This window comes from Myripristis murdjan, chromosome 8, assembly GCF_902150065.1.
Source record: "Myripristis murdjan chromosome 8, fMyrMur1.1, whole genome shotgun sequence".
Taxonomy (NCBI): Eukaryota; Metazoa; Chordata; class Actinopteri; order Holocentriformes; family Holocentridae; genus Myripristis; species Myripristis murdjan.
The window spans coordinates 19,312,402-19,568,431 of record NC_043987.1 but is presented as its reverse complement, the minus strand read 5'-3'; the positions used below and the strand labels follow the sequence as shown (position 1 = coordinate 19,568,431).

General features: G+C 42.4%; 14 protein-coding genes and 1 long non-coding RNA gene across 19 annotated transcripts; 8 read left to right on the top strand and 7 right to left on the bottom strand.

Annotated features, from left to right (window-relative positions):
• Window positions 1-21,767: 21,767 nt before the first annotated feature.
• LOC115364330 (inward rectifier potassium channel 2-like) lies at window positions 21,768-28,354 on the bottom strand. The gene is made up of 2 exons (XM_030058844.1): window positions 28,209-28,354; window positions 21,768-25,452 (listed from the first exon to the last, which is right to left on the bottom strand). The coding sequence occupies exon 2, from the start codon at window positions 25,205-25,207 to the stop codon at window positions 23,876-23,878; it is 1,332 nt and encodes a 443-aa protein (XP_029914704.1). The 5' UTR covers window positions 25,208-25,452; window positions 28,209-28,354; the 3' UTR covers window positions 21,768-23,875.
• A 947-nt stretch (window positions 28,355-29,301) lies between these two features.
• LOC115363140 (inward rectifier potassium channel 16-like) lies at window positions 29,302-30,456 on the bottom strand. Its single transcript, XM_030057233.1, has one exon. It carries the CDS (start codon window positions 30,454-30,456, stop codon window positions 29,302-29,304), a length of 1,155 nt encoding a protein of 384 aa, XP_029913093.1.
• Window positions 30,457-37,719: 7,263 nt separating this feature from the next.
• LOC115364096 (5-hydroxytryptamine receptor 3A-like) lies at window positions 37,720-42,293 on the top strand. Its single transcript, XM_030058520.1, has 9 exons — window positions 37,720-37,868; window positions 38,051-38,199; window positions 38,470-38,514; window positions 38,601-38,707; window positions 38,865-39,034; window positions 40,032-40,153; window positions 41,086-41,296; window positions 41,436-41,594; window positions 41,811-42,293. Exons 1-9 carry the CDS (start codon window positions 37,808-37,810, stop codon window positions 42,062-42,064), a joined length of 1,278 nt encoding a protein of 425 aa, XP_029914380.1. The 5' UTR covers window positions 37,720-37,807; the 3' UTR covers window positions 42,065-42,293.
• A 4,864-nt stretch (window positions 42,294-47,157) lies between these two features.
• Window positions 47,158-50,037, bottom strand: LOC115362914 (Golgi apparatus membrane protein TVP23 homolog B-like). Of its 2 annotated transcripts, none has more exons than XM_030056899.1 (7): window positions 49,952-50,037; window positions 49,603-49,676; window positions 49,348-49,495; window positions 49,176-49,265; window positions 48,454-48,579; window positions 48,199-48,327; window positions 47,158-48,100 (listed from the first exon to the last, which is right to left on the bottom strand). In XM_030056899.1, exons 1-7 carry the CDS (start codon window positions 49,961-49,963, stop codon window positions 48,074-48,076), a joined length of 606 nt encoding a protein of 201 aa, XP_029912759.1. In that variant the 5' UTR covers window positions 49,964-50,037; the 3' UTR covers window positions 47,158-48,073. The 2 variants fall into 2 exon arrangements, with proteins under 2 accessions (XP_029912759.1, XP_029912760.1); XM_030056900.1 differs by having other exon boundaries at window positions 49,348-49,492.
• Window positions 50,038-50,635: 598 nt separating this feature from the next.
• On the bottom strand, window positions 50,636-57,573 carry otop2 (otopetrin 2). 2 transcript variants are annotated; one of them, XM_030057558.1, is made up of 8 exons: window positions 57,541-57,573; window positions 53,936-54,010; window positions 52,924-53,297; window positions 52,697-52,833; window positions 52,520-52,578; window positions 51,958-52,097; window positions 51,019-51,851; window positions 50,636-50,925 (listed from the first exon to the last, which is right to left on the bottom strand). In XM_030057558.1, exons 3-8 carry the CDS (start codon window positions 53,294-53,296, stop codon window positions 50,755-50,757), a joined length of 1,713 nt encoding a protein of 570 aa, XP_029913418.1. In that variant the 5' UTR covers window position 53,297; window positions 53,936-54,010; window positions 57,541-57,573; the 3' UTR covers window positions 50,636-50,754. The 2 variants fall into 2 exon arrangements, with proteins under 2 accessions (XP_029913418.1, XP_029913417.1); XM_030057557.1 differs by lacking the exons at window positions 53,936-54,010; window positions 57,541-57,573 and having other exon boundaries at window positions 52,924-53,362.
• Window positions 56,176-66,800, top strand: ush1ga (Usher syndrome 1Ga (autosomal recessive)). 2 transcript variants are annotated; one of them, XM_030057563.1, is made up of 4 exons: window positions 56,176-56,415; window positions 63,072-63,525; window positions 63,618-64,423; window positions 65,849-66,800. In XM_030057563.1, exons 1-4 carry the CDS (start codon window positions 56,252-56,254, stop codon window positions 65,850-65,852), a joined length of 1,428 nt encoding a protein of 475 aa, XP_029913423.1. In that variant the 5' UTR covers window positions 56,176-56,251; the 3' UTR covers window positions 65,853-66,800. The 2 variants fall into 2 exon arrangements, with proteins under 2 accessions (XP_029913423.1, XP_029913422.1); XM_030057562.1 differs by lacking the exon at window positions 65,849-66,800 and having other exon boundaries at window positions 63,618-64,427.
• A 962-nt stretch (window positions 66,801-67,762) lies between these two features.
• LOC115363384 (tripartite motif-containing protein 16-like) lies at window positions 67,763-71,224 on the top strand. Its single transcript, XM_030057560.1, has 6 exons — window positions 67,763-68,478; window positions 68,801-68,896; window positions 69,058-69,291; window positions 69,656-69,827; window positions 70,042-70,116; window positions 70,226-71,224. The coding sequence occupies exons 1-6, from the start codon at window positions 68,020-68,022 to the stop codon at window positions 70,759-70,761; spliced, it is 1,572 nt and encodes a 523-aa protein (XP_029913420.1). The 5' UTR covers window positions 67,763-68,019; the 3' UTR covers window positions 70,762-71,224.
• Window positions 71,225-71,252: 28 nt separating this feature from the next.
• Window positions 71,253-72,692, bottom strand: amn (amnion associated transmembrane protein). The gene has a single exon (XM_030057561.1). The coding sequence runs from the start codon at window positions 72,690-72,692 to the stop codon at window positions 71,253-71,255; it is 1,440 nt and encodes a 479-aa protein (XP_029913421.1).
• A 755-nt stretch (window positions 72,693-73,447) lies between these two features.
• LOC115363383 (proton channel OTOP2-like) lies at window positions 73,448-76,750 on the top strand. The gene is made up of 7 exons (XM_030057559.1): window positions 73,448-73,771; window positions 74,177-74,556; window positions 74,649-74,785; window positions 74,889-74,947; window positions 75,025-75,146; window positions 75,275-76,074; window positions 76,180-76,750. The coding sequence occupies exons 1-7, from the start codon at window positions 73,713-73,715 to the stop codon at window positions 76,348-76,350; spliced, it is 1,728 nt and encodes a 575-aa protein (XP_029913419.1). The 5' UTR covers window positions 73,448-73,712; the 3' UTR covers window positions 76,351-76,750.
• Window positions 76,751-77,634: 884 nt separating this feature from the next.
• Window positions 77,635-87,196, bottom strand: hid1a (HID1 domain containing a). The gene is made up of 19 exons (XM_030057556.1): window positions 86,550-87,196; window positions 85,799-85,948; window positions 84,241-84,411; window positions 83,346-83,462; window positions 82,135-82,241; window positions 81,895-82,011; window positions 81,299-81,506; window positions 81,129-81,185; window positions 80,899-81,039; window positions 80,689-80,779; window positions 80,423-80,574; window positions 80,240-80,318; window positions 79,868-80,032; window positions 79,398-79,625; window positions 79,150-79,301; window positions 78,980-79,066; window positions 78,788-78,879; window positions 78,478-78,636; window positions 77,635-78,389 (listed from the first exon to the last, which is right to left on the bottom strand). Exons 1-19 carry the CDS (start codon window positions 86,613-86,615, stop codon window positions 78,326-78,328), a joined length of 2,403 nt encoding a protein of 800 aa, XP_029913416.1. The 5' UTR covers window positions 86,616-87,196; the 3' UTR covers window positions 77,635-78,325.
• A 449-nt stretch (window positions 87,197-87,645) lies between these two features.
• On the top strand, window positions 87,646-90,859 carry LOC115364224 (protein FAM104A). 2 transcript variants are annotated; one of them, XM_030058697.1, is made up of 4 exons: window positions 87,646-87,776; window positions 88,129-88,306; window positions 88,818-88,935; window positions 90,408-90,859. In XM_030058697.1, exons 2-4 carry the CDS (start codon window positions 88,290-88,292, stop codon window positions 90,651-90,653), a joined length of 381 nt encoding a protein of 126 aa, XP_029914557.1. In that variant the 5' UTR covers window positions 87,646-87,776; window positions 88,129-88,289; the 3' UTR covers window positions 90,654-90,859. The 2 variants fall into 2 exon arrangements, with proteins under 2 accessions (XP_029914557.1, XP_029914556.1); XM_030058696.1 differs by having other exon boundaries at window positions 87,675-87,824.
• Window positions 90,860-113,032: 22,173 nt separating this feature from the next.
• On the top strand, window positions 113,033-184,281 carry bahcc1a (BAH domain and coiled-coil containing 1a). Its single transcript, XM_030057319.1, has 29 exons — window positions 113,033-113,245; window positions 116,281-116,604; window positions 147,165-147,347; window positions 154,983-155,108; window positions 155,324-157,684; window positions 158,727-158,841; window positions 158,973-159,172; window positions 159,638-159,796; window positions 161,373-161,638; window positions 162,278-162,623; window positions 164,331-165,272; window positions 166,796-166,965; window positions 167,249-167,385; window positions 167,604-167,717; window positions 170,714-170,828; window positions 171,142-171,373; window positions 171,524-171,718; window positions 173,089-173,262; window positions 173,397-173,680; window positions 175,120-175,200; window positions 175,745-175,874; window positions 175,965-176,079; window positions 176,487-176,562; window positions 178,691-178,799; window positions 178,935-179,051; window positions 179,192-179,353; window positions 179,520-180,787; window positions 181,042-181,278; window positions 181,410-184,281. The coding sequence occupies exons 2-29, from the start codon at window positions 116,433-116,435 to the stop codon at window positions 181,617-181,619; spliced, it is 8,796 nt and encodes a 2,931-aa protein (XP_029913179.1). The 5' UTR covers window positions 113,033-113,245; window positions 116,281-116,432; the 3' UTR covers window positions 181,620-184,281.
• A 2,120-nt stretch (window positions 184,282-186,401) lies between these two features.
• On the bottom strand, window positions 186,402-200,808 carry LOC115362928 (uncharacterized). Its single transcript, XR_003928571.1, has 5 exons — window positions 200,531-200,808; window positions 191,105-191,137; window positions 189,309-189,429; window positions 187,605-187,735; window positions 186,402-187,256 (listed from the first exon to the last, which is right to left on the bottom strand). It is a non-coding gene; the product is annotated as an uncharacterized LOC115362928 (long non-coding RNA).
• Window positions 200,809-203,063: 2,255 nt separating this feature from the next.
• fscn2a (fascin actin-bundling protein 2a, retinal) lies at window positions 203,064-212,602 on the top strand. Its single transcript, XM_030058473.1, has 5 exons — window positions 203,064-204,129; window positions 209,711-209,867; window positions 209,985-210,106; window positions 210,223-210,390; window positions 211,249-212,602. The coding sequence occupies exons 1-5, from the start codon at window positions 203,307-203,309 to the stop codon at window positions 211,452-211,454; spliced, it is 1,476 nt and encodes a 491-aa protein (XP_029914333.1). The 5' UTR covers window positions 203,064-203,306; the 3' UTR covers window positions 211,455-212,602.
• A 9,834-nt stretch (window positions 212,603-222,436) lies between these two features.
• LOC115364184 (transmembrane protein 235) lies at window positions 222,437-238,436 on the top strand. The gene is made up of 4 exons (XM_030058641.1): window positions 222,437-222,608; window positions 224,025-224,102; window positions 227,104-227,241; window positions 238,192-238,436. The coding sequence occupies exons 1-4, from the start codon at window positions 222,437-222,439 to the stop codon at window positions 238,434-238,436; spliced, it is 633 nt and encodes a 210-aa protein (XP_029914501.1).
• The last annotated feature ends 17,594 nt before the right edge of the window (window positions 238,437-256,030 follow it).

The following is a 256,030-nucleotide window of genomic DNA, read 5'->3' as shown; positions in this document are numbered from 1 at the left end:
ACATGTCACAAAAATCGTCAGTCTCATATTTGTGGCACTTCTCTTGGAATGCACTGTCCAGGAACTGGGTTAATCGAAAGGGCAATTGACAGATCGTTCATTCATTATGTATGGCATGGCTGAGTGCTTACAGATCCCTATGGGATACAGAGACTATGTGCTTATAAATCACTGTAAGCGACATCATTTTCCCAACTTCGAGTGCAAGTTCACCAGTACCAAAGCAATGTATCTCAAAAGTGCAAGGAAGACAAGCAGGACAGCTTTTTGCAGTCTGTTTACAGCCTGAAACAGGTGCATGAGGTTCAGAGAGAAGATACTGCAGCTGGTTACCATTGCAGGCATCTGACCATATACAGCAGCTCCCATGATTTATTAATTACTAAAGAAGCTAGTCAAGCAAATTCCTGTCTCTGTCCTGATATTTGGAGCCAGCAAGTCTTTTCCTTTCTGTTGAGGAACTTCTCATGTCTGCGCGGGCAGAACTACTTTAACAAATAGTGATCACTTGCCAAAGCAGTGATTAAATTGTGCCCATTTTGCATGATGAAATAAAGACACCAGGGTTGAGTTTGAGAGCTCTATTTGCCATCATCCCCTGGGACCTAAAGATGGACCGAGGAGTTCCCGATAAGGCATGAGCTGACTAAGTTCAAACCATTTTGGAATTATTTCCTTAATCTTATGCCAGCTCCCACGATCTCCTGACCTGGCCATGGCATGGAGACAGACATCTGTTGGCAATGTGTTGCGCACTATGCAGCAATCATTAGAGAGCCACACACAGACAAAATTTTCAGTGCAAACATTGCACTGATGACTGTGATGTACCAATTAAAATAATTATTCACTGTAAGTTTTTTCATGGACAAAACAGGACTTGTAAATAAGGGGAACCCTTATCCCCTCTCTCTGTCTATGTCTCTGTCTCTCTGTCTCTCTCTCTGTCTCTTTGCCAAGGAATGTTTAGCCATCTCAGCCACGGTGCCCTTAGATGGCAGACCTACAAGCGGTCTGTCTTAGATGACTTTGTATAGCAGCGTCTCTTCTACCCACCACCTCGCTGGGTGAAACAGCCAAGCATAACACAGGATGTTGCAGGGTGAGGGTTAGAGTAGGCTTACTTGTCTGAGGAGGATGAAAGAACTCTTCAAGAGGCGGAAATCTTACGAAACTAGATCTAAGGCCATGCGGCATCACCCCAAGATGCTGTATGGCCTTATGCAACCTGTAGATGGCTCCAATTGCACCTTGAGTCAAGGACTTGGAGGGGTGGTGGGAGAGGTAAAGGGTGTTGGCACTGACACACACATGTGGCTTTGGTGTAAATACTCCACTGCTGGATACACAACCTGGCTGACACTGACCTTGACAACAAAGGTTGTCTTAAACATCAACAGAGCTACACCACTTGTCTTCGCTGTGCATGGGTGTCATTTTCTAAGCCAGGAAGGTAACTGATTTTTTTTTTTTACTCAAGGTGGAATAAAATTAGTCTTACTTCGCCAAGAGTAGCCTAGTAAAAACACTCACTCAGCTACTTTATTGCATTCCTTCTCTCAAGAAAGGGGATGTCATATCAACAAAGCTAATTTCATGAATAGAAATCAAAATTATCTAATGTCTATAAGTGAGAGTGTTTCCCACACACATAAATACCTTTAAATTAGTGGCAACTTTTAGATACTTTTAAAAATGCAGCCTAATTTTTAAAAAGAAGAATTAAGGTGAAACTTGAAATAATGAATGGGTTTGAATATGAGCATGTTTCACAATAATGCTATCAACCATTCATGAATTTAATTAACTGTTAATTGTTACTGGAACTTAAAGTGTACTTGCGCTGCATGTACAACGTTGCATGTCATCATCCTCCCTTCTAACAAAAGCCTTCGGGGGAGTGCTGTGCTCTGTGGAATCAAAGCATTGGGCCACAAAGCACATCCCTTTACATGAATGAAACCCCCGTCTAAAAAAAAGAAAATGTCTCAGAGGGACTAGCACAGGATGAGGCAATTACATAATTACACTGTGGTAAAATCTTTCGGGATAAAAAGTGCCAATGGCTTCAGAATATCTGGTGTAGTTTGTTTAGCAACAAGGTTACTGTACAGAGCATCAAATACAAGGGCACAGCACAGGATGTTGGATATAAAGGCAAAGCTGTATCAGGCATTGAGTAGAAGCAATAAAAGGCATCACAGGTCGTACCTACTTTAGACACAATCCTTATTAGTCCGAGGATGTGAGTCCTTCACACTGATACCTGCCCTCGGTAAACAGAGTTGGAAGTAGCCTGCTTAAATTATTGGAGGTATTCTAGTATTACATCCTTATAATCCAATACAGCAGGTCAGCTTCATTTGTTTGTGTTGAAACAATCCCTCTCAGGATGTTCCATCTTCCACTGGGGGTGTTGAAGGTGATAGCCTGGATAGATTAGTGGATTTGATAGCTGAGCCTATGTCGTAATTACATCCTGAAACACTGGTGGCAGTCATCCATCACAAATCACAATGCCGAGGCAAAGCCCGAGAGCAGATCTGCCCCTATGCTGTTTCATTACTGCCCACGATGAAATGTGTGTGTGTGTGTGTGTGTGTGTGTGTGTGTGTGTGTGTGTGTGTGTGTGAGAGAGAGAGAGAGAGAGAGAGAGAGAGAGAGAGAGAGAGAGAGAGAGAACCCAAGGCAGGCCCCCATGTGTGCAAAGGAGCAGGTGTATAGCCATATAAAAGCAAATATTTGTGATCAAAACAACAGACTCTCATAAAAACCAGATGACAGTGTATTTCATCAGGCTGGAAAAGGTGAGAGATGATGTATCAACTCTGTCCTGACACAGTTGTCTTTTATTGAGGAAACAGTTTACCCAAATATAAATAAATGCATTTTTAAAAAAAATGAAAAAAACAAATGAAAGAACGGAACTTCGTATTTACCCAATTGCAATCTATTTAGACAGTTTCTGTGTCATCTGGTGAGATTTCCAGTCTGTTGGGACCTTCCCCGTCTCCCAACACCCTAATACAGTGGGACTGGATGGGCATTGTTTTGTGGAGCTCAAATTGTCAAAAATGTCACAACAGCTCATAAGAAAAAAAGTGTCATAAGCCCTTAGGGGCAAATAGTTTAGTTGGGAAATATTTCCTGTCAAAGAACACTGACAAACTATATCTATCTACCTCGAATTCATAAACTCACTGGAATGGACAGATACATTTTGTCAGTGTTTTTCGGCAAGAAATAGCTCCAAATAAAACTATTCACCTCTAAGGGCTGTGGATTATGTCAAATATTTGTGGCATTGTTTTTGTAAAGATCTGTCGCTGCTGATTTTTTTCACATGTACATTTTTGACAATTGGAGCTATGCAAAGCCATGCCAACCCAGCTCCATTGTATTGGGGTGTTGTGAGACAGAGAAGGTCACATCAAATTTCACTGCAACAGTCTGGATTGATAGACTGCTCTATAGGCTAAGTGGGAAACTTTGTCCTTTTTTTTTTTTTTTGTATTTTGGGTGAACTGTTCCTTTAAGGCAACCACGTTTTACCTCATGTTGCAGCAGGGTTTCATCACAGTCCATCGACTCTCCAAAGTTGATAACTAGAAAGTAAAGGGATGGAGGGCCACACTCAAAAAAACACTGTAACCATTTAACAAAAGATTCTTGATTCGTTACATGACAGACAAGTTTTGGCTTCTGCCATTCTCAACATTCTTAACTGTTCCTTTAAGACATTTCAAACTGGTCAGATGAACCCAATCCTAAAATGAGATTCACACACAGGTGAATGAGTGGCAGCGTTCTGCACTGGTTAACATCTGTAACTCAGCACGCACATGGAAGAACATGAAACCCCGCTCAGACATGTGATGACTCTGCATGGTACCACACAGGAAATACAAAGGCTTAATGGGATACTTCACCCATGATGCATAATTTTTGGATCAAGTACTCACCGTCTGCTGCCTTCAATCTGTGACAAAGAGCGTTGTACTCACATGCCTTTATGGTAAACTTACATTCCAAAAATGATAGCTGCCTCTGATCCAGTGGGGAAAAAAAATGGGGCCACAATTTAACAATTTTACAACAGCAAAATGCTATCAAAGTGTCCGTTTAAAGAGCTCACACTAATCATGCTGTATAATCCAAGTCTCCAGTATCCAGTCATATGCGTAGTACTTTCCAAACACATGTATTTTTGCTCAACCTTTACTGCAAAGACCACTTCCGCAAAATCCTCATTTGTGCACAAGCGCCTCTATCCAAACGGTTTGTCTAATGAAACACACGTACTTGTGTATGCTGTGGTAATGTGGGGATTGAATTTGACATCATCCAAATATGTATGTACACATTAATTATCCACCCGCCACTCACCCAAATGAATCACTTTCTCCAATTTTGAGGTCTGCACTATCATGGACATTTCCCCCCACCTCTATCTGTCCCTGTAGGCCATGTGGCTTTTTAAATTAAGTCAATCAGCATGAACTTTCCAGATAATTTCTTTATTGTGTGTTCTATTGATGTATCAGTGTTTTGTCAGCAAATAATGTGAGGCAGTTAAGCAGCAAAACTAAAAACTGTACTTATGAACTTGACAGGACAGTGGAAACTCTCTTCTGAAATATTTTTTTAAACAGCTGATGGAGCTCAGGATTTATCAGGAGGACAGATGCTTTACTCCAAACAATCTATCTGTATGAATCGGTTGTGTGTCAGTGACCTTTTTGGATGTGTAGAAGAAAGCAGAACATTAACAAACATAATTTTATCATTTTAGAGAATGTAACTAGTATTTTCCTCATTAATTATGCATTTTTTTTTCACACACCCGTAACCTATCAGCAATTTATCAGAATGTATCTTTTGATAGTGTTTTGATGTTGTAAAATAATAAAATTACAGAGCAAATTTTTTCCCATCAGATCAAAGGTGACTAGCATTTTTGGAAAATGAGTTTACCATGAAGGCCTCTGAGTAAAACTTTCTATGGCAGGGACTGAAGGCAGTGCATGGTACTTCATACGAAAATTATGCATAGTGAAGGATCCCTTTAAGCCATTGTATGAAAGAGTAAACTAAGGTTTAACATGTAAATGAAACATTCACGTGACTCTTCAAGGTTAAGATGAGTGGCATGTGCTTTATACTGTGTCATTCAGAAAATTTGGACTATTTTAAAACTTGGAACATCCAAGGAAGTTGAAATATAATATCTCTGCATTTGTTGCTGGAGGAGAGGAGCTGCGGGCTGATGTCAATGAGAGGAACAGCTGCACCAAGGCAGCCTCCCTTTTCTGGCCATAGCTGGGGGCAGTGCCGTCACCATCCAAATCTGGCCGAATATCCTCATCAATAAAAATTTAGTCAGGCCAAATCAGTTATCCTGTATCAGTTTGTTGGCCACACAGTGGAATTCAATTCACACCTATTTCAGGCCCCTATGTGTAGTTTTTAGCCAGACATATTTGGCCTAAAGAGGTAGAAAAGGATTTTTTTTTCGACCTCACATCTTCCATTCGCCTGATTACATAAATGTGTTTCCGTGTTTCCATTGATGACCTCCAGCATTACTGACCAGCCTCTATTGATCTACCAGTTTTGTTGTGATGGGCAGCTGGGGATATGTGCAGATAGACTCGCCACACCACTCAAACCACTGTTCTAGGAAATAAATGAATGAACAATGTACAAGACTTGGAGGTACTGTCCTCTAAGTACATTGTCTGTCCTCCTATAGGATTTTTCCACCATGCATACACACAAACACATACAGTACTCACAAATACCTGGATGGGATAATGCAATTGAACCTTAGTTTTAAACCCCAGTAGTGAAGACAAAGTGTCCACAGAACCATGAGACTGGGCTAGCTTCCCTGTAAACCGACTTCACGCAAGTCGCAATTCACTGAGGTGAGAGGTTTTCCAGTGAAGACCAAAGTTCTTTTTTGTTGGTGTTTGGTAGCTGGTTAAAGTTAAAAAAAAAAACACTTTCTTCTCCGCTATTGTGAATGAATGAATGAATGAAGGAAGGCTTTATTTCAAACGTGAATGATATAAATCACACTTGAAGCACTTTAGTTGATACTTTGTATGTTTGAAAAGGAGTAGGAAGAAGCATCGGCTTATTAATTCCTACCCCTTCTCCACTTAGTACCTTAGTACTAGTACTAGGATATCTTACTTCCTGCATGTTCAGCCAAAGTACAACAGTCTGTAGCATTTAAGGAGTTATATCAAATAAAAGTTTGGTATTATGATGCTTATCAGTTGGTTTGCTTAGATGCTGAGAGGAGAAGCTCATAGGGGAAGAACAGTCTTGCTTATTTTACATGCTAAGCTCTTGCAACAGTAATTTGGCTTCTAGGCTACAGCCACAATACAACATACTGTGTCCGCTCAGTTCTCAAGCATCTGATTCACGCTTTACAGCCCTACTGACTTGTCACCATAACAAACAACATCACTTAATAATCATCCCTTTATATTGCGCCAGCCAAAGGGCCATAATGTACAGAGCAATGTCTGTTCTGCTCCATTCAAGTTCTGCGGCTACATCTTATGGCCTCAGAGCTTTGAGATGTTGCTAAAACACTTGCACCTGCATATAGACAAATGAACCAAACCACTGATTATACTGTAATGCTCCAACTTTAGATCTGCTCTCATTCATTGCCTGCAGTTAGGCTGCCTCACATTCAAATGAAAGCATCTTTGTCCATGACAGATTGCATCAACTCCAAACAGTATTTCTCCAGTCTTTGCACACCTGTTACTGTTGACACTAGAGTGAGGTCAGTAAACTCAGTGTTTTCCTTGTTGCCATCACATGCCTCCCGGTTTCTCACGGTGAAGAGTGGAGTTGGCAGCAGAGGACAGGAGAAGGAAAAAGCAGTGCCCCCTAACCCTGGCTGTTTTCCTGAAGGAGGAGCGATGCATTTAGAGCCCAGCTGTTATAATGGAAACATCCTCTGGTCCCCAGTGGTGGAGAGTGTAGAGAGATGCTACTCATCAAGGCTGTCTCAGTGCAAGTCTGTGCCTGTTGGTGCCAAATGACCAGGATTAAAAAAAGAACCAGACCCTCGGAGACTAAATATTATATATAAACCTCCTCCAGTCTTCTGAGTTTAATGAAGCCCTGTCCCTCTCAAGATGAATTCATTTCATGCATATATATATATATATATATATATATATATATATATGGCCATTTTTATCTTACATTTTCACCATAACAGATGGTGAAAAAATAGATATTCAGTTCAGACAGATGGGTGATCATGTCATCATGATGCAGTGAGAGCACCAAGTTCCAGTTTTGTTGCTTACTGAGATGCTGCATGAGACCAACAGCACAGGAGACAGACAGACAAACACAGAAAATAGACAGAAGGACCAGGAGAAAATAAAAAGGACACATAAGTGTTTCTCGGGAGGGCTATAGAGTGTCACGGTGATGGAGGCAAGTGTACCGTGTGTTGAGGGATTAAGTTCCACACTGGAAAGCCAGGTCTTTCTTTCCAATCATATGATTCACTTGTAGGACCAGAGCCAGCCAGCCAGCCATGCTTGGGGAGCTTCACAAGGTCCACTGGGGAGTGATTAGTGTCCATAACTGCCAACATGTACCTTTCACTTTTTTTTTTTTTTTTTTTTTTTTTTTTTTATCGGGGATGGAAAGTAATCGTTCCTCTTGAGTGGGATGACGTGTTGCTCCTGAAATAGACGCAGCAAAGCATTTGACTTTTGACCAGATTATTTCCAAGTCTGCCAATATTTAAACGACACAAATAATCCTCACTTCTGGGAAAGGGATGATGCCGTACACACTGCCTGTCTTTTTCAAAGTAATCTTTTAAGTTGGCACACCAGCATCGCATACATTCAGGCATACACACACACACATGCACATGCCTGCACATGTGCACACATGCATGGACACACTGAAATATACAGTCACACACACACACACTCACATGCACACACAAAAGTACAAAGGCACTCATGTAGTTGCCAAAAGCCAGACCACAAATTTAATTAAAAATTTGTGGCCTTGTTACTATCTTTATCACAGGGATATCTGTGTACTTCTTTCTTACTTGATATCAACAGCTTGACTTTTAATGGCCGGGTCCTCGTGCTGCTCACCTTGTGTTGTAAAGGAACAGGAAAGTCAAAAGATCGGAAGACAACACTGATTACCTGAGCCCTGGTGTAACACTACGCCGTCTCTCTGCTGCAAGCGCTTCCTTAAGTGGTGGGCCGCACCTCTCCTGTTACCAGTTCCTCTCACTGGACATGGAAAACTTGCCCTGTTTTTTGTTCTTTACTTGAGTGGAGGTGTGTTCCATTACACTTGTGGTGCTTGTGCAATAGAGAGAAAAGAGGTTTCGTGCAAAAATGTGAATTTACTCAATTTTGTGAAGAAAATACCACCACTGTTTTTCCTACTGGGCAGAAATTTACTTACTATATTATGTTTTATATTCATTTGTAATTATGAGTAACTATTTGGGAATTGTGTCTTAGTAAACATGAACAACATTTGTATTATGTGCGGATTTAATTTATTTGCTCAGTACTAATCAGTGATTAGTACTGCCTAATCAGGGAGATGTGTGACTGATTGCATTGGTCTTGCATTGTTTCAGAAGTGAGTGCACGATGCCTTATTCTGCCCACACGCTGTGGTCTTGAGAGAGAAACATCATCTGCTCTGGAGTTACTGAATATTTGCTCCATTCCTCAGGACTGCAGCATTTTGGAGGCCCCGTTTGGGATGGATGCTGTGTGGGTGGCCTTCCAGAGACAAAAGTCTGCTACAACTGCTATCCAGCCCTTCAACTATCCTTGACAAGCAACCATGAGAGATAGTCCTGCCACAGTGAGGCCTGGAGGGCCTGAACAGAAATGCAGGCAATCTGAGGTTACTCTGACAACTAGGAGAGCTCCAACTATCACTCAGATAGATACAGCCATCATTGTGCATCATTATTGTCCATGTTGCTGCAGGTAAAAAGGATTTTCTGAGTTTTGGATCAGTTGCAACTTGAAGCGATAGGATTCTTGTGCACACTTTCCACAGACAATCTCATTGAACTGCGTGGCTTTCTAACCTTAGCAAGGCCGAAGAACATGCTACTAATAAGAATAAAGCGTCCCTCATTTCATTCATTGCTAACCACTTACAGGGGGAACTTGAGGAGGTTGAGGACAATGACGCAGAGATGCTCAGCCCTAGGGACAAGATATCTGACTTTGCTTTGTGTGAGATAGTTGGCAAATTTAGAGCTCAAGGTATAAAGTACTTGCAAGAATGTGTCACACCAGACTGTAACAGACACAATCATGAGCAGAAAAGTATAAGGAAGGAAACTGAAGCACCTCAGCTTAAGTTATAACTGATGACAATGAAAAGGAAAAGAAAAGGGACAGAACACAGGACTCTGTCATTCAAGGAAATACTGTTCTGTCATTAAAGATTAAAGTTGACTTTATGCAGCATCACCTTGGTATAGAGACTTTAAAATTTAAGGTCAGATTGGTGAGCCTGGGCAGAAAGATAAGCTAACATTTTCAAGTTACCTTTCCAAACTGAACACAGATTAAGCAAAGGGTTCCCAGAGTCTGAAATAATAGATGTAGTGGTTAGAGTCATTACACTCAGCCAGCAGTTGTGTAGCTCTTGAAGGGAGAACTAATCTTCCCAAACGGAGAAGGATTCATAGATCACACCAACAGGAGAAGAGTGCAACTGAACTGTATGAGCAACTCTCTTCTGAGGCTCAAGCTAATAAAGAAACACCACAGAAGTTTCTTATTAGAGCTCTAGATTTGAAACAAAAAATCACATTTGCTTCCCAGCAGAATCAGGTCTCAAATGCGGCTCAGGGCTAGTTTAAAGTCTGTTTCTTAACATTCCTGGCAGGCTGTAGAGCAAGAGGACAGAGACAAGTGAGAGGCAGTTCATTAAATGACAGCAGGTTAGGGACAGGGAGTTGCCCACTGTACCACAGTATCCCAAAACTGCACAGGCTGAGCAAGAGACTGTGGTTATATTTGGCTTTTCAATGCAAGTTTTGTCATCCAATTATGGCAGGACGCATTAACTGAGGCAAACAGTGCAGTCGAATGATTCAATAGGACATTACTACAGATGATAAAATCCCCCACAGAGCAGAAACGGTCACTGAATAAGTCCAAATACGCCTCTAACAGTACCCACTGTGAAGCTGCAGGATTCTCTCCATTTTACCTTTTGCATCGGGGATCACCGAGAATGCCTGCTGACCTACTTTTCAATCTACTTTAGACCTACCTTTGACTACAGAAACAGGGACTGCCAATCACCAAGTATATATGAGGAAGTGGAAAAACGAGATGCAGGAGGCTTACGACATCACAAGGAAGTCTGCTGACAGGGTTAAGAAGAATCGTGATGTGAAAGTAAGAAGCTCTGTGTTGCAGGGTGAGTCCCTGTCTGAAATTTGACACCAGGACGGGGCAAAGAAATACAGCAGAATCACTGGCAGGATTCTATACACTGACTGGTTTGCCAGGTGGGGAAGCATGTCTCTCACTCTGAAGTAAAGCGAGTAGCATTCGACATCAGATTCTCCTTTTACCATGTGACCACCTGCCATTAGAAGTTGAACTGATAATTACCAGAGAGGAAAACTCAGATCAGTACACATAAAGAGGAGACATTGCAACAAGAAAAGGACAATGATGAGGATGATGATGATGATGATGATGATGATGATGATTACAGATATCTTATAGAACCACTGCTCAGCCTCTAGACACAATACCGTATCACCCATGTAGAGATGACAAACAGGCAAGCAATGACAAATCGATGCACGGCAATCAAGAGATGGCCACCGAAACAATTCACTCGCGATCGACGTGTGTGCTACAGTGCTGGACAGCCATGTATTGCTGAGTATTAGTGCCAGCCTCTGTGACATGGGCTAACACCAGGAGAGACTGTGTGGGTTGCTTCAATGCCATCATCAGCTTATCACCCTCTCCTTCAGCGAGCACACTGACTGTGACACACACACACACATGGACTTTTTAACACTAAGACTTGAGCCTGTGAAAAGGTGGTGATGGGTTACTGAATAAATAGGCTACAGCATGTAGACAGTACAGGCAAAACATGCTTATGGACTGTTTCAAATAGAGACTCTTAAACCTGTGAACAGCTCAGTTCACTGAATGTCATATAGCCCATATTATACTTAGACTGTAAGAAGGAAGTTATCACTGTTCATGTATGAATACAGCTGTTAAGGGAATTTATTTTGATATTAAGATCAAAATATATTGTAGCTGTTGAAGTACTAATGACTATAAATGAATATATACAGTTTACTATGCATTAAAAATACATGCTATGATCTTGAGAGAGAACAGGCCTTTATTTTTATACTATTTTTTTTTTACTATTTATTTTTATACCATGCCAGGAGAGATATATGTGTATGCTGAAGTTGCATAAACATATTTAAGAAATTATGACATGTGACATAAGCCACTCTATTAAGTAATTTTTCATGTTGAGCAGTATCCCAAGAGGAAAATTGCCCATCTCGTCCATGCTGGTCCTCTGTCTAATCAGAGTTTCTAATCAGTAATCCCGTGTCACAGCAGGGTTGCATTGTTTTTCTCATGGTGGCTCTGCTTAAACCCAGCATAAGCCACCTCTGTAATCTCAAGCAGGACAGGAGAGAAAATTGTGCTGTGACGTAAGGATTAATCCTCTTGTTGAGACAAACAGCATTCTGAGCAGAACGAAGGAACCACTTTTCTCACGCTTTGGATTTGAATAATTATCTGCTTGTTACCAGTTACAGAATGTCGAGTGACGTAAAAATGTGACCATACACTGTGCACAGCAATTGACTCCCATGACAGATGAAAATAGTAGTTTGTGGGTATCTCTCACTATTTTACTGGCATATCTAATTTTGAGATTAAAATCTTCAAATGTAAATATTCCCATTCAGCAACTTCCACTTCTCTGGTTTGGTATGGTACAATTATCTTATGTGCAGCACAGCATTGTTAGCAATTCGGCCTCATCACACCTGGGAAAATCCCAACCCTGTCCATTCTCCTTGGAAAAATTGCCCCTGTTGACCCCACCCTACAGTTCCCCATGGGTCCCCTCTGCTCTAACCACAGGTAGTTTGACACTATGGGAAAGCCAGCATCAGCACCCCGCAGCAGGATGGCAGAAATGCCACTTCCACAGTAAACATCCGCCAGTGAGATCTGAAGTCAGGGAGATAATCTCACCTAGAAAATGGAGAAGGTGATATCAACCATCTGCTTCGTCTGAAGGGGATTCGATTGGCCTGCTGCAGCAAAGCAGAGCAGAGGGGACGATTAGGCCTCCCTGGTGTCCCGTTCCACTGGGTGCCAGGCTCAATGTCACTGCTGATTGGATCTTCTAATCTCGTTCGGAGTGAATTAAATCTGAAGTGGGTTAGATGATTGCATACACTTTCCCTTTCACTCTCTCTCTGTGTGTGTGTGTGTGTGTGTGTGTGTGTGTGTGCATGCGCTGCTGTAAATCAACATTGCTCTCATCCATGATCAGGCGGTACTCTCCAAGCGGTGATCTATAGTCTTTTAGTCTCATATCATAAAATCTTATTTTCCTTAAAACAAGTGAAAGTTGTACTTGACTCAGCTTTTCTATAAGTATCAATATGTTGAAACAAGGCAGAACAAGGCAGATCGGTCCTCTAGTATCAAGATAAAAAAAAAAAAATACTTGATTCAAGAGAAGTCTAGAAACAAGTTAATAAGAACTGGAAACAAGTGGGACTATCTTCACTTGCTTCAAGAAAAACAAGATTTTAACACTGAATATGAGACTAAATGACTTGTTAAGGTGGAAATTTTTTGCAGTGCAATAACCTAAACCAGGTAGTCAGAGAAGTGTAAATTCATTGTGTCTCCAGCCAACATACAGTATAAAAACGATGTAAACAGACATAAATTTAAACACACATGTCTAAAAGGGAAGCAAAGACAATACTTTCAAAAATAGATTGCGACAGAACCTGGCTGACTGAAGAAGGCAATTCTGTTTTTTTCTTTTTTTTTGTACAAGTTTTCTGTAGCTTGCACAGTTTTCTTTGGCACAAATTTGAGCGAGTCAGGTGCAGGGCGAACTGGCCCATGAAACCAATCACCTACATGTTCAGTGTGCTATTCAAAAGGGAGCAAGGGAGACTCTGAGAGCTGCAAAAATGTGGTCGGGGCAGCGACACGCTCAACTCTGTGTGCTTCCTGATTGCTGGCCAAAACGAGCCCTAAAAATAGTGTAAAATGGCATTTTCATCTGTACTCTAGCATGGTTAATAGTGCTATTTTTGGATGCAGAACAAACAACGGGAGTCTGATGTCAAACTTCTCTCTATCTCTCTCTCTCTCTCTTTTTCCCCCTTTCCCTCTAGAGAATTACGAACTGGAGCTGACGTTGCCGGTTGCCCAGATATCTCTATAGTAACCTTGGCTGGCCCAGTTGGCCTTTCTTGGCACTCTTTCCAGGTGCAGAAACTACTTTACCCTGGGGGGACTGACACGCACTCGTTCAGTGGAAACATATCAGCTTCATTCACAATGAACATGAGCGCAATATGGAGTGACCATGACAGTTCCTCGAACCTGCATCTGGCAGCAGTGGTAGAGGTTACAGAGTCGGGCTCATGGCCAGAAGGTTTTGAATCCTCAGGCTGGCTGTGAAAACGTGTGTGGGAAAAGTGAAAGAGTTCCCCGCTCCCCTCCCTCAAAAACTGTCACCAGGGTGCAAGGCGCTAAATCCCCAGCTGCTCTGTTAGAGCTCCCAGGTGTGAATGTGTGTAACTGTGTGAAGACGAAGCAGCGTGTTGTTGGAGAGCGGCTGTGCTAAGCTGACTTTTCCTGAATTAATAAAAGTTTTTAAAAATTGAACATGAATGAACGTGTCACAATCAACATATTTCAGCCAAAGCAACCTTCATTGGGGTTCACAGAGATAGCTTGGTGACGTTTAGGAGCACTGGTGGTCCGTGGTGGTGCTGAGTGAATGAACTGGTTTATTGGCTGGCTAGGAAGACTAGTTTGACAGTAACCTTTATCACTGAAGGGCTGGACACACTTCAAATGTTATCCGTCCCCTCTCAGCTGTCCCCATAAACAGCCCCCCTCTCGATTACATGCACCCCCTGTCCTTTTACTCCCGCATCCTTGAAATCAACCATGTTTCCAACACATGTCCTTTAAAGCATCCCTTTAGTTATTAGACTTTTTTTCTTTCTTTTTTAAAGTATTGTGTCATTGAGATCAGTAATCGCTCAATAGGCCACGACATTGAATTTCACACAATGTAACTCTGCGACAGAAATAACAAAGACAGTCAGAAAAAGTTAAAGAGATCATTTTTATGTGCTCATGTGATGTGTGTATATGTGTTTGTGTGTGTGTGTGTGTGTGTGTGTGTGTGTGTGTGGAAGAGAGAGAGACAAAGACAAAGAGAGAGAGAGAGAGAGAGAGAGAGAGAGAGACAGAAAGAAAGACGGACAGACGGAGAGGAGAAAAAAAATGTTACAATCCTCAATAATTAGCACTGGCACGCTGCAATAGTTCCATAGCCTCTGTGAATTAGAACGGCTGCTTTCAACTCAGCGTAACTTTCTCCTCATGTTTTTAATATTTCTGGCCGCGGGAGCCTGTCATGATGGAGTCAGGATCACGCAAGACAGATTTCACACGGGGTTCAGGGAGGTGTTGCTGCTCACTAGCTCATACACCTCCATTATAGGCAACAAAGAGCAATACCACACAAAGCCAAGTGCTGTCATTGCTAGGTGCCACTGGTAAAGAGCCAAGAATGAGCATAAAATAGATATCTCTCTTGTTTCCTGGCTCTGGCTCTGGGTCGCTCAAGGTCAGAGGATCCGGAGCCCAGAGGATAGAGGAGAAGGGGCTTGAAAAGGTGACATGTTACAAATAGAGATACAGCGATGTCATTGTGAGACTGTAATGTGTAAAACACGCAATGCGTAACAGCCCTATAAACTATAGTGGATGACTGTAAATGTATTTGCACGGAAGGGCAAAACCAAGAGATTGTTTTTCTCTTTAAAATAACTGATGGATAAATGGACAGATGGGCAAGTGGAGTGGATATGAATAATAGGGGGAAAAAAGTAAATAATTGTGTGTAAACTGCTGTATGCACTGAAAGGCTTTTTTTTGTTGTTGTTGTTGCTGCTGCTTCCATAGACAGACACACCCACTGAGAATAACTCTACAGATTGTCTTTCAGCCGGCTCGGGGAATGGAAAAGCTTGAATTGTGTCCAACATATTGTACCTGCTGGATTCTGCTATTCCTCCCCTGAGTGTCATGAGACGCTCAGCTGTCGAAGATTGAGCCAAAATGAGTGTTAGCAGGTGTGTGTGTGTGTGTGTGCGTGTGTGTGTGTGTGTGTGTGTGTGAGGTTATTATTGTTTACTAAAACTTAAACTGAGGCAAACACTACGCATGAAAGCATAATATAGTTAACTGAAATGCTATAAAATGTGGAAAGCACAATTTAGTGAAGTGAAATAGCATAAAACCTGGATTGTTAGAGGGAAAAAAAACTATACTATTTCCTCCAAAATCATGAGAACAACAAGGATAATCAAATAAATAAATGAATAAAAGAAAAAATATCCCACAATACTTACAGTTTAAGTTCTGCTGTCAAAATATGTGCAAAACTACAGAAAATAATAAAGGCTCTATCTGTTAATATATCACTGATACATATTATGAAACTCTGAATTCTCCAAACACATTCAAAGTCAGAATTCACACAGTCAAAACACTAAAACCTAATCTGAAACTGCATGAAATAACTAAAACTGAATATTAAAAAAGAAAAAATCATTATAACTATAAATTAAATATATTAACTACAACTATTCTATAATTAACAATAAATCAAAACTATTAGCCAACCCTGTCTAACACAAAAACGATCTCCGATTACAAAATCAAATCCAAGTTTAAGTTCACCAAAAATTGCTCCGCGGTGTGACACGAGGACAGGAGGCAGGGAGAGCTGACTCTTTACAGGGGCTTTCACTGTCACCACCCAGGAATCCCCCGACACAACACAAATACACACCAGCGGAAGATTCTGGCAAGTGCGTCAGCTGTTGGCTGTTTGATGAAGCACATTTATCAGTGATCTGACACTTTAGTCCTGTTAGGGCTTAAGGTTCGCCTAAACGTTTATGGATCCTGCCAAGATGTCTGCCTTTGAGCATGACCTTCACCGAGGTGTACGCATACCTCTCTGAAATCCAATCTAGGCTTCATCGGCTCAATTTTATTTATTGATCATATTCATACTGTAGATTGATATGAGTTTACATCAAGACTTTAAAGTTAAAGGCAGAATGAGTAGGCTGTGTCGGGTGTTTTTTGTAAACACAGCAGTCCATCCTGGGCTTAGCTAACCGCCATCAGTGAGTTTTCTTTTCCTAGGATGACAACAGAATGAAATGACCGCCCAAAGTGTAAAACACTCCATTGCCGTCCTAGGAAAAATTGGCCCGCTGGCACTTACCCATCCAACAGAAAACGAGCCAGCACCACATCGCTCTTCATCCTCATCCCCTCCCTCAGTGCTCACCAGAGGATGAGAGCCAACCCAGGATTCACTTTCATTGTGAAATGAGCTTTGTCCTCTTGGCGTTTCGCCTTGCTCTATTTCCTTTTTTTTGCAGTCCACGTCCATGATTTTCATAGATTCCTATTTGATGTCATGCTGTTGATCTGACACTGCTTGCTGTTATTGGCTGGGAGCTACACCCCCGCTGCCTAAAGACACCAACACACACTTCTAGTGGGTCATAAGTGATGATTGAGAGGGATGATTTTTGTGTGAGTCTGTGTGTGAGAAATTCCTTCTCATTCTTCATTTAAAGTACAGGACAGTCTCTAATTATGACTTTTACAGACCAGAATAAATTTCCAAATCATCTCCAGAAGCACTGCATAAATGTTAGGTGTTGACTGTTCACCTGGGTGCAGTTTGCACCATATTGCCCCAGTGTGTGCTCCACTTCGCTTCACTTCACCACATGGAGCATGACGGCAAACAGCTGCTGAGTCAAGAGTGTCTTTTTTTACTGAGCCTAAGTGGTTTAGCATTTGCGCCCGAAGCAGTGTCATGAAAGCGGATGGCAACTTGATCAGTCTTGGAGTCGCAGTTTGCAGATGATAGGTGAGTAGCTCATCAACACTTGGCCCCTGCTGGACGAGTCCTCATCAGTCAAAATGTCATCTTGGGACATTCCACTCATGGCTGGCTGCACCATGAGAGAGACTGTCTCCTGTTCAGAATTACATAATTACCCAATTTGAACCAGTTGTGGGTTGGTTCATTTTTTAAAATTTTTTTATTGCACAGTAGCCTCATGTCTGTGATGCAGCCTGCAGATGACAGTGGAAAAAATGACAAATTATAAGATGCGTAGAGTGCATTCGCTTTTACTAGTTGTGCCTTATCTGGGTCTAATTCCTAGAATACTGTGGCATTCCCAGCCAAAGTGACCTAAATGCATCAGGCTCACGATGAACAGACTACACATGAGTTATATTCTTGTCAGAAGCAAGGTCAAAACTGCATCCAGCACATCCATCAGAGCTGTATTGGATTTCATCTTCAGAGAAAAGTTTGCTGTCTGCAGATTCTGTCCCACTTACAGACTTGTTGAGACAATAACTCACTAGGAGCAGATGGTAACAGCCTTTTTTATCATCTGTGCTACTACAGTTGTACTCATTGGTTAAGATTATCATACCTCTAGCTGTTGACATTGAGTGTGGGCTGCCCTATGTGCTGCACAAAATTCAGGAAAAGACCCAGCAGCCTCTCTCTCTCTCTCTTGCTCTCTCTCTCACACACACACTGCTCAGTGACAGCTGTTCTACATGTCATTTTTTACAGTCCTGATGCATTAGTCTATTTAACCTACGTTAACACACGGTGGTTGACAGATTACATCACCCTCTGACACTTTTTGCAGAGTTTTTATCCCATGGGTCAGCTCTGCGGTCTGTTGACTTTCTTGTCAGCTGTGTGTTTTATAAACTTGCACCAAAAACGTAACACATGACCTGGATTTTTTCATCAGCAATCAGAGCAAACACAGTCACAATAGGATAAAAAAAGTATTAGGCTGATAGGCCAAGCAGTTTAAGAGAATTGCTGCAGACAGTGTGTGTGTGTGTGTGTGTGTGTGTGTGTGTGTGTGTATATGTGTGTGTGTGTGTGCGAGACGCAGACACACGCATGCACACACGACCAAACGCATGATCTCCTACAGGCTGCTACTTGGTGAAGACAGATAAATAAATTAAGATCGTATCTGTGAAACAGGGACCTCACATTTGTCAGATTGCTGGAATAATAGACTCTGTAGTCTGTATAAAGGCCGGTTCTTCTGTACCACATTTTTATTGCTTTTCTCAGTGTCTGGCTAAGTAGATAAGGTGTTATCATCACTGAACAATTTTCTGATCTTTTCGCAAAATTTCTAGGTGCAGATAAGGCCCTTCAGTCACACAATGTTACATATATTTTTCTAAGCAAAAAAATTAAGGCCTGAAATTACAGCTTGTTCCGAGAAAGTGGAATTCAAATCTGTCTCAGTGGATACATAAAGGATATTCTAATGTGTACTTGACCGGTCTTTGGTATACCTACTGCAGAAGGGATTTTGAGTAAGTTATCTGTAATCCACGGAGCTTTGCCTACAGTGACACGTGACGCAGCATCTTAGTGAAAGGGCCAAATAGAGGTCATGACATCCGTCTACCATGTTTATGTAAAACACAGCCATCTTGTTTGGATTTCCACATTAATTCAGAGTGAATTAATGTGGAGCTTGTGGTATAGAGCAAAGTATTGATGATATTAATTATTCACAGAAAATTGTAGTGCTGTAACAGTGAGAATGTCTATTAGTCAGTGCATTAATGTATAAGCATTAGAATAGGAATATGTCTGAGTAAGTCTAATACGTATAGCTAATATATGAATAGTTTCAGGCTGTGGACATAGCCTACATCAGTAAATTGTGTACTTTAGATGAGGGGTAAGAGAATTTTCCCACTATAAAATTGTCTCTAAATATATTCCAAAAAGACTTTGTCCAGACTCCGTATACTTCTTCCTGAGCAATAAATGTGCCTGTAATTTTAACACTTTTGTGGAATTATGTGTATAAACTTTCCCCAAGTGACATTCACTGAGATAAACCAGGCATGTTTCAGCGCTTTTACTCGGGGTAACTAGAGGACAAAAGCTACATTTGCATAAACAGGAGATATCCTTATGTTTAGTCGGGTCAACATGAAGTCTTGGACATGGAATTTGTCTTTATATGCCTTTATAGCAAGTTGCTCTGGCCACAGTGCTGTGACAGTGTGGACACTCCACGTGGCGTGTGGGTCACCAGCAGCTGCATTGATCTCTCGCCCTCTTCCACTGTGCTGAGAGGCGAAAGGAAACAGTGGTGGCATTGGAAAACCGGAATGTCTATCAGTGACTGACATTCATTTGACAGGATGGAGTTGCAGCTCTTTGCATCTGCACACTTATCCCTAAGAAACCTCCCTCGATGAGCAATACGTCCAAATCAACAATCTGAGTAAACCGAGTAAAATTGCTACCGAACAGCAGGAATCGTGGCATATTTACGTCTGATATGTTTTCACAGGTCAATATCCAGAGCTCCATCTGTCGTTCCTCATCTGCAGCAATGTTAGCCCTGTACAACTTGTTCTTTTTAGTTGATAGATAAAAAAAAAAAGTGAAAGCAGTAAACACATATACCTGCCAGACATTTGTGGGAAACCGTCCTCTTTAAAGGAACAGCTGAGCAATGTGGACTTTTAATCTCACAAGTAGACAAGCTGAAGTCTCACAGAACATCCTTCAAAAACGGCCTTATCCGAAAGCATTACAATATTTAACAAGAAACAGACGTAGCTAATTCCACATGTCCTGCATTACTTTATCCTGCTGACAAATTGTTTATGTTTATATTCGTCCATCTGACCCAAAGGTTGAAACTGAATGATCGTTTTGGTGATAAGCCTGGTAAGGGGAAGTCATCAGAGAGACGTCAACACCATCGACCCAGGACCTTTCTGGCCTGCGTCATCAAACTCTGACACAGGGCTGTGGCCAACACTTGCTGTCAAACTCTTTGAAACGATGTCCGCTGCAGGCACAGCAGCCACCATCCATTCTGTTAAGAGTTCACTGCACAGTTTCCAGGTTTTTTAACTGTGACATTACTGAACTCAAGAGGAAATCTTTGAAAGCAAGTCGGCATGGAGTGACCCAGAAGCTGCTTGAAACACACTTCGGGATGAGGATGGTAGAGCTGTCCAGAAATCAGAGAACCTCCCTCAGCTGAATGTGGACTCCTTCAGAATTAATGCAATGAGACAACCTCTGTAAAAAAATAATAATAATATCATTTTTTTGAATCATGTACAAAGGGAAGAGGTTCTGTCACCTTTTTCATTCCAAGCCTGAGCTTTGTGGCTGTTTCATTGGCTAATGTGGAAAAAGGCCTGAGGCTTCTCCCACTCCATATGTGGGACCAAAATCAAATCAGTTCACTGCCTCCCTCCTGACTCTTGTCTGATCGATAGACCCCGCAACCGACTCTGATGCTGGCAGAATCTCGCTGGAGATGGAAACTAACCAAATTTGCTGACAAACGTGTCATACTGCAAACAAACTTTGATTTCTGAGAACAGGCCCATCGATCACAGTGATTGATTACTGAATCTACGCACGTTTATGCTGGATTTAGGATGTGTTGGTGGATGATCACACACATCATTGGCTGCACATTTCCTCTGGAGCATCAGTGTGTTATGCAATCTGCGTATCCCTGTGGTCAAAGGGACAGATCACCACCAACAGATGTATTTTTTTCTCATGATAATCTGCCAAAGAAACAAATATGCCATGAGTTTGATTAAAAAAAAAAAAAAAAAAGAATCAAAGCAGTCTAAGCATGAAAGCAGGAAAACTTCTGTGGACACATACAGCTCTTTTCCGCGTTTTACTCTGCTTTACACATTTCTACTGTATGGCTTTAGTAATATGACTTATACTGACTACTGCAGCCACTTCTACTTTTTTAACACCCTTTTTCGAGACAGTCTCTAGTGTGGAATACGAGTCCCCTTTTTTTCCACAGTTTACTGAAAGAGATTGGGGAAAGAGAATGAGGCATTCTTTCCATTGCTGCCACTGAAAATGACTTCCAGCGGAGGGGACTGATATAGCATGGGGTCTCTGTAGGCGTTCACAGATTTGGAGTGAGTCAGTTTGGAGAATTATAGTAAATGATGGCTTGAGCTCTGACAGCCAGCAGCCTGGAATTTGGGCCATAGCTCCAAATTAGAGGAGTGGCATTTGTGTCCATAGCTAAAACAGTCAAGCAGGCCTATGCTCCACAGCTCCAGATGTCATAAATTTAGGTCAAAATGCAAATCACAAACCCTTGAAAATTTCAAACCCTGTCCCTTGGTGTAGGTAAACACAGATGAATCGGCTGAGTAATTAAGATGGACGCGTCAGGGCGTCCATCTTAATTAAATAAGCATATTATGAACTAGTTGAAATTAATGTGGCATTTATATTCAGTAAATCAACTTCATTACAGCTTTGACTTTTTTATTGAAAAAAGAACATAAACAGTTTTCAACAACTGCAATAATACAGTATCCTCATTATAATTTACAAAAGATAAAAAAAAAAATCTGTACAGTCTCTGGTTTGTGCAGGAAGGTAGGAAGACCCTGGTAGAAAAATAAAGACCTAAGACAGGAGAGGTGTCAATATGAGAACAGATAAAATGCTGAAATGGATTTCCTTACTCAGAGAAGCAATGCAGTGTTTTGGTTTCCACTGAAAGAAACATTCTCCAAGTATTAACGTGTTAAGATAAAACCAGTTCATGTGGGATAAAAACAAAAACTTAAAGCTCAATCTTTTGTAAGACTGAATACCAACAAGTGTGTTCTCTCTGTTCACGTTTTGTGTTTGTGACTGAAAAGCAAATTAGCTGACCTAATTTCATGTTTAAAACGACAAAGCATGGGCCCATTCAGAAACGACAAACCGCTTTCTTCACAAGACCCTCAGTGGTAGAGCAACAGGGTTAACTGAGATGTGCCCAAATCCTACACAAATGCCATGCCACGAACACTGATGTTTATATAAAGTAGACTACAATCAAAATCAACTCAAATAATTTACTTCAGTGTTTCAACAGTCAGCTACTGTTAGATGAGGAAAAGTTTGGACTTCAAATCAGATCACAACTAACAGATGACTCATGGTTGTTATATATATATATATATATATATATATTATATACACATTTGGCTTTGGGTAATCAAACAGTTCCTACTATTATGGGGAAAATTGTCATGTGAGGAAGAAAGTGCACCATAGCTTTGGATAACACACTGAAAGAATCATGCTCGTCTACCTCTGGAACTAAAAAATATTATAGGCTCGTTTAACCATTTTATTCAAAATGGATACTTCAAAAGACAAATAATACAATTTGGCTCCTAGATGTCGTTCTGAACGTACAATATGTAACTTAGCAGCACTTTTCAGCAGCATTCATGAGCTCAGTCATTCCCAGCTCAGGGCTTAGCTTCCTGAGACATCGTAATCACTTTCTACCACTGAAGTATATTGCACATTAAAATGAGGAGGTTCGCTGGTAGTGGCAGTATTCTGTGCATCTACAAACTCCGTAATGCTTCTTCCTATCATATCTAATGCAACATGTGCTCTGTCAGTGTTAAACCTCAAAACTGCCTCCAATGGGACTGAGGCTTGTGTTAAGGCTCACATTGCAAAAGATGCTATACTTAGACAAGAGGGAAATGGACAGAACAGCAAAAATGTTCATGTGCTCATAATCTGTGCAAGACAGCTTTCTCCTGCCTCACTCTCTCTTTTACACACATGCTTACACATGCCAAGAGAGCAAACTAAGACCACCACAAAGAAGACCACACAGAAGAAGACTACAAATAATCTTTGCTAAGAGACCAGCTCATTAACAAACATCAACTTGTATTTCTGAAGGTGGCCATCAAACTGTTGTTAATAGCCTTTAATAAGTTACAAAGACACTGTGAAACTACTGTCATGGTAGAAAGGGGAAATAAAAAATAAATTGGCATTTAAAAACTAACCAATAATAAATCTCCATGCTTCAGGTTCATTGAGATCCTCCTTTTTGAATGAAATAAAATTTTGATTCCCTTTATTCAATTCAATTATCAATTCATTTATCCTGCCGTAAGCAGGAATGGAAAATTTGTAAAATTTATTTAGACTGTCCCAGGAGAATTTATAAATTGTTTTGTTTTTTGCAAACTCTGAGCTGAATTTGTCATTTTTGTGAAAACACTTGACTACTGAAGCAGTTTAAATCAAAGGGGCAGTATACACAGACTGCACACACAGTGGGCACTGCTATTTCATCTTAGTCTTGTGGCCCCACAAAGCCCAGGAGGTAAGGTAATTTATCACCATTATTTGTCATCAAATTGGATATAATATGTTTGGGTTTTCATGTTTTCAGGTGCCTGAGCTTCTGCATAAAGACATTTAGATTCAAATAACACAGTCCTTTACAAACTGTCATGCGGTATATCAACAGCAATCAGGACAGCAATCAGGAGCAAAGACCAAGCTAACATTAACATAGCCTGTGGTAGTATTTAACCCTTCAACATCCGTGGGGTCATATTTCTGACTCTATTCTCAAAGGCCTCGATTCTGAAGGTGTGGAGTCCGAATTCTGTTCAGAGTCTGACAGCACATCTGTGTTTATGTCTTCAAGTGCAGCATTCTCAATGCCACCGCCTTTGACATCCCTTATCTCCCCGTTTTCATCTTCCTCAAAATCTTCCTCCATCTCTACTTTTTCGAGAGCCACCTCATTCTCATAACAGAAGGAGTTCCTTGAGCTAGAGGCATTGGACTTCTTCTCAGCTAGTTCCCTGGCACTACAGTGCGGTGTGCTGGGCACCTCATAGGTATTGTCAAAGCGAGAATAGTCCACCTTGTAGAAGTTCTTTTCCTCAAAGAGCACCGGTTCAAAACGGTGGCCCCAAAGGATCTCGCTGGCCACGTAGGAGCTCCGACACTGAGTTGTCATGGCCGTAGCCTCAACCATGCCCTCCAGAATCACCACAATCTCAAACTCTGATGTCTCCAACTCCTGCTTGTTCATCTCATAGAATGGGCTGTCCTCATCAATTTCATGCACAATGGTGATAGGAGACACCAAAAAGATTCGGTCGATGCCACTATCAAAGCCCACATCAATATCTACTTGATCCAGAGGGATGAACTCCCCCTCAGCTGTGGTGCGAGACTTCAGGAGCTGGGCCCGAACATGGGCCTCAACCAGGTGACTCTTCCTCAGGTTCCCAACACGCCACATCAGGCATAGTTTGTTGTCCCGCATGGCCACTGTGGCATAGTGGCTGAATACGAGGGTCTCATTCCTCTTTTTGGGCTTGGCCATCTTTGCCATGACAGCACCAATGATGAATGCATCAATTATGCAGCCCACAATGCTTTGGAATACAACCATGAAGACAGCAATGGGGCATTCCTCTGTGACATAGCGATACCCATAGCCAATGGTTGTCTGGGTCTCCACCGAGAACAGGAAGGCAGCCGTGAAGCTGTCCACATTAGAAACACACATCTGAGTCTCATTCTCTAAGTCCCCATAAGTGAGGGCCACTAGCCAAAAGACAAAACCAAAAAACAGCCATGAGAGGAGGAAAGAAAGGCAGAAGATGAGCAGCATCCAGCGCCAGCGGACATCTACGCAGGTAGTAAAGATATCTGCCAGATAGCGCTGGCCCTTCTCACTCATGTTGATGAACTGCACATTGCAGTGACCATCCTTCTTGACAAAGCGGCTCTGGTGTTGGTGCTGAGTGTGCACCTTGTTGACATTGCCATTTCCATAGCCATTTGGAACGGCAATGGTAGCCAGCTTCATCCCATCTTCCTCTGAGGACACAATGCTGTATCGGTGGCTTCGCACACTCCCCATTACTTCCACCTGGGAGGGCTGGACAGCCTCTGCTTTAGAAAACAGTCTAAGTTTTTGGTAGAAGCGTTGGAGAAACAGTTTTGAAAGATCCCAGGGACAGATTTAAGCAGAAAATGTGGAGAGCCGGACTGGACCCTGAGGGGAACCACAGGCACTGGGCCTGTGCTACGCCAGGAGTGTGCACTTGTGGTGAGGGCTGCTCAGTCCTCAGTCATGGGTGCTTTGGACCTCATCAGTGAAGTGGGCTGTGGAAATTACAGACAGAAAGAAAAAAACTGTGTTAAACTAATTGGCAGAAACCAGAGCAAAGATCAGTGCCTGTGGGTGTGTTGTTACCTGCTGTCTAAATAATGCATTGAACACTCAACAGTTGCCTGCACTATTTTTGACTATACAAACAGTATAAAACACTGGATGTTGTGCAGTCAGAAAATGCATGCATTCAGTATTCCATTAAAAATATCCAAGCACTCAAAGATGTCTGACAAAGTGGGAGGCTATGCTCACCCTGCTTAATGTAAGCATTAATTAGGGACTGCAGGTCAGTCGATGGAAAGCTGAGTCAAATTACAGATCAAGTTCATGTTAATCCAATGAGCAACTACAGTGAAGGGAAAAAAGATAGGTCTCTATGCAGATATGTTTCTGAAATCTTTCACCCACACACACACTTGGAGGACAACAGTCTATGAAATGTTGCATAAATTTGAATTTCAGCTTTGCGCACATTCACTCAATATTATCAAACATAATATTCACTTGTTCCACTGTAGCTATTAAGTGGTACCACAATAAACAGCACCACCTGAGCACATGCATGTCTGAAACTAATTCAGCATCTTATACAACTGAATTGAAGCTATTCAGACAGGATGGATCAGTCTCTGGAACCACTGTGCATCATATGTAACAGAGCGACAAGGACAGCTAATTTAGAAGAGGTATTGACTTGGTCTGCATGGCCTGAAAGGTCCATTAAAATGCAACACCACAGGCTACAAAAGGCCATGGTCAGCCAGACATTCCGTGTTGGTGCCAAAACAACGGCCCATCTAGTAAAACTATTTTGTCTCACTGTCTGTCACTATGCTGTCAAAAAAGAGAAGGGCAAAATGGGAATTTGACACATTCACAGTCTGACAGCCATATCATGTTCCCTTGATATAGAGTTGAAACCACACTGCAGATTTACATGGTCGGAAAATCAAATTATTGTAAACCCACCATTTAAATATCATTTATTTATATTCATTTATTTATTTATTTTTTTATCTGTAACCTGAAACTGATAAAAACTCATTGTCAACAAGATGTGCAGGACATGCACAGGACACTTTGTTTTTCTCAACTAATGATGTCACTGTAAGGTCAACTAGGAATTGCAGCTAGTTACACACACACACACACACAACGCTGGGGAGTATGCGGTCTCATTCATTTACAGTTCAAAGCAGCATGCAAGCGCAATGCTTATGTTGGTGGTGCTTCTTTTTCAATAAATGTCACCAGGCTGACATTGACATAACGCATATTTCAATGATTTTAAATTGTATTTGCAAAAAAAATGTATTTGCAAAAAATTTGTCTGCGTTCAGTGCAAGTTTTCCTTTAATTAACCAACCTGTAGGATCACCTTGCATGAAAATTGCACATTCTTAGGGGTGAGGAAGACTTGTTGACTTTGAATGTGCTCCCTAGGGGAACTCATCTTACATCATGCTTTTCCTAACGTCATTAAATATATCCCGTTAACAACTTGGCCATTTAGTTCCCTGCCTGTTTTACAAGGATTTGGCAGTAATGGTTATCTAGTATTACCTGAGGCAGCAAAACAAGACAGAGGGCAAACTGCATAAAAGGCTAGAATGTGCACGATTCAGACTACAGGATTTGACACAGACCAAGGGGACAGGTATATGCCTGACAAAGAAGACACAAGTCAAAAACAAATGAGAGGAAGACATGCCAGACCACGTAAATGCAGTGTGTTTGATGCTTTCATCCAAAGCAAGATAGAGTTCACGCAACAAGAATTTTAAACATGAGCCCCTAACTGTGGTGTTGTTGCAATGCTACAGGCTACACACTGACACATGGCTCTGAAACCTGACTTCTCCCTCATTGCCAGTGTCATTATATGGTTGTTTATTGAGTTGATTCCCTCTGAGCTACTATTTCTCATCACTTACTACTGTCGGCTTGTCTACACTGTCACAGAGCAAGGCTACACAAACTGTGATTGTTTGTTTTGCATGTGTTCTCAATTAGAGCCAGCAGCTGAGGCAGATGGAAACTGGTTACATAAAGCTGCTCTATTTTTTTTTTTTAATTACACAAATCAATAATCCCTAGCTAATATTCAGAAAGCTGTTTCTTTTGTCATAATCTGCTATATGATAGTGTCAGTTGCCGTCTTTGTAGGTGTTGCACATGATCGTATTAGTCTATAGGCCTTAATAATTGTTTAAAAAAAAAAAAAAAAAATCAAAGATGGACCTTAATCGACCAAAGGATGACATCACGAGTTGAAGAGTTAGTTCCTATCTGATATAAATCACAACCTAATATGGATGAGCAATGTTATGTGCTATGCAGGAGACCACCCAGCACGCAACCTGTACTCTCTATTAACAGGTGCAGAATACACAGACCTAATGCTGTTGTTTGCGTTTCAGTAAAGTTTAAAACCCGACCAACGTTTCAGACTACTACTACTACTACTACCACTACTACTACTATTACTACTAATAATAATACTAATTGTAGCAACAAGCTGCCTGGCGTTATATAAGGAAAACTGAAACGTATGGAATAATTCTTTCAGAATTGAAATAGTTCATTTTGTATTAGTTGTATTTAAATTAGAACATCAATTTTCTCATCAGTGACATACATTTTCAATGACGCCACTATTAATTCAAACCCACTAATACAGGCAGATTGTAAATCCATGATGTATGGTTTCCCGGCAACATTATTCTCCTAAATGTTTTCAGTTTACCTGTTGGTGCCTTCAGCACAAATCTGCCAGTTGTCGTAATACGTCCCATGCGCCAGAAAATATCCACTTTGGGTCCCTTTTAGTTGTGCTCTTTCTTTCTGCGCGCCCAAGTTAACGTCAGACATTACAAATTCTGCCATAACCCTCTTCAGCTATACTGAAGAACATATTTGCCTTTGCCAGGACGCACTTTAAAAACACATGCGTTCATCCCCGCCCTGTCGCAGTAACCAGCCAATAGAAAGCTGCAGCGCCTGTTTATGAGGTCGAAGCAGATGACAGAAATGTCAAGCCCCCTTTTTCAGCTGAGGAGGGAAAGGAGACTTACGTTCAAACTGTAAAAATAAACATGAGGAGGAAAAAATAAAAAGTCACACCAAGATTCAAGATCACCTTCAAATACTTATTGGTAAGTTATGGAGGCTGAAGTTGGTCAAATGGAACAACGCTGAAGATGTGGGCTGTAGGCGTAATGAAACAACACAAAAACAGATGGAAGTAGGCATGCTTTATAATGTAAAAACTGTGCAAGTACCCTTTATGTTCAAGAGTCAAGCAGATATACTGTCATGGATACTGTGGTGTAGAGTAGATGTAAAGTATGAGACAAAGTATGAGGTAAAAAAAAATTTGCTGGAGTGATATGAGTGCAATAAGTGAACACAAGGTGGTGGTGTAGAGCTACCAAGAGGATAATGACAGAGCTCAAACACAGTCACAACATCATATAGGTATCATATAATTTGACTGCTTTTGATCAGTATGCAAAATGCCTCACCAAAACAGAACAAAAATGCTTTTTAGGGTTCTCATGTACACTTATACAATGTGTGTTCGATATGAGACTCAGCTCTACAAGCACACACTGACTCATGACTTATAGGGATTAATTTTATTCATATACAACAATAGTAAAAACATAGAAAATCTAATTAAGTTATTACCTTTTTATATGAATTGGAACATAAATATATTTACAGAGTTCGGAGTTCAGTCACACCAAATTTGATCACACCCCAAGTCTTTGAAAATACAGCTTTTGTAGGCACAGCTCATTTTGCAGTGGCATAACTTTATTGATCAGTGTTTGAGACTACAGCCGGGCTTCCAGAACAATCTCCTCGGTGACATCAGGTTTCACTCGGCAGCCGTTTCTGCATATGCTGACTGAATTTAAGAGGGTGCTCTGGGACTGGCTGTCCTCTACTGGAGCTCTCCCCCTGTCGTACTCCTCTGCACTGAGCATGGGCACCTGCACCCACATGGTCTCATTGAACAGAGCATAGTCCACCTTGTAGTGCTTCTTGCCCACTTTCAGCATGTCCTGGAAACGCTGGCCCCAGCGGATGTCTGCTGGGGTGTAGGAAGTGCGTGTCTGGTGTAGCATCCCTGTAGAGTCACCAGGGTAGGTAAAAGACACCACGAGTTCAAAGTCCTCCTCCAGCAGGTCATCAGGGCCCAGGCTGTAGAGGGGGCTGCCAGGCTTCAGTTTGTGAATAATTGTGGCCGGTGTGGCCAAAATGATGTCCCTACTCTCAATGTCCAGGTCCTCATACAGCATCTTAATGGAGCCCAGCGGGTGCCTCACATAGCGGACTAACTGGGCCCTGGCAGTGCCCTCCAGGATATGATTACCTCTGAAGTCCCCGAGGCGCCATAAGAGGCAAAGAACACCATTTCTCAGGTTAACCACTGCACAGCTGCTAAAACCGACTGTCTGTGCTCTTTTACGTGCTGATGCCATTTTAGCGACAGCAATGCCAATGACAATGGTGTCAATGAAGCAGCTCAGCACATCATGAATCGTCACCACAATAATGGCCACCATGCAGTTCTCAGTCATTCCTCGGAAACCATAGCCAATGGTTGCCTGAGTCTCCAGTGAGAATAGGAAGGCTGCAGTGAAGCTGCGCACATTTTCCACGCAGGGTTTACTATCTGGATTGTCAGTGTCCTTGTTTACAAAGGCAATAAGCCAATAACAGAAACCAAAAAAGAGCCAGGAGACAATGTAGGAGAGGGAAAACACGAGGAGCATGACCCTCCAACGGATCTCCACAAGAGTGGTGAAGATGTCCATCAGATATGGGCTCCACTCTCCGGGGGCCTTTTGAAACACCACAGGAAACCTGCCATCCTTCTCCATGTACCGTAGTCGCTTGTCCTTAGTACCATTTTGTCTGCCCAGTGTGTGTATTGTGGTGTGGCAAGTGTCGATGATGATCTGCGCCTCTGTCTCTGAGCTCATTTTGACCAGGGCTGCCCTTCTCTCACCTGTGAAAACACATCCCACAGCACAGCATCAATAGGCTGCCACAAATATAAAAAACAGTATGACAAATGCACATTACTACTTTCAAAAAGAGAGGATGTTAGTGAAAGTTAAATAGCTTGACAAAATGTGAACACGGGCAGGAGGGGCGGCAGGGAACTTTCATTACAACATTGAGTGAAATGTAAAAGTCTCTGAGAGTGTTTGTTGAAGTGAACCCTTCATGTTTGAGCAAGCAGTCTAGGTCAGTCTGGGCCCGGGGCGATCTGTGACATGACTTGAGCAATGTCCAGCTCTGGGTGTCAAAATTGTACTTCAAGAGCACGAGTTTCTTAGTGGTTGATTATTTACCAGAAGCCCTATCAGAATGTGGAAATCGTCCAAAACAGATGTGATAAAAACTCTCTACCAACACTTTGATATCCATATTACACACATATTAAATAATTTGCGGGGAGTTTTCCATTCAAGGCATGGCAATAAGCACGCATTTCATGCACGTCTTCATTCTAATTCATGAATTACAGCTGTGGTCATGAGGTTCATTTTGGGAAGAAACTTGAACACAGTTACTGGAAATCAACAAAAACAAATTCAAAGGAATTTCACAAATTATTTACTGTAATTCACCATAAAATAAGAACAATCACATGCAATTTCAATCCCAGACGACACTGTTTAATCTTTAGGTCCTTTGACCTAAGGACACTGTTTGATCCGTAGGTATACAGGGATTTGTTGAATTTGACGTATCTAATTCAAGCTTCTGAGGCATACCTCAACATATTCTTTACCCTCTGTGTGTTCTTCCCTGAAAAAAAACAAAACAAAACTGTAGAACAAACAACTTACACTCACCTTGTCCAACTATTGATTCACATCTGACAAGATTAACCAAGGATTTGGACCAAGGAAATCTGTTTCCTCTGAAGGAAGAAACTTAATTTTAATCAGTCTGGCTTATCTCTTAAGTTTTGAGTACAGGCCAAGTCTGTCTCTTTCCCAGATGTGACACAGAACTAGCAAACAGGGAGCAATGAGTTGGTTTTCTGTTGAAGACGCAAAATCTGTCAACAGATCCAAGATATGAAAACATGGTATTTTGTGTTACCATACAAAAGATGCAAGGCCAAAAAGTTGGAGTTGGAGACAACTGGAAGAATTGTCAGAATTGTTTGTTTTTATTAGCTGCCACAGGCGCACGGTGTCTTGAGAATGTATCGGTTAATTAAGCACAACCCTGACCTCAGTTCAGTGGTTATTAATCTCTTTTTCTTCATGAAGGTAAATTATTATCCTGCAATCACCTCTAACAGCAGTCTCCTCTAAATGTTGCCTCAAATGTCAATCTTTAACTATGCCGCTTCTCTCCAATAAAGTACAGTGGAACAACACAAAACACTGAAGCCAAGATATCTGTATCACTTGACCATTCACTTACCTCAACAATCTTAAAAGCGCTTGATTTCTAGCCGTTAAAAGCCACACTATCAAATCTGTGTGAGTGTGAATGACAGGTGCAGTTGCTCACTGATCTGTAAAGCCATGTACTAACCTGCCGAAAGGGACTCAGGCTTTCATGGTCGAGTTTTTATTGCTTAATTGAGTCAGCTGAGAACATGCTGCTGATGTTTATCTCTGGTTTATGAGAAATGACATCTCAAAAGCACTAATTTTACACCTGTATGTTGTAACTGTGTACCTTTACATTTAGGCTAACTGCACATTGTTTGTGCAGTACCTATTGTCATGTCTTAAGTATCTGAAAACACAGCCCTTGGCCCCATTTAACAAATAGCTGATTAGCTGAAGATTTTTTTTTTTTAATTCGTTTACAGTCATTCCAAGCAGGTAATGTCCAGGCATAGTTTGGGTATTTTGGAAAATAACAGGTTCGCAAGTAATTACAGTTGTAACTCAGTTACTTACAAAACTCCCTGGTATTACTCATATCATTTATCACAGGATGGTAATAGTCAGAGTGTAATGGCATAACTTGATAATAATAAGACACTAAGAAACATTGTTTTCAGACACCATCTTCATTACCTGTCAACCCAGTTTATATCTTGTTGGTACAGGTGGTTGATAGAGGTGCTATAGCTTACGTTGTGTACTTCCTAGGAATTAGGGAGTTGCTTCCCTGTACTTCCTCCTTTTTTCTTTTCCATTGAGTTAAGATGAACCTGCATTATATATTATTTATACCAGGATGAGGTAACGCAATTTCCTCAGTCAGCAGACTGAAAGTAGACTTCAAAAAGAAGCACTGACAGCTCCCATGTTATAACCAAGTCCTTACCACGGATTTCATAATTGATTATGTGGGTTCTATACCAGTATGACTTATATGCACTATGCATATCCTGCAGAAGTACAAAATGAAAAACGTGTGTGCAAAAAGTTGGAGAAAAAACAAATTCACCACAAAGTAAGCACACGGTTAACTGTTAAGGAAGAATCATTTGTCCCTACGAGATTCTAGTCCTACCCTTTATGACATATCCTTTGTTTTCACTTTGAATTACTTTAAATGTGGTATCACTACATTTCTCAGTAAAGGGTTTATTTTATTTGGAAAATTAGGACTGAAATCTTATTTATGTTTTCTGGTTGGTTTGAAATGGGTAAGACTGCAGTGAGCAGCAGAAATATACCAGAGGATTTAATCTACTTTGTTACAGTTGTAATTACTCAGTAACTTTACATTGCAGTAGTTGAAGAGCAGTGGATTAGTAGTCTAAGTAACTCACTTGGCTCCTATTTCTTGTTTTTTACCATGTATTTACTTGCTAAATACTCAGTGTTTAGGTAACTGTACAAGCAAATATTACAGTTAAAATTTTTGATTTTCATTTTTTCTAAGTTGATCACAGAAAATGTGTTGATTTGATAACTTTGAAGTAGGCCTTCAGCATACCTTGAAATAAAGCACACACATAGTATTGCAATAATCAACTTACTGTCAGCATAGAAGTTAGTGTAAGTCAGACGCCATGCACGCCAAGTCTGCCAAGCATTACAGGCGATGTGTTTCCTCAGTCTTATTTATGTCACTTTTAAGTCGCCTCCAGAGGGTGACCCTGTCAGGGGCAGGCCTGGTCCCAAGGCAAAGTCCCATTTCACTCTGATATCACAGCAGTCGGCCCCCTCTGACACCTAATGGGACAATCAAGGCAACTTTATGACCCGTGCAATATTCTGAACGTTCCTCCAGCTAAACCTATCCAACCTCCCTTTCCTGTTTGTTTTAGGATTATGAAAAATAAAGCATGTAATTGTAATTGTATCTTCCAGGATGTCAGACATAGACAAATATCGATATTTTTATAGGCTAACCAGCAAATATTATTTCTTTGGCGGCTATGTACATTTGAGACGTTTTTCTTTGGATTTCCGTGATTCATTAGACAGAAAGTTAACCTTTGCCTCATCCGGTGGAGAGGCTGTCATCGGCACAAGAATTCCCTTTGTTTCGATGGTCCTCAATTTGGATCTGATAAGACAAAGGAGATCAAAACTACACCGCCGAGCTGCACTAATTCTATACCGACATTTATTGCAGCCATAACAGTGTCCAAAGTAATTACCAGGAAGGTGACAACACCAAAACAACCTCGCTCTGCTCATCAAGAACATTTCCAAAAATAGAATAACCCCTTTGACATGGATGCCATTCAAAATGTATTGGTTTTCTGAGATGCTGCAAGAAAACAGAGATAAGGAACATTCTTTTGGGAGATAAGCTGAATGGAGCGGTTCTTCAGTCTTTCATTTACCAGCAATGACTGAGTGACGAAGTGAAAACAATGTCAGACAGACATCTTTACTACCTTTACGACAGTGCATAATTATAGTACGTCTATAAACTGGGCCACGGGACAGCAGGTGCAAGTCAAATACTACAGGCCCACTGTATGAAATGAGTCTTGAATTGATGGGTTGTTTTTTACTCAACATTTATGTCAGGTGATTACTTATTTCTTTCCGGGTTGAGAAAGTGCTACAACTGTTGAGCTCATTAAAAACATTTGAAACTTATTAGTTTTTAATATTAATTTTTATATTAATAACAGGATGGTTGTCAAGTCATTTTATATTCTAAAAAGAGGGCATTTTGGCCATTGACAGCCTTTAGCCATCAAAAGCATAAAGAAAGACTGAGCAAACTGGAACTTGAAAGGATAAATCTGACAAAGTACATTAGTCAGAAAGGCAGTGCTTTATGTTTTTTTTCTGTTCCCATCTGAGAAATGCAACTTAAATATTAGCACATATAATATATGCAGTACTTGTTCCAAGAGATGCACTGCCTTTACTGCAAGCACAAAATACATTAAATTAGAGCCCAACATTTCAGTTTTATTTTTATTTTTTTTCTCGCTTGCAAACATTACATGGAGCAGCCTCAAGGCTAAGAAAGCAGCCAGACACATAATGGCATAAGGGCTATTGACAGAACCATGCTGACATAAAGCATCTCCTCTATCATTCCCAACCTAAAGTAATACTGTATGTATTTATTTTGTAAGAGTTGCTGCAAATGGATGCAAAACCCGAGCTGCAGCAGTGCCCTCAGGCATTCAGCTCCTTGTAAGACCTTGGCCGTTTTATGAACATGCTGCTCTGCTACTCAACAAAACGCAACACATGTGAAACACACACACACACACACACGACACATTTTCCATTGAAATAAGAGCAAATATTACAATATCACTGGAATAACTTCTGTGATAATGTATTAATATTGCTATTAACATAATAATAGTAGCAGTGGCAATAGTCATAGTTATGTGACGTGTTAGTATATTTAATATTATGTTGGCTGACCAGCGATGCAGGGAATCGAAAGGTTAATTGGGGACAAATTCAACCACCAACTGTATCTTATTTGTGCCATTTTGTATTAAATGATGGCACATTTAAAGACTACAACTAATCATATAGTATGCTCAAATGTATCTTTTTTATGCTGTCATGATTTCATTTTTTTTCATATTTTTTCATTTTTAGCTGGAGGTCAGTAAAGACCCCATAATACAAGCTAAGATTCTGTTCTTTTGATCAAGTACCCACCGCTTGGGGTTGTTTAGTTAACTGAGGACTTGAACTATAAACTACATAATAATAGCTGCAAAGCATTAGGCGTGGATTTTTCTCTAGACCCCCACTCTAATATCAAAAGCCAAGAGTAAAAAGCGGCAGGGTGATATGGTCAGCAGCAGATGGAGGGCTCCAAACAGTCACTTGTGTTAAATAGTTGCTATATAAATGGTACATGTAGTAGTTGTTAGATAGGAAAATTACAGTGGCCCACAAGGTCAAATGAAAGCGAATACATTAAGAGGAAGGTGATCCAAAGTCAGAAACAATGCAAATGTCACAACACATGCACACAAATCTAAAAAGCAAATTCAGGCTTGATGCAAATGTCACAAGTGACTGCAACAACACAAAGGCACTGCAAGATGAGGAGACACAAGCAATCAACAAAACACAGGAACCAGTTTGACACCACACACAAACAAAGTACACACACACATTTCTGTTGGCTTGTAGTGGACTTGGACCATTGCATGCGGTTTGCAGCTTTCCTGTATTGTTCTATCAATTTGAAGCATGTTTCTGTGTTGTGTGTGTGTTGTCAAATTGGTGCATGTGTTTTGCTAACTGCTTGTGTTTCCTTGGCTTACAGATGTGACATTTGCATCATTTCTGCATTTGTAGCACATTTCCTGTAATGTATTTGCTTTCCCTTATCAATCAGCCTTGTTGGACACAGTAGAAAATAAATGGTGCAAATGTCAGATATGGCGCACTTAAAAGAAAATCTCTCTAAAACCTACAATCCAATTACAAGTGATAATTATTGTTTGTCTGCTGAAGCTCCAGAAGCACAGATACAGGATTCCTTCTAACACCTGGCAAAGAAAAAGACAAAGTTTAGCTAAGTTTAGCTTAAGAGGAACTTTTCATGCCAGTATACAACTACTGTGCTGCATCTATATCTCTGTTTAATAAAATACACATGCTGCTTGTTATACACACATATACATAATAACCATGGATGCACGGATGTAGTTATGGAAGGCTGTGACTGATTAAGGTCGGGTCATATGCTAATCAGTCAAGCAATAGAAGGGGAATGTATGTCAAGTTCACAGTAAAGGATAACCTGTTTTGCAACAGGTCAAGACTCCAGGAACAGTGGACGACTGCTTGTACCTCTGAAAACTCTTGAAGCATGTGGTGACTCAACTCCAACTGAATGTAGATTTGCACATACTTTCAAAGTTTTCAGCACTTGTTATGTGCTTGACTGAATTTGGAGACACTTCAGTAACATCAAATATCTCTCATTCAAGCACTTCTCATGTTTCAGTTTTTTTTTTTTTTTTTTTTTTTTTTTTTTAAATATCAAGTATTCAGATACCTTTATACTCAAGCCTCCTCCCCATACACATGCAAACACACAGACACACCATTCAACATATGCACACACAGATCACCACCCTCAATCTGATTACAGGTAAATAGCATTATTTAACAGATATAAAAAGTAAATAAAAAAAAAAAGAAAGAAAGAAAATTAGAAGTTAAGTGACATGCATAATGGCATAGTATAATCTAGGCAGATTTTAATTAAGTAGCATTGCGTAGTCAAAGCTTTTAATCAAATTGTGGCTAGGACATCAATAACAAAACCTTCATTCAACAACCAGCTGTCAAAACAGAGGGCTTTATGAGCTTTTATTTGTGAGAAGATACCTCTCTCCTCAGCCACACTCAAAGCTCAAGGCTTTGTCATGCAGCCGTGAATGAGAAATCTATAGCTCGTTTGGGTAAACTCATAGGTCTATTGTTGTGTGCCTGAGCTTTCTCTCTTGTAGGACAGCTACAGTCCTATTGTGATGCACACCCAAATGTAAAAATAAATAGCTGCTGGAACTGTCTGCATCTGCTGGCTAGTAAACCGACACTGGAAGTAGTTGCACCTTTGTTTTGAGTGTTTACACAGGATTATTGATGGTTAACTAAGAACCACATCACAATTGATCACGTGAGGGTATTCTTACATGCTATGGTGGATCATGTTGTCTCGCAGTGTGTCCATATTGTCCTGTGAGTGTTGCCAAGATGTGGTTAAATGTACTGTGAACATACGTCACAGACAAGCCTTTTTAAGGGTCATCTCATGTTCCAATGGTGCACAGTAGATAGCAAAGCTTAAAAATTTGGCAAACTTCATACTTCACGTCTGCAGTTGTATGCCATCCATTCAGTTTATCTAACTTTTAACGTGAAAACAGAAACATTTGCAGGAATGTTAAGACGTCTTAGTCACAGTCTAATGAAGATTGTCTTCTTACTGGGTTCACTAAAAGGTAAGTGTTAGACAAATATAGTTTTATTCTATTAAATGTCTCACAATGAATTTCTTTAAGTGGCAGCATGGAAGAAAAAAATATGTGTCAAAAATGAAACAAATATTAGGGGATTTTCTGTCTCAGTCTACTGTAGGAACTATCACTGCAAAGCTGTGATTCACATTTACCTGTGATTTTAGGGTGTGCACATGCAACTTCCTCCAACTGCACAACTCGCCGATGTCTGGCTGAAAAGCTGATTAGCAACAACTTAACGTCACAGCCTCAGAATGAAAACTGCACTCAGAGGGTCTTTGTGCCATTCATTGAGTACCAAACTCTGTCTGTTGTAAGTGCTGTCTTGTATGTTTTAGTGGAGCTAAAGGTGTCTTTTTTTAAGTGTCTTATAACTTGGTAAGAAATTAAGAATTTTAATTCTAAACTAAAATATTCCTTTTGTGTAATAATTCATAATTACATATTATTTTGATTAGTGATTAGTTATGCCCATACACTTACTAAACATTTACTGACAGTATATTTTTATCATGTGTAAATGCATACAATTAGAATATCATGCCTAACCTGAGCTCATGCTGTTGTTGTTTTTTTTCAACAGGACACAAAGAAGCTCCGCTTTTACAGTCGTCTGCAAGCCAAGATTGTAAGCTTCAGGATAATGTTAAATTACCAAAGAGACATTGCCTCTTACTATGTTTTAATGACAGTAATTTTGATTGTAAACCACAGGTATGGACAGATCCCCAGCTGGCTTGGAACACATCAGTCTATCCACATGAGAAGGTGGTCCTGCCCGTTAAAAAAATCTGGACCCCAGAACTCCGTATTACTAATGCGTAAGTCCTACCTATCGGATAAGAGTTAAAAACTGTGTGAATTTGTTCAAAGCCACAGTTATTTCCTTGTTTTGATCATACCGTGCCACTAAATTCATATTCAAGTCATGGAGTTTTTAAATTCAGCTGAAACATCTGGTTGCTCTCACGTCTGTAGAGTCACTACCACGATGACACACAGCTCCCGTGATCTGCTGGTACACAGCAATGGCACCGTTCATCACAATGTGATCATAAATGCAGAGATGGATTGTGAAATCAGGATGTTCAACTATCCCTTTGCTACTGATGAATGCCCTGTTGCAATCCAAGCCTGGGCCCTTGATGGTGAGTTCTGTTACTGCTATCTAAGAGGTTAAAATATTATATTGAGGGTTTAAAGTGAAAAAGGTGTCTGTGACATTTTTCAAATTTTACAGGCAGGCAAATACAAAACTTCAACATTAGCTACTTATAGTAATAATTAGCAACATACGTAAGGCTATCTCCGCTAAAAAAATATATATATACATGCATACATGCATACATACATAGATCGATAGATCGATAGATATAGATATAAATATATAGATATACAGTGGTGGAAAAAAGTTTTCGGACACCCCATGCATTTGTGAAATATTAACAATTCACTCTTAGGTCTTCAAGTGCAATTTCTTTTAGTACAGTCACAGCCAAAATACTAAACAAATCCTTAAAAAGCCATTAAAAACTTAAAATTGATTGGTTCCATAAAAATACATAAGAAATTTTGAGTATTGGGTCATTTTGGTACCAGTGATGAAGGTTGTTCTTTTTATTAAAAGACACAATTTTTGTTGCCAAGCTTCGTGTCTATATAACGCCAGCACATTTGAAAGTTCTTCAGACACAAAAATGGCTAAAACACGGAACCTAATGCAGGAGACACGCTTGAAGATAAAGATTAAACTGTCAAGAATTTAGTTTTGTTAGTTTTTCTTGTAAACAATAAACAAAAAAATATATATAATTTGTATTTGTTTGTATCTGTCTAATGCAGCCACACCTTTTGAAACACAAAAAAGATTTTTCCACAAATATTTCATGATAATATTTGAGATTGTGAGATTGTGTAAAATTTTAAGGGTGTCCGAAAACTTTTTTCCACCACTGTATATGTAAAAAAATGTTTTTTTGTTTGTTTGTTTGTTTGTTTGTTTTGTTTTGTTTTGTTTTGCCACAATGCCAATTACACTCTTTTCATGCCAAATTCTCAAAAAGATCATGGCATTTGGTTCAGAACATACTCTGTCTACATAACTTATGGACATTCAAGGCGAAACGTATCTAACTTTTTCTTCAGGATGTGGTATGAAGCTGGAAATGGGCAATCTGTGGATGATTGACAGTAACCATGGAGACTGGCGTACTGAGGAGGCATCCCTCTTAAAAGAAGATGGTAGAGATGATCGCAATTATATTCTGGTAAGTCAATAAACAGCAGGATGACTTATCATTTATGCTTGTAGGTGATGATGTTCTTTGTCCTTGCAATAATGGTATTAAACTTAAGTAACTTGAAGGAAAAAACACTAACACTGTTTGAAAAAACATATCTACCATATATGTATGTTGATATATGGACAATAAATGTAGATTGCATTTTGGGCTCATTATGTTGTTTGGTGATACACTTTTGTATTTCTGTGGAAATTTAGTCAGATGCCAACAACATGACATCGCTCAAAGATATTTCCAGCACAGCTACAATTGAAAGTTGCTACTGTAGCAGCATTTTTTTTTTTTTTACTGTCTGACCCACCAAACATAAATGTAAGATTTTGGTGTCAGTCCCTCTGTATTAACAAGCAAAGGCCTCTTACTGGATGCACCATTTTGTACTGACAAAAAAAAAAAAAAAAAAAAAAAAAAAAAAAGAGGAGCATTGCAACCAAAATACATGTTCCATTTGAGTAAGATGGGACTCTCATTTTTTTCTGGACTACAAACTTTTACTCTTGCTATGCTGTTGCTGTCACTATTGTTTTAACCCAATGCAGAGTACAAGTTCATGCACTTTCTCTGAGGGATGTTGAAAGTCATTCCAGGAACTTGCTCACTAAAATGCAAGTAGATGTGGACTGAGAAGGGAAAGTGGGTCCACCAAAGAAGTACACTGCAACACCTTATAGCAAATCAACTCCTGGACTGCGTTGAATACCACAGATTGATGATATATAGTAGTTTAAGAGATGAAAGGGTGTATTCTTCGTCTGAATATTTGTATTGTATTGAAACAGGTCATGCTTCCTGTGATTTCATCTGCAATAGTGTAACAATGACCACTGTTCATTTAAATACTATGAAAAAAAATCTGCTACAGCTGTTATAACCTGACTGTCTAACTTAATCCTCAGGTGACCTTGAGCCTCAGATGGCTCAACCCCTTTACAACATTAATCCTGCCGAGCATTTTAATCATCGTGGCTGATGTGGTCAGTTTTGCCCTGCCGCTCGGAGGTGGTGAGCGCAACTCTTTCAAGGTCACTCTGCTGCTCAGCTTCACCATGTTCCTCATCATCCTCAATGATCAGCTCCCCGGAGACAGCCAGTGCAGCCCCATCATCCGTCAGTCACTTTCCACGCATGTCACAAATACACGAATGCATGCACAGTATATAATTGCATGAGCATAATGTTTGCACCAAAGTTGGAGTCTAAATTGAGTCTTAATTTGTAGCACTAACCATTTGGCTGCAAACTGCAGGAACCCACTTCTGTGTTTGTCTGGTCCTCTTGCTGGTGACCCTGCTGCTGTCCATGCTGTTTACACGGTTGGCTCATGATGCTGGGTTCCTCTGCTGCTCCAGATCCAAAACGTCATCTCCATCAAACACGGCTGACAAAGAGGAGAAAGGAGATGAAGGTGAGAATGACTTGATTGTTGAATACTCATGTGTTAAAGAATCTATGCTGCAAGACTTTCTGTATAGAATTAAGTCAAGTAATTTCATGCACAATGACGTATTACATGAATGATTGATTGATCTGATATTTATGTCAGTTGCTGACAGACATATGTTGAATAGATGACTTGCAAACATAGTGTGAAATCAACTAATTGCTTCCTCAATCCATGCAGAATCCAAAACAGACATTAGTGTCATCCACCTGCAAGCGGAGGAGCAGACCAAAATGCTCCTAAAGGTGGTCAACTTCCTGGAGGATCTTAATGCCAAGGAACTGGAAAATCAGAAATGCCAGGACCTTGCTAACAAACTGGACAAGATCTGTTTCTGGCTCTATGTCTGTGTCTGCATGATCTACTTTTCCACCATGACTTATATGATCATCAACTATCAATGTGAAGTTAACCATTTTGATTTCTGGTACTAATAAAACTAGATAACTTTGCCATATATATAGTAGTGAACCGCTTTACTGTAACGTACTCTAAGCTGCTTAAAGTTGTAAAGTTGTAAAAAGTTTTCGGTCACTGGTAGCAGCAGTAGTGCACAACGTTGTTTGGTAAGGGAGGGATAGGACCTCATCATAGGCGCGGGAAGTGGGGGTGCTGGGGGTGGCAGCTTGTGTAATTTGCTTTCTTTCAGACCGCGAGAAATTCCAGAGCGCGTCCTGCGCACGAACGGCAGCGGGATGATATCGCTTAGAATCTGCATGAAATGTAATACCACTTCATTTAAATGTAGTCAAATTGATGATGTAACATTTATTTATTCTTCATAAGAGGAGAAAAAGATAGAAGGCATACATGTGTCATATATGCATGGAATCAGAGCTCACACTCTTTCATCTGTCTCAAGATTTAGAAAAGGTAATGTAATGCCAAAGTCATGGTTTGCAGTTGAATTAATTTTTCCTCATATTCAGCCTGATGTGTGAAATATTGTCAACAACAAACAAAGATGTTTTTAGAGGCTGAAGGATAATACCAGTTGTTTAAGTCTGTGCTAACTGTCTCGGTTTCCCATCACCTTTACATTCTTCTCCCATAAGAAGCAGCTATCTGTGTTTTTGTAGCAATGCTATGTTGCATCATAATCTGCTCAGTTTCAAACAGTAGGAAATAATCCCTTAAAAACACTTACCAACTTTGGTATCACATCCATGTCTAGCAATGTTGAACCTTCTGTCAGCCAGAGCAGCAGTTAATTTCAGGCTTGAGTTGACACGTTCAAGTCTGAATGTAAAAATATTAAGAAATCTCACCACATACAATATGCATTAGAAAATGATTGGGGAAAATGGAAACTTGACATAGGCAGCACATATAATTCTAAATAAACACTGCTGGATATTTCATGCTGTGATGGGAAATGCATCCCAGAGCTTTTGTCATGTGTTTTAATTTTTTTGGTGTATGTAGTTTCCGTCAACCTGTCTTGCCTACTTCTATTTCAGTTAGGGATTTTCTGCATTTGCCAGATGATGTGCACAACAATCTCAGAGGGTTTTCTGTGCTGTGAGGCTTCACATAGCTGGTTTTGCAGGGTTTCCAAAGTAGAAGGACACCTAACCAAACATAAGGAGCTCAAAATCTTGTGATTGTTGACCACTGTCGCAAAATGATGAGTCTAGACACATGCCTCTTGCTTGATTCCCTGGGTGTAGACACCAGAACCCCATTTACATAGCTGAATTTCAATTTCCATTTATATTTCTGCCATCAAACTCTATTGTCCCTTCTCTGGATTGATTGATGTGACATCATGCTGTTTACATCTGGCCAGTTATCCGCAGTAATAAGAAAAATACACCAAATAACAAAATGGACCAGGAATGCAAGGCACATCACCAACAGCTGTTTTGTAACAATGTTAAAGTGCTTTAGGATGTATTTTTACTTTAATGATCAAAGACATAAGACATTCAACATTAATTCATTACTCCATTCTTACCATGCCACTACATACACATGCAAACGCAGGGGGTGGACATTGAAACAGAAACACTGCACTTTGATGTAACTAGTCTACCTAAATCACACTCACTAAGATGAGTCATTGAGTGCCAATGAGTGGTATGTACCAGCTTTAAAACAGATCATATGTGAGTTTTTAAAGCAACATGAGGCAGCTATCATATTCCAAAGCCACAAATAACCAAGGCCCAAATTTAAGGAGGATTTGGTCCCAACAGGTGGATAATTATTTAATATGGCAAGGGGAGCATTCTTGTTAATCACGGCAACATGTGGCAAACACAGGCAATCTGCATTGGTAAAAGAAGAACAGTGGCTTCCAGCTGAAGTTCTTTGACAGGGACAAACTCTAAATATGACATTAAACACACTACCAAATATCACTACAGAGATGAATCAATCCGTCTGTGACAGTCTCAGTAAAACCTGTACACCATGACCTTCACATACTGCAGCTGGTTTGGCAGGGTTGCCATTTGGAAACTCCTTGTATTCAAAGTAGAAGGACACATAACCAGGTGTAAGGAGCTCAAAACCTTGAGCCCTGAGCAATGGGAAAAATAATATATTCTAATATAATGTAATGTAGGCATTCATTTGATGAATTTTCCTACATCCAGACAGGTCTGCGTTCGGAGAAAGCCAAGTATGTCTTCAACACGCAATGTCTGCTGCCAACTTCCAAAGCTGATCTGTAATGGTATAGGCAGCCATCTCATGGGAGTCATTAGGCACAATGATTGCTCTGCATGATGTGTAACAGCCAAGGAATGTCAGACCATTTTACAGGGCCAGGTGCACCCTAGGGTGCAAGCACTGCTCCTTCAAGATGTTGCCAAGTTCAAAGATGATAATGCCTCCATATACACTGTTAAACAGGTTCAATAATGGTCTCATTAACACCAGAATAAAGTCAAATACCCCACAGCCTTCTCCATCACTAGACAACATCATTGGATTATGTGCTACAGAACTTCATTGAAACTTCGGGAGGACGGAGTGTGAAGTTAACTTCCTCCTCCATTCTTTAAAGACCTGGTTTTCTTTCTATTGGAACTGCCAAATATCCCAGGACACACAGTGCAAGACTAATATGACAGTATTACAAGTAGGATGAGGCTGTTCTGGCAGCAAATTCTTGCCCTTCTTGCTACGAGGTACATCATATCCATAGATTGCTGAGGCTTTTCTCTTTCACTAAACAGAGCACACACAGATACATGAACTGAAAGGAATAACCTAAAGAATCTGGGCTATTTCCTGACAAAATAAAGATGAAGAAAATCAAAATTCTGTTTGAACTCACCAAAGTATTTGATGCTGATGTTGTTTTGGTCCAGATAACTAAAGACATCTTCAGTCTGCTGCATGGTCCCTCAAGTGCCACAAGGAGTCCCTTGTCCTTAGTCCTACTGTGTCAGTAGTATATGAGGATGTCCTTGCTTAGTGATGGACTTGTGAAAGTGCAGTATTTAAAGATCAGGGGATTGGCTTCCCCTAACTGGTCTGAAAACAGGATTGGTCTGGATTCTTCTTAGGTGTTATCTGTCCATCTAGAGACATTGCTAGGATCTTCATTTAAGATGGGGTCTTGCTGAGAACCCCACTTGACCCTGGTCACAAAAAAGGAGCTTATAGTGGCTCTTAAATATTGTACACTGCTGTATGATGACCTCCCATCTACAGGCAGTGTTTTACATTCACTGACATTGTTCTTGGCAGCCAGTGGCACTTTTGGATGTTGCTGTTGCCTCTCCATTAGCACCTACAGAGACAGAGTTGGCTGCCTTGAAGTCAACAGCAGACTCCACCAACAGTAAGTGAGCTCCCCCTGTGGGTCACAAACTGAAACAACACAAGATAAAGCACGTTCTACTCTGTGCTGTGCCACCCTCAAACCTATGGTTAGAAATGAGCTCCACAATTCTATTTTAAACACTCCCAGAATGTGAATGGGTGTCAGAGCCTTAACCTTAAAACAGTGCAAAGAACTTCTACTACTTTCTCCACACAATTTTAAATGAAAAGCTAATAGTACTATTACATTTATTACAGAAAGGCAACAATGTCATCATCCCCCTGATTGGGCATCTTTTCAACCACAAATGAGTTGTACTGGCTGATGATACTGGCCAGTAGTGGACATTCTTTCTGAGCTGCAGCAGGCTTGCTGTCAATTTTGTGCACTGAAATGTCCGTATGGGCCTTGGGGCTAAAGGCTATGCTCAAATTATCTAAAGGTGGAGACGTTTCTTCAACTTTTGCAATCTTGCACTTTAGGCATTGTTCAAGATGTATTTATTCATTATATTGTGTCTATACTATCATGTTATGCTGCACTAAATTAGTAGCTGAAATGTTGTGTGGTGTACTGTAGTTTTCTTGACTGTTTTTATATAAAACTGTGGTCCTGAGTGAACGTCATTTCTCTCCATATGTTGTGTACTGTATATAGTTTCATCACGTACGTTGCAAGCTAAAAAGGTCATATTTAGGCCCTTAGGGCATGGTTGCATTCTTAATAAACAGAGTTCAGGCACATGACTATATGACCATCATCGCCAACAGTATTTATAATCAAACAAAAGCTTAACAGCTATAGGTAATAAAACCACTATAGGCTAATTCCTATGCAGACTGCATGTATCTGTGGTAATCAGTTTATAGTATATAGGTATATATTATTTCTGTCTTCAAGGGAACCATCATATTTCTTATACACTGTGATAGACCTATTCCTAAAAGAGTTTCTGTGATATTCTAATGAAAGTTTATCATAGAATTAGCATGACTGTTTTTCATGAGTGTTTCTACTATGTTTAATAAGATTATAATTTCTTTAAACATTCAGTGATGATGGTCAGAACTTTCTTACTCAATGCAATGCCAAAACAGAATTTGGCAGGTGTTCCTTTCCCACCTGTAAATGTAATGTTTTTTCATTTATTTTCCCTAAATATCTTACATTTGTTTTAACTTACGTTCTTCCTGGATGTACCTTGATGAACCTCTCTGTATTTGATATGTTTTAATAATGTATTTTTATGTGGCATGGCACATTTTATCTTTAGATTGTTACGTTTTCCTGTGATGTGTACAGTGTATTGTGTTTACCATATGCATGTGTACATAGTCACCCATAGATATGTGTGATGTTTGAGGGGCTTTATGAAACCATTTGTAACAGTACACAAGCAAAATTTGCCTTAACTTGATGCACATTTTTTATTATTATTTATTTACATGCTATGCAAAAGGGCACTAATCTCAAAAAGTTTCAAGTTAAAAAGAAAAAACTTCATACTGCTCCTTACCATCCCCTGAAGTGTATTTTATTTGAAATAGTAGTGCAAAATTAAGTTTTATTTGAGTCAAGTTTGTAGCTAGAAACTGTGTTGCAAGATTTTTTGGGTAAAGTTTTGATGTATTTAGTTTCAGGGCAAGCTGCCAAAGCTTCAGTCATGCTTAGGCTATCTGAGCTTGAAAGTTTATAGTGATAATGCTCTGATAGTTTATACTCATCATTCTTTTGTGTGGAGAACACCAGTTAGGAAAAGATAGGACTGAACTTTATTAATCCCCACAGGGGAAACCTGTTTGACACCACTGACCAAAAACAAAAGACACAATATGACAAAAAAGACACAGACATTAAAACTTATTAAAAACCATCACAGTTTTCAGGTAAATTTGGCTTTTTGAGGGAAAACCACACTGATCACTTTTCTCAGTAATTTGGTGGAAAAAGATTATGTGTTGGTAGTTACAGTAAAATGCAAGACTTTTACTGAAAAGCTGCTTTTTGAATCTATGCCAAACTGACACAACTGTAAAAAGCCTGAAATCATGCTCCTCCCCAGGCAGATATCAACACTGTAGGCTACTGGGCATTGAGCCAAGCTTCCCGAGCTGACAGACAAGACTAAAACTGGTCATTTGCTCACCTTCTCTCACCCGTTGCAATGTGACCTCAGATCCATTCCTTTGCAACTTTAGTTCTATGTTTTTCTTCATCAGGGGTTTGGATGTTGCTTCTAGTTACATAATTATTCAACAAGCTTAAAGACCATTAACAAACCAGTAAGACTGCCAGTGTTGAATTAATAAAAATATCCCTTGACCTGCACCATGCACCAACACTAATGGCATCCACCAGACAAAGCAGCTGTGTGCAATGAAATCTCAAAAATTATATAATAAAATTTTCCTAGAATATTTTTTTAAAAAGACGTGGCAATTAATTTAGCAATTATTGATCTGACAGGAAAAATAACAGGAAATACACAAACAATATTAACCAAAATAAAAGAATATTTACTAATGCCCATAATACCCTCAGAAAAGACATATCAGCCACCTGTTCAACTGAACAAAGTTACTTAGTAAGCAACTAAGTAAGCATGTGTGCCTGTCATTCCACTCCATCTCACATTGCAGATGGTCCTCATTCTTCATCTTTAACTCTAAGGTCCTTCTGCTTTTCCTATTGCCTGAGGAGAAAAAAAAAAAGAAAGAAAATGGTTGTGCTGAGGTGACATGTCAGTGAGGCACACGTGTATGCAATGGTTGGTGAAGATTTTTCACATACCTGTTTAAAAATCTGGACACCAAGATAGGTCCTTGCCACGTCTCTTAGGTTGTTCTTTCCACCCATCTTGCATTTGACATAGCCATACAGGTTGGCCCATTGTAAAACCAATCCCATAATTACCACACCCTAGAAGGCAAAAGACAGCAGAATTTGCATTTGAAATGCCTGGAATGAGAAATTAACCGACAACCAACAATTATTCTGACAGAGAGAAATTAAGCTGACATTCAGGTTAAAAAGCTTTGAACTGACCAGCCACTTAATCCTCAAAGAGAAGATAGTGCTGAACACGAAAATGACCCAGAACATTGGGCAGACAATGAGGCCAAGCCAGAAGACTCGGGATTCAGCAGCAGAGGCAGCTTTTCGACTTTGCACCTATCCACAAAGCAAAGATTTAAGGTCATCATCTTTATTTGTAATCTTGTGTTTTATGAGACAGCAGTGGTGCTTCAGAAATCATGTCTATGTCCTCCAACAGGTGTCATTGTTACACCGCGCTACATTTCTACGAGAAAACGATGTCATCAAGCTATGCGATACAATCTTTGATTGTCCAAAGTTATCCAGCGGCATTATAGCTATGTGAAAAAATAATACCACAACATGTAAAGTTGTAGATGCATCATATTGCCAGTAAACTGCAAGTAGGAATATAATCATAGCACACATTTGACTATACTTTTTAATTCTTATATTTAGTGGATGGTGTCTATTGTGTTAAAGGAAGCATTATGTGCCTGTTCAAATGGTGGAGAGGAGACAGAGAGGAGATGTGATGGAGACTTTTCACTTTTATGAACATCAGCACACAACACGAAACCCCCTCTACTAATCACTACCATAGTGAATATAGTGCTGGGCCACTGGGATGCACCTGTTGAACTACTAATCATTACCATAGTGAATATAGTGCTGGGCCTTTGGGATGCACCTGTTGAACTTTGGGAAACACCTGTTGAACTCATGTTTACCTTTCTTGATTCAAACACCCAGCGACTCTTGCCATCTTCATCCACTTGATTCCACCATCTGAGGCCCACCAGCAATCTGCCAGACACATTCTGAGGGGAAAAAGTCTAAATAGAAGCTGGGTGCAAACAATCTAACCCCAAAGTTACAGTGAGAGCTCATAAGCCGACCTACCTTGACTGTCCAGAAGTCACAAGACAGCAGCAAAATGATGGTGACCATACACGCAATGAAACTGCTGCTGAAGATGTCACACAGCAAGTAGACCAGGATGGCACATGTGCGGAAGAACAGGTGGAAGAATGTGGCCATAGGATGCCTGCTGCAACAAAATGATTTCAGTCGAAACTATCCCAGTCGCCGGATACGATCTTTGCACCACCACAGCTAATCAGAAATCATAGTGACCGCAGGAGCTGACAATCTCACCTGATTTTGTTTTTTCTGTGGCCTGTTGGGTCAGGATCCTCACCAAACAGAGGGGCTTCGGTGTCCTGGGAGTCCTGTGAACGTAAACGTTTTAGCTAACTTTGTGCTAAAGAATGGGCTCAGGTAGAGTCCGTCGCCCTGACCGCAGGTACAGCTGCTGAGCTACAGCCTACTGCTCGCCAACTTTCTCTCAGCTCATTTTACGAAGTTAATTCCACCATTAACAATTAAGAATAACTTTACCAGCTGCAAGCGTATACAAATGAGTGGATGTAAAACTTTTAGAAACTAAACAAACTCATACAGTTCAACTTTGGATAGTCATAATAAATACAGAGATACAGCTCACCTGTCTCAACATTTTGACACTTCTGAATGCATTTCCTGGTGACGTGGTTGTAAACAAAAACGTGTGCTAAGGACCCCATGGAGTTGTGCCTCCAAAGGTGCCTGACTTAAATTCCAAGCAGTATTACCTAATTTGGGTATTGTGTCATACACCTTTACACCGCCTTACAATTTCAGAAAAAAAAAAAAAAAAAAAAAGCGTGTCTATCATTGTGGTAGCAGGCGCTTTTGTTTCAAACTTCATAAGTTTTTCCAGACACTTCGGAGAAGCATTTCCCAGCTATGTTAATTTGGATTATTGTGTGAGGTAGTTACAGGACAAGCTTCATTCACTGGAGTTCACTCTAAGTACATAATGCTCAGTGTATGTGAAAACGCCTTTACACTTACATATTAGCAATATCCCCAGTACTACTACTAATAATTATCATCATCATCATCATCATCATCATAGGTAATGCAATTAATCAGTCTTGATTCACTTCTTTTATTGCTTGCCTTTATTTTGATGACACAGTCTAAAACAAACAAACAAAAAAACAATGTAAAAAAAAAAACAGCCTCAAAATGTCTGACTAATTTTTTGCCTTTTGAAAATATAACTTAGATTCTTCACATCCTCAAAATGAAAATGTATATAACACAATAACAAGAGACAACAGAGTGATTATATTTGTAAGTCAATACATGCTGCTACACAACTTTGTGAGGAAATATCAGAATATCATCAAAACAACCTATAAGTTATGCAAAACCTCTTTATTGTCAGAACAGTTGGGTGTGCACCTTCATTGTCCTCCAGCGTTATGAGGTAACAAACACCTCAAAGAGGCTGGCGACTGAGTGCATTCGGTAGAATATTCCGAAAGGAAGTCCAATATTCACAACAGCTGCCCACACGCTGAACTTGTAGAATTTAATTTCAACATCATGGTCAAACTGAGGACGAGCACCAAATGCAGGCATGATCCAGAGCTGTGAAAAGAAAGAAAGAACATGTTTGTTATTATTTAGTGAATTTTAAACAGTGAATTTGAAGAGTCAGCAGTGAGGGGGAATGGTACTCACAATGATGTTGGCAAGTAGCAGAAAGGCGCAGACCTCCTTCAGCACCCTTCTCTTCCAGGTCAGTTTGGGTCTGTGTGATAGAGTGTGCGTTGTCAGTACTGGGCTGGGCTTGGTGTCCATGTCTGATCCTTCAAGGCTGCTCAGCTCTCTGCTCGCTTCAAGTACGTATGGATTTGTGAACACAGTGATTGGGTGTTCCTCGTGAAATGGCTCACGATGCAGACCTTCGATGATGAAGAAGTTCTGCAGGCCAAGCTGGATCACAGTCAGAACACCCCAGGCCAGGTTGAGGCCATTCAGGTAGCCCTTGCCTCCAGCTGCTGCTGTGGCCACAATGGAGAAGTAACTGATAATGAATTGCCCCATTGAGGCTCCTATCAGCAGACCCACGTCCAGGTTGCGTGTGGGGTTTTTCTCAGAGACGTATTCCCTCTGGTCCAGCCTGTGGATGACACAGCCGACCATGGTGGAGACAGACATCAGGGTCACGATCACCACGTTCATGACAAAATGCATCATCAGTGCTCTGTCTAGCCTGTCGTCATCATCGTCGTCCTTCAGCACTTCCACCTCGTACACTATGAAGGTTGCCAGACCTGCTATCACCAAGAGAATTCCAGCAATAGGACCCAAAAATACATCCTTGACACGAAACTTGACACTGTGGTGGTGGTGTTCATCTGCTTTACGGCCAACATTTTTCCACATGACGTAGGCCATGGCTGAAGCAAACAGACTGTACTCAATATTGAAGGGGTACAGGTAGTAGTAAGCATCTTTGAACATGCTACATGAGGAGTGGCTGCACTTGCACTTATCGTCTCCGTAACTTGCTGAAAGATATGACAACATACCATAAGAACAAAAAGGTTAGCTTGCAGTATTTAATTCATTATCAGGTACTTTATCTATTATCATTGTTTCATTTCCTTTGATTACCTCTAAGATTAAAGGCAGCTCGACCATAGATTTTGGTTTTGTTTGGATATTCTGGGATGGTTGTTTGGTGAAGGGACTCCTCAGTGACCAGTGTCATCCAGATAACTAGATTTGTGCCAAGGGTTAACATCAGCCCACAGCTGAAATAAAAGGGGAGAAAATGGGGAGGGAGTTGGGACAACAATCAGACACAATGACACAATGACAAGTTTTACCAGATGATGTCTCTTCAACTGATTTAACACACATTTAAGTTCAGTTACCATCACTGACTTCCACCAGATAAACACTGTTTTGCTTTTCTTTTGAAAACCAAAGCTGACACATAAATCACAGAAATGTGACAACAATAATCACAAATTTTATTCAGTGGTGACTTTCAACTAATTTTGAGGTATGTTTGCTAATAAAAATGTTTTGGTCAAGTAAAATACTTCTTTAAAAACCATGCATTTACTCTTGCATCCCATGATTAATCATAATGACACAGCATTATGCAGTGACAGTGAGTTATGCAGAAGGAATTGGGAAAAAAAACAAAAACAAAACATCATTCCCCTACCGTGTTATGTTCCTTTGTAGCTGTGCACAGTCCTTGGCATGAATCCATAGGAAGTATGTCTGGAAATTTATTTCACAATTATCATAACACACTGATTATAAAGACCAAACTAGGAAAGTCATCTCTTTGTCACTCAGCCTTTACAATATGATCATTGTAGGATGTTGGCATGTTTACCTGCACAAGTATGAAAACAGCTTGTATCACGGGAAAGGCAACTTTGACAGCAGAATCACAGTGGAGGTAGCCCACATAGCTGGCAATCTTAAAAATGTCCATGATGAGACTTAGGAGTCCAAAGAGCACAAGTCCTCCTGTGGAAAAGAAAAGAAAAAAACACGGGGATGAGGAAATGTAGAATAAATTAAGGAATGCTTATGAAGCCATGAGGAAGGAGTCCTTACCCCTGAGCCATATGGGTCCAGCATGACCATCCTTGTAAGTTACAGCTTGATCTTTCACAGACATGTAGATGGCATAGTAAAGCATCCATATGGTAGTGAGGAGGATGAGGATGATGAGGAAAATCTGCAGCTCAGCAGAGCCGATGATTGAATTGTTGAAGGCACTTGCACTGACCAGGGCACAGCCAAGGATCAGAATGTTTAGAGAAATGATCCCAGACAGCAACCCGCCCCAGCTTCGACCCCGCTCCCTCACAACTGCGCTGGAGGCAAGGGTAAGGTTGGGTTCACTCTGTGTGGCCCCCACTTGACCTGTTGAATTGATGTTGTTGGACAGGTGGTCCTCCTCCGTTTCCCTGTCTTTGGCTGTCATCCTACATGGTTCACATGGATTTCCAGTGGTCAAACAATTGCATGGATAGCCAGTGTTCAAACACATGATTTCTCTCTCTAAGACCTATTTCCAAATGAGTTGTTTGCTGCGTGTAGTTCTACTTGTGAGGTTACAGGTTTAACAGCTACACCCACTCTGGCTTCCTCTAAAGAAAGTTCCCGCCCAAGCGAAACCTTGCCAGGGACCCAAAATCAGCTTAATTGTCACCTCATCAGTGCTATACAAAAGAGCAGCTTCTAATCAACAAATGAGATTTAATTTCCTCCTTTGGTTTTGGTTTTCGCAAAGAATGGCAAAGGGAGCATGTAAACATTGCTGCATTCAGTGGGAATCCACAAAGCTGTTTAGATATTCAAAGAGCATTGTTCTCATGGATTATATGCTGCTTTACTTGGGGACAGTCATAAACACAGTCCCTTTCCATATCAGATAAAACAAGGAAAGTATCAGGATAGATGATACAACTTTGGCATCAATAGCTCTAAATGAAAATAGCTCACACAGACTCCCTACCACAAGCCAAACCCAGTGGTGATCCAAGGTTCAGGTCAGTTCAACAGTATCCCGATCCAATGATAGTACAACTTAGAATGAGTATCAGGATGCCTACAAACCTACCTGGTATGGTGTGATCCTAAGAGGCAGCCTGAGTGTACATGACTTTTATATCCATCCACAACCTCTCTGGTTTACCTAAGAGTTTGTGTACAAAGAGTCATAAATGTCAATAAATCTGTTATGAACAACACCATATTATTACCACACACACAGTGTTTTGCACAAAATATTCATGTAAAGTTCAAAAGAGTTCCAGGAAAACTTTTTTTCCACGATGTCCAAAATACAAGAAACCGGTTCCTTTTCAGATTAACAGCAACTTTTCTGAATGCCAGTCACTTGTTTAAAACGTTTTCATAGCATGCTCATAATAAATAGAACGAAAGCAGAGAACAGCAGAATGGTGTCACATGAACTTATCAAAACTGGTTATTTTTTCTTATTATCCCTTCACTGTAAAACTTTAGAGCCTTTATGTTTTGTTTGCTGGTATTGCACAAATTTATCCACTTTCCCCTGCAGCAGAGTGCAGGTGCATGTGACAATCTAAAGGTGTTCATTCAAAATTCTCTAAATGGGTGTAGCAAACCCCACTTTTCTTATCTTTTTGATTCAGTGCTTGAAGGGAATACTTTCAGTGCTTTACTGCTATTCATGTGCCACGGAAAAAAATGTGCCTCTGCTTCTTTTCTAATGCAAAATGCCTAAGGTATAGCACATTAAAAGACTGGGCTCCATCTATGCCTATTGTTAGGATAAGTTTCAGTAGGGCAGCACGTCTGACCACTTCCAGTCTCTGAGCAAGCATAGGTTAAAACCTTTGCAATTATCTTTATTTCAGATCAGTTCTTAGGCTAATTTATATCCTTAGCAATCGGGTGGGGCTGAGAGAAAAGGCACTTTATTATTGCAACAGGGACAGCAACACATGACAGCACTTCAGCATGAAATTATTTCCTTCCTTTTGTGCATTCGTGTTCTTTGTTAAATCCTGACAACAAATCAGGAAGCATGAGAACAATAACTCATTCAGAAGTACAGGGAAATATGGAATAAGAATCGTGTTACAGGATTGAGAAAAGAGGAAAACTGGAACACACGATCACCTTACAGCCTTCATGTGCAGAGCTGTCAATATCAAATTGTCTTCATTATGTCAAAATGATGCAAACAAGTCAAATTTAGATGTATAAAACAAATCAAAATGAACACTTTTCCAGGCAAACCTAATGGAAATGGATAAAAATAAAATTTACATGTCTACTTACTTGACTTGACCCATGCTGTAATATAACCAACCAGAGATTATTATTTATAGACCCAAACTGACAGAATATTATCAGCAAAGGCACTCAACACACAAAGCTGTCTCTTTTTATTACCTGTGCTTGATCGCTCAAACTGACCCTTCCTCAGCATTTCAGGGTAGTTTTGTCAACTGCAAAGTTTAATTTGCCTTATAAAGAAAGTGATACTGTTCCAAAATTACAATAAACCTATAAGCCCCCCATTGTAGGAACTTTATTGTGAAAAAGAAATGCCCATAATCACTTTAAACTCATTACTGACTACCACGGACACACTATAGAGCAGTGGTTTGCAAAGTTTGGTCCAGGGATCCCCAGGATCCTTGGCAGGTTTCCCAGCAGCACCCAGAAATAAAAGGAACAGTTTAATTTCACTATAATTTAATTCACAAGAAGTTTTTACAATGAAAAAAAACAAAAACAAAAACAAAAACAAAAAACGACATTCAACCAATATGATATTTAACACAAAACAAAAAAATATTCTTGCATAAGGATCTCCAGGAAAAATCACTTTGAATGAGGGTCCACAACTTTATGAAAGTCAACGTGGGGGGCATGAAACGCCCCTGCACCAGGAGTCCCTATGGTGACCATAGGAGACTAAAAATACCATCAAGTAAGACGAAGTAAAATCACGGACACTGTAAATCCCCATTTAAGTATTATTAGAATAGTATAAGAATTAGGCTGCTTCGCTCACGCTTCAATTCCCTTTAGTATAAAAATAGCCTGTAAATGAGAGAGGAACTGCTCAAGTCTGCCATAGGCAATGTTCACAGGGGTCAACAGTGTACTCAGGAGCCGCCACAGCAGGACTCCGGGCTGACTTGGACCACATTGGCCACCGGGAGCACTGTTAGCCGTGCGGCGCACAGCCCCGGTGTCCCTGGATACCGACGCGCTCTGCCCCTCTCCGGCTACTGCTGTTTAGGGGACAGACTCTGGCTGTGAAACGGGGACAGTGGGGCGCATTGGCACCCATCAGCCGGTCAGCGGCCACTACATGACCAGTCGATGATGATGTTAGTCAAACGGAATGGGGTTGAGGGTGGATTAATTCTGCACCATGAATGACAGGTACCACAAGGCGGCCCGGGATGGCTACCTGGACCTGCTGAGGGAGGCAACTCGGAAGGATCTCAACGCACCGGACGAAGATGGGATGACACCGACGTTATGGGCCGCTTACCACGGCAACCTGGAGGCTCTGCGGCTGATCGTCGGAAGGGGGTGGGTACTGTAATGTATGAGGTCTACTCGCTCCTAAAACAGCGTGCGCTAATTTAATAAACACATATAGGTAAAGGCTTGGCTAATAAATATTCATCTGAAAATTTTCATCTGAAGTCATGTAATGAATAAATAAATAAGATATTCTTGTGAAGCAGGTGAAAAGTTATGTTAGGGAAAGTGCTGCAGTCTCTCTTTTCCCTAATAATTTAGGTTGTCTACCGTGATAAAGTCAACGTAACGTTTAATATTAGCAGCGTTTCTCCCAGAATTTATTTCAGGTCTGGTGATATGCAGAGGAGAAAAAAACTTCGGTTGAATGGCCTGCTACTCATATTTGTATTCATTTGATATATTTAAGACTTAAGACAAAGCCGTCGTATAGATAATGAGATACATTTATCGCATCAGAAATTATCTTTGCAACCTAACCTCACATTAGCATGAATAAGATTAGCCTTCACACATCACGTATACATCAGATGGTCCTGTATTACCCTCAGTGACTTGTTAGAACATTTGAATCACATCAGAATATTCAAACAAGACTTTTTAGAAATTCAAATCAAATTAACGTTATTGAAATCACAGAGAGTCTGCAGTTTTTAATAACAACCCCCTGACCTTTGCTAAAAGTAAAAGTAATTGAAAAAGAAAATCATGTTTTTGTTTGGCTGCAGAGTTCGGGAGAAAAGAGGCTGATGTATTTGGTTATCCCAAATACATTAGCCCCGCCCAGCTGCTCTCATCCTTATCCTCCACCATCAGTTTTAGTACAAACTTAATGAATCCTCTGTGCTCAAAGATAGCTACAACATTTAGCTACAACAGTAAGCTGGAAAGCTGAATTTACAGAGAAGTCATTTCACATGCGCTAACTTATTTAAATCACAACAACGATAACCGTTAGCAAACGTTAGCTACTGGTTGAGGCTGTATGCTAGCTGTGAAGGGAAACTTTACGGATAAACGATAACGTTAATTTTAATTTATCTGTTATTAACAGCGTAAACAAGCAACAAAATACCGTGCCATACTAATTCCACGATTTTTTTTTTTAATTTAGATATATATTTTTAAGAAATGTACTTTAATTAGGAGAGGGACCAAACTCAGCCAACTTACCTCAGGCAGGCTTTGTCAGAAGTCATCCGTTTCCCTGGCAACAATGAAGGCTTTGGAATTGTTAATTTAAAAATAAACGCACATTTTGTTTATTTTTAATATTTGATATTTGAAATGATTTTGTTGGTTTGACGTTTTTTTCCGTTTTTTTTTTTTTTTTTTTTTTTTTTTTTGATATCCTTGCCTGTAAAATTATGGGGGAAAGACTAATTGATATCTATGCTAACTATAGCACAGTCACTCAGGAAATTTAATGTCAACATTTGGCAGAATAATACAGATCATTAGATTAAGTCAACAAAATGTCTGTTGATTCAAATAATTTGTGAATAAATTTCATTTGCAGTCAGCACTTGTTTTAGGAATAAATTGATTTGGATTAGGTAAACTGAGTGAATCCTGCACAATGTCCTCACTTACGAGCAAATACAGTAATGATACCACTGGGTCATCCCATTTCTCTAATTTAATTCCTCTATTTCTTCTTTTTAAGTCACTGCCAAGCCATGCTGACATTATATTTATCATAATAGGCTGCAGACTTAATAATGCCTCTGTGCATGTGGTAAAAGCTTGCCTTCACGGCTTTCTGCCAGAAGGGCTTCCTAACCTGACCCTAATCCTAACACCTAACCCTTCTGCCCTTCTGGCAGAAATAGAAAGGAAACAGAAAGGCTTTCAGGTAAAAAGGCTTTTTCTGACAGAAAATCCTCATGTCAAACTTCTCCCACAACCAGCCTCTGTGCACACAAATAACCTGCTATAAGATGACTTACGGAAAATCGTCTTCATGCAAGTGGCCAAACTTGTTCACACATCAACAATGATAGTAACCTTCACTCGCCTACTGGTCGAGGTAGTATGCTATCTATGATGGGTTGTAATTTAGTATTGACAGTGAAAAGAAGCAACAAGTACTGCAACATAGTGGAGAAGGATCACATACAGTCAACATGCCTCTGGTCAGTGTTGATGGCAGTGATATCTGGTCATGCATTTCCCAGGTTTACACTTTAGAAACTCCCCAGCGGAAATTATTGTTGATTTCAAGATAAATGCTATTTGCTACTGCTATTTTTATCATTAAATAGGATTTTGTTGGCCAACAGGGGTTCTTGGGGGAGACCCTGATTTGAACATTATGCTTACAAGGGCTAGAGCAAGTTCACTTATGGTACTATGCTCACAAAATTCAAATTGTCAATATCAAAATAAGGGAGTTCCTCTGTTTTTGGCATTCACAATATACGACATGTGGACCAGATGAACACCAGTGACAAATAAAAGCTGGCCTGCAACATGATATTACTAATTCATTTACATCGTCCATGTGCTCTTTTATTACTGCACCGGCAAAACAGCACCCTGTAGCCCTGAAAGAGCAAAACTTCAGCTGTTAACAGTGATGCTCGTCAGTATTAGCTGGATTCTGATTGGTCAGCGATGTTAACATGATCTTGCTGCTGATTCGAACGCACCACATGAATGTGCTGATGTGCCACTTACTACATATTTTCTTCAGTGAACAAGTACAAAATGTGTGTAGACTGGGGCATCAGTACAGTCTTTGACCTCACGTTACACTAAGAAATGTTTTGTTAATTTTGATTAACAAGAGAATAAATCAGCCAAATGAAGGCAATACAATCAGCGGCAGCAGTGTTATGATTTCTGTTGTTTGATGTGTGAATCAAGAGGTGGAGCCCTGTTAAGGTGGCACTGTTTAAGAGGAAGTTCAAGGAACAAACCACAACAGGTCCCCATGGCAAATTAGTTGTGCACCTCTGCTCTGTGTTAACACAATATTAACTGATTAATTAGTGAATAAACTTTATGTGCACTAGAAACAAATGAAATCAGCTCAACCAGTCAACACTTCTGTTGCAAATAGATGATTTAAAGACTACATAAACCAAGTTAATCCCACACACTGTCCTCTCTTACCAACAAAATATACAACTCTTCATCATCTCTGTAGACTATAATTACTTGATGATAATTTTTTTCAGTGCTGCTTTCAGTGCAGTCCAAAAGAGCAGCTTGAAAGGGGCTGATGAGGTAACAATACACCAATAGCTGCAACCAGGTATGTGCATGCATTCACACACACACAAACTCACAAACATTTCGCCTCCAAGGCAAATTGCAGCCTTGTAGGTAGGAAGTTAGACTCGCTAGGCTATAGGATGTGCACAGTTTGGTGGACCAAAAGAGTAGGAAGTGCCAACTGGTTGAGCTGATTTCACATGTTTCTAGTGCATGGAAAGTTTATTCGCTAATTCATCAGAATGAGCCAATCACCAGGCTGGTTTGTCAAAATATTTTTCAGTGTCAAGAAATGCCCACACACCAAAACCACATGATGCTGCCATATTGGCCTTACTATTATAAATGTAGATTAGGTCAATGTAGACTACTCAGTGAATTTAGAGAACTCTGGTGTTGAGACATGGAAAAATAAAAAGACAGAAATAATAGGAATCTACCCTAAATATTTCAAGGCAATAACTCTGCACACAGTTACTGTCCACTTGTGTCTTGTGCATCACATTTCTTCTATAGCTACACTGTTCTACCTAATATAAATAAGACAAAGAGGACAATAATAAATAAGACAATGAAGGCTAAAGAGTAGCTTTAAGGCATACCTAGCTCTATATTTATCATATTCCAAGTGTGAAAAAAGTAATTAAGTAAAAGTTAACTATTCACTATTCATGGTCACTATTTTGATCTGGTAGCTTATGCAGAGGAAAAGATTACTAAAAATGAAAGTAGAACAAATAATTTCCATCAGCCAGAAGCCTCAGCTTTAAGTTCTGCCTTTAGTATGAATATCAAAATTGTTGACTATTGTGTGGAAGTTTATGTTCTAATATTTAGGCTAGTTCAAGAATTTATCTAAAATGTTTTGCACCAGAAAGCATGCAACCTTTATCTGTTTAATTCACATTCAAAATTGATAGGTACCATTTCAAGGGGAGAAATATAAGCTGCAAATATTTAAATATATTTCAGCTGTGTGCACAAATGTCATGTGAATGAAGGGACAGTTGGGACAGGGAAAAGCACAAAAGCCTATTTTTCTTCTTATGGCTGACCTGGTTTGCCTGCCAGCTGGAAAAATGGGCCCATTATGAATCTGCTGACTGAGGAAAGTTTGAGTGACTCACTGTAACAGTGAGAAAATGCTGCTGCTCAGTGCCACGCTGCTATGATATTGGTAAAGCCTTCGTACCATACATGGAATACACTGATGCAAGCTGCTTGAATGCAACACTAATTTAGAAGCAAATTGAAGGAAATGCTCAGGGCTTTTATGTTCACTGGTCCCTTGTGGATGCTTAAAATATCCAGGCAGCAAACCAAGAGGGATTTTATAGCTGGTGCGATGTGATAATATAGCAGTTAGTTCGACCTTAAATTCAGTATTTCCCACAGATTAAGTGCAAACAAGGCACTGAAGGCATTTCCCTCCCAAGGGCACAGTATTGCCATCTTGACAACAGAAAACATAAACTATCCCTCAGTAATAATGACTGACTGACACTTAATGCTAAAATTAAACTTTAATAGCTGCCATAATGCTTCACAGTGGTGCCAAATTCGTGAGACCCAGGAAAACAATGAAGAGATTTTCAGCACTGCTTGACAGCTTTATGGGAAAGATGCAATACAGTGTTATGTTTGGCAGATATATTGAGTTGGGTATACAGTAACATCAAGCTGTCACAGAGAGTGAAGGTGAAACACCCCACAGTGTGATAAAGAACAGCAGAGAGATAAGTGGAAAGCATTACTATGGTGATAAGTGTTTCATAAGGAGTGAAATAAATCATGATATATATAGTACATCTAGGCAATTATGTAAGGAAGGCTGTGCCTGAGACAAACATCATATAATCTGAGTTTAGCAAAGTAATATTTCATTTCAAAATAAACACTGTTTATTTTATGAGTTCAGTTAATAACATGAAATGTTGCTTCATGTTCTTTCAGTCTTCATGTGCCAAGTTAAAAATGTTCTGTCATTCTTTGATCATTGTTTTATTGATGCTTCCTGGGCTGTTGGACAGTTGTGTCATATCTTTCACAACAATGACAGCCATTCCATTACCTTCAAACTGTAGCAAAACCTTGACCATGTCAAAGAGCTTTTTGTCTGTCCACAGTGCTCTCAGAGCAGCAGATGTGAGCCCAGTTGTGTGCAGGCAGTAGGCTTGGTGGTTGAAATCAGGGTCTGCAGGTGAGAGGGTGCTAATCGCTGCCCTGGTTGGGTCTAGAAGAACTGACACACATTCACTCTGAAAACCGTACAACGCTATCCATCAATAATATATCCGAGCTTCTACAATGGCCTCACCTCCATCTCATCAAATATTGAACAGTCTGTACATGGCTCCTCTGGAGCACTGATGCTATGCAGGGATAAAACAGTCGGCCCAGTAAAAAGAGTAAATTCAGAGGAAATACAACACACTACTGTATTGTTAAGCGGAAGATGGATTAAAAGATTAAGCTGAAATTTGACTCTTAATGCAAAGTTGCACTGGCCACATATGCATAGTATATTGCATAGTGCACATATTGTATATCTGGTTTTCTTTTTGACAATTTTTATTGCCAGAAGAAAATACAATTGTTATGCATGATGGAATAACAATTAGAACAAATTTACAGAAATGGAAAATGCACAAGCCACATAACATTTAAGCCTTTCATGAGAAGAAAAAGTGTTAACACTCTACACATTTCTGTCCTCCATATCATCCAACCAGCTGCAAAGTGTTATGGCCTGAGGAATCCAGCATGACATCACCAGATATATATAGTTGTTCTTGTGAGTCAGGCATAACCTACCTGGCCTCCCCTGAAACTGGATACAGGTTGTGTAGTGGCAGTGCTGGCAGCCCCTGTGGTCATATTACAGAAGAACAGCAACAGTGCAGCTCGAGTAGAGGTGACCCTAAGGTCGTGGGTGTTAGCCAAGGGTAAACATGATGATATTATTAGGGCCCCCAAAATAATAATAATTTGTTTGTTCTAGATATGAATAATCAATGCATCCTGGCATTTGCTAGTTGGCTGGGTGGAATGTTTTTGTTTCCTAAATGGGTTATGGCTGAAAAGAGACCTATTGTCTTATTACTGGTGTTTAAAGGCAATGCAATGTTTAGTCCTTACATTATTAATTAAGGCCTCATTAACAACCAATGGATGGCTGTTCAGGACTGAAAACATTATCAAAAAATCATAGGCTTACTCGTGAGTAAGTCTCTATATATAGGGTCACCTAAACAGAAGACTGGAAGAAGGTAAGCTGTGTCCTGGTTCATGTTGCACCAAGGTAACACTTAGCCTTTGGAACTGGGTTAGGGTTGTGACACCTGTCTTAGTAATCATGGGTCACTCGTTATTCATTTTTAAAACAGTCAGAAGAGAAATTGACATATTCCTTATTTAGAAAGTCTGTTGGGCATGTTGTTCTAGAGTTCTAAAGGTATAACTAACTTCTTTCTTATGGCACACAGAGGAAACCCTGACAAGTGTGACATATGGGGGAACACACCACTTCATCTGGCAGCTGCCAATGGCCACCACAACTGCCTCTCCTTCCTGGTCTCTTTTGGTGCCAACATATGGTGCCTGGACAACGACTACCACACGCCATTGGACATGGCCGCCACAAAGACCCACATGGATTGTGTCCGGTACCTGGACTCCATTGCTGCCAAGCAGACAGCCCTGAACCCCAAACTGGTCAGCAAGCTGAAGGACCGGGCATTTCGTGAAGCTGAGCGGCGGATCAAACAGTGTGTGAAGATGCAGAAGAAGCACCACAAGCGCATGGAGCGAAAGTTTCACAGAGAGGCATCAGAGGCTTCTGTATCAGATGTCATGAGCTTTTCCAGTTACACCAGCAGCTCTGTGAGCCGCAAGCTCCACAACTTCAATCCAGCCACTGTCAGTGTGCCATATTCTCAGGTCGGGATTAATAACACTCTACTTTTACAGCCTAATACATGTTTTAGTTTGATATTCTTTTGACTAACTTATGTATAATTTTGTCTTGCAAGGCTACTCTTCATGCCACAAACCGGGGGAAGACAAAGATCCAGAAGAAGTTAGAGAGGAGGAAACAAGGGGATGGGACCTTCAAAATCTATGAGGATGGAAGGAAGAGTGTGCGTTCCCTCTCTGGGCTTCAGCTGGGCAATGATGTCATGTTTGTCAAACAGGGAACCTATGTCAACCCAAGGGACCGTGGCCGTCGCAACATTCGTGACATGTTCCCTGGAAACAATGACGATGCCATCTCACGTGCCATGAGTGAGCCGGACTTACATGGGCCCGATGTGGACTATTCTGAGATCAGCACTGACTCAGGACACGACTCTCTGTTCAACCGGCCTGGTCTGGGCACCATGGTTTTTAGGAGAAACTATGTGAGTGGAGGGATGTTTGGCCTTGGTGGACGGGATGATGCCAGCGTGGGGGACATGAACCGGTCAGGCAACGCTGTACGTTTACGCAGCAGGCTGGAGCATGCTCCCAGTCTGTATGAAGACAGCATTGGCAGTGCACATAGCTTGCAGGAGAGGAATGTGGAGGAGTTGCCTTGGGATGAGGTGGAGCTTGGGCTGGATGATGATGATGAGCCTGAGACAAGCCCCCTGGAGGTCTTCTTGGCCACCCAGAGCATGACTGAGTTCATCTCCATCTTCAAAAGAGAGAAGATCGACCTTGATGCACTATTGCTATGCTCTGACCATGACCTCAAGAGCATCCACATCCCCTTAGGACCAAGGAAGAAGATCTTAGATGCCTGCAAGAGACGCCTGGAGACCATTGAGGATCCAGACTGCATTGAAGACACAGAATTGTAAGATCTGACTTTTTTTTTTTTTTTTTTTTTTTTTTTTTAATTAGATTTTAATGGATAGATGGATTTTAAGGAGATTTTTAACAATTCATCTCTCTTCCAGTCATAGAGATTAGCCATTGAGGAAATGCCTTTTCAAATGAAAACTTCGGTAACACTTAAAATAGTGGATTAATAATGCACTAATGTGCATTATTAATGTTTAACTAATGCAGAGATCATCATGGGTTAATGTGTGATTCATAAAGAAGTAAGCCATGTGTTAATGTTTCCTGCATCAGCAACTAATAAAGAGTCTATCTGATTAACAGAATGAGTCATAATTGCTATTAGTTAAGTCTGTCATCATGGATTAATTCCCTATAAACATCTAGCATTAATACTGTAAATTCCTGTGTTTATTACTGCAATGGGTCTAAGCCATGGATTTCAACTTGCTGACTGTAACTGGGATGCCAGTGCACCTAATGCTGTTTACTGCTATTTGAGCATAAGTGAAGCTATAAATCGATGAATGGCCTCTTAGCCAGTATCTAAAGCAATTACCATAACCACATATATACTATAATGACTTAATTGTCATGTGCCTTACCAAGTAAAGTCATTAAAAAAAAAAAACAGTTAAGTCAAGGCAAAACAAAAGCATAATGAAGTCTTCGCAAATCATTAGCTAACGATTCATTAAAACGGATGCTGATCATGATTTCGCTGTTCGACAGTAGCCAGTAGCAAAAAAATAAAGATAATGAATTATTAGCTAATGATTTTCGAAGATATCATTATGCCATGACTTGGTGAAGCACATATGTGCTTATGGTTATTGGTTTTACTGCCTGACAGGCCACACATTTACACTAACGTTTGAAGTTGACACATCCACACTAATGTTTGAATGATTTACAGCTGTTACTAAATAGCAACACCTGGCTGGATGTTCTCCGTGTCTTGCCTTTGAATCGTGGACTGCGAGCCTCAACCAGGAATATCCCTGTCCCATGAACAACAAAACATTAACAGTCGTGCCGGTTCATTTGGTACACTGGTATCCCAGCTGCAGACACCTGCAAGCTGAAATCCATGGCCTCAAACCACTGATGGAATTAACACAGGAATTTACAGGATTAATTAATGCTAGAGGTTGAAAGGAAATTAATCTACAATGGAAGACTTAATTAATAGCAATTATGACATGATATGTTAATCAGATAGACTCTATATAAGTTGCTGATGCAGTAAACACTGATGCATGGCTTAGTTTTGCATGAGTCATTGATTAACTGATGGTGATCTGTGCATTAGTTAAGCATTAATGAATGTGTATTAGTGCACCAGTATTGTAAAGTGTTAATAAAATGTCTTTTATGGTTTACCAAATGTGATTTATTTGACAGTTGTTTCCCCTCTTGTCTCTCATTTAATCCACAGATAATACCACTTGTTGAAGGTGATCCTCCCTCCATGTTCTCATAGTCTAAAAGGTCAGTGGACTACTGTGAAGAGCATGACATGTATAGACTGGGAGAAGTTAATGATTTACCTTCTCTGGTAACCCTGTGGTAATAAAGCAAAAACGACATTGTCAAGATAAATATGTCAAACAAAAAGAGATTAGCCTGAGCTAAAGCTTAACAAGATTTTTTTTTTTACCTTGTCTTGTTGGACTCAGGAAAATCACTGAAAATATCTCGGGAGGCTCACAGAGTTACTGGAGTCCATTGCACTGCATGACTGAACAAAGTGAATGATGATTATCAGAGAACAGTGTCCTGCAGTGGCATTGTATGCCATGTGGCATAATTAATGAAGAGTTGATGATGGGGTCCGTGCCCCAGGAACATGTTTACCCCTGTGGGGTTAGACCTACCATCTCATGTGCCTGCATTGCTTGTGCCTGTGCATTTGTTAAAATGTATTTTCTAATTAAATCTTTTGACATTGACTAAAGTCAGTTCACTAATGTCTTCTGTCAAAGCTTTGTGCACAATATCTTTCCCTAATTCATTCAGCTGATGTACTTTTATTAAATTCATGTTTACATACAGTAAGCCATCTCAATTCATGTTTGGCTCACTGACAATGAAGGCCAATTGTCTGCAGAGTCACTGAGCAAATGTGTTGAATTTTAGTTTGTTTTAGGTGAAATTGTAGTGTTTTGTGCTGTATGAAAACACACAATCTTTAGGTAAATAATTTTCTAATGCACAAAGTAGGATGTTGTAGTTCTGTATTTTGTATTTTACATGTGAATTCACAGTGAAGTTTATATGAACCATTATATATCACTCATATCAGTCTTGTCAATGTGGCAGTCTTCCAACAGTGTGTGTCTTGAGTATTTCACCAGAAACGTTGGAAAAGGAGATATCTGTCAACATCTGTCAACTCCCTCTCTCTCTATTTTTAAAGAAATATTTTTCAAATGGATTTTTGGCTTAATAAAAGTACTATTTTAAATGATGATGTGTATTACTTCATCGAGGTATCCATATACACAATCTAGCAGTTTCCCATGGTTTTAGCCAGAAAGAGGGAGATAAACAATACCAGATATGGATCTTTGATGTACCAAAAACAGAAATGCATCTCATGGAAATTGGTTGGTTCTTGCTTTTAATACGCCTAATATGTCTATTGCATGAATTCCACCCTAACCTTCACCAAATACTGGTATGTAGTCGCACTATTTTTAGAACACAGTTTTATAACTATAGGTCAATGATAATACTGTCTTACTCATTACATGTTTACAAAGACAGTCTACAATGACAGGAAATACATCTACCTACTTGGATTTCTTGCTTTTCCCAAGTATGTAAGTGTGTATGTAAGACAGAGGAAGTGTGTATGTAAGACAGAGGAAAATGTTTATTTTGGTATCTTAGAATCAGTCATAATAATCCTGCACACACACATGGCAAGCGTCACTGCTGTCTCACTGTGTACTGCATGACATGAAGTCAGGAAGTGGTAGTTAAGCGCTGCTGTCTCAAAAATGCCATGCTTCTGAGAACTCCTGCGTAACTTTGTTATCAAAAGGAAGCACTATCACTTTCCGCCCTACAGGCTGCTTAGCGGTACTCAGCCAAAGGCTTGGTGAATGAGTGCAAAACAGTTCTTTTGTTATTTCCATTATTCTTTAAATAAATCATTAACCTTGTACAAGATCCAAAAGTGATTAAAAGACAACAAGAAATAAGACCATAGCTGAGCAACAAGTACTTAGCTGATGGATAATGAAAAATGCTGCATATTCCCGACCCCCCCACACTCCCTCCCACCCCACCCCGTTTGGGTCATGATAAACTCGTCATTTCCTTCCCTCATCTCCCTGTGATCTGGTCAAGCTGCGTTTCAAGCTTAGTGAAGCTAGATGCAAGGGGGAGAGAAGGGGGGAAACATGGGAGGGGTGAAAAATGAGAACGTTTTGGCTGGCTGATTCAACAAAAGTTCCTAGGCGTGGTTCTCAATTCTTTCCTTATGCTCTCATGAGGGTCTGGATCACAGTAAAGACAGGAAGGAGCAATGTCAGTGTGAGGAGAAGAGTGGGCCTTGTGACAGTGTAATGCTGCAGAGATTACAGCAGGCCACGGTCAAACATGGAGACCTCTGGCACCAACAACGCAGCGAACATGAAAGAGGATCTGCCACCTTGCGAAAAACAGGACAGCACCCGCATGGACAAAGAAATGGATAATCCTACTGATCGAGTTGCATCTGAGAATGGTAACAGCCAGTCCCCTGACATACTCTCCCCGGAGGATGTGCTATGTGACTCCTGTATTGAGAAACCCAGCAAGGCCCTAAAATCCTGCTTGACCTGCCTGGTGTCTTACTGTGAGGCCCACCTCAGACCACATCTGGAGAACAGCAAATTTCAGAATCATCGGCTCGTGGATCCCCTTCATGACATCGATTGCCGGACATGTGAGGTCCATCATCTCCCCCTGGAACGCTTCTGTCTGACAGATGGATGCTGTGTGTGTCGGGACTGCGAGAGCCAGGAGCATGAGGGGCACACCACTGCATCTGTAGGGGAGGCGCGCAGACAGATTGAGGTTTTAAAGACACACAGATGCAAACATACACACACACACACAAAGTACAATAAATTTCACAAAGTATTTTAAATGGACCTTATGAGACGGTAACTCTAGCACTTACCTTTTTTTAACAATGTACATTGTAACTGAAATAGAATTCCTCAGTCTGATCATCGAGCTTGAACTGTCTCAAAAGATTTTCCTCTTACAAACAAGAAAAAGAGGGGGGAAATGTTCAGTTACGGTATAATAATCCTCTGGTATTTGTCTGTACAAGATGTTCTATTTGAAAACCTGATGCAGTACCTGTTGCAATTGTGTTTCTCTACCGTTGTAGACTGAACTGCAGATGAAACAAGTAGATATTACTCAGAGCATCTCAGCAGCTGAGAAAGCAATTGGAAAGCTACAGACCAATAATGCCTCAATTAAGGTACAGTATGCAGGCAACAAGTTACACTATGATCTATGGTATTATAATTAGTCAAATTACTAATAACATGCAATAGCCTGGCACAGCTTCTCAGTGTATTACACCGCTTTTATTGTCATAGTCTGGTTTTTTAATCTCTTAACTTCTCTGCATCTCTGCAGTCCTGTGTGGCAGAGGTTTGTGGCGTTATTGTGGAGCAGTTTGCAAGGCTGCAGGCAAGCGTGGAGGAGGCCAGGAGAGGGGCAGTGGAGGTAATGGAGGGAGAGCAGAGACAGGCCCTCAGACAGGCAGATGGTATACAGGCACATCTGGAGCAGAGGAGAGCAGCGCTGAAGAAAACCTTGGCTCAGATGGACAAACTGTACCGGACCAAGCCCGATGTTGACTTTCTGCAGGTAAAAATGAAAATTTAAGAAAGGAAGAAGATGAAGAAGAAAACAAAAAAAAAAAGAATGGAACAGCTTTGTTCTGTCAGTGTCAACCTAGTTTAGCCAAATGTCTCCTGCGATCTGATTCCTGGGTACAGGATGTTCTCTGAGACACCGTTTATTTTGGATTTTAGAGTGTTTACAGTGTATACAGAGCAGGCAAATCTGAGAAAATTCCTTCTAATCATTTCATGGAACAAACATTGTCTTAGTGCTGGATCAGTGAAAAGGAGTTGCATGTTACTTAACAGTTTTATTTCGATTCATCTGTCAATCCTGAAGGGTTATTGTGAGTTGCAGTATATGGTTATTTTTATTTCGCTTCTTGTAGGAGTACTCAGAATGGAAGAAAGGAGTGGCACACGTACATCTGCCTGGTGTGTACAGCAACCTCACGGACCATCTAGCCTGTTTCAGTCAGGTGGTGACTGATGTTACGCAGGAGCTGTGTGACCAAATCCTCTCCACCTACAGAGAAAAAATGAGAACCATCTGTAAAACTAGTGGGTGTACATTGTATTATATACCTTACTTCTCTGGTGTACCTTACTTTGTGTTATTTTTATTACAATTTTTTCCCAATTAATTTAAGTCTATCATGCACATGCATGATAGACTCACGCATCATCTATCTATATATCTTGGTTATAGCTTATGAACCACTATATCTGACCAAAATATGGAATAACCTTTCTAATAAATGATTAATCACTGTAGGTCTTACAGCCATGGCCCAAGCCCAGATGACAGAATCTCAGCCTGACCCTGAAACCCGAGATGACTTTTTGAAATGTAAATATTTCATTTATTGTGCAGGCAACAAATTATTTTTTACTGTCTGTTCTTTGAATACAGATCATATATCAGTTGACTACACCTACAAATGTGTTTCCCCTGACAGATACAGTGAGTTTGACCTTTGACCCAGAGACCACCCATCATTTTCTACGACTGACAGAGGACAACAGAAAGCTGACCAATACCAGCCCCTGGCAGCACAGCTACCCTGACAACCCAGAGCGCTTTGAGTACTGGCGCCAAGCAGTGAGCTCACAGAGCCTCTACTTGGGGAGGCACTACATGGAAATAGAGCTTAGTGGGGAGGGTGCACACGTGGGAGTCACATACAAGAGCATTGACCGTAAGGGAGAGGAAAGCGTTGACTGCATCACTGGGAATGACTTTTCTTGGTGTCTGGGACGGAACAGGCGAGGTCTCTCCGCTTGGCATGCTGGTGTAGAGACTCCCTTGGAAGACACTGGCATTGCAAAGATCGGGTTATACATTGACTTTTTTCAGGGTTCTATTGCCTTCTATAATGTGACCGACACTATGACCCTGCTTCACAAGTATAAGGCAGATTTTATAGAGCCCTTGTATGCTATTGCCTGGCTCTCTAAGAAGGACAATATAGTTTCTCTGGTTAATGTAAAATGAAAAACCTTTCTAGAATTGCACACCATAATGCAGCATGTCACCTGCTGCCTCTGTAGACAACTAGCAATATGACCTTGTACAAGATGAACACATTTTGATGTTTATTGGAGTTGTATACTGAGGTATATTTATGGAGGATATTTTTCCACTGATGTAAAATAGTGTTGCAAAATATTAGACTTACTACCATCTAGTGGTGGCTGTGCAACTTGTGCAGTAATAAGTGTGCTTGAAATTTACTGTAGTGTCACTACTGGGATCAGGTATGAAAAAAAAATCAGTTGCTTGCCAAGATTTCCTTTATTTGTCTTAAAAGTTTACTCAGCTATTAAATTTCTTCAGTAACATTCAGGTATGATATGGGTTTTATACACACAGTTATGAGAGTTATTATTATTTGTTGAGTGATTACACATCATGAGTTTAATATTTTACACAATAAAGCACTTTAGAAATCATCAGCTCATCATCATCTTATTCATTCAGTAACTTCAGGCATTAAAATCAGTTTCATTCTCATCATAAACTGGATTTACAAAGTGCACTCCTGACTGAGTCATGTAGATTGTATCATTAATTTCAGTCCCATACAGGCCAAGTGCAGCAGGCAGCTTTGTTTGGTGGTCAAACATAGGATTATCAAAGCCATGATCAAGAGGCCCACCAAGGTCTCCGACATCAGCGTTCTTCTTAAAGCTGATCACAAATGGCATCGAAGGCATTGATGGCAGGGAGATTTGGGGCATTTGGACAACACGTTTTTGGACAAGAACAACCGCAATGCCAATGAGAGCCACTAGAAGTAGCACTCCAAATACACCTCCAACCACCATCCCAGTGATATTCTCTGGCACTTCATCGCTGCTGCTCCCAGAGGAGGCCTGGAATTCAGCCCCAGCAATTCCATAGTCAGAGCCTTGAGAGTGGATATCCTTCAGTATGTCATGGGCCAGAGCCTCTGCAACCAAGCCTGACTGTGGGCCTCTCTCCCCATCCAGAACCACTACCTGGATCTCAGCTGAGGCACCAAAAGGGACTACACCCATTATCCGCTGTGACTTGAAGACTTTGGACATGCCCAGCTGAACAGATTTGTATGGTGGCTGGAGAAGAAACAGCTGGAGTCGTTCTCTGTACACTTGTAGGTTGAAGCCATTGGCATAATGGATGGTGACAATGGCACCACACACATCACAACAGTGTCCTACAGGGCGGAGAGGCTTCTCACAAGTCAGAGAGGGACACGTTACACTGTCACAGATCTGGTCATGGTTCGCAGAATTCCCACAGTCACAGCCAGACGGATCTCCACAGCCTGAGTTACCAACACTGACAGGTGGTGATCCATGAAACTGCAGTCGGCCTGAGGGTGAGCTGAGGTACTGGGAGAACTCAGATCCACTGCTAAATGTCTTCCCCAGTATAGACACAGTCTGCACAGGAATGCTAGGGCTACTGGATGTGGTGTCCACTCTGAAAGAGGAGTTGGCTTTGAACACCACATCGTCATACTGGCAGGGGACACTCTCCTCATGGACTGAGAATACAAACTGTCCCTTCTGCAGGTCATCCTGAGTCACACCCGCCTGCCACAGTGCTGGGTTGAACCACCGAGATTCTGAATCTTTGAACTGATTGGTGATACCTCCTCCGCAGCCCACTTCTTGCTCACCGCCGACATAAAATCCAGCTCCTGAATTCAGGATGAACTCCCCATCAATTGGCAACTTCAACTCCTGCACCGAGTGGGTTTTCTCCACAAACACTGACACTTGGGCTGAAAACCAAACCCTGTCGTTACCACACGGAACGACTCCTTTGTCCCAGTTGGTCTTATTCTCATAGTTGGTGTCAGGAATCCACTGCTTGTACATGGCATTTGTCACCCCAACAAGACAGAAGAGAAGGAACACGTCTGGCGATTTCAGCATCTTGAATGTTTGTGACAGACGGAGGGAATATTAAGATGACCTTTGTTTCCAACCTTGTGATCAACACGAGTGCACCGTTTGGCAGTAAAACTGATGAGCCCTGCAAAACATTCAGCTTTGTAAGCAGGTGACTGGTAAAAGATTTACTTTTTTCTGTAATTACTGCACTATCATAGAACAATTATAGCACAATCTGTTGTTATGTCCTTTTTAAAGTTCTTTTTTTTATTTTCCATTCACCCTTGATGTTTTCACCCCTTTATTTAGTTTATCTATTTGTCTTCAGGATATCTCAGAAATTTTTTGAGGGATTTTGAAGGAAATGGTGACCTGGTAGATCTTACCACTAAACACATTATGCGAGGGTTTTTTTTTTTTTGTTTGTTTGTTTGTTTGTTTGTTTGTTTTTTTACCCAACTGCCACGACAAATCTTAATGCTTGCAGGGTAAAAATACAAATTCAGCTGAAAATCTGAGTGAAAGGAATAAAGTCAGTTACTTTTATTATTTATTTATGTTGATTTATTTTTATTACTTTAGGTATTCTCTTATAAATTGTTTCAAAAACAATAATTATGCAGGAGAAAGACCAATAAGTAAGTGATTAAATAATCTATAGGCCTAATACTTCTAGTTGTAGCAGGTAGTATTTGGCCATGGAAAACGAAGTCTGAACCAAGCGACCTGATTGGATGTAGGGCGAGAACTCAATTAGTTTAAACTGATTACACCTGTTTTTCCTCCTCTTATCAATTCTTGTGCTGTGTGCCGAAAACTCGCTCCCACTGCATCAGGCTGACCAGCAGAAAAAAATAAGACAGAGAGCGTTTCAGGCGTGTGGCTTTCGCTGCTGTGCTCCTACCTTTTCCTTGCACCGATGCTTCAATGCATCGCCGTGAATGTAGGCTGATAAATCTTTTAATCTTCCAGATAGGGGCCGTAGCCTAATGTCTGGGCGTTAGTTCCACTGTTGTCCATCTTGTTGGACGTTGTTGTGGCCCACAGTTTTCGAGTGTACGAATGGACATGAAAACTATAACTCGACAGATGTTCCGGACCTGCAACAAACTCTTCTTTAGGTAAAGTTTACTAACACGATGCATGGTGAGAAATGCCTTGACGACGGCCTCATCTTCTAAAATACACATTTCACTACCACCAATCTAGCACAAGACATGTAGACTGATATCCAGTTCAAATGGCTAAGCATAAACAGCTCAGTTTAGAGAGAGAGAAAAAAAAAGCGCTTCAAATTGATCTCCACAGGCCTTTTTGTCTCATTTTTGGCTGCTACATGGATTAGGTGTAACTGCTTGACATGCCTGTTGTACTCTAGTGCTTATTCATGTACCACTTCATTCCCAGTAAGTGCATTAGAATTTTGTGGCGATTTTGATGAATATCATTTTAAAAACATAAGATGATGATGATGGTGATTATGATTAATAATAATAATAATAATAATAATAATGTTGTTGTTGTAGGAAAACCCCTAATGAGGAGAGAGATGTTGTTGAGGCCCATCCATCAAACCTTGAAACAGCAGCTCAGATGGAAAACATCCAGCGTTTGCCCAGTATTGTGCGCCCTCCCAGCATGGACGGAGTGAGGGAGAGGAACCACCATGGTGGCGGCTGGCTCCTTTCTGGCATCATCTGTGTCAACATCCTGATCCTGGGTTGTGCTCTAGTCAGTGGCAGCGCCTTTAACAGCGTGGCCATTACTGCTGTACACAGACAAATCTTCCTCATCATTCTCCTTCTCCTGACCATCATCTGGATGCTGTTTTACAACATCTTCACCTTCCAAGAGGATCAAGACTGTCTGTACAAAGATGCCCATGCTGGACCCGTGTGGCTCAGAGGTGACAATCTCCTGAAATTTGGTGGCTTGAGTTTTTAGATAACTTGTATTGAAGCTTAATTGCTGAAATGGTTTCTCTTGTTTTTTCACCAGTTGGACTTGTGCTGTTTGGCCTCCTTAGTCTGCTCATGGATATTTTCAAGATTGCCAACTATGTGGGCTACCTCCACTGTGATTCTGCCGTGAAAGTTGCCTTCCCTGTTGTGCAAGCTGTATTTTTGTTTGTCCAGGTTGATGCATTTGAAAAAACACACTGCACTTATGCATCATAAGAGCATACACTGGCTTTGTCTGACAGTTTGCATCAAACTTCTGTAACTTCTCTGTTTTTAGACCTACTTCCTATGGACTCATGCAAAAGACTGTGTGCAGCTACACAAGAATTTTACTCGGTAACTTAAGAAAAAGCACTCTCAAACAATTTGCACCTTTCTTTCTTCTTGATGCACACATTATTTTGCTTTTTCAGGTGTGGGCTCACTCTTACTCTTTCCACTAATTTGGTGGTGTGGATGGCAGCAGTCGCTGAGGAATCAGTTCACCAAACTGAAATCCCTGAGAATGTAAATTTCACACGCAGCTTGTATAGAGGTAAAGTATATCAACATTTGTATTTTCACTTCTGATCAAATGCATTCATTCATGCTGTCACTTTCTGGAGGAACAACCAGACTAAGGAAAATGAACCCCAAACATAAGTGACTTTCTTTCCGTTTCAGCTAGCTTTGGAGATGACAAGTGCAAATGCAGTCACTCAGCATGTGACACCTTCAAAGAGGCTTTCTTCTACCTGTACCCCTTCAACATTGAATACAGTCTCTTTGCCTCTGCTATGGCTTATGTCATGTGGAAAAATGTTGGTCGAGTAGTGGAGGACCACGGCCACCACAATATCAAGTTCCGTCCCAAGGATGTGTGTTTGGGACCTGTGGCAGGAATACTCTTGGTGGTGGCAGGTCTGGCAACCTTCATAGTGTATGAGATTGATGTACTCCAAGAGGACCAGAAGAAGATAAACAAGGCCCTGCTCATTCACTTTGTCATGAATGTAGTGATAGTGAGCATGATGTCTGTCTCCACTGTGGTCGGCTGTGTCGTCTACAGGCTTGACCAGAGGGAACATGTTTCTGAGAAGAACCCCACACGCAGCCTGGACGTGGGTCTGCTGGTGGGAGCCTCAGTGGGACAGTTCATCATCAGTTACTTCTCCATTGTGGCCACAGTGGCAACTGGAGCCAGGGGATATCTAAATGGCCTCAACCTGGCCTGGGGTGTCCTGACTGTGATCCAGCTTGGCCTGCAGAATTACTTCATCATTGAAGGCCTGCATCGGGAGCCGTTTCATGTGATGCAGGAAGCAGCACTGCACACTAATGCTCACACTTTCCAAAGTCATATAGAGTTGATATCAATGGGGAGCAATAAACCTGGGAACTTCATGGCCTCAACTCATGGACTCAGTTGGAAGAGAAGGCTGCTGAAGGAAGTTTGTGCATTTTTGCTGCTGGCTAACATCATTGTAAGTCCAGTTTCCGATACTGTGTTTCAGGAGCATATTGTCAAGTCACTTTTCAGACAGTCGTCCTAGTTTTCCTGTCTTAAATTTGTCCTTTTGTGTTGACAGCTCTGGATAATGCCAGCATTTGGTGCTCGTCCCCAGTTTGACCACTCCATCGAGACACAGTTCTACAATTTCACCATGTGGGCTGCTATTGTGAATATTGGCCTGCCCTTTGGAATATTTTACCGCATGCATTCAGTTGCCAGTCTGTTTGAGGTTTACTTGATCTCTTAAATTTGTGTCACTTTAAAGACCCCATGAAATGACACTTTACTTCCTTGATTTTGCCGCATTTCCTGTTGAAACAGGATGTTGGGGCAGGACATAACACATGGAGGGATCAATCCACAGTGTAAACCAGTGAGGAAATTGCTTTTTTTGGGAGATGTGCAGTTTTATTTGATAGGGCAGGTGGAGGGCTGGGACTCCACAGAAATTATGTGAAGGTTTTTATTGGCTGTAATCTAGGTTCATGTCTTGTGGTGCAGCGTGAGTTCAGTTGTTTTCCAGGCAGTAAAAATCATTGGAGTTCGTTCCATGGGGACTTTAAGCACCGAGAATAATTGTATTGTTTGTTTTTTAATAAGTTTTTATGTCAATAGATTTAACTGGAATAAATTTGTTTAACATCACACTTTTGCTTGTCAGTACAGTTCTTGGTGTATTTGCCCAAAACTTTTATTCCCACGTACTGTAATACACTGGTCATAGGTTTATGGTTTGCTATATACCTTGTAAGCTATGTATGTTACAGGTGATGTATTTATGGGAGAACATTTTAAGTTTATATCATGACATTGTCACTGTATTATCTGTATTGCAGTAGGCAGGTCTCTGAGCGTCTTAATGGAGAGTTCATGACCAGGTCATGATGTGCTGAGCAAGTTGCCCTCTGTGGGATTTAGAAGGAAATTAAAACTTAAACCTGACATACATAACTTGCATGCTAGTTGTAAGCTATGCATTTCTGGATGGGATTTTCTGAAGAGCTGTTCCCTGTTTCTAAGGTTACTTCAGTATAGGATCATTTTTCAATTACAACAAACTATAATATTGGCAGTGTTAATGAGCAAATACAAGGTCTAACCCTGAGTGGAATAGGATACCTTAGTAGGGAAGTTGTGCCATCTACTGATCAAGAAAGAAATGTTCTCAAAGCACAGCATAAAGCAGGGGTGTCAAACTGGTGCCATGGAAGGTCGAGACCTGGTGGAGTTTTTGGTTGGAATGAAAACCTGCAGCCTCTCCGCCCTCCATGGCACCAGTTTGACACCCCTGGCATAAAGGAAAAAATATCCGGCCTGGTCAGACTACATATAGTATTTCATGTGGGAATTCCAACTAAAGTAGTTATTTTGGAAAAAGTCCAACTTTTTTTTTTTTTTTAATTTAGTTCTGTGAGCGTTAAAAGGGAACTGCAATATTTTTTGTGTTGCTGAAGGTGTTAAATATATAATGTACTTAGCAGGTGACTGGGACTCCCCTTGAAAGCATACTCTAAAAGCAGCCAGTCGGGTATCGTGAACAACACAATGCTTTTTAGTATATATTTTCAGGATAATTTAAGGAAAATACCACTTTTCTACATCAACCATAGTATATACAACATACTCAGCTGGAGCAGAACCTCAGATAGTCATTCATATACATAAAAACATACAGTTTGTATAGTTTGCAATTAAATATGTCTCCAAAGTTCTGTAGAGTTACAATGTCACATAAACAAACTACAACCATACATAACAGGAGATAAGAAGGGTGCAAGTTCACTTTAAAACATGGCAAATACTCATGACAACAAATAACGTGGCTCATCAGTGTTGTTCCATCCATGTTACAAGCTTCTATTAGAGAGCACCATATCTCTAATACCAAATCTGATGAAAATATTTTGTTTCTGTTACAGTCATCTCAGCACTTTTCAACAACATTCTGTGGTCTGAGGAAATGTACAAACAGCTATTTACAAACTATATTGATAATTGAGTAATTGATAATTCAATAATCCTCTTCCTCCTCCTAGAGGTACCTCTACCCTCACTCATCTAGATGACTCTCCTACCCAAGTTGGTGGTGAAGGGGAGCAAGCATGATGACTATGATGAGGCAAGTTAAACACAGTGAGGTTTACTGGGGGAACCAGCAGATACCAAAACAAACAGGACCTCTGGAGCTGACCAGTCCCATTTCCAGCCAGGGAACGTCCTATCTACATCCTTTGGATCTCAAATAGGCGGACATCAGTATCATACCAGATAGGAGGGTCCACGTTGCTGGAAAAACAAAACAAGATGTTACTGTGAATTAATCGGGCAAAGATTACAATATACACAATGCTCAGCTTTCTCATGCCTGACTCACCGTAAGTAGACCACACCCCACATGTAGGTGCGGAACCACATGGCAGTGCCTGCATTGGCCTGATACTTTCTGATGAGGATGGGGTGAGGAACTGGCAGCAGGCCCACTAGCGTGCCATGCTGGAGAAACTTCAGGATCTCCGACTCATCTGTCAAGCCCCTGGAGTGAAATTAGATATGTGAGAGGGACAGCTTCAATATTTAAAGAGAAGTTATACATCCTTCAGTCTGTGTGTTCAGTAACCCATCAAAGACGCCTCAGCCAATAAATCCTCATAACTGTGGACCAAGAAGAAGAAGTGTTTACATACTTATCAATGCAGATCTTCTCCACTTGGGGCACTAGCACTTGCAGCAGACGCATGATAGTCTGAAGGGGGAGTTTACATTTCCAGGAGAGAACCTAGGGTAAAAAAGCAGATGTGGTCATTTCCCTATTTGGTAAAACTTCCCAATTTGATCGAAAATTGATGGAGATATTGAAGGCAACAGTAGTTACTGACCCAATCTGGAGTTGGGGACCAGTAGGATGTTGAAGATGCACTTGACAAACGCCTTCTCTCCATTTCAGCCTCAGTGTAGAAAACATCCTGATACCGTGCAAAAATGGATTTATCTACATGCATATCCACAAACACAAACAAATCATGTGTAAGGACATGCACACACTTACTTCATTGTCTCTGCCTGAATTTGACTCTGTGTCACTAGTTCCAGCAATGGCACTTTGGTCTGAGTGGGGTGTGTGAGGGGCGTCTGTCTTTGGAACTGACACCATAGTCCCATCCTCTGATACCTGGGACTTCTCTGTCAGTTTATCAATACCTGTGGAAAACCACAATCCACACATTCATAAGTAGAACCATGATGCGGGCAAAATCCAACATATCCTTAAAAATCTACTTAAAAACACATGTGTACCTGGCATTGCAACCAGACTGGCCTTCAGTGTACCAGGCTCTGCAGGCACAGCGGGGTGGGAGCCCTCCATGGAGACAGTCTCCTGAGAGCTGGTACGGGAAATGACGTCTGGTGACTTCCTCTTCCTCTGTAAAGCCTTTTGGATGGAGGCCGGATCAGAAGGCAGGTTGGCCAGCTGGTGGAACACATTACGTTTACGAATGATGGCGTATACCAGGTTGCAATTTCCTGCAGAAGAGCAAATAATAAAATTAAAATTAATTTAGATCTCTTAAGAAAAAGTTGCAAGTATGCAAAAAAGTCCATCAAAATGCTTTTATGTGTAAATAAATAAAATTAACTGTATCAATCATACTCCAAGACAAGTAAAATATAGACACAGAAACGTAATGTATTCTACAAGATGACAGTACTTTGGAGCACGAGAAGGTAATCAGTCTTGTGAAAAAAATGTGTTGTCTTCCTCTCACCATCAAACTGGTACTGGATAATATTGTTAAAAGCCTCAAGCAGAAAGAATACAAGGTGGTGGTTCTGGGCTGCAGAGAAGAGGAACCAGTTGGTGGAGAAAGCCTCCAGTAGGTGGAGCAGTTTATTAGCTGCAACCATGGACAGGCTCTTCAGGTAGGGAGACACTGAAGCAGAAATAGAGGCAATGTTGAAAAAATAATTGTATATTCAGGGGACAGAAAATGTAAAAGGCCATTTTTGAAAAACAAAAATGTAAAAGGTATTTTATTCTCTTGAAAAACAAAAACAGAGTATGTATTGTTTTGAGGACGCTAATAATGATTTAAACACTTGGTGTGCATTGCTCAACAAATGGAGTCAAAATCATTCACCATTCACAACAATGGTGAGTAGACAGTCAAACAGAGGCTGCAGACGCTGGTGCCCACTGGTGATAATTTTGTGGAACACCTACAAAACAAACAGGCAGCCTTATGTAAGCATTAATTTTTATTACTGTGCAAACACCAGTAACACTTGCATTCAACATGATGCAAATGTAGAAGGCGTCTTACCACTATTAGAAGGTCAGCATGGGTCCCTGTGAACACTGGGATGTCCATAGGTACATGGATGGAGTAGGGCTTGTTCAAACGTACGCCAAAGTTTCTCTCTCCACTCAGCAGGAGTAAGATGAACACGCCGATGTGCATGAGTCCAACACGGGCTGCAACCAGAAAATAAATAAATGAATAAATAAATAAAAGAATAAAAATGTGCAATGGAGGCTTGTACGGTGGAGTCTTCCTCAGGAAAAGGCACCTGACAACAGAGTACTCACACTGGTCAGCCCTGGCATCATTCAGGTAGAAGAGTATAGGCACCAGAATGTCCAGCACATCACTACTCTTCAGGACAAAAAACAGGAACTTCTGCCATGAGAGGACAAAGGAATTTGTAATAAATTCAGAAAGCACTGCGGCCTTTCAGCGCCATGTAAGTCAAAGGAAACTGTTTCTCTAAATATTCCCCTTGACGAGTGTTGCCAAACCTTATTGAAGTCGCAGAGCTTCCAGAAGAGCACTAGCAGCTCTTGGTGGAACTGGATCTTCTTGGTGGAGTTGGGTAGGTAGGTCTGAGTCAGGGGGTTGGTCAGCAGACGAGCTAGGCCCTTCAATACAAAGTCGTAGTCCTGCAGGTGGGGTGAAACAAAAACATCAGTGGACAGGATCTCGGCAGGGTAGATCTGTATTTATTTTATGGACAAGATGAGAGGCGTACCTCTTCTCTGTGAATTCTCGACAAATAATTCACAAACAGGTTCTCAGGGCCTGTTGGCTGTGTGGAGAGATAAAGGAGATTTGGTTGAGTGAAATTAAAACACATCATATCCCATACCCCATTTTACAGACAACCCAGATGTAAAGCACTGCAGCCGTCTACCGTCTTACCTCCTGCTCCTCCATGCTGGATGGAGAGGCAGAGCGATGGGCGAGCCCTCCCTCGTGCTCCAGTGCGACAATAAGGATCTGTACTGCCTGCTCCACCAGCTGCTCCCGGTAGTCAGCAAACAGCAGGTGGTTATATGGGATGCCATAGCCCACTGGATCATAGGCGCACACCACATTGAGCAGAGAGGTGAACAGAGGCAGGGCATGCCTGGGGACAAAGACGTGTAGGCCATGTTAGAGACACACATGCATCTGGTGTAGCATTTATCCGCTGAGTCTGTCATCAGATTTCTATCCATGTATTTTCATATGAATTAGAATATACTCGATTAAAGACGCCAAAGGGAAATGTCAAGTTTGGATACAATTTCCAAAGAAGTTTATGTATATTTTATAAACAGTTATTTTCACAATAGCAATGAAATGCTATTTATTATTTCAACTCAGCAAACTGATACACACCTAATATCACACAAAATTGTCTGTCTCTCCAAAATTTTGCTTAAAATTATCTTGACAGTTGGATCAACATGCAGCATCAGTATGTGTTTGTTCATGCACGTGTCTCTGTCCTTGTTTGTGAATTTGCCTCTTACCTATTTTCTGTGGAGCAGAAGAAAGTCACCCAAGGGTTAAGTACATTGTTGTCTGATGAAGGGGGCAGGTACATAGCCTCAGAGAAGCAGGTTAGTAACAATCTCAGCAACTCTGTCCTGATATGGATCAAGAAAGTAAACCGTAAAAAAGCATGTCAGTCAAAAGTCAAGATGAGAGAGGAAAGAATCTTTGGAACACAGACAATGCCAAGCACAAAGGCACATAGCATCCTGACTCACCTGTTCAGGTCATGGATGTAGTTTAGAGGGGGGGACTGTGCGAAGCCCACTCCTGCCTCCCAGATGTACTCACAGCTGTCTATAGACTGCATATCCTCCACTGAGTCCTGGATGGGGCATCAAAGACATCCATTCAAGTTTCTCAAAAATAAATAAAAAATTTTCATATGGTAGCTAGTGGTTTTCGCCCTCTCTGAAGGTCTAAATGATGCTGCAAATCTTTGACTATACTTTCTCTCAAACACACTCAGGATCTGTACATGATGTGATATGAGATATCTAATGACAGTCAATTATATATATATATATTGTGTGTGTGTGTGTGTGTGTGTGTGTGTGTGTGTGTGTGTGTGTGTGTGTGTGTGTGTGTAAGAATATAGATAAACTCAAAAGTAGAAATACTGATCACATACTCTTAAAATAGATGTGAGGATTTTTAATTAGCAGTAGTAGTAGTAGTAGATTTTACTAAATCCTTCATCAGGCTATTTGTTTTCTGCAGGCACTGAAACTGGACTAACCTGGTTAAGTGTTAAACAAAACACATTACTCATTAAAGATCCACATATGTCTTATAATATATTAATGTTTAAAAGTGATAAAGCAACGTGAATGTGAAAGCCAGGGAATCTTGTGTGGATAGATGTCACAAAAAGAAGTTGTAGTTCAGGAAAATGAGTGTGCAAGATGACATGCATGAGTACAATGTGACACTTTCAAAGGATATTGGTCTTTTGTCCAGCTGTATATATGTAAAATGCACTGCTACAACACACAAAAGGTAGCCTGTTTAGTGATGCAAGATGAAATAGTAAAAATAATTTCACAATGATGCCTAGTTTTTCCAGAATAGTCAACATGAGGATAGAGTCATTGTAAGCTGCAACATTTGACTGTCACACAACATTCCATTCCTGCTAATGAGTGACAAGGAACATTTCCTGGTATATCACCTCTGAGGATCTCTCTACAATCTGTCTTTAGACAAACTTGGGTGACAGGTTTGTTTGGGCAATTTTTACACCAGGAAGAAGGAAACTCCTTAACCTTTACTCACTGAATCGCGGTGAAAGTGGAGAACTGTGAAGGCCTGTTAAACTTTGTTCCAACCATTATCATATCATGTCAAAGCTTATTACTTCTGCTGCGTGACGATGAAATGACAAACTTGATGACATTGTGTGTGGACTGAGAGGTCAGCGGGCACTCACAGGGCCTCTCTTGTGGCTGTGCACGGTGAAGTCTGGGCAGAAGAGCAGGTCAGCAATAGCCAGCAGCAGCGATTCAGCCAGCGGACGAGCTCCGTCATCATCATCCATCTCATCTGTCTGGGAAGGAGACAGGAAGAACGCACACATGAATAGCCCTGGGTCAAAATATACAACGTTACTCTTGCCCAATCAGAGGGAAAAAGGTGTCTGAATTGCGCAAGAGTGTTCATGGCTCTGACAGTTTGTCTGAGCAACAGCTGAAATCACCTTGTCATGTTACATTTGCATCTCATCTTCCACTACAAGTACAAAAAAAAAAACATACATGTGAACTCTACCCTGCTGCTGGAATGAGGAAAACCATTACCAATATGACTAAGGGGCTTGTCTTCATCAGAAAAAGAGGCTTACAGCGCCAAAGGATTCATTGTAGCACTGGATTTAAGAGGCACCACAAACACATGCTGACACATGAGTAATGCATTTTGTGACTGTTGTATCATTGAGTTTAATAATGAACAAATGCACCTTGTGTTTCCTGTAACATCACACAAATGGTGGTGACATTGCCTGGTCAGGAATGGTAAGAGTGATTAACAGGCTTGCCATGATACTTACAATATTGTTGTTTCTAAAGAACTACACAACTAACCTACATGGTGTCACTGTTTTCATGTTTTAACTTCATTTAAGGATTTAGTTGCTCCTCTGTGGGTTAAGAAATTTGTATAAATGTTTAGGTTTAGGAAACCTGTTGAAAACGACTTAGATAAAGTGAAAAGAATAAGTAATCAATCTAAAAACTAGACTAGTTTTTACTTGTTAAGAAGCTGACTTTCTGGAAATGGTTTTCACCCACTGCCAGCGATAGGCTTCCTTTACTCTGCCCACTCACCCCGGCCCGTCCAGCACCAGGCACAGTGGACCAGAAGAATCCCCTCCAGTCCTGGTCCTCAAAGATGTAGGGCAGGATGCGGGTCAGAATGTGGGTGCAGTTGAGCACCACCTGCTTCTCCCTCTCCGTGGGACAGCCGGACTCTGCCCCCTGCACCAGCTTCTCCACCGCCTGAGGGACAGAGAAATGTGGCCAGGAGGTACAGGAGAGTGAGTGTGTGTGGCACTGAAGCATGCACTCTACCATCTGTGACTCTACCAGACTGTAGGGGCAGAAACGCACACACACACACACACAAACACACACACACACACACACACACACACAAACACACACACAAACACACACACACACGCACTACATTAATGATCAAGATTATCGCTTTTCATTTTGTCAGGAGAAGGATTTCTAATAGGAGGGGCGCCATTTTATCACAATTTAATGATTAAGTCAGGTTCTTATAGTTGATTTGGTGCCTAAAAGTAGACACCAAATCAGTTTAGCCAAATCTCTGTAGGTTTAACCAAATCTCTGCAGATTAATGAAGCACCGCTCTGTAAACATGGTTAACACCAAAACAGATCTCTGAGTTTGTCCCTAGTCGGTCCATTAAAAAAGACTGTACTGCTCGTTGCTACATCAAATTTCTAAGTATTGGTGTTTATTGTAGCAGTTGCATAAAGCCCTCCTCCAGGGCAGTGAAGTGAAGACAAAGCCTGTAGGACAGAGCGAGAGCTTCCTTCTTACTTCCCTGTTTCCTCCAGCAGTGCCATCTATTGGATGTGAATGTTTTTGTCACACAGGTCTCGAGCTAGTACACCCAGTAACAATACACATGTGAGGCATTGTGTAACTCAGCCACTGCCAAGCTTCAAGCGAGCAGTCTAACAAACTACAGAGCGACGCATTAACTATGTCAATCAACTGTCATTAAAATCTGAGCACAACCGATATAATTTACACCAGAAACAGATTGAGTTTCTAAAACAATTCAACTCTGTTCATAGCCAAAAATATTCTGTGAAACTTTATATTAATCTGCATTCTTTCAACAATAACATGCCATGGGGAAAAGCGATCCTCATTTCACCAGACCTTTAACAATGATTTTACTTTTGGACACATTTCATGCCTGAAGATACATACATAACAAAACACACTGATTCAGCTCAGCCTCAGTGGCTCTTGTTAGCTCCTCATTTTCACTTCATTAGGGAGCTTTAAGTTCCCATTATGTCTGTTTTGTTTCTGATAGGCAGCTTCAAAAGGAAACTTGGAGCCAGAGCCAGGAAGGGAAGGGAGGGGAGGGGAAGGGGACTCACTTCTTTCCTACATATAAGAGCAGCAGGCACCGACTCGGTGACAGAAGCCTCTGCAGTTTCTCACAGAAACAAAACATCCTGCATCGTCTCAACATTATTCCTCAACTGTGCTTCCTACCCACATTTTTTTTTTTTTTTTTTTTTTTTACCATTTATTACAGGAGGAATCTTACTTCCCTGCAACCTTAACTAAACAAGACAATATCTCACAGACACAAATGCCAACATGTGTGTACCTTATAGCAGAGGGTGGCTAAATTTGAGGGGGACTCTTCTCGAACGGCTCTAATCTCTGCAGCTGGCACCAGTGCAAAAACATCCTGGATGGTGGTGCTGGTGTCTGCCCAGAACTGATCCCAGAAAGCATCGTCTGTGGCCTCCACTGGCTGTAGGAAATAATGATTACATGATACAATTCCCATATTCCACAATGCTTACCAGGGCCAAATGGTGTGTTTTGTGTGACAATATAGAGTGATTTTGCAAGGCAAGTTTAAACAGGCAATCACTGTCCTTTTTCCATCCTCATAAGGATATATGTTTGTCTTGCATCATGGAACATTCATGTAAAGAGAGCAATGTAAACACAAGCTCTATGGCTGAAACATGATCTGGCGCACTGATCTCGGCACAGTCCACCTGCCGCATCTGGAAACGTGGTCATTTTCTGTACCGACGTCATCAGCATTGATTTAGCTACGCCATCCTTAGTGTTTATATTTCCATTAAAACCAAAGGTAAACAGCCGGGAAAGGCTTATGATAAACATGATCATGGTGCACTGACTGATATTGCACTTACTTTATACGCAAAAATAACATTATTAGCATTTACTTGATAACAAACAGCTTTCTTTTGGCCACCAGATCTTGTGCGTTATCTCATCTCCTCGGTGATGCTTTCGCAGCTGATATATCTGAGGCGCTGATCGCCACTGTCTCTCTATGCAATTCTTTATTCTGCTATACAGAAATAAAAACAGCCTACCTGTGTTTTGGTTGTCAGCTGTATCACCGCTTTCCTGAAATTCAGCTTAGAGTCGGTGCTGCCCATTTCTCTTATTTCCCTTTATTATAATGGGACCGCTGCTGCTATGTGGATCCCGGTTAATCTCACCTCCTTCCTTTGCTTGAGTCATTGGCGGAGGCGTTTTTTTTATACTATTGGTTGGTTGGACAGCGCACTTCCGGGTTCTGAAGATGCCAGCCATAGAGAGACGGTCTTTTTTTAGATAAAAATGCCTTAATATAATAATTTATTCAACATAGTGCATTTTCGGAACATGTCTGGCTGTATATTTTTTTAATTGTCCATTCTTAACTACTGTTATCTATCCAAAGAAGGTGGCAAACCACCCGGGCGATGAGCTGCAGCTTATTGTCCTCAAATAAACTGTTTTATATGCGGCACGGTATTTTCCCTCACAGCAGCAACCACTGCCTTTGGTCGTGCTGTATGAAATACTGTAAGGGAACTCAACTCAGATGAACTATTGTGAACAGCGACATCGTTTGGGGTGACGAATACATGTCAGCCAATGTTATTGTTCAGTGTAGGTGCGCGCATTTGCCAAATAATATTTTTGTGACAGCAGCCGATAGGCATAAGAATATATGGTATGTAGCGACTGGAGAAACCACGCAAATCCAGCAGTTAACAAACAGGCAGCAACAACAGGCCACCACTCCGCTGTCCTGTAGCCCCGTGGCCTCCTGTGCCGCATTAGCGCATGCGCACCCGTGTGTTTTTTGCTTTCTCTTAAATTGGACTGATGCTGGTGGACCTCCCTCCACCTGAAGTGCCTGTTTGGTGGCTGTTGTACTGGGTCAGACACAAGTGGCAAAGAGCTGGTTTAGTTAATAAACATGAGGTGCAAGCATCCACTCACACGCCCCTCTGCACTCCGAGAAGCATGCTTAAAAATGTCCATTGCTCTCGCCTATTTCTAAAGATCAGGAATTATTATATAGCAAGTTTCACGTCGTGCATGTTCTGTCGTTGTTTTGCACATCCTCATGTTGCTGTAGTTCATTATCTCATACGTCAGTAGTGGATGAACTCTCTCGGCCTGGCTGATCGCGGATTACAGCGTCACATGGTAACGTTATTGAAGCGCATGCGCAGTACCATGTAAACACAGCCGCCTCGGTCGGTTGTCACAGAAGACGAGGGGCTGCGCTAAGTTTCACTCTCATTCCGGTGGCACTGCCGACGGTTAGCCGACTGCTATAAAAGCTTTTATATTTTTGTCAGCTAATTTTGGTGAGCTAATATACCGATACTGCTTGTCCGTGTTTGAACGGGACCGGCAACGCTGACTAATAAACCGGAACCCCAGCAAACATTTCGCTAGCAAAGTCAGGCTAGTTAGCTAACTGTGTTGCTTGTTAACGTAAGCTAGCAAGTCAGTTGTGGGACTGATTTTTAGACCACTACCTAAGTCCTAGTCTTCCCGTTTTAATGTCCAACTGTTAACTGTGTGCTGTATTTATGTAGTTAACTTTTATTCAGCGACTTGTTTTAGAAAATGGCTAACAGAACATCATTGACTATTCCGAATATGTAGCTAGGCAACTAGCTAGCTTGCTAACTCAGGAGAACAGGCCGACGACTGGTACAGAAGAAGCCTGTCAAAGCAGCCGACATCGTCAAACACCGGCGGGCCTCCATCTGGTTAGGTTAGATCCACAGTCTGCTCGTCTAGATTGATGCATTTAATGTCGTCTTATGTTGACTGAAAACAGGTGAGACCTTCGGCATCTTGGCACTGCGTTTTATCATAATCTTTTAAGGCTGTGTTTCAAATGCACCACTGTCGTCTTTGTTTCTTACTTGGGCTAGACGCTACAAAATTGTTGATTTTGCTAACATGCAGTTCAGTTGTCTTCATTTAATTTAAGATTCTTGCTGCATACTTGTTTGAGATAAGTTGCTACACTGTTCAGAGGGTTTGGAGTACAATCAGCAAGAGAACAGTGTTATACATTATTTTGGTATGTTAATAGCTTTATGATGTTATGATCTTTATACATTGCTGCAGCTAACTTAATATGAGTGAATGAATATCTGGCCAGCATCTGTGTGTACCTAAACATTGATATTTGATCGGCTGTAACCACAAGTATTATATTTGTTTTCCCTGACAAGATTGTCTTGTTGTCTCGAGTATACTGTGACCCGTAGCTATTTGTTCAGTTACATTTGTGTATATATATTACAATGTGTGTGCATGTGATTTTCCTTTGCCCCACAAAGGAAACGGCAGCGAAGCGGTGGTGATGAGGAGAATGGCCAGCTGGTGCCCCAAGCCAAAAGGCTGAGCAGAGCTCATCCTCTCTCCCCTGAGCCAGGCCGAGATGCCTGGGACTCTGAGGTACAAATGATCATATAATTTCTCTGTATTGGCAGTGACAGTAATAACCATTTGCTCTCTCAACACTGCTTTGTTAATAGCTATATCATGTCACCTTGCAACTGGCCTAACAGTTCCCTGTCCTATTTAAAGTAACAATATTAGAAAACTATTTGATGGCTTGTCTTAAGCTACTGAGAGATATTTGGGGTTTCCATGGACCTTGAAAACCCTTGAAAGTTTTTGGATTTCTGAAAACTTATATGAGGTCTTAAATGTGTAGATGGTGAGTGGGTAGCCTTAAAGTACTCTATTTTTATTCAAATACTCCACCCAAATTTCACCATACTTAAACTCTTTAGACCTCTCTCCATCATATGATCAACAGTTATTATCCTGAAGAAAACCCTGTGAAGGGTAGTTGTGCTGATGTAGCAGGGATTTTATATGATTGATTTCACCATGATTTTCTGAATTGTAAAATAATCACGTTAAAGGATGAAGTCTCTACCCTGTGTAATTTTGATGAGGGTCATATCTTACCCAAACGAGCAAATTTTTGTGAATATTGGAACCCTGACAGGGTATCAGTGTATTTTAAAAGTCTGAAATTCAGACATCTCGATATATGTCTTAAATTCCATTTACATAGGCCTTAAGTACTTTGTGAGACTGGTGGCAGGAGAAATAATAAGAAATAATGTCTAATGTTTTTGTAGTTGTGTTGCAAAAGCTATATTCATAATATTTTTGCTGCACTACCAGGAGATATCTGTATGGTATATCACGTTATACAAGCTGTATGGTCACATGCTGTGTTCACCAATATGAGATTTAACTGTGCATGCATGATTTCAGTCAGCTCCAGTGTCACTTATCCATCTTGCCTCCAAAAGGTAGTTCATTGTAGCTTTGCTTACTAGTTTGAGCTTGTTCATCCTCTAATCAGGAAATGTAAATTAATGGTGCATTCACCTATATAGCTTGTTTGCTTTGTTCCGATTCAGGAATGACGTAATTGTTGCATTTGTCCTTTGGTTTGTTTGTGGTACACGTCAGCATTCAACAGCAGTACCAAGTTGTAAAGAAATACCATGCACAAGCAAACTGTTCCCCCATTGGTTAGAAATCTTACTGGAAGGATTCATCCAGGGCTCTTTTGTTTTCCCACAGAGATATTTATAATGACATTAACATAGTTTATGTCTGCTCTGACCTTTGGAGAAAATTAGCTTTCTGATTTGTGTGTGTGGTTGCAACACAGTATCCTAAAAATGACATTGCACTGCATTTTCATTTATGCTTAGTGAGAAATACATTTTGAATTGCATTCTAAGTGGTATTTAAAAGTCTTATGTTTCTTATTGAAACACACAGATACCCTGCCTGAATACTGACATATTGCTGTCACTGTACTCTGTTAGAAACAATAACTATCTAGACTGTGAACACAGTTTGTGACTGCAGCATTGATGATGTCTCCCATATTCCAGTCATCCAACAGTGAGAGCAGTGGGATCAGCAGTCCTGAGCATGCAGTGGGGAGCTGTAATAGCCAGTGTGCTGTGGACAGCCTCGGAGTCCCCAGCGCTCCTGGCCCCTGCAGTCCCGTCAGCTCAGCTGACTCCTCGGAGTTGACCGGCCCCACAAACCTGGTCTCCTACCACCAGATCAACAGCATCCTTAGGGAGGCCCACTTCCAGAGCCTGCAGAACCGAGGCCAGCTCAGAGACACATGATTACCCCTCAGCAAGCGCAGGACAAAAGCCCTAAAGCATGTCAGAGCATCACATGGTGAATCATGTCACTCAGCTCTTCCCCACACACCTCCAGTTCTCATGATATCTCACAGCTCTGTTTTATCTACTCGTCTGTGGATGGAGACCAGTTCCTCATCTGGTATCTGGAGTTGGTTCATTATTAGAATAAAACAAAGTGATAATTGTTTTTAGCAATAATTACTGTGTGATCATGATCAACTTGAAACATTTTCGTGACTCAGTTGTTTTCTGACCAGTCTGGTTTACCTGCTACTCTAAGAGCCTCATAGTGACTGATTGTTGATGATGAATCCATGTGTTTTGTCATAAATGGTTGTGTGAAAACAGTGCTACATGAGTTGCAGAATTGCAACCAAATACTATTCTTAGGCCGGTCAATATGACTTGTTTAGTCTACTAATAGGTATCTGGTGTTATATTATGCTGAATCTGAACTTTGTACAAGTACATGGATCAGTCTCGGGGAGGATTTGCACTTGGATTATATATTTGCGTTCATATTTTTACAGGGCTCCTTAAACTTTATTGAACATTCTTTTTGTTTTTAAAGCTTGCTTGTATGGAGGGGTCTTTGATGTGACAAATGAGCTTTGTTTGCAATATGGATCAAGCCACTACAATGCTGTATCTACAAGCAAACCTTTCTGCTTGTGCACTACCATGAGGTAGTGGTTGCTGTATGACTGTCCTGTGCACTGAACATCCAGGTATAAGCACTGACCATAGGGCTGTGCATTCCTCCTCCTCCTCCTCCTAAAGTGGGATTGGTTTCACTACTGACTCCTTATCCCAGGAACAAGCTCAGCTCTTCATCATGTCAGACTGCATTTTGTGTGTTATCAAAAATCAAAGCGTTTTAAAGATGTTGTTTATTTTTATGATGATATATTTTTTGTATTGGATTGAACATGACATTTACCTGCCATTGATTTTTTTTTTTTAAATTCGCCTGCATTTCAAAAATAAAAATGGGTGTTTTAAAAAAAATGTGATTTGTATTTTGTCTCGCAAAATTGACAAGCAGGCATACACTTCTCTATTTCAGTGTGATTCGAAATTGAGGATTAGGCTCAAATGTCTGCATTGCACTTGGCCACATAAAGACATCTTGTGAAGCCAATGATTTGTGTTCATATGTAATTTGTGTATTTTAGTGAATATGTAGTTATTGTGTTTGCATTCTAGTTATGTGTACTTTATCGGTTGTGATAAAGGAATACCCCCCCCCCTTTTTTTTTTTTTCTCCAAATGAATACTAATGAATGACTCCCCATGCACTGAGACCATCATTAATGAGATATGACCTGTGTTTCAGGGAGGAGCAGTGAAAGGTTCCTTTAATTAGCACACTACATGTCCTTGTCTTGTCACAGACACAGAGTAACTGATTACATACATTAATGCACCACACGTAACCACGGTTACCTCGCCTGCTACTGTGGGTTCTCATTACTACCCTCCTTTGATTCTCCCACACCACCTCTACTAAGGTAGATATGACAAATGGGTCCATGATAATCCATAGTTATCCTTTTGCACCGTGACAGGATAGTTGTTTCTTCTCCGACGTGCAAGCCTTAATTATTCCAGGAAATTCAGCTACCAATCATACAAGTTAACCTGTGCCTAGAAAGTGAGGCTTTTGTTAAGGCCGTCCCCTAAGGCACCACAGGCCTTTGAATCTCGTCAGCAAACACCACATTCCATTTAGGCACAGACCTTGTGCTGTCAGTAATTAGGCAAACCAACACCAGCTTTGATAAATATTTGCAAGTGGCTAATTTAATTACCAGTGATAGGCATCCAAATGTCTGATCAAGAAAACATGCATACATATTAAAGGAACAGTTCACCCCAGAATGAAAATTCAGTCATTACCTATTCACTCACATGTCAGTTGGAATAACAATAACAACAACAACAACAACAACAACAACAATAATAATAATAATAAACTAAGTTCAAAGGATCACCAAGACAAAATGAGGAATATGTATTTGGACCTCTGCACCCATCTTATAGTTTGCTTACAAAGCATTTTGGATTTCATTAAATCCAAAATAAGATGGAGAAATGATTTGAATTGTATATATTTTGGAGCTATAAAAACATGGTCATGTTACAAAGAAGGGACTAACTATTTTGCATGCACTGAGTTTAAATTTCCGACTCACATGGTCATTAGTAGCTCATATAATGACTGAATTTTCACTAGCAATTCATTTAAACCAGTGACAATGACAAGGACTCAATCTTATGTAAATGGTTATGTAAATTTGCACAGGGTTGAGTTCCATATGAGTTAAGATCAGGGGAAAATGGCTTCCTTTAAAGACATAAATGATTATAGTCTTAGGTGCAGACAAGCCTCAGTTTATACTGGGGAATGCCTGGTCACCACATCACACACATGAGGTCTCATACTGTACACCAGATACATCACAGGATCAGTGATAGGTGACAGGAAGGAATTTGGGAGACATTAGGCTTCTTTTCATCCAGGGTGTGAAGTGATGGTGAGGGGCACAATGTAAACTAAACAGAGTAAAATGCACAGATGGTTGCTCCCACACCATGCTATCAAGCACAATATCTTAAAACACATGCTATTTTGACACTAGCATATGTTCTTAGCACAGATGTTCAAGAACAGAGCAGTAGGTGGCAGCATACTCTGAAAGTTAGCTGAAGGCACACTGTATTTGATAGATTCTAATCTGGATCTCATAAATGCTAGGAAATTATACAACAGGATCAAGAAGTGCAGACTACATTGAAGATATTTATCTTTAATCTGTTTCACACGGACACACACTAACAAATGCACACACACACTCACACACGCACACATGCACGCATGCACACACCGTCCTTTCCATGCAGTGCAAAGATATGAAGGTGGGCGGTGATGAATGGCTCATATCAGTTGAGTAGAGAGGCAGGAGAGAGTTAAATGAACTGTCCTTGTTCTGGGGTCTATGTATGCGCATACATTGTTATATTTTTACCATGGCCAGCAAAAAATCTGGGTTACTCTATGGATCCTTTTCTTTGTGTCCTCTCTGCTAAGATTCCCATCTCTCCAGAAAGGCAAAAGCACAGTGAAGATAACATGATGCCTCAGACAAACTAAGTTTTACATTTATTAGTGTCTAGTTTAGCTTTCAGATTGAAAAATATTGAGCTTCTATGAATAATCTCCCTTGTCCAGCATCATTGGTCCTGTTACCAGATTATACTAGTTTCCCTCTGAATAAAACAGCAAGCTGGTCACAGAGCAACACCTTTTTTCTTCAGGCATGTGACTTTAGCATATTGAAATAATGTAGTTACGTTCAAGTTAAAGGAATGTGAGAACAGATAGCAATAGTGAGTTAAAGTTAATCTGGTCACTCCGGCTCTCTTTGCCAAAGTTTGGCTAAAATGTGTTTGGGCAGCTGTTGCCTGGCATGAGATGGTGATTGGGTTGGCATTGACTGTACTGCTTTCCCCTGCCAGCCAACACAAACATCTGCTTTGCACCCCACCCCCATTTCACCCAATATCAAACAACAAAGCCTGCCTGCTTTGGTGCCCCTATGCCCATCCCAAGAATTAATGACCCGCCAAGCACATTAGCGGTGCCCTATTGCCCTGGCATGGCTGGAGCGGGGAATAGGAGAAGCTGTGGTAAGCAAACAAGGAGAGGGCAGGGTTAGTGGGTCAGAATGATAAAGTACCTCACAGGTCAAGATTTGAGATAGGATTCGAGATAAATTGAGATAGATTGCTCTTTACGTGATACAGGAATACTTTTCTCCATGTGTGCATGTCTTCCATTCATTCTCTGCATTATCAGATTACACCGTTATTGCCACAGCCATGATGAGTGATAAACAAGTTCCTGATTTGTTGTAGATTTCTGTGCAAGGGCAGAGTTAGAAAATCTAGACTCCGTGAAAAGATGAGACACTGGGTCCCTACTGTAATGCATCTAATAAAGTACAGTGTCACTTCGCCTCTCTGAAGGATGCTCTCCAGCTGAGTCACTATTAGGCAGTGGAGCCTAGCAATTCAAAGGGTTGCGGAGGACAGGGCTTGTAAAATACAAGATTGAACTGAGTAAATTGTGCAAAGTCAGAATCAGAAATACTCTATTAATCCCTAAAGGGAAATTGGGTGAAAAATATAGTGCCTTCTTTGATTACAAGATAACAGACATACTTTAACGAACATGATCAAACAGTTGGGGAGGATCATCGCCCTTATCCCCTATGGACGAGCCTACCCTGCTCATGAAAGTTCTCGCACTTCCTCCAACTCCTGCTTTCTCGATTTGGAGAGAAAGATTGGGTTTTTGCACCAGCTGTAGCCTTGGCATGCTGCTCCGAAACCAGTGAAGAAATAATCATCATTTCCCTAAGCTAAAGAAAGCAAACAGTCTAGCCACTCTGTAGAGATCAGTCTGTCTGCCTGCAGTGTCAATGCTATGGACCGGCTGGCCAGAATGCTAAGATAACCGTCAAGCTCTCTGTGCTTGGGTCAGTGTCTCCGGTTCCACTTTATGGCCTCCCTATTCAATTTCACACAATGTGCTCCAGAGACGGTGTACAGTAGACTGTTTTCATTGCACAGCGAAGCTACAGTCAAGGCCCCAATCAATCACAATAAAAGTTCACCCCAGTAGAGAGGAAGAAAGAGGCTGCGAGCAGTTTCGTGTCCCACCGCCCACAGCCATTCCTTCTTTTATGGGTCCGTGTGAGATGGTGCTGCTAAAGCTGAGAATATTCAACCACACTGTCTTGCATTTGTATTCTTTGATGTTTACTTGGTTCAATTTGGCCCTGTTCAACTGTCAAGACTCATAGGCATTCAATCGAGAGAGTGCCGGGGAGCAGAAGTGCAATAGTTTAGAGAGAGTCGTGCTGACTGGGACTCTTTAGGGTTGGCTGGGTAGAGCTTGCACTCAGCGCACCATCATATAGACCGCTGTTTCCTAAATGGCCCCTATTAACTGAATGGGAATAGGCTTGCACTCAGGACTGTTTTGTTAGCTCAAAGAGAACAGGCTACATGGCTCACACAGCCTGGTGTCATCTCCACACGGATGACCTGCCACACTGGCATGTTTCATCAGGAGGGGACTCATATGGCGCCTCTCACTGCCACCGAGGTGCAATTTGTTGCATTTGGACTATAACTGTCAGGAAGAGATATACCCTCACTTAAATAGCCGCCCATAATCTGCCCCTCTCCCTGTATTATCCTAATTGAACCCATGGGCCACCAGTGCCATCAATAGCTGAGCTCATCTGCAAATTAATAAAACATGGACCCCCACCGCATGCATGCCTGTGATAGAGCTTTAGGCTACTTAGACATACTAAAGGAGAAAGTGTATGTGATTGTTATTCGCAAAGGAAATGGATGTACAATAAAATATTCTCAATCATTTTTTTCTTAGCAGTGACGAGAAGGATTCCTTATGACTCCCACATGTAATCCCATATGTAATGAGCTCCTTTTGCTCTCTCCTCTCCCTCCACCCCTTCAGTCTTTTTGGTAATGGAGATGCTTATCATTAAAACCAACATACACCGCTTACATAAACATGTATTCTTGTAATCTATCCTGCAGTGTAGTAATCTAAGATCTAGGGCTATGGGCTTTAGAGCTGGAAATTCCTACTGATTCAACAGGTGATCAACAAACAGGACGACTGTTTTCCCTGCACCAAATTGAAGCCACTCACTCCTTGGTCAGGAGTGAGACATGCTGGCACCATCAACAAGTGCCACATCAGCAGAAGCACAGGGGGGCTTTTGACTTTGTGTTTATTTTGACTGTCTGGACTAACGCCCAGCATGATGTGGGAGACGATGGAAGAGGTGGTCATCATAATAAGACCTAGATCTTAATAACAACAAATCCTGCAGGACGCTAACTAAGCAGCCAGAAGTTATTAAAGACATCTATCATGTCTGTTAGCAGTCACTCAGCCTACACCCACCCCGCCATCCCCCCACAACCCATGATGATTACTCCTCTGTTGAATGTGAAACCAAGCCTGTGATGTCCAAATATTCAACATCTTTTTCTTCTTCTTCCTCTTCCTCTTCTTCTTCTCTCCCGCACAGTGTTTTTTCTTCCATGGAACACAAATCCCCTTGTTTTCAGACACATATACAAAAACCAAAGCAGACTTTCAAAGATTGTGACCTCCCCCTGTTCCGCCAAAAGGGAGGCCATGCCCAAAGCGGCATCACACTCTGAGAGAAGGCAGAACTCCTCCAATATCAACACAAGGTACAAGGCCTTGAGTGCACCTCAAAGCTTTTGGTCTATTCATGGGCCCATTTTACAGCACAGTGTGCACTGATGAAGAAAGCCTTCGGGACATAAAGAAAGGAATGCTGTAAAAGCATGGAAGGTCATGACAACTTGATGGGCCATCAAGACTGACTGTGAACAACTCAAAACATGGAGCGAAAAGGCCGACATCACTGAACTTATGGTTGTATGGATTCATGGCTATACGGACAAAATAGAAAAAACAAACTGACACTCCAAAGAAAACAGTGAGTAATCCTTGGACAGTGTGATGTTTGAGCACGTACATTATTACTGAAACACCTAGATGCCACAGTGAATGATTGTGCACACTTGTCTAGGTTGGACCAGATACAAAATTAGGGATATAAAAAGAAAGAAATCACCAAACCAGTGAAAGTAGAGTTCCCATGAAAAATATATACAAGATTGTGTCTTCTTATCAAAAACCTTGATGGTTGCTCAAAGAATACAGGATTGAGCAACTCACATTAGTTCTTAAGACTCAAAAATGTCATTATCCATACAGCTTGCATGAAGCCGAGAACTCCACTTAACACTGAATTAAACAGAAAGGGTGATAATTTTGGACTCCTCACTGCATCTCATTCTGGTGTGTTTTGCCCATGTAGATAAACGTGTTGGCATCAAGGCAGAGTCAGAATCAAAGGACAATCATCCCAAAACAGAGCTGTATCACACATTTAGCGCAAATTTTCAAGTGTAGCCGTTTCAACAATATGGCATGATGCATTTGGGCGTCTGCACTTTATGATTTATCCTTTCCAAAATTCAGTAGACGTAACATCTTACATCCCCTTGAATATCTTGTATAGTGCAGCAGAGCGTAATGTCGACTTTCATTACTGGAATGGGAGTGTTTGGAAGAGTAAAGCTTGGAGTTAATCCAGACAGTCTAAAATTTGCTGTGTTGATTAACACAGGCTTTTTTTCAGGGAAGTCACTCACTGTCATTGTCGCTACCAATAAAAAGTGGAGCCCAAAGTGGAGCCCAAAGAACATTAAGTGGAGAATTTACAGCCACCATATATTTGAGTGGAGAGCTGCTAAACCTTATGAAGTCTCTCTTGGCGCTGTAAGGTTTTGCTTTCTCTGTCTCGCTCTGTTGGTTTTTTCCCCTGTTGCTTCAGTGTGACTACAATTTCCCTCTCTTTATTTTCATTGGCATTTAAAGAGCACGGCGCTCTGTTGAATGTACTCATTCAATACTGAGCTTTTCAACACACACACACACACACACTCACACACTCATATGCACATGCACACACACCTGAAAACGTACACACACACACACACACACACACACACACAAAGAAAGGGGCCGTGAACATGCAGTGAGTAGTCCTTGACTACACTGTTCAATGCCACAGGACATAGGAACCCAGCAAGTTTCAGATGTACACCAGGTCTGAAAGCATTTCTCTTGTCAATGCTTGTCATTGGTGGGGGGCATTAATTGATTGACTTGGTTTCTGTTCCCTTTTGTCTAGGGGCTTTAGTCCTGGCTTTATGAAGGTTGCTGAAATCTATTCAGAACATTCTCTTTGCTTGGTGGAGCACAGCACAGCGGTTGAGCAGCCTCTGCCTCCACCTTTTTTTGGTAGAAATAGCCCTTACACATTTTAATCTGCCATCTCCTGGGGTCTCATCACCGTTTATAGCTTTATATGTCTCATCAGGTTTTATATTCCAGAATCATAGAAAAGATGACTTACCCTTTTTTTCACATACTTTCGATCTCTTTTTTGGCTTTTGAATGGCCGTCATATTTTAGTTTTCTCTGATATTTCCAGCTGCATGAATGAATTTATGAGCCAAGGGAATAGTTGAAAAGGAAAGAGGACATATGTACCATTACATTAAGAATGGCATAGCATATTGTCGGGGGTTCCACACTCACCTTACATGGGTGCCGTCTGTGTGTCAACATGGATCCACTGATGAATAGAAGCAGTCTTGAAATACTCCCACATAATTGGCCTCACATGAGATCAAAGTGTATTTGTGCAACATTTTATGATCTGCATTTTAATGCAGAAATATGACATGAAGTTAAAAAGACATGAGCACAATCCAAAGTATGTTCCAGTAACCAAAAAGTTTAACTGGTTTACATCCCATAAAAAGGCAGCGTGCAACTCAGGGCTGTCAGGCTCTGAAATAATGACAAGGTGCCAGAAATTATCAGCAATTGTCTCATTATACACGCATATGACTCATATAAGCAGTCTATTACAGTGCCTGCATTTTTTGAACATGCATGCACACTAAACCCATATACAGACACACACACACACACACACACACGTACACACAGCAGTAACAGCTCAGTGCAGATGGTCCTGTATCCACATCTGGCACAGCTGGAGTTGTGAGCACATCTGTTCTATCCCAGGTGGAGACAGGGAGGGCTACCACTTCTTTGATACTGACCTTCTCTTGCTTATTTTTTTTTTTTTCACTTTTCTATCTACTTTACTGTGTCACGACAGCCAAAACACAAGACTAGTGGGGTTCTCCTGCGTTCCCCCCTATCCAGACAGAATGTGCCATCATGCTTGCCCAAGGGGAACAAATGTCAAACCAAATCACATCGTTTACACTCTCTTACACATCGTTTCCCCCCTTCTTTGTGTTCTCGGTTCCCTGGCTTCATTGACTTTCATTGGCTTTCTTCTTTTATTCCCTTTCTTTTCCATTCCTCTCTCTCTCTCTCTCTCTCTCTCCCTCCCCCTTTCTCACATCCCCAGGTCTATTCCCGCTTTCAAGCCCTCATTTGCCTTGTTATTTCGACCACAGACGGCAAACATCAGCCACTGTGTACAGTGTGTCCCACACATCCGCCATTCCTTCAGCCGCAAGAGTTTGTGTTCTTTTTGTTGACCGTCATGACGATGACACTGTGCAAGTGGAAACCCACCCTGCTCCACAGCATAAGCAAGATATTCCTGTCGTCTTAGTAGAAGTAATTAGCATTAGACAGGTGGGGAAAATATGCTGAAAGATGCCAAGAATTTGGAATATTCCATATTTGGATTGAAATACAGGTCAAGACTCATGATCTCTCACATATTAATTTAATTTCACTGTTCCATTCCTCTTCTGGTGATCCATGAGACCTATTTCCTTTCTCCTCCATCACCTTCCACTTCTCTACATCTTACTTTTTACTTGCCCCATTTTGCAATCAATCTGCTGTTCATCTTATCTAATGAGCTCATTATGGTGTCATAAGCCATGGAGATTGATAATAATGGCTTAGAAATGTCCCATTGATTCACTTCTATATCAGGCCTGTAAAGGCTTTCTACATTAAAACCATAAGAGGTCAACAGAGTCTTCTCTCTTATCCATCGTGAGGCAAGTCCTTTGTTTTCGACACAACTGCCCCTCCCCCCCATTCAAAATGACTACTGGTTTGTAGTTAATGTAGCTTATGCAGATCTGCCTGCCTGCTAATACAAATCTGTGTTACACTGCCTCAATAGAGGTGTGAACATGCATGCCCGCTCAAAGGAAATATGAATGAGTCATTGCAATGCCGTGGCGTTCTTTAGTCTTTGCTTCATTTTATCCTTGTTTACAGAGACCTGTAAATGAAACATAATGTTAGTAACAGACACCATCCATTATTTGGGCCAATCAAAACAAAGGAGAGTTGTTACAGTTGGTCAGTTTGCTGGAAGTCTTTAATTTTTATGGCTGGGCTTTTTAACAGCCATGACTGATGGAGCCATTTGACTCTAAAGCTGTAAGAGCTCCTGTTCATAACGCAGGCAAGTTTGCTAGGCCAGTGGCAATATGTCTGAGGGCATAGTGCGGCTTTATGCATGCTGTTTGTGTGTTTGGGTGTGCACTTGCCTGTGTGTCTGTATGTGTGTGTGTGTGCATCTCTGTGTATTTATGAGAGACAGAGAAAGAAAGAGAGGAGAGAGAGAGACAGAGATGGGGAAAAAGAGAGAAGGGGGGCTCTTAATGGTAATGGGGGAACTAAACTTGGGGTGGTGGGAGGGGGGCGACAAAATTTGCACCCACATGAATAGCGCACAGTCAGCATGCTAGCTCAAATCACTTCAATAGTTTCACATCACCCACTTTAATGGCACAATCTTGGCCAGTGAAGTTTTTATTCCAAATCCTGTCCATAATCTAATGGCCTTTGAAAGTCTGCCACTTCCCCCTGGCTGACAGGTTGTGCATTTGGATCTAATTGAATCCATTTACATCCTGCACAAATGGAAAGCACATGGAGGCCTACCCACCTGGTTCTGATCAGCTACTGAGTTGGGAGAGCCACACTTTTCAAGAGCACACCCAGTGCCAGCAGGGGATACACACAGCAGAATGAATTAGAGACCGAAATAAAAAAGGGGGAGGAAGAAGGGGGGAAATAGGTAAAGAGAAAGTGAGAGAGAGAACACCTTTTCGTATTACTTTTGGCTGTAGGATAATTCAGTTTGAGTAAAACCGTCAGTTACCCCTTTGTATAGTCATGTATCCATATCTGTCTGACAGCACTGTGGTCTTTGAGAGTGGCGTGGTATTTTGCCACAAGGGGGAGTGCAGTGTTACCCTCTGCTTTATCCGTGTATCTGACTGATTTCGGGTTTGTGATCATACTGCTATAACAGAGCAGACAGGAGCTAAGCCTTAAAATTTAGGATTGGTGCACAACTTTACCAAGCTCAAAGCTATTTTTTTTCCTAATTAAATGTTAGATTAAAATGATTATTAGAAACCTCAATGTCAAGAGTTTACTTTAAATCAGTCAGTGTCAATATGTGCCAACCGATGTGTTGTGGATTCTTAAAGGTCAGTGAGGTCAGTGGTCAATTGTCAGGGGTGAATATCCCTGGACGCTGGTTAGTAAGGACAGGTGGAAAGTTGTGTTTATAGGGAGGTTTATCTGTGCAACTGTGCATGGGCACTACTTTGAATATACTCTCTCTGTATGTGCCCTACATTCATGATTGTGTCTGCATGTGGATATGGTTAATGGGGGCGGAGAGTAACATCATGACCTTCATCAGGTCCCCCTCCTGGCCCATCCCAGCCCCACCTCACTCCACATCTGGTTTGACCATCTCAACCCCAAACCCCTGCTAGCCACCCCTGCCTGCACCTCATCAATCCTTGGTGTCATAGTTGCCACACTTCTGGCTATTGCCAAAGTAAGCCATGACATGAAGACGTGAAAATGATGAATGGACTTTTCCGGACAGGAAGCGATGGTTGAAGAGACACCCCACCCTCGCTCATCTTCCCAACCATTTTTCACTTTCTTTCCTCTGCCATGTCTCTCTGTTGCCCATCCTCCTCAAGTCAACAGGAGCCAAGATATCATGTTCTGCAAATATAGCTCTCCAAAATATGGGGTTACTATTTTTTTTTCCCCCCATTTCCTCAGAGTCAGGCTAATGCGATACTTGTCCCCACAATGGCTACAAATGGCCAGCTGCTGCTGCCGTCAGTCTTTTGGAGTTTGTTGAGGTCAATACTGAGTACCCTCCAAACTTTCCCATATGTTTTTCCCCTAAACCTCCACAGTAAAAAGACCAACATGTTAACCAAGGGACCAAAATAACTTCAAGAATAGGCACTTTTCACTTGTGTTATCATAACATAGTAGTTATTATGCTTTATCTAGCTGCACTGCATTGTTTGAACGTTGACAGTGGTGGTGGTGCTGGCCACCAAACACACTGTAGTTCACTCACAGTTTACAGCGAGAAGATGTGTCCAAATGGTCTGCTGTGCGCCTAGCTTAGTCCTCATATCCCCAACCACAACAGTTACAGTGATCCTTGGGGCTTTTGTGTACCATCCATTGTTGTGTCTGCCCACTCATTTCATGTCCTTCTCTGCTGGACAATACTGTCCATTAACCATTATGAGTTGCTGTAGTTTTATTGGTTGTTGATGTGAATAGAAGTCTCACTGTGTTCCGTGAGAGACAGAATATCAATCTCAATCCCCATAACGATCGGCCATGACTCGCTTTGTGACGCCATGGTACAACACGAGGCATTGTTTCTGTACCTTGTAGAGGTTCCTATAGTGATTCATGACGAAGATATTAATCTTAAACTTTGGTCAGACATTGTTCTTATCATTATAAATTGAGGCATTTTTCTGTGTCATAAGTCATATGTTTTTAATTTTTGGTGTCAGGGTGAGTGTTAAGACATTGGGGGTATGTTTCTGAACTGAACCAGCGCTTAAAATCCTTCCATATTCATCACTTGCATTTCACCCTCATGAACTCTAGCTTCCAATATCAGACCAAAGAAACACCCCCTTGTTTCTGTGTTCCCCTGGGGCAAAGTGGCACTGGTAGATATTTAAGAGATTTAAGCCTCCTTTGTTTGTGGGATCGAGGAAAAGACTGAGGCTATACTCCTTCTCCAGTCCTGGAGCACATAGCAACACGATCACTACTTTGACGCAATATCTCATCTGTAAAATTGATGTGAGACTGCATATGAGATACAGTGGGAAAGCGGTTATGTTTCCATTGAAGGAGTGATAAATAAAACATGGCTATAAGTATATGTAAATTTTTCTTTAGATCATTTATTTTTCCATGAATTCAAGTTGATTCTTTAGGGAGTTGCACATTGCTCTGATGTCACTTACTTGTTGGTCAGATAATCTCCTCTCTTTAATCCAATTCCAAAATCCAAAATCTAAAAGACATAAAACAATCCTAGTTCACAGGTTGCAAGTTTTGTTTAATTTCAGTGTCTTGAACAGACTTGTAGAAACTTAGTCAGCTACAGCATTATCCAGCACAAAATTCAGTGTGAGTGTGCTGAGTGACTTCTTTTCATGTAATTTGATTAGTGGGCCAGGATTATAGCCCGCCCTCCCCCATATACTATTATGGAGAGAAGAAAAACAATTAAGCTATACATGTTAACTATCAAGGAGACAACGCATAGACACAGAAACACAAAGACACAGGCACACACACACACACACACACAAGATGCTCACACAGGCGTGCACACACACACGCACGCACGCACACACACACACACACACACACACATACACAAGTCTCATTTAATCCTTTATGATGCGCCTGGAATTTCTAATGATTTTAATTAGGAAAGGTGCAGTAGGAGTCTACTCCGTGGCAATGCTGACACTCCAGGGTGCCTGGAGCCAATTAAAAATATGTGCTGATCAAACAGCCTGCCCTCGCCATGCACGACTATCCCTGGAGCCTGTAGTGCTGCAGTGGGATGGCCAAGCTCAGGGCCTCTTGCTCCCACAGAACAGGCTGGAGAGAGGAGCCAGTTCAGCTACACCCGTCACTCTCCACCCCTGGCTTCTGGTTCAAGGCTCAGCTACTCCCATTAGCTGCATATTACAATGAGAGATGCGAGGCCAAGCAGGAAGTGGAAGCCCCACAAGTGAAATCCCTCAGTTCACAATCAAACATCTGTGAGAGAATGACACGTGCCCATTTGACGCGTGAACCCCGCAGAGACTCTTTTTTACACAGGGGAACTGGCTCAGTCCAATTTTCTCTCACACTATAAGTGAGAACTTCACATTAAATTAGAATTATAAGACAATTTAGAATGACAATTAATTCTGATATTAATTACACTGTTCCCTTTGTTTCCTGCAATCCCTATGGTGTCGTTAGACCCGGGGGTGCCCAAAATAAATAAAGTAAAATAAATCCAAAAAAGCAGCCCCATATTTTTCAAATGTTAATATTTTTTAAGGAATCCTTCATCTCTGTCATACCCTTCCCCTCCTATCCCGCCTGTGAAGTCCCTCCTCCCTCTATCATTAGGCACCTCTGTCCCTGGTGATTAATGATACTAATGAGCATGTGCAGCCATTCACTCTGCCACACATTATTCTATCCTCTGGCCTAAGCCATGTGTCATGTCCTCCTGAGACTGAGGACAAAGTGCCTTGGTCATAGTCAGCCAAACAGTGATATTACCTTATATCTTTTGCAATATCTTTGTCAGAGGGGGCAAGTGACATACACGCGGGCATGTATGCACAAACATGCAAAAACACTCATAGGCTTATGCATTAAAACTTAACTATTATTACATTTGAACAACTGTAAAATATTGTATCTTTGTAATTATGACGGTGAAAACACCCAGAATAAATATAATTACATGCATTTGCATTCAAGATTACAGGAGAACGCGAGGCAAATTGTGTATATGTGGATCATATTGGCCTGTCTAACTTAAATATGTTGGAAAACTAAATATCTTTTAAATATTGACTGGATTTATCATTTAAATACAACAACATCCTGCTTTCTCTGACCTGCTGAAAGCCGCATTCTGTCTCTACAGGGCCTGAAGTGATTTGGTGTTTCCTTTCAAAAAAGAATCTCTCTTTGTTTTTCTTCCTCATTCGCTGTCTCTTCCTCTGTGTGTGTGTGGGAGATCAGAAATGAAAATATATCTATTCCAAAAAAGACTCTAAAACATAATGAGTGTGTAAATGGTGGCAGGATCAGCACTAAAACAGTTGCGGATAGTGTTCTTCAACATCAGGGATGTTCAGAGGATGTTGAAACGCATGCAGGATGCTGCTAGGTGAACTGACTTTGCCCGTCACTGTGTCTACTTGTTCACTTAGGCCCTGTTGCAATGATCTGGCATTGTTAAAGTTTTATCTTTGGCAGACATTGCTGGCTTGTCAGGTGGGGAGTGAGAATGATAACAGCATATTTGAAGATCCATAAAAAAAGCATCCACATCTTTGGGAGTCGTATCAGCCCAGACAGTGAAATACGGCTCATCACTTTTATGTCTGAACCACAATTGGCCACTGGGATGTGAAATTAATCTGACAGAAGGGCCATCTGCTATAGGGGGCACACTGGCCCCCACGAACACTGGTTTAGGCTTTGCAAAGGACATTTTTAATTGGACACTTCATGCGAAAAGCATATACATGTCACATAAACTGATTCGTTGGTGTGACGGGGGAGCTGGATTTATGACAATGCGAGACAGAGAGAGAGAGAGAGAGAGAGAGAGAGAGAGAGAGAGAGAGAGAGAGGGAGAGAGAGAGAGAGAAAGAGAGAGAGAGAGAGAGAGAGAGAGAGAGAGAGAGAGAGAGAGACTTACATGAACAAGAAAGGCAATGCAGGGAAGCTGGACAGTGCTTAAATTATTGCTATACAATCAATGCGCCACACCATATAACTGTGGAGGTAAGTGTTCCTGCATAGTATTTATTCTACTCTGTCCAAGAGGTTTATTCAAAATCTGTTGGCAGAGGCCATAGCATGCTTCGACTTGTTGTTGTAGTTGTTGTGGATAAGTACCAGCGCATGAGGCCTTTCTGCTAACTAAGCCAGACATTTTCAGGCTGATATTGGAATGCCTGAATCATTTAATCTTTATTGATCATTTTTCACTAACTGGTGTCCTAGTCCCTGCACCTTCATGTTTTGACCTGAGCTGTATGTGGAGAGGTGGATCATTCGCGGCTGCTTCCACTGTTACACTGTGGTCTGCTAATATTTCATTGCCTAGCCCCTAAGACTTGTTGAAGTGCCAGACTGTCTGTCCTACAGTCCACGTTAATAATTATTAGATTGCTTCAGATACTCACAATACAGAAGTTTATGTGTCACAGACACATTTTCCTATTTTGTTTTTGTGCTTAAACTGTTGAATCAAGTTTTTTTTTTCTTCCATACAGTAGCCTATTTATACTCTGGCTCTGTCTATCACTTTAATAAACAGTGAGAGCATTTTAATAAATAAAATGACATTTTTCTCTCCCCACTCAGCTGTTCATGTACATGTGTAAAAACAAAAATTACTGTGAAATATCTACTGTGAGAATAAACCAGCAGTATATTATTATCTTCATGCTGAATAATTTGACTCAGAAATAAATAAATAAATAAATAAATAAATAAATAAAACAGGGCATGACAGTTAAGAGAAACAACATCTAAATTGTTTCTCATACTTGGCCATTCTCCACCCTTCCTCATTCTGAAATTACATCAACCCATGATGGTATTAGATAATCATTTGGTCTCCATCATTTCTGAATCCATTTGCATACCAGGAATTTTAGCAGTCTGTTACCAGTCAACTTGATGCAGGCCATGCATAACAGTATATGTAAGCAGTAAACATATGTAGCCCTTATTTGCATTGTTTCACCACTACTAGAAATCATGTGGTATTATTTCTCCATCAAACTGGCAAGAGCCATCAGAATATCCTAATAAGTCAGCCCTCACAATCTCAGCATTTAGGGTTTAGTGAGAGGAAGAGGATAAAGAGTGGGTTGTGTGAAATGAATGCGGGGGCTATGTGAAAGGAGGAAGCCCAAAGGGCTGAGCAGACTCAGCCATGGATAGACCTGGGCCTGCAAGATACTAGGCCTGTGTCTGGGCCACTGATCTGATCTACATTATCACTGCCCAGTTTAGCCATGTGATGTTTATGCAATGCTCCTTCAACCTGCAGCTGGGGGGAGAAATCAATCGCCTCACAAACCCCCTTTCTTCTCTCAAACAAGAGCTTTTTAGTGACAACAGCCATCTTGGTCACATGACCATGGGAGCATCATGCAAACCCTTAGTGTCCCCCAGCACCCTCACTGCAGATGTTAGGAAACAACATGGCTGATACATTTAATAACGGATGCACAATGTTGTCCTTGTGTGTGTTTAAGCCTTCAACAGCTGTATTAGACAGCTATAATCATAAGACTTGGAAAAGAAATGCCACAGCTTAATGTGTAGTGCAGTTGGAGGCAGTGATAGCTCACCTCGGAAAGCTGGCGAAATGGTTTGCATAAATTAGTAGGCCTATGTAACTGGAGAGTCAGACACATACAGTTTTTTTTTTTTAATTCACTCATTCATTAATTTCTTTATTTGTGTATTTGGAGGTAGTGCATGGTAGTGATAAACACTGACAGACAGTTTAAAGATTCTTAGATAAATCCGCTAGTGGCCGAAATTGAGACTCAGCCATCACAGTGAGACATTTTGTTGATCCAAAGTGTGAACTGTTGCAGGAAGAATTAATTATGCAACAGAAATGCAGTAGCAGAAAGTAATGGCAGTATGTGTAGACTTGGACACAAACACAAGCAAAAACACACTCATTCACAATGTTAACTTTTGAACAACAAAACGCCCGTCGCTGGTGGCATCGGCTTGTGTTAGAGCAGCCTCCGACTGCTGATGAACTTTGTTTTTTGTTTTTTAGTTCTGTGTCTAGGGCTGTAGGGGAAACGCTGCCTGGCCTGGTGTAATCCCCGGCGAGGGAGTGAAGGGGTTAAAAATATGACGTCAGGTTCCCTGGGTCGATGAACTTAAAGGTAAAGAGAGGCAAATGTGCTCCGAGGATATCAGGGCAAAGGAGAAAAAAAGCTCAAATTAAGAGATCCTCCACGTACGCGGGCGGATTTCTGTGTCCAGGAGGATGGCAGAATCACTCTGGAACCAGACTTCCAATCACGATAACATTTTGTGATGCGCGACCTTATGCAATGCAAATTATTCTCCATTTATTCTTTTTAACTCTTTTTGGAGGGGTTTAGACTCGGCGTGCTGTGCATAGCCCGATGCATTACCCACTTACCCTGCAAGTGCCATTAACTTTACACCACGTTTATATGTTTAACCTATAGCCACTAAAAAAAAAAGTTCTACGTTATTGTCATATATGTTTTATTATTATAAAAATCATTATATAAGCCTAGCCGTAACACACCTGTCTGTAGACTAGCCAATACCTTTTACAGATCTGCAAAAACGCACATTCGATATTTTGTGTGACATACTGCGATAAAAACAATATGTCTACTATTCTACTGCTCATCTCATTCATGGTTCCCTAGTCTTTTGTTTGCAGGCTCGGCAGAGGGGAAGTATGTGCTGCAGCATATAATCCATACAGTGTGAATTACTGAAATCTGAATAGGCTACTTTAGGCCTATGGCTATAATAGCCTAGTTATTATACTTATATATTGGGTGCTCTGTTATTAAAATGTGTGTTACTGTCCTTATGGGAGAGTTGCACTTCTGTGAACTGACAATAAAGGGGAATTAATTTTATTTGTGTGATAACATAGATTGCCTACAGTTGACTTGAAGAAAATCAGTGGTGTGCGTTTGGTTATACCATATGCCTCAGCAATCAGACAGTTCCCATATACAGTAAGCACCCCACCCCCAACACACACACACACACGCACACACACACATGCACGCATGCACGCACAACCGACCACCCAGACTTCGATTATGCCCAACCACCCATGGTAAATATTGCCTAATAAATAAGGCAATCGCCTTTTTTTCCCGAGACGATCAAAAAAAAAAAAAAAAAAAAAAAAAGCATAATGTTCCAATTTCGCTTCCATAATCATCTCTCTCTCTCTCTCTCTCTCTCTCTCTCTCTCTCTCTCACACACACACACACACACACACACACACACACACGGTGTCAAAATGTAAAGATGTAACGTACCCGTTGTCTTGTTTGCCTCAACTACCTCTCTCTCTCTCTCTCTCTCTCTCTCTCTCTCTCTCTCTCTCTCTCTCTCTCTATATATATATATATATATACATATATATATATATTTAGATATAGATATAGATTATAGATAATATTATAGATAGATGCTTTAGATGCTTTTTTAAATTTTACGCTCAACCCAAATCAGGTTTGGGTTGACCCCATACATCTTTTTTTTTTTTTTTTTTTTTTTTTTTTCAAATGTACCTTGCCTTTGCACTTTGTGAAACAATACTTTCACAAAGTGCATAACCCTCACACAGTCACATGTTCCAGGTGACCCTATAGGCTCTGCTTGGTATCTCAGTTGTTCTTGTCAAATGTTTTACGTGTGAAAATAAAAGCCCATTGACAATGAGTTTGTCCAACCCTGATATCCAAGGGCCTTTCTCCGTCTATGGGTGACACCAAGTGTCAATCATCACCGCTTCATTGACCAAGGACAATCCTCGTCGTAAAACTGGTCTTTTCCTTAAGAAATCACTCACTCCGCATTAATTATCACTCCGCTCTGCCGTGCTAAAGCGGAGAGCGTGCGTGTTCTCGTGCACGTTTGCGTGTGCAACTGACCATCTCCAGGACTATTGCACATTGCGTGCACTCATTGACAAGAGCACAATGACATGAGGCAATGACACAAACTGTGGTGAGCGAAGTTTGTGTTTAGCCAGCTCAAATGGTCCCTCTGTAGATTTTCTCAGTTTATACGGTTTGTGTAAGCTTTACTTCACTGTGAAAATACTGTCAGATATGGTCCATCATGGCCGCACAATGGCATACAAAGTAAAAAAAAAAAAAAAAAAAAAAGTCTCCATGAAATTCATTTGTGCATTATCAGTGCAAGTGATATTATGTCTTTTTTTTTTTTTTTTTTTATAGATATAGATAATGTACTCACGTCAAATTGAACTGTTGAATAGACAAATAACATTGAGCGCTGCCATTTCCAGATAGCATCTCACTGAAACAAGAAACACAAAAACAAAACACACACATACACACACACGTGTGTATGTGTGTGTGTGTGTGTATGTGTGTGTGTCTATATATATATATATATATATATATATATATACACACACACATATAGAGGCTTTATATGATTTGTAATTTGTAATGCAACCAAAATTAAGGCTTGAACCCTCTGGGTCAGGGGGTCACACATAGACAGAGATGTGGATTTATTTATTTTTTTCCCCAATCCTCCTAGATTTATTGGAATTATTGTTGCTTTTTATTTGCCTATGATTAATCAGTTAAATCAAATATTTACGCCAGGACTAGCTATTTCTGCAGATTAAGAAAAACAAGTCTTACCCAATTTATTGTTTTATTGTTCTCTCCAAAGATAACCAAAAACAAGAAATTAGGACATTCTGTGTTTTATCATTCTTGTAAAATAAACATTTGAAAATGTACAGGGGCATCATCAGGGTTCTTATCCCTGGATGGCTTTCATTATTCAGCCACATAATAAACTGACAGTGAAAGCACGGGGCTCACAAAACAATTTCGGGAAAAAGTTGATGGATAAATAAATGACCGTAATGTATAGGCTACATGGTAAATGCATTCAATGCTGTAGGGGGAAAATGACACTCGTTTTGTTGCAGGCTAGCCTAATTTAGTCTCTGTGTACATGCATCGGCTGTGTCGCCTGTGCTCCGTGCAAGAATTTCAAACCTAATCTGAATTTTTAGCGATTAAACCAGACCAAAACTATTACAAACAACATGCCATGCTATCATCCAATTATTTCAAAGTCAAATCTTACTTTAAGCAAATTGCATCGGTTTTATTTTTACCACACTAACCCACTACGACAAACCTCATGCAGCCACACTTTAAAATGGTGAAAGACTCCATGCAGATTTTCTCCATTAAAGCGGACTTTCGGCAGAGCGATCCACAACCGAAGATTTTTTTCCCCTTTCCCCCTCATGAAGCTCAAGCCTAACCTGCGCTGTATTTTCCTTCTTGGCTCGTTTCACTTGTTTCCATAACTTTTCATAATGATTAGCATCGCTGCTCCACATTTATCCGAAAACTAACCTTGATTATTTTAAATATCTAACATATAATTTCCCCCTCTCTGCAGTATTCCCTTTGATTCACGCTTGACTCATATGGCTCCAGGGCCAATGGGGGTCCGCCTTTGGGGAGCCTTGAAACCGGCTCTTCTTATCTCCTTTCATCATCTAACCCGGGGATGCCTTGAAACCGCAGGGCCAGTTATTGCCTTTTTTTCAGACAGCCCAATGCGGACTGGCCAACAGCCAATCAGAGTCTTGTTTACACTCTGTGACTGACAATGCTCTGGCAATGTGCCAACCAATCAAAACCTTATATTCAGTGGGATTCATTTGTAAACATTTAGCATAATGTAATAACCTAAGTCCATAGTAATAACATGGGGGAAATATTGGAATTATTGTCTTGTCTCGGTGATTCAGTGTATGTTTTCATGAAATTGCTTTGATACTATATTGGCCTCATAATGCAAAAGTCTCTTTTGTTCATAAAGATAGCGGACAAAATATAGGCACAGGAACAGCATAGAAGACAATTGTAATTTTATCTGTATATTCCCTCTGATTTATTTAAAGACAGTGTGTCTTCTGTGACAGCTGAGGTAGATATATTAATTTTTAAGAAGCAGAGATATAGGCTAGGCAATTTCCACCCCTTTGCTGGAAATGTTAAAAACCTATTATGCAATTGTGTAGCTATGAAATGTATTTTGCAAGATTATTGAGTGGTTTGTAATGTTTTTGCTTGGACTATATAAACAAATCGGGACAGTATGTGACTGTTTTTGGTAATTAGCACTATTTATGATAAAGCCTTAAAATTCCTGGTAAATGGCATATATGGAAGGATGTAGTCAAGGGAAAACCCTCCAAACTCGTTTTAACTACCTTTTCATTTGCAGTGTCAAATATAGAAATGATTTTAGGCTGGCATAAATTTGTAGTGTATAAATTCATGGTATACCTCATATGAGTTATCAAACAAATGTTGCCAATATCAATATTGCTATTTTTCAGCAGGGGGGAAAGGCACACTTTATAATGATTACTATTTATTTTACATTGTTTTTTCTGTATTATGATGACCCCGATTGGAGGTCATAGTTTACTCACTTGTTTATTTTCCTCTGCATCATTGCATTTTGGCCTGTGTGCATCTTACACTGACATCTATTGTGGTGGAGACCATTCTGTGCTTTAAATCTGGCGCCCTTCACCGTGTTTAGCACTGCCAATTCCTACACCATTGGCTTGTGATGCTGGCCAATCAGAACGACCCGTATCCCCGGGCGGGCGGCACGAGCTCATTAGCATGCAGGTATCCGACCAATGGGAGAGCGTGTTTACCCTGCCCGAGACGCGAGGCACGCAGTTGCACTGGGAGAGAGAGCCGCTGCTCGGAGATCCGAGCCTCGATTCAGCCAGGCTAGAAGCCCCAATCCCACTGCTTTCACTAGACTGACCCAGCAGGCTACTGCTCAGCCTCAGATGGAAATACTATAGGATTTAACTCTAGCCACATGTTTTATTTTATTTTTATTTTTATTTTTAAATGGGCGTCGCACTTGGCCTTGCACCTTCCCTCTCCTTATTTTGTGATTTTATAATTTATTGTTATGCAAGGATTTAACATACCAGTAAGTAGTAATTTTACTTGATTCTTCTTCTTCTTTTTTTTTTTTTTTTTTAAATAAAACATTTGTTGGCCTGTTGCCTCTTGATGTAATGACATAAGCTGCATTTATTCCTAGATGTGGTGCAGCCTGCAGGCAGTATATTGTTATAATTTCTAAAATAAAAGACGATATGCGAGATGTAGGCTAGCTTATGTTAATGGAACCATTCAGTGGATTCAATTGCACTGACTTTAACTGAGTTAAAATTAGATTAACACAAAATTATTATTATTATTATTATTATTATTATTATTATTATTATTATTAAACATTTTCAGGCAAACATGAGAGTGTTTTGAAAAGACGTGAGATCCAGTTATTATAAACGACCGATTTGCTGATGTTTCATTTTTAATTCCAATTTTAATATTGTGCCAGCATGTGTACAATTTATTTTTATTATTATTATTATTATAATTTTTAATAGCCAGAAATTAGTGCACTGGATATATTGTTTTTGTGAGCTTGTTGGTGTGGCACAGGCTGCGGGCCCTGTGCTAATATGCTGTACGCGGAGAATTTGCGTGTGAGGAAGGGAGGCATGCTCACAGTGATCCCGGCCGTGGTGCACTCCCACCCGGCCAGCTTCGTCATGGAGGAGCGCCTCTCTGGCAGCAATTTCCGACCTATAGGCTGAAACGTAATTTAATTTATTATCCCCGTTTTTGCATTCAGTCAGACTCTGCAAATTAAATTGGTAGTAGCCATTTAATGCAAGTTAATTAAGGGCTTCGATGATTTGAACATTTTAAATATCTATATTTATACAGAATATTCGCACATTTTGGCGATTGCTTAAAATAAAAGATAGAGCACGGACATCCGTCGCTGCAGTCAAATCCTTTCTAACCTACATTTTGAGCATCTGTAGAACAACTGTCCCCTTGATATTCTCGCAAATGCCGAGCAGTTTTATTGTAGCGCTGTGAGCGGACGTGTGGAGCGGGCTGAATCCAGCAGCATGGCGAGGGGAAGGTAATGGCTGACTGCAAAGCACTTTCTCAGTATGGAGACAAAGGCAGTCTTCCTGACGGGCGGCCATTCACCTTGGATCCCTCCACAATCCACAGTGTGCATGAGAATTCAGCCATCATCTAGCATATGACAGGGCTTCTTATACGTTTTCACGTCAAGGGCCCTCAAACGCACATTAGGCCACCGAGCCCCAATTTATTACATTTTGTCCCAGCGAGTTGCATATAGAGATTTCTTTTTATTGTTGTTTAGTATTGGATCGTCTGAATACCCACATTGTTGCCGTGGGGAGATAATGTGAGAATGAAAAATATGATTATAGTACTCATTCTTATACATTTTCTAATTGGAATAATTTCTAGTGAATTAAATTAGAGTGAAATTATACTCTCCTCTTGCTGGGGACCCCTTGGAACCCCCTCGAGAAACCTGTAGGGGTCCCCGGACCCCACTTTGAGGACCACTGCTCTATAATATCAAAGCCAGACGTGTAGCCTACTGTGCTGGGAAAATTCAACCATACCTAATAGTAGCCTTTTTCCTTTTTTTTTTTTTTTTTTTAACAAAGCTATGAATTTTAGTTCCACACTGCTAGACCGCTAGTTTAATTTCTTTAATTATTAACAGCCATCACATAGGTGGAGCATGGTGCTGTCACAATTCATGAAATGTAATGAAGACAAAAGCATGAGTCTTTACAGTAAAAAATACCTTATTTTATTTGTGGAAATACATTTTGTCCCCCAACTCGCCTAATAATGCAATTTTTGTGACACTGCAATGGATGCAGTATGTAACGCATTTACTACTCTATTTGATTACCTGACCTGAAATAGGTCAAGGCAGATGAAGACAGTGAGAGTGCAGTTATTCACATGCACGCACGTACACACGGACGCGTGCGCGTGCATACACAACCAGAGAGAGAGAGAGAGAGAGAGAGAGACCATCTTGCTCATGAGCTGATGCATCTCAGTTATGGGGAGGCATTCTAATGGTATTTTTATTTTAAAGATTAGGTCCTCTGCTTTATGATTTGTGGCGAAACTGACGTTTATGATCTGCCAGTATAGCCTCCTTGTGCCTATAGGTTCGTGAACTGGTCGATGCATGTTGATGCAATTTTCAAATGCCACTTTTATGATTGGAGCTTGCATATTTTGCAGTTTGGATCTATTGCAAAACACCTTATTTTGGGTAATAACAATCACGTGAATTCCGAAATAAGATATCACTGTTATGCGGTGAAGAATCCAAGGTGTAACAGAACCTTCCAACAGGAGAAAAAAAAAAAAAAAAGAAAAGAAAAAAGCAAAACGCCTGTATCGGTCCGAGACAATAGGAGGAGCAGTGTTCACCTTGAAATGTAGGCTGAGTAGGCTTCCACAAAAACCCACCCTAATGTTTCAGTGCAAACAGGCCAACACACTTTCTCCTCGAAGTGACCTCAGCTTGATGTGGCAATCCTGATCTCACAAATTAGTGCATGTTAAATATCATAGTGTTGGACAAAACTGGCAACTGCTGGCGGGGTAGATCTACTGATTATTTTTGCTAAAATATTTTGTAGGAAAAAAAAATTAAACGGACAAAAAATGTGTTTTGAGTACCCAAGGTGTACAAATGTGCCCTCTGTGGCTGTGTCTTTGGAGCATGAGTGATTGTTCTCCATAAGATGCATGTTAGGCCTATATCCCAGGCTGATCAATAGAGCTGAATCTGAGCCCTGCTCACGGGGGCTTTGAAAGCCGTGCTGGCCGTCTCTGTCAGTGTATGTGCGGTGACTTGGCCTGTTTAGTAGCATCAGTTTTAGGTCGCAGAAAATCCTCTAAATAAACCTTCATGGGACAGCAAGACAGGCAACATTGCAAAAATCAGTGGGCCAGGACTAATGATTTATTTTCCTTTGCAATTATTTGGCTTGACTTCAATCCTTGTAGCCTGTGCTGACTGCATTTAATTCTTTACCAGACTATTAATTTTGTCTTAATGAAAATTGCTGTGATTTTCTCCCTTCGCAGAAAAGATGATCGGAGGCTACGTTTATGGCTGGAGAAGCCTGCGATCGACTAAATGCAATACATAGATCTACAGGAAAGGATTATTATATGGGTTGCATTTGATTTTCCTGGCCTGCACTTTCCGGATTTCGGATTACTCCGCATTCTTCGGGATGGAAGGACGGGATTTCGCTGCTCCGGCGCACCTCCTCTCGGAGCGGGGCGCCTTGGTGCACCGAGCCGCCTCTCGGATCGCTCCGTCAGGCCACAGCTCTGTACAGCATGCCGGTCACTTCCCGCCGGGGAAATATTACCCCTCGCACATACCAATGGCTCCCCATTCAGGTCAGTCCAACATCTAAGGCTTGTTGAATGTACTGAAATGTATTTGCTCCCATTTAAACAGTATTTCGGTTTCATGGCTATAAGACAGAAAGCTGTTTGAGATGCTCTTGTCATATTGTTGCGCCACAGAGCCTGTGCATACATCAGCGTGAATAATAGGGCCTACCGTGTATGGTGCAGTGCAAAGCTGATTCGTTTTACAGAAAAATAGATGGGGGTTCATGTTTTAAATAAATAATTACTCAGGTGGGGGTTTTGGCCAGAGTTAAATTATCCAAACATCAGATGGACAACCAGGTGATTTTTTTGCTCTGAATACCTGGATTTTTCTTTTTCTTTTTCTTTTTTTTTTTTTTTTTTTTATTAAACTGAATTGACATTTATAGTATAAATATCCCCAAAACAAAATTAATCTCTTAATTAAACATGTGTCATATTTGATAAGTTAGGTAAATGCCATGGTATTTTTAAATGGCATTTACATCTATTTCAGTTTTTCATGGTTTCTACTTAAGAAGTTGTACAGAGCACATTGGCACATGGTTCCCAATGGTTCTGGTGCTGAATCTCAAATGAGATTTGTCACTTCATGTCAAATTCATGAGTGTCATGCTGTTACTATCACCTGGCCAAAATCCTAGGCCATACCCTGAGCCATGTGCAGGCGAAGGTACAGGCTGGATGAGCAGGCTGGGGCTATGGAGGTGGATAGGAAGAGCTGTTGGCTTTTGAAATACCAGAAAATCCTCTTTCTATATTGGGCATCGAAGTGTCAGGGTGCAAATGTGTTCACAGTGCATGCATCAGGTTTAACAAGTGACTTGCATGGATATCTTGTGTACCCCATGCAAATGTGCACATACACAAATGAATGCATACATTCACGCACTGGTTGTGTCCACACTGGGCAGTCAAATTCACAGCTCATCATGAAAACTGCTGAATAGAATAATCCATAACTGAATTATTTTGAAAGAAACACCACGTTTAGAACAAGAGGATTTGAAATGAGACAGGTTTCATGACTGTATTAAATATCTGTACTTCCCAAACAATTTCTTCTCAAAATACAGAAATATAATATGTGTCAGACTTCCTGTTTTTGTTATGTGGTCTCCAATACTGCACAGTAGGCATGTTGCAGTAGCTGCAACCCTCTATTTTATCCTTCAAAATTACATTTTCTGATATATATATATAGATATAGATATAGATATAGATATGTGTGTGTATATATATATATATATATATATATATATGTTACTTGTCCTCTGAGTTTATCTATCTATCTACCTATCTATCTATCTATCTATCTATCAAATGATTTTAATCAACTGAGCGAACGCAGTCGTTATGGTACACTGGTTGGTAATGCATAGTCATAAGACATATTTTTTGAAATTAATTTTATTTATGAAGATTCTGAATATTTTAATTCTCAATCTTCATCAAACTGCCAATTCATGCCAAAGATGAGGTTTAATTAGTCATTCAGGGCAATTCATGGGCACTCCACCATTCATATCTCACCATTCATGTTTGCTTTTGGCAATACTCGCTCGTGGCACACACACACACACACACACACACACACACACACTGCCTTTGTACACACACACACACACACACACACACACACACACACACACACACACACACACACACACACACACATATGTGGTGTGTGTGTGTGTGTGTGTGTGTGTATATATATATATATATATATATATACAGAGAGAGAGAGAGAGAGAGAGAGAGCATGGAGGCCAGTGCTGGCTACAGGGTACAGTTGTGTTGCTTATACTAATATGAAGACTTGACCAAACATCATCACTGCTCACTGAACAGCACAGGTGGTTTATTGCTCTCTCCTGTCTCTTTAGTAACACATGGGTGTGACTGTAACATATAGCCTGCTTCATCTTCCCATGATTTGGAAAGCAGTAAACACTTAACATTTCAGCCATTTAATTAAATTAATATCAAGAATAATTTTAAAGTTCACATAGCATATTTTGTGAATTAACTAGTCTGCCTTGGAAATGTTTTGTTATTGCGTTCTGCTGGTGTGCGATAGATGATTTATAATTTCAGTTTTTGAAAATGTCAAGCATGTCATAATGCAAATAGGTGTAAAGGACTCGAGGCGTAATTCATGATTACTCAAATAAATGGCGTGTACTTCCAAAGTCATAATTTATCAAAACACCACTGTATACAAATATAAAGTAAACCTGACTTTAAGAGACAAGTGAATATGTTTTGACAAAATCAAGGTCAGAATTTTATCAGTATTATCAATTTTAGGGGAGTATCTTACTTGTATTTCAAAAGTGAAAAAAAAAAAAAGTTTCTTGCAGTTATTTATATTCAGCACTTCACTGCCCATACATACTATCAAGTCAATTTGTTTTAAAAACCTAAAGCAATACAAGACAACACATACCATGTAGCTTAATGGTGAAATGCTGCTTGGTTGTCTGACCAAACCGGTCCCCAACTGTCGTTAGTCTCGACAGGGCAGATCATTAGTGTCCCTTCAAGTGTCCTGAATGCTAGCAATATTAGCACAACTGAGCATGTTGTTTGCTGAGTGTGTTGAATCCCTTCAGTTTCTCTGCACTTTCCCCCCGGGGACTAACTTGCACACTGGTTCACATGAATACTTTACAAAGAGCATGAATATTTCAGAGTTGATGTAAAAATGCATTCAGAGGCAGGTTTCTGATGTGGCTCCTTGAAAGAGCTCCTCTGACTTTGCAGAGGTATTTATTGTGAGCGCTTCCTTTACCCTTGGTGCTGAAAACAGTGACGGCTGTTGCAACATAGCCTCCCTTGGCATTGTTCCTTGCCAGGTTACAGAATTTCACCATATTTTTAGGGAAGAAATTTCCTTTCTTTCTCTCTCACAGACTGGTGAGTTTGGCTGCAATCAGGCTTCAGCAGACGGCGGACACAGACTCCAAGCCTATCCACCTTCTTGCCCACTGAACCATGTTACTTAGCACCGCCAGAGATTCTGTCAGTGTGCATTTGCCTCTGTCCATCTTCACCTACTACTAGCCAGTCATTTGTAATACATGTCAGGTGGTCGATTTATAGTTTGCACTTGCACTGTGCTGTGGGAATGTGACATTGGAGCAACTTCTCCCTCCATGTACTCACTGATACAGCGAGACGTAGACATGTAAACTCATCTAATGCGGTTTAATTCAGCTAGTTCATTTACAAGGACATTGAAATAGTAATTTTATCTTCTGCCGGCTCCAGTGTAGAGATGCAGACAGCCTTCCCTGCTGCTTGGCTGTCAGGCCAGGATTGGGGCGTTTGATAGCGTCAAACCAGGAGACACAGTGGAGCTGTCTTTACTGCTGGCATTTATGGCTGCAGGCTCATCTTTCAGCCATATTGTTCTGATCACCGGGCCGTGGCTGAGGTGTGGCTGTGCGAAAACAGCAGGGGTTTCTGGGGCTGTCCATGGCTGAGATCTGCTCTAAACACCCCATGTAATCAAAAGTCATATTTATGTCACCTCGCTCACTTAGCCCTCCACCTCTGCCTCCTTTACATATCTCCTCTGTCTCCCTTTTCCATGAGCTGTCCTCGCTCTCCTCCCCTCCATTTCTCGCTCTCTTTTCTTTCTAGCAGGAAGACTCTTGTGTCTGGGAAGCGGTGGTCTTCCTGCCACTTCTGTTTTAGCCACCCGCCCCTGCCCCAAGCCATTGTTGCAGACCCCAGCTTTGTGTGTGTTTTACGGCTGCTGTTAAAGATAAAAAACAGTCCCCTCCACCCCCTTTATTGTTTTCTGGTAGGATGTCCCTGTCATTCCCTTGGTTTTTATGTCCTAGCTGGATATCCGAGCAGCTTCCCCCTTCAAAGGTTAGCTCTGCTGTCTGCCTTCTCCCTTGAGTTTTTTTTTCCAAAGGGAAATAAATAACTTTACTATGACTTTTATTGAATGCCTCATTGCTGGAATATCCCATGGGCCTGTGGTTGTTGGGAAGACACTTCAAAGACAAACACAGGTGTTTGGTGGAGTTAGGAAAGGCTGGTTACAACCAAGTCTTTAAAAGAATAAACCTCAGTGAGTGGGTGAAGGTTGTTTGTGGGAAGGGAACCTTCTTCTTGGCCTTGTAGCTTTTGTGTTGTTGTGAGCACTCACAGTTCTTACCCTGCTCTGCCTTACCTTTGCCTAGTCCACATCTATGTCGACCCAGACAAGAGCAGTGGCTCGAGTCAGCTGTACCGCAGCATAATTATTTAACATCAGCTAACCCAGTGAAAACCTTTGCCAGTTTTCTATCTAAATCAGTAACAGTTTTGTGCAATTGGCAAGAAACATTCAAGCTGTTACCTTTGAGGTCTGAGCAAAGAGAAAACTGACATCTTTAATAACCCACCCATAACCCATCTTAAATATTACATTAAAAAGCAACTTGTTTCAGGGAGTCACTGTGGTGTTAGTGCAGTGACAGAACGTGGGTCTTAGGCCAAATTCCATTTGGCCAGGGCCGTGCGTGTTCCCGTCCTCCCTCCCTCCTTCTCTGGAGCTCTGTAAAATGGAATGAGAGCTTTGGCTTGTCGTTGGGCTTGTTTGTGGATTGTTGTGAGATGACGCGGTTCAGACATGATATCACAGGAGTCTCCCTGAATGGTGGAGGTGTTGCTTGGCATCCTACACCTGGCTGAAACAGCACCTGGCTGGTCGCTGCCACCATCTGTCACCTTCTACTGACACTCCCACTGGAAACCCAAGTGACTTGTGGGTGCAGTCAACTGTCTTCAGAGGGGTAGGTCCCATGAACGCTCGCAAATACTGCTCTGTGCATGGGTAATGTGCGCTATAACCATTACAATAGTGTCACAGGAGACCTGTCTTTAATCTAGTGTTGGTCATTCTCTCCCTGTGCCCATGTCTTGGTTGGATGCAGAGAGACGGCATCCCTATCATTAAGACACAGGCAAGCCATAGACTTCCTGGATATTTAGTGTCACTATTGTGTTACTGGTCATCAAAAATAAGTAATAGCATCTGGAATTTATTGCACTCCAGTAACCGAAGTGACTGATTTGATGTCAGAGAAATAATTGGGTAAATCCCATTACTTTGCGCTTCTTTGTAGAAAGTTTGGCTCATCAGCAGATCTGTCCACACAGAGAGTGAAGGCCTAGGCAGCACAAATGAAGCAGGGGTTTGGCTTTGCGAGAGCATTTTGGCTAGAGAGTGGCTATGCGGCCTCAGAGACAGGCTCTTCAAACAGACCGCCACCCACCCTACACCGTGTGGCACAGTGCCACAGAGCCTTCGCCTCGAGCATGGGGCGGGTACACAGGACAGAGCACAAAGGAGACCCACGGGTGAGAGCGGCAGGCAGGGTAATACCTTCCTGTATCGGATTTCAGGGCATTGGATTTAAAAACCCTCCCGTCTATTTTTACACCTGACATGAGGAAGTGAGAAGTTGCATTAAGAATCCAAAAAGGCTCTGAATGTCTTTTTGTTCACTTCCCATGAGGAAAACAAAACAACAACAACAACAACAACAAAATCTGGGTGAAAATTATATTGTTGCGAGATTGAATAGACTGATACATTTATCCAAAGTCAACAATTGCTGTTTTGTATGTAATTTGGATCTCTCTCTCTCTTTCTCTCTCTCTTTCTCTCTGTCTCCCTTCCCCCTCCCTCTCCCTCCCTCTCCCAGTATCAGGCTGCTTCTCATCAGGCAGCCCCAGGCCCACCTCGGTGCATGGCCGTATTGCATGTGACAGCTGTTAGACATTATTAACGGCTCAAGCAGAAAATCCAGATTACTTGTTTTTTAATTTCAATTTTATTATTGTAATCGTTCAGTGAAAAGAACAAAAAAGGCCGTTTCCCTATTGTTGTTCGCAGATTTCTGGTCAATGGCAATGTGTGCGCATGTGCGTGAGTGTCTGTGTGTGTGTTTGGGTTGGTTTAATTGTGCATGTGCATGTACATGGGTGGGTGTGTGTGTGTGTGTGTGTGTGTGTGTGTGTGTGTGTGTGTGTGCGTGTGTGTATTTGCCAGACTGGGTTCTCCAGACACCCCCCACTAGACCAGAGGCACCCTGTGGTTGGCTGTGAGGCCTAGACAGGTGCATTGTTAACCCTCTAACGTCTGAGTCTGTCCCTGTTGGATGCACCAGTAGTGGTCCTGGCACACTCCTTTCCTCTCTTCCTCTTCCAGCAGGAAGAGAGTTAATGCTGATGATGCAGCTTGTGCAGGAGGCCCACTTTGTGCAGCATGCATGGCAACCAGCAGCAGTGCACTAGCACACTAGCACTGCACTTTCTTCCTTTCTCCTTTAGAGGAGTTAGTTGGAAAAAAATCCATTTTTTCCCCTTCAACTGAAAGACACAAGTTTTGTGTGCGCCATGCCAATTCAGATTCAGGTTGTGGTCTCTGCCGCAGAGCTAACTGTACATTTAGGGGCTCAATATTGGAAAGAAACAATTACACAACTATAGCAACTCTGGTTGTTTCTGTGCAGAGACTCCTAATTGTTCGTGTTTGTTTATTGTTTGTGTATCTAATGTGTTTCTGTCTAAGCTTCTCTTTTTCAACTGGCAGGCTATGATCCATAAATGTAGATGGTATGTTGGTGGAGGGGTAGGGCTGAAAGCAGATAAACTCAAATAATGGGCCACGATTCGGTGACTGTCAGTGGAACAGCGGGCGGTGGTGACACGCAGCACCAAACAATGAGACGCGCCGCTAAATATATGCAGAGATTTGCCATTAAATATACATGCAGTATGCCTCTCAAGGATGTGTCAGCCCTTTTGTGAGAAAACAAAGATTAGCATCAGGAATTCCATTTTAATAAGTCTCTTGGGACCATCCAACCAGCTGCCTAGTCCTCAATCCAAAGGGGACTTGTTGCTCTCTCTCTCTCTCTCTCTCACTCTCTCTCTCTCTGTCTTGCTTTTTCTTTCTCGCATGGGTTTCCTCTGCTCTCTTTGACATTGATTAGAACAAAATCCTGTTGTCTCCCCCCTCTTTTTGTGTGTGAATCACTTGCTTTACACCTAAAATTCCTTTCATGTCTACATGTTATCTTTTTGAAGATTCATTGGTCTGTCCTTGCCCTGTCGTCTCTCCTCCCTGCAGTAAGTTCCTCCCTCCTCTTTTTCTATCATCCTCCTTCATTGTCCTCTCTGTTTCTCACCAGCGTTGTGCCCCTGTGTGTCCTCTCTCTACCTCATTCTATAGTTTTGCTGCTTCCTCGTCCCCTCTGCCTGGTGTGACCACTAGGCTACACTGCCTCCTCTTCTCTGTTATGTGTCCTGTGGAACTGGGGCAAATGACTGGCTCCTCAGCAACAGATGTGTGTTTGTCTGCCGGTGCTGTATGCATTAGCTTTCCCTGCATGCCTTGCACAGCCACTGACCAACCCTGTGATGAATGTGGGGGAGGGGATTGGGTGAGAGAGAGAGAGAGAGAGAGAGAAAGGAAGAGTGAGAGACTAGACACACACCATCAAATACTAATATACAATATACATGCTGCACTGAGCGGGCACACACACACACACACATCTTTACTATACATATACACACACATCTTGCTTCCCAGGAGGCCGTGGGGCCAGTGGGACAGAGCAAGCTTGAAAGTCTGGTTCGTCTGTTTACATCTAATTATAGAAACAGGTCTATTTCTGCAACCACAGCTCCGGCTTTTTTATTTTCTTACAAGAGAGCGAGCAAGAGAAGAGAGAGAGGGAGGGAAAAAAAACAAAGCTGACAGCCTTTTCTCACAATGGTGAGCAGTTATCTCAGCCCCTCAGCGCTGGTAGAGTCTGCAGGCTCTTGGTACAGTACAACAGGAGACAGAGGGGGAGGGGGAGAGTGTCTTGTATCATAAGCCCTCTCATCCCATGTAACATGAATGTGCAAATTTACGAGAAACGGTGGACAAGGCAATGTATTTCCCCCATTAGCTGTGCTGATACGTTTAGTGGACAATTACCCCAATAAAAGCAGAATCATCTCTCCACCTTTGGCCCACGGCTGCTCACTCCGACCTGGAGGAAAGCGCTGTCCATCACGACAGTCAAAACAAAAGGAAGACAGAGTTGATGTTGGGGATTAGCATTGTATAAAATGTATCTCGTATTAAAGAGACAGGGCTAGTCCTGTAGTTAATCCCTAAGCTTGGTGGCTGATATCCAGCTGAGTGGCTGTTGTTATCCAGGGGGGGCCTGGAGGGGGGAAGCTGTCAGAGTTTAGATGCTCAACTGCCTGGCTGCCTCTCTGCCTGGGGAAGCCAGGTGAGAGCCATATCAGGGCAGGGCAGGGCAGGGCAGGTTGCAGCCTCTGGCAGTCGCTTTCATACAGAGCCTCCTAGGCCAGATGCATAGCCCACTGGATGTAACCTGAGCCAGGTGCGCCCCAACCCCCACCAAACACACACACAGATATGACTACATATATGGAAACGGGTGCTTGAGTGCACACACACACACACACACACACACATCCAAATACACAATCCCCCCTTTATTCGGAGACATGGCAGGTAAATTAATTGGCCATGAGTATGTAAGGTATATGCCTAGATAAAGGTGTGCTGTCTGGCCAAGGCGTAGCGTAACGGCCATAATGATGGCTCCATTGTGTTGATGTTGAGGGGGGTAGTTAGCGGCACAGCCAGCGGGGCCCTTGCTGGAGGGCTGGATAGCCTCTGATTAATAGTGGGGAATGCTTTGAAGTGACACCCAAGTGCACCGGCTCACAGGCTAATAGCAATACCATCAGTATAGGGAGCGCTCCCACTTCCTCAGTCTTCATTAGCTAACGTTTCCCCAGCGCTATCTTGCCGCCCTCCCCTCACACGCCTGCCTCATCTACAGAGAGCCTTTAGCAGCTCTCTGGGTTTTTTTTTTTTTTTTTTTTTTTTTCATTTTTGCAATTGTTTCATGATTTCACCGTCATTCCTCTCTGTCATGTTTGGTAAAACGGGAGATTATTTTCTCGGGGAGGGAGGATGGTAAGCAAGAGAAGAGGCTCGTATTCACAGAGCTGCAACACAGGTGAACTGTGGCGCAGCCTAAAAGACTCATGGGATTGATGTGGCACAAGTGGGACACGTTTGGGGAATATTCCCCAGGATCCATTTTGATCTCCCATACTGACAGATGAGCTACAGCTGTGTATGTGTGTGTGTGTGTGTGTGTGTGTGTGTGTGTGTGTGTGTGTGTGAAGAAAAGGAGGGGAGGCAGGGCTGGGTCTGTCAGCTGTTGGAGTAAAGTAAACTATTAGTGGTGGAAGAAGGCAGTGTTTCCAGTGAAGAATTAGAACTACTCCTAATTGCAGTGAGGTTGGGCTATGATTACATGCTGGCTAATGCACTGACAGACCTCTCACTTGGCTGGCTCTCAGAATGCTGCTGAAATGGCTGAATGCCTTTTAGTTATACTGCATAATGGGGGTGGTGTGTGGATGCATGTGTGTGTGTGTGTGTGTGTGTCTTTATTTGTGTTTGAACATGCTTTTAAGAGCAGTTGCCTGTCTTTTGCATGTGTTTGCGTGTTATGGATTTTATTGTGTATGTGTCTGTGCACAGGTGCTCTTGTGTGCGTGTGTATGCGCTTGTGCTCTTACATGTGCAATATGTGTGTGTGTGTGTGTGTGTGTGTGTGTGTGCGCACGTGTGTTTTCATGCGGTTACTGTGCTCGAACCTTGAGTGCTTGTCATTATTCCTGGTGGAGGCAACTTTTCTTCGCAAATCAAAACTCCGCCGGCACAATTGTCTCTGAGCGGTGCGGGTGAAGTGTGTGTGCGTGTGTTTGTGTGTGTGTGTGTGTGTGTGTGTGTTTATATTGTGTGTGTGTTTTTATGCCCACGGGAAAGAGCAATCAAAGGAGCTGTGCGGTGGAGTGATTGTATAAAAGGAGCGCGAGAGGAAACAGAGTGGCAGGCAGCTGAGAGGGCAGCGTGTGGGGGTGGACGGGGGGCTGATGCAGGTGCCTAATTCTACCTCAGCCCTGGGCGTTTTATATTCCATCCATCACTCTGTCCCCTCCGCTTCGGTGTGGCGCTGTTTGAGGATACGTAGTAAATCCACCTGCTTTAATTATGACACAGATTATCTGAAATCATATCTATGACGATAACGATAACGATCACACACGCAGATGGATTTATACAGCATTAAACTCTGAGTGCGTCGCATAAATAATGAGGCAAGGATTTTTAGGAAGCTGCGTTCTTTTTTTTTTTTTTCTCCCCCACCTCATAATTTTCATTATCCGTTTTTGTTCCTGAGAACAGCTTGTTCTCAGGTGTGCAGACGTTCCCGTTAGCGAGAAGCTGTGGTTTACTGTTTTGCCGCTAAATGCTGTAAATCACATCACATTCCCAGCATATGGGATGACAGTTACGGGAGTGTGTGTGCTGTTTCTTTCACAGGGCCCTAAGGTCCATGTTATCTCTCTCACGCTCTCTCTCTCTCTTTAAGAAGACAGAGGGAACACAGACATAATTGTGGTTTCCAGGGGGATGGGGGTGTTCGAGAGAACCTTCCACGAGGTAACATGACTTTTGCACACGTGGGTCTCTGCTGATTACTTCCTGGGTTAGTCAAGGGTCATGGATGGGCTCGAGGGCTGCGAGGACTCCTTATGGGATTTTATGAGCCTTATGAGACGCTCTTCTTGTAGGAGGGCTTTTGGAGGCCTGCAGTGGACTGAGGTAGCTGAGGGAATATAATTGGACTTCACTGGGCATGTGCAGACTTGTGTGCATGTTCATTGTTGTGGAAACTGGCGGTTGATAGGGAAGAAAACAGGACATGCGTTTGTTTTTGTGTGTCTGTGTGTGCGTGTGTGTGTGTGTGTGTGTGTGTGTGTGTGTGTGTGATGAGGAAGACCTGTTCCTTTATGGCTAGTGTGTGACAGAGCAGTGAAGTATGAGGAGAGAAGTGGTCATCCCGGCTAATTGGGCACTGCCAGACCAGAATCTTCTCTGTACACATGGAAACTGGATGGATCACCACCGCTGGCATGGGATTGGAGGTGGCGTTCACTGCTGCTGCTGCTGCCGCCGCCGGGGGAAGGAGAGGATGGTTAGGCATACTGGTTGTCTTCAATTTTATAAATGTCATGAAATGGAACATGTGATCACGCCGCAATAGCTTGTTATTTTAGAGATGCTACGAGGTCCATATTGCATGAATGACATTTGCTGTGTGTGTATGTGTGTTTATGTGTGTGTCCTCATGTTTGACAGATCTTCTTTCAGAAAGTAGAGCTGCTTTGAGGATCAATACTTACACACTGTATGCACACACTGGCACGCACACACACACACACACACACACACACACACCACACACACACACTTTTGCGTTCACTGTCTCATCTGTCAGTTGACAGAGTTTACTCCAGATCCGTGGGCTCTCTTTCCAGCCGAGCAGATGGTGAACATTCAGAATGAAAGCAGATCCTAAGTCCTTTTGGACCTCCATCAATCCACCAGTCTCTGGGACTGTCCTGCGTGGGGCTCAAGTTTCTCAGCACTGACGGAGCCTTCCCAGCTCTCCAACCAGGCCGTGGTCGCCGCCTTCCCTCCACAGTGCACACGCAGCACACATATGTCCTCGTCTAATGGCAGTCCTTTTTAATCTCGCATCCAACGGTCTACATTTACTCCGCACAAACACACACACACACACACGCACACACTCAGCCCTGGAGCTGGAAACGGCTGCTGACAGTAAGCTCTCATTGCTCGCTCCCTCAAGCTCTGTGCTCGCTCCACACCAACCCAGCAGATACCTCCAAAACCAGCGGGAGGCCTCCCTGCTCGGCTGTCCTGCATCCCCGCCCAGTCTGTGGCGTCCCGCTGTGCGCGTGTAGCAGCCGCTCTGAAGAGCTCATCTCCCTCGTCTCCCACAGTCTGTCTCTTCCATCCCGTCCCGATTTACCTGTGGTAGCAGCTGCACTACCCACCCCTCTGCCCACCCCCCCACTCTTCTCACCCCCACCCTGTGTGTTTTTTTTTTTTTTTTTTTTTTTTTTTTATGTGACAGAATGAGCGGGATTTATTTGAGTACGCGTGCTTGGACCCTTTAATGGGGCCGGTTTGAAGGCGCAGCGCTTTGAAGCATGCGCCACTCCTAACTGTAAGTGATTTTACGAGGCTGCTTCTGTGCCAGACAGCCAGGCCGCTGCGCCACCACCAGATTGGTGGAGAGCAATGAGGATGCCATTCCAGCACACGCCATCTGGGAGAGCGTGTATGTGAGAGAAAGGGAGAGAGTGTGTGCTCGTCTGTGTGTTTGTGAGTGAGTATGCACATATGTTTGAGAGTGTGTGTGCGTGCTGGAGTGTGTATGCACGTGTGTGCGTGTGTGCCTAAAGAGAGGAGGGTGGTTTGTGTTGGCTGTGAAAGGAAAAAAGTTTGGCTTTTCCAGGGAGGCCTCATATTGCCCCTGCCCGCGTCTACTGATTTATGGGCTTGTGAAGGAAATCTCTCATTTGTCACTTTTCATCTCTTTTCTCCACTTCGTCTTTTTTTTCTCATTCACTCTCCCTCAATGGGATTCAGCTTTTCTCCGAATCTTTCATGTACTGTGCTGCTTCCACGAAAGAGCAAAGAACGGCAAGGAGGACAGAGTAAGGAAGGAAGGAAGGAAGGGAAGAGAAGAGCAGAGAAACAGCCAGGAGGGAGCTGGTTTCTTTCTGTATCTGGTTAAAACCATGTTGAACAAAAGGCTTGTCTTAGTGGATATGTTTTAAATAAATATTCATAGGTGTTGACATGCCAGCGTAATGTATTTTGTTTGTGGTAAGGATGCGTGTCATTAAGCAGGGTATACTTTCTGCCTGTAAATAATTCAAAAAGCTTGTTGTTATGGCGCTGTTCGTGCTGCACTGTGGTTTGAGCATTATTGTTGAAAGTAGAAAAGCATCGGGTTTGAATCTTCTGTGTAGCACTTTGTGTGCATGTGTGTGTGTGTGTGTGTGTACGTATGTTGGTGTGAATGTGGAGAGACCATTTGTGGCCACAGGGATACATGCACACAGGTCTTCTGCTAATACCTGCTAGACTGAACATTACCGCACAAAGGTCACCATCAGGTCAACTACAGTCTGGAGCCACAGCGTGTGTGTGTGTGTGTATGTGTGTGCACATAATGTGTGTTTATGTGCACCGTGTGCACCTTACTCATTCAGGTGCTAGCTATAAATCTGCCTTCCTCCTCCCTGGCCTGCTGAGCACGCAGCAGGAGTGGCTGGGCTTTCACCCTTGTTCAAAGCGGAGGAGGAGAGCGAGGAGGGAGGGAGAGGGTGAGGGGTTAGAGGGGAAGAGAGATAAATGAGGGAGGGGGGCTTGGTAATGAGAGCCCTGGCTCACATGATTATGGGACTGGCTGATAGGAATCAGGATCTTTCTCAAAGAAGTCAATTAACCTCACCCCCCCAGCCCCTCTTCCCTAATTATGCATGGATTGCTCCACTGGCTCTTTACTGATAGGGCTGCTCAGCTCAATATGCAGACTTACGCTGCCTGTGTCTGCTCGCCTTGTGTACGAGAACTGTTCCTCAACCTTTCTTTGGCTTTAAACTCAGGGGTTTCAGAGGCATCAGTAACCCCCATCTACCCATCTGTCTTCTCACGTGAGGAGCAGAAAACCAGTACCAGGTGGAGCCAGCAGGGGGCTCCACCCCAGTATGCCTCTGGTCATTAGTGCATTCGTGGAGGCCAGCTGATTGCTGAACTCTGTGGTCAGAGTAAATAAGCAGTGTTGTAGAATGTCAACACGACCAGGCGGCTCCTTCACAGCACCCGCTGTTGACATAACTGCTCTCTTATCTGAGGAGTGCAAACCCCAGCCCCACAATAGACACTGTGCCAGAACAAATACAGTAAGGAGATAGAAACCACAATGCAGCACACATATACATACACCCTCACACACACTCACACCAGCTGTGAGGGAATGTGTGGTGTGTCATCAGAGGTCAATGCCACCGCTTATGCAGACTTGAATTTGCTGTAAAACATTGCATAACAGATAACATGGGACTAACAGTAGCGGGGTAATCCAGTTGTGGTCCCAAAGAGGGCTGTTCCGCTACCAGACTGCGTGGTTTTCATGTGAGCTCATGAAAATAATGGGGTGTTTAGGATCTCAGCAATCTGGGCGACGGACCTGGCCTCCGCTGCTTTCACTGCTCAACCTGGAAGGGAATAAAGGCCGGCCTGACAGTCATGAGTCATAAGACAAGCCCTGCCATCAGGCTTAAGTGAAAGAGTGCTTTGTGGAAGGTTCCAGTCACAGCTATCACTTGTATGACTATGTGTTAAACTGGACAGAAGAAAGAAGTGAGCGAGAAAGGGAATGATCAGCGAAAGGGGGGGGGCCGGCTTTTGAAACCCACCCGTGTTTAAGTACCACTGTCACATTTGCTATTTTTCCATGTCAAAACATTTCAGTGGGCTGTCTCCCCCTCATTGCCTTGCATCGCCGTAATAACTCTTCTTTATTCCTCTCCCCTCTTCCCTGCCTCTCCTCCCTCCTCTTTCTAATTCTCTCTTTCCCTCTGTTGCGGCCTGTGCCAGATCGAGGCTGGGCTTGGCTCGTGTTTGCATTGTGATAACCTGCTGAAAGCTGTTGTTCGCCTGTGGACATGAGGACACCCAGCTGAGGGTTCAGTGCTGCTTCCTCCTCTTCCTCCCTCCCTTCATTTCTCTCACTATGACTTCTGTCCTCTCCCTGTGGATTCCCAAATCACTTCGCTGGTCAGGCAGGCAGGCAGGCAGGCAGGCAGGCAGGCAGGCCCGTCACAAAGCTTGAGGCTTGCTGGCCCAACTCATAGGCGCTGACATGTTTTATGGCCAGCAGAACTGAGCGTATATTAAAAAAAACGAAGAAAAGCCAACATGTGCACTCATAGGCACTCTGTTCAAAGTCAGTTTAATGGTTACACAGGGATATGGGGTTTTTATTTCAGACCCAAAACGCTGCCAGTAGTGCTATTGAGCATGGCTGCTTGGAAAATATATGGTTTTAATTTCACAATACATGGTGAGGTAGCCTGAGGTGGTGTTGTTGTGGCTATAGCACGCCGCTATGTTAGGGCAAGCACACTCAACAAAACCCCATGAACACGCTCACATCTTCCTACAGACATTTATTGATCCCTCTTTGCCAAAACTTTCAATACCACTACCCTGACGTGTCGGCATGCATTTGTGTGTGTGCCCTGATTGTGTGTGCCTCTGAGGATGTGCGATGGCAAATGAAGTGAGCGAGCAGCTGCAACGCATCTGTTAACTCTGATAGGGTGCTGCAGGCCTCCTGTAACCCTGCAAGCCCTCTCTCCTCCTCCTTCTCACTGAACGCAACCTGCAGACGAACACAGAGCGAGGAATCACACGTGACCAGCCAGCCCGCCCACCTGTCCGGTGCGCTAGATGTGATCACTAAGTAGGAGATAGATGACAGCAGCGGCTGCTCTGCAGCCAGGCGGCCAGCCAGACAGGCTACTAGGCCGTTGATCACGATGATATCCCCTCTCTCTCTCTCTGGTTTGACCTTGGGAAATGCTGTATTTTTTGCCTGTTCTTCTAGCTGTTCAGGCGAACAAACTGCAGAAGGGATAGGAAAGGAAAGGAGAGGAGAGGAAAGGAAAGGAAAGGAGAGGAGAGGAGAGGAGAGGAGAGCAGAGCATTTTATGGCTGCCCTGCTCTATGTTACACTTCATCTGCTCATGTTCCAGTAAGGATGACCTTCTCTCCTCTGTACAGATTGCAGGAAATGCTCTTAATTTTACTCATCTCTGCTCAAGTGTGTTGCTGCAGATGTTGCACAGGCCCAGGCAGCAGCATTCCATGGATGACCAGTGTCAGTGGACAGGAGGCATAACTCAACTTTAAAGCCCAGTTTGTCAGATGCGTTTCATAAAAGAATTTACTGTGTGATTTGGCTGACCTTGTCTGCACTTGAATGTGTAGGCTGCTACACTGGGAAAGCAGCTAGTTATCTGTATAGGCAGGCTGGAGTGCTGTCCTTATGGCTAAGAAGCTTTGTTTCGATAGGAGTCGAGGAGACCGTCAAGGAGAGACACACACACACACACACACACACGCGATTATACAACACGGACTTTGCAAAGTAATACTGTATATCGTTCGACCTTGGCTACCCAGGTGCCTTCCCTCCCCTTGTCTTAAGGTTATCAGAACAAAAATGCTCCCATTTGTCTTGGCCAGTGCTACAAGAATTAAACATTTCTCCTTTGTTCCCCTTGCAAGCCTGTGGCAAATTATATTCAGGGCTGCAGAAAGACCTTGGGCTGCCTGGCTGGCCCGGCAGTTCTCAGCTAGGTTATCTGCACTGTTCTGTCTCTGCTCCTCTGACAGGCCACATCAGACGGAGAGAAGCCAGAGCAGGGGGCTGCCTTCTGTTTCTCTCACACACACACATCACTCCAGGACTTTATCGTATTACAGGCCAGCTTGAGAGAACCCAGAGGACAGCAGCAAACCAGGCCCCAGTGTCCAGCACTGCTCTTGCCAACCTGAAGGAGGCGCTGGGCCTCAGACAGAGGGATGAGGAGAGAAATAGGGAGGGAGAGAGGATGATGGTGGTGGGGGGGGGGGGGGGGGGGGGGTGAGGCGTGGGGGGGGGCAAGCGAAAACAGGACATTCCAACGAGCCCTGGTTGCCAGTTGAATGCTGGGATGCTGATTTATGGGCGGTTCTGACAGAGGGAGGGGTGAACCTGTGACTCCCTATAAAACAGGACGTTCATTACCCTCCCAGGCTTCGGGAAAACTGATGGACAAACAAGAGCAGAGCAAGAGCAGGAGGGATGAGTGGGTGGGAGGGGGGAAAAGGGGGTTTTAAAATGCCAAAAAACGAAGAGAAAACGTTTCCATTTTAAAGCGAGCGGATGGCGGTAACAGAGTGAGGAGAGTGAGGTGATGAGGGAGGACAGAAATATGGAGCTGAGCAGCAGGGGGGATGGAGAGGGAGCGATGGAGGGATGATGGAGAGGGTGTGAGGATGGAGAGGGAAAACTGAGAAGGGGGATGAGTGATGGGGCTCGGAGGAGAAAAGGGAGAAGAGGGCATGAAAGCGAAAAAGGGAAGACAGCAGGCGGAATCTGGCCTGATGAATCCGAGCTGCTTGCAGATTTATGTGGTGTTGTGGGTATCATTATACATCAACCAGAGGAGATGGGGAGACTCAAGCAATGTGACGCCTATGGGTTACATTTATATGTATGTGTGTGTGTGTGTGTGTGTGTGTGTGTGTGTGTGTGTGTACATGTGGCTTTGCACTTTTGTTCTCCTTACTCACGCTGTTCACATCTCCTCCAAAGCAAACTTTCTTGATCTGAGTTAGACAGAGCACACTTCCTCGTGGTGAGGTAACATGCACATACACTCATGCACATACACACATGCACACACACACACACACACACACACACACACACTCCACTTTTCCGAAGCCTATCTAGCGCCACTGCTTGAGAGACGAGGTCAGACCACCCAGGACTGGGTAGTCAAGGAGCTGCTTTGATGTGGCACAAGCATATGTGCTCTGTACGGTTACAATCTCTGCTAAAACACACTTACAAAACACACTTTTACTGCCTCCTGTGCGGCGTCATTACTCCTCGTCACTGGAGCAGTGGGATGCTCAAACAGGGAGAGAGAGAGAAAGGGAGAGAGAGAGAGAGAGAGAGAGAGAGAGAGAGAGACGGGGGAGAAAGGCAACCACCTCCTGCGCCAGGCTGTGCCAGGCTGAGATATTGGAGCCGTATGGTCACCCTGAGGGAGGGGAAACCTGCCCAGTCTAACCACATCTCAATTAACCAATTAAGTTCAAAAGTTAACAGGGGACTAATTAGAGAGAATAGTGCTGAGCACTTGTTTTAATCTGCCTTTTCCCACTACCAGGCATGTCTGTGTCCGTGACCTGGCTGGCTGAGCTCTGGCTGCATCGGGTGAAACATGGCATGCAAGCCGCCGTTAGTCACCCATCCATTCCCGTGGCCAGAACATAAAACCAATGGATTTAGACAGATCAGTCATCAGCTGTAAAACAAACCAGATCCAGAGCATTCCATGTGATGTTTCCAGTGGAATCAGAGAACCATGAAAATCCCGTTTTTGGATTGGCGACTGGGAAGACCTGTGAGAGAATGTTCAAAAGGGGAGGACAGTTGGATTTTAGTCATATCTTACGTGGTTATTTCCCGTTAGCCCCTTTGCGTTTGGTCTTGCAGATGGCTTTTAATGGATGCCAAATGGGAGGTTTAGTGCCTCGCTATTGGCCTGCTGAAGTCTCTTTTTTAACACCATCATATTAAATGACTTGTGTTTAGGACTTGAGGCTATGGCGTGCTCCTCTCAGTGACAATGTGCCTCAGGCAAAAAGTGTTTGTAACTTACCACTATAAGTACAAATCATATCCCTGTGTTCAAGGAGGGATTGGTGTATTGGCTGCTACCACCAATAAAAGAAATGTGGGCTGTATGACACAATTGTAGTGGGGCCGCTTTGAGCCCTGGAGCCAAATGCAGTGTGTTTAGAATCAGACTGACAGCCAGATAGAGAGAGAGAGGTGAGAAATCCCTCTTTCACTCTGCTCGTTTTCCAGCGGGGATATCTTTGTGCTCTGAATTTTTTGGGGGGCTTTATTTGAAGGCCATGATAATTTAAGTTCCTGCGTGGTTGATTAGCTTTGTGTGTGTTTTTGTGTGTACTCTGTGTCTGTGTGTGTTTGTGTGTGTGTGTGAGAGAAAGAGAGTGAGAGAGAGGATGAGAGAGCTCTTGGATGTCAGGATGCAGTGTGAGGGGTGAAGGACTCCCCTGTTGTACGCAAGCCCCTGGAGGATTCCTCCCCCGTTCCTCTCTTCTTCCTCCTCCCTCCTTCACCCCCTTCCACTCATCTCTTCCGCTGTGAGATCCACAATGGTGGGAAGAAATGTGTGTCATTAACAGGGGAAACCGAAATAATGTTTATGGGCTCGAGCAGCACTGAAATCTTTTTCCATATCAGTGCAACTGCATGGGCCCTGTGGGGGAGTAAATCTGATTTTCTCCTCCCTGTGCCAATGGGAAACATCATGGGAAAGAAAACAGATTGGATTGTTAAGAGAGATGGCCTGACGCAGCTGTGGGCGGCTCTTCTTGCGTTTGGGTGTGTTACTGTGTGTGCGTGTCATGCGAGAGAAAGACAGAGAGAAATGGAGGAAAAGAAAAAGAAAAAATAGAAATGCGGATGTTTAGTGTGCATATGCGGATGGGCGAATGAGATGGATGAGCCCCGCTATGGCAATCACAATTTCATGCCTCAGGAACAAGGAGCCGGAACGCAACCAACGGCCCTGAAACTCTCTCATGTAACAATGGGTCAGTTAACAAGCACACTCACCGAAGTTTGGACAGATAACAAATGGTTCTCCTTGAGGAGTATATAGCTACTCTGTATACAGAGAACAAAGTGCTTCTGGCCCTGCAAGCTCTCAGCAAAATGTCAGGCCTTTATTGGCCATTTCATTGGAAACGTGTGCATTTTATCTGAACCAAGACACAAAAAAACGATGCTTTAGCAGGCGGCAAAGAGGAAGGGGATTTCATAAAGTAAAATCCTGATGGAAATAACAAGGTGGTGCTTGAGGAGGAAACATGAGGCCATGAGAGTCCAGTCCAAGGAAAGCTACCCGGGTCTGTGGTAATCTGCACTCCCAAAGAATGTTTAAGTGCTCAGAAAGAAAGTGAGAGAAAGACTGAATGAGACAAATTGAAAGGAGAGTTGGGTGATTTTGTGTTGTGACGTAGCCTTGCTGTGTGTGCGTCGTTAAATCTGCTGGTGTATGTGTGTATATGAGTAGGATTGTGAGTATGCATGTGTGGGCGGGTGTAAAAGGAGGGTAATGGGCCTTGAGCTCATTTGTCCTGGCCTGGTCCTGCTGCTGTTTTGAATCCATCCTCCCACCTCCTGTGTCCCAGCCTGGAATGTCTGCTTGCCTGCTTGTCTGAGTGTGTCTCCGGAGATGCAGCCAGTGATTCAGCACGTTACTCTGCTTTCACACAGTTCACAACAGGCACTCCTAGATAGGATCCAGGTCCAATTCAGCAGCCTATACCGAAGCTAAAAGATTCTACTTCTAGCAGGAACACTTCACCCAAAAATTGAATAATTTTGTCAGTATCTTCGCACCCCCTTGACGGTTTAAAACCCAAGTGAAGTGTCTTTGTCCGTACAACATGCAGGTAGCTAGCTCAACTTCACAGCAGCCTTCTCCGAAACACCTCAAGTCAATGGGTATCACTTTCTCCAAAAAGTTCCACAAGTTCCAAACATGAAAAAAAAAAAAAATGACAACAAAATTACTCCATATTACTTGTGCAGCATGATTCTAGTCTTCCAAAGCCAAATAATCACAACATGAATGGAAAATACAGATAGGGGAGAGTGGGGTAAGTAGTGTCAATTTTTACTTAAAGTGCCTTTAAAGCGAGGGGATTACAGTAATGCTTCCAACTAAAATATGCACATATAGTTTAGGAAGTTATGCATCCCTGGGAACAATCACTTTGGATCTTATATAAACTGTTTGAGAAATATAGCTTTTGAAAAAAAAGTGGTTATGTGGCACAACTTGCCCCCCGTGCAGGGTAAATTGTGCCATTAGAGAGAATAGACTGGGGTAAATTGTGCCATTGATAATTGAAGTAAAAAAGATCATTTTAATCTCACAAATGATAATGCTATATAAAAGCAAAGCTAATTCAAAACAAAATTATTAATTTAACATTTATTTATTATTTTAACAGGATCACAGGCCACTTTTCAATAACAGGGCCTAGCGCCACATGAACACATACCCAGAACAAAATAAAACTTCCAAAATGACCACCTGCAAATCATTCTTCATCTGAATCTGAATAGTTTTAGTGACCAAAGGTAAGAAGACAATGTACATTAAAATACAATAAAGTAATATATAGTATATAATCACAAGTTGTGCCACTGGCACAACTTACCCCAGGCCCTTTGGCACAAATTACCCCAAGCCCACCATTTTCAAAAAAATGCATCCCCCAGCTGTTTTGAGCTAACATCATGCTAACTGTATAGAGTCATGGTGTATCTTACTAAAGTACTAAAACCTGGGTGAACTGTTTTCAAAGTTTTCTATAATTGTTCAAACACAACAGTAGTGGTGGCACTACTTGCCTCTTGGCACAAATTACCCCACTCTCCCCTACAGACTTACACATCACCAATGCTTACCTACAGATCATGCTACTGGACACACAAGCCACATGGGGCCAAGTTATTTTGACAAAAACTTGCAAATGTTCGCTTAAAACGTGTAAAATGTTTGTACATAGCACAAGCCAAACAAATTTTGTCTGTGACCAAGCTGTTGTAGCTTCGTTTCATATTTTGAAAATGGTTACAGTTTTTGGACACCCAAGATTTGGGTGTACACTGGCATGTTTTGCTGTTATCGGCTGTAAAATTTGTGTTTAATAAGATTGTAAATATAATATATGCTTACACTCAAGATGCAATTGTTTGGCTTGGATCACGCTGCACAAGCTGTATGGAGTAATTTTGATGTCATATTTTGGCTGTTTTGGAACTATAAAAGTACTACCTCATTGAATTCAGTTGCTATGGAGAAAGCTGCTATGCTAGTCACCTCCCTTGTGTATGGTATAGAGCAATGGTTCTCAAAGGGGGATACCTAGGGCCTCCCAGGGGGACGTTGGAGTACTCTAGGGGGTATGTGATTTTTTTTTTTTTCTTTTCAATTTTAAAGTAATCAGTGATGCGTAATTCAAAAAATAATTACCCCATACTACAATAAGTTCAATAAAAATGAAAAAAAAAAGTAAGTTTGATAAATCACATTTTATATTCAGTATTCTGTCCGGGTTTCCCAAAGTTGCCAGATGTGTGTGTTTCTGGTTTAAATCTGCTGCTGTGGTCCTTGAGTGAGGATGTTTGTTCATCATGACTGGGAAATTGAATTTTTGGTTGAAACGTAGCAGCAAAACAGCTGGAAACGAGGATGAAGAAGTGAAACAGAAAGAAGAAACAGAGCCAACAAAATATCATCAGTTGTTTCAGACTCTGATGGCGCTGTATTGTACCTCTTTATATAGTCCCTTTTTGACTATTTTTTCCCCACACTGGTCAGGGGGTACTTGGCTGAAGAAATATTTCAAAAGGGGGTACAGTATTGAAAAAAGAACCACTGGTAAACCCGTGTCCACCTATTTGTCCATACATCCGGCTAAACTTACTCTGTGTCCTGTCCTCCTCCTTGTCCTTTCAGTAAGCCCCTGCCCTGTCCTTTACCCCACGCCCTTTCACCTGCACCCCAGCTTCCCCTGCCCCTGTAGCCCTCCACCCCCAGACAGCTTTTGCTTTGAAAGTGAAAGGTCTTATTGTCTGTTCAACGACACACTTCCTGGCCTCCTCCTCAGCAAATATCTATTTCGCCGCTGTGTGTCCAGCTCTTTATTTACCATGCCCATAAAGCACGTCTGCAGCAGGAACCCTTCCAGACATTGCTCTCTGTTCCCGTTTGGCCTCTCCACACTCCCACTCCGCTGTTGGCACAGGAGTGATAGGGTTCAAGTGAGCTGGGAGCCCCCTTTTGACAATGATAACCCTCTGTCCTCGAAGCGGGGGGCTTTATAAATGATTGATTGTGGTAAAAGTGAGGTGGAATGCCCCTGGGAGAGGCTGGCGCAGTTGGTGTGCAGGGACATGGCATGCGTTACCTCCCTTGACCTGTCAGGACTGTGATTTCACACACTCCTGCAGACATATAAGCGAGGCAGACAGAGAGAGACAGAGAGGTAGAACAGAAGGAGAGAAACATATATCGGTGGGATGTCTGAATCTTCATTGATATTGCTCCACCCTGATGAGAACAAAATATCCCTCAGAGACTTTCCTCTCCTATCTGCTGTCTCTGTAGCATCCCGGCCTGTGTAGATCCATTGTTGTTCTCAGGCTCCCTGCCAAGCCTGGACTAGCCAGTTGGACTAAATTTGTTTAGGATTACAATCTCTTATCCCTATCATGTCAACTTGTATATTGTATAAACAGCTGGGTGAAGTGGGTGGGGAGCTACGCCTGACCTCCCAGAGCCAATTTTATTTGCATAGCACTTTTGAAAAAATTCCCAGAATCCCTTTCACCCAACCAACCCCCCCGCCCTCCCGTCCCCTCTTGAATCGCGAGCGAGTGGCTGACCACGAAGCCACTCTGCAAACACAGGCTGTCAACTTCAGCGAGACGACCACCATAGGCACACACACACACACACACACACACACACAATCTTTCTCTCTCGCTCTCTCGCTCTCTCTCACAAGCACACATATGTTCACAGACACACTCTCTCTTTCTCTCTCGCTCACACACTCCCACACACTCTCTTTCGCTCTCTTTCAAGCTCGCACTTCCAGCTGCTCGCAACCTCAGCTACTCTTTGGAGTCTAAACTCTCACCCTTTACTCTCCAATGGATGCTACCACGCTGTACACACCCTTTCTCTCTCTCCGTCCATCTATCCATTCCTCTATCCATCTGCTTCTCCCCCTCCCTCTCCATTTCTCCCACCCCCGCACTGACCACATCCACTAAATTCACTCCACAGGCACGCAGTGTGGAGAGTGTCGGAGGCGTGCGCTGCTGGCACTTTCCCCCACCCCTGCACTGGGCCCGGCTCCAGGACTGGACCGCCTGCTCTCTCTCTCTCTCTCTCTCTCTCTCTCTCTCTCTCTCTCTCTCTCTCTCTCCCTCTCTCTGCCTCCGATTCCAGTCCCTTACCTCAGCTGCTCACCCACCCACCCACAAAAACACGACAGCAAAGGGAGTTAGAGCAGGGGACAAGCATCAGAAAGTACAAAAAAAGAAAGCAAACACACACACACACACACATACACACACACAAAAAAACTCCTGCTACAGTTGTTTCCGAAGTGAGGAGGAATTTGGCTACCAGTTGCACTAATGTTTTCAAGATGACTTTGACTGTTTGAAGGAAATCCCCCCACTTTAGTAGCCATTTGAAATTCCTTCTGTGTTTTATTGTGAGGAAGTGAGGCTGGGTTAGTCAGCGGCCCTCCAGGGTAGCGTGTGCAGTCTGTCTGGGGCCACTGGTGTGTACAGTCGCTCGATCCAGTTTTTCCCCCCCATTACTGGAGAGGGTCTAGGACGCCGCGCGCAGTTGTATTTATGACTGAGTATGTGTGTGGAAAGTCTGGTTGGCTTGTTCTTGGGCGTCCGTCTGAATTCCTGGGCAGAACATGGAACTGAATCAGTAGGAAACTCTGATCAGGAAGGCACTGAAGTGGGAGTGAAGTACGGTACCAGCTAAAATCCTGCTTTCAATATGTTTATAATAGGTGAGTACACATTCAAATCTCTCTCTCTTTACTCTCTACCTTGCTATCAGGTCCCTTGATCATATCCGTGAGGTGTCTGAGAACAGTGTGCTTAACCCTCGAGGATCACAGCCTAAGGCAACATTACGGAAACTTTGTTACGACTCGAAGAAGCAAACTAATGTTAAATTCCACTCTAATACGTCTTATGAATCCAATTTCATAGCATTTTTTTTCCTGCTGCTGCGATGGCAGCACCAGCTACTGTAACCAGTCACTGGGCTTCAGCACCTCCTAATGAACAAATAAGTAAATATACAAAGATAAATCTTCTTTCTCCTTTAATTGCCCGACTCTTGCTGAGATTGATTTGATTTATTTGAGGCAAGAAAAGGAAGGGATTGTGTTTTCTCACAGGAGATGACAGAGAGAGAATATGGGAGGCTGTAATCATACAATATGTGCTCCAAAGAGCCGGAGAGCCTGGCTGCCACATGCTACTGACCGCTGACTGTACAACTTCAACTGGCATGCACTCATCGCCTCTTTTCTACTGGTCTCATAAACTGGTGGTGTGTGTGGGTGTGTGTGTGTGTGTGTTTCTATCTGTCGGCGTTTCTTCCACTCCTCTCTCCTCCTTGCTGCTTTTTGCTGATCACTGAGCTGTGCAGAACAGGTTGATGCAGCCCCACCTGTGGTAGTCTCTCTCTCTCTCTCTCGCTCTCTTTGTCTCTCCTCCTCTCTTGTCACTGTCTCTCTCATCTCTCCTTGTCTGTCTGGTGTCCTTGTCTAGACGACACGTCCATCCGTCCCTTCAGGCAGCTGTCTGCAGATAAGACAGAGAGTGGAAGACTTCCTCGGCTCATTTTTCAAGAGCAGACAGGGAAATATGAGACGTGGTGAAACACTATTGTTAATTGTATCTTCTCTTAGACAATAGACGTCGTCGTGGATCTGTGTTAGCGTGCGTGTCTCCACACGCGTGCATGAGCTTACATGATTGTGTGTGTGTGTATGACTGAGTGTGTGTTTCTCCAGGATGAAATCTTGATCTGAATCCCAGCATTAAAAGAACAACATGTTGTGGGTGGGTGCTTGTTGTCTTCTCAGCTTTTTTTTTTTTTTTTTTCATTGCTGCTTGGCCCATACTTAGACGAATCCCTTTACATCCTATTATTGTATAATTCCCTGTTAAGACAGCCAACAACCACTCACCCTAGTGTCACATTAATGGGTATGGATGGCACATCGGAGAAGATTAACAACCCAAACAGGGCAAAGATTACGACACCTCCCACCCCCCAGCCTAACAGTTGGAACTGGATTAGGATCAGGAGGAAGGTGTGTGTGCATGTGAGACTGTGTGTGTCTGTGTGTGTGTGTGTGTGTGTGTGTTTGTGTGTGTGTGTGTGTTGCTGGCCCTGCAGGATCTTCGATGGGGAGTCCAGGGTTAGCAGAGATGGCTGTTGTCACCGAGCACCACACTGACCAGCTGCATCTGCCCACTGTTGTTCTAATGGCTAACATGCAGCCTCCTCGCCTCTAGCGCTGTTTCCCTTCTGTTCCCATGACAACCGGGCCTTCTTTTCTCCCTGTTCCGCCTCCCCGCCTGCTGCTCACTCCGGGCCGTCCATGGGGGCCTCTGCCTGGGCCTGCGGTAGTGTGTGTTTGTGTGTGTGTGTGTCAGTGTGTGTGCGTGCGTGCATGTTTGTGTATTTGTGTGTGAACCAGGCTCCTCCACCCTTTAACACCCACGCTGCAGCAAAGCAGTAGCACTAGTCAACACCTCCACCTCCAGAGGTTCACGTGCTTTTGTTTGCGTGTTTGTGCCTATGAAGCCAGTGTGTGTGTGTGTGTGTGTGTGTGTGTGTGTGTGTGTGTGTGTATGTGTGTGTTTGTAGAAGGGTGGGGGGGGCTGTTTAGATGTCAGGGTGGGAGGTGGGGTTCCCCCACCCCCTTGCTCCCCTCTCCTTTAATTCTCTAATAGGATTAATCTCCATCGCTGTCAGGGATCGGCGCCGATTAGGATGCACATGACCCGATTTTCTTAAGCGCCCATACAAGTGCACCGCTGGCACCACTTAAGACCCGCAGAAATAAATAAACAGGGCTTCAAAAAAGGCGGGCAGAGAAAACACACAACTTTTACGAGGAGCTGGCTTAGCGGCGGCAGGCTCCGAGGATCCATGTCATCCCTTTAATAAGCTGCTAAATAAACAGTTGTGGCGAGCCCAGCACCGGTGCTCTCACGCCTCGGACCTTCGCTCCACTTTTCCTGCACTGCTTTGGTTGGCAGCGGCACCCAAAACAGCGCCGGCACCAACACGGCCCAGCCCACTTTTATAACCTGTGTGTTTTCTCACCAGCACCTCTGATTCATTAGACTTTAAATAAGGAGCCAGTTCAGGGAGGGCGTCATATTGAAATGCTGCAAGTGTAGCTCACATCCTCAGATTCTGTGGTGGTGTGAGAATGCTATAACTACTGCGAGAGAGAGAGAGAGAGAGAGAGAGAGAGAGAGAGAGAGAGAGAGGAAATTTTTTAAGTAGCCTTATGTATATTGCTCAGCAGGAGGCAGCCAGCAGACATGACACAGAGAGGGCGGGGTCAAGCCCTATGAGTGACAGGATGTGGAGTCAGCAGGACCCGGTGTGGCAGAGGTGATGGCCGCTGCATTATTATTCTGTACCTACTACTGTTCAGGTTGGGCCAGCCGTCAGCCCTCCCTCTAATCTAGATCCCATGGCTATTGTTCAATCCAATTTATGGTTCAGTGTCAAAATGCCACCATAGCTACACTGTAGATGTCTGTGGTGCCAGCACAGCCTGCTCCTGTATTTTATGTTCACCTCTGCAAAAATGTAGCCTAACTGCACAAATGGCGATGCAAGAGCTGTGACTGGTTGCCTTGGCTGCTTTGTACCTCCTGCCATGTGTATCTATGTTGATTTCCACTGATAGTGAAGACAACAGGGAGCTGACAGAAGATAACACCTCGCCTCTAAATTATAAAGGCAGCAAAATGTCACTAAATTCATGGTGCCAAAACATCAGTTCGGACACCTCTAATGTTTCTGGCATTGTCTCAGACAATGCAAAAAATGATGACTTCAGTCGTTGCTTTATTAGTGCAGAAGTAACAGAAACTGTCACTGCCATCTAGTGTTTTGGCAATCTGTGCGCAAACCCACCAAACGCAGTACTGTAAATTCTTGTATAGCCTTGTAGACACCTACACCGTAGCTATGGCGGCACTACGACACAACACAAGACCATGAATCAGCCTTGGCTTCCCGTAACACTCAGTTCTCAGTTCCTGACTTGTCTTACCTGGTTCTGTTGTGTTAAGAGGTCTACATACGGGCTGATCTGAGACTTGCCTAATGTTTTCTTCAGTTCTAACTTGAGAGATGTCCATGCCTGGCATCTAGACCACCTCATTATACTGCTTTATCCCCTCCTCCTGTTTCTTCTCCCCCTTGTCTTTCTGTCTCCTCTCTTGGTGTGTGAACAGAGGCTTTGTGGTGTCTCTCTGTCACTCTGTATGTCTCTCTCTCTCTCCTCTCTCTCTCTCTCTGGGGCAAGCCTGTTAATAATGCAGGAGGATTAGCTGTTTTATGTGGGCTGGAGGGCTGAGGAGAGCTGGGGCTCCTGGGGGCGACAGGCAAGAAAGAGGGCTGAGGAGTGTGGAGGGCGGCGCCATGCAGGAGCCCCGGTTGCCTGCATGATGGGCCTGGCAAGCTGGCTTACTATAATCACCCTCCACCCCCACCCGCACCTCACCACTACCGCCGCACATGTACCCCTCCCCTGCACGGAGCCCTGCCAGGAGTACTCCACAGGGACTGGGGTGATAGGAGGTGGCAGCAGAGAAGGAGAGGGAGAAGGAGGGAGGATAAGGGGCTGGAAAGTACAGAGGGTTGGTTACTGTATGTCATCAGGCTACATTGTAACTCCTCCCACTGAAATGTATAAGGCCACTGTGGCACCCATGCCTCACTGCAGCATTACATTAAGGCTTTGTACTGCAACCTAAGTCTTCTTCACTGTTTCTGTGTGCCTTACCCTTTACGTGTGTGTAGTTAGGGTTTTTTTTTTTTTTTTTTAATATGTGTTTATATATATATATACTCTATATTATGTCCTCATGCATAGCACTGAACCAGAAAAGTATGGCTTGGCCTTATCTTGTCTTGTAATGTTTTCTCCTCTGGTCAAGTGTTGGAGGCCATTTTGTGTTGCAGTAAACAGCGAGGTGTCTATTACAGCTGTACCTTGTACCAGTGTTAAAGCCACAACACACACACACACACACACACACACACACACACACACACACAAACACATACACATACACATACACAGACACTGAGGTTGGGTTTTAAGTGGTTTTGGAGGTTGAGGTTTGTAAGACTGGGTCCACACTGAGCGTTATAAGATAAGCTGAGGGCTTGTGGGGGATTTCCACCTGTCTGGGGCTGTGGTGCAAAGTGTGAAGCTGGGGTGTTTGTATATGTGCAAGAATGTGTGCTTGTGCCTAATTTTATGTCTCTCTCTGTGTGTGTGTGTGTGTGTGTGTGTGCAAGCCCCTGCATGCTCCTGTGCTGTGGTCCATGAGCCATTGGCTATTCAATACAGGAGCCAGCAGCAGACTGATGGGTTCATCCCTGCTGTCTGCTCGGAGGATGAGCTCACTCACTGCCTGGCTGATTAAGACTTCCATGGAATTGCTCTCACACTCCCAGGAAAGGATCGATTCATCTTTGGATTGATTCATGTTTAACAAAAATCAAATCAAGCAATGATCCTTGTTAGATCAGCCTGTTAAGAGGGACCGATAATGGATTTTTGCCATGTCTTCCCCCTGCGTGGTCACAGCCAGCTCTCTGCACACAATACATGATCCACTGCCGTGTGTGTTTGTGCGAGTGTGTGCATGTGTGCTCTCATCCAGGCGTCTTCATACATATGCATGAGACTTTCACGGCAGTGTGACTTGGGGGAAATGAATGTGCAAAGAGCCGGGCACCCGGGCCCCTTGCTCAAGTGCACCGGCGGGCGCGTAATGGGAATGCAATTTAAGCAGTGGTTAATCAGTGTGTTTTCTCTGGCTTGCCCAGCAATGCATAATAGACAATCAGCCCCCAGTCACACGGGCGTTGCTACGAATGGTCAATTACTCATCATAGTCTTGTTAAACACACAGTTCAGCCAGCCAGGGACAGATTGCCCTGCTGGTGCCATCATTATGGTAAAGAACAAAGCAAAGCGACGCTATGTGTGTGAAGGAGAGAGGGACATGGGAGAGGACGTAAGAGACTGAAAGAGAGATAGAGAGAAAAACAGAGAGAGAGAGAGAGAGAAAATGCACTTAGTGTATTTCTGTTTATGGAGAGGAGAGGAGAGGAGAGGAGAGGAGAGGAGAGGAGAGGAGAGGAGAGGGTCACTGTGACAAAGAGACGGGGGGGAAAGCCTGGAGAGAGTGGAGAGGAAAAAGGAGCAAAATGCCAAGACAGAACCAGAGGAGAGAGGAAGAGTATGGGATTGTCAGATGGAGTTTGAGAGTCACACAGAGATACAGAGCAAAGGGAAGAACAAGAGGGACAGAGAGAGAGAGAGAAAGAGAGAGAGAGAGAGAGAGAGAGAGGATGAAATGGAGCAGAGCAATAAGAGAGATTGAGGGCATGAAAGTGAGAGATGGAGAGCATAAGATAATGGAGGGAGGGAGAGAAATTGAGAAAGGGACACTGGGGAATAGGAGCAAGAGTGTGTGAGAGCGAGAGGGAGAGAGCCTGAGAAAGTGTGTACTCAGCTGTGAGATGAGACCTCTGTCTGCCCAGTGGGGAGAGAGGTGGTGTGAGGGGAGAGAAGAGCGAAAGGGGGGAGGACTGCTATAAGGGGGAGTACAGACTAACACTCAAGCACACACACACATACATATATATATATACACACACTCTCTCTCTCTCCTCCTGGCGGCGATCAAATCAGCCCAGCTTAACAATTCCACCTCAAGGCCAGTGGGCTCCATCCTTTACATCTACATCTAGGTCTGACATTGTTTCTGGTCACCAAAGAGAATGTGTGTGCGCTCAATCCCCTAATTCTAACCATGTTTTTTCTCTCCTTCTTTCTCTCTGTGTGAATCCAGGCAGTGGATTGATGGGCAACTCCTCCGCCTCCTTCATGGGAACCTTCCTGGCCAGTAGTCTGGGCTCCCCCCCTTCCCACCCGTCTCACCCCTCCCGGCCTCCCTCCTCGCCTTCCTCACCCTCCTTCCGCGGCGGACCCCACTCCAGCGCCTCGCAGATCTGGTTCCCCCACTCACATGAAGGTACCTCAAGTTACACATATGTATGCAAACACACACACACACACATCAATGCCTCCACAACCTCACCCTCACCATCTGACCATCAGAACACGGAGATATTCATATCTTAGATCAGGGCAGTATTGGAGACGGAGCTTAGCAGGGTGTATTGTTACTCTGACATTGTGTATTTGTGGCTCATGTTAGGTTTCCAGTAAAGTATGGCTTGTAATCGTCTTGCAAAAACCAGTCTCCCACCCTTTTATTTGTGCACAAAAATAGCCACGGGCCCGGCCTGTTTGGGATGGAGCACTGTGGCATGGGTTTTTGGAAGGGGACGCAGGGTCAAAAGTTCAGCCCAGGAATCTTGCGGTATTCCATTCACGTCAGCAAGAATGTCACTCAGGCTCTCGGAGGCAGCGCACGCGAACGCGGGCCAGTAAAAGTTGCAGTGATTGCAGAGCTTTCAGCTGGTGTCTACAGCACAACTTAATGGTGTGGTTCCCACCCGCCTGGCACTCAGCGTTACAAAACCCTGGCTGCACACACATGCAGCCGAGCCTGATCACGCATGCACGCACACGCACACACACACACACACACACACACACACAAACACAAACACACACAGAGAAGCACCTCGTATTTCTGCTAAGATGCAGCTTGGAAGTCAGACAAGGATAAAGTAGAGAGATTAATCTGCCTGGGTATTATGGGAATTCAAATGCTAAGGATTGCAGATACATGTAAAGCCTATCCACTGCCACCTCTGGTAGTCACATGACCATACTTATCACAAGGTTTGCTTCCTTGTGACCTGATTTCTGGTACTTTTAGATATGCATATCCATAATCTTGCAAATTACACATTGTGATGACCACTTAATGTCATCAAGTTGCCACAGTGTTGAAGGTTTTTGTTATTTCAGCCCTCTTTTTCTTTTTCCTTTTTGGAAGAAATGCCCAGCTGTTGGTGCATGTGGGGTTGCCAGTGGGGAGTGTGTGTTTGTTATTTGTGGTCACTGATCAGTGGCGCTCCAGTTGCGTGATGTGTGGCTGGGGCTGATTGGGTAGACTGCAGCTGGGATGCTGTCAGTTGCTGCCCCCACTAACACCCCAACACACACACACACACACACACACACACACCCTGATGTGCAGAGGTTGAATCATTGAAGGGCTGCCTCAGTAGTGCTAATGGGTGAAACTCAGGACTCCTTTTAATAAACAGCATGTCAAAAACAGTGGTGCTCAATGAAATATTAGCTCTAGCGTCAGTGGATTTTCAATTAGATAGCTTTTTCCCCAAAACACATCTTGTAAGAATGAATGTTTCTTGTACCTTATAGCAAGGGTTTCATTGTCAAAGATTTTCTTCTTGCGGAAAAGTAGAATAATATTAATAAGAGTGATGATGATAATGCCAAGCCTAATAAAAGTAATGGAGGTGATTATGACTGGGATTATTACTCAGTTGCCAATGGAGGCCATTATCTCTATTGCAGTTTAATTGCATATAACGCACTAAGAGCATGATTGAATCCAGACTGTTCATCAACCACATTCAGCTGTTCCCTCCTCAAGATAATTGCATATTGTCTTTTTCCTGTTTTGCATAAAAAGCAAGTCATCAAAATGAGCGGCACAATTACCCAGCCTCTCGCCTCCTCTCTCCGGGTGTCGGCAGAACCCCACCAGCAGCAGAGTAGGCACTGCTCTGTGAGTGTGTAGGTGTGTGTGTGTGTGTGTATTTCTAGTAGGTTTATAGTGTAACCGTAAAGCTATTCCGTGGATTTTTTTTTTTTTTTTTTTTTGCAAGCATGTATTTTCAGTGGCTGCAAACCTAAGCATACCAGCTCAAATTTGTATTCAGAGGTTTTTGTATGATCCTCATGTCTGCAGCATATACCTGTCTCGGTGCAGAATCTCGTTGTCTCCTCTGTTCTTGCGACACATTTCCCTGAGATTAAAGAGCTAAAATCTACCACGTATCAGGCGATAGATAACAATGCTCTCATTAGTCACTTGCTAACCACAGGCGCTTGATGTGGATAAACACCTTCGTAGATGACAGTGAACATGTACGCTAGACTGAGAGTAGCACCTCATAGCTAATGGAGCGGGCTGAATCATAGGGACCTTCAAAAGATAATTCATTATTTACTTAATTTAACCTTTATTTCACCAAGTGAATATATTAAGAATGTATAATTGTTTTCTTTACAATGATGGCTTGGCAAGCGGCAGCGGCTGCTGATAGGGATGAAAGGGAAGAGGTATTTTGTGTATTGAGACGATGAGGGAATGTGATGAAAGAAGAAAATGACAATGAAAAAAAGAACTACTACTACTACTACTACTACTGCTATTGCTGCTACTACTATGACTACCACTACTACTACTACCACTACCAATAATAATAATAATAACATATTATTAACAATAATATAATAATAATGAATATGATAACAACAACAACAACAACAACAACAACAATAATAATAATAATAATAATAATAATAATAATAATGAGGCAAGGTTATAAAGCAGAAAATATAATAATAAACACAAAATCAATACTAATGCAATAAGAATAAGGATCCCACTAAACACAATAAAACATACAAAACCATTGTCCTCAGTACACTGTTAGTGCCGTCAGTGGTGAGAGTTTTGTGTGTGCCTGGAAATGTCAGTGACACAGTCCTTGAGGCAGGGAGACAGATGAAATTGTCCAATTTCAGGGTGTTTTGCAATTCATTTCGGTCACTGGGAGCAGTACACTGTAATGAGGAGTGGCCAAGGGAGGGTGTAACTCTGGGGACATTCAGCAAGATGTGATGAACAGACCTCCGCCCTGATTTACTGAAGCCCTGCATGGGTCCAAAAACTTGTAGCATGCGCAAAACTAATTACAGCCCATGAGGGGTCAGGCAAATTGTCTTGCAGTTCTCCCAAGTTAGCGCTGATCTTGTAAAGACTTTGTAAACACTGTAGTAAATCTGGGTCATAGTCTTACAGGAGGCTGATGAGATTTGCAACAAATTTGTCAGATAGGGCACTGTCAGGCCAAAGCCAGCAGATTTTCAGGCGACTGCATACAGAGGGTCAGTTCACTGATGTGTACAATAGTCTGTAGGGAGCATGGGCGACACACCGATAGCTGAATGGTAGCTATACACGCTGCTCATGAGCACCCTTTGCCAGTCTCATCAGTGGGTTTGCCTTTGCTGTGTGGTTTTGTTCAAACCCACAGAACTTTATTTTAAATTCCAGTGGAGATCCCCAGGTTTCCAAGGATACCAAATATGCACTGCTGAATGGCAGGGAAATGTGTATAAAATGAGGTGCAAGGCCATCTAGATATTTTCTGTTTGGTGTAATGGTGCAACCATAAATCAGTGGTGTCTGGGGGTTTGAATATTTCACTAAGTATCAGAGTGATGTAGCTTCAGTGGAGCATCACAACCAGCTGATACAGAATATCTATGTGACATTGTCATACAATGGGGGGAGAAATTCTAAATGGGAAGTTATTTAAGGGTAAATTTAATGGAAAATCCTAGTTTAAGATGTTGAAAAGGAAATTTCACAGAGAGGGTCAAGGAGAAACTATTTCAGTAGAGAAAGCCATGTCTCACTTTGACTCTTTGACTTTTACCTGATTTTTTTTTTTTTTTTTTTTTTTTTTTTGTGCTGGGAGAAGGACGTAGTGCTGTCTAAGAAAATGTTGGGATATTTGTATGAAATGACTGCCTCCAAAATGAAGTGATTGTTGGTTGTGTTGGTGCCAGAGGGTATAACTGGTGAAAAGAAGGGCTTTCTGTTTGGGATTCTCACAAAGCAAACCATGTCTGTACTCTGCTGGGCAGCTGTGTTTCAGATTTATTGCAAGTACAGTAATAGTTACCGTGTGTGCCACACGTGGGATTGTCTGTTGTTCATTTGCCGAGGGGAGAAGTGGGCTGTTCATTGTCATACTGTGAGAGGGAAAGAAAGTGAAAGGGAGAGAGAGAGTGAGAGGGATGGGGTGGTGTCGTTTGGGTGCGGGTCCAAGAAAGAGTACTAACTGTTTCAATAAATTGCAATGCCTTTTCCTAACAACTGGTAAAATGGATTAGGCCCATTGAGCTTTTGAAAGATTTTTTTTTTCATGTTTGGAACTGGTGGAATAAACCACACTGAATGCAGTTTGTGGAAAAGAAAATAAAAAAAGGAAAAATTGACAAAAAATGGGAGCTCCTCATAGGCCTAGGGCCAGCTGGTCTCAGTCCAAATGACTTCTTGCGTTATGCCAAAACAATGACAGCCTCATATCTCTGTCCACACAAATGTACACACTTGCATGTGTGCGCACGTGCACACACACACACACACACACACACACACACACACACACACACACACACACACACACGCGCGCGCGCGCGCACACACGTACACACACACACACATGCCTGCACACACCTTTCTAATCCACTTATGTTTGATACGCTTTTCCAAGTCTATCTTCAGTTGTCCATCTTTCCTGTGTGCAGTTGCTAGCTTTTCCTTTTGTGGGATTTAAGCTGCACCCCCCACCTCTCCTCTCTCTCACAGCCCTGTCTCACATTCTCTCTCTCTCTCTCTCTCTCTCTCTCTCTCTCTCCATCTCCCTCTCTTTCTTTTGTGCCTGCCTGCATCCCTTCCTTTCAATTAGTCAAACCTGAAGCGATCCACCACTGCACTGCCCCTCCTCTGCCAAACATCACTCGTCTTCTCTCCTCTTCTCCTCCCTTTCTGTGTCTTGATGGTTCTGTCACTTTTTCTCAATTAGCGGACCTGACAGGCAGCTCAGCCTGCTCCTCCTCTCCTCTTGGTAGTCCTCTGACACGCTCTCTCTCCAGCCCTCTCTCTCGCTCTATGAAATCTCACAGCTATTTCCCGAAGGGCAATATACAATTAGACATTAGTGTTATTTTGCTTTTCAGTGAAGAAGTGAAGAATGTAAGGCCCTCTTCAGGAATTGCATGGGCTAGAGCAGGTATAACAGGAGGAGATGGTGATGGAGAGAAGGAGAGAGGGAGAGAGGACGGTTCGGTACACTCAGTCAGCTGCCTCTAATTCAGCAGGCCTAATTCTCCTCTGCCTGTAGGTACTGTTCTAGATCCAGCCCCCTTCTTTGTCCTCCCTGTCGGCCTGCTTCTCTCAACCCACCGCGCTGTGAGAAATGCCTTCAGAACTTCTGAAAATCCCTCCCTGGGATGCAGCTCTGTTTGTTCTGCCTCTCACCCCTGCTCCGCCCGTGGAAAGGAGGGCATGCGCTGTGAACTCCCCTCCGTCATTCACTTGCCGATGCTGAGGTGTTTGTGTGTGTGGGTGTGTGTGAAGAAAGAGAGAGAGAGATTGAGAGAGAGAGAGAGAGAGAGAGGGGCTGCTGTGGCGTCAGCAGACTGCACTAAGACCCTGCTCACGTCGCCTGCAGCAGCAGCAGCAGCAGCAGAAGCAGCAGCAGCAGCAGCTTCCCTTGTCCTGGCCAGATTAATGGCTGAATGGGCTCTGCCATGCCCAGCGGTCCCCCTCTTGCCGCCCCAATGGAGGGCATGCTGAAACCGAGCGGGCTGGCATTATCGGGCGCAGCCAGACCACGCTGTGAAAGGGGATTACGCCGTCAATCGTCACGCTCACAAACAACATGCTGCCGCAGAAAAAAAGCCCCCTCTCCCAGCTAGGATAAAGACTGCCAAACAGCTCTCTGCTTTCCTCCCTCCCAAAATCAGAGAAAAAATGTCTTGTTTAAACAAAGGATTCCCCCCCTCCTACTGTAGATGAATTGGCATAAATGTGTGTGCTTATTAATCATGACAGCCAAGACAGAGACAGAGACAAAAGGGGAGAGAGAGAAGAATAGTGAGAAAGGTAGAAAATAGGTGAGAGAAAGAGAGGGAGAAAGTGAGGGTATGTAATTATCACCCCATTGCCCTCCTCAGAAAGCAGCACCTCCTGTGTTATTGGAGGGTTGTTTGCCCTCTCTGTGCATTTCATTAATTAAGACGGGAGGATGTGGAGGCCTCTCCGAGACGAGGTCATTAAGCCCACCACAACATTCCTCCCTCCACAGAGCCGGCACACAGCGCAGGCCCCATTGTTCCGCCGGCAGAAAGTGAGACATTCAACACTTGGAGCTGCTGTAAAAACCACGACACTGCACACACCATGCCAAATGAACTGCATCTGCACTTTCCGGGATCAAGCCGCACACTTGCCAACACAAATACGTCTGTCTTTCATTTAGCTTGTAGAGCCATGTTTTCCTCTGCCTCTCACGCCTTTCCTCCACCGCCACCCCCCTCCCTCCGTCGCTTGGTCTGCGGGTTGTGTTTGGAAGTGAGGCTGGCGGGTGAGACAGGTGCAGAGGCAGGGAGGGGGAGACGTGAACCACCTGGACTTCTCAACATGACATAGAGGCCATAGAGACACTTGTATGTGGTGCTGGTGGTCAGGAAGGCTTTCTGTCTCTCTTTATCACAATCACACGGATGAATGAAGATGCACAAACACACAAAATACCTTTACTTCTCTGTCTCTTTTCTCTCCCTTGCTGTCTTTCTGTTTCTTCCTTTCTCTTCTATTCCCTGCCACTGGTTCACTTGTTGTAATGCTGTGTATAAGGTCTTCTCCTTGTTTATTTCTGGAGCCTGTGGGTGGCAGGGAGGAGATGGGGAGGGCCCAGGTTTAACTATAATGTTTTGTTTTCGCATTACATAATATGTTCAGTAGAGCGTTTTTTTTTTTTTTTTTTTTTTTTTTTTTTTTGTTTTATAATATAAAAATGCCTTCAGTATTTCATGCAGCCATAATTCTGATTTTACTGTTACCTTGTTAGTACCGTCTCTTTCTTGTGGCAATGTGAAACTACTTAGTTCTTTTAGAGATGACTGAATTCTATTGATTGAGTTTATGGTTACCCTATTGCGGCGTTAAAGTGTGTTCTCACAGTGATGCTGTTATCTTTTGTCCAAATGCTGTGGTGGTCTTTCATCTCTTTCCATGTTTTCTCTCTCCTCCACCTTCAAAGTCCTTTGTGTTTTTCAAATGTCCCACCGCAGAATGAGCTGTGTGTTTGGTTGTGGTGCAAATGTCCTCCAGATGGGCTTGTTGTAATAGGCCCAGGTGCACTGGCTTAAAGGCCCTACATCCAATCGACCTTTCACCCCCTGTGTAGGTCAGTGAAGGGCACCAGCCCAGCTCCGCTTCCATTGTAAACACAAGCCTCAAATCCTGCCTTATCACTCTATTCAGATGGAGAGGAGTGCTATAGTGAGCTCCGAGAGAGGGGGGGAAAGAGGGAGATAAAGAAAGAGCCATATGTTTGGAGGACAAATTTCATACATTACAGGAATCCCGAAGACCGAGCTTGTCTTCTATTGTTTGCATTCTAAACGTGAGCAAGAACAGCAAACATGACAAGCAGAGCCAGTAGTTATTTGCGTACGAACACCAACAGCTGCATTGGACCTGAAGGATTATATGGGGTCGGTCTAGATAAATGCATCTCAGCGGATACTATCCTGTCTAATCAATTCTCTCTCTCTCTCTCTCTCTCTCTCTCTCTCTCTCTCTCTCTCTCTCTCTCTCTCTCTCTCTCTCTCTCTCTCCCTATCTATCCTATCTCAGCAGCTCCAGGGTATCCTCGCTTCTCAGGGAGTCTGGCCCACACCTTCCTTCCCATGAGCCACTTGGATCACCATGCCAACAGCGGAGTTCTCTACGGGCAGCACCGTTTCTATGACACCCAAAAAGGTGAGGCACAAAATGATTAAAATTTAATCAGACAGAAATGAGACATTTAAATCCAATTTATACAACCAAGTATGCAGTAATTTGATTTAGAATATTGATATAAGGATGCCTATAGGGATACTATCATGAGAGCTAAATAATCTAATTCTGTCATTGCTTTTCCCTTTCTGGTTAATGCATTCTCCTTTATTGCCCTGTCTTCCTTCGTCTCACAGAGAACTTCTACCTTCGAAGCCTCCCGTCCCAGCCTCCTCTCATCTCAGCCAATCACAGTTTGCCACCGATGTCCAGGGCAGGTCCAGGACACACTCAGGGGTCCTGCAGCAGAGACAGAGACCTGGGGGGAGGGTCAGGTCTACATAAGGGTCTGAAGGACAGTTCTGTGGAGAGAGGAGTGGTACCCACCAAGGACAAGGAGAGGTCCAGCAGCAAACAGGAGGCCAAGGAAAGGCAGCAGCAGCAGCAGCAGCAGCAACAGCAGCAGCAGCAGCACCATAGCCATCAGCCATCCCAACCCACACACCACCACCATTCCCACCCTCATCAGCAGCACCCCCACTACTCACAACACTCATTGCCTCTTGAGGAGGTCAACAGTAGGGCCCTGGAGAGGCACAAGACATCCCTCAACATGGAGTACAACAAGGAGCACCCCCAAACAATGGGCAAGCCCCTCAGTGCCTGCCTGCACAATGGAAAGATGCAAAACGGAGACGCAGGAACTGGAACAGGGGCAAAGGCCTCTATGTCCAGCTGTGGAGGCGAGGGCACAGCCCGTGGGTCTATGGGGGGTGGGGGGAGCAGCCAGGCCCGACATATGGGGTCCAGCGGCAGTAGTCGCTGCACCAAAGAAGGGGTGAGTGGGGAAATGAGGATCAGTGAACAGCCTTCAGACTGTCTGGAAAGGGGTCAGGCGCCACTCCACCACTCCCTGTCCTACTCTGTACCCCCACCCTTACACATGGGCTCTGCTGCTGGAGGAACCCACCCCCATCCTCACCCTCATGCCCACCCCCACACCCACCCTCATCCGGGGGGCTTCCATTGCCTCCAGCTCCACCCCAGCCATCCACATCATCCACATCATTCTCATCATGCACATCACCACCCTGACTTCTTCTGTCCACCACCTCCTGCCTCTTTAGCCAACCCTTCCTCACATGAGAGGGGGCCAGCCAATGGGGGACGGGAACCTAAAGTCACAGGGCCCACGTTTGTGCCATCTGTGGGACACCTTGGGGACAAATCAAGTGGGCCCTTTCAGCTTGGCAACCCTGAGTTTCAAGGAGTGGGTGGTGGAGGAGGAGGGGGCAGTGCCAAGGACAAGGTCATGGATAAGAATGGAGGTGGTGGGCACCATAGCAACTGGCACAGAAAACAACAGCAACAACAGCAGCAACAACAACAACAGCAGCAACAACAACAACAACCCCAGCAACAGCAGCACCCATACAGAAAGGCAGAGAAGGCACCAGACTGGATGCAGTCGCATCACCACCACCTCCAACCCTCACAGCTTCCCCCACCTCCCCAACAACAACAGCAGCCTCCACATCCTCAACAGCAGCACCAGGTTGTGCGATCCCGCAGTGCAGAGTGCATCAACAGTGGTGTGGAAACAGATGTGTTCAGGGCCTCCCTGCCCCAAGGGCCTAAAGCTGGACACTCTGTCCCCCACTCTGTCAACACTTCTCCCTATAGAGACTGTTCCCATCCAGGGCCCCCACCTAACTCTTCTCCCTTAGGGGGTAAAGGCATGGCTCAACATGGTGGTGCTGCAGCCCCTGCTGCTGGGGGTAGCTGCTCCTTACAGAGAGATGGCCAAAAGGTAGCCAGGATCCGCCATCAGCAACATGGTCGACCTGGCCCAGATGCCTCTTCTCCAGCTGAGCTGAACCAGGGGACCAGTCAGGAGTTGAAAAGGAAGATGGACATGTCTCCTTATGGCTACAACAGCAACAATGGGCAGCAGCACCACCACCAGCAGACCCCTGTGCCACCCTGGGCCATGAGACCTCCCCACCACATGCCACAATCTGAGGAGGAGCAGAGGAAGTCCTACATGGAGCTAGGGAGCGCTAGCCGGCAGCACCCCCAGCAGCAGCAACAGCAGCCAGCCATGGGCCTGCCTCCTCCTCAGCCTCCCCCTGCACCTCCTCTCAGCCAACAGCCGCAGCAGCAGCAGCAACCTGAGCCTCAGGGTGCAACGCAGGGGGAGAGCAGTGCCATGAAAAGCCTGCTGAAGTACAGCAACCAACAGCAGCCCCTGCTTCTCTCCCAGAAGAGCCCCTTTGGGGGGCTGGGCAGCCTCAAATCAGGTCCTGCTGGGGGAAGCTGTGCTCTGCAAGGCAGCAAGCAGACTCTACCTACCAGGAAGGGCCCAACCAATGACAGCGAGCGCCCTGATTGCAGTGGGCGGACCCGAGATATGGGGGAGGCAGGTCATGGGGAAAGCGAGGTGCGACAGCCGCCAGTGGGAATTGCAGTGGCTGTTGCCAGACAACGGGAGCCTCCTTGTCGTTCAGCAGACAGTCACCCCAGCAGCCGGCAGGGCAGGGTGCACCCCTCTGTGAAAGGTAAGTGCTCCGGGTCACTGCTTCAATAAACATAGGTGCAGGCAAGTGAGGGCAGCTTATTTTTCTCTGACCTGCGTATGACCTGGCTCTGAAAAAATAAACTAGAAACAAGCAAGCTCTAAAGCTGAAAAAGCATGATTTGACAACAGGAAAATAGTGGTGTTATTGAGTATTATTTGCTCATATCAATCACTTCTTTCTTACTGCTCTGAGCGAATTGTTTCACATGCAATTCTCATTGCTTTTTACAGCTCTTTTCTCTCCATATTAACTGTCGTTGAATAACCATTTGACAGTCAAACACATTAATTCCAAGCCATAATAACTATTTCATATGAAGTGAGTGGTATCCACATTATTTAGCATTTTTGCTATTTTCTGACAATAGAAAATAACTGGCTACAAGTTCCTAGATAGGTAATGTCAGTAAATGTCAGGGAATGAAGTAATGCCTGAACTGAGCATTTTTTTTCTTTCTTTGGTGTTGCTAATGACAACATCAGTATGACTCTTTACTACTGAAGAGAGCCTTACCACAAATAATAAAATCAACATTTAACATTCAACATGTCCCTGTGAATGATGCAGCTTCCCTCACGGCCAAGTGTTTGCCAAAATGGTCTAATTTTGAAATGCTGGAGTGTGGTGGTGAGCTGCAGCTTTCCTCGAAGTCTCTTCAAAATCTGCACATGAGATTTGGTACCTGACAAATGAAATGAACAAACAAATTTTGACCAGTCCGTAGTCCCCTGACCAATCCAATTTTGTCCCCCGATTTCATCTTGTGGAACAAAATTTGTAAAATAGAGTTATACGGAGGGACATGAAAAAAAACAATGGCAGACAAGAAGAAAAAAAGGCATATGAGGGTATGGTTTATACTGGGTTTTAGAAAGGTATATATATATATAAAAAAAAAAAAAAAATCCAGGCACTGACAGTGTTCCAAGAGGGTCTCTTGTGGGCTGGGTTAGATGGGGAATATCCTCACCGGGAGACCAAACGGCACAAGCTAAGGGTTAAGCTAATGTTTGTCTCACAGGACCACCACGCTCCATGTATCCCTCAGATCCTACCACTGAGGAGGAGAGGAAGCGACTGAGTGGAGAACAGATTGGTCTGACTTGCTTGGACAGAGACAGAGAGGCTTACATCAGGTGAGTCAGTGGCTGCAGTCCACTCCTTCATGTCATGTCTGAATCCTTGGTCTGTGATGTTATCTTGGTCATTGTCTTCCCTGGCCATCAATCAGATGCCCTTATTGTTTGTCTTATTTCCTCCATGCTAGGGATAATAAAGAAAGAGTGGAGTTTGCAAGGATCCACCCCTCCAACAGTTGTCATGGTGACCTCACCTCTCACCTCATGGTCCCAGGCGGGACTTCGCTTCAATCTGGCCAATTGGGAGATCCCACTGCACATACTGCTCACCACCATTGGATGCCAAGAACTGGAAGCCCCTCCCTCTGGATGACAGGACACTCCTATGGTGAGACAGTATGAGTACTTTTGAAAATTAAAACCAGAAATTGTTATTTTACTTCTGAACAGTGTAGTGCTACAAATCAGGTTAAGAGGGTAGTATTAGTCCTGCTTATCTAAACTGAGGCAAATATCAAAACTGAAGGTGTTTTTATCCTCAACTGACTTTGAGAAGGGAATTCACGCCGTAAAATCTGACTCAGAGTGTTGTTAGTCCCTTAACGTCTGCCACAGTCAAGACTCTCATCTTGAACTTGTAGAGATTTCAGCAGCCCGGATGATTGCCAGGCAATTTCAGAGTCAATTTCATGTTTTTTTATGTTTCTATGTGAAGCACTATGTAAACTCTGTTATAAGATACGTGCTATAAAGTAATGTTTTTCCTCTTTTTCTGATTAACGTATAGCTTAAGCTGCTTTACAGCTAATGTGATAGATATGGAATTTAATTGGAAATCATTTCTGTAATGTAGGGATTGGTCACACAGCCCTGCACCAGAATCTTCCCCCTGGTTTCTCAGCAGCCATGCCAGGCCCACTGCAGCCAGTCCTGCCCCTGCCCCAGGACCCCTCTGCACAGCTGGTGGTCCTGCCAACAGAACCTCCAGCCCATCCTGCCACCCATCACCTTGGTATGCCATAACCTCACTTGTTACTCGAGTGATTGTGTTTTTTTTTTTTTTTTTTTTTTTTATAGAGCACCTCTAACATATATACCTCAATACAAGCCAAACAAGCTACATGTGAATGCATGTTCCTCACTCATTCCTTATGTGTGTTCACAATTTAACACACATAAAACCCCATACATTCAGCTTCACTACACTCATATTTCACTGCTGCACATCCCATTAACAAATTATTAATGCAGTAATTTCACTATTCATACATACACTGTGCTGCTAATGTTAAAATAACTGCAGTGGTGCCAGCACAGGCTGCTTTTGAGTTTCCCTTTAATGGGCTCGTTCTCTTCTTTTGCTGTACGCACACACATACACGCACACAGTTCAGTCATTTCCTGCACACCGCCTCCTCCGCCTCACAGGAATGGGCCTTTCAATGGGTCAGGGTGCTCATCCAGAGCCATATGTGTCTACACACATACACACGCACATGCTCACACATGCACGCTCTCACATACTCTGTCATCATCACCACACCAGAGGAAGGGGAAGTGTGAGAGAGTGAGGGAGAGATCACTTCTCAAAAGTCATCACAGGCACATATTCAGTGAACAGGCTGTGAAATTTAATTAGCTCTCTATCCTTGGTGGTACGTTTCCTTCTGTGCTCCACAGGAGTTCCAGCCGAGAGGGGAAGTGCATCCACAAAACCCTTCTCACAGGATACATTAGCCTAGCTGAGTTAATGTCTCTGAACAAGGGTTCTTGGTGTGTCTGTGAGAGAGGGGGTGGAAGGGCGGGTCAAGTTGGACATGCCCATTAATGAGTGCTGTGTGAAATATAGAGAGTAGAAAAACACATTGGGTCGGCCTTCTTAGTGTGGGCCCACTCCCCAAGCTGGGCCTGTGTCATAGCCAATCTGTTCAGCTGCATCTCACCCACATCAGCTTCTTCTGGTCCTTGAAGCCACATAAGGAGAGAGGTTGTCCACCCACAGTCATGGGAACCAGACTTCCTGCTGGCTCCCCTCACAGACCCCCCTCTGTGGTTTGGCTGGGGCAGGTGGGACTTTTAGCCCGAGAAGCCATGTCAATTACCCCAGTGGGACAAATACGAATTTCCATTCAGGGATTCGGACCACTAATCAACCTATCGGGCGTCATGATCATTATCATCATCATCTGTTCACATTTCATCACTGTCATAACTTTTTTTTTTTTTCCAACATTCCAGCACACTCTCAAGGCAGTTCTTGTGAGACAGGGTTCTGTTCAGAGAGCGTGGGATTGCTGCTGCCTGGGGAGACCTTGTTCTCAGAAGTCAGAAATCTCTCTTGAAGAGATTTGTCCATGTCTGTGCTACAAAATGTGAATACAATGATTTTTAAATTATCTATAATGGCTTCACTGTTTTGGAATGTGTGTGGGAGGTAGTTAATGAGAGATATGGATTCCAATGTGTTGCACACAATGTCGATGTGTATGAACCTATGTGAGAAGTCTGAATAAGTGTGTATGTGTGTGCGCGCCGTTTTGTTCTAAGGTAGCCCCCTCCATCACAGCCCTCCTCCTCTCTCTCATTAGATGTGATGGAGCAGCCTGGGCTATGGCCCCCTGTGTATGGCGCCCGGGGCCCACCCTCCCACATGCAGCATCCTGCTGTGTACTCCCGCTCCCAGTTTCTACGGCAACAGGAGCTGTACGCTCTCCAGCAACATCAGCAGCTCCAGCATCAGCATCAACACCAGAGCCACCAGTCGCAGCAGCCACAGCCACAGTCACAGCCACAGCAGCAGCACAGAGCCACTCATGGCATGGACATGCAACATCGCACTGCTCACAACACACAGGTGATTATTAAGTCAGCGGAGACAAGCAGAAATGAGGAGGATTATAGTGTGAAGATAGCTTGATTTACATAGACTGATTTGCATGAGTATATGCAAAGGCAGGCATTGCACCTTTGCAGAGATGGATTGAAAATGGCCACACACATAAAATATGTTTGCCTATCTATTCATCTATCTACAGTAGATACAGTGTTTACAGAAACACACATGCACACACACACACACACACACACACACACACACACAAACAGAAAATAAGAGCAAGTCTTCAGCACACTAAAGTGAGTCATGAGTCAGCTCAAACTGTCACACGACTATTTAGCCACAGTGTGGGACTATTCTTAGCTCCCCCAATACTATTCTGGGATCTGCTGATTTTCCCACAGGGATGGCGTGGGCTTAATATAGGCTGTGGGGCAAACAGCCTCATTTGTATTTGTACACACAGCACAGTCAATATACCCAGAGGACCCAAATAAATGCATGGTGCATTGTTAGGAATGCAATCTATCTATGGATGAAGTCTTTAGTGACAATGACTAAATTGCAAGGGACTGCTTAGGAAATTGTGAATCCACCTGCTTCATTTTTTAAAAATTTGTTTGTTTAAATTGGAATGGCTTTATTTCCATGCCCTAGATGCAGAAGAGGCCAGATGAGCCTTCAGTTGAACTGGAAGAACTTATATCTGAGCCCAGGACATCCAAGCCTTCCAAGCCCTATTCGTACAACCCCCAGCCCAGGAATGCCTCTCCCCCTGGGGCCTGTGCTGCGCACCTCTCCCCCTGCTGCCAGTCGCCTTCACTACGACCTCACCCCAAAAGCACACCCTCTACCCCCTGCCCTGCTCCGAGCCCGGCAGCTGCAGCCCCTCACTCTCCTGCCATCAGCCCAGCTCCACCTCAGATACCCAAGGGGGCTGAGCCCCAGGACAAGAGAGGAGAGGGACAACCCCCACAGGATTATCCAGAATCTCTGGAGCCAGGTAAGGATAAGCATGTATAATGTGATTATAAGCATGCAGGCATATGTGATGCTGTGTCTTTCAGATGGTTTTGATGCACTGCATGTAGTAGCTACACTATAAGCAACATGGATAATATCGGGAAATAGTCTGTTGAAGGAAATCCTTTCTTTAATCAGTTTAGGATGCTGCTGGGTTACAGATTTTTTAGCTCTGTCCCTTAAGGCCTGAAAATGAGATGCTAAAAAGGTCTGACACAGCAACAGAAGAAGCATAGTACAGCCTAGAATACAGCAGCAGCCTCTATCCAATGGTAATTGGAGGAGCCATTGTTGTTAATGATGCTTTTTTTCTGCTAGAGTTGTGGTAATGTGTGTGGGTGGCTCTGTTGGCGAGCCCCTGATTGACTGAACAGCTCTAAGCTGCAGAAAATGGCTGCCGGCTGAGCTGGGGCTTTCCAGTACCGTTACCTCAGTAATGACAGAGAAACACCTCGCTTCCAGCCCTGCCTCTCCTCCTCCCCCACAGGCCCCACACTCTCTTCATCATCATTACTGTCTGGCTAACGGCTGCTGCACGCCAGAGGAATTGTGTCAAGGCACTCTGATAAACCAAAGGGCCTGGCCCACTTCAAATAACACATTCACACACACTTGCATGTGGTCCTCTGCCCTTCCTGCTTCTGGGAGATCAAGGCGCACTGCCACTTCATTTCCTTTTCCCCTGTTTTTCACCTCTCATGACCCAAGACTGGGCACTCTCAGAGTGTGTCCACTGGCGGCCCTCTGAAATGTTTCTGGTGGCCTGCGATGAGTTAAGGTGTCATGATGAAATGCATGTATTAAATATACATATAAATATACATTTGAATTCTCTGTAGAATTTCTGTGGTCTCTGGACCTAAAACACCACCAATTATCAATTTGTTTGTATTGTGTGGAGAAACAGTTGCCATTTTTTATTACATACGTATGTAATAAAAAATGGCAACTGTTTGGAAATAGAAACCTTTTCCACCCAAAAAATAGGCCATCATCACCAGAGGCTAAATCATCGTCAGACAGTAGCTGATGGGTTCTGAGATTGCACAGTACTTTCCTTGATATGGAGAAGTGATGTTCGTAATCTGCAAGCAGGTGAATGTAATGCACAAGGCATTTAACATAAAAAGCCATTATGATACTAGTCATAAGCAAGCGAGGAGCACACAACTAAGTTTGAAAATTTTCAAAGATGCTTAACTGCCCAGCAGTAAGTTTTTCACAAATTTGTTTTAACCTCATTAACTACAAATTGTGTTTATTTTACATTACTTCCTCTAAACCATTTCAAAAGCATAAATTATAGTCATGCATCTTTGTCATTAAAACATCGAACAAACATTTTTCTCCTCCAGAAAACAGACATTTCTCGCATGATTCACAATCGGCATGAGCTTTAGTCTAGAACTGGCTATTAAAGAAAAGATTTATTTTGGTCCCGAGTCATCAAAATTTAAGAGCCTCTGCCCTAGAGGTAGCAAGAGAGTGAACTTTACAGTGGGCTTGATGTTTCACATATTTTGAATTACCTAACTTCTCTTAATATAAGAGCATCATGAAGTTAAATGGTGTACTTTCAGATGATAAGTCTTTTGGTAAAATCGTGCACCATCGAGATTTACTTAGAATAATTATGCATTTATTGACAATGAATAATTCTATTAATTATGTTTCTGTCTTGCCATAGATTTGCCTCCTGGATATACCTACCCTGCCATTGCCATTGGTTACAGGAGCGGGCCTTCCCCGCAGGATGTCCGACTGGCTGAGCCAGCCGACTTGGAAGCAGTCCAGGTGGAGCCTGCTGAGCATGCTCCCCAGTCTCTCTCCAGCCTTGGGGAGGAGCTCGACTGCCAAGCTGTGGTTAGGCCCCTCCCCGAGCCCCTCCCACAAGAGGAAGTAGAGCAGGAAGAGGAGGAAAGGGTGGTGGAGAGAGTTCTGGAGCAGAGGGAGGAGGTTGAGGTAGCCACGGTAACAGCAGCAAGCTATGTGCCTGTAGAGAAGGAGGTGGAGGTTCAGGGGCCTGGCGAGGAGGAGGTGCTGGTTTGCCCCCCTGCTGAGAGCCCGGTGTGTGAGGCTGCTTCCTGTCCAGTTCCCCTTTCCACAGAGGAGTGTGAAAGGCCAGAAGCTGTCATCACCTTGGAAGAGGAAGAGGAGGAGGAGGCGGCTGAGGAGAGCCAGGTGGAGCATGTTCAGGAGGTTAAGGCGATAGGGGAACAGGAGCCAGAGCTGGCCACCATCATCGAGCTTGACCCTGCTTCCCCTGCAGTCCCTGAGCCTGAGCCCAGAGCCCTGGAGGAAGTAAAGGATGGGGAGCAGCATGAGAAGCAGATGACCCCTGATAATGCTTCAGTGGATTTGGTGTGCCTCTCCCCCTCAGCTTCCACTCCCAGCTCGAGCCAGGCAACTATCACCGTTCCCCACAAACCTCCTGTGCCCTGCTACTGGAGCCTGGAGCTGCTGATTGCCGCTGCCTTCTGCACAGATGTACCTCCGTTCCCCTTGTTTCCTTTCAGCGCCCCATCAGTTGCCCAGTCACAGCCTAGCCCCCACCATGGCATGGAGCTGCTGAGCGAGCTGGCAGATCTTGAGCTGCAGCAGCAAAGACGCACCTGTGGGAAAAGCCAGGGTGAGGGACCATGGGTCTCACATTACTCATGTTACACATTACCATGAACTCAGAAGCACACTCATATCAGCAGAATGCACTTTTCCCTCATAGTTTACCCTCCTTTTCCTCCCTGTCCACTGAGACCAGCTCCCACTCCCCCTCAGGCCTAGCCTCTGTCACTCAGCTTTCTCTCCCAGATCCTCCTCTCTTCCTGCTGGTCTCGAGAGCCTCTGGTGTATTCTAACTCCTCCCCAGAGAAGCTGTCTGCATGCCTGCTTGCCGTTTCTCTTCTTTGGTGTGTTAAAGGCACTTTTACTTCCTAAAAGGCTGTTCTAACGTTGGAGGAGCCTCGGGAGAGGGAGAAGAAGCAGGAGGACAGGGCTGAACTGCTAGTGAGGGGTGTACACCTCCCTTCCTCCCTTTTCCCTCCCACCTTTCCTCAGGGAGCTGTCTCTCTGTCTCTCCATCCTGCTGCTGTTTGATCCACACATACACACATAGATCCACACGCACACATGCACACAAATACACACACTTTAACAAAAAGGAAAAAACAGCAATTGGCTTCCCCCTCTCCCCAAAACACAACACGTTACTGAAAGTTAGTGTGTAATCACAAAAGCAGTCGATGTTTTCAGCACCCTGGAGCATTGCCTGGCTAATTAGACCCCATTGTTTTAAAGTGCCTTTAAAAGCTTCCTTGTTTTTCAAAGCACCATGTGTTGTTTTTTTTTTTTTTTTTCATTCATGCAAAAGGATGTTTTGTGTTTACCACAGCATCCTAATGCATTTAACTGCTCCCAAAAGGCACCTCTGTAAAAAGGGTATCATCAACTGATTTTAGAGTCAGTAATGTTGTCCTCATGATCTGATATTGTCAGCTCAAGGGAGTGGCAAACATCGTTTTAGGCCCACAACAACAGTCAGTGCTAAAACAAGTGAGAAGAATCTGTTTTTTCGGTGTTATTTATGTAAAGACTTTGGCCAGTGTGACTTTGTAAACTAAATTCTATGTCGCCCCTCATAACTAGGTTTCATCCTCTGATATCCAGGCACTAGTCCAGTCCATTAATGGTAGACAGAATCCAGTCAGTGCCACAGGCAGACAGAGCTATATAGGAAAAGCCTGGCCCAGATGGCCACTGACACAGCAGCATCTGTTAAGTCCACACTGACATGACCTCTGAAAGGATATGCCAATGCTCCCTCATGCTGGCTTAATCTGCCCACTTTCTATCCGTTTCTCTCTCTCTCTTGCTATTCATTTGCAATGGAAGGTTATGTCACAAGATAGATAATGCTGAAATATAATACGGAGCTGCATATGCAGGATTTGATGCTGAATGTGCACACAAATCTTTCATATTATGTGTTAAAATCCCCTTTCCCTTCTTATTTATTAACATGTGAATCTCTTTCGTCAGTTTTGAAGGATACAAGTTTAGTCCACTTGCACAGAGTCTCTTAGTCATAGGAATGCCTACACACATGTAAACCCATGTACGACAGTGATATGATTTATTTTGCGTGCTTTCTCATAGGAGAGGAGTTGCTGATATTTGACCTCCAGAGCCTTGCTACCCTGGCTACAGCCCGTGCCTTGGAGATGGGCTCCCAGGAAGGCAGCAGTGCGGGTGCAGGGCGTCACTGTCCAGCCCGCAGGATCCTAAATCTACGCAGGAAATGCAGTTGGACACCACGCAATGAACCAGTAAGCCTGCAACTACAGTTGGGCTTTATTTAAGACCCATATCCTGACGTTATGTACATAGTTTAGTGTATTCCAACAACCTTTTAAGCATTGCAATTGTAACATGTGAAAAGTCAACAAGGATGACACAATAAAGTTAAAAATTTATTTCCATTGTGGTCCTTGATGGTGCTCAAATACTAATTACTGACGCATTTGTGTTTTTACTTTGAACCTTTTTGCTCAGGTGAGTTATTATTTTTATTTTAGTTTTAAAAATAACTGCTAATTGTGTGCATTTCAGGTGTGCCCGGCCAAAGGTGGCATAGAAACAATGGACGGTCCCGAGCTTGCAATGCGTGTGAAATTGGCTGAGCTCCAGCGACGCTACAAAGAGAAGCAGAGGGAGCTAGCCAAGCTTCAGAGGAAGCATGATCATCAGTGAGTATGACCTTGTATATACTTTACCTCAATTTTTATAATGTATTTATATTTCCTCCAGATGACTCTTTCAGCTGCATGAACATGGTTTCTTTATTTTTAAGATTTTATTCGCTAAACCAACTTTGTATGTTCAGATATAGCATCTCAGTGTCTCATTTTTATGTGCTTGTGTGTGTGTGTGTGTGTGTGTGCTTTTCACGTGCATGTGCAATCAGGAAGGAGGAAACACCCCGCAGCCCTGCACGTCGAGGACCGGGGCGGCCCAGGAAGCGGAAACCCACCCTCACCACAGGCCCAGTGTCGTCATCTGAGGGCCAGAGGAAAGTCAAGTGAGTATCTCTCAGTCCATCTCCTTGACTTGGCTACAGTCCAGCTATGCCTGATAAGCCCCTCTGTATCACTGGCACACAGCAACTGCCTCTCATTGGCATAAACAGGAAATGGGAAAACACAGCTGACCCTCTCAAGGAAGTCCACTTGAACCCATTCTCAACCTAATCACCACCAGCGCTCAATTGTATTACAGTATAATCTGTGCCAGTTGCATGTGAGTGTACCGCAACGTGTGTGTGTGTGTGTGTGTGTGTGTGTGTGTGTGTGTGTGTGTGTGTGTGTGTGTGTGTGTGTGTGTGTGTGTGTGTGTGTGTGTGTGTGTGTGTGTGTGTGTGTGTGCGCATGCTTACGCGTGAGTTTCAACAGGTTTCCGCACAGCTAACCCTAAACCTGAGTGTCATGTTGAGCTTGGCTGGGCTGAGTTAGGGGGAAGCTGCATGCTAGCTGGCTGCTAGAGGAGGGAGGGGAGGAGGATGACAGGCAGGGACTGTAATTAGAGTACTGTGAATTCTCCTGTAATCTGTCCCAGCAGCAGGAATGTGACACATCACTGCCATTACAGCCCCACAGGGTCACCAGGGGTCCAAAGGATAACAGGTCGGTCAGACAGTCCAGGCAGTCACAGAGATAAGTTGACATTTAGGGCTTTGATGGTGTGTGTGTGTGTGTGTGTGTGTGTGTGTGTGTGTGTGTGTGTGTGTGTGTGTGTGCGTGCGTGCTTGCGTGCATATGTGCATGCATATGGATCAAACAGCAGCAGGAGAGTTAAAGCCAGGAAAAGAAGGAAAGAGAGAAACTGGAGGATATTCAAGAAACAGGGATCCTGCTTCAATGTCTCAAAATGTACTGATGACACTGAAAAGTAAACTAATGCTCTTGCCAAAGCAAATCGTGGTGTGGGGGTGGGGGTTAAGGTTTGCTGTCAAGCTTCAATTACTCCTGTCATCAAGGTCTGAAAAGCCTTAGTGGACTAAGTGCCACCTTGCAGCATTCTCTATGTCTATCTGTCTGTCAGCCTTTCTCTCTCTCTCTTGCTCTGTCTTTCCCTCACTCTGTGGTTTCTGGGCAACGGTCCACAGTGTTCCCAGCTGCCCCTCTGCGATGTCACCTCCACTTTCCTTCCACCCATGTACCCCTGCCCCCTCGCCAGGCCAGCGCTGATCCGAGTGGGGACGCTGATGCTGGGTGACAATGACACCCAAATGAAAGGGTAACAGGCCAGGGCCCTGCAGCGGAGCGCAGTGGAGGGAGTGGTGGAGGTGGAGATGGGGGATGGTGTGTGTGTGTGGGAGTGCTGGGGTGAGGTCCAGAAGTGGCCTCTCCTGCAGGCCACACTACAGTACACCACAGCCCATCTCTCTATTGTGTCAAAATTTGAGCTGCAGCTACCAACAGCTGTAGTCTTACATTTTACTCCAGGTCTAGCAGGATGTACGCCATGTTTCTGTCACAGGCAGTGGAGAATAGCGCGATGCTTCTGAATGAGGAGCAGGCAGGCAGACGAGGGACAGATTGGCCCCATGTTGCGTTACATGGCAGGGTTATGTAAAAGCATGTACTGTACCTGTCACTCACGCCACTACAAGACGCTGACACTAGTGAGCTCTGATGGAGGGCAGTGGGTCAGTGGGTAACAGCCTAGCCCCCCCTTTCCTTACTTTATTCTGCTTGGACCAGAGGGAGAATCTGTACGTGTGCGTGTATGTGTATGTGTGTGTGTGACTGTTTGAGTGTTTGTGCCTCTCTTGCTCGTATATTGGCTAATCCATGCATTTGTGCAACATGTCCACTGTATGTATGCATGCAGCTGTGTGTTCATCAGTATGTGCATGAGTGTTTGCAGTGTTTCTGTAGTAAGTAATTCCTGCATAGGTCCGCTGTTTTGAATGGAGGCAAGATAGGGAAACTATTGCGCGGCAGCAAACCCTGCTAATCAATTCTGTTTAATTAGTCACTGTATGCTTCGCTCCGCTAGCCCCCCTCCAAGAGGGGAGGGACTCTGTCACATCATGTTTGTCAGCAGCGGGAGGCGAGCCTTGGTGGGGATCTGCCTCACAGGGACAGCTCACACTTCACTGCCACCTCTGTCACTCTCCTGTCAGTCAATGGGCAGACAGTCCCACTGCCCAAAAATCACCTTCATTCTTTCTCTCGGCTATGCTGTCACAGATGCATACTGACACTCACAGATTAGGAGATACACACACACACACACTCTTGGCTCCCATGCAAATTCTATGTTCGCATGTGTCTTTGATGAACACATGGGATTCCAGGTGATATGTTATTACATGCGGTAAAAAGAAGAACCAGGGTGAACTATTGAATGTATTTCCTCAGGAATGGGGGCACACCGCTCTAAGACCTGCTTATTCTGTAAATATGCTTGATGATTTTCCTGAGCTGTATGCACAGTGGGAGAGGGGAAGTTAATCTTTTGTTTGAACATGGCCTGGCTAACGTCGGTGTGGTCTTTGGGCAAGCTTCCAGAGGGAAATTCAAGGGCATTTGGAGCAGTTGGCCTGTGATGCTGCTCAGTGTAGGGGAAAGAGTGTGCCACAGTGATATGGAAATGCTACTGGAGAGCTATGATATTCACTGAGAACAATAGAGCTGCATACAAATGCAGTGCCTTCAAACCATTCACTGTATGTTTCAAAGCTCTTCGGTGCTCCATGGGCTGCAAAGACACTCCCTAGATAAAGCGTTAAGGCTTCTTATACTGCACTGCCCTCACACAATCCCAGGTTGCTTGTTAGATCTCAGTCTTTAAAGTATGTGGTTGGGACACTGGGCTCTCCTTGTCCTTTTTTTCTAATTTTGTTCATCACACGGAGAAAGGAGAGTTATTAGATCCCACAGAGAGGTGACTCAACTCTGTTTTCCCGTGCGATGCACCCCCCACCCCCCCACCCCACCCCACCCCACCCTTCTCTTTCATACCACCACCATTCTTCTCTAATGAATGCCTCTCCCTTGTTTTGACTGGCAGGTCTATGGGGGCGGGGCTTGCCCTGTCGCCTGAGGACCTAGGAGGAGGCGGGGAAAGCCAGAGAAGGAAGAAGAGGCTGTCCAATCGGGGCTTTGAGCGACTCAGCGGCACACAGGTCAGGGTCTCCTCGTCCTCTTCTCTTTTGTCCTCTATGCAACTAGAAATAAAAGAGGCCACTCTTTGTTTCTTTGTGTTTGATATATTCCTTTGTCGCACACTATTTCTAATTAGGTGCTACCCTCAGGAGTCAAATCCCCTGCTCTCCATATTAATATCTTTTTCATTGGGGCTTCTTCTGTTCCTTTTTCTTCTCTGTGTGTGAGCAAATGAGAGCTCTCTTCCTCTGACGTTCTGCTGCTTTTGCTGATTCTGTGACCGCGAGTGTAACCGGCTCTCCCTGGTTCTCTCATCTCTCTCTGTTGCTTCAGATAAAAGCGCAGGGCTGCAGAAAGAGCGGTCTTCACGGCGTGCTAAGCTCCAAGCTGGCTGGTGATGTAGCTCGGCTCAAACAGAAGACCCCGGGTAAGAAGACTCTCTCAGGGACGGGCTCCAGGGACAAAGAGGTTTCACCCTCCAGCTCCATCCCAAAGCATGGACACAGAACCCAGGGTAGCAGTAAAGCTGACTGTAGGCGAGAGTCTGGGGGACAAAGTGACACAGGTAGATACCAGCAGTCACACCTTTGGTTCTGCCTGACGCTGTTTTGCTTTGTGATAAACAGTGCGTGCATTAACTCTTGAAACTCCAAATAGCTAACTAAGATACTGTGCCTAGATTTGAACTGTGATGGGTGTTTATGAACTCTCTTAGCAGCTAGCGTGGACAGTGGCCCCCAGGAGAGCTGGACTGGAATGGTGTGTCGAGGGAGAAAGAGAGGATCCACCACCCTGACCCAGGGCTCGTCCAGTCTGAGCCAACCCAGAACCAGGGTCCTCCGTGGCCAGAGACAGGAGGCAATGGACGAGGGAGAGAGCACCCCTGCCGATAGTGACACCTCTGATCAAGGTGAGCTAGTGAATAGTGAGTTGAAGAGTCAGGTAATAGGTGAACTGCACTGACTTCTTTATCATATACCAAAACCCAAAGCATAACAGTGTCGCTTCACAACAAGAAGAACCCTGGCCTGGGCCCTGTCTGTGTGGAGTAAGTGTATGTTCACACTAAGCTGGGTAAATTTGAAAATGCAACCTTTTTCCCCCTCTGTTTCACACTAAGCTGCATTTTTCCACCCGTGAAAACAGGGTGTTTCGAAAAGGCTCTCCAAAGGATGTAAATGTGAAAACCCCAGTCTGACTTTGTATTGTTGAGGGAGAAAACAGAGCTTTCAAAAATTCTAACGTAGGATTGCCATGTGATATAGGCTGTAGTCCAGTATCAAGCATATGCAGGTCTCGCTCATAGGTGTGTACATGCTCAGTAGGGGACGTTAGGAATTTTGGGGTGTTTCAGTGGGGATTGTGGGCTTTTGGAAAATAGACTGAAAACACTAGTGTGGTGCAGTGTAGATGAAACATCACAATGTCTTTTTCAAATTTACCTGGCTTGGCATGGACATGACTCTAAACTTCCAGCAGGTATGAAGGTAATTTTCTACCTGTGATTGACTGGCAGCCTGTCTGGAGTATTTCCCTGCCTTCAATCCAATGCATACTGGGTTAGGCTCCAGCCTCTCATTACCTTGAATTGGAATAAATTAGTAAAGAAAACAAATGAATGAAATCTTAGAAACAGGTTAACCTTTGACCCAAGGTCAGGCTGAAACATTGAGGTGCAGTCTTCATTAATGTCATCATTGATATCCTCATCAGGCACCTCCCACCTAAGATAATGCCGCCCACTAACCTCCAGTGTGACTTTTTAAATTTGTAAATCACTTTCAAAGCACTCAGCAACAGGTGCATGAAAAAAAAGTCATGATGAACGTCTCGCAAATGATTGGGATGTCAGCAGCGTGTGGACATTTGACACCTCAGCGATGGGCTTTCTTGCCTAGTCTGGGCTAGATGTGCAGCCACAGCTGTGGACAGTTGCCTGTGAGAGGCTCTGACAGCCCTGGAGACTAGCAGACTGGGAGACAGACCAGCTAGAGGGAGTGCAGCAACACACACAAACACACACAGTCTCGCTTAGCACACTCTAGCCACACTTGAGGGGCTCAGGCCGGCATACACCATTCAGGAAAAGCACATCATACATCATTTCTGTGAATAGTTAGGCTATACTTTTAAATTTTAATGAAGTGATTATTAAGTGGTATGGTATTGCAAAAGTTGAGTGTTTGTAAATGAGAGACAGACTAATGTATATGAGCGAAGTCAATAAAATTTTTACTCAATATACTAACCTTATACTGTATTGTTTGTTTTCTCCATTAGAAGAAGAGGAAGAGGAAGGCAGTTATGACAGTGATGAAGGACAAGACATCAAAGCCCATCTTTCAAGAGACATCACCTCAAGCTCCTCTGTGACAAGTCCGACTCCCTCATCAGTCGTAAAGCTGGAAGCCAATCAGAAAGCTAGAAACAAGAAAAAGAGACAGGAGCTTTACGGTAAGACTGCCCTTTGAAAATGATTTACAAGTCAACAGAGCTCCCCCACATTTTCATGGGAAGCATCTGTTTTGTGTTTCTCTTGCTGGCTCGTTAGCTCAGTCTAAATCTGTTTCTCTAATTGAACCGCACAGGCTCCCGGAGTCTGTCTGGGACAGAGGGAGAGGTGAAAGTGAAGAAGAAGGCCCCCTGTAGGCTAGGACTGGCCACTGCAGTCAAGAAGCACCATGAAGATATCGGGTCTGAGGGAGTCAGGAGGCCACGCGGGCCCCGGCCCCAGGAGCATCGGTGGGGCAGTCTGGGGACCAGAGGCAACCTCTACAGGAGGAGCATGGGCCTGGCCACATTCCCTACCACCAGTGAGAGGCTGAAGAGGGCCACGCGCAAGAGCACCATGTTGAGAGGCACAATCAATAAGGTTAGCAGGACAGAGCAGGGAACTGCTCATGTACAGGAGAAGCATTATCAATCACTCATCTACAGCTGGGTTTGTACCACTTTTTATCCACAACAACCATATATGAAATCAGAAACCCAGATGGATAAGGTTAATATCTTTAAACAATTCTTTATATCACAAAAAATGTCTTGCATGCAACTGACCTGAAATAATTCACTCAATAAATAGCGAGGAAAAGTCATCTATTAAAGTAAAAGTGAAAAGTGTTCAAAAGTGATTTTGTAGTAGCACATCCTCCCAGAGATGTCATATGCACTGCTGCTCCCATGTATAAGGACACTTACTTATGAAGAGCATTCTGCACTTTGCTCACCACCAAGAGGGGTGTAGGTAGGCCTATAAATATGTCAGCAGTGAAGAGCATATGAGAGCAAGAAGATCAGGTATGTAAAAAAAAAAAAAAAACATTAGGTAACGCCAATTTGTCTACAAACCTGTTAGCCCTGTGTAATCCCTCCCCCATAATGACGTTATGTTTGTTTTCTTTTGCAAGTGACACAGTGATAACTTTTTAATGAAGTACTGTACAGCTGTGGAAAGCTGAGTTTCTCCTCCATCCTTCTCTGTCATCATTGCTAATATCACATAAAGCTGTGAATAGAAGTGTTTTAAGTGCTTAGCTGCCAACCTCGAATTATTACTTCAAATAATATTTGGATTGATCACTTTGACTCAGCGGACAGCCCAAAGGCAGTGTTGCCTTTAAGATGGGCATCACCACTTTCTCTCTATAAGTAACTCATCTTGTGTACCAACTTTAAGGCACCCGTGTGCTCATTGTGCCCACTTCATGTGCTAAAGATACATTTCTTTGCTTTTGAACTGCATGAAATATGGCCAACATTTTCTTACATTAAAAATCTTCCGCAAGATAATTCAGTTCTGGATGAAACAATTAGAAAGCCAGCTTATTTATTTATACCAAGCTGAATTTGCATTTTTTTTCTGACATTGCAAAAGCACATTTGAAATTCATTAAACAGTTGGGTTATGTGACAGTATTTGGTTTACTGTTTTTGTTAGTTTGGTTTCAAAAGCATTTGTCATGACTAGGGAACCAGCTGATAATCTGAATCCTGACTCAGCGCGGAAAGTGTGAGCATTATAGCGCTTCTCTGAACCATTCCCAAAGACAATGTGATCATGAGGGAGAGATACATTCATGCAGAAGGAACATGTAAACGCTCACAATTACTCAACAGCCTCAATCTTACTCAATCCTCCACATTGCATAACCAGAGCTCTGCCAACAACCCCCTCCCCACCCCCTACACACACACACACACACACACACCCCTTCCCTTGCACTTGTTGGAATGAATCATAACCAACAGGCATGTGGAGATCTCTAACACTCTCACCACTCATCCTGTGTATCCTCATGTCCACTTTCACAGAGGAGAAGCTGCTGGTCAGGTGGGGCTCCATCTCCACAAAGCGAGGAGAGCAGCAGAGGCAGAAGAAACAGGGACAAACAGGTAACTCATCGCAGAAAATGTAATTACACAAAAGCAATCACATCCTTAGCCAGCTAACCAGGCTTGGTCAGAACATGCCCGATGCCTCCACAACTGCACATTTTGCGAGAAAGCCAGCTTTTACTGCCTTCTCTCAGCATCTCCAGTGAAATCTTGCTGTCCTATATTTCTCACCCTGAGGAACGTTGCTGCAGAACTATTAAAAGTACTTAGCACATAGTACATCGCACGTAGCCCAACCACCTGCTGAGTAATCTTGGGGGAGGAAAAGGTGGGAGATGAGAAGTGGAAAGGGAGGGGGTAGGTGGGGTGGCTCACACCTTCCGCTGTGACGGAGTGAAACAATGTTAGAGGAAAATGGCTGCTGACAGGGGACAGTAAAATGCACCGTGAAGTCCCCTGCTGTTAGTCGCTATACTCTGAGTGGCAAGTTTTTCTTCCTTTTCTCACATTTTCTCTCTATTTCCAATTCTCTATGTTTCTCTGTTTTTTTGTCATCCATCCCTCCGTCCGTCTCTTCTTCTGGGCTGGTCATCTTCCACAGCCAAAGGGACGAGCAGTGAGTCGCCTGCTTGAGAGCTTTGTGGCCGATGAGGGCTTTCAGCTGAACGACAGCAGCTTCTCCGAAGGGGAGGGGGATAACAGCCGTTCATACAACCACAAGAGCACTATAGGTGAGGAAGAGCAGCACTAAATAGATAACCTTGCGGGAAATAAAGTAGTTGCAGTGATGCTAAAATGCTGATCGTACCTTTGCCTTGCAGTTCCCAATTGCATCCTTACCAAAGAACTCTTAACCGATGGTCTGAAGGTGTTGATCTCCAAGGAGGATGAGCTTTTGTATGCTGCCAGGGTCCACACTCTTGAACTGCCTGACATGTAAGGACACACACCAGCATGTACACACATTTCCCAGTGACTGCAGAGATTCACTGTGAAGGCCTCTGCTACTCTTGGCACCTGCAAGCCTACCACCCCAGCAGGAGTCCACACACCTCCTGCAGAAAGCTCTTTCCCTCTGTTGCTCTCTGTCTCTCTCTCTCTCTCCTTTCTTTACGTAACAAACCCCATGTCCTCCCATACCTGGCTCACTTGGCGTATCGATGGGACCCCTCTGGCTCAGGCACAAAAAAGACGGCAAAAAAAAAAAAAAAGCAGAGTGGGAGTAGTGTATGACAGGAGCCAGGCAGGCTTAATGCAACCAGCTGAAAATAGCCTCATCTCTCTCTCTCTCTCTCTCTCTCTCTCTCTCTCTCTCTCTCTCTCTCTGCTGTGCTCTTCTCCAGCTTCAGCATTGTTATCGATGGTGAAAGAGGAAACCGCCCTAGAATCTACTCATTGGAACAACTGCTACAGGAAGCCGTAAGTTCACCCTGCTCCACTTTTCAAGAGACAAACAGGACCCCTTGGAACAGGAATAACCTTCACATCGTTTCCCTTCCAACTCTCGTCTTCCTTTTAACCACCCCTACATTTTTCTAACACACCCAGACCATCCTTCTCACCCACTTTGCATTTCTACTTTGCCCTCCAGCCTTTCTGTGTCTCTCTGTCTGCTCTCTCTCTCTCTCTTTCTCTCTCTCTCTCTTTCAGTCTCTTTCCTTGTCTTTCTCTCTCATCCTCCCTTAAATCTCTGTTGAGGTCATTTAGGCTATCTAAACCTCTTAAGTGAATATGAACAGATGGGAGGCAGGATCTTTGGGTTTGTGTGCATGTGTATGAGTGTCTGTGGCTGTCTGTTAAACACAGCTCTCTGTGTGTGTGTGTACGTGTGTGGGATAATCCCACTAACACCTGGATACATTCATGTTTTGGAGTTTTAATGGTAGATGATGTGGACTTCACATCCCCACTGCACATGGTGACCAAATGATGGAGCTGGCTAAAAGCTTAGATGACACAGAGACACCAAAGCATATAAACAAAGGCAATCTAATGATGACCTGTAGGGATACAAAAATGTGGGGTTAGCCCACTATTGTTGAGACATCCATCATTTTCACTATAAAGTTGGTCAACCCTCTAGTTTCCTCCTTTGCACTTGGGTTGGCTACACCAGCCTGCATCGTAACAGTGTGAGGATGTGTGTTAATCATGTGTAATTCTCACTCAGCTCCATGTTAAACTAAGATTGTCAGTTTATATAAGTCATCCATTAAATGGGACATAATTATAAGCTGTACAAACCACAGCACATTCTTGGCTGGCTTTCATTTGCATTTAGGTAACCTGCAATCCCTGGTTTGCTCTCCACTCAAGATGAAGGAGTGTTTGTGTTTACTCTAGTCTGTGACTTTTGTCCCATATTCTGACAGAATCCTGGTCTATGCTCCAATAACACCCGGGTCACCTCAAACGAAGCCCACATACCCTCATCCCCTCCGACCATGGAAACCAGTCAACATTATGATGCAACTGGCACACAGGGCCCTAACACATTTGGATGTACTGGACTAAAGGATGTTTGCATGCCATCCAATGCCCAAAGCTTATGATACAGAAATTATGGGGCAGGGATTAATTAGAAGAATTGCAGCTTGGATTACTTTTTTTTGTCACACCATTAGTGGACAGGAAAATGTTACTAGAGGGCAGAGTGATTACTCCAGTGTGTTTTACAGTTCACGGTCAAGGGTTGCTATAGTATCCACCCGTACATCTGGTCCACAGGATCAGTGTTCATCATCTACTTGATTTTATGCAGTAGACAGCCCTGCCTCTCCACTAGTCTGTTTACTGTCTGGCCGCTTTTCTCTCATCCATGTATGCTCACTCATAGTCTGTGTAATATAAAAAAAAAAAAAAAAAAAAAAAAGAGTTCCCCCACAAAGTCTCCACCACAGAGTGCCTTTTACCATCTCTCCTGGCCATTTGATGCACAGCACTCTTGGCAGCTGTAGCCTTGTGTAAACACTCATCAGATAGCAGCTGGTTCTAATTACGCCATACTTCCACTTTCTTGTCTTTCAATTCGTCCATAAGCCATTTATGCGACTCTGACACCCAACACCCCAATATTCACCAACCCCCCGCCCCACCCCCAACCCCCAAACACACACACACACACGCACACACATACACACACAGATCCACATACCCAAACCCACACCTCATCAGTCAAAGGGTCCCTCGCCATGGCAACAGTAAATGAAAGCAACCTGAAAGAGCCCCCAGTGAGTGGCGGATGCTAGGGCTGCCTGCATTGTTGGAGGGAGGATCTGGCAACCTGCAATCACAAGCCCTCCATTCAGGCCCTCTTTAGTATTACTCAGCAAGTCAGGATTTACTGCATCATGGCTTCCGCTCTTTTCAGCCCTGACTGGCACATTGGCATGAGATAAGTGCCGCTTGGAAACGTGGCTCAGTGGCTGGCCATGCACAATGCTCTCTTGGTTTCTCACTGTGTATGTGTGTGTGTTTGTGTGTGTGTGTATGCATGTGTGTGCGCTGCCTGTAATGAATCTTAATTATGTTTCCGTTTTCCTTTCAGGTCCTGGATGTGCGTCCAGAGACAGAGGCTATGCTCAGTGAAGGGACGAGGGTGTGCGCTTATTGGAGTGAACGCTCACGCTGCTTATACCCAGGTTATGTTCGCCGAGGTAAGACAGCAGCATCTATTGTGTCTCTATCTTTCTCTGTTTGTATCTTCTGTCTCTGTTTCATTGTTATTCATTATAAATGTTTTATCTCTTTCCTGCTCACCCGGGTAATTGCATTCATTTCTTCTCTTGCAGGTGGCTCATCTGATGAGGGGAAGCAAGGAGGAGTGATGGTGGAGTTTGATGATGGAGACAGAGGGAGGATCTCCCTCCCCAACATCCGCCTGCTGCCCCCAGGATACCAGATCCACTGTGGGTGTCTTTCAACTGTGTGACTTGAAATTCTTCCCATGTTACAGTGTTGTGTCTGCCTCTGACTAAACACTAAATGCTTTCATTAATGCATCTGAGATTTACTCTACACCACTAATGCACCACCTCTTGTCCTTTAGGTGGGGAGTCATCTCCTTCCCTGCTGGTACCCAGCGGGATAACAGCCAGGAGGAGCTCCAGTCTGGAGCAGGCACCCCTCAGTAACAGACCATCTGACAGACCCACCAGTACCAACACTGACATCAGCAACCAAACTCCACCTGTCCACAAAAGGAGGCCAGGTAATAATTTGACATCTTGCCCAGTTTTATATTTAAAAACAATTTTATCTATGTGGAATATTCTAATAATGTAGCAATAGACTACAGAGCTGACAGTTTCATTCATAAAAATAGAGGAAAACATGCTGTTGTTATGCATGACATTCATGTACTTTCTTCATTTCAGGGAGACCTAAAGGTTCTGGGAAAAAGCAGAAGCAACAGCAGCAGCAGCAGGCTGAAAATGCCAATAAGAGTCCCTTACCCTTTCTGGGTTGGCCTTCTATGGCTGTCCCCAGGAAGAGGACCTCTGACAATCTGTTTCAGCTCAATGGGGCCCCCAGAAAGACCCTGAGAGGGAAGGAGGATGACCTGTTTCTTTTGCCTCAAACCCAGCCCCTAGCCTCCACCCCAGCTAAAGGCCTATTCAGCAGCAGCTCCTTTGAGGTGGACTCATTCAGCAGCATTGCTAACGGCTACTCCTCCTTCTGCACTCAGTCCGCAGGGCCAGGGCCAGGGATGTCTCTGGGCTCCAAGAGTGGACCTTATGGTCAGAGACGCAGGCAAGATGAGCTGGGCATGCCAAGGAGCAAGAAATCTGGACAAGAGTTTCTGGTCAAGCTAGATCATGAAGGAGTGACCTCTCCAAAGACCAAGAACAGTAAGGCTCTGCTGCTGCTTGGTGGATCAGGGTTTGGATCTAAGGGTGTGAGTGGTCTGCCCAGGCCAGAGGCTTACTCTCACCCTATCCTCTTAGTTAAAGACAACAAGAAAGGCGGTGCCTCCCGGGCAGAACTCCTCCTCAAAGGAGCCCCACCTCAAAGAAAGCCCTCTCCATCCATGGGGCTGGGGGAATATGGTGACTTGGGTTTCAGCTCCCACCGCGACTGCCACAGCTCTTATTCTGATCTAGATGATGAAGAAGAGGAAGAAGAGGAAGCAAGGAGGAGGGCTGCACTGGCTGCAGCCTCAGGAGGGTTAAGGACGGCTGGCCGCTTTCTTTCCCGTCTCTCTGTCTCCTCTTCCTCTTCTGGTTCTTCCAGCTCCTCCTCTTCTGGGTCTCTCTCCAGTTCTAGCCTCTGCTCCTCTGATAACGACTCCTCCTACAGCTCAGAGGATGAAGATGGTTCCACCTTGATGCTGCAGAGCTGCCTGTCCTCCCACCGGGGGTTGCTACAACCCCCTGAACCCCCCACCTCTTCAGGGCCACACCAACACTCCTTTGTGGCTAAAGCTGTGGCTGTGTCTAATGCCAAAGGAGGTCCCCCTGATCAGGTCTCCAACAGCAAGTCCCTGAAGCGGAAAGAGTGCAGCAGCTCCACCTCTAAACCGTCCAAGGACTTTGTGAAGAAGCCTAGGATGCTGTCAGATGACTGCTCTATTATTCCGAGGCCCAAGATGTCTGCCTTCCTTGCAGGACGACAAATGTGGAGGTGGTCTGGAAACCCCACACAGGTAAGAATGGCATAACCTTTTTTCTGTATGTCATCCCATCAGTATGGCCAGCTGTTTAATAGCTGGAATGTCCCTTCATCAAAATGAGTTGAGTTAAATCAAGGTAGATTTCATAGATTGGCAATGATCAGTAACAATAATAATGATTGAAGAAAAGTGATCAATATTTTTTTTTTCTCTTACCAATTTTTCTTTAAGACTGTGGTGGAACATATTCAACAATTTCTGGCTTTTTTATTTGTGGTGTTCCACAGAGGCGTGGTCTAAAGGGCAAGGCAAGGAAGCTTTTCTACAAGGCCATTGTGCGAGGCAGAGACACAGTGAGGGTGGGAGACTGTGCTGTCTTTCTTTCTGCTGGACGCCCCCACCTCCCATACGTGGGTCGCATTGAGAACTTTTGGGAGTCCTGGACCTCCAACATGGTGGTCAAGGTCAAGTGGTTCTACCACCCTGAGGAGACCAAGCTGGGCAAGAGACATCGAGATGGCAAGGTGAGCCACACAGGCCATAGTTTTATGGACATTAAGTCTATAGAGTAACTTTAATAGATTTAAAACATTACCTCTTTGGTTGATTTTGAAGTATGATGGTACAGCTAACTTTTCATTTTCCTATCCTCCAGCATGCACTATACCAATCATGCCATGAGGATGAGAATGACGTCCAGACAATCTCTCATAAGTGCCAGGTGGTGAGCAGGGAGGAGTATGAGCGTCTGACCCGCAACCAGAAACCCAACAGCACCCCCCCAGACCTCTACTACCTGGCCGGGACATATGACCCCACCACTGGTCAGCTGGTCACTGCTGAAGGGGTGTCCATCCTCTGCTGAGGCCACTCCCTTGAGGTTACTACTGATGGACCCCTCTGTTGGAGGAAGGCTCAGAGTCCGCAGCTTTACCTAAAAGACCTTCCAGCCTTGGAGGGAAGAATGGTGTTCCAAGGTGTCCATGGCTTTGCCTTAAGGACCCCTGGACTTGACGTCAGCACCAAAGCGGGGCTGTCTGAGGCTACACACTGGAGTGCAAGGCTTCTTAACCTTTGCGGAAGGGGAGGGGATCACCAGTCCTGATATGCACCCTTTCTAGGAGAACTATAGATGAAAGTCTGGGTCTTCCTGGGCATCACAGAATTCACTGACTGACCTTCACTGGTCTAGCTCATCTATTTTTAATAGATGACATGTGATTGACAGCTTCATGTCTGAGTTTTGGGACCATGTTCCCAACTCCTGTTAGGTCACCAAAGGAGAGCTGACAGTGCACTGGACTGTGCAAAGTACCATGAGGCTGACTGGTCTCTGAGGACCAATCCTTTAAGGTAGCCTTACCTGAGGGAATGAGAACGAAAGTGAGGCAGGGGGCTCTCCCTGGACCTCATCATTCCAGGGATGTTGAAAAAATGTAAAAGATGTAGATAAAGTTGATGTCTGTAAATAGTTTGAATTCTTTCCAATTAAGCCATACACTTCAGTACCTCTCGCCTGTCTTAACTGTTCAGGTGTACATTGTACAGTTCAATTATTAGTTGTATTGTTGTCTGTTGTCTATATGTACATAAAAGCTATTTTATATAGGAGTTTATTGTATATATGAGATGTATCTTTCCATGTTTGCGATTGATTTATTTTTCTATGGGTGTAGGATATGTTGTTTTTTTGTTGTTGTTGTTGTTTTCTTTGCTTTAGGAAGTCAAGATTGAAGATGTTAGTGTTGCACTGCACATGCCCTGCTGAGACAGACAGACAGAGCACAGACAAAGAGAGAAGGATTTAGTCTATTACAGGACAAGACTCACTTTCTGAGAGAGGGGGGTCATCCTGTTTAAAAAATAGGTCAAGTGGCTTTTTGTAAAAGTGTCCTGTTACTTCACATTTTTGTTGTCCTATTTTATAAACACCTTTTATTTATGTACCTTTCAGTTTGTCATCAACACAAGGCAGATCCCACTGGACTGCAATCACGGGTCACAAAAGAATTAAGACTAATGAGATAAATATACTTTTTTGACACAATGTTTGTGTGTGATGAGTGTCATGGCATCACTATAATCATGCCCACACAAATCAATTTAGAACAAGACTGGGTCAGTTAAGGAAAATGTGTTGCATGTGCATTGCACTCTTGAGTGCATAGTTCAGCACATTACGACCTGTAAAATACCAAAGTGTCTATAAGATCTTTATTTCCTTTATTTAAATTTAACATATGTCAAGCACCTGTACTGAAATCAAATCAGAAATCACTGGTAACTTCTTATAGAATACTTGTCCTTCACTATTTGCATATATATTGGCTTTGCATCGTGACAATGATTTCTTGCACATGTAACTGCAGTTTTGTTTAGTGCAAAAATATGTGGCAAAAGGCCACCTGGAAAAGTGGCTAAGAAGGTCAAGGTACTGACAAAGTAAGAGGTTGAATATTGACAATTTCTTGGAATTAGTCCATTTTAGTTTCATCAGCCATCTGTGTCTATTTTGTACAGTACATGCACGTACTCAATGCTAACTGTGAAGGACAATCAGATTCACAAAGCAATGGACATAGAATAGGTTCACTCAATCTGATAATTACTTAAGTTTATTTTATTTGTGCCAAGTACATTTTTGTCAGTTTTTTTTCTTTATTGTTTGATATGCAATCCTGAGTATTCTTTGTTCACAAAGTTTTTATTTTGTTCGTCAACATTTTATTTATTGTCAATGTTGCTGTTTGTTCACCATGCCAAGAGCGCTTTATGAGAATGTGACATTGTTTTTCTTGGTGTGATGTCGCATTTGCATTTCTTAATAAAACTCTGGTCTTGTAGAGGCCACCTAGTGAAAAGAAATAAAGCAACACTGGATTCTTCTCATCCACAAAACCTCTGTGAATGAATTTCATTATTTTTCTGTGTCCCCTTTCATCTTACTGCACCTGCCATTTCCCATCAAGACACCTAAGCTAAACCCAGCATTTTTTTGCACCTATTTTACTATTTTCAGAATTTTTGTAGTTGAATCCAAATGTAAAACAATGCTTTGCTCTGCATCATACTGAATAATAACAAAATCTTCAGATGTCTAAAGATATTAACATCAAGCATAGCGTGTGTGTGTGTTTGTATGTGTGTGTGTGTGTATGTGTGTGTGTGTTTCAGACAAAGGGAATAGGGTGCGATATGAATGTGCTGGATATTTGAGACCTATCTCTGAAAACCTCTGTTTTAGTGACAGAGACAAATGAGCCTTATTACAAGTTTTGGAGTGTTTTCTTCGGTGCTGTAATTGATGGATAGATTAAAGTTTAGCTAATTTGCTAAGCTATTGCCTTTAAAAGACAGACGAGACAACATGTTGTTGTCCAAAGGGTCCATCAAGCCAAAGAGAGAATACTGACTTTAGAGAGGTAGACTACTGTAAGTCAGTACAGGTGCAAATGCTACTTTTGTCCACAAATGTTTGATGAAATTACTGGATTTGTTAATGTATTAAAAGGGAGGTAAACTGATTTTTGAAAAAAAGAGGATGTGGGAATGTGTACCCATTGACACAACTAAGTTCATGTGAGCTTTGAGTTCCATAGTAAATAAAGAGACAGATGTGTCATGGCATTGAAAAAAGCCCATTGAGTTTACCTGCCAAGCTGTGTAAATATTAGATGTTGACTCATTCTCAGAGATGGATGTGAAATTTGGTGATTCATGATGATGTATATTTGCTGTTTCTTTTTTACTTTCTTTCTTTGTTTTATGTTTGTTTGTTTGTTTGTTTTTTTCTTCCTTTTTTTCCTTTAAAATGAACTGGTTTCTTGATTAATGTGTCTGTGGGGAAGAACGCAACCAAGAAAAAGGCCCAAAAGGTTCCCAAAACTAAATGATCAATTACTACTTTGACTCATTATGCCAAGTTTTGTCCTTAGCCCCAAGGGGAATTTCCATCAGCCTTGAGTGTATTAATGTTTTTAAAGATTTGTAAATGTGTAAATTCTGTATTTGTGTTGAAAACTTTACATAAAAAAATCTGTAAAAGATTTTTATAGATGGCATATGAATAAATACCATTACTGAAAATATCAGATCTTATTTCAGTTCAATGTATTACTCTTTTCTGATCAGAAAAAACAAATCCATGCAGTCACTTTTTTCAGACCTCCTGCATGCAGGATTGCAGCCATAAGGAAAGGCGCTCTCTAGTGGAATAGAAAGCACACTGCACCACATCACAAAAAAAAGAAAAAGAAAAAAATCAGATCGCCTGCTCTTTATTCTGCTCTTTATTGTACACTTCCACGGAGTAGAATCATACATTTCCAAATACTGACATCCTAAAACAGCGCGCAGAATGACAGCAACAATGTGTATCCTTATCCCTTCACTGCCTGGAGCACAAGCTATATTACTCTATCCCACCATATGATCCATAAGCTATCTGCACATTTGCATTTGCTCATCAGCTTTGACAAAGGCAATCTCCGTAACCTGAATCAGTGCAATAACCCTGCTGGCATGCCCTCAGGGAGGCACAATATGGGTCAGTGACCTTTCTCTGCAGGCCCAGGGGTCTTTTTGTCCTGCATGGAGCCCTAGCACTGCCGCCCCTCCCCCCTGCTGCCCAGACGGGGGTTAATGGGCACATCAGTCATCTCCAGCAGTGGCCCAGTGAACACAAACAGTGCTGTTTACCACCACAACCTTTTGTGTTGACTATGGCCAGTGCCCCATGTCCAAGCCATGGCCCTTCCTGCATCAGCAGCTTCAGGGTGGGAGGGACTCTTGCGGTCACCACTGGGGCTTAGCATGGGGATGGGAATGGGCGTGTGGGAGGATTAGGTAATTATCATATGTTTTGAGAAGGTTTTGCTTCATTACCTCTCTGTGCTAAGGAGATACATGACCAAGATTAGATCTATGTGGGAACTAATATGGACAATTAAGGTTGGATTTGGAGTGTGAGCACTTTCAAAATTAAAACAACAAAACAAACCAAAAAAAATACCCCTCTCGAACAATACAGGTACAGAAGTGATTTACTGTTTTCCTTATTTTTATCAGAATCTTGAATATATACAATGGAGCCTGTTACCTCTCACTCAACATGTTATCCCACCTTTATTTTTCACTGCCTGTCTGGTGCAGCTCGCTCGGCATCCAGACTGTGTTGCCCAGAGTCAACGGGAGGAATGCTTCCCTGCACAAATATCTACACCTCATAAATGTCTCGCCCTCTGCCTGACCCTGTCTGGCCTCTGACTGCTGGGGGGTTGAGCAGGGGACACACAGTCTTGTGTCTGTGTTAGTGTGTCTGTGTGTGTGTGTGTTGCAGTCAGGTTTAGGTAAGAGCCTGGATTGCAACAAGGTACTAGGAGAGGAGAGTGGGACAAACAGATCACTCAGACGCTGACTCTGCTTCTTCTTAAGGGGCATTAAAGCCCTCGTCATTAATTTTGGGAGCATATCAATTATGGTCCAGTAATAACCCATCCGTTCTGCATCTATAGTACTGCAGGATTTTCCAAGCACTACCTTCCTCTATGCGGTGAATCAAATGTGCAGCCTTGGTATATAAAACACTTCTATGATGTCTGCATTTATATGTACAGATATATTGAGGAGCAAGACTTGCAGATGTGAGGATTTTAAAAACTGTTTTTTTATTTGAAGAAAAGAACAGTCAAATTTGCTGTAGTATTTGCAAACATTATAAATAATTAAAAAAAAAAAAAAAGTGACATCATTAAAACAGGCACGTTTGAGACAAAGCTGTCACATGTTACCAGTGTTTATGGGCTTTGTTGACAAATCTACAGGTAAAAAATACTTACTTCCATTTGTTTAGGTTTGGATTAAGGAATGACACCTTAAACAGTTTGAAGTGCATGACACCTCCAAAAGCCGAAAGTGTGTGTGTGCACACAGCATACACAATGGCTGGCTTTCAGAGGTGTATTGAATGCTAAACCACCTGCTGTTTGTAAATGCCTGTGCTTCCTCATAGGGATATGCTCTGCTAATACACACTCTTCTCTGGCATAGACACACACACACACACACACACACACACACACACACACACACACACACACGCACACACAGTCAACTCTCTAACCGTGCTGTGTGTTGCTTGCCATGGCCCAGATCCAGCCATGCCACCCCTAATCCATTTCTCTGTTGCTCATTATCAGTGGCTTGTAAAGATTCTGTATCAGCTATGCTAAAAGAGCTTTTCACAGTATTACATGGGATTACTGTTGCTCCTCGCTACATATGTTGTTCACATACTCTGATGTAATATCGCCACACTGTTTACGTGATGTTGAGAAAATAACAAAGACGCCACGTGCATAATCTGGGTCTTCCCTCTTTGTGTTTGTGGGTCAGTCTGTATCGTTATCCTCTTTTATCCAAACATCATCTTTGCAACACGTTTCCCTCTGTTTCCCTCTGCTCTGTGTTTAGTGTGTGACAGTGGTGTAGGCTCACAATGCAGCTGAGTGATGGAAGAAAATGAAAGGAGAAAGTCAAAGAGAGGGAAATCAGCATGTACAAATAGGGAACAAGCAAAAAGCGATTACCTTATTTATGGATGATTGTCTGCTCGAAGGCAATTTATGAAAGCCCATGAGAGTTTTGGGGAAGAAGGAGATTTGACGAGCCACACGGTCTCAGCTATCTCAGCTATGTCTAGCCTATAACCCGTTAACTCATAACATATTTACTCAACTTGACAGCAATCACTGAATACTGCATAATCAGTGGATGGATGCAGCTTGTAGAGTTGTCTATGCTTTTTTTTGTCACAGTATCCAGACTGCTGCTCTTTGTGGACGTGAACTACCTGTGGATAAAAGATGAAGATCAGGGCAGTTCCAGAGCTGTGCTGAGACCCGGCTGCACAGTCACAACAGAGAGACCCCAGGCTGAACTGTTAAGTGGTCCCAAGGGGGTGCTGTGCAACTCCGGGGATTTCTGTAGAGCTCAGAACATGGAGGTTATCATGGGAACTTAGGGTTTTGTGCTTTATTAGATTCTTGAGGGGGCACTCCAGGGTCAGCCTGCACGTCTGGTGGCAGGGCTGCATGTCAGTTGTGTCTGCTAAATTGGCCTCAACACCTCCAAGAACCTGGGCTTAGTCTACCTTATTTGGATGCCTTCCTGTGTCCCCCTCAGTGTCTGTTACAAAATGGTACTGCCTCAACATTAGAGTGGCATATGCCCCACCATCCTTCCTCCAAATCTGTCATGAGATCTTTCAGTGTCCATAATATTGTACTGACCCAATAATGGCAGGAAAAGTTACAGCCAGTCATAAAAGAGGTCAGTCGCCTTCTCATACTGTCCCATCTGTAAGTGTAGGACAGCTGGAAATGCTCTACACCTCATAAATAATGAAGAAAGGCCTTTGGCCCTCTTAGGAGGGAGATGTGTGATCCAGAATGTGAGACTGGTGCAATTAGCTGCAGCAATCTCTGACAATCAATTGCACCTAAAATCAAGTTCAATTAAGCCGGGCTGCACATAATCAACCCATGGGCTCCTATTAAGGATGCTAAGTGCAAATCTGAGAAACCTTGATTGGTCTCCTCTGTAAAAAGTGTGATTATTATCACAACCTTTATGATTAACTGTCCAACAAAATAGCATACTGGTCATGTACTGAATGGGAACTGAGGCTGGAGCAGAGCATTACTGCTTCCATCTTTTACAACAGCCCCCCGCCCATCCCTCCTCACCCTCCTGTGTAGTGCTGTTTGTGCATTCTTGTGTCGACAACCCCTCTGTCTAGTTCTCTGGGGTGTTTACCCCCTTTCACGGTAGCAGGCAAGCAGCTCCCTCCATCCCATCCCTGTTTACATTGCTCTTCTCCTCTATTTACTCTGTGCTCCAGCGCCCTGGCGCACCGTGCTCCAAACAGCTGTTCCATTATGGAGAGAGCAGGCGCTCCAACCACACAGTGCTGCCACACAGCTCTCTCCTGACAGCCCACCATGGTCGCCCCCACGATAACTGCCTGGCTCCACTGGCACGCCTGCCATTGTTGCCATACAGCTCAGCCTCCCCTAATGCCAGGGTGGCTTCTGGGCACGGAGTCAGCCAGGGCAACTGTTGGAGATTGTCTCCAAATCGCAAGACAAATTTGCCAAGTTCAGCTTTTGATTAAGTGTCTCTGTCTGGATGCAGTACTGTGGTGATTCACTACAAGCTGCAATCATATCCAGATGATCTAGCATAAACATCTTTACAATGAAAGGGGGCTTTTATAACATGTCGTTATAAAACATGCTGTGCTCTCTTCACTTGACTGTGTTCTTTTTGGGTTACTTAGACAGTATATCCTGTTACCACATGACATCATTTGTAGCTGCCATTATTTCTCAGAGCATAAGGGGCCTGCCTCTCAAACCTGTGCTTTGCCATGCCTCACTTGCTATGCTTTGGCTGGCTTGCTGTCAGGTAAAAGAAAGGCTATTGTCTAACTGACTGTCTTAGGGTCATGCTATACCATGAACCTCATGTGAACTATTTTTTTTTTTTTTTTTACCTCTGCATGTTCTTTTTCCTGCTGGTGCGCACAGCTGGTGCTGAGTCAGGAGAGAGGAAACCTGGGAGAAAGGCCACCAAGCATCCCCGGGCTCCCAGTAGACCACTGCACAGCCCCGCGGCTACAGGGACAGGAGACACTCCATTAATCACAATACAATAGCTCCTGCCTGGGGCCAGAAGAATATGGGCCTGTTTGTTTCTATATGTTGCTGCACGTGTGTGAGAGTGCAAACGCGTGAACTGGTGGCTCTGTGTGCGTGTGTGTGTGTGTATGCCGCTCTCTGTCTCTCGCTCTTTCTCTCTTGTAGGTGTGCTTACACATGTCTCATACAGCATGACAATAACCTACTTCCTCCACTATTATGTCAACAATACAGTACATTACAAGCATGAAGAACTGGTACCATGCAATCTGAATCTTTGAATGTAATTCCTCAGAAGCACTGACCTGATAGAAGCAAATAAAAAAATGACTATGCTGCTATGGCAACAGTACAAATCACTAAACAAAATCCAATTCTCACAAGGCCAATGCCACTGAAACACTATTGCCCTTTCTGCATGGAAATTTCTGTGGACTGACTTACTGTATATGGGCAGTATGTTGCGGTAATAACTGATTTTTGGTCTCAGTCATTCATTCAGTCTTCTGCCTTTATCATCCTTCCCCACCCCTACCTGGCTGCCCACATCTGTCCTTGTCTCTTTATTGCTGTTGTAGTTGTTTGGCACGGCAAAAAAACCCCTTTTGGATTGATGTGCACTGCCAGGTAGAGTGCAGGGGGACAAATTAGAAAGACAGAAAGAATGCGAGGAGGAGGATTTCCCCTATCATAGGAAACAAGGTGGTCTATTCCAGAGAGTCACAAAGAAAAAGGATATATTCACCCCAAATCTCTTAGGGTAATTAAAACATGTAGGCATAGACTTTCACACACACATAAACGCACTGCTGTTAGCTTGCATTAGCCAGCACTGGCTTGAACGTGTATGTGTGTGTGTGTGTTTGTGTGTGTGAGTGAGAGAGAGAGAGAGAGAGAGAGAGGGAGAGAGAGAGAGAGTGAGAGCCAGAGCATGAACCCATGCATGCATGCCTATATGTGTGTATAAAAGTGCCAGTCATAGCAGGATATAAAAGAATCCTGCCCAGCTGCCAGACCCCCAGCGCAGATTGCCAGAGCCCTTAAACACATCTATGTCCTTCACTGGAGGGCTCTCCTCTCCTCTCCTCCCTGTTTATATCTAGCACTTTAAAAATATACAATCTGCTTGGATACTAGGCAGTCATAAGCTCCATGACTGGCACTTGGACATCTTATCAACACGAGTTGAAGCCCCTGGGCAACTAAGCTAGGCTTTGATCAGACATTTTGGAGACATCTCTCATTTTCCTCAAACAAATCCAGAGGGGTTGGTGTGCTAAATTCAAGGCAAACTCAAAGCACAAAATGTACCTGATGATGCAGGAAAATAGAGGACACGCCATATATGGTCTGTTTAATGAAAAAGGTGAGAGGCTGAAAAGAGATTGGTGCATGTGTTTGTGAGAGAGAGAGAGAGAGAGAGAGAGAGAGAGAGAGAGAAAGAGAGAGAGATGGAGAGAAGATGAAAAAAAAATGTTTGAGAGACGTGAGGATGAATAGAGGGAGAGAAACAGTGTGGGAAGAGCGCAGCATGCATGAGCCATGCTATGAGATCAGCTGACAAACATCTCTGCAACCCTGGCAGAGGCAAATCAACATCCATTCCCTGAATGGCCTGTGACAGTTGTTATGTACAGGGACCCAATTTCACCTTATATCTTCTCTGGAGTCTTAGTCCTGCGACCTATCAGTGGGAGAGAAAGAGAAACAGAGTGAGTGAAAAAGAAAGCCATAGAAGAGTCGAGCTCGGGGCCTGCTGTTGAACAGTAGGGGAGAAAGTGAAAGAAAAAGAGAGAAAGAGAAAGATGTAGACAAGAAAGAAAATGAAACCTAAATGGACCAATTCAGCTGGCGGAGCTACACAGAGAATTCACCTGAGGGCAGTCTCATGCCCTGTTTGTGTCTCCATGGAGACAGGCCTCCTGAGTGGGGGCTTATGTGCAGACTGACAGTAGTCCAGCTAGCCAGCCCAGCTATTGATTTCCACACTATTTCTGCTCCCCTGACCAGATCAGTGGATAAAGCTAGCCTGTGGTCAAGTCCTCTGCTCCAAACCAAACTGATGGTGATGGGTGCAGAGAGGCACTGCATCTTCTCAGTGTCAATGTCTAGATTTATTTGTATTCAGAGTTTTGAGAAACATTTGATACGTGCATGCTGCTTTCTGAAACCCAGGTCGAACATACAGCTCCCATCACATCAGAGAAAGTTTTATTTTCATCACTTCAAATAGGCATTTGCTCAGGAAACCCCAGCCTTGAATGCATTAAGATTTAAAGACCCCAGCCAACCGGGCTAAAGGCTTGATAACATCTTGTAGTCTGGTGCCTTGAGATATAAATACATCTACAGTACAGGGTCTATCCGTCTTCTAGCCAGCGTGGTTTCAAGCCCTAAGGCAGTTGTCCTTAATGACAAGCCTTTTCCGTCATCTCTCCCCACTCAGCTCCACTTCCCTCACTATCCTGACCATAGAACCAGATCAGGGGCTCAAGATGGCCTTTATCTGGAGTCTATTGGCCGGTGTCAGCTTACAGCCCCCACTCTGTACACACGGCACATTATGCAAGTTTTAATAGGTGATCAGAGCAGCTGTTGCCGGCACAGCGTTGATTTACTGTGGCTCAGAGAGGGCTTAATGACTACAGAGGCAGACAGCTCTTAACCCTTTGATGTGCGCTGGATAATGTAATAGGATCGGGTAGCCCCTTGGGAAACTTGCATACGCTCATGCACTAACATGCACATACAGTGGCACGAACCCTTTTGGAATACAATTACATTGTCTAAAAGCTCCATAATAGCAGAACGTCAACCTCTTACTACTGTACAGCAGACTTTAAATAACATATATGTTTGACTTGTACTGCCTAGCTCCCGGTAGTGTTTCATCAGGCATGTTTTTGAGGTCCATGAATGAACATGAACACGCACACACAGCCACCCACACACACGCACAAAAACAGTTGTGCTCCTTGTTGACAGGTGGTGCATGCTCAAGGAAACACAAGCTTACACAGCACAAAGAGCCCCAGCAGGCTTAGCACTTCAGCAGAGAGCAATTGGAATACTTATGCAGGAGCTAGCGCTATTCAGACCATGCAATATCCATCGCGAAGGTCAAAGGGCACAAATTCTGTTTGTACCTCAAAGATACCAATATCCTCTCTTTCACAGTGTGTCCTACATCACAGCTGGGCAAACAACAGGGCCTGGCACAGCCAAATAGTCATGACATGGTTTAAACATCTGATGACTGACAGCTTCATCAAATAAATAAATAAATGAAGTGCACACACATGCAGTTTTACACGAGCCTACATATACAGAAACAGAGACACACGCATGCAGGCATGCACACACACACACACACACACACACCCAAAAACAACACACACGTGCAAGAGAAATCCCACACAAACATTTAATTTCTAAGCAATAATCATTGCTAAAACAACAGAAAATTTCAGCCAACCTACTGTTTTGAACCTCCACCTAAACCTAGAGCCCGGGCCCCATTAACCCATCTAGGAATGATAGCTAAATTGTCCTCTAGCTCTCCAAGGCCAGCCAGGATGTAATCAAAAACAGACGGAATAATCAACAAAAATGCTCTCTATTCCGGTAAGGATGGCTCCCAAAAGCACATGAATTAGAGTGAAGCAGGCACTGGGACTGTGAATGATGTTGGGCTACCAGCAGCAGCCAAGTCACTGTCTCCCAATGCCAAGTGAGAGGATGCCAAGCACTTCCTGCTGTAAACAATCTACCCACAGACGGAGAAAGAGGGGAGGAAACCTTTGAATGAGAAACAACAGGAGACGTAGAGTAGACCCAGTTGCTCAATGAAAATTTCTCCTATGAACAAATGTGCTCAATTTGTCAGACAAGCTACGGTAGTCGGTTTGAGGGAAATGTGTGTGTGTGTGTTTTGTGTGTGTTGTGTGCAAGGACAACTGGCATCTCTCTTTGTGTAGATGCACACAGAGCAAGTGCTCGGGGCTTATGGAGACAGACGTTGGATATACAGCTTGGCTGAGCTCACACTACATAATAAGGGCGCTCTCTCTCTCTTTTTCTTTTTCTCTCTCCTTCTCTCTCTCTCTCTCTCTCTCTGACTCTCCTCCCTCACACTCTCCCATGCATTCCAACTGTTGGCATAACTCCTCGTCTTCTAGCCAGTTTGATTAGCTATCAGTGCCAATATCGATCCCACCTGTCACCACATGGGCAGACCTCATGGCACTGACAGTGATCCACATTCTTAATTGTTCTGTGTGTCTATTCACACGACAACACTGGTGTGAATTTAGTCTTAATTCACATACTGGCAATGCTCCCCTTCTGTATTTCAAGAAAATATCGCCCTATATAAGATCTTCTCCTTGTGCTGTTGTGCATCTTTCCTCTTTTCTCCCACCCTGGCTACTGTAACAATCCTGCTATCCTCCTCTTGTTCAAGGAGGCCAAAGAAAATGATCCTCTGACCCTCTAAAAGAAACTGGGACCAGCCAACGCTTTGGAAATCAGCATGGAAGGAGTATGGTACACAGACAGTATTACCAGACAACAGTATTTATTCACTTGTGTGTAAATCACTCTCTTTTACAGTCTCTGCGTGTGGGAATGCAGTAAAAAGCAAGGGAAGAGAAATGCAGCGCGAGGTATGTCTGGCTCTTGCAGCATGGCAGAGCTTGTATATAAATCTTGAAGTGCACAGAGCGAGATGCAGAGTCACTGAAACATGTGTGTCTGTACATACATTTCCATAGACACGCACATGCACACGTTAAGTGCAAATACACACGCAAAAAAACACACACAGACAAAACGTGACGGCACCCAAGCACACAGCCCCTCAAACCTGTGTGGAGGCCAATTTACACACATGCGCGCACATTTTTGCAGAGGCGCACACACAATTTGCACGAACACATCTGCCATTGCAATTCATACGGTCATTCTCTTTATGTGACAGAGACAGCGCTTTGTAAGAATGGCAGAAGCGGAGGCCACACATTAGCTCTCCTGTCGAAGCCTGTGAGCAGAGGATGACATTAACATGAGTGCCTCTGTCACTTGAAGCTCACCCTGTCTGTCTGCATCGAAACAGGAACCCCTCGGCACAAACCAACGTCCACCGGTCTGCCATTCAGTCGGTGTGAAACTCTTTTTATTGGTCACCTATTTACCGGCTGTTTTTGCTCACTGTTGAGGAATCCTTGTCAATAATGTATAACACGCTGTGAGGTGACCACTGTAACCTCCAATTAAGTTATACCTCCTTCTTTTTCTGCATGACTAGTTCTCTGTCTTCACTCCTTAAAAGAAAAGAGGAGGGGGGAGAGAGAGAGAGAGAGAGAGAGAGAGAGAGAGGAAGAGAGAGAGAGAAAAGAGTGGTTTAACAAGTTTGGCTTGCGCTAAAAACAAATGACAGCCCACAAAACAAATGTGGCATTACAACTGGGTATTAAAAGGCCTGACATTTACCAAGGCTCATTTATATGACTGCCTGTACTTAGCTCATTGGCAGCCCCTATTACATTGGGTATAGTGCAAGTGAGGAGGCCGGGGCCGGGCTGGGCAGGGGCTGGGCAAACACAGTAGGGTGAGCCTTTAACGGCCTGTGGGTGGGTCATCCTGTAGATGAATGAACACCTGGATTAATGGGGTCAGTGAGCACCGAGCTGCTGAGGAAGGAGAATCCCAGCCAAGGCAGCCATTTTACATTTTACATTTACTGCATGTCTCACAGACCGTCTTCCTCTGCTGGTTTTAGAGGGGGCAGCAGGAGGGTCCCACAGGGCCATAGAAGAGGGAAGAAAGGACATTTTTGGAGCTGTGTATATAGGACATGGGTTGTGGGAGCGCTAGTTATACAGTTGTGATTTTATGAACCCTCAGCCTGCTCAAGGACACAACCCTGTAGCAGGTACTGCAACGGATTTATGCTGATTTGCAAGAATGGCTTTCACTTACAGAATACATTATCGTATGGAATGTGTCTCAGGATTTGAGCTCACTTGATTTGGTGAATGCAACTTTTTTTCAGGGGATGATATTCTGCCATGATGAAAAATGCCTTCTTCATATTCACAATGGAAATAGTAGTGTCATAAAGTGTCGTTTTATCAATAATTAAAAGGATTTCCAGCTCAGTCTTTTGGGAATAAGTTGAGCTTAACTTGCCACAAGATTGCCTTGACTCCTCTTTAAAAGCGCTTTACTACACAACTGAACAGGGAGGGTGCTAGCCCTTTAAATCGAGCTCTGAGCGCTTGGCAGCCTAATAGATGCAGTCTAAAGGTGCTAATGGATGGCAACCTGAAAAATGGTCTTATCTGAAAAGGTCCAGGACAGTTATAAATGAAATAATCGCACAGAGCGCATTAATCCATGTTCATGCCCTAGGGGGGGGACCTCAACTCACCATTTGATCTGTGTGTGTGTGTGTGTGTGTGTGTGTCTGTGTGTGTGTGTGTCTGTGTGTGTTTGTGTTTGCAAATAAGCAACCCCTTTCACTCTCCTTTTTTCCATCATTCATTCCCTTTCTCTGGCAGCTAACAGCAAAGGTTTTTATTATTCTTTCTTTGAACCGGGAACCCCAGCAAGGAACCTTGCAGAGAGAGAGAGAGAGAGAGAGAGAGAGAGAGAGAGAGAGAGAGAGAAATGGAGAGAGAGAGAAATGGAGAGAGATGTGGAAAGAGAGATTAAAGACAAAGAAGTCACACAACCCACTTTGGCATGGCCACTGGACCACCACAGCCTAAATGACTTAAAGTTATTGCTCATAAGGTTCCTGGAGTGCCAGGCAACCCAGACACAGGAAAGCGGGGGTGAAGGGGGGTAGCTGAAGGACAGAAGAAAGGCGCTGTCCTCATTAGCTGAATACTACCTCCATCATTAGAGACTGTCACAAGGCAGATCACTGACAGCACATCCAGCGCAATCCTTCCACAGTTTAATTGATTCTTTACTCTTTTGTCAAGTGTCATGAGAATCTTTGTGCTGCAACACATAGGAACGGTCAGCCGAGCCTCAAAAACAGTTCATCACCCCATATCTGCAATATACACTCATGCTATAATATATTTTTTTTCCCATATGTCACAAATTATGTCCTGCCACAATCATTCTGACTGATCCCACATGATGGGATAACCTCTACATCAGGGGGATACACTGCTGGTGTTTTACCAAAATGCTGTCTCCAGTTTACCTATTGCCATAGTCATCATCTCTATGCTTGGGTGCTTCAGCCATGTGACACACTTTCAACTCAAATATCAATGATATTCATACATACTGCTATTGCAACTGGATTTCAAAGTTCAAATACCATAGATAATTCACTTGCCCTTTAACGTGTTTTCAAAGAAAATCAATTTATTCATCTATAAACTCGCTGAACTGCTCAAGTAACCTCACTGCCGGCAGGAGCAGCGGCTGCATTAATTGTTCTCTGCTAAAAATATCCCTTAAGTGAACAGTTGTATACACTGCGAATGGATTGGTGGATTGAGATTCTGTCCTACGCCCACCCAAAGAAGTTTGCTGCACGGTCACTGAGCAATTTAACTTTTTTGTTGGTGGCCAATCACCCCTGCAGCTCTACAGCTGTCCATCAGGAGACCTGAGTGAATGAACAACATTATTCTTGCAGCCTGCTCAATGAATGCATGAATGTTTGTTTGAATAAAAACACATTCATGTTAGAATTTATAGACAACATTGCCATCTACTGGACATAAATCAAATACCCCAATGTCACTCGGAGAATAATGTATGCATTGTAGATATTCTAATGAATACATTTTTTGTTTTGTTTTTTTTGTTTGTTTTTTTTAATAATGCTAACTAATTCTGACAAAGTTATAAGTTTAATTATTCCATTGTTTTTCTCTGGCCAACTGCACTAACAGAAAATAGTATAATAGTCTTACAGGGGACTGACTGAAGTCATTAGTAGTATGTTTAGTGTGATCCTATCCCACTTCCTTGATTTTTTTTTTTTTTTAATCTTTTACACTATTACTAAAGCATTTTCTGCAGTATATTTTTAACACATCACAACTTTGTGATAATACATGTTAGAATATTTATATAGTAACCTTAAAATTATAATAATAAATAAATAAAGACTGCTGTGGAGCTCCATCTTGAGAATAAGAAGCACGTTCTGAAACCTTATATTCCTGAAAAATCACAAGATGGGTAAGTAACATACAAAACATACTAACATACCCAAACAATATTCAAGCAAAAGTGAAGCTACACTCTTCTCCACCCCCAGTTTGGGATTTTGAGGTGAGACCATGTGCAGCGCATGTGCATGAGGAGATTTTGAACTGAAGAGGACTAGAGTGTGGGATGTACAGTGCTTCAAGTTAAAGTGAGGTGAACTACATGTTATGACGTCAAATAAAACAGTAATCGACCCATAAGCTTCAGAGATAAAACTGACTTAGAGGCTGATTTATTACTTAACCTGTTGACTTATAAACCCTGAGTGTCCCTATACAATATAATGGATTACGAGCTGCTGTAATTTTGAAAGACATTAACGCCGTTGTAACAAGACACCACCTCTACACTTGTATTTTCAGCTCCGATAAAAGCGTCCATTTAGACTACTTGTGTTAATGATAACACTCGTGCTTCATTATTAATAGGTCAGTTTCCTTCGATTTTATTTTAGATATATAAAGTTGGGTCACACCGTACTTGGGTACTGCTTCTTTTCCTCCTAATCAGAGGGGAACCATCTTGACACAACTGTCAAATGTCAGATTGAATAGAGATGTGCCACAGAGCACCACATGGCTAGCCTACTCAAACACACAGCCTTCATTTTTTTAGCAGTTGATGGTTAACTTCTTTTGTTTTCATCAACTGGCAAGACTTAAAAAACAACTGAATGGGATAAAAAAAAGAGAAAATATCAACAAATATCTCTTAAGAGAATGCCCAAGTCAAACAATTAGGTTAACATACAACAAAATTAGGAAGAAAGCACATATTGATTATCTAATTGGATTTAAGGTAAAGGAAGAGACTTCGTTCTTGCATTTCAATAATAATTTAGTTACAATTATTTTCAATTTAGTTTTTTTAGCCACAGAACAAACACAAGTTTATGATGTGGGAGACTTGCTCATTTAAGTGCTATTGTATGTTTTGGATGTTATGGTGTGAAAGGAAACTAATTTTACGTCACTGACACATCTGGCATTCAATGCCTGAAGGTCACTCGAGAAAACTTCTCATGTTTTTCACAACTCAGAGTCATGCAGCCTTGACCTGACGCCCACTGAAGTCAGTTCTGAGGAACAGAAAAACACAAACACATCAGCAGCAAGTAACCTACCACCTCAAAATATGTGCATACTCGTGCACAGTTTTTGGGATCGTGCAATAGGTACAATATTATGTATTTATTTTAGGTTATAAAAAGCTCTTAAGAGATTGAGCTGCTAAGATTAAGGCAGTAATCTTAATTGATCAACAAATATGTTGTATAACAAATGTTCCCTCGTTTAGAGTTAAGGGTCACTGCTCTACTCTTTTCCTAATGTCAGCTTAATAATATCAGAATTTTGTTGTTGTTGTTGTTGTTGTTTACTAACCTAACCCTCGTCCAAAATATTGTACTAAGGCTGCAACTTTATTGTTTGGCTGCAGTATTAACATTAAAAAAATTCTCTTGTGGAGCAATTCTCCACTGGACACCTAATTGACTCAACAGAAAAACACACAAATGTATTTATATATATATATTTTTTGCAATGACTGGTTACCTGTGTGGTTATTATCTCCCTGTTTGCATCAGTTGCACCAGGTTTGGCTTCCATTATCCAGATCTTTTTTTAGAACCAGTTCCAAACTGGCAAACAACATACCCAGATTTTTCCCCAAGTTGAATGCATCCTCTTCCTGAGTCCCCAGTCCCCCTCCACTTACTATCATTATGGTTGCATCTCCACTCGTTGGTTAACACTGCACACAAATAATCAAAACATTGAGCACACCTCTCAAAATTAAATGTGAATGCAGTGAAATGCATTATTTGTGGCATTGTCAACTAAAGAGGTGGAGGTAGGGTGTTGCACAAGTGTGTGGATGAGCATTCATCAGCACTGCATTAAGTTAAAGCTAAGAAGGGCCTGGTTTCTAAATGGGTTTGTCCTTCTGTTATGATGTAAAAATCTTCAATATGGGATTAAAATGATTCAGAGCCAACAGGCAGATTCAATACTGGATTCAGATTTGGTGAAATGCTTTCAAACTACCAGTGACTCAGCAGCAGATCCCATCTCACCAACTGTTTTGGCAGGAAGAACTAAGAAAACAGTTATGAAACAAACCTTAACGGTTCTTGGTGTAATGATGGTACTGTCTCAGTACTGCCCACTTCAAGAGCCACAGAAGAAACAAAATTCTTCTATGTGCTGGTCAAATAGTGTAATGTTCACAGTCACAGCAAAAGATATTAATGTATACTGTTTTATGTGACTATCTGGCAACAAGGGTGTCACCAGTTTAAGATATCACAATTACAGTTATAGATATCAGCACTCATGCACCCATTATGAGAATCATGGATGGATGAAGGAAGACTGTACTCCTACAAATCCATTTGGACATAATATTTACAAATACCCACTTGCAATATGCCATTGTATCAGCTCCCTAGCTCCCTACAATAGCAACCCACAGTGATGTACTGGGGAAAGGCAACACTGCCATCCAGTGAGCAAAGGGTGGAAACACATTAAATTAAAATTCAATGTGTACTGTAAAGCGTTCATTAACATATCATATCAGGTAAGAGTGAGCAATTCAAATCTTAAAATCAGCTTTTATGTAAAAAAAAAAAAAAAAAAAAAAGTTTCATCTACAATGAATAATAAATGGGATTCAAAATGGAGAAATTTGGGTGTTAATCCTAAGAGAAACACTTGTTGAGTTCTGAAAAAGCAAAGTAAGATTTTTCTGGTGCCCTTCCCCGTGAATGCACTCATACAGCTACAACAATTGCAACCTTGACAAACTACCACAACTTAGGTGCTAAACTTACCTGCCTGTTACCTGGTCTCTGCAAAATCGGGACTAAAGGGTAGCACTGGCTGTTAAGTGCAAGAAGAATGTGACTTTGATGTCCAAAATAAATAAATAAATAAATAAAATAAATCCTTATTTTTGCATCTGACCTTATTGCAAATTAGGCATACAGCTTTGTAGACAGCAGTCACTTTTGATAGCTGAAATAAACACAACTTACTTAACTTAGATTTAACAGAAATGCATCAGTAAATGATGACAAGTCAGCCGGCTGTTCCTTTCAAATGACGGTGCAATGCATTCTACAATAGGAGATCAACACATTCTCATCCAAGGAGCTGAGTAAGAGTCCTAACAGGTGGATTAGAAATGCGGTGTGAGCACTCTATTTATAGTGAAACTCTGTGCCAGTTTCATTGACTCACAAAATCTTAAGGTGCCCACACACAGAACAGCTATGAGGAAATGTATCTTCCAAAGATAACAATGACTTACAGGAGAATAAATGCAGTTCGGTTTTGCCTCGTCATAATAGCTGTAATCATATCCTCAGTATGCTGAATACAGTTCATTCAATATGTTGTGCTCAGCTGGTACTCACCATGCTGCACAAACTGAATATTGATGCAAAATGAACTAGATAAACAGATAATATTAAAAACAAAAAAGTCTAGGTGATAGGTTAACAAATTACTAATCGGAGCTCTTGGAAAGGCCTAGTGTGCTGTTCAGTGACAAGGAGCTCCTGCAGTGTCCATCCTTAATGACACAGTGGTGTCTTTACCTACTGCAAGGGCCCACCAGGTCAAATGTGGCAGATGACTGGATCACTAATGGACTCATCCCATTAGGTACGACTGACACAAGACCAAATGAAATAGAGGAATATTAAAGATAGCCTACCATGATGGCACAAGCAAGATGAATGCACTGCATTAGCAATCCAATGCAGTGCATGCTTTTTTTATATACTATTCTAGGTTACCACCAAAACTTGAACCCATGACATGCGCTTCCGTGATTGTGATTTCTGTGCAAGTTGAAGCTAGCTGTACAACTAATAAGATGAGCTAATTATCAGATGTACAAGGGACAATTAGACAATTAGTTTTAACAAGCTGATTGTCAAAAAGAAGCAAATAAGTTACTGGGACTGATATATTTTCACATCATTGCTAATTTAATCACAATGAAGGGGTATCCCTTGCTACTCATACAACTATGTACTGTATGTTTGTGCAGCATTGTGTAAACAGATTTTATTCAGCTTTAGGTGATTACTACCCTTTCTCCCTAGATCACCTGGAGAGTGTTAACCCCCTATGGTGGTCTGAGATCACTATGCCAATCTTGTTTTCTGTATCAAGTGCAACACACTTGGATGACACTCTGTGCAATCAAAAGTGTTACTGGTATTGGTGACAGGCAAAATCATCAGATTAGCATTTATTCCGTAGTTTGAATCACACATTGTTGCACTGTATTTAGGATATCCAGATCTCCTTTGCATAAGTTACCTCCTACACCCCAGGAACCTGAGTGGAAGAGGTCTGTAATGCTCTTAGCAAGGTTGATCTTGGCATGTGTTGTGACAAAGGTCATGGAGCATGGAGTCTTGTCCTCCGCTACCAAATGGCTGACAGCCTAACAGAGGAGGGGTGGGAGGATTAAAAGGAATACTGAATGGAGCTAGGGAGACATTAGATGAGAGTTAACCAGTAACAGACTTTCAAAGTGAAAGCCAATGCAAGGCAAATGTGCAATTCTTAATTACATTCAAATCTGTCCTATTCAAATTCCTCTAAGATGAACTCAGAGACTTCACTAATTTAAATATCCCCATGAGGAAACTTAGACCAAACAAAAGCTGTTTTTCATAAGGAGTGGAGCAAAACAGGTAACAACATTTTGATCGGAAAACCTTTCAACAGCTTTGAGAAGTTAAACTACACTTCTCAATAGTCATTCCCTGGAAAAAGTAAATGTGAAACAAAATGATATTCAAATATTTGCATTGAGCCTTTAACATGTGGACGTTTTATTTATGGGCAGGACACACTGTTCAAGTTGTGCTTGCATTTACACATACTGACCCTTAGAAACCTCAATCAATCTTGGACAAAACCTGTTTGTAAAGGGGGTCGCTAGAGAGGGAGAAGCTGTGGGGAGGGACCAAGAGCACCTTTACTCTCTGGACATTTTCCAATTAGGCTGTGGCTCGCCAGCAGATCAAAGCTAGGATAATCCTAGGGTTGGATAGCGTGGCTACTAGTATATGGGACTAAATGTGTGAGTGAGACCCAGTGGGGAGTGGGCTTGACAAATGAGAGTGTCAGTGTGAATTATATGGAGGGAGGACAAGCAAGAAGGAGAAAAGGTAGAGACATGACAGCAAAGGAAGATGTGAAACAGATAGAGAATGAAACTGCACTGAGTGTGTAACAGGGCAAGAGAGGGAGGAGTGGAGGTGTAGGGTTGGTATGTGACGTCAGCGGCTTGTTGGATTGAGGTGCTGTGTCCTGCTGATTTTAATCCCAACTGATTAAGGAACAGAGAGCAAGCCGTCTGGGGAAGGGAGAGAGAGAGAGAGAGAGAGCGTGTAAGAGCGTAAGAGAGGAACACGGAACATTCCATTAAGGGAGATAAGTGAAGCTAATTTACAGCTTGAGAGACGGAAAAGATCAAACATTTGCTTTCTCCTTTCTATCTCGTGTTTGCTTTCCCCCATTACCCTTTCCCTTGTTTGTCCTAAACCTGTTCAGCTGAAATCTTAACGTGAGGACGGACCAAGCATGCCCACAAACGGAATTAATAATGCCCTGAAGCTGCAGTTTGGCCTCATCAACCACGAGAGTCGGTACTTGACGGCCGAGGCCTTTGGCTTCAAGGTGAACGCCTCGGCCACCAGCATGAAGAAGAAACAGATCTGGACCCTGGAGCAGGACGAGCAGGACAGCCAGGTGGTGTTCCTCCGCAGCCACCTAGGACGCTATCTGGCCTCCGACAAGGATGGGAAGATCACCTGTGGAGTGGAGAAGCCTGACTCTGACTGCCGCTTCCTCATTGTGCCCCAGTCTGATGGACGGTGGGCCCTGCAGTCAGAATCTTACCTGCGCTATTTTGGTGGCTCGGCTGACTACCTGTCATGCTTTGCCCAGGTCATTGGTGAGACGGAGTTGTGGACCGTCCACCTGGCCCTCCACCCACAGGCCAGTTTGCTCAGTGTGGCACGTAAGCGCTATGCCCACTTGTCTGCCTCAGATGGAGAGATTTCAGTGGACAGCAACATTCCCTGGGGAGTGGACTCCCTGGTCACTCTGGTCTACACAGATGGCAAGTACAGCCTGAAGACATGTGACAGCCGCTTCCTCAATAATGATGGTAAACTTGTGAAAGAGAACATCCACACTACTAGCTTCACACTGGAGCTCAAATCTGGTAAGCTGGCCTTCAAGGACTGTGACGGGAAGTACCTGAGCCCTATAGGTCCCACTGGCACACTGCGCTCCGGCCGATGCTCTAAGCCTGGAAAGGATGAGCTGTTTGATCTAGAGGAGAGTCATCCACAAGTAGTGTTTCAAGCTGCTAATAAAAGATTTGTCTCCGTCAAGCAAGGTAATGAACCACATTACTGTGGTGAGAAACAGCACACATGTTTTTAATGTGATCACCTGTCTTTGTCGTGCAATAGTAATTATTAAGTAATTAAGTCTCAAACTGAGAAGGGGTTGAGGTGCTGCACATTTAGTTCAAAAAACAAGACCCAGGAGGTTTGAAGAAAGCATGCCTTTCACAATTGAAGTAGTTAAGGAGTCTTGATTACTGCAACTTGCATAATGCATAACATAATGCATAACTTTAAAGTAACTTGAAATTTCTCATAGTGTTGAACACATTTTCAAAGTGTAGTGCAATATTAAAGCTGAAGATGGGCGCCCAATTCAAGAGGATTTTGTTGTGACGCAATTTGGAAGAGCTTCATAAAAAGGTTTTTAAAAATGGATGTGAAAAAGGGGGTATTCATGTGCACCAGTTGTGGCTCAAAAAGCAGGAGGTCCTTTCAGAGAAGTTATGCTTCATTGTTGTTTACACTTACTGAAGGAAGAAATTATCAAAACAACATCGTGGCTAATGTGTCTCCTTTTAGAAAACAGAACCTGCAGCAATTTGCCAGTGCATTATTTTGTATTTCCTAAGCACAAGCAGTCGCAAGCCCTTGTGTACTTTACAATCATATTGTAAGCACCACATTAAGATATTTTTTGGTGTCTTAAAGAGAAATAAGTGGTCTGCAGGTTTCAGACAATAAAACTCTCCAATAACTTCCAAATTGCGAATCCATCAGTAGCTCAATGATAGTTTTTTTTTTCTTTTTCTGTTTTAAATTTTTGTCAATAGGAGAGAAATTAGACCGACTGTTCAATATTCTGCTGTTCAATCCAGAAATCAACTTCAAAGTTCAACAATACTGTGAAATTCTTTTGACTTCAGTTCAGCAGCCTCCTCTCCAGATCAGCCAGCTACTGCTCAGATCTGTATCCTGTTCTCCAATTTGGTATGATATTTTCCACAGTTTCTGAGTTTTAGCTCCACTGGTTGGGCTTTGAAGGTGGTCTTTCTCGTGCGTCAGTTTTGGGAAGCTGTTGGAAACTCAGCCAGGGCAGCTAGTGTGATCTGTTTAATTTTCTAGGGCACGGCACTCAGATGAGAAATTCAAGACGTAGAGGTAACAGCATTTAACTACGTATGTTGTGCCCTTTCAGATATTTGGGTACTTTCTTGTCTGCAGCAGCACCATTTGGTTAACTGCAGAAAAGGTTGATCACATGCAATCAATGAGATGACATAGAATAAAAACCTCAAAAGCAGTGCGCTGCTTTCTACGCACTTGGCTAAAAAGCTAAGAATGGAAACTCGGATCAGACTCTGTTTAGAAATGAGGGACCCAAATGAACTTGAAATGGCCTAGAATATTTAATTTCATCCTTACAGTAAAAACACCAAGCCAGGAACATTCACAAACCACTGAAAGAAAGTATTCCGTGCCTTGGATGCATGCTTGATCCAGTCTGTAGCTGACAGCCTCACCGAGAGAGTAATTGTGGAAATGAGCTTTGTCATTTTCACTGTGTGTCCATTGAAGATTAAGCAGAGCACCAGTGACTCCAGGGAAGACCTGTTACTCGTGGGTGTCACTTAATTACCATCAATGACCATTAAACTTGCAGCAATTGTCAGAAAAATACTTGCGCTCTAGTGTCATCCACACAGTGAAATTCTGCTTAAATTGTGCTAATGGAGATGTAAATCCTGGACTGGGTAGATAATGGCTCAGTAAGGCAAAGAAGGGGCAGCTAAAAAGGGACGTGTGGTCAGGCCTTACCAGACAGATCAGTTACACAGTCTGCTGTCGGCCAGGATAATATGAGAATCTGCTCTGCGGGACATATACGCAAACAGGCCAGTAATGTCAGATTACTAGGGACAAAAACTGGGATCTGTAGCAGCTTTTTAAGGCGTTCAAATTTGAACTGAAACAGCTAGTAGTTTAGATGTACACAAACTATGAAGTACTGACACTGTTAAGCGTATCTGGTTAATTACGTTCCTGAAGCAACTTCCCATTGTGCAATGATATGCGGCACTCATCGGTTATGCATGAATACAATTCTGGATTAACAAAAAGTCAAGCTCAGGTCAATATTTCAACAATCTGGGGCCCATCCACATAATATAGGGCAAAGAATTTCATTTTGAATTGTAGTATTTGGCCTTGTGGCAGAGACATTTTTTTTTTAAGGAACAAGGCACTGAAAGCTGCTTAGAGGGCCCTGTGGAGCAGATTTGCATTTCACCACTCAGGGAATTACAGCAAGGGAGTGAGCAGGAAGCTTGGAGGGGTGGCTGCGGGGGATTAAGGTTGTAACAGGCTTAAGAGAGAGGTTGAAGGATATTTCTGTGGCATCTAATTTGAACTGCAACAGACACAGTTCAGTTATATGTGTCTGTATATTCTCTGCCACTTCACACACTCCACCACACACAATTAACACATGTGGAGTAAATATAACACTAGACTGACTGGAGGTGAGGCACTCAAAAAAGAGGGCAGTGGTGGTTCATAGTGAAAACTAACACTGCCTTCAACAAAATTTGTATCTTACTGTGCACTGTTTTGGGCTTTAGTTACACAATTGCTTTTCTATGGAAAACAGAATAGCAGAGTCCTGAGGTTTACTCCAGAGTGGTGGTTCCCAAAGCGAGGTCTGGAAACGCTGTGGCGTCACATGCATCCTGATGTTTAACAATTGTCACAGTAGAATTACGGTCTTCGGCAAAAAACCTGTCTATTTTGTGTTTACCAGCAACTTCAAATCAATGATATACATCTGATCTTATCTTGACAGAACCTTCTCTGCACAATTATTTACAAATTTGTGCTGAACAAATACTGTGTGGATTGTACTTGCACAGTGTGAACAAAACATGGTCTCTGAAACTGGTGGTTACTTAAACTCCATACAAGCCCTTCTTAGACAATAGTAGCTATGTAATAGGTCTATATTTTTTACAGACAGAATGCTGTTACTTATTATCTATTTACACATTTATATATTTTGAGGTAGCTTCTAGAGTAAACAACTATGCCTGTTTTCAACTTTAATTTAGCCTAAAATTTCCCCATGTGTAGATTTAAAGTTAAAATAAATAAATAAATAAATAAATAAGATCAATTGTTTTATGGCTGCACTATTAAATTAAATAGAAAATATCTGAGGGCATAGGTGTCTCGTGCCTCATGTTATACATATTTCCCTGTAATTTAGCAGGACATACAGTGTTTGATATCTCTTCTAGAATTTAAAATAAAGTGGGCTTGAATAAAGCTCATCCACACAGCAATCATGAGCCAACCCATGAAACCTAGAGCTGAAGAAGTAAATCGATGCTAAAGGCTGAGGTAGATCATGTCAGGTGTCAACAACAAAATCACACCCAACTATTGAAAAGTAAAGAAAATACCACTTTTAAGATAAACTATATAATAAATGTCATGTCAAACATCTGACATTGGGGAACATTTGTGGAAAGGTTTTCAGATACTGTAGAAATATAAAGTTTTCATAGTGTATTAAGTTCCTACATTACTGTTATGTCCATATTTCAAGTAATAAATGAACTGCTTTGGTATTATTGATTTTTTTTTAATCACCCATCTATTATCCACTGCTTATACAGTATCGGGTTGCAATGATAACAGGCTAAGGACGGCAGCCCAGACATGCTTTTCCCCAGCCACATCCATCAGCCTCTACTCAGGAATCCTCATGCGTTCCCAGGCCAGGTGGGATATGTCTGCCTCTGGGTCTCCCGGTCAGACGTGCCCACAATACCTCCACAGGGAGGTGGCAAGGAGGCAGCCTAATTAAATGCCCATCACCTAATCTGGCTCCTACCAATATCTGAGCTCCTCACCCTATACCCATGGGTGAGCCCAGACATCCTCTGGAAGAGGTTCATTTCAGCTCGTATCTGCAATCTCATTCTTTTGGTCAGTATTCAAAGCGCATGGCCGGGGGGGAACGTAGATCAACCATGCAGTAAATTGAGAGCTTTGGCTGCAGGCTCAGCTTCGTCTTTGCCATAAAGGTCCTGTACAGTGACTGCATAATACTGCCCAAATCTATCTGTCGATCTCCCACTTCATTTACCCTCACTCAAGAACAAGACCCAAGATACTTGAACTCCTCCACTCCCAATTCAGAGGGAGTAACCCACCTTTTTCCTACAGAGAGCCATGGGCTCAGACGTGGAAGTACTGATCCACATCCTGACCACTTTACACTCAGCTAAAATCCATCCCCATGCATGTTGGAGGTTACAGATTGATGAAGCCAACAAGACTGTGTTATCTCCAAAGAGCACAGACTCAACCCTGAGGTCAACAAACTGGACACCTTCATAGAATTGGTGTGCCACACTCACTGGTAATGAGCTTTGCTTGGTACCAAGAGTGTGGACAAACTCCCACTCAGGCTATACAGGGACCAAATACCCAGAACAATCCCAGAACCCCATATTCCCACAGCATCCCCACTGGACACTTTGGGGTATGCGGTCAAATGCTTTCCCTTAGTCTACAAAGCCCATGTGGACTGGTTGGACAAACTCCTATTACCCCACTAGTATCTATATTAAGATGAAATGTTGGTGCATTGTTGACAGCCACAACTGAATAAGCATTGCACTTCTGAATCTGAGATTCAATGAGATCTTGGTCCTGAAGTCTTTCCAGCACCTTGGCAAAAGTTTTTCTAGGGAGGCTGAGCAGTGTGACAGTCGAATATTTAGTCCACCCTCTCCAGTTCCCCAGTTAAATTATTCAGACAGCATGACTGAGTGCTCACAAGAATGTTATCACCACACTCACTCAACATTCAGACCTGTTTAAGAGACCAATAATAATCTCATTATCTGTATAGTACCTTCTAAAAGACAAACCTCAGGTTACTCCCAGCATTTTTTTTTTTTAAATAAGTGTCAATTAGTCTTGTCAAAGCAATTCAACACAGCAAATATTATATCGTTGAAACAATTCAAACAGATTAGTATGTGAAGCCAGGACTGAAGATATCTGCTTCAGCTAGTCTGATTTAATAGTAACATTCAATCAAAATTATCACACTGGAAGCATTACTGCTTTCCTGGCAAGGATGCTTAACAATCTGCTCATCTGCGCAGCAGGGAGCCATCTAGCAACACCATGCCCAGGTGACCATACAGTGGTGCATGGCACATCGTGGCACCTCCAGGTGGTGACACCCACAAAGAAACAGCTTATATTAACATAGATTCCTGTAAAACATGAAGAGCTGAACTTGGTGTTAAGCTTCCTATGGTATTTATGGTATGAAGACAACAGCCTGCTACATGAATGTCTTGTGAAATGTATCAACACCAATTACCTATGAGAAGAAGTACGCCTTGAGTTGTGATAGTTTATGTAGTATGCGGTGCAACAACAGAGAAGACGTGGCTGCAATTAAATGTCACATTACATTTATGCAATCAAGTCTCCTTGGAAATGTCTATTGTGAATGACATTCAAGACAGTAAACACTATAATCCCTGTTATCTGTTGAACAAAAGCATAATGATCAGGACTGTCTTTTTTTTTTCTTTGCTTTATTGTCAGGGGTGAGTATTTCAGCCAATCAGGATGTGGAGACGGACATGGAGACCTTCCAGATGGAGATTGACAAGGAGAGCAAGAAGTGCATGTTCAGAACCAATGGTGGATCCTATTGGACTCTTGTGTCTCACGGGGAGATCCAGTCCACCGCCACAGAAGTGTGAGTATCCGCTTCAAAATGAGAGCTCTCATTTTGTGTTGGCACTGTTTATTCACACCCCTCTAATTTATATCTACTTTAGTACCCCAATCCACATATCCATCTGTTTCTATCCAGAGAGGTCAACACAATGTTTGACATTGAATGGCGAGGCCAAAGGGTGACGCTCAAAGCGAGTAATGGAAAATATGTGTGCACAAAGAAGAACGGGCAGCTCTCAGCAGTCAGTGATAATGCAGGTAAGCAGTTTCAGGTGACTTGTTCTCCAGTCACTGTGGCATTTGTTTCAAAAAAGGAAAAAAAAAAAACAAAAGCTGGATAGATGAGCAGTACTTGCCTTGTGTGGTCATTGCAGGTGATGATGAACTATTCCTGATGAAGCTCATCAACCGCCCAATGCTGATCCTTCGTGGAGAGAATGGCTTCGTGTGTCACCACAAGAACTCCAACACTTTGGACGCAAACCGATCTGTCTATGATATTTTTTCATTGATCTTCAATGACGGCGCTTACCATATAAAAAGTCAGTATTTCTGTGTGTGTGTGTGTGTGTGTGTGTGTGTGTGTGTGTGTGTGTGTGTGTGTGAGAGAGAGAGAGAGAGAGAGAGAGAGAGAGAGAGAGAGAGTCATGGGCTGTGTAACAATAAACAATAAATAAACAATAACAATTACACCATATTTTGACCTCCATCTGATGAAAATGAAGTGGAGGACTTAAAACAGTTTTCATCCGTTCATCACACAGTGGCATAGCTTCCAAACAGTCTCTCAGATTTCCACCACATTTGTTGTAAATGTGGGTCAAGGGCTGGGTAAGAAATGCCTGATTTTTTTTGTCCCTTTGCCAAAAGGTTGGTGTGGTAGTGGGTGTGACTTATCACAATATAAAAAGTGGCATATCTTTGAAACAGAAACGCTAATTTCCACTAAAAGTAGGAAAGTTTGGGCCAAGGAAGAAGTGTCTAACTATTTGCACCCCATTGCTCAAAGAGGGCATGGAAATCATTGTGGACATCACATATCACAAGCATAATTTCCAAACAAATTAGTATAACACCATTTTTGACGCAAAGTTTGTCCTGGGCTCTGGAACATCGTATCAATTTCTGACACTGACTAGGCCATGCCCATTTTTCCCAGGCCACTTCTACTTTTTGCTGTTTCTCCAAAGGGGCTCTTATGGGGTGTCCTCTGACTCGGCCTGTGACTGCCAACAAGTTGGTTGTCACACAGCCATGCCCACCTCTGGTTGTACTCTTTAATATTACAGATTTTGGACCAGAGGTATTAGCTCTACTGACTTTCTGCCACTACTCAAGGCATTGGGGAGGGGCACTAACTTGGAAAGACAGCAAAGATATAACCGACTGTCCCTTCTCAGGTGCAAGTGGAAAGTTCTGGTACATCTCCAGCAGTGGCCTGGTGTGCTCCGATGGAGAAAAGGCTGAGGACTTTTTCCTTGAGTTCCTGGAGCATGGACGCATTGGCATCAAGGGCTCCAATGGCATGTACCTGCGTGGAGACCAGGGGGGCACGCTGAAGGGTGATGGTACCACTGTTGATGCATCTGCCCTCTGGGAATACTGATCCCTCTTCATTAGGGTCCTCAAAGGTAAGAGGCAACAGAGATGTGGAGGACCCACTCTTACCAACGTTAACATGATGCAGACTGATCGGGGAATGTTTTCCCTGTTTGTATCCTAGCTGCCAGGTGCCCAATCCTCAATTTTTTATTGGGAAGAAGTGAAGACTTTAGGAATGTATTTGTGTGTAAGTGTGGGGGTGTGTGCTTTTTTTTTTTTTTTTTTCCAAAATTTGTGTTAAATGTTTTGTTCTTCAGATGCCAACATCAGAGAATAAACACAAAAATATGTAATGTTACTCTCACATATCACATATAAAGCATAAGTACATGGTGGCAGCCCCTTCTGTTTTAGGCACACAACTTTATACAATGCCAGTCCACTGGCGGTTAAACATCTAAGGTTTATTTCAACAGAGGAATGCAATATACTCACTGAAAACAATTAGCTTTATGTGGTTTAGCTGACTAGCCCATAGTCAAGTCTGTTCAACAGTACCTTACTCATTTAACTGATGTCAGCTGCCCCACAACTTTTCTTGTTTATAACCTTTACATGATTTCAGTGAATACTGAACGTTGCGGTGACTGCAAGCAAACATAATGCACCACTGTCCTCAAACACCGCTGAAGGCTGGTACCAATGATGTTTACATGTATCTCAACATACCATTTACAGCTTTAGTATAAACACAATGTGGGGCAAACAGACTGAATCTTATGCTGTCATGAGGACCTCAGTGCTGCTGCAACACATTTACTGCATCTAAAAAAGGGCAAAAGTCAGTATCATTGCAAACGCTCAAAAAATGCATTTGATATACTGACATAAATACATAGATCACTAATATTCATGAGCAACGGGTATCAGTAGAATTATGTCATAAATCTACATCAGAAAGAAGCAGGAAACCAAAAGGGGGAGCAGCTCCATATCTGATGGATTTTGAAGACATCATTGTTCATGTACCAGGTGTGAACTCAGCAAGTGCTGCTCTGGTGTTCTGCCGAGGGGCCTTAATCCACACTGCACTGTAAATCTTTAGATCCCCCTTTCTCATGTCCAGGGTTGGGTGGCAATATGTATTATTTTGTTATTTCGGTATATCTATATATTTTAACTCCAAATACTTGTTATGAATTACAGCATTTGTTTTAACCCTTTATAGGGCACTCATTAAAATACTTTGAAATTGAAAAAAAAAAAAAAAAAAAAAAAACAACCCTAGACTGTTATTAGTGAACATGACATGAGTTTATTACTAATATATATAAAATGTTCATTTTCCTATACAAAATCAAAGCCAATGAGATTGGTCAAATGCCACAATCATGTGACCTGGGATGTAGAGTGATCTTTGCTGACTGGCTGGGTGAAGACCAAATGATTATTGAAATAACTGACACAGGGGATGGGCTTGATATGTAAAATTTTTGAAATTACCAAAAATAGTCACTTGCCCTATAAATAGCAGGAAATGATGAGGGCCATTTCAACTGTGGATTTTTTTTTTTTTTTTTTTTTTTTTTTTGCGTGTTTAAATGCACCTGAGACCATTTTCCTCTACTTAACCAAATGAAAGCAATCACAAAACATTAATGAGTAGAGGCAATCCCCACTATTATCGTACCAGTCTCAATCTGGAAGATCATAACTGTGATTGAATCCATTTTAAAACAAAGCTATCCAACCCTGCTCATGATAAAACTGATCTGTGGCCACTAGTTGACTCCTACTGCACAGCACATTTCATAGAGATAGTGGGTATTTAGCTAAACTGACATCATATTTCTTCCCCCATGAAATCACAATAGGATTGACAGAGTGTCCATGCATTCAGGGGCACAGGAGTCAATGTGCAGTAAAGAGGACAACTTGAATCTCAGTACAATATATCCTATAGTATTTGTTAGTCATTTCCAAAAAAAAAAAAAAAAAGAAAAAAAAAGAACCAAAGCCTGCTGTTGTTCGCGTGTAATACTTAAATCAATGTTTGTGTGATGTGTACACCTTGCAAATGATAGAGAGGTACCTTAGAAAGAAATGTCTTCAATGTTTGGTCACTTATGCATCCTGTAACAGCTCTACAGAGAGAGCTTCTGGTCATATTTTAGAATGTATTTAATATTTAATGTCAATAGATCGGTTACGTTCTGTTTTTGTTTGTTTGCTGGTGTGATTTTTTTGCGAATGTTGACAAAATAAAGAATATCCATGTGGATTTTTGCACCAGAATTTTGTGTCAAGCAATAAGGACATTTTATCTTACAAAAAGTGGAGATAATTATAGTTATGATTCAACATCACAAGACATCCACAAGACATTTGGTGGTCTTCCAAAAACATCACCCAACACTTTTACTAATTTCCTGACGACAACAAGAATCCAGATATTGTGGTCTGTTACCTCCCAAAGTGGCGGAAGACAAACTTAACGGTTCCAGCCAAAGTTAAGATCACTTGGCTGGTGGCTGCTATTCAGATCCTCGTTCAGATCACAATCCAGTGTTGACAACATTCACCCATGAATAACATGGAGTACTCTGGTCAGTGTGCTTTCACTAAGAGGATTTGGGATTTTCCTCTTCACCACACTGGGTGGCAGTATACACCTGCTCTGGTTTACTCCTGTCTATTACAGATTTAGTGAGAAGGCAATTCTGTCCAAATATGACACGGCAACCGCAGTCGAGACAGGCAACAACCAAGTAACTGCTACAAATGCACATTATGGCAAACAACCTTTTGACATCTGTTCATGCTTGTTAAGCTTAGACTGCAATTGGCATCAACTCTCACATAGAGAGCAGTGGGATTTATATGGCATCAAGAAAAAAAAAAAAAAAAAGGTCATAGTTACAATCAGTCTTGTGTCTCTTACACCCTTAAACACATATAACACCCTCCTCTCCATTAAAAATACAGTAAGATTAATATCATTTTCTCAATCTTTCAGGTTTCTTTCTTTCTTTCTTAGTAGTATTCCAATGAGGCTGAATATTTATGGATCATCAGCATCCACTGAGAAAATATTTCCTCTCAGAAAACCAGCCAGTCCCTCTTTAACTCACATATACACACTTAGACACATACTAAACACATTTCACAATGACAATTAGTGTCAGCATTGCTTCTCCTGGTTCAGTTCAATTAAACTGGCAAGGTTTTCTTTGAGAATCACATCCCGTAAATGCTTTGTTCTATCACCAAGTCTGATCTTTCCACACTATTCACTGAACTGACGATGTTTCAACAGATTAGTACTTTAGTAATTTATTTAAACATGTGCCAGGAGAGCATATTATTTCGGGGACATTGTGTAATGTCAACTGCTAGAGTAAGAACAACAAAGACCGTGGTGTTCGCAAATTAATGCTGAACAACATTAATTAAATTGAAGGTTCTATCTTGTGTTCATGTACCTGGTGGCTAATCATTTTTTTTCTTATTAAATCATCCATACAAAACAGCTCTGACCCTTTTTAATCTTTAGCTGAGCAAATCAATCAAAGTAGAGCTTGCTGGTAGGAGTACCTTGAGGTGAATTTGTTTTTCTGGCACTGGTCTCTTTTGTGTGCTGTGCTGCAACAGTGGCTAAGCTGGATTGCAGCTACTTCCATAACAGCTAACTGCTGTTATGGAAAGACACAGCTGAAATGGGAGAGACATGACTTTAGATTATGTTTTATTACCTGCACTGAAGAGGTAATATTTTTACCCGGATAGTTATTATTATTTTTTTTTTTTCCATCAGCAAGATACTTCAAAACCATGAAATGTCCATGAAATGTCTTGTGTTTTTAGCCATAACTAAGGCTACCCACAGAGTACAAAACCAAGCAATTAGTAATTATATATTTAGATAATGCATAAACAGCTGTTCATATTAAGCATATGCACCACAGAAATTCATATGTACAAGGAAATGCTTTATGTTTTTTGTTTGTTTGTGTTTTGTCATAGATCTCAGAAGAACACAGACTAAACTTTCACATTTAAACCCTGTGTAGCTGAGTTTAAGCCTACACATCTACAGCCATTTAGACTTCTTCAATGTCCAATTATTTTTTTTCAGTGTAATTACAATGTAATGGTCCAATGGGTAATGTACATTTGCACATTTGACTGCAAATCCTGTATATAGAGATGCATATAGAGATAGATAGCAAATTAAAACCAACATAAAATGTCTTAGGAAGGTGTTTGGCATTTTGATGATGGTGGTGGACGGCGTTGTCTAACACGACGGTCAAAAATCTTACATAAGTCTTCAACTGAGCTCAGATGTGGTGAGTGTGAAGACCATAGCGTATGATTTAGATCTTTTTCACAATCATCAAACCATTCAGAAAGCTCTTGTATCCTGTGGATGGGGACATTGTCATCATGGAAGAGACCACTCCCATAAGCGTAACCCCTCACTGTGAGGGCCTGTACCTGCCTCTCGGTGTACACCATACATGCACTCACTCACATGTGCAGGTGAAGGATGTCCCATCATTTTTTTCCACATCTCTGTAGACTAATGACTATGGTTTTGCACCACTGTAATCTATCACATGCGCGTTTTCCTTTGTATTGAGGGGTTTATGCACTGGCGCTAGCGCTGGGACCATATGCAATTTTGGAAAATCTACATATTGGGACCAAATAATCGAGAGGTGTAATTCTCAATATTTTTATTACAGTACTGTCAAGCTGCCAAAAGATGAGCTGTATTCAATTTCAGTTTATATTTTTGTCGGGACGATGCCCTGTTGAACTTCCTTGCTCTGATGAATGAAGTTTTTCTACAAATGAATCCCTGATGAATGGCCCCCTGTCAGCTGACATTAATGATAGCAGAGTTAGCTTAAAATTGCCTAACGATAAAGAGTGAAGGGTGCAATCTTCTCAGATAATCAGCAGGTTAGAGCTGTTACCTGAAGATGGTAGTTTCCTTTTACAATAGCAGTCGTACCAAGTGATATTTTCCATTCAGGCTCACTCAGCAGCCAATCACACTAGATTTATTCATCTTTACCATAAAATAAGGAGCATAAAATGATGTTTTGCATATCAATAATCTTCCTGTTATCATGTTATTGATGATTATCGATAAGTCCCAGGCTTAAATATAGCCTGATTTCATGTTGCCGTATGCTGTCTGTATGCTTTCAGGGTCAAGTATTCAGTTTAACTACAATTTAATGACAATTTAAGTGACTTAAAATATGTTTTCAGCTATAACAGCAATTTGGAGAATTGTTCAGCCTTGGCAGAGGCTTATGGAGTTTAATGTAAGTTCAGTCAGGGAGACACCCGCACAGTCCTCACGGGCTCACTCATTCCTTCTCCTTCTACCTCATTAACCTGTTCATGCCCCCCTCCACCTCCCCACTTCCCCCAATGTAAAGTCTCCAGAGGGTTACAAAGGGAGAAAATCCTAAGCGCCATTCTAATCAAGCGCAGTCAACCATCAGCAGGAGCCTTTCCCCAGTATCTCCTCAGGACCACAAAATGTGTCATTTTATTCAGCAAAGTGTCTCATTTTGTTCACTCAAATTTATTTCATCTGACTGGAATGCTCTAGTCACATTTTGTGACGTTGCGATGTGACTACCTTTAAGATCCAGACCTAAGATACCCAGCATTTGTAGTTTGATAAGCTATTTATGGCAGCCCTAAAGCTAACTAACTAACATTTGATAACACATCCATTAAACCCTCAGCATTACAGACTCATTACAGTCTCCAGTCCCACAAGCATGAGTGCAATAAATTTGGAATGAGCTGCAGTCAATGGATAGACAAAATTGCTCCGGTCAATGATTTCAGAAGTCTTCAGTCTTCATTAGTATCGAAGAGCAGCACCATACTCCGTTCTTAGCGCACAATAAATTTGGAATGAGCTGCACTCAATGAGTGGAACTGCTCGAAGCGCCTTCTGAGGATGTTATAGAAAACTGTTCGTACGGATTCATTTTGAAAGAGCAATGGCCAGTAGGGAAACTCAAACACTCAGCCAACCAATTGTGTAACTTTATCATTCAGTAAGGTAACTCAATGCTGGACATTTGCGTTTGTAGGTCTGGTCTCGTTTTTGCGGTCCAGCCAAAAAGGAATGCTACCCAGAGTTCTCTCCATCAACCATCAATATATCAGCCCCTCAGGGAATACATTGGCTCAATGTGTTTTTGGCAAATACAAACCTCTCTCTGGCTGGCCCACTACATTTCACACAGACCATAAGAGAATACTAGTGACACAGCTGCAATGCCGGTATGTGTTGCTCGGCTAGAAAATTCTAGAAAATAGAAAAGGACCATTAGCTGTGACCAGCAGCTGATTTAAGTCACAATGTCAATCTGGCTGATTGTCAGTCCTGGCCAGCAAGCACAGAATCTTTATGATGCCGTTTGATGTGGTCTTAAAAGAATAGCAACCAAGAGACTAAGAAAAAAACTACTTTATAGGCTACCATTTGTCACAATGGCTTCAAAGAGGTAACTTGCACCAGCCTATTTGAAGATTTTCAGAATTTGGGTGATTGCTCATTTGAATGGTTTGATTTAAAAAAAAAAAAAAAAAAAAAAAAAAAAAAAAAAAAAGATGGGTACAATATCATGGTGCATACAGGCCATCTTGGTCAGGCATTCTTATCTGGGAGGAGAACTAATTTATCATCTGAAAGACTGCTCAGTACAAACACCAGCAGAATTCATATCCTGTGTTTTCATCTTATCCAGCAGTCTTTGGCAAGAGCCTGTGTCAAATATATTTTTACAGCAACTGTCAGAGGCCAGACCCTTATTACAGAGTGTGGTCTTGAAACGGGACAGTGATGTCACACAACTATCCATTACACTGGTTACAGGTTAAAAGCCATCCATCTCATCTCTGTCTTGCATATTGTGTTTGACCACAGTGGCCTGTCAACTCCAATTTTACAAATATTGTAAAAAAAAAAAAAAAAAAAAAAAAAAAACAGGACCAGAACCACATATTGTTACACAAAATGTCCTCATCAAGGGACTGGTTGCAACATGATATTATGATTCTGATTATAATTTGCACATTTTCTCAAATTACATTATGCCAGCTTTATTGTTTCAGCATCTTGGTTAACCCTGATTTACTAATTAGCCTGAATTTCAAGGTGCCCTGCAATGCTCACACATTAATGACAGCAAGGTGGATCACGCGGATCAAATGAACCAAAATTCAGAAATTTCTGTTTTACAAATATCGACATTTAATGCACAAATATCTTTGCAACGGGTAGTGTGTTTAAAGCCACTGCATTACAATGACACTCGAAAGGCGTTGGCCACCACAAGTCGCTGCAAGGTCCGGCTTCACAGTTTTATGAACCTATTGAGTGAAACATGGCGCTGTCTCGGAAACTGTGACATTGCAACTCCTGCTGGATCTGTGACTCACACTATATGAGAGTAACTGAGAAGCACAGTCAAGCAAGCTCTGTAGATTAATCACTTGAAACCCTGTTAACAAAAAAGCTATAAATTTTATATTACAGACATGGCTCCATCAAACTTAAAACCTGCTTCAGACAGTAGTCATCTTTGGAAGAAGAAGTTAGTGGCATTTATGTTTGGCTTTTCTGGGCTGAGAGGTTTTCATGTTTAAGTGGATACTTGTGCTAAAACAACACTGGCTCTTTGCCTGTGTCTCCATCTTCTCTTTGATTGGCCATAAAATTGACTCCCAACTTTATACAGTGTCCTTTCCTGAATCTGAACTCACGTACCTGTGATGTTTTAGGGTGTATCCTCCCTCACCTCCACAAGCACACCTGCACTCCCACACAGGTGACAGTTGTGAACTAGCTACATCAACAGGTGCACGACTCCATTCCAGCTCCTTCCGTGCCCATGGCTTCATCCGTCAGCATCTTCATCGTGGATGTGTCCATGTAGCCCCACGGTTATCATGCCGTAAGTATAGGAATAACTCACAACAACATATTAAATATTGGCTTATAATAGTATATGTTTACGTAACTTCAGCATTAGGAACACCTCATTTCCTCTGTTCAAATTAGTGGTTACTATGCAAACAAGAGTTGTGTCTACTCGGGATGTAGCTTAATGACAGGCAAGTAAGTAAGGCAGCTATAATAGGCCTGTGCAAGAGGCTCATGGTGTCATTAGTAATGAACTGTTGTACATATTCAAAATCATAGTTGCCATATCCACTTATCAGTATTGGGAAAGTTACTTTTAAAATGTATTCCATTACAGATTACTGAATACATGCTCTAAAAAATAATTTGTACATATTTGTTGCACGTTGAGCAACGTATTCCAAATACTTTGGATTACTTTTGGAAGACTTCAGAATTTGCCCATTTTTCTGAGTCAGTCTGAATATCATTAACACTTGATTTTGGGAATGGCTTTATTGCTGTCGTCAGTCTCCAGTACACAAAACACAAATGTGGTACGGTTTGTACTACAACTGATGCTGTAGAGAAAAAAGGTGAAATTTTCTTGCCACTTGTTATAAGAGTAGAATAAAGTTGTACATAATGTGTGTGTGTAATGTCTGTGGTTGAGCCAGAGAGAAAGAGTGGCACAAAAGGACGGTGAAAGTGAGCAGAGCAGAGGAAAGGGTGGTGAAGCTGTCAGTCTGACAGTAAATACACATTGTAGGCAGTAGGTTTTGGCAAAGTGACCATAAGCATCCCCTTTGTTAATCTGTACTGTCAAATGACAAATTAAATTACTGTAGGATTCAAATATAGTACAGTACAGTATAGAAATAATATTGTAAAACTCTCGGGCTAAGCTTTTTCTTGTTCTTTCTGTATCTGTTTCAGTTTATTACACACATTACATCAGGGGTCGGGAAGCTATGGCTTGCCAGCCATTTCTGGCTCTTTGCCAGAAGTCATATGGCTTTCAACAGAAACTGTATTTTAAAAAGAGCACGAATTAAACTAGCAATTCAAAATTACTACTAAGGTCACTCTCTTTTTCTCTCTCACTCTCTCACATGCTCAGTCACTCACTCACTCACACACACACACACACACACACACACACACACACATACACACACATACACACACATCGTGCTGAGTCTGTCACTACAGTACACACAAGCTGGCTTCCTCCGCCCCACTTTTCTCTGTGTCTGTCCCTAGGCGTGTCTGCTCTGTGCTCTGTTGACTTCCTCCATCAGCAGTATAAAGTCGCTCAAAAACACAACATAAGTCTTGGACTTTTTCACCTGTAGCGTGCAAAGAGAGACAGGGAGAGAGTGGCAGTGGTCGAGAAAGCTAGGCAGTGAATGAAGAGAGGGAGTGGAAGTAGTGACAGCAAACTTTTTCAAAGGTTTTGAATCACCAGAACAATAAGAGGTTCTTCATAAGTCACAAAAATATTAGGTGATATGCCAAGTAGTTTGCAAGATTTGCCACAAACAGACACGCACACACACACACACACACACACGTGACCAAATGCATGATCCCCTCCAGGCTGTCACCTGGCAGAGCTAATAACCACGTGTCAAAGATCTCCAGCAGCTTTCCAGCTCTCCCCCACACTTGTTAAAGCACGACCCTGCACACTGTGTGGGTGGAAGTCAGGGTACAGGGAGGTGTTGGGCCCACAAAGACAGGGAAAAAGATTAAAACTGAAAAGATTTCTAAATATCTATTTCATACAAACCTGAATAAACAAGTCCTGTCTTTCACAGATCAGTAATGTATCACACAGTTGATGAGGATGCTGTTTGGGAGGCCTGTAATCCTGGCAATTTTAACATTAGATGAAAGGAAGAATGGAAGAATTTCCATGCAAGATCACAGGTGGTCTGAACACAAGAAGCTTTGACTAGCCTGACAAGACAAGCCTCTGACAGTAAATGTTCATAAGCCAGCTGGAACATGTATTATTATTATTATTATTATTATTATTGTTGTTGTTGTTGTTGTTGTTGTTGTTGTTGTTGTTGTTGTTGTTGTTTTTATTAGATTGCTATATGTTTATTATTTATTTTAACGTTGCCTACAGCCTACAGCAGTCATCTTAGCCTTCTTATAATCTATATAACCTGATGATACAAGGTAAGGTGAATTATACCACTCAGTTCACATTTTATTTTTATTCTTTTGCTAATATTATTATCGTTAATATTTTGGGGGGTGCATTTGCCCATCTGTTCAGGCTGGCATAAATCTATATACATCATGCTAAATAATGTCGAACTAATGTAAGGTGAATGAGAAGGGGCGGCATAAATCAATGCTTCCCTAGAAATTGATTTTGTTGATGGTGGTTGTTTCACCTCATGATGAGGAGGTCACTGGCTTCTCCCATCGCCTTATTTAGCAGGGTGAGCATGCTTGCCAAGCCCAATTACTATTGATGGGTGGGGTCAGTAGCAGAGCCAAGCACTGGTCACAGTCCATTACTCATTACAGCCGTGGACCGGAGACTGATGCTGTTTACAAGGAATCAAACTGGAATTCATCAAACCAGCCACAGCCGACTATAAGACCAGACGCAAGTCAACTTTCAAGTCAAATATAAATGTCTTTATTACGCTAAGACCTACACGTTCCGTGTTTAGGGTTTTACTTTGAAAGCCGTGATCGGAAGTTATATTTTTTTATGTTCTTCGGAAATTGATGTTGGATAAGTCTGAGAGCGCTACAGCAGCCGCTGTCTGGCACAATCACAGTTATGTTGGCGCCGAGGAGACAAGGACGCGCATCTTTTCACTAAACTGTTAACAGGAGTTGTGTAACGTGTAGTTCTTTCATTTTCCGCCACAGACCAGTTTTTTTATTATTATTATTTTTAATTTGGTAGGCTTACCATGGTCACTCAGCGCTTGACAGGGAAGGATCCGGCTGGAGAGCTTTTACGCATTGGGTAGCCAGCCCTGGATCGCTGGTGCCGATGGCTGTACAAAATGATAAATCAGTATAAAGAATATTTAATTTGATACGCTCTTCGTGTGGTCTGCGGGACAATGAGATACGAAGTGGCGGTCCTTCTCGCTGAGTTGACGGGTTTGCTCAGCTTTAGCTTTCTCGCTTTGGCAATTGGGACGGACTATTGGTACATCGTCGATGTGAATAAACCCAACTACACCGGTTCCAGCGACCTGAGTTCCCATTCTGGATTGTGGTGGATAAATGAAGGTAAGGAAATGTCCACCTTTTAAAGATTATCACTGTCAGCAGCAAGTTTGTAGCCTTTGAGCTGCAGGCAACAGTTTTATTTCTCCGGGCGAATCTCCAACATGATCAACTAAACTATCACAAAATATTCTTTTAGTCTCTCCTCGAAAAGGGCAGGGACAGTGGTGGAATAACTTAAGCTGCTTCTCACCAATGCCATTTTAAATGCCCGAAAACATTATCTTCAGTGTCTCAGTTTCATTTTGGTATTTCGTGCACTATTGCGCACAATGCGCATCAGGGCCGAGATCGAAAACTGACCACTGGCAAATTGCGCGCAAACGCCCAGCGTTTAACCGGTAAAAGGGCCATGTGGAAATGTGAATGCATACATATTTAGAGTCTCTTGTGCAAATACAGGCTACTATTACTGATTTAATTTTCAGTGTTGACCAAATAAAGTGTTAAACCTTGTCGAATGCTGAAATCTAAAATTGTTCTCCAGTGGCTGCCAGCCACCAATGTTGTTGCCATCACCTCTGTGTATAACTATTTGCCAGTTTAGACAATCCACGGACGTATCAGAGACCCAATCAGCTCAGATTCTGTGTATCTTAAATATGGCTAATGGCTTTCTAATTGCAAGAGTAGGCTCGACTAGTCATACTGGAGGATTTCTCAAAGCATGAATTTGTCATTCAATGAGAACCCACTTCATCCCCTGATTGTTGATTGGCTTGATTTATTTCACATCACATTGCAAAGAAAGGCCTGATTGTGAGCTCTATAGTCCATTTCTCAGACCTCAGCGAAGTTTGCTTGAATAATGAATCCTAATTAATGAATAATGCTTCACATTCAAATTTTATTCAGTTAATATTTTAATGCGCTCAGGTGCTGTAAATGTAACTGATCCATAATCTATACTATCCTCAGTTTCCTGCCCTTTTTATTTCTTATTCTAAATAATCCACATACACCTCTGCTGTGCAGGGAAGCGGGCTAATGGTCCCTGCAGGGTGGCTGTAAAGGTAATTTCTCAACACAGCTGCAGTATACTCTGTATAGCTGCACAGCACAGTGTCTAATTTGTTGCTCCAAACACTCACAGTTCACAGTAAAAGCAGAGTAATTTGCAAACTGTGCACCAATGTCACACTCGCAAACCTTGGAATTGTTAATTGTGGAATTGTTAATTGTTAAATGTGTTATAATTCTTGGTGGAAAATTATCACATGAAGCTGAGGTAGTATGTGTTGTCAGGAAGGAGTTTCCTACTCAAATGCTCAAATAATTTCTATGCAGTGTTACTATGGGTCATTATTTGCAGACATATATGTCAACGCGATTCGTTGTCTGTTGTACCAATTTTGCAGAGCATACAGAGCTGTCTGCATTTCCCTGTCTCGCTTGACCTTTTTCTTTTGGCCTTTTCAGGAGAAAATAGCACTTCTATCATCTTCCCTTTTGCAGCGAATACCACCAGCCTGTCAGAGGCAGAAAGACATCTTCTGGGTGAGTGGTTTAGTTCATCCACTGATGTGCATTTCAATTAATTAAGTTAATTTTTTTCATCATGTTTCTGAACTTGACAACTCAGCTGTGGTCAAGGCCACCATAACTGAGTCCATGTCAAGTCAAAAAAGGTAGAAATAAGCAACATGCATTGTATATGCCTTCTTAATGCAAAAAAAAAAAAAAAAAAAAAAAAAAAAAAATAGACTTAAGGAGGTCTTATTTTTCTGAATGAACAGAGATTTGATTGACCTTTGAAGGCCATTCTGGAACATTTGTGTTTCTATTATTATTATTTATTTAACAGGGCTAATGCACATTAATAAACATTGCCGTAAATGCACCAAAATCAGCCAAAAGGCTAGTTTTCATCTGTTAGTCCCTAGACAGCACAATAGCTTTTACTCTGGTATGCAGAGCAAGTGAAAGAAATAATACAAGTATAATAACTTTTATAAAGTGCAATAAAACAAATAATTAAAACCACACAATCATTAACCCACACTATCTAAAAAGAAATACTCTTGAATAATAAATAAATAAGAGACCCCGCAGCAGACTGCTGTGCAGCTATCCCTGTCACACTGGCAGCAACTGAAAGCTGCCATGCTGCAGAGCTGCTGTTTCCACATGAGTGTAGTGACAGGGAGGGTGGGGTGCGCTGAGCTGTTGATGGCTTGATGGCAAATACTGTTCTTGTAGCTGACGGTTCTTGCGTGATGGGAGTGGGAGAAACAGCCCATAAGCAGGATGCTTTGATTCTTTATGATGTTACTCGTCTTTCTCTGAAACCTTTCTGTGTAAATGTTCGAATCGCACTTGTACCACACAGTGATGCAAGTTGTCAAGATGCTCAACTGTAGAAGGAGGTGAAGGCTAGTGTGCCCTCTCCAGCTCTCCTCAGGAAGTATGATTGATTGCTTGATTGATTTACACTTAATTTTCAGCCAGGAAAGAATTTTTTTGTGCATCGACAGCAGCTCCATTTTCACAACACACTACAAAAAGAAATTAGGACAAGAAACAAAGATGCATACTTTTACTAGTGGTGTCAAATTATCGCGTTAATTGAGATTAATTAATTACAGTCATATTTAGCGCGTTATGTTTTTTAATCGAGTTAATCTAATTTTTAATCACTAACTTTACTTTTTGTGTTTGGGCTTGTTTAGCATAAGCTGATAGGCTCCTATTGTCAGGCCCGAACTGTACATCGGGAGATTTCCCGAAGCGCCGGCCTATCACTGGCCCAGTGGCCTGCCCGTCTTTTTTTTTTTTTTTTTTTTTTTAAACAGGTCGCCGGGCAGGCCAATCAGCTGTCGGTCCGGTCCGGCTGGCCTCACCAGTCTGATCTTTTTTTTTTTTTTTTTTTTTTTAAGTCAGAGAGACAGGCCAGGCCAATCAGAGGCCAGCAACCTGTGAAGAGGTCAAGACATGATTGGTTTGTTTTGATTAACACCCGCCCCAACAGTCCGAGTCCGTTGTAAACAGGCAGCGCATGTTGAGGAGGGGGTGTCGCGACTCGTGTGTGTGTGTGTCTGACTGTGGAGGAGAGGAGAGGAGGTGGAAGAAAAGGTTACGTGATCGAAGTTAATACATTACCGTATTTATCCGAATATAAGACGATCTTTTTTCCATTGAAAATGCCCTGAAAAAACGCCCTCGTCTAATATTGGGGGTCTAAGCAAATACACATGTATTGTGCATATGTAAACCAGTAGGTAGGCTCGCCTGATGCCGCGATTACCGGCGAATGGCCGCATTGCGCAGTCATTGCAGCCGCATATGAACAAAAATTGATATGGCAGGTAGGCTATGTGTGCGCCGCTCACCTGTCAGATCCGGCAAAGATTTTGTTTTGTTTGTTTGTTTGATTTTTTTTTCCAGATTTTGTCCATATCATTTTTTTTTTTTTCCCAAAAAAGGGTCTTGAAAAAGAGGGGTCGTCCCCCCGACCCGCATCGGACTGATCTGCTACAATAATGTAATGAATTTAAAGGGAAATACCTCAAGTTGAGGGCTTTTCTCAGCAATTTTAGGTGAGATTAAAAAAGAGATTAATTAGATCAATTAATTACAGATCATAATTAATTAATCTCTCAATTTTTTTAATCTCTTGACACCACTAACTTTTACATAACATTACAATCACTGAAGGCAATACTGATCTGAGATTGTGCTCCTCATTTAAGTTTAATATTGACTGGAACAATGTGAAACACTGTATTTCTGATTTAATGTTAGCTGTGCATATTCACTGTTCAGAACATGGTTGGGGTTAGAGACAGTGTCGCTGGCCAGCCTCACTATGTTGTGAAGGCAGGCTGATTCCAAAAGCTTCTCAAGCGGTTGTCCTACAATCTTTGAACAGAAGTAGAGGAGCTGGTCAGCCTTCCTCACAGTGGTGGACATGTTCAGGGACCGTGAAAGATTGGGTTGCTGCTCACAATTTCCAGTGCTGATGAGCAGAGGGGTTTGAGTGATGTGTTGTTGATGTTTTTCCTGAGATCAGCAACCATCTCCTTTGAGATGTTTGAGTCAAGCAAGTTACGAACAAACTAACTAACTAACAAAATAAATAAATAAATAAATGAAATATTGAATTTACACTCAATAGTGGCCGCAACTAAGAGAAGTTCAAGTTCACAGACAAGTGAATTTAAGTCTGTAATTAAGAGCAAGTCTAGACGCGCGTACTACAGCGCTGGATAAACCATTGATTATCTGACAGTGAGTGACATATAGTGCGATAGACTGCAGGCAGAAGTGGCTGCAGTGCATCAGAACATGTGATTTTCCCAGCTTTGGATGTTTTATTTTCAAACATTTTCAAAGTGGTGCATTACAAAATGGTGTTCTTTCAGTCGTGTAGATTCAGTTGGACCACAGCACACTGCTTAAATTGTTAAAGCATAATAACCATGATGTGTGTGTGCGTATATTTGTGTGTGTGTGTGTGTGTGTGTGTGTGTGTGTGAGCTTCTTTAATGTCTGTTTGCAGGCTTGCACAAGGTGGTAATCATCCTGCTGCCTATCAGCCTGGTCTTGCTGGTGTGTGGCTGGATCTTTGGGTTTGTCATCTCTCTGGCCCGCAGTCCCAACTTGCTGGCTGGTTTAGCATCATACTTTCTCTTCTGCAGTAAGTCAACACAGCGTTTTCCTTGTGTATTTTTTTTTTTTTTATTTGGTTTGTCTTCAGCTAGGTGGGAGCCTATGGCAATGTCTGTTTTGCATGCAGGCTGCTCTGAAGCAAATCATTTGCTTGGTCATGTCACGAGAGGGTGAGATATACAGCGCATCAGAGATCCTCTCAAACAAATGTGTGGGCGTGCACTCCAGACACATTGTGCTCATGCAGTTTTGTATTTGTGTGTGTGTGTGTGTGTGTGTGTGAGAATGTGTATGTTTCTTAAGCTGCGCACAGAGAGCCTTGAAAATCCAATCAACCTACTGTAGACCGGGGCCAACTGCTGGAACCTCATTTCAGTCATTTCAGACATTAGTGATGTATTGAATCGGACCTTTAACCACTAAGAAAGCACTGCTTAGTGTTGTGTAAATATTATAATTTATAGTTGACTGCATGGAAAAGACTGCTGCAGGCTGGAGTCAAGCAGCAATATACTGAACATCTCAGAGTGAACGTTAAAGATCCCATTTGACTTAATTAAGTTAAGTTAGGTAATGATCATTTTACTCAAACAGTTGTTGGTGTGGGTGGAGGTGGAGTTTTGGGTCAAAATAAGGAGCTATTCACACAGAGGGGTTTTGGTGTGAGCATGTTGTGCAGCACTTTCTTCTCTTTATGTGAACAGTTATTGTTAGTGTGTTTTTGAATTGCCTGCATTGTGACTCAGATCATTCGCACTCAGTTGTGGTAGTTTTAGGGTAACATTACAAGGGGCTGTCAGGCTATCACTGACAGACTACCCGCATATGGCAAGAGCACAGTTGTGACATTTTTCCTAAACAGATGGTGTGGAAAAAAATCAGATTCTGTTTAGCTTGGGCTTCTGACTTACTGAGATCATTTTGAGGGGTTTTTCCCGCACAAGTGTTTTGATTCATGATGAGCAGGAACTAGAATTCTTGTGCCCAAACTATTTGTCTTGTCTTGTGAATATCTTGTATTGTATGTTATTGCACTTACTTTCTATGTATAGGGCACTTGTATTTTGCTTTGTGTTTTAAGGTAGACCCCAGGAAGAGTAGTTGCTGGTGAGTGGGGATTTGAATAAACAATAAACTACAGATCATTATAGTGCATGTGAGCATATTAGCAGTATTGATCACTGTGTGGAGTGATTGCAAATTATGATGAAATGGCACAGAATTGCAGAGGAGACGGTCTTTGATTAAAAGATTCGGTCAGACTTGCCTTTGGAATCATTGTGTAGTGAAGAAAAAGCTCATACTTGACATGAACTCAACTTAAGAATTCAGTCATGTTGTCTTGATTATTTTGGACAGCGTTTGGTGAACATAAATGCCTTCCCAAGCTGCAGTTTGTGGTGCCATACCAACAGTGCCCCAATGCTATGCTGACAAGTTGGAAGACTAACTTTGTGAACACATTGGTATGATCTGTTTTATCTAATTGCTAACAGGCTGGAATAAATCATTACGCTAATATTCATATTGTCTGTCTTTTTGGTGTGAAATTAAAGAAAATCTCCCGTTTTTTTTCCATAGTAAACCACAGTGAATGTCCTACAGAAACATTCAAAGCTCAAACTAAACACCCATCAGTCATATTGGAGTATCCTTTATGAGCAGAGATATTATGGGTTTATAGTATTTGAAATAGATACACTGATTTTTTTTATTTTTTCTCTGCTTGGCAGGATGAGGATGCTGTATCATGAGCAGGACAGTGTCAGTAAGATTGCTTTTTCAGGGATGCAAAGGGTTCAGCTGGTGAACTGTGTCAATAAAAGGAAAATCCATCAAAGACTGCATGTGATTAGATCTGAACTGAAAAAGAGGGAGGTTGAATTTTGATTGAGGTTTAAATTGTATTCACATCAGTCTGTCAGAGAGCAGAAACCTCCTTCAGTATATTGTCAGTGCTACCGCTGACAGCCACAGCCTCCTGTGTCACACAGAAAAGACAGACAATTTCATGCTTTTTACCAAATGTCTTGTCCATATCTCAACATCAAAAGGCTCGCAGGCAGCTGGAATCATTCAAAACCAACCACAACCGATGCACGGTAAACAGAAAAGAGGGAATCAGTGTCATTATTTATTTATTTAGAAAGAAAATACTAGAGGTATTGCTTGACACCAATCTATAGGTGATGCAGACAACCATGGGGGGGGGGGGGGGGGGGGACTAAGGTACTCTGTCTTTGAATCAAGCAAAATAGTTATTTAATTAATTTAGCAAGGCAACTAAGGCAGTCCTCTTCAGGGTCAAGACCCTGGAGAAGACTGAGGATCGATATGCATGGGTCTGCTTAGTTGCCTTGCTTCAAGCAATTAAATAACTATTTTGCTTATTCAAAGACGAAGTGCCTTAGTTTTTTCCCATGGTGTCAGCAGCACTTATCGATTGATGTGGGGGTGCGGGGTGGTTGGGGGGTCAGTGTGCTGGAGGGCTTGATGGTTTGGCCAATACGCTCGGAGTGAGGGGGTCGAGCCAGAGAAAGAGTGGCAAACCAAAGAGCAGGGCTGCAGGAGGCTTAATATGCAGGGGCACTGGAGACACAGAGAGTGAAAATGCAATAGATACAGGGTAAAGACACTAGAGACACAGAGAGGGAAGACGTTGGAGACCTGGAGAGTGGAACGTCTCAAGGCTCGGACAGCAAAGCCACTGGACACAGAGAATGGAGCCGCTGGAGGCTTGTGGTGCACCAGCGGGGTGGAGGGAGCGGGGTCGGGGACCGCCAGCTGAGCTGGACATGGGGAGGCTTGGCTGGACTCCAGGTTACAGAGTACGGCCTCCGAAATATCATAATACCGGGGAACCAGATGATTTATCCGCAGCCTGGCAGTGACTCACCACATCTGGACATAGATCTCCCCCAGCTGTGGAAACAAAGGAGGCAACGGCTTCACAAACCTGAACAACCCTCTTTGTAGAGAAACTGCTCCGCTCAGTCCATGGTTAGTCAGATCCTTGTGTTATGAGGAGAGTAGTTAAGAGGACCCAAACACAGGAGTAGAGGCAGGCTGAGAGGTGAGGATGACTTTCATGCACAAGTGCAGGCAAAATCAGGCTGGAACTTCACAAGGGAGCCGGCTGGACTGACAAACTGACAGGACTGACAGTCGGATCTGACAAAGACAGTAGCTAGACAGATGGCTTAAATACACACAAAGGCAATTAGCACAGGCAGGCACAGGAGGCAAACGGAGGCAGGGGACTGACAGGGAGCTGACAGGCTAGGGAACACCATCACAGTGTTTGTTAAGCCTTGGCGCTCTCATACAACAAATGTAGTTGATTGTAGGTTGTTGGTTGTAGACAGCAATCACCTGCTTTGTGTTTTTTTTTGTAAATGGCTGTTGCTGCCACCTCTCCTCTAAACAGATTGAACTGAACAGCCCAGACTCTTTCATGGAGCGAACAATGGAAACAAAACGAGAGTATGGCTGTGCCAGCCTCCGTATTCTAATGTAGGACAACAAAAAATATGGGAGGAGGGAATGGGAATTTAGACATATGATCTGTAGAGCACATATCAACTCATTTTTCTGTGTTTAAACCTGTGCCTTCAGTTTGTCTTGGCCCCCATCACAGGCACCATTATATGCACCAACATTGTGAGAGGACATAAAATTTGATTGTTTTGCCTTCAAGGTGAGTGTTTTGTCGCTTATTATGCTGGAGGCAAACAAACTCGGAAACACGCTTCCTCATATGAAAGTTGTTCACCCACAGTGTCTGAGGAGACCTCAAAGACGTTCCCATCAGTGTGGGCTCTGTTCTCAGGACCATATTTCCCTCTGATCTGAGACCATAACAGCGCTCAAGAAAAGCCCATGATTTGTGGATAAAGCTACACCTGAGCTGCTCTGTCCTCTGGCAGCCACCTTTTGCAAATTCTGACAAAAAAAAAAAAAAAAAATGGAACTGTTTTTTGATTATAATATACTATCATGTAATATTTCTGGTGCTGAAAGCCATGTTGTTGTGCGCTATTTGCCTCATTTACACATGAAAATGCCTGCAAATTACAAGGAAAGCAGTTCAAAATTATGCCCAAGACATCTAGATATTTTTTATATGATGTAATGGTACGGCCATAAAACAATGACATCTTGGGTTTGAGTGTTTCATGCCATATAAACATGATCTTCAGCATTGCAACAAGCAGATACTTACCAAATAGCTGTCATTGTCATGCAATATCTAAGAATGTTTTCTCTTTCTTTACGGGGAAATTCAAGAATTGAAACCAGGCTTTTTGCGAAAGACAGTGTTTCTTATCACTGCACCTTCCTGTTTTGTCAGTAGGCTTCTACCACCAATTATACATTATCAAAAACAGTTTGATGTACTTTATCCAACATGTTGGCCATGCATACAAACCTACACAGCAACACTATCAGTGATAATGTAATTCAGGGCCTTGTTTTCATGACCGTGCACAGCAGAGGCTTTGCACCATTGGAGAGGTATTTTCAAATAGGATCCGTTCAGACAGTAAGTGTGCTTGAAAAGGTCCTATTTAAAAAGAGGTAATAAGATGCGTCGTTTTTCACTGTAACTATATGCTCATGCTGTTTGGTGTGAATAATTTTCATCCAAGCCTTGACACATGGAGTGGGGACTGTGGTGGTGACCACAGCCTCTGTAGATGATAGGGACTGGCTGATCCCTAAGATGCTTGAACTGTTTCCTACACTGGGCAAAACAGAGCCAAATGTGTTATTTCTTTGACTGATTTAAAATCATCATTAGCTGATTTAATAAATAATAAAAAATAGGCTATGGTTTACTCAAACATCTGGCATTCACTGAATAATGCTTTTTCACGAATTAGTATGGTATTCTGGTAACGTGCACATTTCTAAACAGAAATCTGCTGAAATGACAGTTGCTGTCAGCTACACAACTGTCAGAAGGTGTGATGTTGCTCATCTTCTCTACTGGAGAATCAGATCAATGGAAAAGGCTAGCTTCTGCTGCAGCACAAGGCTCATCTTCACAGATGGTGGTTTGTAACTCAGTGAACGCTAGAAAATGTTCATCTTTGCAGGAAGCCCCAGATTACAATTCCATTATTGCACTGACGATGTGAAAGGACAGGAAATCTGGAAACATACTTCGGCCAAGGTGCACATGAACATCTGTGGATGGACGCATCAGAGGTTTTTTTAAGTAACCACTGTTAGCAGAGGCTCACAGGAGTACAGAGTAGAAAAAAGTTTTCGGACACCCCATGCATTTGTGAAATATTGCTTTAACAAATCACTCTTAGGTCTTCAAGTGCAATTTCTTTTAGAACAGTCACACCCAAAATACTAAACAAATCCTAAACAAGCCATTAAAAACTTAAAATTGATTGGTTCCATAAAAATACATAAGAAATTTTGAGTATTGGGTCATTTTGGTACCAGTGATGAAGCTCGTTCTTTTTATTAAAAGACACAATTTTTCTTGCCAAGCTTCGTGTCTATATAAAGCCAGCACATTTGAAAGTTCTTCAGACACAAAAATGGCTAAAACAAGGAACCTAACGCAGGAAACACACCTGAAGATAAAGATTAAACTATCAAGAATTTAGTTTTGTTAGTTTTTTCTTGTAAACAATAAACAAAAAAAATATGTATATAATTTGTATTTGTTTGTATCTGTCTAATGCAGCCACACCCTTTGAAACACAAAAAAGATTTTTCCACAAATATTTCATGATAATATTTGAGATTGTGTAAAATTTTAAGGGAGTCCGAAAACTTTTTTCCACCACTGTATCTTAAAGCATATCTGCAGCTCCGTGCATCAAAGAAATGCTGATTGGTTGAGCAGGGAAGGATTTCCTGTAACATCATATTAAAAATGCAGCATCATGTAACATTATACTATGAAACCTCCTTGGTCAGCACAGTATGCACAACTAAATTCTGCTTCAATTCTGCTAACCCTAACCATATTTTGGTGTCTTAACTGTGGTTGGTGGCTTGACAAGAAAATCAAACCATTATTAGTTCCCCTTTAGTTTTCCCTTGTGCACAGCAGCAAGGTACAGATGATGCCATAACAGTTGCGCATTTGGTCACAAAGAATCATGAAGATGCTAAGTCATACACAAGTTAATTTAACACTTAACACTTTGCAGATCCACCTATAGCTTGTAATTAATGTCAACACTGTCTTCCTGTTCCATAGCATATTTTTCTTCTGAGAATGGGGTCTCACATCATCTTCTCTGTCACAGTCTTTGTTTCATGCAGGCTTTTCAAACAATATGCATTTACATATGTGTCCTTGACTGAATTCTGCCTATGTATCTCTCAGTACTGGGTTATTATGTTATCTGTCAGGTTTTTTTTTTTTTTTTTTTTTGTCAAAGTAGATGGTTGCTAACAGGTAACAGGTTGCTAAGAGCCAGCTAAATACCTGCTGTCAGCCAGAAATAGCAGCAGAGTCTAAAGCAGGATCTTAGCAATTGATGATGTATCAGTCAGCAAAACTGGCATTATAATAAAGGAGTTGCATGTTTTCTAAACTGGTGAAGCGCTAAGAGTGGCAGCAATCTATTTATCAGCATATCATTCAGAAAAATGCAGGTGAAGTGGTGTCACTTTAATCTTTAATATGTAAATAAGACAGAGGAGATGGTGTTGGATCCTGGGTGATTGCAGCCCAGTTCAATCAAATCAATCATCAATGGGCAACCCATTCACCCAGGTCTACTCTAACGGACGCCTCGGGGGCCACATGGGCACAGTTACTCAGTAAGCTGGAGGAGCCGTAGCCTATATGCTGAAAGCCTTTTCTGCAAATTGCCACAGTGGATGGACTTTCTATGAAGGTTCACGCTGTATGGAGGTACATTTTCTTTATCATTACAGCATAATAGTATGTGCTTTAACAGCATGGTCCTGCTTGTATAAATTTAATCTCAGACTGATCATATGGTATGAAAATTACTGGGTTTAAAGAGCACCCATCCCTTCAGTCAGTTTATGTCCCAGCCATTTTCATGCAGGCAATGCCACAGGGAGCCGCAAAATTACTAAATGGGCTCAGGTTTGGAAGAAATCCACGTGCACCTAACAAAATTGCCCTTCCTGCAAAAATAGGGCCCAGTATGCTTAATATGCGCAACCTGTGGCATGTCCTCTCCACTGATAATGTTTGTATGTTTTGAGTTGAAACAAGACAGAAATAAAGTAATTTCAAATAGAAAATGTTTAAATCATGTCAGATCAGACTGACTGTGATGAACAAATTTCAGAGAGTAACATTTTAACCACTTTGATTTGGATTAAAGCATTAGTAATCTTTTTTTCTGTCCTTTTGTCAGCTTCCTATTGTCCTGTGGCTTAGCCATAGCACAAACAGCCAAATCCCATCAAATACAAATGTTGGTTTGTGTGCCATGGCTGGCTGTGTTTGATTCTTTGATTTGAATTGTTTGGAGATATTATTATCATTATTATTATTATTATTATTATTATTATTATTATTATTATTATTATTATTATTATTTATCAGATTCTACACGTTCAGTCTACGTTTATCTGTTTGACAGTTTGAAGTTTGGGCAAATTTGAAAATTACACCTACAGAATGTGTATGTGTGTCCATAGCAACCGAGATCACACCTGTCCAGTAATTACCTGCTAGCTCAGCTGCATTTTTGTTGCAGCAGCTGTTGTTGTGTTGCAACAGCAGCTGCACACATCTATCTATCTATCTATCTATCTATCTATCTATCTATCTATCTATCTATCTATGTGTGTGTGTGTATGTGTGTGTGTGTGTGTGTGTGTGTGTGAATCCAGAGGTGATGTAGGTGATGTTGCATAAATGCTAGTGTGTTTCTCAATTGAAAAAAGGGACTTAATAAGCCTAATTGAGATGCAGCCCCTATAATTAATATCTTAGACAATATATGTTGATGTTGTGACTTCACCTAGATGTAGTTTGGGATTTTGTGATGGTCTAATATGGAATAAGTGTTTTTTTCTTGGTGTTTAAAAACTGTAACAAGCTCTAAATGTTCCTATATTTCCTTTATGTTTACTGATGTATTACACTTTTAACACAATAACACAGGAGTTTTATGATGTCTTACCACTTTTCAACATAACAATAATAATCCTCATTCTCCATTCCAGGGTTTATTGTTTTGTCTGGATTTGTTTGACTTGTGTGCAACCGTCAATTAATTAACCGATTTCTTCTCTTCTTGAGAAATGTTAAAGCATCAGTAAATTAAAAGACAAACAGTTAGCTGGGGGTGAAAGGAAGCCAGTGCAGTCTGGTGCTACATACTAGATTCAGCTGTTTGCCAAAACCCACATACAACACGTCAGGATCACATTTCTAACAAAAAAAAAAAAAAACATCTGCTAACATTAAGTCAACATATACAACAGTTAGTTTTGTTGTGTTGTGTGGGTTTTTAATCTGTGATGGAGGGAACCCTGCAGCCTTTACAAAAACTGTTTAATTACTGGTCTATCGTCAACTTCTGCTGCAGCTGATTGGCCGATATCAGGTTCTGTGGGTTTTTGGCAGTCAGTTGTTTCTTTCAAAAATCCCCAAAGTAAAATGACAGACAAAATAAGTCATGATCTTCCATGATGTTCAGTTTTTATTCCAGCAACACAGACAGCGTGTCAAACACACCGTGCAGCTTCCACGGGCTGCTCTGTAACCATGTGTTCCTCCTAAACACACACAGCGCTTCGAAGGGTGCGTTTGATTTATTGTTCCCGCACTTTTTTTTTTCTCCCCACGACCAAACCATGGACTTTATTGATCACTTTAGCAGCGGGCAGGGATGAATGATACCAAAATTTCCAAAACTTCAATTAGCCAGTCTAAATGTCTCTGTTGAATTAAATTAGCCAATCATTCATGGGGTCTGGAAACCAGGCTAACTTTGATTTAAAAAAAAAAAAAAAAAAAAAAAAAGTTTTACCTAAACTATTCAAACTTCTGTCAGGCATTTCTGCCAACTATGTTATTGATCATGCTTGGGATATTTTCAGGGATTTTAAAGATTCATATAATTAAAGCTCAAACTGGTCTCAACACCACAGAGAGGAAAATTGTGATTATCTGGCCGGTCTGCCATCTGTGTGAATACATTAGTTGTGCATGAGGCTGCTTGAAATCAGATTTAATCTAAAAAATTCTGATTTGCATACAAAATGTTTGTGTTTACAGGGAGCGGTAATTGCAGATTGCAATTACAGGTTCCTATAGTAACCTGTAAACCCAGGCATAATACTAAGTACTATACCTGGGGTCTTAACAAACATAAAAAGACAAACTGTCGCTCTGTCCAGCTTTCCTTCTTCCTCCCTTTCTGTAAATCAGTCACGGTGTCTCTATATGCAAATGAATCCCACTGCTTTAAAGACTTTGTGTGACAAATCCATGGTGGAGAAGGCTTCGTCGTACATTGTTCTGCCCTCCTCGCTGTGACACAGAAGTGTTGCCCTGATAAAAAGGGGGCATGCAGTTGTTTTGTATGACAAGCTCCAAGTTGACATTAATTTGCAAACCTTGTTTTTTACACCATGTGGTATGTGGCATGTTACGTAGTTTTACCGTGTGTCTCTGTCAGTCAGTGTGTAGAGATTTTTTTCTTTAAGTATTGTTTGTTAATATTGATTTTTTTTTTCTTGCTAGAAAGCAATTAACACATCACCTAACACCAGTTTCTGCTTGAATGTGGGTGTTTATTATCATATTTAAAAATATATAATACTGTAGTGTGTTGGGGTAGGTGAACGGAGCTTCCCAGCATGCTTCACTGTTGTTTGGATCATGCTCCTGTTAGATACTTAGAGCTGTATGTGTACTGTTATTAGTTAGGGATGTTTTACATTACTTTTTATATTATTATATTTATTACTTTTTTACTATTTCTGTGGTGTACCTCCATCTATGATATCATTTCAGCATCTTATTGATTTATGCTGTTATTAAAGTTAATGGCCTGATATTAGAACAACCAGAGCAATGTCATGTTTTACAAGAGAGCCGAGATGACTACTATGCTGTTGTATTCAGTTGTAATATGGCTGACTGTGTTATCGTGTGTGTGTGTGTGTGTGTGTGTGTGTGTGTGTTTGTGCATGCATGCGTGCGTACACACTCAATGCATATACAATGCCTAGACATACAGATAAGAATATACACACATGAAGTATGTCTGTAAGATTTATGCTATAAGACACCATAAAAAATGAGTTTTCTCCATCTGATGAATGTAAACTATGTTGTTGAATGGGCCCACATTTGTTTGTATGTTTGTTTATTTTGCTTTGTGTGTTCATATGCTTATTTGTTTTGACATTTTGAGATGTTGTCATTGCTGCTGTGTTTTGGCCAATGAGGAGTTTATACCCCTCATTGGAAATTTCATCATTCATCCATTAGGTCTCTCAATTATCCTAACCATCACCGGCACACAACTCCATTATCTTGGTATATTAGCTGTGTCATTTTCAGTTGTGTTTCTTGTCTGATGAAGACCCCATTTGGAGCAAGCTGTCACTTTTTTTTACATTTTGTAAATGAAAGTTGGCTTCCAAATGGATAGAGTGTCATGCCTTTGAACTGCAAATGGGTTTTCACCATATTTCAGGCAGCACCGCATTTCCTGATTGCGTGAGTAAGCTCAACTCAAGAACAGCACATGAGAGAAACTCCAAATTTATGCCACAGGTTCCGCCTCTCAATGATCTGATTAAATTTTGGAGCGTATATAAATATGTATATTGAAGAGGAACACCTGGCCCATTACGGTGATCACGGTAATTACAGCGGAACATGCTCAAGTGTCTTTTGTATATATTAAATTCTTTGCAGGATTCATTCACAAGGTTGTTTGTTAAAATATGAAGGATTTCGTCGCTCTAATTGGTGTCACCTTTATCTGTGCACTGGCAGGTCTGTTTACCTTGTCTGGGGTGAGCATCTACATCAGCTACTCCCATCATGCCATGGAGGAGTTTGAGCGTCTGGTGTCCCCAGAGGACCTGGTCTACGTGGACGTGTCCTTTGGCTGGTCCTTGGCCGTGGTCTGGCTGTCCTTCGGCCTGGAGGTGACCACAGGCTTGCTGCTAATGCTGTCCGCCAGAATCATCTATCTGAAGGGACACCGAGACTCTGGGGTAACCATCGCCATGGTTTAGATCGACTGTGAGGCAGGAGTTCATCGATGTGCAAGTCAGTCTTCAAACCCACACGCTGGCTGGTGCTTTTACACCGGTCCCATCAGAGAATAGGATGAAAGATAGAGTAAGGCCTCTCAGCTCTAGGTTACAGCCAGTCGATGTGAGCTGGGGCCAAAAAAAAGTTAGATACACACATTTGGCCGGGGTTTACACATCCACAACCCAGTCCCTGACAGCCATAGATTTTTTTTTTTTAAATCAACCATGCTCTGATTTGAAGGATGTATTCCTTATTTTTGCTGGCTTGTTGTGATGCTTGCCACATCCTCCTTTAATATCAAAAATTCTGTATTCACCACTGGAAGCCTATTGTAAAACATTTATAATGCTGACAGCTACAAAGAGGCACCGTAAAATACTCAGCTGATAACTCTGTTGTATCTGTTAGTGCTGCTTCATTTGCACTTGCCTTGTGTCTTCTGTCATCCTCTGGGGCTTGCCTTGAATTAATGAAGCATTAATTACAGGCAACCAATCCTGGTTTACCGGCTTATTCACGGTTCAATGAAAGACCACGCTGGCACATTAAAGTCCATTGTTCCAATCCACAATGAAGTTGAAATGTTGATATGTTGTGGTGCAGGTAATGGAAAAGCTAGAAAGCAATTCAGAGAAAAGACCAATCTTAAGTTTATACTGCAGGAATGATGAGCATTTCTTTGTTTTAGTCAAGGTATTGTTTCGAGACAGTGGTTATTTCAGTCTGTGCTGCCACATTTCTGTCCATGTGTATTAATAAGTGATAATACATCGTTGTATGTGATATAAGTTAGCAGTGGGGTCGTGCATAAATATGTAAGCATACAAGGGTATCTCATGCTAATGCAGCAGTTGTTTTTGAGTGAAATGTGCCTGGAGATAAACCTATCACACACACATGGTGAGAGCAGCTTCATCTACAATACAATCTAAATTATTGATACAAGCTGACTGACTTATGAGGATAGGCCTGATGAACAGTGTTAATGTTACTGGAATAAATTGACAAAAGTATTGCATCTGGAAACGATGGAATCAAAACACAAATCAAACCCTGGATAGATGATGTGGAAATTAAAGTAGTATATGAAAGTAGTAAATTCTTGGGATAATAAACTGTGTTGGAAATTATACATAAATTACATAAAATAAAATAAAAAAAAAAAAAAAATGTCTAAGTAAGTTGCAGCATTGTTCAAGACCAAGTGTCTTTTGAATCAAAAACGACTTGTTCCCGTAATAATGTTCCTTACCTCTCTTATTGTGTGGAGGTATGGAGAAATACATTTGAAAATAATACAAATCCAATTTTCATAAGCAAGAAGACAGCCATAAGAAATGTAAGCAGCTGTTATTTTCGAAAGCCAGCCAGCCCCACTGTTGATTCAACTCCAAACTCTAAAGTTTAAAGACTGGGTGGATTTTGCTGTAAAACAGCTCAAGTAGTGTATAAGACTAAAAGTAATTTTCTGCCCACCAGTCTCTAAAAGCTGCTTGAAGTGAGAGACAGTGTGTTTGCACTTAGAGGAAACAGTGTGCTCAGACTAATGAAGGCTCGGACAAATGCTAAAAAAAAAAACAACAAAAAAATTAGTGGTGTCAAGAGATTAAAAAAATTGAGAGATTAATTAATTATGATCTGTAATTAATTGATCTAATTAATCTCTTTTTTAATCTCACCTAAAATTGCTGAGAAAAGCCCTCAACTTGAGGTATTTCCCTTTAAATTCATTACATTATTGTAGCAGATCAGTCCGATGCGGGTCGGGGGGACGACCCCTCTTTTTCAAGACCCTTTTTTGGGAAAAAAAAAAAAAATGATATGGACAAAATCTGGAAAAAAAAAATCAAACAAACAAACAAAACAAAATCTTTGCCGGATCTGACAGGTGAGCGGCGCACACATAGCCTACCTGCCATATCAATTTTTGTTCATATGCGGCTGCAATGACTGCGCAATGCGGCCATTCGCCGGTAATCGCGGCATCAGGCGAGCCTACCTACTGGTTTACATATGCACAATACATGTGTATTTGCTTAGACCCCCAATATTAGACGAGGGCGTTTTTTCAGGGCATTTTCAATGGAAAAAAGATCGTCTTATATTCGGATAAATACGGTAATGTATTAACTTCGATCACGTAACCTTTTCTTCCACCTCCTCTCCTCTCCTCCACAGTCAGACACACACACACACGAGTCGCGACACCCCCTCCTCAACATGCGCTGCCTGTTTACAACGGACTCGGACTGTTGGGGCGGGTGTTAATCAAAACAAACCAATCATGTCTTGACCTCTTCACAGGTTGCTGGCCTCTGATTGGCCTGGCCTGTCTCTCTGACTTAAAAAAAAAAAAAAAAAAAAAAAAGATCAGACTGGTGAGGCCAGCCGGACCGGACCGACAGCTGATTGGCCTGCCCGGCGACCTGTTTAAAAAAAAAAAAAAAAAAAAAAAAGACGGGCAGGCCACTGGGCCAGTGATAGGCCGGCGCTTCGGGAAATCTCCCGATGTACAGTTCGGGCCTGACAATAGGAGCCTATCAGCTTATGCTAAACAAGCCCAAACACAAAAAGTAAAGTTAGTGATTAAAAATTAGATTAACTCGATTAAAAAACATAACGCGCTAAATATGACTGTAATTAATTAATCTCAATTAACGCGATAATTTGACACCACTAAAAAAAATAAGATTCTTTTTGTTCAAAGGGGTCAATTTATGTCACACTTTAAATGATTACTTAAAAATGTGCAGGGAATTGTGGAAGTTTATTAAGAACATGAGTAAAAGTGGTGTATTTTGTGGCTATATAGCACTATGTGTTGTACAACATGTTTTTGATGATTGTTTTTCCAAGATCAAAAGTACAGCAGCGTATTGCTGCCACACCAGACAAAGAAAAACGGATCAGTATCACATCATAATGTAAAAAGTTTCTTGTTATAACAAGGTTTTCATGTTATCAACAATATATTATTACAACATAAAATCATCACATTTTAACAAGACTCTTTCCCTGTTTAGCAATATACTATTTTTCTTTTTATAACATAAAACATTTATTGTTACAACATGTTAACGTATTGTTATAACAAAAAATGTTTCATGTTATCACAACTTATATTGCTCTAACATGAAACTTCAAAATGATTTAATGAAAAATGAATTAATTTATTAATACAGAGCCGTTGCACATATCGCCACACCGCAGTGCATTCTAGTAACTTTGTTTCCAGTAACTGCTGGTAAGGAGGATGGATTCACAGCCGCCGGGTGTTAGTGCTTGTTAGAACTGCAACGGTTAGTCAAATAATCCATTATTTACCGACCATTAAAGTAATCACCAGCTATTTTGATAATCGATTCATTGTTTTCAGTCTTTTTTAAGAATACATTTTCCAAACTTTTCTCTGATTTCAGCTTCTCAAATGTGAATACTGTCTGTGTTTTATAGTCATCTACAACAGCAAACTAAATATCTTTGGTTTGTAGACAGTTGGTTGGGACGAAACAAGATATCTGAAGACGTCACCTAGGGCTGTGCGAAACTGTGATCAACATTTTTCACCATTTTCTAACATTTTATAGACCAAACAACTGATCAACAATCCAGAAAACAATCGACAGACTGATCGATAATGGAAGTAACAAAAATCTTTGTTGGAGTTATTATGACCTTGGCAACAGCCATTCACACGACCAGCATAGTATACACAACATATGCATTTGTATGGATTTCCTTCTCGGATGCAAAACAATGGAAACTGTTTAGCCTGAGGAGCTGCATCACGAGGCGAAGATGAGACTTCACAGACAGAAGCTGCACAGGAAGATGCTGCATTGGTGCCACAGGTGGAAGATGCTGAAGGTGGGACTGACCTGTGCTCGTCTGCAGCCAAGAAAGAGATGTCTGATGACACCAATTTATGTGACACCAAGCTTGCTGCAATCAACCTTATCAACATATAATCCATATAATAGCACATCTGAGAATCCACATGGAGGGGGTTACAGTCTGTAGACGTAGTGCCCATCAACATGGTCCTTCACTGACAGCACTGTAATGGCACTTTTCCACAAGTACCTACTCGGCTCGACTCGACTCTACTCGGTTTGTAAGCTTTTCCATTACATGGTATTACCTGGTACCAGGTACTATTTTAGGACAGAGGATGTTGTATTTCCTGTAAAGCCCTTTGCAACAAATTTGTAATTTGTGATTCTGGGCTATATAAATAAATAAAATTGAATTGAATTACCGACTCGGCCAGGGTTCCAAGCGAGCTGAGTCGAGCTGAATCGAGCTGAAATGTGACGTAAACGCTGTGCAGGCCACTGATTGGACAGGGAGTGACGACGCATGAGAGCAACGGCAACAGCGACCGTGCGCATTGATCATCGCTGAAGTTGACAAAGTTGGAAAATGACAAGCAAACTGGTACCGTGGTCAAATGAAGAGGTGGTGACATTTCTGTGCTTGGCGGTGTGGCCACCTTGCTATGACAGCTCCACCCACGGCGAGGTGGTACTCAATTGTAATGGTAAACCACCGAAACCGAGGCGAGCCGAGTCGAGCCGAGTAGGTACTAGTGAAAAAGCACCATAACTGTGTGCAGGGCATTGACAAGTGCCAGGTGTGGTTATGCCACCTGGTAGCATCTGAACTGCGCTCATGATGTCTCCACTGGCAGCCGTGCTTTAGTGATGTCTTCTTAATAAAGAAGCAGTGCCTGGAGCAACATCATACCTTTGTGGTCTGTTACATTTGTAATTACCCAGCAGTACAGCTGAGGAATTGGATACGTTTCACAAGAACTATTAGTGCCCAGCTCGGTCACAAGTTCAAATCCAACTTTATTTGCTAAAGAATTAAGCAAACAGTGAAAAGGCAACAATAAGGGAAAATAACATAAAATATTCAACGTCAATAATCGCCTTTTGTTATAAACCCAGTGCAGTGAGCACTGTGTTCCAAGTCTGTCTGTACAAAAGGTGCACAAGGGAATATTGCAACCGAATCAGTAAACAAAGTATACCATGTTATACAGCATCTACATGGCTGCATACTGATGAGAGGCACACAACAAGGCATGATGAAACGAGAACAGATAAGGAGAGCTGATATCTTGATGAATGGCTCATTACGCTGGGTTTGAGACAAAGCAAGATTATTGAGCACGACGGATGATGTTGTGATAAGTATGTGTGCACATAGTCCAAGAGTCGGCAGAAACGGTGAAAAACACAGATACATCCCTGTTTTGTGCCATGGTGATGCCAGTTTTAGTTTCATGCTATTACAATAAGTTTTCACATTATAGCAATAAAGGTGTTTAAAAAGTCTGTTGTTATAACCAGAAAAGTTTGCTGTATACGTCATAATACTGTGAAAATATCTTCTTATAATGTGTAAAATATCTTGGTACAACCTGATACTGATCCGTTTTTGTTTTTCTGGTGTGGCAGCAGTACGCCTCCGTACAAACAGTATGTGTCTCACACTGGATAAATATGGTGGTTACTTAGAGATAAACTGTGAATTGTGCATTAAAATATTTTCTTACATGCTGAGATGTGTAGGCAAATAAGCTTTATTTCTTCAGCCTGCATCGTTTCAGACCATGTAATGTCATGTTTCTTTTTTTAATTATTTCTGCTATTGTTGTGGGGTTTTTGCTTTGTTTGTTTCTTGTAGTCAATGACATTTGCTTTCTTTGTGTGTCTGTTTGTTAGAAAATGGCTTAAGGACCAAAAATGGAATTTTATAGAATTTTAAAAATAGCTAACAGTTGCTACCAATGTCCGTTGTATTTCACAGCACTCGAAACCCAGAGTGTTGCGGCAGTATTGCAGGATCCATGTGAAATTAAGGGTTTAATTAATGACTGTGAAGGCTCCTGTGACTTGATTTGAGAAACACATTTACCTCTTGCCTACAACTGTTCATTTTCTCTGTGTTCATCTTGTCTGCAACATTAAACCATGGAAATGAGGGCTGAAGATGAGTGTACTAAATCCTGCGGGGTGTTTTCATTGGCACCAAACATATGCACAGCTGCTGCCTACTTTACAGTTAGTGGCTAGAAACCCAGCCTCTGACACTGATGTCCATTCTCAGGAATTATTTCCCCTCTCTTCATACGCAAAGTAAACAAGGCACTCTTTGCAATGTCATAAAATTCATGAGGTCAAGCTCAACTAGTTTTACCAGCCCAGCAAAGCTATTTTTATTTTTCCTTTTACATCTTAAAAAAAAAAAAAAACATAACTACTCCTTGTTTACTGTGACAGAATGCAGTGGAGGATCTGGCCAGTCAGCATGAATACATTACTGTAACATCACGTTTTTCTGCCTTCAGACATCTGTAGGCAGCTGATCCTCCGGCAAAGATGCTGATCAAATGCTTTCAGAGGTTGAAGACGCTCTGTTGAGTCAAATTGCAGGACATTCCTCGAGATCTTTGAGTACTAAAATAATCTTTATAATGAAACTATATTCACTCACGTTCAATTTCATGTACATTTGTATTATATGAATATTTTTGCTCCAAAATTAGATACCATTTGAAAAACATGATAACTATCCTGGGGAACTGGTCACTGTATCATGGAAAACACACTATTGACACACTACTGATATTATTATGAGTCATTTACTATCAAAACAGTCAGATTTTTAATAGATAGCAGTATAATATGTCCAGTGGTTACTTCAGACTGAAATGAAAGCTTCAGATTACCATGCCATCTGTTACCTCTTTGCACTACGTACCCAACACCAAGTCAATATGGTAATTATCTGTAAGAGCAGCCTTGAGAGTCGCAAATTTAAAATAAAAATGGAGAACAACAAGGGGGAACGTTCTTGCCAAAAACGTTCTTTCAGGTGTGACTATTCTGGCTATTGCTCACTGCCAAATGTAAATTAAGTAAGTCAGGCCAGACAACAGAGAAATCATTACGTGACAAATTGCCTCAAGTAGCCTTCGAAATGTGCTGCTAACATCTTGGAAATGAGGCTCGGTGGCTCAGATGAGATTGAGATGAGATATCATTCCACAGAAATTGAATTCAATTTCCATGCATCATTCATTCAGAATAGCCATGCACGTTCAAACCATTGAGGATTTTGTAATAATAATGGTTGGCTGCCAGTGGGTGGTTGCCTTAGTTTTACAATGAAGCCAGTTTTACCGCTTACTTGAACTTATTTATTTACTTGGACTTACTTACTGAAGTCATTTAAACCTGCAATTTGCTCCGATTTTAAGCTAGATATCCAAACCCTGTTCTCGATGCTTTGCTGCATTTTGTAATTTCATTATTGATCAGTTCAGATTTTGTATATTGGTTGGTTAGGTTTCTAAAATTTACCTGTCCAGCTACACCTCTGTATCAACACTTTAATGGTAAACAAATGAAACTCTAGACTGCCACTGCCACACTAGCAGAATTTTCCAAGTTGATTCCAGGCCATGCATCTTGGCCAAAATCATTGTATTACTGGTCTGTTGGTTATTTATAGTACAGACTGAAAACAAGCCTGTGGATTTGTTGCTACCCCCACCTTGTCATGATTCATATGTCATTAACAGCTGTGTAATTTTCTGCTTGTATAATGCTCCTAGGTAGAAAAATCACTCAAAACAATTCTAAACCATGGCTCACCTGATTGTGAAAAAGTGCTGTGATCTTTACTATGGGTGCTCAGGCAGAGTGGGATACTATCATAGTAGAATCAAGTGTGCTTATGTTCGCCTTTTGATGTGATCAACATGATTCACTGTGCCGCAGCTACTGAACCCAAGTCCAAACCATGAAACACTGTGTCCAGTCAGCTGTTTGTTTGGCAGCGTTCTGCCAAGTAATCAGGAGTCAGACGGTACAGAGAGGAGAGAGCTGTGAGGAAGGACCAGGGAGCAGCAGCAGACTCTGACAGTCTCCTTCTATATATTAGACCTGCTGAAATCCCATTAAACTTTTATGGAACATAATAATTCAATCCTCTGCGGCATAAGAACGTCAAGGCTGCTGCTGAGCCATTACTCTCTTTGGGATGTGCCCTTGCCCTTGACAGAGTGTAGTAATTTTGACTTAGCAACCTCTGGGCTCTCAGCAATTAGAGTCACTTTTCCTTTCTCAAAAATGTCCCCTTATCCAGCTGTTCTTTTTTTTTTATTATTCTCAAATATGTAGTCTTAAATTAATTGGCTTGCTGGGTTACTTTTGCAAAATGACCAGGATTTTAACAATTTGTTGCACAGCATGACTCCTTTGATTATTCCCTCCCTCCACACCGGTAGGCTCTTTTTGCAATTGCTTTAACAAGTTTTGCTTTATTCAGTTCTAGAGGTGTTGTTTTTGTTCTTGCATGATCGGTCCCACAGGCATCAGACCTATCAGTTTATTTACTAACAGAACATTGAGGTTTAATATCTATTGTATTTTTATTCATCCTGAGACTTCTAAAGGGTTATCCCGGCATTTGTAAACCTGTGACGACTAGGGACAAAAATGTCTGGCACTGGTCCAGCACTGAGCTAGATCTCTCAGATCTGCTCAGCTGGCAGCAGTGAAATGGGCTGCAGTTTAATACTTGGGGACAATTGTGTCTGTCAAAGTACATCCACTAAAAGTGCTAGTTTTTGCCACTGGCAGGCTCATATTGCCATTATATGTGCTTAAGCCAAATTTGAAGTTTCTTCACAGAGAAGTCTTGTGAGAGGTGAGTTGTTGCAGGAAGACAACGATGGAAACTTTCACCTAAAGAAAAATGCAGTTCCAAGAGCAGACAGACCTGCTGCAGACAGAGTAGAGGTAATGTTAATGTTATTAACTAAAGTTATTGTGTTGACCCGGCATCAGTACACACAAAAGCTTTCCATAATGCCATCAGAAACAACAATCTGAGCCTGTCAGTGGCAATAGCGAGCACTTTCAGTGGACTTACTCTGATGGGCGTAATTGCCCCCAAAGAATTACATTGCAGCCTGTTTAGCAGCCGCCGGGTAAAGCAGTCTAACTCAATACTGGATCAATTCCACAAATGTTTGTCCCCATCAGTCATTTAGATGCCAAATGATGGAAAAATAGCACCCAGGTTTAAAATACCGTGATTACGTTATAATTAGATGCTTATGTGACCATATATCCATATTAGCATAGTACAGACAGTCTTTCCAATATACCAAACATCTTTTTCAAGATGAGCTGCCCAGGGAAAGATTATAAACTGTTATAATTTCAGCTGGGATTGGTTCAATAATGTAAATGCCTGTGCAAGTCACAGAAAATAAACCCACCAGTTTTCTCTTTTATTTTAATTTCTCTCTTTTTTTTCTTTTCTTTATCTTTTATTTGATTTGATTTATGGAACAAGTGTGAGGTTAGAGGGCTATGTTTTACAGAATATTGGTGTCAAAATAAGTTCTGCTTAAGTTGGGTCTTGTTTTCTCACCAGTAGGTCTCACAATGAATACACAATTAGTTTACAGGTTGTAGGAAAGTGAATTCATCTCGCACCGCGTGATGTATTCCAGTCTTTTCCTAACTTAACGCAAGACAAACTCACACACAGCTGAGAATGACTTTGTTCATGTTTGTGAAAGTCATAATATCGATGCAATGTCCTTGACTGAGAGTTTGATTCTGTTCCAAGCACATTCAACCACGGAGTGACTGAAGCTCAGTGAAAGAGCTTCATTAATTTAGTAAAGGAGGAGGTAAAATATAATTTGTCTCCTGTTTTTTCTTAAAAAAAAAAAAGGTTTAATCTTGACTTAATATTCATTCAGGTGCATGCCATTAGCTTTAAAGCATTATTAAAGAAATTACATGAACATCTTCTGAACACTTTCAATTATTACTTTTATCTACACTCACAGCGCACAGGACTGTGTAATACCAATGCTTTCACTTCATTTTGGTACAATAGTCGCACTATTTGAGTAAACACTACTGGAGCACTTTGGCAGTCACCACAAATGACATTTAAAATGTCAAATAGGTAATAGCATGCATGATAAAATGGGCTGAGGCAGATGAAATTATGGTCTTTCGTTTTTCATCCTCAGCATCACTATTCTTTAATATATACATGCAAAATATGTGCAATTCTGAGATCAAAGCTCATATAAAATGTAGTATAATATGAGGTAAATAAATGTAATAAATAGAGAAGCAAAAATCACATAATCTGTGGAGGGCTCAGGAAGTTACAAAGTGCTGCATGAGTGTTGCAAATTAATATTTTTGTTTGTGCATCAACAAGTCTATCGCTGTTCAGTTTTGATATTTAATAAGATGAATTTGTTCCCCAGTATCACAATTCCCTTTTTATTTCATGTTCTCTCACCAATTATGAACTTTTTTCGCAATGTTTTTCATGTGGATTCCTGGAGCCAAAAATCAGAAAAATCTGTCGTGGATGGTTCAGGGTGTTAAAAAGAACGGCCTATGGAATCAATTCTCCCAAGGTATGTGTCTGAGAAGAGATGAGGACGAAGGGAAGACTCATGTGGTCAATAGGCTCATTTTCTCTCAGATTCACACCTGTTCCTTTCAGAAGAGCCGGGGTTAGAAGGTTGGCAGTGATAAATTGTGCACTACTCCCATTCCCACATTCTGATTCAGACCATCGCTCTTCCCCGTTAGCCACTTAAATCGCAACCCTGTCTGCACACTTCACCACATCACAAGGGTTCATTCTAGCGCTGACTGTGGATCTCGTGTCAGGATTGAGTGGACTCATAAACCCAAGGAGCGACTCAATTCCTAGAGGGACACAAATAAGATATGTTTTCCCCTACAGCTGAAACACTTGAAACGTTAATTAGACCATGGGCCCTTGCTCAGTGAGCACCAGCACGGGAGGGATCATTTTATGAACTGAAGAGAGCATGGCTTTCATTTCCATGTCTTGCCTTGATTTGAAAAGTGTGTTTAAGTGTAGGCGTATTTAGATTGAACATGCCATGGATGAAATAATTCACGCAGGGACATTAGTGTACATCCTACCATACATGAACACATATACACACACACACACACACACACACACACACACACACACACACACACACACACACACACATTCAAGAGTGGAAGGGCTAGAAATAGTGGACCTCTGAGGCTGACAAAAGAGGCGCAGCAGCTCTGAATTCTGAAAAGATAAAATATCCTAAAAGCTTTCATCAGCTGAGAGGGAAAAAAACACAGGACAGCTGCACTGCCTGAATTGGTGTGTTGTAAAGGGAGGAAGAATAATGCTCCATCAAGGACAAATGGCAAAATAATGGAGTAGTGTGATTCAGGAAGAACAAAACATGGGTGGAGACTTTTTTTTTTTTTGCAGGGGGTGGTGGGTGGGGGGGATATGTAAAGAATGGTAGAATGGGTCAGATATTCCCCTCTCAAGTACTACCATTTCCGGTTGATAAAAGCTGCACAGTGCTATCAGCCATGAACCAAGAGAGAGAGCACAGAAAGAGAAGAGAACAATTGGTTTTATTTCTCTGTACCTTTGCCTTTCTCTCCCTCTCGCATTTTCTCCTCGCTGGGTGTATTTTGTCACAGACTAATGCAGTTTTACTTCTACAATGCAGCTTTCTTCATAACGCTGACATATTGCCGGCTTCCACAGTCCATTTGAGTTAATAAGGTTAAGGTATATGGTCATAATATAATGTGAAGAGAACAATAAATGCATTCTCAGTGAGAACGAGGTTTCATGTCCCCTCCTGGCTAAAAATATCACTCAGGGTGGCAGCGGTCACTGTAAAGGTCCATGCCTCACAAAGACAAGGTAACCCAATAAACCCTTATAAGACAGCGCGACTGATTTGATTCAAGACACCTGAACCCTTATGACATTTCCTATCTAAGTTTATGTAAACCCAGGATGAAAAAAAAAAAAAATACTGTGCTCTTTCTTCCAGAGGATAAAAAAGCATTAGAGAGAAAGACCCTTCCTCTAGCTCTTAAGGGGGAAATGCTGTGCGGTGCCTGACATGAACATTAATGAGTGGACAACAGACCAGGACAATGGACTATTCATTCTGCAAGAAAATGAGTATGTATTGCAGGCTGGCCTATAAAAAGAAAGCCATAAAGCATACAAAACAAGGCAATTTTGATATGCACTGCATTACATTCTCGGCTAAACAGCACTGCTCTCGAGACAGCAAAGACTGAATTTAAAGTAAAGTTGGTTGCATTATTGATTAAATGGTGAGAAAGTCTCTACAGTGTTCCCTTTGTTAAAAAATCACCCAAGTGTGGTCCACCACACTCTGGCCTGAGGAGAGGGCATTAAACAAAAGAAAGAAAGAAAGAGAGAGAGAAAGAAAGAAAGAAAGAAAGAAAGAAAGAAAGAAAGAAAGAAAGAAAGAAAGAAATGTTTTGTGAAACAGGCAGGGCAGAAAAATGTTTGCCAGTGAGTGACAATAAATGCACACTGAGTAACATCTGAAAATGTACCAGTGATCCACAGGACCTGAAGTCACCTCAGGAGCTGAAGTCATCTCAGCTTTATCACAAAGTCATTACACTGCAGGCCTGCAGGCAAGTAATTAATCGTCCAAATGGACACTAAATGTACACAGCGTTCAAATTGTCAAAGGCTTTGTGCTGCAGCAGCGGGGGTATCCCATTGTCCACTAGGTGTCAGCATTCTACTGTGCCATCGTCGATTTGTCTCAGCCAGGCCTCATCTTATTCACAGTATGTCACCAGCCACAAAATAATGTCTTTGCTCACTACACTGTCCTTCAGCATGCTGTCAGACTCTGCACAGTGTAATGCTTATTTTGCTTTATTGTCCGTTTCCACTGAAAAAAGAAAAAAAGTAAGTTACATGTGTTTTCTACTTTGGCCTCTTAAGATTTGCTCATTTCTTTTCAAATGCAACTTTGCTGAAAATAACTGTAACAGAGCATGGTTAGAACACTGCAAGGTAAAGCTGAAGGCCTGTTAAATGATTATGGCCCATAATGAGAGTATTGAGCGCTTTACAGGAAACATCGCCATAGGAGGCCATTTTTTCCATGCATGGGTCTGGAAGACTCTGTATGGTGTTTTGCCTCATTGTTAAGCCGTTTGTTACAAAAGAATGTCTGTCTGTGCCTTCCTGCCGCTCTTTAAATTAGTCCATGCACCCGCCTGGTTGGTATGAGCTGCCACACATACGTCATGGCGAGGAAAACCAGAGGGTACAGCTGGTATCCTGCTTCCAGTAAGGTCTGGCAGGGTGTGTCCACATCCTAGTGCCAACAGTGTTTCCTCTTACAGTGTCCACTGGCAAGGTCCTGTTCCCATGTACAGTTTAATGCTTTGCATTAATTATGACAACTTACCACACTTTTGCATGCACTTCCAGAAGCTTATACTTTAACTTCCTGTAATGAGGGTGTTGGCCTCCGGGAAATGATAACTTTGAATCAGATCTGAGTCCTGTCCATAAACTTACAGACTTCCTAAGATAGCTTATTTTACAGTAATTAACTTGTCGCACTCTAAAAAACCTTGTTGTTATTTCTTTTAACTTTATGGAATTGCTAGGAAATGGCCTTTTATGCTTTGTCATTGCTGAACAGGCCTCTATTGTGTGAGGTTCAGGTCTGTCCTGTCCTTTGCACAGAGGCTTTCTCAGGACAGTTAGAGCTCACTAAGGCCTTTCATGTGGCGGAGGATGACGCCCATGTCTCAGTTGGGGAAAAAAAAAATACTTTTGTTCAGTGTGTTTGGAATGACTTCTTGACCTGTTTTTGATCTCTTCGTGTGGGGAACAAAGGCCCCACGTTCTGGTCTTTTGCTGCGTGTGTGGGGGAGAAATAAACACCTCCCCCTCAGAGCTGCAGTGAGTCATATACTTGCTGTTTATGGCACACAAACAAACAATCATCTGGTTTCCAAGGATAGAACTTGTTTCCATTTGGACAGCTAAAGCATGCCGACTGCTGCGCTGTTGCTGCTCGTGTGTCCTGTATTGTCCAGCACCATCAGTTTGGCTCAGCTGAGATGTGTTTTCATTCCCACAGACATGGGTCTGGTGCCAAAGCAAACACTGCAGGAGTAGGGTCACTATGTGGCCTCTGTCCTTACCGACCCCATCTGAGCGCTCAGCTACAAAGATCCCCTCCCAGCCTGATTCAACAAAGGAGCCCTACACACCTCAAGGTGAGCGGTATTGCGTGTCCCCAGGGAGATGAAGCTAAAGTTAAGCCAAGACGGGAAGAGCCAAGCATGATCTCATTGTCGTTGTTCCTGCCAACCTTCCTGCCCACCCTTTACACCCATTCTCTACCCTACTCCTCCCCGTGTCTCTCTCCCACTCCACTGCCCTCCAGTAAAGACAGACAGGACCTTGGATTTGGGTTAGATGAGAAGGTAACATGATATATGTTAACATACGATCTGCACTGCAAACTGGGCCAAATTTTACAATATATGAATGCCAATGCCCTAATCATATTACATACAGCTCATTTTTTCCCAGGCTGTTTTCACACAACCACTCCATCTTAATGTCTCCCCTCTCCCTTTCTCTCATTTTTCCTGTTTCCCTTACCTTCCCCTTCTGAGAAACAGAGCCCACTGGAGCTGAATTTTATGATTACTGTGGTGATGGGGCAATGTTCTTTGGCACCGAAACACTTCAAGAGTGTGATTGGAGTCACGAAGAAGAAGAAGAAGAAGAAGAAGAAGAAGAAGAAGAAGAAGAAGAAGAAGTACTACTACTACTTTTGGCAGCTCACAACCATGTGTGTTTGTCTTATCGGTGGTTCAGTTGTTCCAGATAAGGAAACTGGTGATCAGCTGGTAGACTGAACTATAAAGCCACAATAGTTGCAAGCTGCATGTGAAGTTACTAAATAAGCCTGCTGAATAAATCAATTAGATTTTGTCACTGGCAAAACTCCAACCAGTTCCTTATTAGGCAGGTGGTGTGATTCATATGAACTTCCAGTGAATACAATATAGTGAAATGAATTCTGTTAAATTTCTGCTGAAGCCATAAAAAGCATATCTACAATCCCTCTTATCTAAAACAAAGCAAAAGTATTATGAATGAAAGGTCATTCATGCACAGTCCCACAGGAAGGCTTTTTATCTTGTGGAGGAGGCTGATGGGAATGCTTAACAAAGATATATGCATTTTTGAAAGGGCAGTTCACATGCCCTATATCCGGATGAACCTGCACGTGGGCACACACTTTCTCTCAAGCTTATGCATGTTTGCACACTTGCAAAAAAGTCTTCACAAACGCATGCCAAGAAGTGCACACAGACAAGCACACACACACACACACACACACACACACACACACATACACACACACACACACACACACACACACATTCACACAAGTACACACACACACCCAAGTACACACACACTAACACTTTGTGCTGCCCCTTTCTAGTGGAATTCCATGGAAGGTGCCTGTTAATAATTATTGATATGTTTCACCCGGCTGCACTCAAATGAGTGTGTGCAGAAAGCATGCCTCTGCTGGTTCTAGTTCTCATCTGGTGAGTATCTAGTGTGTGCCCTGAGATTTATTTTCTTTATTATTATTATTGTTATTATTATTATTATTTGTATTTATTTTTTTTGCATTAATACCAGCCTGTAGAGACAAAGCAAGAACTGTTGTTTACACTGCAGCAGTGAGAGACATCCTTTTATACAGTTACGAGAACAGAGTCAGCTGATTGAGAGTTCATTATTTTTGTTGCTACATCTCTATTTATGTGGCACCGCTTTCCTGGAAATGACTTGTGGGCCCAGAACTGATAGAATGGTTTGAAGCGAGTTTGGTGTTATTATTTCCGCCACTGGGAGTGTGAGGATTGTGTGTGGAGACGAAACAGAGCGAAACGCAGAAAGAGAAGCGTGCATACATGCAGATAATCTTAATGGCAGGGCCTTATGCTTTGGTCTATTTGCTGCAACTTGTGCACCAATCAGTATGAGAAATTTTTCACATGACCAGCTCTAATACTCGGATTGGTTCTGTACTGTGTGCCTGCCTTTGCACAGTGTCTCTTCAATCTACAACCTAAACCTATACCCATTCACTATCACTAAACCCAGATGTACAGAAGAACACTTTTTGCATTTCCACCACATCTATTCAGCATTAGCCCTGCCTTGATTGTCATAGAGTTGAACCAACTTAGACTGCACAGCAATTCAAAACCCTTTCAACATCAACTCCTTAGTTCCTTCATTTCCTCCTCAAATTCTGATGGATAACAATGAAGACACAAATCTTTCTAATGGTGGGGCAGCCATGCTGACAAAGTGTTCAGTATGATCAATAGACACAGGACAGATGGAAAAGTTTGATGGGAGTTTGTTACTTTCAGTAATGGGAGAGTGAAAAAGTGAGTATCAACATGAAAGGGAGAGAGGGAGAGAGAGAGAGAGAGAGAGAGAATGTGTGTGTTGGTGAGTTGATTAAAAATGGAAGCGTCTCTCCCCAGTTTCCCTGCTGTCATCTGATCCACTCAAGCAGACGTCTGCAGGCCCTGTGGCATTACCTCAGAATGGAGGAGCTTGGGTTTCTCATAGTGGACACCAGGCAGGCAGCGGGACAAATGACTCTGGGCCCATTCATCATATACCGGTCGCTCTTTCTCGCTTATCTCCACAGCACTGCGAGCCAATAACTCAAAATTCACTCAGAGAACATCCATCTTAACACATAACATTCAATCAGGCATTGACTCCTCTTTATTTTTAAAAGACAGAAAAACAATCTCACAAGGGGAGGGAGATAAATGTAGTTGTTTCCGCTGCAAATCAACCTGTTTGTAGGATTTTCTTGAATCAAATGTCATTTTCTTCAAGACCCCCTCCGATGAAAATCCGGTTTTTAACACTGCTGACATACGAGCAAAATACTGTGTGCTTTGAAACAGTGTACCAAAGCCAAGGGGGTACTATTTCCAAATTCATAGATCCATGCATACTAAATGACGGCAAAAGTGTAGAGTTATATCTAAGACATTTTAAGGAATGAAAGAATGTTTTATTAATTGAGGAAACTATGTAATAGTGATGATTTTATAGGGGTTTAGTCAATGGCTGGAGGAGGACTTTAATCCTAGTGCAGCGATATGCTTTATTCTGCCTCTGAAAGAAGTGGATTTAGCTCAAGCCACCCCTCACTTTTAAGGCTGAATATGAGATTTTTTTTCACCATAAGGCCTATTAATTGTAAGTGGCCATAAAGGATTCACTTTCCTACATAACACATTTTGAAAGACCTCACAGTTACAAACGAAAGTGAATTGGAAGCTGAGGATGCAAGGCGGTGAACTCAGTCATGAATTATCGTTTTGTACTCTCATGATATTCATCCATTTTCCTTTAAAAGGTCTCTTTCAAGTAACTGGCACCGCCTTTAAGCTGCTCTTAGCTGTGTATCCTAACATGTAAACATTCTGTGAAGATCGACCCACACACTGGGGCTCAGAGCTGCACGCTTGATTCAGTGCCCGCTGAGACTCATGGAGATCACAGAGCAAAGTGTTAACATTAATTCTCACAGTTATGGGAGACCTTG

Coding starts and splice junctions, on each gene's coding strand:
- bahcc1a (XM_030057319.1), top strand. CDS start 116,433: ATGGAAGGACGGGATTTCGCTGCTCCGGCGCACCTCCTCTCGGAGCGG. Junction 116,605..147,164: donor ACCAATGGCTCCCCATTCAG/GTCAGTCCAACA, acceptor GTGTGAATCCAG/GCAGTGGATTGATGGGCAAC. Junction 155,109..155,323: donor TTTCTATGACACCCAAAAAG/GTGAGGCACAAA, acceptor TTCGTCTCACAG/AGAACTTCTACCTTCGAAGC.
- otop2 (XM_030057557.1), bottom strand. CDS start 53,362: ATGTGTTTGAACACTGGCTATCCATGCAATTGTTTGACCACTGGAAAT. Junction 52,098..52,519: donor CTACAAAGGAACATAACACG/GTAGGGGAATGA, acceptor CTTTTATTTCAG/CTGTGGGCTGATGTTAACCC. Junction 51,852..51,957: donor AGCTGCCTTTAATCTTAGAG/GTAATCAAAGGA, acceptor CATATCTTTCAG/CAAGTTACGGAGACGATAAG.
- LOC115364096 (XM_030058520.1), top strand. CDS start 37,808: ATGTTAAGACGTCTTAGTCACAGTCTAATGAAGATTGTCTTCTTACTG. Junction 38,200..38,469: donor AGTACCAAACTCTGTCTGTT/GTAAGTGCTGTC, acceptor TTTTTTCAACAG/GACACAAAGAAGCTCCGCTT. Junction 41,297..41,435: donor CCAGTGCAGCCCCATCATCC/GTCAGTCACTTT, acceptor TGCAAACTGCAG/GAACCCACTTCTGTGTTTGT.
- LOC115363140 (XM_030057233.1), bottom strand. CDS start 30,456: ATGAGCTCAGAGACAGAGGCGCAGATCATCATCGACACTTGCCACACC.
- ush1ga (XM_030057563.1), top strand. CDS start 56,252: ATGAATGACAGGTACCACAAGGCGGCCCGGGATGGCTACCTGGACCTG. Junction 56,416..63,071: donor CGGCTGATCGTCGGAAGGGG/GTGGGTACTGTA, acceptor TATGGCACACAG/AGGAAACCCTGACAAGTGTG. Junction 63,526..63,617: donor TCAGTGTGCCATATTCTCAG/GTCGGGATTAAT, acceptor TTGTCTTGCAAG/GCTACTCTTCATGCCACAAA.
- LOC115363383 (XM_030057559.1), top strand. CDS start 73,713: ATGGACATGAAAACTATAACTCGACAGATGTTCCGGACCTGCAACAAA. Junction 74,557..74,648: donor TGGACCCGTGTGGCTCAGAG/GTGACAATCTCC, acceptor TTTTTTCACCAG/TTGGACTTGTGCTGTTTGGC. Junction 75,147..75,274: donor CACACGCAGCTTGTATAGAG/GTAAAGTATATC, acceptor TTTCCGTTTCAG/CTAGCTTTGGAGATGACAAG.
- LOC115363384 (XM_030057560.1), top strand. CDS start 68,020: ATGGAGACCTCTGGCACCAACAACGCAGCGAACATGAAAGAGGATCTG. Junction 69,292..69,655: donor CCGATGTTGACTTTCTGCAG/GTAAAAATGAAA, acceptor CGCTTCTTGTAG/GAGTACTCAGAATGGAAGAA. Junction 70,117..70,225: donor CCGAGATGACTTTTTGAAAT/GTAAATATTTCA, acceptor TTCCCCTGACAG/ATACAGTGAGTTTGACCTTT.
- LOC115364224 (XM_030058697.1), top strand. Junction 88,936..90,407: donor GAGATGCCTGGGACTCTGAG/GTACAAATGATC, acceptor CCCATATTCCAG/TCATCCAACAGTGAGAGCAG.
- LOC115362914 (XM_030056899.1), bottom strand. Junction 49,266..49,347: donor GTGACTTCTGGACAGTCAAG/GTAGGTCGGCTT, acceptor TTTTCCCCTCAG/AATGTGTCTGGCAGATTGCT. Junction 48,580..49,175: donor GGGTGTTTGAATCAAGAAAG/GTAAACATGAGT, acceptor CTTTGTGGATAG/GTGCAAAGTCGAAAAGCTGC.
- amn (XM_030057561.1), bottom strand. CDS start 72,692: ATGCTGAAATCGCCAGACGTGTTCCTTCTCTTCTGTCTTGTTGGGGTG.
- LOC115364184 (XM_030058641.1), top strand. CDS start 222,437: ATGAGATACGAAGTGGCGGTCCTTCTCGCTGAGTTGACGGGTTTGCTC. Junction 224,103..227,103: donor GGCAGAAAGACATCTTCTGG/GTGAGTGGTTTA, acceptor GTCTGTTTGCAG/GCTTGCACAAGGTGGTAATC. Junction 227,242..238,191: donor ATCATACTTTCTCTTCTGCA/GTAAGTCAACAC, acceptor GTGCACTGGCAG/GTCTGTTTACCTTGTCTGGG.
- hid1a (XM_030057556.1), bottom strand. CDS start 86,615: ATGGGCAGCACCGACTCTAAGCTGAATTTCAGGAAAGCGGTGATACAG. Junction 82,012..82,134: donor TACATCCATGACCTGAACAG/GTGAGTCAGGAT, acceptor GATCCATATCAG/GACAGAGTTGCTGAGATTGT. Junction 78,390..78,477: donor TGGGGTGTGGTCTACTTACG/GTGAGTCAGGCA, acceptor TTGTTTTTCCAG/CAACGTGGACCCTCCTATCT.
- fscn2a (XM_030058473.1), top strand. CDS start 203,307: ATGCCCACAAACGGAATTAATAATGCCCTGAAGCTGCAGTTTGGCCTC. Junction 204,130..209,710: donor ATTTGTCTCCGTCAAGCAAG/GTAATGAACCAC, acceptor CTTTATTGTCAG/GGGTGAGTATTTCAGCCAAT. Junction 210,391..211,248: donor CGGCGCTTACCATATAAAAA/GTCAGTATTTCT, acceptor GTCCCTTCTCAG/GTGCAAGTGGAAAGTTCTGG.
- LOC115364330 (XM_030058844.1), bottom strand. CDS start 25,207: ATGGGGAGTGTGCGAAGCCACCGATACAGCATTGTGTCCTCAGAGGAA.